Raw genomic sequence first — 234,158 nt, 5'->3', positions numbered from 1 at the left:
CCTGGAATGTTGCCAGAAGTGTCTGGTAGCTGGACTTTAACCCTACACAGGAGACGACAAGGATGAGGGCTTCACAGGGTGAATGGTGAAGAGATTAGCTAATTAGAGGGTGAGACACAGGGTTTAGGATTTATGTACAGGGGGTTTAGAGGAGTAAGATGGAGGAATTGGGGTGTGTCCTGTCCTTCTTCTTCTTCCTCTTCTCCTCCATCTTCTTTGGCCACGGTGGCACCTTTGGATTGGTTATTACTGAGAGTACACCGAGTTATAAGAATAGATGGTATTGGGGAAAAATGATAAATATTGTACACGTAACAAAGGGTATAAAGATACCCGGGAGGGCAGACAGTGTGCCCATGGCTGACTGCTGAGCAGATCTCTGGTGGCTGAAAGAACATCTTTTAGATAAACAATTAATAAACATAAAAACCGAAAGAAGAACTGAAGCCTCTTCTCATCTTTTGATACGCGGGCTGCCCCAAGGCCACCCTCGGGCCTTTCCAGGCCCCTCAAACAGCCGAGATAAACCGGACAGTTTCTGTATTTTTAATCTTTCTTCCCTAATCAATATTCAGCCAAATCCCTCCAAAGAGAGTCTGAAATCTTAATCACACTTCCTGTAATTTTTTTCTGGTTGGAAACATTTTAGATGTCTTAAGGAGGTAATCTTAAAGAGAGGGCAGTGGTTAAAATCAGCAATGTCTAGCCTGATTAACCTTTATTGTTAGTTTTACAAAAATGTAAGCAAAAATAGGATACAGGAAGAAAGAACCAGCAGTTCTTGAAGACAAGTCTCTCTAATGCTTTCTTGCAAGTTGTTGGCAAAAGCCCAGGCTATTCTTTTTTATTATGAGATACTCAATTTTTGGTGCTGGAGGATAACCTTTAAACAAAATAAAAAAAAATTCTTCTTCCCCAATTACCTGTCACTTATGTATTAGACTACATAGTGCTTGCACACCGTTTCCAGTCTTCTGCAAAGGCTGAAGTCTTTTGTGTGGCAGAGAAAAAAACACTACTTTTGTGAAGCTTTTGCTCATAGAAACAGGAAGCATTCTCTGCACTTCTTTGAAGGGATTCTTGCAGTTCCTTATCCCTAACATATTCTAGCTTCTAGGGCAGTTTTGAGATGATAGCCCAAAATATATTAGTCTGTCTTTCCCTTAAGATTGGCCTTGCCAGAGCCCATCCATCTCTCCTTAGAAAATGTACATTTCCAGTGCTGTTTAAGCACTGCTTAACATTATAAAATCATATCACTGGCAGAATGTAGTTAAGACAAATATCTTTATCCAAATTTCCTTCCAAGTTATCAAAAATCTGAGTAAATGTAAAAATCTGTAAATGTATAGTGGAATTGGAGAATAGGTTGCACAATGGCTATATTGTATGTCATTGTTCTGAGATACCATCAGAAAACTGATGGTAAATTTACTCTTACTACAAAGCAGAAGAAAGGAATCAAGACACACTCTATGAAAGCCAGTCAGCATAGCTGGCTGCAAGTGCTGACATTGCACAAGGTAAATACAATTTTATTTAACCCATCGGTTTGTTCTCAGCTCTGCAGCAGGAGGTTATGCAGAGTCCCACAAGAGTCAGATATGCAGATGTTCTCCTGCCTCTGAAATAGCCATAGTGATCATGCTGATGCTAAGAAGGTTGCAGGAACCTTCTGAGGAGGTGTCTCTAGAAAAAAGCTGTCCTCTCATATGGGAACAGGTGGAGGTAGTCAGGAGCCAAGGCCTATACAACTGTTATCAGAGATGGAGCACTACTTTCCTTGTGTATTAACGTTATCAGAAAGACTTAATCTAATCAGATTCTGACCAGTCTGGTCTAGTTGAACATGTCCTTGTTCGTGGCATGAGGGCTGGACCTGATCAATTTTAAAGATCCCTTCCAACCCAAACTATTTTATGATTCATTAGGTCAAATTCCTTCCTGAACTGGCCTGAATTTAGTGAGTATGCACTGATCCCTTCTCAGTGGGACAACTTATTCTGAGTGTCAGGGAAAACTTCCTGATAGCAGTTTCTAGATGCTCTAGGTGACAACAATATCTTTGATTTCACTCCCAGCCCCACTATCCTAGTTTCACAGCTAACACTTCTACTAGCAGTGAAACATCAGCTGTGACTCTTCATGAGGCCTTAGCTCTTAATTTGGAGCAATTGTTTGGGTGAAAACTTTACTGGGCAACAGAAAAGACAGCTATTTTTTAGTGTTGCTTAACTTAATACACCTTGCTGTTCATGGCAGATTTGTGTTAAATGATCCACGTTGCTCTGGGATTTTGTCAAAACAATCATAAACATACAGGTAATAGAAACCGTCATTCATTCTGCATTGCAGAAGGTAAACAAAGGGATTATTTACCTCAGATGTCTTCAAACACCCTTTTGTTATATTACAAGGACTAGAGCATAGAAATGTGCGTGTTCAGAACAGTGTCCAAAGGTTTTGTCTGCTTACCACGCCTGCATCTCAGGGAAACATTCCCCATGAATGAGCACTGACACTGTACAAGCTGTAGTAGTACCCTCCTACAGGACCTTCTACCTTCTTATGCTTCAGTTTTTCAAGTCTTGACAAGCCTGTGGATGATGTGGTTTGGTATTGGCGAGTGTCCCGCTTTAAGTGGGGGGTTGGAGCAGGTGACTTTCAGAGGACTCTTCTGACATTTTTTACTCTTTGACTATTACTTACCAGCACAATGGCAGCATTTGAGCAGAGAATATGATATTCCAAATAAAGCATACAGGCTATCAGGAAACTTTGGCCTCTGTTTAGGGGAAAAAATGTGGATGGAATTGAGGCGATGAGGAGACTAGTTTTTAAAAGAATGAACCAATTTGTGGGTAGATAAACAATTGTGGTCTGAAGGCTAGGATCCAAGGACTGCTCACCTACACTGTATCAGTAGTCAATAAGTAAAATGAAGGAACAAAAGCTTGCACTAACTTCTGACAGCCCCATTCTTGATGACTACATTTCTGTTACAGCTAGAGGAGCACTGTCAGAAGCTTTCTAGAATTATTATACTGATTGGTGCCAGCGCTATTTTAATTGTAGCAGTTGAGTCACAGATGATTGAATTTTAAGAATTGAACTGCATCCATACCTTTCTATTGCAACTCACCCTTTGCTCTGGTGGCTAGAAAATTTCAGACTGGTCTGATCTCTTAGAACAAAAGAAACCACGTTATTCCATATTATAACCTCACTGCAATGGGCTCAATTAAGTCTTCTGTGGAGTCTGAAGGCAATTACAGAATATCTGTCCTTTTTTCCCTTGGCATTCATAACCTGCACATCCCAATTTTTCTACCTAGTTGACAAATGCATTTTCTCATATGTGTATGTTGCATAATTCACCCCTGGAGGTATCTCCACATCTGTAGAGGTATGTGACAAGATAATCATCTTAGCATGCAAACAGGTGACTTTTGACAAAATTGTGACCCTGACTTGACTGAGAAATGCTCATAAAGCCGGGAAAAACGAAACTTTTCTTTCTTTTTTTCTTTCTTTCTTTCTTTCTTTCTTTCTTTCTTTCTTTCTTTCTTTCTTTCTTTCTGTCTTTCTGTCTTTCTGTCTTTCTGTCTTTCTGTCTTTCTGTCTTTCTTTCCTCTAATGTGTATGCTTTGAGCTTTTGGAAGCACTCTTCAAGCAGTTGTTTCCATCAAGAGAGGGTCATTGTTCCTGTCTGTCTGTGGCCACTATGTGCTCATTGTGTAGTACTCACAGTCAAGCGTGAAAAGGCAGTAACCCCAGCATGTGTGGGGGGATGTGCATAGACTTTCCACAACAGAACAGAATTTTGGTCCCTGTTTTAGGTTACCAGGGCAGAACAAATCTTTGTGAGAGAAGATAATGATGGTGCTCCAGAGGCACCTCTGTGGCTGTATGGTATGGCTGCATAGGCTGGGGCTGAGAATAGCAAAAAAAACCCTCTTTCTCCCTTACAAAAGGGAAAACCAGAGATGACCCTCTCATGCAGAGGGCTGGGTCTCATTAACTCTGGTCTTGCAGGAGGGGAAGCACTGAGAACCAAAAAAGCCACATCATGAGAATGACAGAGAAGTAGAGAAGGGACACATGCAGATCAGCCACAAAAGCCCCAGGTGGCAGAGAAACTGCAGCCTACTTACACAGCCTCTTGCTGGAGTGTAACAGCATTATCATGAAATGTTTATTTCTAATGTCTAACTGAAGTTTTTCACTGTAGTACACACACATTATTTCTCATCTCTTCCAAACTCAAAAGATTATTTCCTTTTCTTTGCCAAGGTTTATTTTACTTTAAGACATTTATATTTCACATCAGTCTTCTCTAAGCCTAACAACTTCAGCTTTTACATTTCTTTTCCAAGATTTTAAAGAACGAAAGTAATTAAAGCAGAAAAATTAAATGAAACATAAATTATTCCAAAGGTAGATCATGCTGTGCTGATCTGATAGCTTTGATAAAAATTATTGTCTAGTTAAGAGGAATGCTATTGATTTTTCTCCAACTCCAGAAAAACCAGTAATACAGTACCAGTTTGGCAGTCTTGCAGCCGAGAGAGCACTTCTGGTGAACACAGCAAAGACATTCAGAATCTTCAGAACTCAGACAAGCAATTGATGTGTGGTGTGATCAAAATGAAGGATTGAAAGGAGATGTAAACAATGGATGTAATATGTCAGACTTCTGAATATGGTGATTACAGCAAAGTAAGACTGCAGTTATTAAGGCCTGAGAAGAGCACTGTGAATAACTGGTGTGTGGGGGGCAACAGTCTAATTATGAGTTTTATTTTTCTGAGCCGTATTAAGAGAGGGACTATGGGGGTTTCTATGCATATTCTCCTTTCCTTTTTGTGTTCCTTATTGAATATTGCTTTTTTTATGCATAGCAAGTATATGTTATTTTCCTTCCTTTCTCCCATCAGGAGAGAAAATATTTCTCTTCCAAATTCAGATCACAGCGTCAGCAGTTTTGTTTTGGAGTCGCATGCGCGCGTGTGTCTGTGTGTTTGGCTTCTTCGGTTGGTTCAGGTTCTTCTCAAGACTTTTGAAGGAATTTGATTATAAACTAATGAGAGCAAACCTTTTTTTGCATTGGTTATTCGAATAATCAAATTGAAATAGTTTTGAATTATGGAAAATCCAGCTGGCATATCAACCATCTAATGATTAGAGCTTATGCAGAGAATGCAGCCCAATGACTATTCCTGCTATCTGCTTCCAGAGGTCTTGCTGGTCTTTTATTAGAAAACCCTGTCACTTCAAGTGTTTGCCTTGACACTCAAACATATCAGTAACATATATGGGTATTATTGTAATTTTATTTTTTACATGGAAAATCTTATCCCTAGATCAAGTGCTGAAGATCACCCTGTTTGACTGTGACCAAGATTTTTACCCACCAAATGTTTGTTTGAGACACACCTGCACTTAGAAATTTATCTCTAGGAGATTTAAATATGTATCAGCCATTTTCATCAGTTTACTTGGGACAAATACTACAGTGCTTTGCAGTGGTAACTGATATTATTATGCTTCTGAACAACCATGTAAGTATGTTAATGTTTATCCATGTATGGAGGTAAAGGGTATACAGCTACTCCTACTTTAAACTTGTACAACTTTTTAGTGTTTTAAGATTTTTTTCTTATAATCTTTCCCAAATTTTGTTGTTCAGATTAAAAATGTTAGTTTGATTTTCACGGGTTACTTTTTTCCAATTAAAACTTCGTTTATTTGGTATTTTCAAAGAAAGATCAAATGTACTGTGTTGCAGGTCACTGTTTTAGAAGATAAAGAATAAAAGACTGTAATGATAATGCCTGCTACAAACCATCATATGAGAAGACAGCATGCATCCAACCCTCTAGGCTCCAGTGTGTTATATTCTGGGAAAATACTGCATTTCAAATACTGATTAAATGAAATTGAAACTTTTCTCTGTGATTCTGACATATGCTCTTTCCTGGCACCAGCTCCAGTACTTTTGTTCGTACTTTACGGATGATATTGAAGATTGGAAAGGGTCATAAGAATAACCAAAATAACTGAAATGTGTTTATGTAGAGTACATTTCAAAGTTACCAGCTGCTCTTGGTTTCCTTTTATTCCTGTCTGTGTTCTACTTTGCAGAGCAAAGCTTGATGGCAGAAGTTGGTTCAATATGGCTGGAGAAGTGTTTAACAAGATTCTGGGGCTGGTGACTGAGTTTTCACAAATTCAAGCTCAGAAAAAGGTGGCAATTTTTATTAGGGATGACTCAAGTGATAGTGAGTTAAGATGGAAGAACAGAGGATGGATTCCTTTTCATTACAAAGATTTAATATCATTACAAACAGGGTTGAGTTCTTTTTGGAGAAGAGTGTTTTAGCCCAAACATATATATCTAGTTTCAAGCAATAACTAAGTCTGATGTGAGCTCTGCAAGAGACTAGCCTAGAAAACCAGAGTCCCTTGCCCCATGACATCTAGGAAAGCTTTCCCCAAACTAAAGGTTTCAGTAATTCCACTAAGAAGCTCTCATAAATCTGTGATGTGAGCCAAGATGGTACAAATATTGTTCTGGCACAGGTCTTCATGATACTACATCTGTATTGGGGTGCTTGATATCTCTCTAAAAAGTCTCTTAAGTCAGTGACAAGCTGGATTTTCCAAATTTGCAGAAGCTGTGGGACATTGTACCACAAGGCAACACAATTGAGCAGGCACTTTTTCCCTTTGCTGTACCTTCTTTTCCCACCATAAGTAGAAACAGAAGTACATTTAAAAAAACTCCACCAGAGAGTTGTTTTAAAAGACTGAGATGGAAAGATTCTCCTCAGTTTGCACCATGTTATTCTGCAAAAATACCAGCATTTGCTTATTTCCTTCACATCTGCAACACGATCCATTATTCCTTTCCTGTACCACAAACATTTTGCCCCATTCTTCTAACAAAAATATGACAGTAAGAACCCCCCCTAATTTCTCTAATAACAAAGTCACTTTTGCTGAAACATTCTGCTTAGCCTCCTTAATAATGAGGTTATTTTGTTCTATCAGCAGTACTCCTATTTTGTTCATCAAGGTTAGTTTGTTCTATCAGCAGTACTCCTTTGTAATTTAGGTCTTCTGCGTAGAAAAATTATATTCTGATTCTTCTCTAGGTATCGCTCTCCTAAAAACAGTCATAACTGAAAATAATTGCCTGTATATCATACTTATGTCACAGTTGCTTTTGTTGGCACTTTAACTTCTAAAGATAATGTATAACTGATCCACTTGTGATTGTATTTGATAAGGTGTTGTTCTGCCTCAGGGTACAACCTTAACAAAGGTTATCTGCAAATTATTAAATCTTATAATCTTATTAATTGTGATTGGCTAATAAAGTCCATCATTTACCAGAGGATTTCTAAGTCACTGACAACAAAGAAACATACTGGGAGGCAACTTCCAGTGAACTTCTCTTGATTTTCTTCCATTTTGTTTAAATGTACATTAGGTAACATAGTGCTTTACCTCCAGAAAGCACAAAATTAGCAAATTTATCAAGAAAGTCACTTGCAATTTTGCATTTTTAATTGCAGCCATACCACTTTTAGGCTTTACAGAAATTGAAGGAATCAGGTTCATGCTGTGGACTTGGTTAGAGTGTTGCTTTTCTCTTTGGATAGGTGAGTACTAGTGATATAGGTCTTTAGGCAGTCACTGTGGTCTAGTGATGTGGTCTGATTTTGTTCTTCCAAAATGAACATCTAACTCTATTGCAGACTGCAGAGTCTCACTTTTGAGGCCCAAAGAGGGTGTGAAATGAACTAAAAGATAAGCCTAGGCAAGGCTACTGATGCAGGACTACAGGGCACTACTGTGACTCATATTAGACTTAAAACTCATGAGTTCAAGTTGCTGTTAGTTTCAGTAGGTAGTAAATTAGGCTTGAAGTCCAGCTTACTTCTTCCAATCCCCTTCCTGCCCATGACAAAGGGGCAGTCACAATACACAGGTTGCTGTGCATAGGACAGGCCCATATTCTATTTATGTATTCATTAGAGTTGAACAACTGTTTTCATAGAATCATGGAATGATTTGGGTTGGAAGGGACCTTAAAGATCATCTAGTTACAACCACCCTGCTATGGGCAGGGCCGCCTTCCACGAGATCAAGGTGTTCAAATCTTTATCCAGCCTGGTCTTGAGCACATCCAGGGATGGGGCATCCACAGCTTTTCTGGGCATGCTGTTCCAGTGTCTCACCACCCTCGTAATAAAAAACATCTTCCTTATATCTAATATAAATATACCTGCTTTCAGTTAAAAGACTTTGCCCCTTGTCCTATCACTACAGGCCCTATAGAAAAGTTTGTCCTCATCTTTCTTAAAAGCCCCCTTTAAATACTGGAAGGTAGCAATTTGGTCTTCCTGAAGTCTTCACTTCTCCACACTGAATGATGCCAGCTCGTTCAACCTGTCTTCACAGGAGAAATGCTCTAGCCCTTTGGTCATTTCTGTGGCCCTCCTGTGGACTCAGTCCAAGAGGTTCATGTCCTTTCTGTGTTGGGGTCTCCAGCATTGAATACAGCACTGCAGGTGAGGTCTCACCAGAGCAGAGCAGAGCAGAGCAGAGGGGCTGAATCCCCTCCCTCATCCCTCTGGCCATGCTGCTTTTGATGCAGTCCAGGGTTCAATTGCCTTTCTGGGCTGCAAACACACATTGCCAGCTCATGCCCAGCTTCTCATCCATCAACACCCCCAAGTCCTCCTCAGGGCTGCTCTCAATCATTCCAAGTCCAGCCTGCCTTTGTGACTGGGATCGCCTCAAGCCAGGAGCAGGACCTTGCACCTGGTCTTGTGAACCCATGACATTTTCAAAGGCCTTCTTTTCAAGTCTGTCATGTCCCTTTGGATGGCAGGGGCTTCAGGCATCCCCTTGACAAGGGTTATTTCGTAGTACCATCAATGAGCTGCGAGAGAGTTAAGGACAGATATTTTAAAAATATTTAAAAATGCATTCTATTCAAGTATTTAATTCCTTTCTCCATCTTCTTCAATCCTTCAATCAATGTCAGTCTCAGGGTAAACTCTATGCATACACTTTCATCTCTTTGAGTACTTCACATTTGCACTTTTATCCATCCTAACGTCACCAAACAGCTCTTGACACCCAGGCAGGCTAGAAGTGAAATGATTGCATACCACACCAGAAGAGGTAGAAATCAATGTATTTGACATCAGTGACTGAAATATCTCAGAAGAACTTCTCTGAGCTTTGAGTCAGACATTTTTTGAAGTAGAAATTGAAAGATTACATAGTGCAGGGACAGGGAATGGATGAAAGAAATTGTTTAAAATCAAGGAAGTTTTAAAAATTAAGGTAAAGGTCACTCAGCATACTTTCTTCCTTTTTTTCAGAAGTCAAACATTGCTAAGAAAAAATTTGAACTTGCTTGCTGAAGAAAGACCGCAATGTGCCGTGCTGTACGTATAGTATTCAAGGATACACCTTCTCTTTATCTGAGCTAAGGCATTAAGTAAACAGAAAGCAGTAAACTCAGCCAGACTTGCACAAAGCCGTGTTCAGCAGGAACCTCCAGAGACAGAAAATGTTGTAGAGGTACCTATTTTTTTTATCTATTCCTTTTAGAAGAGTAGTAGGATTTTCTTTTTTTATCTTCTAGGTGTTTTCTTAGTAAATTAAAACTTGTGTGTTTCCTGTTTGTGTTTTAAAAGACATTGAGTTCTGATTTATGTTTAGTGATGTCACAGGCAATCGGCTTTTCAACTGATCTTCTCAGATGCAGAAATAATTTTAATAATTTTGCAGCTGTTAACATTTCCATGTGGTTTGCTAGTTTTTTGTTATGTTCCCTTAATTTCAGGGGGGAAAAAAAGAGTACAGAATTTAAGCCAGATACCCAGGATTAATTCCAATTATCTGAGAAATATTATGTGTAACTATCCGTGTAAAGGAGACACATAAATCACATAAGAAGCTAAATGTTTTTTAGATAATAGATTTAAAGAAGTAGTTTAAACAAGAAATGTTGATATTGTTTATAGACTCATTTGAACAGCATGGGTTATTACATTCTATGTTTTCTGTATTTTTGTTCTGTCTGCTTTGATCAAAAACCAGAACACAATCTTATTTAACTTCTTCACTTTCTTACTGATATCTCAAACTCTTGGCCTCAAAATCCTGGAAAGGCCTCTTAATGCAAGAGGTTTTTTGCCCCTTCAAATTTCTGAATTTTTTTATCTATCAATATGATAGATATGGTGATGCATGAACCTATTTTTTTAGTAGTGCAAGGACTCTTATTCATGAAAACATACAGAAAAACCAAAAGTGGTCACAAGTTTCTTTTACTGATATTTTATTTTGGGATTATTTCTAGAAAACTCTTTCCTTTTGGATTCTTACTTGCCAAAATCTGACTCTGCTTGGTAAATCTTTCCCCAGTAAAAATCCTAAACCTCTGAGCACTTTTACTTGTAGGATGGTTCTGCTACATTATTTTGGAAGCAGGAAATTGCCTTTTTTTTTCAGCTCTTGTAGCATTTGAATAGAGGTTGCAATTTGACAATACAAATTAATAGATTATTCTATTTCTTCTATTTCACACTCTGCTTCGTTGTCTTTTTTTTTTTTTTTTTGCCTTTTAAAATATTCTAATAGTTCTAAATTTAAAGCAAATAAAACTGAAATGAAGGATCACCTTGTGGGTTTGTTCCCCTTTGGGCTTCACATATACTAGGAGTGTGTCACTAGTTAGAAATTCTAGTGAACAGTGCTGGCAGATTTTCTAAGCATGTAAATGTGTAACAGAGACATGCTTTAGCCATTTAGTCATGCCTGCGTGGCCAAAGCAAGGGAGAGCTCTACCAGTGCTACAGAATTGTGCCCGCACAAAGGGCTTCTGCATCTTCCTGTAGACATTCCTCATTCTGCTCTCCCATGGTGAGTGAGCCCTGACTCACAGTTGGGCAGAGGCATGGTTAGCCACATTTGTATAACCCATGCTCTGGTTGCACAACATGGTACCATGGCATGTTTCTTAAATAACTGTTAAAAGGGCCATTAAAAGCCATGTTTTATTTGTATTACTACATTCAGGCCAAAGTAGGATCTGAGGGGGAAGAGAATGCAGTGAAGAGTCAATAATTTAAAAATTTATGATCTTTCCAGACAGTTTCATTGCAAGGTTTCATTCAGAACTGCTTTTCTGAGGCTGCATTATTCATCTGAAATCTGAATGCTGCTAGTGCTACTTTTCTTTCTGGAAGAGTAGAAGTTGTGAGAAAACTGAAGTTTATCTGACTTATTACTTAATTCTAAATGGCGTTGCTACTGATTAATGTAGTTTAACATCTCTTATCTTTGAAGCCTTATAAGAACACTGATATTATAAAACAATTCCACATGGTCAAAAAAATCTATCTCATGTCCAAAAATGTCATTGACATCTTTTATCTTTGAGGAAACAGGATTTTTATCTCAGGATAACCATTGCTTCGTGTACTGGAACTTGGCCCTGGGGATTCTGTTTATTAAGTTTATTAAACTTTTTGCTACATTTTAATTTCAATGGAACATGGGCTCAGAAGAACAGCTATTGGCAGATTCTGTGGGACTCAGTCACTAATGTTGCCTTGTGAATTTAGATAGACGTGGCCATAGTTGCTTAAACAGAGGGACAGACATTGCTTTTAGACGAAAACTTTTCCCCTGATTTATAAAGCTTTTAAACTCTGATAGTGTAAATGAATGGTTTAGTTTATTTGTTCTTTTCTTCTCAGCCTTATTTGAGGTGAAATACCTAGCCCTCACCAAAAATTTACTTCAGCAAAATCTGAAAGGTGTACCCAGAGAAAAATTGTAGGCTAATGAATTTATGGAAAAAATATTTGTTGTATGACTCCTCCAGTGTATTATAGAGTAAGCATGAATTTCATGCTATGCTGGATATTACTTTGAATTTGAAAAGTATGTTTCACAGAAACAGATTATCTTGTGTATTTTAGACAAATGCAGAGTTCAATAGAAATTCAGAATGCCAGGAAGGAGTATCAAATTGATTTTTCCTGGTTCCAATAATTTATAAAATGTGAGAAACGTATTTTTTCTGCAAGATTAATGCTGCTTCAAGGAGAATTTTTTCTGTACAAAGTCACCTGAACATGTGTCTATAAGCAAATTGCAGGGGCAATACAGGTAATGACCAACAATGGTATTTGTTGGCAACGGAGTCACATGTTCTTGGAACTTCTGTAATGATGCAACATCCCTCTATGAGATTTTCTTTGAGTTTCCTTCCAAATATGCCCTAAACCAGGGCAGCTGTTCATCTATATGACAGGGTTCTTTGGCCAAGAATGTCTGTACTTTGACAGAATTGAATCTTTGGTGGAAGGCAGGCAAAAGGAATTTAATCTTTTCTGTCAAGTGAGGATACTTTATTAAAATCACGTGATCTGGAGTTTTGATTAATACAAAGAACGAGCACATGAAAAAATTGTTAGATGAAGCAACCTGATTCTGCAGCCCTCTAACAAGGTGTGTCTCCATGTTTTCTGCCCACATCTCATTTCCCTCAGTTCTGTGTCTTTCATCTCTGATCCTAATAAGTGGCCCCTGAGGCAAATGAGCTCTGTGTCTTGTTAGCAGTTGGTGGAGTGGCTTACCAGAAGGGCAGGCTTCAGCAGATAAGAAGACTGAATCGTGAGCAAAGAACAAGTTTATGGCAGTTGAAATAGCAGTGTACAACCATCAAATACCAGATACATTTCTGGAAGGTAGCAGTCCTTTTGCCAAAACTCTTCACATTTTTTATGAGAGCTAATGGGATTTACAGTAGAAAAAAAAGTGGCATCATGCCAGTCTGGACTGTGTTAAGCTCCATAGTGACTGCATTGGTTTGGAGTCACTACATGGAAATAACAATCTGGGTTTGTGTAATTTAGCATGAAAATTTTGATAAATGTAGTTTTTGTAGAGATGGGGTGTCTAAATTATACAACAGGATGAACCACAGACTTAAAGGAAAGGAAACTGGAAAAGACCTCAAGACTTCATCTTGTGCATTCTGAATCTCCAAAAGAGAATCAAGAAATGAAAAATTATCTAATTTCTTTACTGTTAATAAGATTTTCTTAATATTTAGCATAATCTTCAATGTCATAGTTTGAACCCATCACTTTATGCACTACAGATAAAAAAAATATAATTCCTCCTTACCTCCCTAGAGATACCTTTGTAGATGATGGTTCTCATGTGTTTAGTTGTCATTCTGCTCTTTAAACTGAGTAACTCAAACTCTTTCAATCCCTCTTTCTTGTGAGTTTTCTTTTTTCCCAAGACAACTGACCATTTTCTCTGCTTTGCTCTGGACTCTTTCCAGTTGGTTTGCCTTCTCTTGGAACAGATTTGCTTGAACAGGACACAGTGCTACTTGTTGCAGTGCTAGACAGAAATATAATAGAAGGCATTCCTTAATGTATCAACAAAGTACACAGTCAAAGCAGCCTCTCTTCCTAATATGCAGTTTGCATTCTTGATATGATGAAATGCTACTTATTCATGAACAACTTGTGACTGACTGGTACCCCTCTTATCCCTTTTTAGGCAGAATGGCTGCCACATTTTTATGAACTATTATTTCCCCTTAGAACCTAACACTTGTAAACACAACTGCATTGTAATGTGTTTTCTCCTACAGATAATTTGTCTTATTTGTCAAAAGCATTCTGAGTTTAATGTATCATGCAATGAGTTTACTGTTCACATGGGCTTCCTGCTATCTATGAGGTGGAAGGATTGTTCCTTTATCCAAATCATTAAAGATCCACACCATTACTCTGCCCAGAATGGACCCAGCTAGAATCTGACTTACTATATTTTTTAGTTAGATAGTGAATGACGAAAAACTAATCTTAGTCTGTGGTTTTGGTGTTGGGTTTTTTTGCTTGGATTTGTTTTCCCTGTTTGTTACCTACACCCAGCTAGTTTTTCACTCTTCTAGAAACAGTTTCACTTTAATATACTTTTGAAAATGTTAGAAGTCAATGCTATAATGTCAATACCATTATTAAAATTAAAACATATTATGTGACTTACTGCATCCGTATTTTTAAGACTTCTTGCCATGTTACAGAAATTAATGGCCGATGTGCCAAAAAATATAAAGCAATGTAGTTTGAGTATCTCCAACCTTTTATGAATAATCTATATTTTCATTTTTTTCTAGTATTTTTTCCAGAATTGATCCTTCTTCATTTCTTGACTTTATAACGCAATGTAGCACTGTGTTCACCACTACACACATTTCTCACACAGCTTCTGAGGGTTTTCAGACAAAGCAAACAGATCTGACTTTTCTTCTCTCCACTGCCAAGGTACCTTAACATGCACTTCCTCAGGCCCAGGTGCCAGTGTGTATAACACTCACTTCACCTCTCCTGTATTTGTGCAGGGATGTAGTACATCAACTGTGCAGGGACACAGTACATCAACCACAACTAGAGATGTCTCCTGGAGACAGGATGTAGTGGTATAATTGAGGATGATGTGAACTGCAGTATATTCAAATTATTTTTGGTCCTGTTCTTTTCCTATTTTAGACAGTTTCTTTCTTGCTGAGTTTAGTTATTAGTCATGTAATTACAGTTCACCCTTTTATGAAGAATGATGGAAAATGTACATCAGCCTTCTGCAAGTGAACTATCACTAGGTTTTTCTTTTCCTTCCAGATTTGTTTTCTTACTATCTCTTTATATCCATTGCTTCTTGCAGTTAAAGTTGTGCTTTATCCTTTATGATTTGGTTTCAGCATCTACTGCTATTCTTTCATACTGGTCCTTAGGAGTTTGACCTGGTTTCCACTTTCTGTACATTTCCTTCTTGTGTTTCAGGTCACTGAAGACTGTGCTTCTTAGCCAAGTAGCCAAGTTGGTCTCTGACTATACTTCTATCCTCTTACTGTGTAGGACTGTTTGTGTTTGTACCCTAAAAACAATTTCTTTAAGGAAGTGCCAACTCTACTGAATTCCTTCTGCTTTAGCCATGTCTCCCATGAGAACTTACCTTCCAGTTCCCAGAGTTTATTGGAGTTTTCTTGCATAGAGTTCCTTGGGTTTGAGTTGATCTTGCCTCTTGTTCTCCATCTAAAAATAATGCATATTATCACAACACAGTTACTCTCAACCAAACTACCTTTGCCCTCATATTCCAGACCATCCCCTTTCTTGGTTGCTTAGCAGGCAGCCTCTTGGCAGGCTGCTCTTGAAGCACTTGGCAGTCTCTACCAGCTGCTGCAGACCCTGCGCGGGGAGTGGTTAAATGCTGCTCCTTATACCTAGAGACAGGCTCAGCACAATGCTTTGGAAAGGGCAACTGGAGATGCTCACCTAAACATCCTCAGGGAAACACTGGCAACTTTTAGTGGGGCTTTTAATCAAAACAGAGACAAATATTAAGTGTACAAGGTCTTTCAAATGCTCACCTGTGAAAGCATCTGTGTGGATACAGAAGCACTTTGCCCAGCCTTAGAGATCAGGTAAGGAGAACACAAAATCTTTCCCCTATTTCCTTTCCATCCCTAGGCATAAAATTAAAATGATATGTTTCTCTGGACTGACATTTCTTTGTCAGAATCTTTGTTGTTTGTTTAGCATCACTCAGAGGCAGGGGAAATCTATACTGAGGCTGTCTGATTAGTGAGTAAAATTGGATTGTTAGTAGCTTTTCCTGTCACCATGATTTTGTAAGTGTAGGCAAATCTCTGCAAAAAAGAGATTTCTTTTCCGAGTTGGTTGGGTTTTTTATTTGTTTATATATTTAGAAACTGACATCAAATATTTTGAGGCATAAACGGAGACATTGTTTAGCTTTTCAAATCACACAGTGATGAAATGAATCTACAGAGGATTTTTTTGGCAGACTACTATTCATTGCTATGGCTTTCCTCAGTTAAGAAGTTGATGTTACAGGGATTCTGGTGCCTGAAATGAAATGACAATGGCTTTCATTCACTTTCTGACTTTATTAAGGGTGGTGTGCATCTTGATTCTTCTAAGTTCAATACAGTTTGCATCTACATAGGTTTTTGTCAAATTTCCAACATTTCAGCAGAACTTTTATCCTCAGGCCAGATATCTGCCTGAGGATATTTTTTAATCCCTTTGAACAAAAACAATTTATTGATTTTTATACAGGAAATCTGTGCTCTTTTTTCTTCTCTTAAATTATTCCAGCAACCTTTTCTGTAAAAAGTTCAGGTACATTGCAGATTTTGAAATAAGCATTTCAAAAATGAGGTTAAGAGTTTGCTCTTGCACATTCTCAGTGGAACCTCTTCTGCACAGGAGAATAAACAATTCATTTTAAAGAACAAGCATGAGCAAGATTTTGAGGGAGAAATTGTTGGGGATTGCTGGCAAAATAGATTCAAGGAACAAAATCAGCAGGAAAATGTGCCTTGATGACTAGTGTGAAAATTGATGTAGGAGGGAAAGAAAAGGAAAATGTATCAGTTTAGTTTGGGAGATACTAAAATAACTATAGAAGCTGCAGTGTAGAGCCTGGAACTAGCTGAGAACAGAACAGAGAGTGAGAAGCAGTAGGGCTGTGTGGGAATCTTGGAAGTAGAAGGAGAGACAGTTCTGATGAGCTGGCCTCGGAAGTGTGGTTGTTGGAGGAGGGGCTGTGAGGCTGACTGAGGAGACAAAGGGAGGAGTCTGGCAGGGGGAGCCAGCAACGAGCTGGCTTGTGCATGAGGAAGGCTGAGAGCAGAATCAGGGTGAGATCTGATGGGTGTTTGGGAAGCTGGAAAACAGGATTTGCTGGGCGAGCTGCCTGGGGACGATATGAGGAAGGCTTTTAGAGGTGAGAATTTGCTGGAGACTGGGTTAAAGTTTTGCCTGAGGAGTAGAAGAAGGGACTGGGAAAGATGGGGTCACACCTGAGCTGGGGGCTAAGGGAAAAGCTCTGTTGCCCGTGCAAATAAGTATGTGTTGAGCAGGAGTGTGGGAGTGCTGCTGGGCAGTGGAGTGCAAAGAGGTGGGGGTGCCAGGAGAGGAAGGGTCTGGGCAGGCCATGCTAATGCTGGGAACAGGGGAAGCAGGGACAGGCTGTGCTATATGGACCATTTTCCTTCAGTGCCAGGAATGGCATCCCGCATGACCAAGTCTCACTGTTTTGTTGCTGCCAGCAGGTTAAACTGGTGAGTTTGGGACTTGTCACTGTTGATGCTGGGTTTGTTCAGAAGATAGCAATCTGCTGCCACTATTCGTTATTCCATTAGAGTGAGTATCATTAGACTGGTCAGGAGAGCTGATTCAACCCTGAAAATGAGTTTTGTGCATGTTGTTGTGATACTTCATGAATACTTTTGTTGAGTACCTTTTCAACTCTTAGTTTTTAAAGAAACAAAATACTTCACAAACTTCATATGTTTGGTTCAGAGGATGAACATGTTCTTGAGACACTCAAGGGCTGTCCAGTAGGATCCCCACTATCTGTCAGATGAAGGAAAGTGTGCAGTGAATCAGGCAAGAGTTTTTAGGAGGAGAGCTTGTATTCTTTGTCTGCTATGATAATCCCATGGGGTGTGGGGTACCCACCTTTTCAGAGACTCATTGACTGACCATTCTCCATTTTCTGGATACTTGAGCAGAGTCTGGAAACCAGATTTGCAGATTTTTAAAGCATTTATATCTGTAACTGAATCCACAAGACTATTTTGAACTTAGAGTGTAGTGTAACATCAAATGCTCTGAAATGTCAAGTCTTTAGTTTCAAGACTGTTCTGCCAAAAGCCAGCAGACACTTCATTTTATAGTCTCTATGATTTAAATTATCAGTTTAATCCTGCTGTCTCCAAACTTCTTAATTTTTGATACTGCATGTGTCACAGTATGCTATAAAAACATGTTTCATAGAAACAGACTTTAAACATAACATTTCTGCTGAACAGCTTGCCCTGCAACGCACAGGAGAGCAGAAGGGAAAGAAAGAATAAGCCTAAATTCATGTAGAAAGAGAGAAAAAGGTGTACACACATTTTGTCAGTAAGTGTCAGGATGTTTCAGTCAAAGAGGTTATTTCTGTAAAAGAGCATACTCCAAATCACTGGTGATAGGACTTGCACATGATTCCTCTAAGGGAGTCTTTGAAGGAGTATAAAAAAGAAAGAAATGGGGGGTAATGAGAGTAGAGGTATGGATTCAGACAAAATTAGTTTTGGATCCTGAAAATAAAGTTCAAAATCTAGACTAAAATGACAGGAGAAGCTGGAAGAGATAGGAGCAAAAAGGAAAACCATTTAAGCAGAAACGCTTTGTATTCACTGGAGTGTAAAGAGGGAAAGAGAGGTCATAGCTGTCATCAATTATGGTTAAGGGGTACTAGGGGTGGGGACACAGGGGTATAACAAGGTGAACAGCAAACAGGAGTTTGCCTGGGGTGGTGTTCTAAGTAACCAGGACTTTTACAAGCAGTTTTGACTGTACTATTTGGTGTGCAATGGCAGGGATAAATGAATCAAGATTGCACAGGGAGGTGAAAAGCAGGAGGGGACAAAGAGGATCTAGGACTGAGACAAGGCAGGTAGACCTGAGTGGCAAGGAAAACATTGCTATTACTGACATTAACTGAGAAGAGAAACATGGGAGGGGACACTAAGACTTGTGCAAAGGCAGAGAGTTAGTTATACATGTGACAAAGCAGAGGGGTTGTGAGGCCCATCTGCTATGAAACAAGCTTGGTGGGAGATCATTCACTGCCACCCTGGCCAGAGTGCGTTGTTCTAAACTTTTCTTCTATGCTTTCTTTTTTCTCCTTTTTCCTTCTTTCCAAGTTTTTTAGGCTTATCCAGATTCGATAAAAGAAAGCAGTGAAGTTTGTTCTCCTGTGATTGATTTTGCAGGATTTAAATGGCAGTTGACAAGTGCATGGAATTTTGAATTAAGTGTTTAGATAAAAAGGCCCCAGGGCCCATTACCACACGTCAGGCACCAAAAGCAGTAACAGGGCACTGCCCAGTCCCCTGGGGCTGCTCCCCCTGCCCACAGCCCAGGACCCCATGTCAGCCTCCTGAGACCACCAGTGCCTGCCCCAGTGATGCTGCAGCAGAGCTGGCATACAGCTTCCCAGGTCCCAGCCACGCTGGGCCCACCCACGAGCCAGCTCTTCTCACTGAACATATCTCTCAGAAAATCCAAAGTCAGTGGCCTTTCTGGCTGCAGTTCCAGGAAGGAAAAGAAATACAATTTTGATCACATACTAAGGGCTGGATTCTAGTGCAAGAATGACTGCAGTGCATATAGTCTCATTCCTTTTTAAACATCTGTGGTAATTTATTGGGAAATTAGCACACTGCTTTCTATACTCATTTCTTTGAATTTGTTTTTCTTCTTCACTGAATTGTACTTTGTGTCTTTTTTGGTCCAGTTCTCAACCTCCCTTTTCCACAACTTAGAGCAGGCTACAGAAACTTTATATTTCCCTTGGGCCCCAGCTCTACCACTTTTCCTTGGGTTTCTGTTTCCTGCCTCTCTCTGGGAGCTTCACTGTCAGACTTGCTGCTCGCCTTTCCCCAAGAACTCTTTTTTTTTTCTCTTTGTTTTGGTTCTTTTCATCCCCAAACTGGCTCTTCCTTTAATTTGCTCTTTTGGACTGGTTGGTAACACTTTTAGTGCACTGGCATCATAACTGGTGCTGGCATCCCTGAAAGGGAAAACTTTTAGAAGTGATTTTAGGTGAAAAATGTAATGGCTCTGTAGTGCTTCATAAACTTAATCCAAAAGCGGGGGCAGCAGAGGAGAAAGCAGAAACTATTTCTTTGTTATCAAGGGCTAATGACAAGAGGGGCTACCAATATGATATATCAGAAAGTAAAGCTGAGCTTTTAATACTGCATGAGAAATTATAGATAATAAAAAAGCTTGGAAGGTAGGACAAGGAGATGACATGGAATTAAGTAGAAAAGGAAAAGCTAAAAGGCAGGCATAAGAAGTGGTATAATGAGAATAATAAGCAGATTAATGACGGCATCAAGGAAGGTCTCACTACAGTTGCTGAGACCAGAAGGAAATCTGATGCAGTAATGGAGGGCTGAGGTGACCACAGAACAAGAGTTTTAGATTGTGCTTCTAATGGAAATTGTTGCTTCATGCCCACCTCAGTGCTGTGCTGGTCTGTAGGACACCCTTGTCAGCCTTTTCCTCAGGAGCTCCCAGCCTAGCCCATATGGTGTCTCCCCACTGAGCTTCTACCCATTCTCACCTGACACCATTCAAGCCTTGCTGCAAATGAGATGATGTCAAGTGCTGTCTCTTATTGGCAAAATAACCCAGATCAGACACTTTTTTTAGCCCTTGGCTGTCTGTAACTTGTGTGAGTTTCCTAACCCATTACTGATTTTCCACTTCATGGACAGGCCAGCCTGGCTGCAAAAGCTCCACTTTCTGGGGTCCTTCTCCCTCCTGCCCACCCATCACAAACTGTACAGAAGCAAGTGTGCTGCAGATTTGGTCAAACAAGGGTCTTGCTCTTGCAATTCACTCTGATAGAACAGCACATGCAGAACTGCACCCAGAGCTTGGCTTTCCTGTTCAGGCTGTTCTTGGGGGCTTTCTACCCTTCATCCCCTCCTCACCTTCTATGTACCCATGTACATATCAGTATGTATGTATTTGCAGTTGTCTTTTTGAAGGGATTAACAGGGCTTAAGTACAGAATGGGGTTCAGCAACTGAGAATGTTATCTGTTTTCAGAGATTTTTCCCTACCTTCCACTGAGCTGCTGTACTGGTGCTTTCTTTTTCTTCTGGCTTCAAATGTATCAGGAACACAAATAAGTATTGTTGTAATTTCATTCTTTTAGTCTGGAAAGTTCCACTTATCAAATGGGTGCAGAGGATCTCCCTACATGCTCAGCTCTGACCAAGGTATGTCTGTGAAAAACTAGCTTGAGACACACCTTTCTACATTTATTATCAGAATACTTTAAATCATTATCAGGCTGCTTAGTTAGTTTACTTGGAGCAAATAATATGCCAGTGTAACTGATATTAATGTGTTTTGGAACTATTCATGTGTGTGTATATATATGTACACATGTGTGTGTACATGTGTTTCTGTACTTGGGTAACAGGTGCCCCACAAAAAGACTTAACATTATTCAACATTTCCAGCTATAGTACTTCTTATTGTTTATGAAAGTATAAAAATATTTTAGAGGGGTTTTTTTTGCTAAATTTCTTTGAATACTGAAGATTTTGCAATTGCAATGGTTCAGAAGCTCCAGGAGAAGGATTAGGGAATGCTATGTTAGGAATCATTTTTTCAGCAGTTCAAGGACAGAGCAGTCTACAAGTGCTACCTATGCAAGGCAATGTAACCTCTTCCTTTGGTTCCTGTTCTGGAAATAAATCTGCATGGCAGGGGGAAGAACTTCAGTCTGAGTGTGGATGTGTTGGGTCATGTACTCGTGTGACTATTATACATTTCCCAATTGAAAGAATACTAGAGATTTTCTATCAGACCTTGTTTTGGTCAGAGGGAAAGGAACTCATTATAAATCCAAAGCTGGTGGTTGGACAAGTGTGACTGGTTGTGGTGTAGCTTACACAGGCTCAGTTAAAGTACAGACCACTAACAGACATAGAGAGGAAGGTTGCAGAAGGTCTAGTATCACAAAATGTAAAGCAAGAATGAGACAAATGAACCAATAAAAAGCAATTTAACAGAAAAAAAAATCCCAATAACGTCATCATATGACAATTTTTTGACACCCCTGGAAAAGTGCAATACAGAGGTAGAGAGCAGTCTCAGAGATACAGTGAGTCCCACCTGCTATGCACGGGATGTGCAAGTAGGTTGCCGGCCACCTCCATACCAGTGTACCATGTAGAAAAGGAAGATGTTGAGAGTAATGAAAAGCATAAAATTGTCAGAAATTTCTTGAAGTAAACAGGATGGGAAGAACATTTTATGGTCAGCAAACTTGACAACAAAGATATGAACAACAGGATACAATGTTTTTAGCTTCGTTACTTGCAGTGTGTTTATCAGGAAGAAAAGAATCTTTGAAATGGAATTGTAGAGGGCCCTGGTGGAATTATCAGCAGTGCAAAGAAGGCTTGAATTCAGTAAATATTTTTAATTTTATGAGGACTTCAAGCCTTTTTGCCATTTTGTATGCACATGAGATGATTGGCATTGCTTTCTCCAGTAATCTATTCCCCATTTGTTACCACTCTTTGCTTGAACAATTGCTCTGGCTGTTCTCATATAGAAACTTTGGATTGTAGTACAGGAAACAGATGTCACCAGACTGACTTACTATTTTTGCTTGGCTTTGGTTGATTTAGGCAATAGCACTGATGTAGCGGATTTAGAAGTGTATAAAGCATTTGAAATGACAGCATGTTCTGGCTTAGGAGCTAGAAAGACATTGAAACAGCTGGATACACACTGAAGAAATTAAACACTAATTAACTGACAGGCCTCAAAAAATCTCCTGATAGCAATCCTTCTGAAAGGCTCCTGCAAGAAGGAATTCTGTGGGGATAATTCTTGCTCTCTGGCCTGGCTTACTCTTTAGTAATGACCGAAAACGAGTCCAAAAATTATTTTTGATGTAATTTGCAGAATCCAGTAAGACATGCAGATATTAAAAATATCAAGTCATAGCTCTCTAAAGTTGATTTATAACTATGTGATCTGAAGAACAAGGAAAAAACCACAGTGCAGTGTAAGGCTCTTATCTGGAAGATTTTATGCTTAATTAATTAAAAAAAAATTTTTAAAAAAATCCATCTCCCTCTCTGGTTCCCTCCACTATGTACAACAAGAACAGTGCAGATTAATGCCTTATATTAAATTTTTAGGTTCTTCTTTTCTGGAAATATGTAAGATTCAAAAAGATATTTAGATCCCTGTCTCCCTGTCTCCTGTTTTGTTACTTGTCAGTAGAAGAGGTTTCTGCTTATTTTGTTTCGTAAGTCTTATGATGCTGTCTTTCCTTCTTGCCTGGGAGAGCCCATACTGCTGCCCTTTAGTTACAGCAGAAATAGTCTATTCAGTATGAACCTGTTGTGTTAATAGACTAGCCATTCCTTTACTGATGAATGCCTTGGAGTTACCTAAAATCACACTAAATTCATGGTAGGATGAAGGAAAATGCAAAGAGAAATATTAACTCATTACATCTTAAACAGCAAGCACAATTACATGGGAAAGCCATAAAAAATATAAGGAAAAGTTCATCTGATTTACTGACACTGACACCTATGGGCAAAGGTGCTTTCCATTTTGGATTTTTTTCCTCCTTTTCAATTTCCAGGTCACTTGTCCCTCTTTGACAAAATGGCTCTCAGAATTTTCTTTCCTCCTCTTCCTCAGGTTTCCCTTAGGTGATTTTCATCAGTGGAAACTTTGCATTACACAGAACTCTATACTGGGGTCCCACATCTGAAAACATCTTCCGAAGAAGGCTTTGGACTTCCCCTTAAGGTAGCTTCATGTCATGTTGACCTCCCTACTTGAGGGCAATGTTAACTCTTACTGCCAGTCTGCCCTGTGAAGTTTTCTAAGGAGTCCAGAAAGATTTCGCCTGTCAGCTTGGAGTTTGTTCTATCCCTTCTTATGGTCTGATTGTTCTCATGAATTTAATTAAAGATTCTTTTGTTTCCACAGTTATGCATAAGTCTTTGAAGAGGAGTTGTCTACTGTGTATAAGTAGCTCCTAAACAGCTTCTTTCCCCCAAGGAAGCAAGTCTCTTCTATTTCGCTGTAGTGAGTCATTGACATGTTTCCATAAGAAATATGTCTTACAGCAGACCTTATAGTCCATTGTTTACATTTTGTTTCTGAGGCCTCCGCTTCTCAGAAGGGAAAGAATCCTAAGAAACAATTTAGTGAAAAGATGTCTGCGACACTGACTGACTTTAGCTGGCCTTGAAAATGGCCTCTGGTGCATTAGGACTCAAGGATCACATTGTGAAATGAGAATTGATGTACAGTGAAGGAAAGGTTAAAGGCAATCTTCCCATGACCTTTCCTGTAGCCCTTACAATGATCTTATACAGCCAAGAAAATGAAAAAAAAATAGGCTAAATGCTGCTGCATCTAAGAGTGCTGCATTAATTTTAATTACTATTGTAATATTTTATTGTAAATATGAGTAAATTTTTAATACAGAGATAGTGAACAGTGTCCCTCTCCATTCCCTAGGTCATACCTACTCTAAGAGAGATTTAATTGTCAGTAATGCTGCTAACTCTATGAGTCTGCAGATATTCTGGTAAAAGTGTGTGATATCAAAATCACATATCAGGCCTGAAAGGAGGAACCCTTGGCTCAAGTACAGTTTCAGCAGCGTAACTGGTACTGCCTCCACTGCTGTCTCAGAACACACCAGAAACCAGAAGTGCTCCTATTGTATCTTGCAAAAACAAAACAAAATAAGAAAAATTGGGAAAAAATCAAATTATGTCCTAAAGGAATCTAGACAATGATGTGTTTATTGCCAGCAGGTTCAGGGTGAAAACTTGAGAAATAGGAAAGGAAGACAGTGCTGTTTGGCTTATATGATTGTGCAGACTTTATGGAACAGAAAGAGAATGATATGTTTGCCAGTAGTTATTGTTTTGCACCTAATTTTGCAAATTCCAATAAAAGCATGCTGATGAAGAGCTCTCTACTGGGGGAAACAGAGTAAGATTGCACAGAGGATTTATATAGGTCTCTCTCCATGAAGTCCCAGGGGAAAATTATTGAGCACAAGAGAGAATATATGTTGTGTTGGACTGCCTTCTTTCCTTCTGTCTGGGAACATGGAACAGCTCCTTTTCTGTTGTTTACCACTTTCTGCATTTCCTATCATACTGAGCCATTTTGGGCCTCTTCTTCTGCAGCAGCAATGGCAACAAACATATATACCATGCAGGGTCTTTGGAGGGGGAAAAGGGAGAATTCATATTAGTGGTGTGGATTCTCTGCAGGAATAGGGAAGAGTTTCTCCTGCAATTATTTATTTGTCCAAAGTACAAAGCTTCGGGGCAATAAATGGAAATAAATTCATCCTGAATGTGTCCTGGTCTTTGTGGATACACCTGTTACAATTTATAGAGATCTTTGTGTTCCCAGATTTCAAAGATTATAAAAAAATACAACTTTGTAATTCTAAATGAAGTTATTGCTCCCCAACAGCTTTCAAAGACAAGGGAGGAGTATTTGCTCGTAAGCAGTTAATTGTTCTGAAAAAAGGACGAATTTTGAAAGATTTCAAAATGGACATATTATTTATCTATTTGGTATAACAATATAATTGTGATGAGTCTTTTCCATAAGAGATTTTTTCTTATTAGCAAAATCTATTTTTATACAGCTTGAAAAGTCTTTTTGCTGCCCTAAATTCTGTAGGAGATATACATGTTATCTTTGTTATATCAGTCATACAAAATCTAACCTGAATTATCTTTCCTTGTTGACAGAAAGACAGATTTCCACTTTAGACACCACGTCATTTTCCTTCCTGTGAGAATAACATGAACCAGAAGGTGTTAGTTTTCCTTCTCCCAAATTTTTTATTTGGAATATTTCTTTTTGGGTTTTTCTGCAGGAGACAAAAAAACCTAACAGGTGAGTAAAGAAATTACCAAAAATATTTAATGTGTTATAGAAAGAGACATGTGTTATAGAAAGAGACACACTTTTCCAAATGTGTTAGAAAGTAACTATAGAGCCCAAGATATAAACAATATTGTGAAAATATTCAAGGCCTAGTTACTTGTCACTAGGGAAGTTATCTCAGAAATATATGAGAGGAGAGCACTACAAAAGCATGATATTGGAACACCAAACTTGCTTAGACTAGTACTGCTAACATACTGAAAGTTTTCATTTTCATAAGTGTTTCACTAGGGAGGATAGTTTATTGCATGTCTGCCATGGTCTAGTCCAGTTACAGTAAAAAACAAAAAATTTAGCATCTTCATTAGATTTTGTATGCAGTGTGATAGAGTGCTATGATTGTCACAGATAAAGAGATTTATACAAGCCTATTTCACTGAAATGGTTTCAATTCTTCCTTGGTTACAGATGCTTTTTCCAATCCTACTGAAAATTGGCTGGCAATTCAAAATGGTCGGAAAAACACACTGGCTTCTGTCTGCCTGAGGAATAACCTCAATAAATCAAGAAGCAAATTGGATTCTCGTGTTGCAAACCAGCTCTTTGTGGAGCACAAACATAAATTTATCTACTGTGAGGTGCCTAAGGTAGGCTGCTCCAACTGGAAGAGAATTATTTTTCTTCTTCAATCAGACTTGAATGCAGAAGCTTCTGAAATTGAGCATGACAACATCCACCATACCCAACTAATCAAAAGGCTGGTGTCCTACCCTCCTGCCTTACAAAAGGAATTTCTAAGCAATTACACCAAAGTGATGTTCACCAGACATCCCTTGGAACGGCTGGTTTCAGCTTACAGAGACAAACTCCTGCACTCTGAACCATTCTACAGTACCACTGTTGCTAATGAGATCAGGGCAATGTTCAGGAAAAATAAAAATTCTTCTGAAAAAGTGAGTTTCCAGGAATTTGTCAACTTCATTATGGCAAAACCACCACATACTCTTGACATTCACTGGAAACCAATGTTTCTGCTCTGTGATCCTTGCAACATTCACTATGATATTGTGGGTAAGTATGAAACGCTTGGCTTGGACTCTGAGCATGTTCTGAAGGTCATTGGTGCACCAGAGAGCCTGCAATACCCCAGCTTGAAGAGATACAGCTCAGAGAAACGAACTGATGGTGATATCACCTTAGAATACCTCAGACAATTGACCTCAGAACAGATTGAGAAGATAAAAAAATTGTATGAAATGGATTTTTTTTTGTTCAACTATACTACAAAATACGAGGATTATTTTTCCCTCAATGACTAATGTAGGTTAAACAAAGAGAAGTTTCCTTTGTACAAAATGGGCAGAACTTGTCCTCACCAGTGCTTGATTGATGGGTTGGTGACTGCTGCTGAGATTATCCTGGAGTTTGTATATATGGTTTATCATTGTAAGCACCCTTATATAAAATCCCTGCCATGATCTCTTGTTCCGTGCAGACCTTTACCTATAAAAATGATTGTCTTTCTATTGATCTTTAACAGCATATGTTGATTTCATGAAAAATGTTCATAAGTGATAGATTTTGGTCCATTGGTAAAAGACACAGGAAGGATTAAGAATGTTGCATTTCACAATTGATATTTTAGAACACCATTTTTACTTGTTTTTTTAATTAGAAAATTTGCATAAGAAGCAATAAATAATCTGCTTGAGAGTTAAACCACTTTGCAAGAGCCTCGATCATAAATGCTGTAGGAAAGGAGCAAATAACTTCAGATGCTTGAAGCTGCATTACACAGAACCTAATGCCAGGATATATTCCTATCTAGCAGTGCTCTGATCACACCCATCAGCCTCATCCCACAAGCAGCACAGTTGTCAGCATTATAGCTCTTAAAACTCTTCCGATTCACAGATCTGGCATTCATGGTGACCTTACAAACTCTTTTCACCTGTTTTGTAATCATTTTAGCAGAAGGTCTGAAAAATGCATTGGAGTTTCTTTAGAGAAGTAGTTAGAGATACCTTCAAAACTGTTCAGCTGGGGTGGTGCAAGACCTAAAATCTCAGTGGAAAAGTGATTATTATTTATTCTTCAAAAGCACTTAACACCCAGTCAATGGACAGGCCAGTCAGTGCAGTGGGGACAATGTTTGGGCTTTCCCATTCATACTGCTGGAATCCACAAGCCCCTGGGACTTACCTGAGCATGGCACTCGGGAGGAGCTGGGTAACCTTAGATAATATATTTGTTCTACTTGTTGCTTTCTCACATTGCAGGAGAATGACTAAAAATTGTGGAGTTATGGTGAGGGGAACAAGGAAACATGAGAGAAGCAACTCAAACCATTACCCTCTTTTTATATTCCTTCATGTATAGGTGACTTTGGTTTGAGATCACTGAGGGGCCTATAACTGCTATTTTATTAAACAAGAAATGTTCCTCTTTTAAAAAAATCATATGTCAAGTTCAATTATTAATTTGTGACCATATTAATTGTAACAAATTTTAGCAACTAATTGTGACTATTGGCACCACCTCTAGGGGACGTGAGTCTCTCAGCAGCTAACTTGACAGTCTCTCAAATGCACTTAGTTCCTTTCAGCTAAATCTGCAGATGCTTAAAGGCTGGCAGACTGGTTTTGGACCCAAAGCTGGCTCTCAGCTTCTCATTACACAGAAAAGGACAGATGCAAAATAAGTTAACCACAGAGTAGTTACCAATCTGTACAGCCTTTGCTGCCAGGAGCATGGGCAAGGGAGAGGGAAAAGGATACTGTGAAAAATTGACACAATGGGGTTTAACTTATGATGGTTTGGAGGAGCCCTCCCAGTGCAGGAAGTGAGTTGCAGGAATTATCTGCTCCAGTGGGAAGGTGCAGCAACACACAACATCAGCTGGAGACAGTGATCAGGCCACAGCAGCAGGAGAGGCCCAGAAGGAAATGCTTTCTATCCCCCTTGCCAGCAGATGGTACACAAGCCAGGACTAGCATTCTGTACATCTGGCAGGTCTTGCCTGGCTGACTGTTTCCTAAATGGGGCACCTTTGGCACAGGGAGAGATTCAAAGTGAGAAGACCAAGCAAGAACAGCAAAACAAGTTGGAAAAAAAAAAAGTTATGATTTTATGCAGAATGATTCATATTTCTGGATCTTACCCTCACCGTCACCATATTTGGTGTCCCCATAAACCTACTATCCCCTGATATCGGATTGTTCATGCTGCCCTGGCAACTCTGTAGCTCATGTAGGTTTTTCTTTTTCTTCACTTGTTAGTCTTGTTTAGTCAAAGGAAGCTGGAAATTACTCCCATCAAAGTTAAGGCTGTGCAGAAGGATGCAGTCTCTCTTTCCTGAAACAGAGCTACATGCTTCAGATCATGCAGAAGTGGAGGGGAATAAGATTTGCTTCATAACCCACTTCTACATGAGAGATCTCTCCAGAGCTATATCTGAAGCTGTAAGAATATCTAAAAATTAATGAGTGCTCTGGCAACCTCATCCAGCCTAGGAAAGCTCTGAAGAAATGATACTGACAGAGTTTTATAGATGTCTTTGCTATCAGCACTCAGTGTTAACACCCCCCTCCAGTTTCTTGCTGTTAGATGTGAGTGGCTTTCTATTCTTATTTCCTCTTTCACAGGTTCACATTTTGTTCCTACAGTGGTTGCAGAAAAATGATGGCTAATTCATTCATCACAAGCATTAGTCAGTAGCAGAAGGGTATCTATTAAAGCAGAAAAATCTCTGTAACTATTCACAGCAGGCTTTGAGTTTTGCCATTTGCCTACAGTGAACTGCAAGTAGCACATGCCTCAGCTCACTGGCTGCTGCAATGCTGTTTAGCTGATGTGGGTCTGAACAAAAAAAAAAGCAGCAGAGGACATATGTACATGTGTGTGTCCATATAACAGGGTGTACTGTCCTTCCTACAAGTGCACTGTCCAGAATAAGGCTCTAAGCTGAGCTAGGATCCCTCCTGACTTTTGCTCAGAGAATAACCCTCAGTGGAGCTTCTTTCCTTTGCTAACCCTTTGTGGTGTGTTCCTGGGAGGAAAATGGATTCTTGCAGTTGGGAGCAAAGGTGGAGGCAGTGTGGTGAGGCTCTGGCCCTGGGGAGGATTTGAATGGGGAGGGAGTGCCATAATTCATCTTTTGATTTATTGTTATATGCCTGAAATATGATCATTGCAATGTTCATTTCTGATTACCTTAATAAACTGTAGAGAGTTAACACATTAATCTATTTCTTCATCCTTCTCAATAACATCTGTTTGAAAAACAAACTTACCCCAAAATTGTTCTATCAAATCAAAACAAAGGCTGCACACTATTGGGCAACAATCAATACAAAGCTGCTTGCTTCTGTTTTGCTACATTATTATGTCTGACTCACAGAAATTTTAAAGAATTGAAAGAATTAGCAAATACTAACGCATGCTCCAGTTTGGAGAAAAAACGCAAATAAGTAGAATAAAAGAAAGAGAAAGAAAAAATCTTGCAAAGTCAAGCTAGCATCTTTCCCACAAATCTATCAGCAGTGAGAAAACAAGAGACTCATAAAAATCCTCACATATGCTTTCAGGATAGGTGTCCACAAACCTGACATCCCACTTCCTTCTTGGAAGTATAACAGATCTAAGAGATGATCCGTGTCTGTCAGCAATGGAGACCATGTCATCAGGTGTTCCTTGAAGAAAATGTTTCCTCCACTTTAAAAACAATTATTCTGCCTGCAAGCAGTCCTAATTTTTCACACAGTTTTGAACCTGAGTCTTAACAGGTAAACTGGGATTAGTGGTTTCTTGCTCAGAGAACTTCAAAGAGCAGGACAGCTGTGAACAGAATAAAAGGCGTGAGCGGTGAAACTTCAAATGTCTGGTGTTCCACAGAAGTGTCTCTGACTAATGGGAAGCAGAGGAAACAGCACCCATGCAAGTCATTGCACATCAGATAAACTGCAGAACTCACTGCTCACAGCTAAAGGTGATTCCATTTCTGTGTTTAGAGTGTTAATAAGTCAAAAGCTTTTACCTTGATGATAGCCAGGGGTTTTTGGCTTGTCTGTCATACAAGTAGAAAAAGAAAATGAAACAGGAAAAGAAAAAGGCACCAACACTCCATGACCCTGCCTTTGGCCTGAGATGATTTCTCTCTGTCACAGCAGTTCTTACCTCCCTTCCTTCCAGAATTATAATTTAGGACATGCTTCAGTATAAAACAAAAAGTAATTGAATTGGGTGACATACATAAATCAATGTAAACCAAATAAAATAAAAACAGGCAGAGAATTTACCTGATAGAAATGTCTGAAATTTCAGGAACTTCCTCTTGCAAGTTCTGAACAGGTATCAAATGTACACAGGGGAGCAGTTGCAATGATGCTTCTAGTAAGAACTATTTTTATAGAAAAAGCTCAAGTGATCATAGATCTCAGTCAGTATACTGAGGCTGATATTCCAAATGAATCAGCAGAGCAAAAATGAGTGATGCATAACAGGATCAGGTCTGCGAAAAGGAAATGGATCCACTCTATTTCAGCACTACCCATGTACACCTCACCTTTGTTCACCACTACAAAAACACTTCCTTTACATCTTCAGGACCCCAATTATGGCTTCTTTTGGAGATGTACCAAATATCAGCAAGATGAAAAGGTTTTCTCAAAAGTCCCATTCCCCATAACTCTGTAAAGCCATTGTTAACAAGATTATGCATCATTTGTGGAGTGCCATCAAAGGAGCAACAATCCAGCCACAAGTGGGGCTCAGAGCAGAACTTAGCATGAGTTCTGCTCAACTCTACCACATCCAGGTAGGCACACTCCAGTTTATATTCTGTAGCAGAACTAGGGGGAAAGCTCTTTATGTACAAATCTATGACTATATCCTGACTCTTACCTCACTTGATTGTGTTATCCTCTATTTTTTCCCAGATCTCTTCTTCAGCATTCCCCTGAGCTGCATGTATGGATTCCTGCTGAGTTCCCACAGCTAGGAGCCTCCAAACAGGTGCTACAAATACATATGTACTCAGGCACAAGTTGTTGTCAGGTGAATTTGCATTATTAAAACTATTTTCAGAAGGCTTTTTATGTCAGAAAGTTCTTTAAGCACTTGCTCTACCAGTGAGATATTAGCTGCTACAAGCTGAGATGTAAATATAAAGTGAAGGATGTTTTGAAGGCATTCCATGCCCTTAAAAATAAGCTTGTCTTCTATTCAGATAGGTTTAGTGGTTAAGGAAGAAAGCTCTTTTGGGGATTTACATCAGGTTTCAGAGGCCTCTGTTAATCATAAACCAAAAGTTCCAGGAAACTTTCTCTCATGAGGGGCCATCATTCTCTGCAGGGTTAAGTTTTGTTTACCCTCAGAGATCTGTTAAGACTGGTCCTTAGGGATGTCTGCATGGCAAAAGAGCCCCTTGAGATTTTAGCCTGAAATAAGCATGGAAAAGTAGAGTGACAAATTTAAGAGAGAATCCACCTGACACCTGACATTAAACAATTGATTTTAGGTCCAGTCTATCTCAGAAAGACAGCACAGGCAAGAAACAAACACAGGGAAAAGCAAACAAATTACTATAAGCAGATTATTGTCCTAATGATAACTTCTGGCTAGGAAATTTAACTCAGGACCCTGCCCACAGTGTCAGCTGCTGCCTGCAACTGGCCAGCAAAGCCAAACCAGCACAATAGTTTATTCCTTTTGTCAAACAGCTTAGCAAGCCAATATTTCAGGCATTGCATGCTTGCAATGTTTCATTTCTGTTCATCTGTGCTGCTCTCCTTTTAATTCTCTACAGCTCAGGTGTTTTCCGGCTCTCCTGGAGTACCCAAAGCTGGATGCAAACCCGTGACTTTACAGATGCCACATAGATTGAATGTATGAACCCAGGTACATCACATATTATTAAGTTACCATTTATACTCTCAGTTCAGTGTTAATTCAATGCCAACCCTCGTAGGAACAAATCACTTCTAGTGATTTAAAAATTGAACCACGATTCTCCATGAAAAACATCCCAGGACTTGAGATGTGTATTCTAATCCAAGCTCTTGAACCTGGACTGTTCGAACTCTCCAGCCTCATAAGGCCAGACTTTTGGACGTTGGGGTTTATTTCTGTTTCGTTTTTTTCCCTGTTGACAGCTAGGATCCTTGGAATTTAGGCACTGAAACCCAGGCCCGAGGTCTCTGGAGCAAGCGCCCAATTATCATCCGCGTCCATATGGGGCCATCTGGTGGCGACAGGGGCTCGGCAGGGGAGGCTCTCCCGGGCAGAGGTCCCTGATGGGTGCTATGTTTCAATTATACTGGGTTTTTTTATCCTGAAGCCTTCTATCTCAAGACTCTCATGCCTGTTCTTTCTCTCCCTCTTCTCTCCCCTTCTCCCTCTGATTATCTTCCTCTCTCCTTGGACAAGAATTCCGTTTCAATTTGACCACTAGTCAAGCTTTCTTGTCCCAGTAGTTTTTTTACAGGTTCACCACAAGCTTTCCTACCTAACTTGCCCACTGGTGAGGACTGACCAGCTGCTGTCCCAGCAAGAACTTCTTATCTTCTTCTATGGTGAAAGCCTACCTTTTTAAAAATTTGTAAAAATTCTGGCCTGTAACTGGGCAGGAAAATACGGCATTATGGATTTGATTTATAACTAAGCTCTAACTGAACTTCATGGTTCCATTTTATATAAAATTATTTATGATGACAGTTAATTTTCACTTAATTATATTTGGAAAGGCATTTGCTTTTGTGTGCTATGATTCAAATCCATATGTTTTTCAGGAAGACATTTATCCATTCAGTCTCTCTAAATACCTCTTTATTAATTTTATCCTCATTTGACAACCTGAAAAACAGGTATGTATATAGATAGATGAATACGTAACCTGTCATTAGGCATTTTCTGTATAAAGTGCAACTTAATACCTCCATTATTAATTTCAGCCAAAGTTCTGCTGGACTGATGAAAGCTGAAATAACATTATTTTCCAGGAATCCATATACATTTGTATCAAAGTGAAATTGTTTTCATGACAATTACAGACAGCTGTCTAAGAGAGAAATGCAATTTCTAGAATGAAAATGAAATCCATCAAACTGCAATCAGTGTCCCTGTATCATCTCAGCCCAATCTTTCAATTTCTGAAAGTGCTTATACTCTCAGAGGCAAATTTTTTAAGGTCTTTGGCAAGAACCTTGATAACATTATAAGGGAAATAGGATTAATTATTACTACAAGTGATATACAGTAAAAAACCCACTACAAAAATATTTGCTACCAGTTAGTAAATATGATAACTAACTAATAGCCACACTTAGCAGCTTTGTAAAGGAAAACCCAAAAGTTGTTTCTTCAGCTTGATAACAACCCCATTAGGGAAGCAGAGGTCTTCTGCTTGCATTTTTGAATAGAATGTGTGTTTCTCTTTGCTTCCTGTCTAGTCATCGGGCAGCCTTGCAAAATTGCACTTACCTGAGGCAATGATACATTGGATGCATGAATAAAACACCTCTGACAATTCTTCTTCATTTTGCTGCTTTTTTTTCCTTGACGTTAAATGCTATGTTAATATCTTTTATGCCAGAAAAAGCATGGAATATTTTTTCCCTGGTACTTTTGCAGGCCTACTTTGTTTATCACTGTTGACAAATTGTGCTACTTGTCCCATGGAAAAGTGGAAAACACCTAGAGTTCAGGAGGCTGAAGGAATGCTTGGTTGCTGTGCCACTTACTCTTTCTGAGGAATTTGAAGAATTCGGTGAAATATTGGCTACCCTTGACTCATGGTTATGCAGCTCCTTACAAGGAAGAATGGTTGGTTTATTTGTCTTGTTTTCAGTGTCTTTTTTCTAGCAATCTGCTCACATGGAAAGAGAAACAGATGGAAACCCAATCTAATGATGTACAATCCCAGTTTAGTTACTGAAGAGAACTCTGTGTGCTCTTAGCAATGGTGGAAGCAGCAGAGACAAAGACACCTCCTGGCCAGCTCCCCCCAGTTTATATATGGGCTATGATGTTCTGTGGGATGGAGTATCCCTTCGGCCCGTTCAGGTCAGCTGTCCTGGCTTTGTTCCCCCTGCCCGGCTCTTTGTGCACCTTCTCACTGGAGAGCCTGGAAACTGAGACACCCTTGGCTTAGGGTGAGCACAAAGAGCCCAAAACAACAGAGGGTTGTCAGCATTATTCTCATACTGAATCCAAAACTCAGCACTGTACCAGTTACTAGGAAGAAAACAAACTCTATTCCAGCCCAAACCAGGACGCTGTTTAAGAACCTTATCAGACATTTTGTAAAGGCATTACTAGTGACAGTAGTGTTGTGGATTTCAAAATGATGACAAAATATGGGTTCCCTGTTTTGAAGACAGAACTAGAGACATAACTGAGTTCAAACATTAGGTTTTGTGCCGATATAAACTCTGCTGTGGCGCCAATGGCCCTGCCGTGTCCCAGGCACAGCGCCTGGCCACGCCGCGGCCCGGGCACGGCCCGGAGCTGTCCGCGGTGCTGAAGGGGCCCGCCTCAGCCTCTACCTCATTTCCTCTGCTTCTGGCGAGTTTCATAGGCCACTCTTTTCCCTGACACGTTTATGATCGACTGGAGGAAGTCATTATGGAATGCACTCCTTTGCAACACTCTCCGCCTGAAAAAATTGCAATACCTGTAGTGAAAAACTCCTTGAAGACAGTGACAACACAGACATATTTATATTAGTGCAAAATTGGTTCCTATGACCTCAAGTGAAGAAAGTACATCTCCCAGGCAAATAAACATAAAGCATACAATATTTGATTCTGTGAAACAGAAATGTCAAAAACCCCAGAGAAAAGGTTTTCTTGGTATTTTTTTCAAATTATTTTACTTTTTATTCTCTCTCACATTACTGTTTTTATTCCATATTTGAGTTGATTCCAGAGACAAACTATCAAGACTTGCAAATAAAAATCTCTGTCAAGTTCTATGTCATACTGTGGTCTAGTCCACAAAGCTGGGCAAATGCGTGTGCCAACAAATGCTGGGAATACAGAGGAAAAAATGGTCTTTGTAAGAGACATATTGACACTAATTTGGAGTTATGGTCTTGCCACAGAGCACCTTTATTCCTAAAAAATCCTCTACAAACCATTTGGAGTTCTTTTGCACAAGCACAAACCAGACCCTTACATTACAACAAAGCTGTTTGCTTGTTGCTTAGTAGTTACTCCTGCTTAGATTTTTTTCTTAAATATACACTCATGTGGCATCATTCATCTCACTAGGGTGTATCTATGACCTTTCAGGATATGTTTGATTCTTAATGCAGCACTGTCAAATGAACTGGCAAAGCAAACTGTGCAGACAAAGAAATGTTAGTGTGCACTTAGCTCTCCTACCTCCAGCATCCAGGCAGTCAATTGCCCAGTAAGAAGTTTAATGAGTTTTCCAGAGATATCCCTCATGCAAAGGGAAATAAAAGGCTGTGACTGTTGAGATATAAATTTTGGCCACATTTGAGTAGTAACACCATTAAAAAGACTATTTCAATTCAGCTACTATGCCGGGTTGTTGTAAAAAATAATAGTAGTCATGGTTTCTGTGGAAAACATTATATTTAGCTTAAATCTTCATTAAAATCTAGTTATTTTAGACTTTTGGTTTTGTTGGGATTTTTTTCCCATAATCTACTGAGGTTTTTATAATTTTATTTGGATTGCATATATGGGGGCGACAGGAGTGGCTTCCTTAAGGAGCTGCCAGAAGCTTTCCCTGTGTCTGACAGAGCCAATGCCAGCTAGCGCCAAGACAGATCTGCTGTTGGCTGAGGCTGGGCCAGGCAGTGATGGTAGAAGTGCTTCTGGGATAACATTTGAGAAGGAAAAAAGTGAAATTGTGCAAAAGTACTTGCAGACAGAGGAGAGAGAAGTGAGGATATGTGAGAGAAAGAACTGCACAGACACCAGGGTCAGTGCAGGAGGGGCAGGAGGTGCTCCAGGAACCGAAGCTCACATTCCCCTGCTGCCCGTGGTGCAGACCTTGGTGGGGCAGCTGTGTCCCTGCAGCCCATGGAGTGGGTCCAGAGATCCTCCCGCAGCCCAGAGGATGCCAGGCTGGAGCAGGTGGATGCCCAAAGGAGGCTGTGCCCCGCTGGAAGCCCAGGCTGAGACGGGCTCCTGGCAGAACTGGAGCACCCCAGGAGTGGGGAGCCCAGGCTGGAGCAGGTTTGCTGGTTGGACCTGTGGCCCTGCGGCAGATCCAGGCTGGACATTGTTCTTGAAGGACTGCAACTCATGGAAAGGGACCCACACTGGAGCAGTTTGTGAAGAACTGTGGTTTGTGGGAAGGACTCAGGCTGAAGAAGTCTCTCCTGTGGGTGAGACCTCACACTGGAGCAGGAGAAGCATCTTTCCACTAAGGAGGAAACAGCAGCAGGAACCACACGATGAACTGACCATAATTCCCATTCCTGTCTCCCTGCATCTCTGAGGGGGAGAAGGTAGAGAACTGAGAATAAAATAAAGCCAAGGAAGAAGGAAGGGATGGGAAAAGGTGATTTTTAAGTTTTGTTTTACTTCTCATTGTCTTAGTCCAATATTGATTAATAATAAATTCAATTAATTTCTCCAAGTTGAATCTGTTTTGCTTGTGATGGTAATCAGTGAGTGATCTCTCCTAAGCCTTACCTCAGCCCATGACTTTTCATTATATCTTCTCTTCCCTATATAGTTGAGGAGGAGGGTGATAGAGTGGCTTTGATGGGCACCTGGCATCCAGCCAGGGCCAAACCACCACAATAGTTTATTCCTTTAAATGTCTCAGAAGTGGAATAGTCTTTTGCTGAAGATGTCTTTTAACAATAGAACCATGATTTGTTCTTTAAGCTCATCCACAGTTTGAAAGATTAACAGGTGAAATTAAACTTCTTGAAACAGTCTGTCTGTATTCACAATGAGACGCAATCCCCCTCTTCTTTACACTATTATAAACCAGGACTAAGTCCACAAAATTTGATGTGTCAACATAAATACAGGCAAATATGTCCCAGTGTTCTGAGGGGTTACAAATGGCTAGTCAAAAATAACAACTATGCTTAATTACAAAATTTTTGTGTGGATTTTCTGCTAAAATGCCAGCTGTGGAAGATAAATCCTTTATTTAAGGCAAGAACAGGGAAAACATTAGCAGAAACTGTGAGAGTATCTCAGATGCTCTTCTGTGGAGCTACAGGAAATGTGAGGAGGGAGCGCACAATCCACATGCCAAACCAACAACCTGCAGCCAGTGATGCTGCTGCCTGCTTGCTCCTTTCAGCACACGTTTCCTGACATGCAATACTATACCTAGGGCCCTTTCTCCTCCCCCATTTTATTTTATTCCCTGGATATGTTGGCCCCCAGGGCAGCAGTAAGAATGTGAGGGATAAAGTAGTGGGAGGGAAGTGACAAGAAAAGTCATTTCTCTTCCACTTTCATGACAAAGAACAGCAACTGCCTGCAGCATGAGGTGGTGCAGATGTGGGAGAAAAATGTTTTTCCTTCCAGGTTTTTTTCTCTCTGGTGATGTCCACCTTCTGTGTAGGTCTTTCTTTCCAGAGTATTTCCCTACCCTTTCTTGTAGAGTAACCCTATGCCCTACACACCAGCAGACATTTTGGTAGCAGGGATGCTGTGCACTGTCCTTCCTCCCCTGTGGCCTTTTCCTTTGTGTCTTTCCTCACTGCCATAGCTATCACCTCATGATCTCAAACAGTAGCACCCATTTTTCCAAGGGGACATTGGCATTTGACTGTGCCTGAGGTGTGCTGTCTCCCTCTCTCCAGTTTAGGTATGCGAGGTAGCTGAATAGTCGGAGATACTTTGCGCAGGCGTGACTTGGAAATGCAATTTTAATTCCAGCCACGAGGGGACCTTCATAGTTTATTGTCGCTTTCCTGCAGGTTCGTCTGATCCATACACTTAGATCAGTTACAGTTTTGCTTCTTCTCAGGTAAAAACATATTCCCCACTTTTTCTTTTTAATATGGTTTTTATTTATTAGGTGTCCAGAGTTTACATCAAAAATACATAAATGTCTTGCACAGAGAAATTTGGCAAATAGCCAACAAAAATTAATCCCAAAAATAAAGAGCTCTCAGCGCAGCAACAGTTTTCACATCATATGACCTGTGTTTGGAGTCTCATTCTCCTCTTGCATGCAGCAGCTGTGTACTTGCATAATTTGATCTGGTTGTGTTTGTATGACAAAAAGAGGATGTGACTATAACATGCACTAACTTGCTCACTTTTTCTAATGAGCAGCAAAGACAGAATAACTAAAACACGTGGCCAGGGTGCCCAGCCCCTTTGTGGATGGTGGTGAGTCACTGTCCCTGCTGCTGCCCCCCTGCCAGCTCCACCAGACTGGCCACATCATCACCTGCTCTGCTCCCAGCTCCTCTGCCCGCAGAATCCCCGGCATCCCCGGCATCCCCTGGCACAGCTCTCCTGACACCACTCCTGAGGGGCAGGCAGCCCACACACTGCCTTCCCCTTGGCTTCCCGGGAAGAGATGTGCTCTTCATCTCAGCCACGGAGGGGAAACTCTGCCTCAGGCATGAATGGTGTGGGTGAGTTGGGATCTTCCCTTAGGCACGGCCAGCACTTGGGCCATGTGCCTTTCTTCCAGTTCTGGAAAAAGGGCCTTTCTGTATAAAACTCACCCGACTCCTTTTCTCCCGAGCTATATCCTGAAAGAGAAATGGTAACTACTAACAAATACTTGTGTTTGTTGCATCCAGGAGAGACTTGAAAATCACAGCACTCAAGCACTTCTCAGGCCTTCTGAGGTCATGCTCAGCATGGAATTGAAGGAGGTGGCGTTTCTCAGCTATCATGCTCGAAGGTCTCTGAGAAATCTCATGTGGGCAGTGAACAATATGCATGTACTACACAGGCCAAGTTAAACCCAAGGCTCCTCTCTAGATCATATTTAAACCATTGTCTTAATGAAATCTTTCTCATCTATTTAGAAGTATCTGTCACATCTTTGTGTCATCAAGGCTTAGACACCCTATGGGAACGCAAACTGGAAGGAAGTAGAAATAAGCAACATGTTAATGATAGCAATGTTTAGAAAGGGATTTCATGGGAATGAAATAGACTTTTATTTTTGCCAATATAAATAAAGGCAGAAAGCAGTTTTTGCAGCAGGCTGGTGTGAAATGTGAAACCCTGGCAGGGTGCAGCAGTGCCGATGTGAGCCAGAATGAGTGTGATAAGCAGAACGCTTCACCCCTGGAGGTGGGAATGTGATCTGGCGGTTACAGTAGCACAGAGCAAATTTGAAGCTCCCTGTTCCTGCCCCCGACTGTATATCTGTAGTCAACTCATGTACTGTCTATCAGTTCACCCATCTGTACAACAGGGACATATTTATCTGTATCTTATCAGAGCCAGCTCTTGGCAAGCACCACCGGTGGATGCGGGCTGCCCTGTCCTGTCAGGAATGCAGGATTTCACAAGTGAAAAGCACAAGTCACCAGCACTTTGTCAGGACACAGAGTACCATTCCATTTGTTAAAACAGCTGTACACCTATGAGGAAATGTGGTGATACTGGCTGAAGAATCTTTTTATTCTCCAGGTAGCTTTGAAAGATTTTGAGTTAAATCTTACACAAACTTCAGACACCAGTAGTTCCCTAGAGCAATATGCTATAAATGAAGTCAATTAAACCTATCTAACCTTATCCAAGCAATCACTACTTAACAATATTATAAAAGAGCAATTTTTATTCATGTATTTATTAAAATGACAATGTATTGCATGTTTTTGTTTTCATCTTCATTAGCTGAAAGCAAAATCTTTTAAATGACATTTTATAACCGAACTGAGCTGCTAGTCCCAGAACAGTTGCTAAGGTTAAGGTTTCCTAAATAAGGTTTCCTAATCATAGACCACACAAAATCTTGTAATTGCAGAATCAGCAGACAGAGCAACGGCTAAAAGAGACTCTGGAAACTGAAATGTCCTTCCACATGCAGCAGGCCATCTCCTGAAGGGCTCCTGTTTGCCCTGTGAAAGCTCACACATAACCCTTCTCCTGTGAATAAATATATTTTTCCAGCTTGCTTATCTACAGAGAGAAGCTGCCAGAGTGACATAAAAGAGTTACATCGGTCCAGCCTTGAGTATAATTTTGAATACCCATTTAAAACTGCCCTCTGCATTTTCTGCTCAATTTATAAATTTATTGCTGTGAGTATTCCTAGAAAACCATCAATTAAAATATCATGCTTTTGATTAAACTGTTATGACTTTAGGTATATATTAGGTCTAATCAATTTTCACGTTTTGAGACTGCCTTTCTGCTACATGAAATTTGAAACTGATTGCAATATTAATAATAGAAGCATCTTCTTTCAGACGTAAATCCATTACAGTCTACCATGAAGGAATACCCCCCTACAGGTGCTTTGGTGTTCTCACTGCCTGTGGGGGAAAAGTTGCACTGCCAACCACCTTACTGTGCACTTTACTGGTTGTGTTTTCACATGCTTTGGTGGCAGCTGTCAGCCCTGCCTCCCCCATCACATACACCCTGGGAGAACTCCCACTACAGCTTCTACACAAAACTAAGTCCCCACCACAAAGCTTGGCCATTTAAGCTGAAAATCCAAACTTCCCAAATTCCTGTCTAGGCACCACCTAGTTTCAGAAAAGTGTCCAAAGATGACTGATTTTTTATCTTATTTTAAGTTTGTCAGCTGCCTTTCTGTCTGCTCCTTAGCATTCACAAGCTGTGGGCCCTGTGAGAAGCACAGCAGCCACCTCAGGGGAAGGCATGTTGTGTGGTGCCTTTTGGAACGGGCTTTTTCAGAGGTAACCTGAAAGATCAAGCTGTAATATAATCAAGTGATTATTTTACAGATGATCTGACTGAATCACAAGACAAGTTAACAAATCATTTATAGCATCCCTGGAGGGAGGAGTCCCAGCCGTGGCTGGGACCGCACTGGGTGCGGTGGAGCTCCACAGCCCCTTTTGCAAGGAGCTCCCAGCCCAAGCAGCAGGCAAGAGAGAGCAGATGGTGAGAGGCAGATGGGAGAGTACAAGGAAACAATGAGATAAATGAGCAAAAACTCAGCTGAAGACTTTAGCATTTGGTTCCAAAATTATTAATTTTAGTAATCACTTCAGCTGATGTAACCCTATGGTAGAACGCCTTTCCCGTTCCAAAGGTCTTAATAGCTACAATTACAACACATGCGGCAGCCCAGCACGGGTTACATTTTAGGCAAAGAGTGGGAGTTCAGCAGGCAAGAAGTACCAAGGCAGGGGGTGTCAAACGCTGAAATTCGCTCAAGGGGGCTTGGGTATCGCAGCAACCGGCGGCTGAAGGCACCCTGACTGAGCGCTGCTCAGCAGTAACGCGCTGACTGACAGACAATTCGGGCTGCCCAAGCCCCCGTCCCGCTCGCCGGGGAAGCTGCAGCGCGGCCGGGGGAGCGCCCTCAGCCGCCGGCACGGCGCGGTCACTCACGCACCGTCACTCGGGCCCCGCGGGCCAGTGACAGCCCAGTCACATCCCCGCCCCCGCGGGGGGCGCTGAGCCACCCCAGGATGTCGCGGTCCCGCCACGGCAGCGGTGGAGGCCTGGAGGTGGCCCCCGGTGTCAGCGCGCACCGAGGGGACGCTCACACACGGACCCCGGGTCGCCCCGCGCGGCCCTGAGGGGGCCGAAATCCCCCGGGAGGGTCCAAGGCCGCCTCGCCCGCGTCCCCAGCCGGGGCTGGGCTGTGGGGCCGCGCCGCCCTCCGGCCCGCGGGCGGCCGGGGCTGGCCGAGCTGCGCAGCCGCCGTGCCCGGGGAGCCGCGGCCGGCGGGCGAGGGCCGGCGGGCGGGAGCGGCGGCGCGGAGGTAAGGCGGCGCACTCGGGCGGGCACCGGGACACCCCAGGCCGTTCCCTGGGGGCCGCCGCAGGGAAAGCGAAACCAAAAGGGCGGTGATGGTGATGGTGATGGTGGCGGGGCGGGAAGGGGCGGGCAGGCGTTCCCGCGGCTCGGCTCGCTGCGATTCGATCGCTCCTCCCTTCAGCGCCGAGGCGGAGCGGGGCGGTGGCGGCGGGCGGGCTCAGCGCGCCCCCATGGCCCTGGCGCCGGGTCAGCGGGCACGGTAGCAGCCTCCGGCTGTCGCCGCGGGTGACTCAGAGCTGCCCGGGCAGGGTGGGCTGGCGATGCGCCTCTCCGCCGGGCTCCGGGCAGCCGCGGGAGACTGACTGAGCCACAAAGAAGTTTCCCCGGCGGCGGCGGCGCGGCGCTCCCCCATGCGCGCCTCCGGGCGCCGGTCCTGGAGCGCTGCTCGGCAGGCGCCCGGCGCCGACCCCGCCATGGAGCCCCGCGCGGGGCTGCACAGCAGCCCGGAGCTCAGCCGGGCCAAGCGGCTCACCGTGGGCGAGCTCTGCTCCCTCTTCGAGGCGCGCTGCGCCGCCGTCGCCGCCGCCGCCGCCCGTCAGCTGCCCGACCGGCCCAAGAGGGGCTGCCGACCCCCGAACGGCGTTCTGCCGCCCGTCATCCCCCGGCTCACCGTCACCGCCGAGGAGAGCGAGGAGGCGCAGGGCAGCCCCCAGGCGCGGCCGGCGCGGCCGGAGGGTGGCGGGCTGAGGACGGGCAGCTCGCTGCACCTGCAGTCCCGCCGGCTGTCCAACTCCTCCATCTCCTCCACCGGCTCCTCGTCCCTCCTGGAGGACTCGGAGGACGACGTGCTGAGCGACACGGAGTGTAGGAGCCAGGGCATCGTGCACTTGGAGCACGGCGAGGACACCAGCCAGGTAGGGGCGCGGGGTGAGCGGCTCGCCCGGGACGCGCTGCCCCCTGGCCGGGCGGCTGGGCGCCTGCCGGGCTCCTCAGGGGCCAACAGATGCTCCCGCTTGGAGCGAGGGTTCCGTGACCCAGCTCCGGGACAGCTCCGTGCAGCTCCTGTCCTGGGCCGGCGGCACTGCTGCTGTGCCTGTTGGAAAAGCGCTTCTGCACGTGGGCTCCTCAAAAACCCGGCCAGGTGTGCGCTGTTTCTTTCTGCTGTGGAGTTGTACTTTGCGTCCCAAGAATACGGGGAGGTGTTTTTTGATCATAAGTGGGTTGTTTTTTTTCTTTTTTCCAGTCTCCTGTGTCAGATGCTCAAAATAAAATTTTACCAGGCATTTCCCAGCAGGTATTTTTTGTCTCTTTCAGTCCTGGAGTCTGTGGTTGTCAATTTTTGAGCCATTTCTTGCTGTGAGCATGACAGGAGATGGGGAGGAGCTTGGAATGGATAGAATGCATGCTTTTGTCCATTCTGGCAGCAACACATTCTTCTCAGTAAATCCCCTCTGTAATTTGGCAGCTTTCATCCATGAAGTGCACTTTTAAAGGCATATAGTTAGTTGCTTTTTCATAGTCTTTGATGTATATTTCCCTGACTCCATACAGAGTGCTTCTCAGGCTTTTGTCCTTGAAAAATGTAGCTTTAGTGAATTCCCCCTCCCACCTTCATTGACACTGCTGCTTAAATTGTTGTTCTACTGCCAACTCATTGGTGCTGAATTGTTTTCAAGCACAACATATGCTTTGATAAAAAAGGTATAAAGAGGAAGTAATGCAACTTGTAGGTGATACCTCCAGCTGGACTTTTCTCATGGTAATTGCGGGTTTACTACTTTAAAGGACACATAGTCCAGGGACTAAAATGCTGTGCACAATATTGGTTTTGTTTGCATCAACTCGTGGCCTGATTTCGGAAGAGAAAAAAAAGAGTTTTGTATTTTGTCATTTTGAGTATAAAGAAACCTGTAATAATAAGTCTTAGTTTGTACTTTTGATTCTGAGATAGAATCTGGTTTACACAACAAAAAAAATCACTTCTTTTGCTTTCTTTTCTAAAAGACACGCTATGTGATTTTGTGAAAGTAGCAGGAGAACAGAAATTAAAGATAATAAAAGGCCGTGGGATCATTTGACTCAGTATCCCTGCTGTGGCAATATGCGTGCAGCAAGAATTAAGTGATGATGCTTCAGCAGTAAGGGAACTCTGAGATGGCATTGTGGCCTCTGGTTAAAGTGTGTGTGAGTGTAGACTGAAGCAAAACTGATTCTTCAGATGAGAAGCTGTGCTGCGTCAAAGCTTATGCTCCTGATTCTCTGAAGTCATTTGTACTGAATACAATATTGAGACCTAAATGATTGGGGCTGTATCCTTCCCTGTAGTGTGAAATGCATGTATCATGTGAGTGCTACTACTATCTTTTAGGAAGTCTTTATAGTGACCTTTTAATTACAAGAAAATAAAATATTAAAAGAAGAAGATCTCTAATACTGATTTATAGACTAAAAATATCCGTATTATAAATGTTTTAAACACCAAGAGACCATCCTGTTCACTTAGGTGTGTGGGAAAATGAGAACTTCAATAGTATTATAACAATTCAGTTTTTGAAAAAGTTTTTGCAGTTTTCCAAAGTTTAGCACAGCTGCAGGACTGTTTAATTCCTCCTTGGTAAAGTAAATATTTCCTCAACTCAGGTGAAATACTTGATGCTTTAAAAGGCTGAGTTATGTTTCCATACCTGCTGTGTAGGGGAAGATGGGGCAAACTGCACCCAGGAGCTTGCATTCTGGCTGATTTTCTCTATCTCATTATCCCTTCTGTGGCAAGTTGTCAAAACAGAGCAGGGTCTGGTACCTAGGACTCTAAACCAGCAGAACTCCATGGCACTAGCTAATAAATTAAATGGACTCACCTGCTCAGTGACCGCTTTCATGGCTCATCCCTCCCTTGCTTGCTGCATTACCCACCAAGAGCTGGAATCCCAGGAATCTGCTGTTTCTCTGTGGTCAGGTGCACTGCCCTTCTGCTCAGGTGGCTGCACTGCTTGCTCAGCAATATCTGGAGGCATCCAGGACAGTTCTTGTCATTGATGTCTTTTGGTACTGGGCAATGCTGTCCAGTCGTTTCTTCAGCAAAACAGTGACCTCATACTGTGCCAAAGTCGGAGTCCGTGCTTTGAACCTCTGAGGGCTCAGCTGGACAGGATGTGTCCTTTCAACTCGTAAATCTTGAGGCAGGATGAATGTTTATTTTAGAGTGGAAGGCTTTGGGTTCAAGGCACAAACATGCAAGTGAAAATAACTACAAATTTTAGGATACTCTGTGGAATGGTTTTATATTTTGAAGATTTTATTTAAAGGCAGTTTGGAACATTTTGTTTATATTTATTGTTTTCAGTGTATTTTAATAGGTGAAGGCTTGTTCTAAGAGTGGAACACAAAGCATGGAGACTTTTCTGAAGGAAACTGGAATCAGAGGTGGGCCAAAGTTTTCTGTTTCCTAATTCATGGGAAATTTTGACATTTTAAAATTTCTCTTGTATTGGGGAATTCACTGAGACTTTTCTCTGGAAATGTTAGAAGTTAATTTGGAGCCTGGTGCCTTATGATTAAGCTCAGACCAGTGCTCAGGGAACTGCTGGGTTGTCAAGCCTACCAGGCTCCCCAGTGCCTACCAGGGACCTTGGAAACTTGCCCAGGTCTTCAACTGTGGGAGTAGAAGTTCTGATAATGTTCCTGTTATCAGAGCTTCAAGGCTTCCATCTGGAGACCCAGGAACTTGAGACCTAAGCTGAAGAAGGCCCTCCCAGACCTCTCTACTGTTGATCTGGAGATCAAGACCCAGCAGAGTCCGAAATATTGTGGGCTCTCAAGCTACCTGTGCAGGACTGTGTGTGAGATGGGAAGCTCAGGAGTCTCTGTGTCCATGGCTTGCTACCCTGGAGTTCTCAGGCCTTAAATCCAGGACGGTGTGCCTGGGAGTGCTGTCTCTGATTGTATTCCTTGGAGGAAAGCTCTCCTTGCTAGTTCACTTGGCAAACAGCTTTCCAAGAGGATGAGTGATTCAGTTAAGTGTTTCACAGAGCATTTGGGGTTGGATGGATTGACATATCATGATGATGTTAAATTTTTGTTTCTTCTTGAGCGCAGTACGTGGGCATGTCCCTGGAGTGTTGGGGGCAGTGAATACCTTGGGGCTGATGATGGTGACAGTGCAGTCCCAGCCTGGTTCCCCTGGGACAGTTCACATCTGGGCAGGCCCACCTCTGAGAGCAGCTCAGTGGGTGGTGTTCCAGTTTCTCTGCAGAAGTTATTCATGCCATTTCGCAGTAATTAGCAGAGGCTTTGAAATGGGAGTATCCAGGCTTTCCTGAAAAAAGACCCTTCCAACAGAGAAGAGATGGAAGTATGAGAGAAGCCGATTCTGCTGCTGTCCTGTTGGTTCAACTTGGGGTTTGTGAAAACCAATGGTGCAAAGCTGTGATAATGGAAACTGCATAACGCCGTATTTGGATGGTTGTAACTCTTGGCAGTAACTTAAGAAATATTGGTTATTTTTTAAATAGCCAATTGACAGAATAGATTTTACCTTATGGCAAAAGCTAACATTCCTGCATTTAAATGGGAACATACTTTTGTAGCCTTGCTTCATGCCATGGGGAGGTGTATATACACCGCTCAGTCTTGCAGTAAAAACACCAGTGGTGCCTTTATGGTAATGGAGAGGATACAAGACTTGTGTATTTTTCTCTTAATTCTGCGAATGAGCAGTTTTAAGAAGTACGAAGTCTGGTTAGCACATTCCTTGTTGGGACTTTGAGTGGTTTTCACAGAGAATAAATACCATGATAATGTACAACAGCCTTTTGTCCTCCTTATAGGAGAATGTTATTTACTAGATAGAAACATGCCAAATAAATCTACTCATTTTCATAGCTGTGACCTGTCATTCCAAATTCCTAGAACTGTAACCATGAGAACAGCTGACAGTTTGCTAGAGAAAAAGCAGTTCAGATCTTGCCTGCAGTAATACCAGAAACTTTGGGGGATATTTATTAGTGAAGTGCATCTGGTTTGGTTTCACTGATCTTCTTAATTGTATTTTTCATAACATCAAGTACCTTAAAATGGACAAGTGTATAGAAAGGCACACACACTTAATAGCTAACTAACTAAACAAATTAATAAATACAGGATGAAAGTTTTAACTGCTTTGGCTCAGGGGTGGGTTACATAAGCTAATGCAGTAGAATATAATTGTTATTTTTAAATGAAGAATAGGAATGACGGGATGACATAAGTAAGACTGTTAATGGGATTTTAGCCTACTCTCCAAAGGAAAGAAAGCTTGTGTAATCACTCTATCAATTCAATTTCAACTGCTTTAGTAGGTTTCAGCCAAATTTGGCAGCAGCATAGACATCTCAAAGTTTCTTCAAGAGCTCTTTAAAGTTTCACAAAGGTCAGACTGGGTGGAAGAGAGGAAACCAAAATAAGTGCATACTTTTTATTCTCTGGGGGAAGGTACCAGAGGAGATAAACAGCTGTGTTCTGTTTTGCTTGTTGGCTGGCAAGTTGCCATGTGCACGCTGGCTAGTCCATAGGTGCTTCCATGCTGGATCCAGCTGCAGCAGGTGGTGCCTCCTCTCCTGAGGGTAATTGGCAGAAGGTGTGGGAGGGATCATACACTGCTGTGGGCTGGGGAGGTTGGGGAATGGGGAAGGTGCTCGTTGAGGCACAGGGGTGAAAGGGAGGAACTTGTGAGGGGGTGTGCAAATGTTGGGGAGGTTGGAGGGCTTTTGGAACAAGTTTATAGAGGACAGTGACAAGCTGTAGATACTCTGATAAGGGTGCAAGACAAGATACCAGTCAAGTAGAAACTAAGCTTCTCTCTCTAGTGTTCTGCTCATGAGGCAGCTGCTTTTAATGGAATACATTCCATGCTGCTAAAAGCATGCATATTTATAATGACAGTTCCAAATACTGAAATCTTCCCATTGTATACTGAACAAATTTGAGGCAAATAGCAGTAATGTTCCATGTTTGCACAGTACTTGGAACAAAAACTCTGAACTGAGAGCCATCTCTCAGTTTGAGGATGAATTCTTCAGCACTGTACATTGCAGTGGTGGAGTATATCAAACCATCAGCAGTATCAGGTCTGATGGTGACTTTTTATTACAGACTTCTTGTCTGTAAGGAAATTGACTTAGCTGTTCTCAAATCAGGTGAGAGAGAGGCAATTAAATGCCTTATCAGATAAGAGTTTCTAATCATGGATATATCTGAAATGGTGACTTAGACATTAAAAGATTCTTCTCTTCTGAATCAATTTCACTCTGATAGTTTTCATTTTTCATATGTTAAAGGACATGTTGTTTGGGCATACAGTCTAAAGTTGAAAGAACTCTGTGATAACTTTTCACTTGTGGACCTGCTGTGTTGGGTGTATTGTAGAAGTTTCTCTGTATGTCCGCTTTTATAGTTCAAACCTCCTTATAATGCTTGTTTCAGCTGGAAAGGTGAGAAAAAAGTAACAGCAACTCCTCATCACTGGGTGATGCATATTTAAAGAAGCAATACCTAAGTACCTATTTTACTCACACTATCATTGACTCAGCAGATTTATTTGTGAAAACCCATGCCAGTCTTAAAAGGAATAAGGGTAGTGGTTGGAGCAATAGTTTGGAAATTTTGCATGTCTGTGTATTTTTGGGTCCTGACACTATTACCCCGTTAGACTGATTAGAGTGAATATTTTTAAACTGGTTTATTTGATTACCACGTGTAATTAGTGTGGTAGTTAACATATTCAAAAATTACCTCAACTCACATCTAAAGTTTATTATAAATTGAATGTGTTAAAGTGGATTGGTTTGGTTAAATGCTCACGATGTGATGCAATTTAATGTTGGAAGCTGAGAATGTACATTGTATTTTTGTGGTAAATAGCTGTTTTGTTTAGCAGTGGCTGAGAAAAAACTAAGGATCATCATGTGGCATTTTGTAGTGATTATCTATAAAATGTGGTGGTAGAAAAAGTAATGTTAACCTTAGACATTTTGGAAGGAAAAGGTGATCTTATGTACAGCAGCAGTCATCTCTCTTCTTCCTTCAGTCAGGGTAGTTCTTGCAGTGAAAGGGGGCTGAGGCAGAGGAAATTCAGTCCATGTTAATTTGGATCTTGCATAGCATAGGTTTAAATGGAATTTTTAAGCGCTCTTCTCTACCAACAGAGCTTCATCTCAAAAGCTCACAAATTAGGTAAGGTGGCATTGTCTGTCCACAGCATAGCATACCTGGGGAAAAATGTAATAAAAAAAGGAGGGGAGTGGGAGCAGGTGTTAGTGTCCATCAACTCCTTCTGAATAAAAGCGTAGGGAACGGGGAGAGGCTCCCTGTTCATCCAGAGTCAGGCTAGCAAATAGCCTGGCACTGGATAACAGTGTGGTGGTGGTTCCAATGGTGGTGTATTGATGTGTTGTTTCCAATGCTTAACTAATTCATTCTTGTCAGTTATGGAGAACGCTGTCTGGGATAACACATAACCAGCAGCATTTGAGGGGATTTTTGTACTGATGAATGATGAGCTTCTCACAAGGGATGAAATCTTTTACATTCCAAGACATGTAGGTGTGAGACAGATTCTATAGAAACCTACCCTGAACCCATCAGGCCTGGCTATTGTTGCTTGTTAGCAAATCTTCTGTTCCTTGGCAAGCTTGGGAAGAAGTCAGCCAAAGAAAAATCGACAGCTCATGTGAAGCAGTGATCATAGACTTGACATGAACCAGATTTAGAGCTTGGGTCAGACTCTCCAAGCCAGTTGCTGACTATGGCAAGCAGAGCACAGACGCTGCTTTGTGGGAGCTCGGCATTAACCCAGAATCCAGGAGCACTCCGTATTTACAGGCTGAAATATCCAAGTAAGGTGATGCAGTGATGCAAACGCTTTAAACTGTTTACCTCAGCCCACTATTACTATGTTTATTTTGCTCACATTCAGCTTCAATCTGCTGCTTTATTCAGCCTTCTGACCTCATCTCAGAATTATGTGAGCCACATTCTAACAGAGGTGTGGTTACAGGTGATAAAGAATATGTATAGAAACTTGTTTAGTCTGGGTGTCATTGGTACTGAAATGTGTCTGATTCATCCAGAGGATTAACAGGAAGCTAGGATGTTGCAGAACTGTATGAGTTAGTTAGTAGGAATGGCAGGGTTCACTTGGGATGTGTCAGCAGAAACTGTTTCATACAACTTCATGTGTACTTTGTGCAACTTTCATATGATAAGAATAATGTCTCTTGAAAAATTGCATTGAACTCTGCATAGAGAGAGAAGGTCTTTGTTTTCAGTGATGGTAGAAAATTGTCATTATTATCAATACAACTGATTTTGTCTCCTGATCTCTGCCACATCCCAACATAAAGTGATCCAGCAGTTACAGCTGCATTCACTATTCTGAGCTGCTACAGAGAACACAGCTTTCTTTGTGTCTCAGCTCTTTTCAAGCAGCTCCATATAGTGAGAACACTGCAGTGGTTCTTTCTAGTGATGTTCGCTCAAGACAGAACTATTTTCTGTGCTCTACTTCGTTTGCTTCCTGTGGTGGAGTGCTGAATCAAATGCAGGCTTCTACTTCTCACCTTTGAGGTGCTGGTGCTGGTGCTAGTCAGAGTCTGTGTGCTGTGGGCACACAGGAGATGGACGGAGCCCAGCTGTGAGGGATGTGTGCAGCCATCCCACTCCAGGCGCAGGAGGTGAGCTCAGGGAGGCTCAGCGGTGCTCCAGACAGCTGTCAGTTGGGTTTTCCCATACAGGAAGGCATCTCTCACCAGCCAGCCAGCTCTGGCTCACCCTGCAGCACGTTCTTTGGAAATGGAGGGAGCATTGCTGCTGCATGTCAAGGCCTTCCACTACTGGAACCTCTTCAAATGCTCTGAAATCACCACCTCTGCTGAAAATCCTCAAAGATTTAGAAGCATCTGGCACAGATCTGAGCGCATGGCACAGGTAGTGGTACTGTCATGTGCTTTCAAATGACCAATCTTATGGGTACGCATATTGCAAAGGGCAGCTGCAACGTTCTAATGCAGGCTACTCAAGAGGAAAACTTTGGAGATGAGGGAGGTAAGAGGGTTGTAATAGCTTCAGGTTATGTACCATCAGACAGAAGGGGAGTCACTGACTGGGTTTGGGAAGGGTACTGGAAATGTGAGGGGAAGAGCAAAACCTAATAGGCAAGCAGATTATTGCTTTAAAAATCAAGGAAAATACATTCTCAAAAAAACTTCAGGAGAACATATGACAACTATATTAAGAAATCATCAGTCAAACATTGAAAGTATATGTAATGAAAAAGCTCACGTGCCTGCAGAGTGGGTATGTTAATGTTCTACTGTCTTTCATAACAAGTAGGCATAGCCCTTGATGCACAGAATTCATGACTTTCAACAGTTCTATATTTTCAGTCAACTCAAAGGATAAGTTACAGTTCCACAGTCACTGATGTAATGTATTGCAGAACCTCTGTTTATTCACAGATAGCTCTGCAGCAGATCACAGAAGGGAAAGGCTGACTTCCCAATTTAACACGACTGAATGCTGATGTGGAGAGCTGCTGCCTTTCACAGTTTCACAGTCCTTCTTTGCCTGAGAAGAGACTAGGGAAGTTATTTATGGAGACTCTCACCATGGCCAATAACTGTATTTTTTTCATTCTCTTTTTGACTAACTCGAGAGTGAACCTTACTAGCAGAAACACTGAACATATGTGCATGCAGCCAAAGTTAATGGGAGCTCTTCTACAAAAGTATTGTACAGTATTGTATAACACTGGATATTAGGAAAAGCAAAGGTTGACACCTCAGTTTAAGCCTTCTAAATCAGTTGTACTTTTCACATTAACCTATCTTTCCTTCACTATTTTTCCCTTCATTTAACAGGTTGTGAAAACAAATTCACTAACATTTGGAAAACAGTGTGTACTGCTGCTCTAACGGTTGTCTTTAAGTTTGTACCGAAAACTTCAATTCTGAAAATTTCTGAGTACTCAGTTTTGCATTTAAGGCATTATTAAAGTTCCAGCTCAAATGTAATTCTGGATCTGAGCATGTTCCAGGAGGAGAAGGTGCTGACATCTGGCAGTGATGTTCCATCCTCCCTGCATTCCCGAAGCGCGCGCTGTGGAACGAGGCAGCGCTGCCTGGCCCGGGTGAGGTGCCCGTGCTGGAGAGGGCACTCACTGCAGGGCTGCACTTGGAGAGGCTCTTCAGGCACCGTGATAGGTGCCCTCTGCTGTGGGGAAAACCTAATTCACAGCTCCCTGGTGCACAGCTGAGCCTCCTCAAATTCCCTCCTGTGTGTGGCTGAACACATCCCTCACAGCTGAGCTACATTGATCCCTTGTTTGTGCTGCGCCGAGCAGTCTCCACAGAAGGTAATTAACTGCTAATGAGAGTCTACTGCAAATTAATTTGAGGTTCTTACAATTTGCCAGGCTTTTTCAGGTTGACTTCTGTTCCCCACATTGCTTACTCCTGCTTTGAAAACACTCCTCTTCGTAGATTTCAAGTTCCTTCCTCAAAATTCAAAGTTAAAAAGCTTTCGAGAGGATTCACTAGAAATTTTGTAGTGGGGTCAATATGAATCTTTTTCTAGCCTTGGAAACACCTCAAGTTTTTGTTAGAGTTGTTCAATCTGAAGCAAACCAGAGTTTTAGCTCTTTTTTGAGGTGGTTAACTTAGAGCTAATCACCAGAGAACGAAACACATACAAAGAATTCTTGTGCATTGGTGCTTTCCTGGTTGTGCAGGAAATCTGGGTTTTGGGACCCTGGTCTTCTGAAAGAGGCAGAGCTAGAGAAGACTGTATGGCCTTTGTACTCTTCTCCTTCATTGTATGTTTATGTGATGCAGCAGAAAGGATAAAAATCGTTGTGAGCAGTGTTTTTGCATGCAGATCAGCTGTTATCTTGTGTGGGGTTTGAGTGGGTTGTTGGCTAAGTGCACTTGACCTGAATATTCTAATAGTGACAGGCTCTGCTTGGTGTGGGCTCCCTCCTTTGCCACCCATGTATGGTCTGTGGGGACGGCGTCGCTGACCCCACAAAGGGTCAGCTTTGTTCAGAGGAAAATATAATCTGAAGAAACTAAGAAACCTTCCTACGCTTCAGCTCTCATTTTTCATAGTGCAAAATGCCGAGTGTCAGAATTTTGAGCTGATAATTTGATACAGTTTGTATTGTCTTGCTCAGTGGCATTTAAATAAGGAACTTTTTTGCCTTCTTTGTACTAACCCAGGAGGAGTAAGCAATTAAATCCTGAGGTTACTCATTTCAGGACAGATCCTGCCATTCTGTTGAAAAACCTATAAAAGGATTTTAAAGTGGAGACTCCTGACTTTCAGGTGCTTGGGTTTGGGCACTAATCAGGCCCCTATAAGAGTTTCATGAGTTGTTTTCTCAAAATTTATAGCAAGACCACAGAAAATTATTGCTTTCAGCAAAGACACCAAGAAAGGGAGCAAGTCCTGAGCTCTGTAACAGTCCAGTGATAGTTAATCACTATGCCAACAGTCTCCAAGTCTTTTTCCAGTAATAGGACTGGCTGATGTCCTGATTATGATTTCTCATTCCAATATTAAAACTGGAGTGACACATAATTAATCATCTGTCTTCTGTCCCTATTTATCCATTGGGATTTTCCACATCATCTCTAGAAATATGCCTTCTTCCATTGCTATAGTTCTGTGCTTTGATCCTAGTCTGCCTTTTCAGTCCTCTGGTTTTACAGGAAACAGTCCTGTAAACAGGACTACAGGGTGAATGTAGCCAAATCACCAATATTCTTTTTACATTGCATTCTTTAATAAAAAGTGTAGGTGGGCAGCAAAATCAGTCTTGTCTTGTGAAATAACTTCTCTGCGTGGCCTGTTCCCCTGTGTCCAGTGTAGGTCATCACCCATCTGCAGATGGCATTTCAAATGTCTGTTTTCTCTTTGCTGAACCCTGGTAGATTGATATTGGTTGCTCTTGGGTTTTGCTGCCTGTGTCCAATATGGCACAGAAGCTGCTGCTTGCTCCATGTACCAGGAGGCTGGTGTAGGTGGTTGTGCAGGATACGGGAGTGTGGCTTGCAGTTCTGTTGCTAGGAGCCAACAGTATGAAGTTCTTTGAAGTTTTATGGGGGTTTTTAAATCTCTTTTACCATAAGATAATAATTTTGGTAGATAAATTGTCCTTATAAACTACACCCTGTTTATTTTACTTTATTTTTAGGTGAGTTTGCATCTTAATAATCAGCAATTGATGTTTATGCTTCTACAAAGGTGGGATCTCCAGCATCGTGATGGTGAACGCAGGTTTACCTTCCGGGCAGAGGAAGCATGCTCCATAAAACACATTTGCTATTGTTCAAACACCCACAACTCTTCAGGAAGACAGATGCCTTGTTTCAGTTTCAGTCTTTAGTTGAGTCACTCATGCTTATGTAAGGTTTGAATTTGATTCTCTTTCTTAAGGCTACATTATGGAAATTAAAATCTTAAATAACCCCTTGTCTCTGGGGCTAGCTGCTACTGATACAGAGGAGGAATTCAACTCACTTCTCTTACGTCGTTCTGTTGACAGAAATTATCTTTTGATCCTGTAGTTTTGTTCAAGGGAGATGTCATCTTTTCTCTGTATTCCTTACATAGTTCTTAGGGCTGACTTGGGGAAGGAAGAGTTTCTCTAATCTTAGGTTTGTGTCAAAAACAAACCTTGTAAGCCTCTTGCTCCAATGGGATAAGGTGAAGAGTACTAATTTCCATAGAATTACAGGTTTCTTAGTCATTGCCACATTCCATCAATAGGAGCTTGGATTTCTGTTTGGTTGGGGTTGTTATTTTTTTGTTTGTTTGTTTCAAAATCCTTTCAACAGAGCCGTTTGGGATAATCTCAGGGTTGTACTGTGTTGAAGCTTGGAGTTATTAAAGTGGTTGAAGGATGTGGCTTTCCCCTGGGTAAACACCACACCCCGCTCAGTAGCAGTGCCTGCTGCATGTTGACTCTTGCATTCCATTGCCAGGGGTGGGCCCTGTTTGAACAGTGCAGTGCACTGCAGGTGAGGCAGGAACTCCTTATGCTTCCTTAGAGGATAATGGAAGAGGCAGTTCAGAGGAGACAAGGCAGGAGGGGTGGAGTACTGGACTTTGTCTTGTGATAGATGGAAGAGCAGTTGGCAAACTGCTACTAGTATATGTGTGGTCTGTTTTTTACATGATGTATTTTTAGACTCTCATAATCATTTTCACTTAACACTGAATTACTGCTTATTTGAGTACTTGACTGTCTTATTTGAGTGCCTTTAATTTAGTTTACAAGCACTAATTACTTAAATTATTCAACAGTGTTCTGAGGTGGAGTTGTTATAACCTGCAGTTGTGGGAACTGGAGCAGAGAAAGGGCACATATCTGGACCGAGATTCCATACTGAAGCAGTGAAATTTGCTGAGATCTTTTGCAAGTGAGTGTCTGACAGTATAGGATGTTAGAAGCTGAATTATCATGGTACGAAAGAAAAGTTATGTGAAAACGTTTTAAAAATCAATATCTATCAGTAACCTCTCTATATGCGTGTTGATATATACATGCAGGAACCTTAATTCTGTCCTTGTGCTTCCTATCCTTTCCTATAGAAAAAATTATTTACAGTACAATAGTCTTCCACTGTTGCATTTCTTTCAGGCAGAATCTCAAAGTTGTGTGGGATGCAGTCTCTGGGGCTGTTACATGAGGATGTGCTGAAAGCAGGGTCAGCTTTCAACATGAGTCCACTAACCCAAACTGCTGGGGATAGACCGACTAGTAGAAAACAGTTTTGCAATTCCTGTTGGACGGTAGTGGTTTCTGGCAAATCGGAAAGTGTAAGAAAGGATAAGTATTAAAATTTTCTTTATTTGTCTGCTCAGACTGGAGATTCCGCTGCGGCCTCCTGAGTCCCTGGGATGTTGAAGTGGGGGTGCCTAGCCCTGAGCTGCTGGGCAGGCAGGATAGAGCTGTGTCTCCAGGTAACAGACTGCACCACCACTGCAAATGAGACGCAGCACATGCTCAGCTTCCTTCCCGAGCTCACTCAGGGGAGATTAGCTTATTGAAGTTATTTCCTGGCATCTTGCCAGAACACAGTCTCCCTTGATGTTACACAGAAAACCACACCTGATTTAAACTGATTGGCACTTGTAGTACATTTGGATTTGAGGTCATGCACAGTTCACAAATGACAAGTTTGCGCCTTAACAAGTTGTGATTGTGGTTTAGGATAAACCTATTTATTGGTCTGTGCACAGAGAAATGCGGATCTGTTTGGATTTTAGGTATTATCAAATATTCATCCTGGTAAGTCTGTGTCCTACCTGATAGGATGCTGGGCTTATTTTATCATGTAAAGAGTGTTGTCCTTCTAGATGTCCCCCTTCTCATGACTGGAGAAGTCAGTCAGTGACCCATGAGATGTGAAAGACAGGCAGAGAACTGTCAATTTGCTAGACTGTTTCTGAATATTTAAACTGCAGTTGTTTTGGAGGTTAAGAACGATTTCTTTCCTTCTGCCACACCATCTGCTGAAGTGATGTTTGATTTACCACATATCTGTTCTGGGTGATGGACAGCCTGAATAAATCTTGAATGTTTGGGCTCTGAGTCAACTTTCCTATAGTGAGGAACTTTCCATTTACTTCTTGGATAGTAACATTTCAGTTTCCAGCAAGACTGATGTTTTGGCAGAAACCTGGTAGGAGCAGAATGTCGTGGATTCAGCTTTCCTGTGCTTGGTAGGGACAGGTGGCAGAGCTCCATCCTGTTAGAGACCCAGTGTCTTTCAAAGCAGACCACAAGATGTGAAAGTAGGGGTAATGGCCATATTTAATACCTGCTATGGAAGACACACAGTTTAGTGTCCTTTAGAACAGAAAACATTTATTCTTGTTGAATTAAAATCTGTCTTTCAGTCAACAGTATCAGTGTTTACAACATATCTGTGAGATAAATGAAGGAAACCCTTGTGACAATGCACTTTTGAAGCCATATAACTTTATTATTTTGTCTTTTGGCCCTGGAATAATGTAGAGGTTGCAGAAATTTCAACTGGTAATAACCAGAAACAAAATGCCAACATAGATCCCTGCAGAATAGTCAGCAGATTGTGGCTCTTGGTGCTCTTTGCAGGAGGACAAACAAGGCTTTTGCTTCTTTGTAGTTAATTTTCCTCTGATTTAGAGGGGAACTGCTCCTGGACTGTACAAGTAGAATCCAGCTATGGAGTGGGACATGGGATTCTCTGCTCCTAGTAATTGAGTCTGGTACTGACAATCCATTTCTCTTACCTTCACTTCGTTAGTCCAGACATAATGAACACCCAGCAGGCTTACCACGTATCCTAAAGAGTAGCAAAACCAAATTACGAGTGCATCTCACTGCATGGTGAGGCACCACAGGGGAGAAAACACAGGAACCTGAGGCTTCTGACTTGCAGTGTTGTTTCTGCTTATTGCATTAAGTGTTTCTCATGACTCCGAAGATTTAGCCCAGCCCATCCTGAGTGCAGCACAAACAGGAAATGGAAACCCTGCAGTCAGAGGATCCACCTGCCAAATGCTGGTTGAGCAGCTGTGGCCCTCACCCATGGCTGAGTGCAGAGCCAGAAGCATCAAGGGCTAAGAACAGTCTAAGCACTGTTTCTTCTCTAAGGTTGGAGGCTGGAGGGTGAAAGAGAGGGAGGGAGAGTTGAAGGTGTGTTCACAGTTTGCCTGGCAGTCTGATGAGAGGTGCTGATCGGGAGGCTGCTTGTGTAGCATGCAAACTGCTGCTCTTTAGGAGTGCATGTTCTCCCTTGCTGTTGATTATCAGTCTTACAGCTCCAGCTGGCACTCCTACATCACGGGAAGATCAACTGTGTGACAAAGCAGGGAGTGTTAAGTTCCCCTGGGAACTTAGATGCAGGAATGGTCACGGGTGCCAAGGCATCCTTTAGGTGGAGAGGGCTCAGGGATATCCTTGACCAGGGATGTTGTTTACACTGTATTCCTTGAGCAACAGCTGACAGCGTTTGAAGTGACACCGTTCCCTGGCAGGAGGCCATTTTCTGTGATTTGGCCAGATGATCGGTTGGCATTGATTGGCATGGATGTCAGTGTGAAGAATGATGCTGTTGCCTGTCAGGGCACAGACTGTCCAAAGCCCATGCTGCTTGCAGCTCCGGACTGTGGACCAGGATCATAATGCAGTTATCATAATGCGGCATTCTGGCCCCAAATAGTTTTTTGTCTAGTCAGAAGCACTGACTGCTCTGTGGATCAGTGTTTGCTGCTTCAGGAACCTGTTTCCTGCCCAGGACCAAGAGAAGGTGAGATGTGGTAATGATGGGGCTGAGTTGCTGTAGGAGCCTTGCCCTCCCTTGGCAGCTGAATTACGTGTTGTGCTCAGGAGCTCCGTGATAAAGGTTTGTGTGAGGGTTCACTCACATACGTTTGGGGAGCATTCTCCTACTTAACTTGCTCTTTCACCTCCCACCCATTGAGATCTTTGTCTCGATTTGTGATTCATGTCTGATTCAGCCAAGTGGGTAGTAGACTTGGCAGCAAGAATCTCCTGAGCTTGAGGATTCCAGGAACCTTTAATAGGGGGCAAGAGCACAGAAACTGGCTGCTGAAAGTATAAAGTGCCTTCTATTATAAATTCAGGGATTTTCTGTCATTGTTTGGGGCATTTGTGTTTTAGCTATGGGAAAATCTTGCACCTTGCTTCCCTACACAGAGCCTTTATGGATATTTCAGTTATATTTCTCCCAACAAGTATGGTAAAAATGTCATGTATGCCTCACTTGCTCTGTGTCTTGTAAGGTATTCTAAGTTTCTTCAAATACCTGATGATCTCAAGCCTAGGACTTGTTATAGTCTGGATAATTATAAAAAAAAGTAATGGAATTTTGATCATCTGCAATCAAAGGCTTTTACAATCTGCTTTAGGTGTTTTAAAAGCATGCATGAATGTGTATGCATATATTACTAGAAGAAACACTGAGGATAATTATGTTTTGCTTACATTTGGCATGAAAATGTCAGCTGGTTCAGGTTCTGGATCTGACCAAGATGACTGCCTGCCTGTTTCATATCTGCAAAGACAACTACACTAAGACTCAAACTGAAAGAACTCAAAACCAGAATGCCTTGATAGGCAAATTTTGTGACTGTAACCGGAAAGATACTGTGTTGCTCAGCAACTCTCACTATCTTTTAAATTTTTTTTTCTTATATAACATCACTCAGATCCTCAGTTCTCTCCATGAACTGAAACCATATGGTGAACTGTCCTAGAACTATACTCCTTGAGAAAATGAAATCCCTAATAACCATTGAAGCTGGCTGCTGGGAAGCTTCACCTGTGGAACAGTCTTTGGTTTGGGCAAACTGTGCTTATAACAACTTGTCTTGGTAGAGTATTGTGATTTTGACAAAGCAGTAGATACTTTGCTTAAGTGTTATGTGGGTTTTTTTTTTTTTAGTAGGTTGTAATTATACTACTGTTGTTATTGACTACATTCAGAGAAAGAAGCAGATCTAATTAATCAGTAATTAAATTAGGCCACTAATTTTCTTGGTTGTGATTTGCTCAAAATTATTTCTCATGAAAGCTTTTTATAGTAGTGGCAGGTATTGACTGTGTTGAAACAGATGAAAAGAAAGTTTTGTTTCAGCTAGGTTTAGTCCATTAAAATAATACGGTTAATAGCTTTAGACCTACATTTAAATTCTTTACCTGTGTAGGTCCAATATGTCAGGTGAAAGCCAATTCAAATAAAGTGGCAAACAGTAGTAGTGAAAGCAGAGAACAAATATATTTTAATTTTCTGAATTATTTAAATAATTTAATAAAATGGCATAAATAATTAGGAAAACAAATTAGCCTTCAAACTGATTTCAGTTTTAATAAACTATGGGAAATAAAGCAGTCAAGGGTTTTGTAAATAAAATTAACTCAGAGGTTTTATAAAACATTTTAAGTAAATGTATATAAAAGTAAAAAAAGTGTACATAAAAAGTAAAACTGGAGGCCAAGAAGGCCAATGGTACCCTGGAATGCATTAGGAAGAGCATTGCCAGCAGGTCTAGGGAAGTGATTTGACCCTTCTACTTAGCCCTTGTGAGGCTGCATCTGTGCTCCTCAGTACAAGGGAGACGTGGAGCTCCTGGAGCAGGTCCAGAGAAAGGCTTTGGAGAGGATTAGGAGACTGAAGCAACTCTTATGAGGAAAGGCTGAGGAAGCTGGGCCTGCTCAGCCTCAAAAAGAGAAAAATGAGAGGGGACCTCATCAATGTCTATCAGTGTCTGAAGGGAAGGTGTCAGAGGATGGAGCCAGGCTCTGCTTGGTGGTGCCCAGCAACAGGACAAGAGACAGTGAGCAGAACCTGAAGCACAGGAAGTTCCACCTGAATAGGAGGCAGAACTTCTGCAGGTGGCCAAGCTCTGGAACAGGTTGCCCAGCAAGGTTGTGAAGTCTCCTTCACTGGAGATAGTCCAGAGCCATCTGGATGCAATCCTGAGTCATGTACTCTAGAATGGCCCTGCTTGGGCACAGAGGTTGGCCAGGTGACCCATGGTGCTCCCTGCCAACCCGACCCATTCTGTGAAGCAATAATAAAACTGTAGAAGATACAGTGTTTAAAAGAAACAGTCATGAACAGAAAGTGACCAGCTGCTCACACTGATACTTAAGCCACCTGTGTGAGTAATATTGTGTGTAATATTGTGGACCTCCCAAGGATTTGTTGTGTCACTCAGAGTAGTAAGGATGCTAATGTGTGACCAGGAAGGAAGAGAAGAGGAGCAAAAAAGCCAGCCCAGCAGAAAGGTGAGCCGCTGGAGAATGACTAATTCTGTGCCTGGATAAGTCATAGCTGATACCCAGTTTAGTAATTCTTGGTATTATTTTTGGGCCTCATAGAAGGCAGTTCCAGCCATTGACTGGTCTGACGAGTTCCCAGACATTTTTTACATTTCCAGACACTGTTGCTGTGGTTACTGTGCCCCAAAGGAGGCCAGCACTTATCACCTTCTCATGTGCCCGCTGCTCACTGTGTTGGCCAAGATCCCTGGGCAAGGGGTTGCTCAGTGCTCCTGCATTTTGGGCTCATGGCTCTTACAGGATTGTTCTGAAATGCACATAGTAACTTTTTGATAATTATAGTTTTCTGTACTCCTTACAAGTCCCTGTGGAGGACCTTTGTTCCTTCTAGGAGTTGGTGAGACACTGAGTAGGCAGTGGCAACCAGCATTACAGATTAGATTTCAGCCCCCATGTCCCAGAGTGGCAGAATTTAGCCTAAATGATGTAAAGACTTTAAGAGAACAGTAGGTAATGATGACTGACAATTAAGTACTCTTTCTTAAAGCCTTCTAGGAAAAAAAAGGATTTCTAAAAAAATTTCTCATTATCCTTTTGTTTCTTGCTGTCATAATAGCTTTCTTATGTAGGCTTTGTATTATGCACAAAAACAAAGGCAAAAAAAGACAACAGGATCTTGGGTAAAGAAATGGCTGAAATTTACCCAGTGAAATGATTCAGTGGTCATTGTTTACACTTGCCTAACAGAATTTCCATGATGATTTACCAGCTCAGGCAAGAAACTACACCTCCACTCTGCTGCTGATGGAGTCATGGATATTTTTAAAGACCCTGTTGATTTATATTGAATTTTAGTGTTCTTTTGTTCTTCAACTCATTATAGTTTCAAGTAATATGCCAGAATTATGAAAGCTAAATTACTTCATTTTTCTGAAGAAATGGTTTTTCTTATTCCCCCAACGCTTCCTAATTTAGATGTGACTGAATTTTTTAATGATTGTAATTGCTGAAATTCCTAAGTGAAACAAATTCTTATGTATGTTACCTGTTTGTTATTTCTTGCTTGGGGGTAGTTACATGTGTTTCAGACATTCACAGAACTGAGATATTATTGTTTTATTTTTACCCTTAAATAAGTGAGCGATTTTATTTATTTTTCCATAGAACAGCAGAGGAGTGTTCAGGTCCCTATGCACTGTTGTCTTTAGGAATTAGAGTGGTTCTCCTGTTCCTGAGGAATTCAGCATGTGCTCAGAGACGTGCTAGTTGCTCTGTGCTGCCTGTAAAACAACAGTAGCAACTAAAAAAGCCCTATCCAATTCAGGGAGTTTGCACTAATCTCTTCAGTGAGCTTGCTTGTTAGGGTGTTACAGCTCTTGTCCTGCAGTCATGGGAGGGCTTCAGGAAAGCCTGGCAGTTCCTGGAGATTTATTCTTGGGGACAGTGGGGTCTGAGGCCAAACTCCCTCAAATGGATGAAATACCTCCCAGAGTTCAGTGGATTTTCTTCAGGCAAGGCATACATCCTCTGGTGTGTTTGTGCAGGCTCATCATGGCTGGGCCTCTGCACACTGATTGTGTGTGAAGTTGCATGCTTATCATGTGAAAAGGCCTGGAGAAATGTGGGCTCACACAAACCAGTGGTGCTTGGTTACTGCCCTTTGCTCTCCCTTAAAGGACAGACAGGATGGCAGCAGCCACCTTTATCCAGGGTAGAGCAGGTGGGGAATAGCTCACCCAGGCAGCATCTTGTCTGTGTGTGCACTGAGCAGGCCTCCACATCTGCTGCATGGATGTGTGCTGTGCTTTAAATTTAGGAAAGTGAGTCCAGAGAGTAATCCAGGTAGCAGATCAGATACCAAACCACAGTTCCTTTGCATGCACTGTGGCTGCATTGCATTAATTGCTTCTCCCCTTCTCTTCCCTGAAATTTTGTCCATTTGCTGCCAGGGGCACACGTGCCATGGCACAGACTGTCACTTGGTCTGCCCCACTGGCAGAAAACTTGCTTTTCCCTCCTTAGTGCCCCACACCTTTTGTGTGTTGCTCAGGGGTGTTTATATCATGTGTCAGTTAAAGTTCACATCGAGTCATTTACGTGCTGAGTCTAAGTGTGTTAATATTTTTCAGGTTTGCTTCTTGACTCTTTTGGAATGCCTTTCTTACTGTTGGAAAACTCTTGAGCATGTTGAGGCATATAAAACAGCTTCAGTGATGTCAATTCAGACAATCCTGAATGCAGAGATGCCTGAGTTTCTCCTGGGATTCTAGAAGAAGTGAGGTCTTGGAGAAACCCAGGCAGAGAAAATATCAAGGAAGACTAGCAGAAGAAACAGGAGCAGAGGGAGATAAGACTGCAGATACAGATGGGCAGTGGTAGAAGCCCTCTTTGCCATTGCAGCATAAAGCAGTGATTTGAAAAGCACATAATGCCATTGCTAACAAAGAAGAAGAGATCTTACTTTAGAAATAGAAGTGAGAATGATTCCTCCTACAGCAAGCACACAAAGTTTTCATCTTCCCACTCACACCACTGCTCTACCAGCATGCAGCCCTGCTTGCATCCTGGCAATTTGTACCCTGGGTTGAGTGAGCTGGGAGACTAGAAATTGAGGTAGAGGAAAGTGAAACTGCTGAACCCCTGCTGATGGCAACACTCCCCACAGGACACATCTGAAGGCAATCCTTTCCCTCCTAGCTTTAGCCTTCTGCTTTCCTTATCTTGAGGGGGAGGAGAGGTTTGTGAAGAGATTATTTAAAATTAAGAAAGGTAAATAAAAATTGTCAGTGTCTGTTTACTGGATGAGTAGCTTAAACATCCTTATCCAATGCAGCTGTAACCTAAGCAGCCAAAGTCCCCTGGAGCTGGGCTGAATTTGGCCCATTGTCTCTCCTTCACACCCACAGTACAAATAAAAGCTTCATCTTCTTAGCATTTGGTGGGAGGGAGGAGGCAGGAGAGCCACTGGAGTGTGATGTTGCACTGACAGTTGGTGTGCGTTCGTTGAGGATCTGTGCCTCTCGTTAGCGGTGCGTGCAGCAGTGTGACGAGTCACTGGGAGGCAGGATGCAGTTTGTTAGGAGTGGAACTTTATGATGTGGGGGGGTCTTTATGGCAGAGTTATGGAGCAATGCTGACTTCTGATTAAGGGTTGGGGAAAAACCAGTGTTGCCCTGAAAACTGGTCTGGAATCTTAAAAAACTAAATCTTTGGCAGGGGCTATATTCAAAGAGGTCATTTTAATTCATAATAATGGGGTTTTGTCAACTATTGTTTAAATAACTTGGGATTCTGTCCTTCTGAAGTAGAAACAGCACAGCAGCCTGAAGAGCTTCTGCTATCAGTGAAATCTCACAAATAAACTAGACAAAAATAATTTCTTTGCTACTTGAAAAGCAGTATTTACATTGCACTTTTCTCCAGAAGGAGGCTATGGACATATTTAAGTGGTTTTGAAGAGTCTCGCTCATCCTCACAGAGCAGTAGCTGGGTCTGCAATACACACAAGTCACTGTTCAACACTGCAAGGCTGCAGTTTGGAGCAGCTTAAGGCAAATTTAAAAAAATATTAAATCCAAATAATATAGCATATGAACCTGCAGAAGTTATTTATGCAATTGGAGTTTAGCTAGAGCTAGTAACATCTGTGGAGTTTTATGTGCAACTGAGTCTTCATAATTCTCAAACATCCAGGATTTTTTCTGGATGCTTCCTTTCACTGGCACAGTATGTTTTCAAAAGTATGGGGAACATATCTGACTAAGAGTGAATTAATTTCAGCTCAAACTCCATTAAAACCCAAAGTTTAATAGACAGAAGCAATCTCATTTCAGAGTAAGTATGCTCATATGGCAATTATGTTGTTATGTCAGTTTAATTTGAAGCATTACTTAAAACTTTCTTGTGAGGGCAAATCCTTAAAAAAAAATCACTTGCGTCTGTGGTTCATATATGTTCTTGATACATTCTAAGATAACTGCAGGTTTTTGCCCTCACACGGTGACCAGTGTTGCTGGGGGATACCTTATAAGAAATATTGTGTAAGTTAATAAGTTTGGGGAAGCATGGCCAGGTCAGAGAGTGATCTGGAGAGCAACATTTTGCCTGTGTATCATTTCCTGCAATTTCATATTTTCTGTTTTACACTTAGAGTGTAGAAGACAATAAAAATTACTTATCCTAAGCATCTAAATCTCCAGATCAATATCCATGCTAGAGAAGACAATTGTTTTGAATGTGTATTTTCCAGTCGATCAGCAAGCACCTAAACTTGTTTTCAGCATCATTAATACCTCCCATTGATTTTGGTGATTTCCAATTGAACCATTGATGAACTCTTCTGTAAGTGCTGTCTCATCCCCAGCTACACCTGATCTCTACAAAACCTGCTCAGCACTAAACTGTCATGCCATAAATATAATGCAGCTCCATTTTTCTTCTCCAGCAGGGTGTTCTGTTCTAGTGATAGAAGAACTGAGCCTGCTCTCCTTGTTTGTAAAGCACTTTGGGATCCTTCCAACTGTAACATGAACGCTGGTGGGCTGTAGTTCTCTCCCATCTGGGTTTCAGTTCCAGAGCATGAGACTTTTTCACTTTCTGCTTTTTTTTTCCCCTGCCTTTGTGACAGAGCCCTCAGCTGCTCTTTGTGAGCAGCTGTTCTGTTTCCCTGTCTGCCTGCAGCGGTACCCAGACAGCTGCAGCCAAAGGTTGCCAGAGCAATGCCCAGCTTTGTTAAAAAGTAACAGGATTGGGAAAGAGGGGAGGGAGCAGGAAAATTCATGACCTGGAGTAGATTCTACAGCACGCTGTCAGTGGGTGCTGAGGGAGTTGGGTGAACTCGGTGTCCAGCTGGAGATGCACTTTCTGTGCAGGTGTCCCAGTAGGATTTACCTGCTGACTTGGGGAAAGCTGCTAATCATGAGGTGAGGCTGAAGTTCCCTAGGAAAGGAAGTGTTGCTGACAGTGACAAGCAGCTTATGTGCGTGTCTCATGGAAACTTAAACGTGCGTATGTGTGCATGTGTGTGTTCATTCAGCATCTGCTGTCCTCATACTCTGTGACTCACACACGGAGGGCGAGGTGTGGCTAAGAACAGGCCTGTGACGTGCACTATGACTTTTTTTTCCCCTCCTTATAGGCAGCTTTCTTGTGCATGGCAGGACGTTATCTTTATTTGTCCATTCTTGGGTTTGTGTGCATAATTTTCCAACAATGATGATAGTGTTTGTTTTGTGGTTCCACCTTGGAGCACTTACACATTAGTGAGGAACAATTCAATGTGGCGTGTCAGGATTTCAGCTTTTGCCCAACTTAAGATTTCTTTTCTTTTCCAGAAAAAAGCATGGCATACAATTAAAACCATGGTTAACTTACCAGTCATCAGCCCCTTCAAGAAACGCTACTCATGGGTGCAGCTGGCTGGGCATACAGGTGAGAGGGGTATCTTCAGTGTGTTTGTCTCTGGAGTGAGGATGACTGCAGCATGGAGAACAGTCTTCCTCTGTTTACTTCCTTCCTTCAGGTGAAAAGGAAGCAGGCAATATCACACAAATCTGTGACTTAAAACATATTTCAGTTGTGGTGTGGATAGGGAAATGGGAGTGATATACCTGAATAAAGAAATCAGCAGAGAAGCAATGATCAGACTCTGGAGAAGGGCCAGGCTTGTAAGGTGATATGTGTAAAATACTTGTTAGAGGGACACAAGAGGTTGGGGAGCTAAAGCCCTAGTCTATCTGAGGTTGGGGAGCTAAAGCCCTAATCTATCTGGTGCTGTTGGTTGCAGTATGGGATCATTTTTCCTGACTGAGTAGCCAGTAGTTAGTTCTCTAGGGGGAAGGATTACTATCCATGCCTGTATGTGCTTCAGCCCTGGAAAGGACAGTGTTTCTAACACCACTCCAAACCCCTCATCTGAATGTAAGTCCTTGGGTGGAAAACAAATGGGAAAATTCCCTTGTTGACCAGGTTTTTGCATTGTGAGTCTGTCATTGTTCACTGTACCAGTGCAAGGAGCAGCTCAGTTGGTTGGTTCTAGTTTTGTGTCTGTAAAAATTGGTAGGTGTCCTCCTGATGGAGGCTTAGTTTCATTTGTAAGGCAAAAAAACAACAAAGAGAAGTCAATGGGTTTGTGTCTCTCGTGCTTCATATAATTCCTGTGCAGTGCTGGTGGGGGTTTATTAGTACACATGTGGGCAGGCACCCACGCTGCATCGTGCTGTAATGCAGTACGTGAACCACCTCTGTGTATGCTGATGCCCTAATATGGTGCACTTCAAAGCTCTGCTGAGAAATCTACTGAGCCCTAGAAATTGAGTAACTGTATTTTGCACAGTGTTGTTCTTGTGTCTGATTTGTATCACACAAAGTGCCAAGATGACCCAGTCTTAATGCAGTTTTTGTCACAGAAGTGTGGAGTTTGCTTTGTCTGTGTGGAGTGAGGCACTGGTCATGTAATCATCACCCTTCTGGAGACTCACATAGTGGGGTGGAAGAGGAGAGTTAAGAGTTTATTAGAAGCTGATTAGGAGAGATACTGTTCCAGTTTCCTTTTAGCAGTGTTCTGTGGTTGGGTTTGCTCCATCCTTTCTGCAGCTGTTCTTCTCTGATATGACAGTTTTTTTCTGAACTAAAACCTGAGCTGTTACCAGCCTTGCCCTTTTGCCAAGGCAGTGCCTGTTCTGGGATTTGTCAGAGAAGAACCAGTTTGCAATGGCTGAAGGATCCCGCTGTGGTAAAGGTTGAGTGTTATCCCCAGGGTTAGTGAGACTCCTACTTTGGTGCCCACTTTATTTTGTCTCAATTAAAGGGTGCCTCTGAATGAAACGTGCACTTTCCTTAGACACTGTTGGCAGGTTGCAAGGATAGGAGAGCATAGGAAAGATAGGAAACTCCAGACAGGTGGAGGCTGATTACTGCTAATTGTGGCCTCTGCAGATGTCATTTGTCCTGGATAGCGTTCAGACACAGGGCTGTACAAAGCACTTCGCCCTCCAGGCTGTACCTGCAGGGCATTAGCAGATAAGCAGGTTTCCAGAGGAGAGGCAATACCTGCAGGCAGGCGCAGGCACAGTCACAGAGTGTGTGTGTGTTTGTGGGGAAAGGGCAGTGCCTGGCTTCTGCCTGGTTCTGGCTCTTTAAGTATCACTGATTGATGTGCTGCCTCTGTCTGGACACGCTCAGCAGGTGTGCGTACCCTGTGTGAGGATTAAGGACAAAGCCAGTGCTGGCAGTGTTATGCAGCTTTAAAATAGCCTGTCAGAGGATTAATGATGAATTCTGGCTCGTGGCTTCTTCCTGTGCATTTTAGCAAGTATAGTACTGTTTAATAACCTAGCAAAGATTAGCATAGAAAAAAATCCAAACAGCCCAAAGGCCTGAAGGAACTGCACTCCTTAAAGCCATAAATTCTGACATGGGAAAGTATCCAAATGGACTTTCACTGCTAACAATTGTTCGTCCTATTTTATTTTTTATGGAAAGCATCTTATCTCTTTTCTTCAGGGGAAATCTTTAAGTGCTGCTATGAGACTGAGATAGATGAAACTGGAATGGTGGGGGAAGGGATTTTTCTCTTTTGCTTGTCAATCTTGTCAGCAAGTGTTTGATTTTCTTTTTCAGGGAATTTCAAGGCAGCTGATAGTGGGAAGATTCTGAAACGCTTCTCAGAGAATGAAAAGGAGTGTTTTGAGCGATTGATGAAGGATCCACTACGCTCCTGCGTCCCTTGCTTCCATGGCGTGGTGGAGAGAGATGGCGAGAGCTACATCCAGCTGGATGACTTGCTCACTGATTTTGAAGGGCCAAGTGTGATGGACTGCAAGATGGGGATCAGGTGGGGTGAATGAAAGAGAATGTACTTTCTCTGCTTTGAAGGAAGGGGGAGATGTGGTCATGCTCACCTTGGACAACCTGAGGACAATATGTCCCATTATTGCCAGTTTGTACATGGATTCTGGAAACTAGTTGATCTATATCCTCAAAAACTATCCACATCAAGAAATGTTCAGGGGGGATTTAAGAGAAAGTTTTTCTGAAATGGCCTGATAATACATGGGAAAAAATGACATGACTTATTCACTGCCAGTTCATTGAATCTTTGTGTCTGCAGCAATTCAGAAAGCCTCACAAAGTAAAATTTCCATCTCCCAATGCAAATGATGGAATACCAGTGTGAAAGCCCATTTCCAGTGCTTGAATGAGTCTTTGCTGGTATTGATCTTTTCTTTAAAGAGTTGACCATTTGCTCAGGACTGACTGTGTTTTTCCATACTCTGACATCTTGAGGTGTTGCTATCTCTTTGTTCTCCAGGTTCTCACTTTCTTTTCCATTCATTGTCTGTGATTAAAATGAATGCATCAAAAATACTATCTAAATATTTTTATATAACTACTGTATAACAAAGAGATAGGGATTTGTTGAGATCCTGGAGTAAGGTAACAGTACAAAGAAATATGAGCTGTCATAGTAATCTGTCAGCTGGGATGTCAGCTCAGATGCTCAGGAGTTATTGTCATAAATTAGTTACTCTACTTACAGGAGTGCAGATATGCCTTTTCAAATAGATGCAAAAATTTAAATTACTTAGATGTAGCAGTTCTTCTGAACTGATACGTTCAGAAGAAATAGGAGAAGTATTTGCAACAATACATACACATTTTGTTGAAAATAGGTGACATTCTGGCAGTGAGTGACATCATCTCCTGGTTTGTTAAGCTGTGATGAAGAAAGTAGACTTCAGGCACTTGACAAAGTGCAGGCTTTAGGAATCCAGTGGAATGTAGAAAACATGGATAGTGCCTTTCTAATGGCTACCAGGTTAGCAGATTGATAAGAGCAAAATGCAGGAGTTTTGTGTCTCTTCACCTTCCTGTTCTTAGTTACCTCTTCTGGTTTGGAACTACTCTGATAATCTGCTTTACTCTAGTTTTTTCTGTATGAAGAGTGACGCTGTCTTTCACTGAGGTGCGTTAAGTAAAACTTAAACTGAGGCCTAAAAAAATTACCCATGACTGTTTTAAAGTTTTTTGAGGAGAGAGAATGCAGTAAGTCTTCAATAGCCCTATTTTAAAAAAAAATTCATTATAAGTGATCTCTCCTACCTGTCCTTTGAAAATGCAGTTCTATTTTTTGGCACAGTGGGAATTCAGCTTCTTCTATTCTGTAACCAGGAAATAATCATAACTTGTAACAGCAAGTAACGGTATAGTTAGAACAAGAAGTGAATTAGAATTCCTGATTCCTGGGGCTGTTTCACTAAATATGCCTGTGTACTGTGTACACTAAATATGCCAGTCATTGCTCTGTGTACTTTGGTTTCCCCATATGCAGAACTGGGGCAATGATAAGGCTTATTTTCCTGGTTGTTGTTTCTTGAGGCTAGTTTGTGAGCTGTAAAAAGAAATGTTGAGGAAGTCCTTAAGGATGTGTTGGGATGTGATGTTTGCAGAACATACCTGGAGGAAGAGCTGACTAAGGCACGAGAGAAACCAAAGCTGCGTAAGGACATGTACAAGAAAATGATTGAAGTGGATCCTCTTGCTCCCACGGCTGAAGAGAACGCCCAGCACGCTGTCACCAAACCCCGGTACATGCAGTGGAGAGAAACCATCAGCTCCAGTGCCAACCTGGGCTTCAGGATTGAAGGAATTAAGGTAAATGTTTCACCTCTGCCTGTTCCTCAAGACTAAACTTTTTTGATTTATCAAACAAGCTTGTGCACATCAGTAGCCAGCTTTTCCAAAGAATCATGTGAAAATGCGCTAGCTGAAACCACAGAGTTCGCTCTATTGCAGTTCTAAAGCATTCATTCTAATTGCAACAGAGAGTGTCAATGAATTTAAGCTTCAGATACACATCAGCCATATTTGAATCAACTACAGAGACCTTACAGGAAGGACACAGGGAGGTATGCAGTGCAGATAGAATGAAAATGAGACTGTAAGGAGGAATTCAGAACAGAAATATTAACTCCCTCTCTGCATGCAATTACTTTTTTTATCCAGGAACTATACATATTTATTCTAAGTGAATCACAGTAAAGTGGTTTTGTTGCAGTTACATTTATTGGCAAGGCATGTTAAAAGCATTTGCTTAGATACTCTTGGGATCAAGGAAACCATTTTTCCTTTTAAATACATGATGAGATCCAGTTTAGATGGAGCTGGAATAAAGCCAGAGCAATCCAAAATGAAATTTCTCCATCAGCCAAGTTCATTTGCTGTTCTTTATTCTTGATGGATAAATTTGTGTCCCTGTACCATTTCTAGGATACTACCTTACAGCCGCAGTAGAACCTTAGCTGTTTTCTTTCCTACCTGTTACTCACTTATCTTTCATAGAATCATAGAATGGACTGGATTGGAATGGACCTTAAAGATCATGTAGTTCCAACCCCTGTGCTGCAGTAGAGCAGATTGCTCATGTCCGGTTTATCTCGGCTGTTTGAGGGGCCTGGGAGGCCCGGAGGTGGCCCGGAGGTGGCCTTGGAGCAGCCCGCGTATCAAAGGACGAGAAGAGGCTTCAGTTCTTCTTTCTGGTTTTATGTTTATTAATTGTTTATCTAAAAGATGTTCTTTCAGCTCAACAGAGATCCGCACAGCAGTCAGCCATGGGCACACTGTCCTGCCCTCCGGGGCAGGCACCTATCTTTATACCCATTATGACGTATACAATATTTATCATTTTTCCCCAATACCATCTATTGTTATAACTCGGTGTACTCTCAGTAATAACCAATAGAAAGGTGCCACCGTGGCCAAAGAAGATGGAGGAGAGGAGGAAGAAGGAGGAGGACAGGACACACCCCAATTCCTCCATCTTACTCCTCTAAACCCCCTGTACATAAATCCTAAACCTTGTGTCTCATCCTCTAATTAGCTAATCCCTTCACCATTCACCCGGTAAAGCCCTCATCCTTGTCGTCTCCTGTGTAGGGTTAAAGTCCAGCCACCAGACACTTCTGGCAACATTCCAGGACTCCCGAGACCCCAAGATGGTCTCGGAGGCTCAGCATCTCAGGACTGAGATCTTGAGATCCGACATCTCCCCCTTCTGTTTGCCCTAAGAAAACCTCTTTTACAATCCGATTCATGGCATCTGGGACGACATGGATGAGGACTAGAAGAATTATTACAACATAAAATCCTAAACTATTAAAACATAAAATCCTACCCTTAAAATTCTTCTCCAAATGGGAGAAATGTCAAAGAAATCTACCAGCTGATCAATATATGATCCTTTGTCAGTTTTCCCTATAATAGATAAATTTACCCCATTGCTCATTGCAATTCAAGACTTTAAGGAGAAAACTTCCCAGTCTTTCGTTCTTATACAGAAATATTCAAGACCCCAAAGAGAAAACCCCCCCAGAGTCTTTCGTTCCTCTTGTTTCTCTTCTGAGTTGTCCTTTGCAGTCTGAGTCCCGACTTTTGTCTGAGTATTCGTTTCTTCTTATATCTTGTTGAGGAAAATCGCTGGATAGTTGCAGACTTGTTACGAAATGATGCTGTAGCTCTGCTGACAACTGCCTCTTTGTTCCGCGATTGTTGCTGTCTGCAAGCTCACTCAGGGGTTACCTAGTTTTTGATTCAACTGACAATAGGGTTAGAAAACACACAAGCCTCCCCAGGAGGGGAGAGGCTTAGGACCCCGAGGGTTTTTACCAAAGGCACCAAGTCTGGAGAGGGCCCCTCCTCGCCTGAGACGTCACCGGGGGTCTGGCCCGCCCCCGCCCGCGCTCGGCGCATGCGTGCTTTCCGAGCTGCTCTGTGTCTCTCCCGAGGTAATTTTTTCCTCTCCCTTTTTCTTCCGCCTCTGAATTTTCCCCCTTCGGTCTGCCCCTGACTGTCTCCTCCTCCTCCGACGCTGTGTGTGTGTGTGGCCTTTCGTCAGTGTGTGCCGGCCGCTCCCGCCTGCACCCGCGCTCTGCCGCGACTCGCTCCGATCTGCGTCCCGGGTTTTTTGCGTCACAACCGCGCGCCCCCTGCGTCTCACGCAGCTTTTCTGGGATTGCGCAATTCCCCTAATGCCGCTGCCCATGTCGGACGCCCCTGCTGCGCTGGCATGTGACTTCTGCCCCGGGTTCTTGCGAGTTTTGTCCGCCGCGCGCGTTTCTGCTACCTTGCCGGCCCCCGGGGCCGCTGCACCCCCCGGCCCTGAGCTTAGCAAAGCCGTATCTGAACACGCGTCTTTTGTTTTTTCTTCAGCCGCGCTCCCCGCCTGCTCCGCCGCCGCGAGAAAGCGCCTCCCCTGATCCCTTTTTCTTCCCCCCCCTGCTCTCCCCCTCTGTTCCTGAGTCCTCCATGCTCTCTGGACTTTTTGGACGCTTTTTGGGAGTTTCCCAGGGTTTCTGGGTTTTGGGACCGGGTGTTTTAAAAATATTTCTTGCTCTTTTTTTTTCCAAGAGCATTTTCCACTCGGCCTTTTAAGGCCAGAGCTAATTTTTTCTTTCCTGGAGCCTTGCTCCCCCCTCTCTTTCAGAGAGTCCCCCCCCCGGACGTCTGGTGCGTCTCGGGGTTATTTCTTCCTGGCCTTTTAAGGCCAGAGCTAATTTTTTCCGGAGTCTTGCATTGCTCCCCCCTCTTTTGAGGGCCCCCCCCCGGACGTCTGGTGCGTCTCGGGGGTTTTCCTCTCGGCCTTTTAAGGCCAGAGCTAATAAATTTTTTTTGTGTATATTTGTGTCACACCTTATAAGGTGGACAAAATTTCCCGTTGTTCCTGGGAAGGTGTGCCCCCATGTTCTTATTTTCAGGCTTTCTTACCAAATCTGTCGTTCAGAGCAGTCTGGACGTCTCGATCTGTCCAGCAGATCACGAGAGGTGGACCCAGGGCGCCTTCTGGTTCCAGTCCGGGCTGTTCTGCTACGAATATTCTTCGGCAGAAACTGAGAGGTGGATTTCTCAGTGACTGCTGGTTTTTTGCAGTCTCTGCTGGCTTTTTTTTTTTTTCTTCTTCTCTCTTTTTTCTTCAGGGCTTTGAAGGTGGTGGTGCCCCCCCGAAAGGTTGTGGTGGTCAGAGCTCACCCAGTGGAAGCCAAATGTCCGGTTTGTCTCCCCCGAAAGGTTTTGGTGGTGGAGCCCAGCCAGGGAACGCCAAGTGTCCGGTTTATCTCGGCTGTTTGAGGGGCCTGGGAGGCCCGGAGGTGGCCCGGAGGTGGCCTTGGGGCAGCCCGGGTATCGAAGGACGAGAAGAGGCTTCAGTTCTTCTTTCTGGTTTTATGTTTATTAATTGTTTATCTAAAAGATGTTCTTTCAGCCAAACAGAGATCTGCACAGCAGTCAGCCATGGGCACACTGTCCTGCCCTCCGGGGCAGGCACCTATCTTTATACCCATTATGACGTATACAATATTTATCATTTTTCCCCAATACCATCTATTGTTATAACTCGGTGTACTCTCAGTAATAACCAATAGAAAGGTGCCACCGTGGCCAAAGAAGATGGAGGAGAGGAGGAAGAAGGAGGAGGACAGGACACACCCCAATTCCTCCATCTTACTCCTCTAAACCCCCCTGTACATAAATCCTAAACCTTGTGTCTCATCCTCTAATTAGCTAATCCCTTCACCATTCACCCGGTAAAGCCCTCATCCTTGTCGTCTCCTGTGTAGGGTTAAAGTCCAGCCACCAGACACTTCTGGCACCATCCCAGGACTCCCGAGACCCCCAAGATGGTCTCGGAGGCTCAGCATCTCAGGACTGAAATCTTGAGATCCGACAGCTCAGAGCTCCATCCAACCTGGTCTTGAAAAATTCCAGGGATGAGGCACCCACACCTTCTCTGGGCAGCCTGTTCTAGTGCCTTACCCCACTTTCAGTGAAGAATCTTTTTTTAATACCTATTCTAAACCTACTCCCCCTTTTAAAGGATCCCTTGTCCTGTTACTGCCTGCTCTTGTAAAAAACCACTCTCCATTTTTCTTGTAGGTTGCCTTCAGGTACTGGAAAACCACAGTTTGGTCACCCCAAAGCCTTTTCTTTCCCAGGCTGAAAAAACCCAGTTTGCTCAGTCTTTCCTCATAGGAGAGGTTTTCCATTCCTTTAATCAACTTGGTGGCCTTCTCTGCACTTGCTCCAGCAGGTCCATGTCTGTCCTAAGTTGGGGACCCCAGAGCTGAATGCAGCACTGCTGGTGGGGTCCCATGAGAGAGGAAGAGATGGGTGGAATCCCCTCCCTTGCCCTGCTGGCCATGCTGCTTTGGATACAGCCCAGGACACAGCTGGTGTTCTGGGCTGTGAGCACACATTGCTGGGTCATGTCCAGCCTCCTATTCACCAGCACTCCCAGGTCCTTTTTGGCAGGGCTGCTCTTGATCTGTTTGTGCCCCAGCTTGGATAGGTGCTGGGGCTGCCCTGACCCACGTGCCACACTTGCACTTGAGCTGCATGGGTCTCCCATGGGCCCCCCTTTGAGCCTGCCTGTGTCCCTCTGGGTGGCATCCATCCTTCAGGTGTGTCAACTGCACCACTCCAGAACCTGTATTAGTTTTGTTTCCATGTCACAATTCAAACACATAGAAATAAGGTATAAAAGACGGTGATGCTGATGAACAGAGGCTCTTTAAATACCTCTTTCTTCTCTCTTTGCTTTGTGTCTTCTCCCTTCCTTATTCTCCTGCTGTGATACTGGAACTGGGGCTCCAAACTCGTGCATTGCTGGCCCCTTGTGTGCTGTCCACCCACTCCTGGCTGTTAGAGCCAGGCATCCTTGTGCAGGAACTGTCTGGATGGTAGATGGTCTGGCTCCAGTCCAGCCAGAACCCAGGATCCTGCCTTGCCCTTTAGCCAGCTAATAATGTTACAAAGATACCTGTTTTATTCCTGTGCAGCTTATGTCTTTGTATGCTCCTCTGTGTAATGGAATCAGAAACCCAGATGATCTTGAGAGTTTTCATGTGTGTTCTTGGAAAGATAGTTGATGCGTGAAGATGTACAATCCCAAAGAGTAACTGAGCTAAAGGAGAACATGGGTGCTTCAGACAAACCTCCTGGCTTTTCTTTGTGGATTTGTTTCTTGTCAGAGGTAGGAGCAGTATGACACACACTGTGTAGTGTTTCCCTCTGTTGAGACACTGCTGTAACTGTGCACAGAAAGAATACTTAATTCTTGACTAAGTATAGGAAATATTTTGGAGCACATTCCCTTTCTCTCTATTTCCCTGTGTTGGTTATGAGGAATGTAGGTATAATTTTGAAATTTTTTTAGATGGAGAAAAGGTGGCAGAAACTAAATTGTTCAGGCAATACACGTAGTCAGTACTGCCTGCACTGTTCCACTGAAGCTGAACTGTACATCCAGTTCTGTATTTTTGCAGAAAAGCAAAGCCATTCTGCAGGGATCCCCATTTTGGTAAGAAAGCCTGTAAAAGTCAGTGGTGCCTGCTAGTGGTTGATGGGAACAAGGGGATGTTCTCCCTGACTGGACTGGTAACTCCTGGAGTTAGCTGATGAGGTATGTTTGGTTTGGTAATTCCTGCCCTGTGGCTGCTTGAATAAGAAGCAAAAGCAAAGAAAGTGAAATCATAAACCTTTCTGTGAACTGGCTGCTGATAAATAAGATTTGATTCACCATATGCACTCCTGCAATAATGGGGTATCTTTTTGGGTTGCTCCATTTCTTATCCTTGCCTTGCTTCTGGATCTCTGAAATCAAGTCAAGTTTATTTATGGGATTTGTCCCTTTTCTTCCTATCAAAAATAATCGGAACCATTTGGTTTCCCTACAGTTGGAACCTGTTGCTCAGTATCTTGTGCCTGCCTGATTCCAAATGCACATTTCCTGTCTGGCAGAGGCTGTCTGAAGGCCAGGCATTGCAAACATTTTCTCTATAATACTAAGCTATTGCCTGTGGCTGAGAGTTGGGATTTCTGTCTTCCCATTCTGTCAGTGAATATCTGTGCAGTTTGAAAAGTTACTTCTTCCTTTGGTACGATTCCTTTAGCTGTAGATCAGGGATAGCCATTTTCCCAGGAGGATATCAGATTAGATTCATAAATCTTTGTGAATCCATGAAGTTAACCCAGCGCCCTTTAAGGGAAGTCAGCAGAGGGCTCTGAGCAAGACCCCATGATTTAAGATGAATAGCACTGTTTTATGGAGCTGTGACACTTGCCCTCTGGAGAGCCACGTCACTGTCACATCTAATAAGAACTGGCCCATGAGCCAGTGTGACAGACTGCTCTGCCCTGCAGGAGTGTACGTGGAGTCCTTAGCAAAGGTATGACTTCAAGGAGTGAGTCAGGCAAGTGCCTCCTGAGGATCAAGTACATGCAGAGCCAACGTGGTTTACAATACTGGGGTGACGCCATTCAAACTCTGGATGTTCTTTACAGCAAGTAAAGACAGACAGTAATCATGTTTCCTCCCAACCACTGGAAAGGAGCAAAATCATAAAAGTGTTAAAAAGGGAAGCAAGCAACTAGTTTGTCCAGACACGAAAGGTTAGAAAGGGAACAAACACCAAGCAGCTATTCTAGACATTGCTCTAGAATCTGCAGCATAGGGAGAATTTATTTTTAAAATGGCCTTGCTCCAGTGAAGAGGTACGAGATGAAGTTTCAAATATCTTTGTGCTCTTGAGTATTATCCCACATCAGATCAGATGGCTTCTAACGTTCACTGCCTACCTGCTGAACTGCTCTGGCATAACTTGCACATCTCATCAGGCTGACATGTGGCACTTGTGTCTGTCCAACAGCCTTGGAATAAAATTCTCTTGCATGAGAGATCTGGAGTTTTAGCATTATTGAGTGTTTTTCATGTATGTGTTAGAAACGAAGTTCGGCTGTGGAATAAATGGTGTTTCACCTGCTAAGTGAATTTGGCATTTTGGTGTAGTGACTTAACATGTAGGAGACAACATATTTCATTGACCTGCTGATTTACTCACAATGAAAATGAGGGATTGGACTGAAACAATGGAGAGGAAAACAGTTTGATACTCCTGCAGGCTTTTAGTGGATTTTTGTTGCCAATTTTAATAATTGCTGTATTTTACACCCATATCCTAAAATCTCCTATTTGTGTCTCTTGAAACAGGGATGCTCTTGGGGACATGCATATTCATATATTCTGTGTTTACAAATACCTCCAATTCATGCACTGCTCTTATTTGCTTGTAGCTCCAGAAGCACATAAAAATACTTGTCTTTTTCAGTAGCAGGATGCTTCTGTACTGAATCTTACTGCTAGCACAAAAATACTCTGAATTTCTCCAGGACACACTTGGAACAAGCATGCCTGCACTGTCCTTTGACAAAATTCATTCACCTGCTTTGTCACTGCTAGCATTGCGAATCCCAGGTTGTTCCTGTCTGCAACAGATTTCTGTTCTGTGACTTCTGGGTCACATTATATGTTCAAAGGTACATTTGGAACTGAATCCTAACTGTGATTCTTTGATTTCACAGTGAAAAACTGAAACAACAACAAAAACTACCACCACCACCAACAGAAAACCCAAATAACAAGGAATAAATCCACACCAAAACCCAAAAGAAACCCCCAAACTAAAAGGACTAGTAAAATTGGTTTTGGAAATGTTCCCTCACACCCTAAGCCAGGGTTTCTCTAGCCAGACAAGAGTACAACCAAAGAGGTCTCTGTGGTTTCCCCACTGAACTTTGCACTGCTAGCACTGATGTGAGAAAACCCTCCTGCAAGCTGGTAATATCATGAATCGTTTCTTTTTTTGTTGTTTGTACTCTACAGGAAATGAACTGCCAGTGCCATTTAAAGCTATCCAATCAGCTTTTGTATCTCTTCTCTTCTTCTTGCTTGGTTTCTCTTCCTGTTCAGCTGCTTACTTTCATCTGGTTAGCGAGGGCTGAGCTGTTGCTCGTTCAAGAGGATTGAGTGATGAGGGGAATGATATGAGTGCAGTATAAATAATCTCTCTCTGTGTGGCTTCTATGCAGAAGGCAGATGGAACATGTAACACAAACTTCAAAACAACGAAGACGCAGGAGCAAGTTCTACAGGTTTTTGCGGAATTCATTGAGGGCAACACAACTATTCTGGTGAGTCTGAGCTCTTCAGGTGCACTGATCTTGGACCAATGCTCTTGCTCCAGGGCCATGCTTTCTTTGGTACAGGAAATAGGAATTAGAATACCAAGGGGGTAAGTGGTTTTGACTTCCAGTTTCTCTCAGGAGATGGGGTGGACATGGGGATTTGGTGGGTTGTGCGAAGTTGACTGAGACCAGTTTTATCTGCTCTTGCCATGAGTTGACCCCAAATGCTTCATGCTATCAAAATGTCTTTCAAACTAACTTGTGGCTTGCCATCAGCTTCAGTCATGGGTGTTAGATGCATTAGATGGGTGATATCTAAGCAAGGATTGTGTTGGCAGGAAAACTTGTGATTTGGGAATTCAGTCTGGAGAAGATAAAACCAGAGTGTGGAGGTAGGAAGTGAGATTGGTGACTAGCTGTGTTCCCATGTGTGAAACTCATCTCAAAGAGGAATTCCTGTGTGCTAATCCATGGGTAGCGCAACAGGCATGTGGTAGATGGCATAACACATCTCTTGTCTTTGGAACTTCAAAGGAGGCTGTAATGTTTTGCTGCAGTGTAGAAGCCATTATGAAGGCAGAGTAGCCCTGCAGGAGGAGTGTCCCTGGTAGCTCAGGGCAGCCTTAAAAATCTGCACTAGAACTTTGTATATTAGGCCTTGATTCTTTTTATCCCCCCTCTGCCCCCACCATAGTTGGAGCTCCTTGTTTCTCTAACACAATTTCTTTCTTTTCACTTTGGGGAACTGGAAGATTTTTAATTCCTTGAAAACCTTTTCTCTTTATTAAAAAAATTAACAACAACAACAACAACAAAAAAGTGGTTGCAGAAAGCCTGATGACATCCAAATCAAGAGAGATAAGTATGCCTGGTGTAACACATGCAGCAGATGAACTCCAGTCTTTTAATTCACTATAAAAGCTTGAAATGTATTTTCAGATTGACTTTCAAGTGATGAACCTGTTGTTTTGAAGGATCTCTAGCCTAAAATGAATATGATCTCTTAATTATATTGACTCTTATAAGATTATTCAGTTTTCAAGGAAATGTTTATGGGTTGTTTTGGGCTTTTTTTCTCTTCTTCCAGAAAAAATACCTCAAACGTCTGCAGGAAATTAATGTCATTCTGGAATCCTCAGACTTCTTCAAGCGACATGAGGTGAGCAGTGACTGCAAAGCTCTGAAGGTGCATTGTTTCTTGGTTTGTCATTCCGGTGTACTTCAGAACAGCCTGCTGTATCAGTAGAAGGAGTTTTGTAGAAGAAAGCTAATACGTGTTTACAACACAGATGCCACAAAGCCTCCACCACACTGATACAGGAGATTAAGCTAGTTAAGGAATAGTAAATCCTCCTGTCTTTATGACATCCCAGCATTTATAGCTCTGGACCACTGCATGGAGTAGTTGATTAGTACCAGTTTCATATGGTTTTTCTAACCTGGATGTGCTCCAGTGGAATTTACAGGGGAATGGCATCATGGAAGTTTGCATTTGGTACAGTAGCATTCAGTTATAGCTTGACAATGAAGGCTGTATTACTTATAATGGATTTATGTTGAAATACCATTTAATTCTGATGTCTGTGTTCTCTGTGTGCTTTGCTGTGCAGAAGGCATCATTAGCATTGTATTTTCTGCTTGTTAACAGCTCGAGATTTTGAGACTAGATATTTTATTTTATCTTGTTGATGCTCCCTTATCACTAGAGACATTTTTGTTAATCATGGGTCATGATGTGTCTTTGAAAGGAGTTATTGGCCTTTGCTGAATTGCTCAAATCAAGACCTGACACTAAGATGAAAAATTGCTTTTCTTCCTGTTTTCTGCTGAGTCCCATTTATTATCTACCCTCCCATTTGTACTGGGGCATCTAAATCATCAATTTATAAGTGCAGCCCAAAAGTTGTTTGGGTCACAGGTGAGATGAGGAGATCATCTTCTTAGCAGGAAGTGTTAATTGGTGGGGGAGGGCTGAAGATGTATTTTTAACTAGATTGTCTCAATCTGTCTTCCAGGTTGTAGGAAGTTCACTACTTTTTGTACATGATGGCAGTGGGAATGCCAATGTGTGGCTGATCGATTTTGGAAAGACCACCCTTCTTCCTGATGGGCAGACACTGGATCACAGGATCCCCTGGCAAGAAGGCAACAGGGAGGATGGGTACTTGTTGGGATTGGACAATTTGATTGGCATCTTGGAAAGCATCACTGAAAGATGAGTTGAGAAAGGCACAAAACTTGCAGGGCTTCTCTGTAACTTTCTGCTTTACTGAAGTAGAAGGAAACTCAGTTAGAAGGAAACCTTTAACTCCAAACTCCTGAGGTTTTCAGTGCAGAGGGAGCTGCATCCAGAACCCAGCAGTCAGTGATCAAAGTTACTTTGCATCAGCCCTCTATGAACCTAAAGGAATCATTCCAGATTGGTCTGTATTGCACCAGATGAAATTGAGACTGGTCCTCAGAGAATGAAGATCTCCATACTTGGGAATTACACCAGCATGAGTCAAGAGGTCTGTGTGGTAAGCCAGAAGGATTATGATTTCTGGCAAAATGGGACTATAAATTACTTCTTAGAGAACCAGGACAAATGCTTGGGAACTCAGGGCAGGAAAAATGATTTTTCAGGGAACTGCATAGTTTTGAAACCAGATTGTGTTTTTTCCTCTCTAATTCCAAGTCCTCTTGTGTACACTATGGGTTGGACCAGCAACTTCTGCTACATTATATTACAGAGTGAGCAAGGTGCAAATGGGTGTTAATCACAAGAAACTGGGAGCAAAGAGAGACAGCAGTTTATAGTGACTTGATGTGGCTAACTGCTGTTGACCATTTCTCCCCTTCCCTACCCTAGCCTTGCCTCTATCCAAGAAAGGCCTTGGCTTTTTCTGTCACCGCTCAGGAGATTACAAACACTCTAGGTAGAGAACAGCAGCCTATTGTCTCCAAAAACATTCCAGCTGGGTGGGCTGTTAGGTATGTTGCTAAGTTGGAGAGTTAGGCCTCTTGCAGCTGAACTGCAACTCTGAAAATCACTAATGATCTTTCACAAACTAGTCAGGGAACTAAGTTTTTTTTTCCCAAGGCTTGTTTATTTTTGAAGATAAAACCCCTATACACATGCACACGCTAGCAGTCAGCGACCAGTGTGATCTCTTATGATCATGATTTGACTGTCTCTAAATGCACGTGACTTCTTGGCCATGTCCCTCTTCTCAAATATGATGCTGCCACTTAGGCATATAAAGTGGCACAGCAATCAGGGAGGTTGTGTTTCTGCATTCACAGCATTACACAATAATGAGATAATTCCCAGGCATCCTTCCTCCAAGGTATCAGCTCTTAACTCCATGCAGTTTGGGTGGAGGAATGTCAATATATTTCATCCTATAGTCCCTATCTGGAATCACAGGGTGATCTGTTCTTCATTATTCTACTGTGACCCAAGCACAGCCACAGAAAATTCAGCTTCTAGGTTAAAATCAAGAAAGATTGAATTGTTTTCTTGCAATGGCTTCACATACCTTCTCTGGTGGTTGCCTCTAGTCTCTGGAACAATTTTTTACATGCTGGCGATATAAATACTATCATTAGTCACATGTTGACTCACATGCCAGGTTTTAACGTGAATAATAGGGTGGTGTAGTTTTTACAATGCAGATAAGAGTTACATTACCAGTTGATGGTTAAAGCCCTTTCAACATCTAGAGGTAGTAATGCACATTGATCAGAAATTCCTGTCTTTTGTTGGTTTCCTGTGCTCAGGAAAGAGTCTGAGAACTTTGGATGAAGATGACTATACTTTTGGGAAACTGCTGTTTCAATAATAGTTGAAATCGTAAGCGAAAAAAATCCAAAACAACCTATAGAGTGCAGACCTGGAATGAAATCTGCAATATTTGTAGTTAAAGTTGGACAGACCTCAATAATTTCTAAAAGGAGTTACTTTGTGTAACACACTAAAGTGTGTTGCGTACTAAAAGATCAGTCAGATTTAATTACTTTTTCATAAACTTAAAACAGGGGTATTGAAAATTGAAGCTCAGTTGTGATGTAAAAGTTAGATGACATAGAGTAGGTATTCTGCAGGAAGTAATGATATGGGGAAATATTACATCTTAAACCAGAAGTTGTCTGAAACTGGTAATTATTTTTGCAGTTCACTGCAAATTCAGACAACTTCTGTGGCCTCCCAGAGTTTCTCTGTTTTATATTTATGGTAGTATGTTAATGAATTTTTCACTTAGAAGTTTCAGAGTGTTTACATTAGGTTTTTAGAAGTGACAGCACAGATGAAACCATTCTAGATGCCTCCTAACCTTTGAACTGCTGTGAGATGACAAATGAATCTGTAGTGAATTCCATACAGTTAAAAAAAATATTTCTCGTTTTCTGCAGCCAGCAGGTAAGCCATGCATAGCAGTGCCTAAGGAGAATAGCAATGCCTAAGGACACTAGCATATAAATAGGTCTGATAGGCAGGATTTCAATGACATTGCTTTTTTTATGAGACTGCAATTGCAAGCTGTCCTACCATAACTAAAAATAATTATTAAAGTTAGAAATAAGATAAAGACAGAAGTCAATTAGTTGTTTGCCTAAATAATCTTCAGAGTTAAATTTCTTCTGTTACCACATATGTGGATCTTCTGCACCAATGTAAACTATTTTCTGGAGAGGAGATCTAAACAGTAGAGGTTGGTGCTCAAATGTCTGTTGAGAGTTTAAGACAAACTTTTAGAATGACTGTCCAGTTCTAAGGGAGAACTGAAGCAAAGCGTTATCAATAGTTTCAAAGAAAACAACTCCTAGTAGCCCCTGGCTGGTTTTTCAGTACATGGTCCTGGGAGAAAACATGGAGAAGGTTTGTTCCATTGCAGTAGCTGGAAAGGTCAGGGAAAAAGGAAAATCTCTGCTATAGCAGACACTGATCTGGATACTCATTCTAGATGATGTAAGTTCTAAGATGTTAGTCTTGAAATGGATCTTTGTCTTGCTAGGGGGTTAGAAAGAAAGAAATCACAATTATCTCTTGCTGTTATGGGGATGGAGAGAAGGAGGCAGCTTTTCATAGCAAACTGCAAGTGTAGGACTTCAGCTGAGCACTGGAGCTCTAAGGACCTGAGGCTGTGCGCTCAGGAGCAAACTGAGGGTAAGTTTTAGATTCCTTGTTTCTCATCAGGTGGCCCAGAGCACCTGTCTATGAACACTCACTTGCTAGTGTGAGGAAGCAGCATGGCCTTCTTTCACTGTGGGGTAAGTTGGGTTGAATAAGCTTATATTTAGCAGAGGGTTGGCATGGTGCACGTGCACAGGCATGTAACACAGGGGGAGCTGATGCTTGGTAACCAAGGAGTTTGTTCACATGCAAGTCCAGAATGTTGTTCATTAATGCATCTGCTGAGAGAAGGCCTCACTCTGGAGGCACTGACTATGTGTGGTTCCACAGCAGGGTCAGAGATGCTGTCCTAGAGCCACTTTGGTGCTGAACACATGACCTCTGACTTAGACTCCAGGGTCCTTAAACACACTAGGCAGATGCAGCAGTGCTGTAACTGCTGCATTCCTGTGTGAATCAAGAAGTAGGAATAGGACTTCTCTCCCTCAGCTTCATCATTGACTTGGGTTTTTTTGGCCTTGGACAACTCTCCTAGGCATTGTTTTGTTCCAATTTTACAGATGGGAATAGACCTACTTACCTCGTGGCAATGGAGTGAGGCTCTCCTTCATTAGTGCCTGCAAGCTGCTGTGAGATTCTTTGGAGGAAGGTGCAATATAGAAAAAAATTCACAGAGATAGATCAGATAAGTTTAAAAGTTATGGATGTTGAGGCCCCACAGAGATATAAATTTGGCTGAAATTTAACCAAAGTGGTAAAACCTAAATTCCTCTAAATTTTGTACAGGGAGGTATTCACTTAACATCTGATCCAGTTCCTGTTAAAGGGAAAGATTTCAATGTATCTCAGAGGGCTTTTGCTACTTTTTTATTGCTGTTGTTATTATTTGTTATTCTTAAGGTACTGAGATCAAATGGCCTGTATCATCCACATGCATCTGTTCTGAACACTACAATGCAATGCTGACATTGACTGTATTGGATGAGTGTTTGTTACTCTGAAGTGTGTATGCTACTAAATAAATCAGACTGAAGGAAAAAAAGACATCTACTGTGATTTGGTCATGTGAGAATAATATCTTTTCTTCAGGGAAGAGAGAAAAACAGTATGTTTCACTGCTTTTAATCTTTACCATGTGGTACTTCCTAAAGCAAAACCAGAAGCCAAATGGTGGAACTTGATTCCAAAACCTATTGGTGTTACTTTTAGAACCTGATTCACCCAAAGCTTGTCAGCTTCCTTCAAGGTAAGCTCTGTCTCAGAAACCTCAGTGAATAGTCTACAGCCTATAAAAAAAAAGTGCACCAAGAGGCACTTAGAGCACTAAACTCTTCCCCTGGGCAATTTTGTGTGGACACAGGGAAAAAGCACTCAAGTCTCTAGGACTGGCAGCACTTCTCAGCAAGAGAGAGTGTATTCTTACCAAAGAAAGTGTGCAAAAAGTACTTATAAGAGAGGGAAACAAATATCCACCATTAGTGTCTCTTTATTTTGTGTTGCAAATATAGAAGTATACACTTGTGTAGCTTTAAATTGCATAGAAGCAGGTGTGTCATTTACTTATGTACAGTAGTCACCCAGAAAGGAAAGTTGGCAGAAGTGCAGCCTTGATCAGAGGTGATGACAAATCAAAACCTGTTCACATGACTTTTCCATTTGTGTGCTGTGATGGGGAGATGTGAGGCATCACTAAGGTCTCTGCATGGGATTGAGAGGGGTGGACAGCCAGGAGGAGAGAGCACAGCCATGCTACAGGAGAAACTGTCTCACACAGCTCGAGGGCCTAAGGAAGTCTGGTCCCTTTCTGACACTGCTGTGGAGATGCAAATACAGTGGGGGGAAAAGTATTCCCAGCAGCAGCAATTTCTTCTCTTTCAGGAAAGTAGGGAGTGTCTTGAAGGTGAAGTTACACTTGCAAAAGCCCATAACTATTTTAGCACCCTTGGAAAGCTTTCTTAGTGCACACCAGCCCATGGGCAAATTAACTGAGAACTTAGCTCAGGAAAAGGGTTGATATGAAGGGGGACATCTTAGATCTGTGCAATTAAAAATTCTGTTTGTTTAGGAGAGCAAGGATTACCAAGAAAGGAGAAGCAAGGATTACAAAGAAATGAGAAGCAGGACTATCAACAAATGTGAAAAAGCAGAGAAAGACAAATTGAAATTTCCATTATTGTTTCATCATCTGTTAATCAGTCCCTTCTTTAAAAATGTAAGAATGAGGTTATGTGAAGCAACATAAAGTATTAATGCTAAACACAGTCAAAAACCAACTATATACATACAATTACAAAACCAATTTGGTAATGTTAAAAAAGAGACACCTATCAGGAAGAACAATTTATAACAAACCTATAAATGGCTGATTCTGCAGTAGGGAAGCAGTGGAAGATTTCACATGGATTATAGACTGAATTAATCCCAGATCTCCAGCTCATGTCATTCCTCTAGGAAACAGAATTGGGTTTTGGCTTCCAGTATCCAAATTAATCAAATTTTGACACTATGGGTTTAACTCACTGGTGATGCCCTAAAAATGTCTCCTTAATAAAAAGCAGTTTCACACAAGTTACATTTTGCAATGTTAGCAGTTGAGCACTGCTCTGAAATCTCTGATTGTACAAACAATAAGTTTCAGTCTCAGAACTGAAGGACTGAAGGTTGTAGGGTGAATCACTGCAATTGTTATTTTTTCTTTTGAGATAAAATGGTTTGTACATGTACATGTAGCATTAAACTTCACAACAGGAAAAATATTAACAATATGTCCTCCAGGATGTTAATTAAAAATTCATTATCTGTGAGGGTTTTTAAATAGCATCTAAAAAAAGATTGTTACAGGTCAAAGATTCATGACAATATGCTGACAGAAGATCATTCCATTTGGGAGAGTTAAGAGCATTGAGCGTACTAATGCAATTCTTTTAAAATTCCCAGCTCTTTCTTTTAGTGCCCATTTGGTACCTGCATCTCCATGCCTTGTCTTTTTAGAAAAGACTGCATCTGGCTCAGTGCAGCCCTGAGCTAAATGCTGTTGTAAACCATCAGAGTCTGTTTTGGAAATAAATAATCCATATATGCTTACTCTACTCTTGCAGTTGCTCTTCAACATCTCACTCTTGATCACTCTTAGGGACAAGATCCTGGTCAGGATAGAAGTCTGCTCAGTCTCAGTGCAGCTTTGTCTATGTGCTTCCTGTGAACAAGTACCTTGATGCAGCTATTCAGTAAAATCAGGTATTTGTCCGATGTGGTGGACTTGCACTTTATTTATAAAATGAAGGCATAGCTACAGCCAAGACTGCCCTGGCACTGCTAATAGAACTGTGCTTTCCTCTCACTTCGCTTTTCAATAGCTTCCCTGCTTTTGTCACTACTGGCCTTTCTAAATCTGTGAGTTATGTTGAGGCAAGGGCTTCACGGGGAAAACAGTGGTAGCTCAAAGCTGGGTAGCTATCTCGACAGTAGAGATCATGCCTGCTTCTCACTGGAATCTTGGGGTATTTTGTAGTCATTTAAAAATATGAAGAACTGTCATCTCTCTGCTACTTCATTAAAAGTCTCAGGGAAGAGAAGGTAGTATAGTTAACTTCCCATGGCTTCTGAACCAGCCAGTATTTCACTCCAATTGCCACCAATTTCCAGCCCATGCTAATGGCTAAGGAGAATTGAAAGCAGAGTCATAAGGGGCCTGCAAAAGCATGTCCCTGACCACCAGTGCTCTACTCAGGACAGACAAGGGCTGAAGAGTGAGCTGGCATCACCTCCACTGCAGCTGAACCATGATCACTGCACTCTGCTGTGGCCTTATATTCAGGGAGGAAGGGGCCAAGGTGCTGGCACCAAGTCACAACTGCTGGAAAGTTTGATAGGTCATCTTTCTGGAGGCAAAAACCTACTAATGTATGAACCATAAAGGCAATACAATCTGAAAAGTAAGGACAAAGTGATTGAATTTCAATAGTTAAAAGTAAATGCATTTATTTTTGGCTAGCATGGTGCAGAGGTGGCCAGTCTGAAATATGATCAAAAATGTTAGCCTTTGCAAGAGGAGAGAATGAGAAAGTTTCCTGCTAAATGGGCTCTTCTGCCTCATCTAACTGGGCTGTAGCAACTCCTGGATATAAGACAGGACAGGCAATGAACTAAACGTGAGAGAAGCTAGAGAGCTAAAGCAAAGGTGAAATGGGAAGAAGGGCATGAGGCAAAGTCATTAATCTCCTTTGGTCACTAAACCCATCAGTCCCCACACTTCTACTGAAATTTGCCCCACACAGAGGGACCCCTCTCTTCTGACCATCAATCATTTTACAACACCATGGATTTAGAATTATTTCCACATTATATGGGTCTTTGCTGAAAGGTGACCATCATCACCATTTATGTCTGAAAATCATAGAAGGATTGCTGTGAAACGGGACCTCCAAAGATCATCTAGTCCAACCTCCCTGCTCAAGAAGGTTCTCCTACAGCAGGTTGCACAGGATCATGTCTGGGTGGGTTTTGAGTGTCTCCAGAGCAGGAGACTACACAGCCTCTCTGGGCTACCTCTTTCAATGCTCTGTCACCCTCAAAGTAAACACATGTTTTTTCTCATACTCAGGAAGAATGTCCTATGTTTCAGTTTGTGCCTGTTGCCCCTTGTCCTGTTGCTGGGTATCACTGAAATGAGTCTGCTCCCATCCTCTTGACACCTGCTCTTAAGGTATCTGTATGCTATGAATTGACATTGTATAAATCTGTCCATTCTAAAGTCAAAGGCCTAAAACTATACAAAGCGTGGAAGAGATAGAGAGTCAGACCAATAAAGCATAAACCTGTGCTGAAGATGCCTTTCAGTGAGGATGGATTCAGACTCTTCACCCTGTGATTTTCTTTACCACAGCTCAGAAGTGTCCACCCTGACTGATGTAAAGGACAGGAAGTATCTGGTCTAAGCAAGCCATCACCTGCTAGCCTGCACCTTCAGACTGACATGCAGCTGATCACTAAGCATAAAGCATATACCAGAGAACCTCTTGCCTCAGAATGGAACTGGAGAAGTCTACAACTGGCATCTCACTGCACAGCTTGATTACACACAAAGACAGCATGTAATTTGCCACTGTAGGTGTGGCATTCAGGAGTGGTACAAGAACAGAATGCTTCCAAGACTGTTCAGACTTAATCCAAATTACTTGCCTTTTCAGTCTCCTTATTTTGCAGCTTTAATCCGTAAACATGAATTTAGGTCCTAAATAACTCAAGAAAGCCTTAGAAGTGAGCTGTCTTGGAAACAAATGACAACCTTTATAAACAAGTCTGCACTTGCAAGGCAAGGAACAATTGCTACCTGCTCAGCTGTGTGAAGCCAAGTCATGGCTTTAGCTTTCTCAAATGGTTGAGATATTCTACTTTCCTGTAAAAAGAACACCCTAAGTGGGGTTTGCATTACATTTCCTTTCACTATTCTTCTCCTTTGCATTACTTTCTACCTTGGAGTATTAAAACCAAGAACTCCATCATACCAAATGCTAGATAGTTACCCAAGAACTTCATCTAAGTTCTTACCAACACAGCATAGAGATTTAATGCTGAATATCAAAGTACTTACAAAAATGAAGTTCATTTTAAGTAAAGTCCATTAAAAGATAAGTTCATTTCTCATCACACCATGCAGCTCACCCTTCTTTGAAAAACCACCTGCCCCTTCGACACCAGGAGCTGTGAGGAAAGCAACACCATGAAGCAAGCAGCACATTTCCTCCACTACTCAAAGGAATATTATGAGCTCCACCAGCTACTGCTTTTTTAATGGTAAATGTTTTCCTCTTCATTGCTTGTTTACAAAGCACATGCTCAGAGGAGCCTGATTTTTTTTTTCATTCTTCCTACTGCTTCCAATTTGAGCAATAGCTTCCACAAGGTCTACTAATAAAACAGATGCAAATGTGGCTGCTACTCTTTTTTACTTCCTTTATAGTGCATAAGCATTAGTAATTCACCAGGACTGTAAAAAGCTCTCAGGAATGTAGTAGCCTTTGCAAGTTGGTTGCTGCTGGCACAGCACATGTTTTTAGATTCTTGGTTCAGAAAGAAGCACAACCTGTGTTGGCCATTATTTCCAGCCAAGTACTTCAGCTGACTGGTAGGTCCGTTTCTTTTCACCTGAGCAGATTGAAAAGGAGTTCTTTCCTTAGGAACCATATTCTGAATCAGACAAACAATGCCATTGTTCTCTACTTCTAAGCTGGTTCAGTGGAATGCATTTGAAGGACAGAGATAGAAATGCAAGTGCCTTTAGCAATGTGGGATCCAGCAGGTAGACAGAGGAAGCAGAACACTGCTGATGTTGAAACTTCACCCATCCGATTGAGCTAAAGTGGAGGAAGTTAGCGAAACAGGAAGCAGTCCTTCCAGACACACACATTCCCTGATCTTTGGAAGAACCATTTCTCCTATACTGGAGTAACGCTCAGGTCATCTGACAAAGACAGACCAGAGTCTCTCTCTCTTGATGTTTTCTCTTTTTTACAAAAAGGCTTTTCATCTCTGTGAAGACTGGAGCTCCTTAGCACAGCTGCTCTGACATCTGCCAAGGCTGATGGCTGGTGCTCGGCACTATAGCAGAGGTCATCATAAGCATAATTTACATTGCCACAGGGGAAAGTCTGGAGTTTCACCAGTTCAATCCCACTGATATCCAGATGAGGGTAGTTACTTTGACTTGGAGATGCTGGAGATGCCCGAGAGCTAGGAGAACTGCAATTCCCATCAAAGCCTGAATCTTCCCGCTCTGGATTTGCTTTGAGTTTGGAGCTGGGGCTGAAGTGACAGATATTCTCTAGCACCCATGATCCATATGTTGGATTCCAAAGATTTTTTGTTTTGTTTTTAAGTCTGTGGGCGGATGGGTTGCTGGGCTCCAGCTTCTGGTTTGAGGTCTGCTGGAACCACGACCCACTGTTGAAATCACTGAGGCATGGCAGGCTGGGCCCTCGGGCAGTCCCGTTGCTCAGGTTCTCCACCAGTAGCTCTTGTGGACATTGTACAAGTTTGTGCCCAGCATGGTGGGATTCCAGTGTCTTAGGTGTTGTCTGAGGGGTGAGAGAAGGGCTTACCAGCAGTGGCACTATCCCACCGGAAATGTTTGGGCGCATGACCATACTCCCTTCGTCCTCTGGTGCAGGGCTACACTCCATGGGCAGCTCAGTGTTGATCACATCAGGGTCCTGAAAAAGAGAGACAAGAGTCTGTTACATCTTCAGGGTGACTGTCACAGGTCTGGGCAATACTCCTGCACATCAAACAAGGTGCTATGTTCCATCTGGACATCACATGCTGTTGAGACTTACATGTCTTCTTTGAGAGGAGACTGTGCTTCATTGAAATAAGTGAAATATACTAAGCTGTAGTATAAAATTTCTCTTTTGAGAGGTTGGATCCAGACCTGGAGCTGTTAAATGTTACTGGATAGTGAGCTCACTGTGCCATTTCATTCCCCCTCTCCACTCCATAACTATTCAGCTGTGGCTTTTGAGCAATATTAGGCAAGGTCAGAATATGGACCTTGAGAGAGATCTAAATACCTTTCCATCACGAAATGAAGGACGTTTTGCAATTGAACAAGCTGAGAGCTAAAAGCATCCATTTGCACAGTATATGCTCATTATGGCTGGGTGGAAGATGGGAGAGTGAGGATGAACACTGGAAAAGAGCCAACAGCACCACCACATTACTCATCATCTTACTAGTAATGTAATTATGTCAGTCTGCAAGGACCTTTCACTTGCCTTAGGGTCTAAAGGTAATGTATTTGAATAGTTGGAATTCAAAGGATTATCATCCATCTGGATACCAAAGACCAGTACCTGGGTGCAATACTTGATCCTTTCCAGGATGGTTGAGAAGTTTGGCCGATACTCTGGACTGTGCTGCCAGCATTGTGTCATGATCCGGTACCTTGAAGTTAAAAAGAAAAAAAATTAATCAAGATTATTCAGAATAAAGTGGTCAAGGTTCCAAGGGATCAGACTTGGTACATGGCTCAAAGGAGGAGTGCAAAAGTGGATCTATCATTTCTATATCCCTGGATCCTGCCTGACTGGGGAGCTGCTATTTAAAGCAAATCCTGTATTGCTCTAACCTGTGTACAAGAGGCAGTAGCTCAAGACATATTTAACAATACCCACCTAACACAGAGGGCAATCATTATTCCCTGAGTAGAGGCGTCTTTGTCCACATTTTTGACATGTACTACACCTTGGCTTGTGAGAGTAAGGAAATACTTACACTGGCCCCGGACAGTTTTTTGGTGGATCCATTCTTCCTCCACTGGTGACAAATTCCAGCACTTCCTGATTGGTTTTGCAAGGGTAGGGCATGTAGCCTAGAGAGAAGATCTCCCAAAGCAGCACTCCAAAAGACCTGTGTCAGAAACCAGCCAAAAATACCAGTCAGATTTCATCTGTTCTCCACAAAACCTAGCTTGTAGCTATGTAGGCAACACCACAGCAATGATCTTTCAAAGCTGCAATCCAATTACAGTAATATGCAATTAGTGTGATAATGAGTCAATGTTTACATAAGAAGACACCCCAATCAATCAAAACCTTTGCTCAAGCTCCAAAACAAGTTTTGCAGAGGTTTCAAATAAACTTCTGTGGTCTAACTAAAAAGAACTGTTAGATCTGGCATGGATATTTCTTGCCTTAGTTGGGAAAACTGGAGATTTTTGTGTGGAGGAATACATTTGGTGCTGGTAATTTGCTCTGGGTGGCAGAAGCCCAAGGCAGGAGGCTGTGACCTGGCACCTACCCTATGCAAAACAAGAGGCGAGGACCTGTGGCATTGCCAGGTGACCGGACACTCAGAGACACAGCAGGAGCCAATGAGTCCAGACTTTGGCACCTTTAGAGTGTGAGTGAGGGTATAATAGCCCAGGGCTTCCTTTGTTTGGGGCCCCTCCTCAGAGGAAGGAGCTCAAGTCGTTCTTTTGTTACTGCGTCTTGATTAAACTATTTAAAGTATCCTGACCTCTGGGGCCCTGCTATGGGAAACCTGGGGCCAAGCTGGTAAGGAAACCTGGTCTGACTGTGAGTGTGGTGGGTGTAGCTGTGAAGGACCCTCTACTCAGCTCAAGAGATGCAAATGTGACTTCTGGAATGGCTCCCAGATGGTCAGACAGGGACCTTCAAATGTTTCCTAAATCAGTGTTTCAGAACAAGATGCTCAAGTATAAAATCAAGGGAGAGACATCCAGTGAAACTGAAAGGCAGCAGCATTTCTGATATGGCTGTGCTTTTCTTACATCCACAGGTCAGACAGCCAGTGTCACTAGGAATTATGTATGACTTAGACTCATTGAAGTCAAGAGAGTTCTGCCAGGACTTCAGCAAGGTCAGAATTTTCAGTCACTTTTTGCTACAAAGGTCAAATTTCCAGTATATGCATGTTACTTATAATAGCCTATTACAGGAACTGTAGCACTTTCCTTCAAAATATTTAGTGCTGGCTGCTCACAACTAGGCGCTGATAAGCAATCCTTGTCTTCCGGCATCGCTAACAACTTCAGGAAACTGGGTCAGTGTGGCATCTGAGGGAATGCCTCAGTACAGCATATTGAAGGATCTGCTGTACAGAGAAAGAAGTGTTCTTAAGCAACTGGAAAGCTTCCATACCCCAGCACCTGTGCATGAATGTGCTACTGTTGAGGGGGTGCTTATTTTAAAGAAAGATCAAGTCGCATGAGAAATCAGTATATAAATATTGTTTCCTCAGCAACCAGCAAGGACTTCTGATTAAACCTGCTGTCATTTTATAGGCAACAAGAAAAAATATACAAAAAAAGTAATCCTGGGTGGTACAGAGAGAGTAATTTACAAGAGATATAAGCAGACCCTGTCACTGATGGAAACTGGAAGTTTCTGAAGCTAAAGGAAGCATTTGATGATATTTGTCTGGATTTTTATCTGAGACTTCCTGAGAATCTAATCTGCTTTTTCCTTTTACTTCTTGATTGGCTTTTTGTAATATCCTACTTTTATGAACAGCAAATTTTTATGACCTCTATTTACATTCAACATTTAAATTCTTATTCTGGATTCTTTAGCCATACTTCAACTGAATGCAATAGGAAGACTTCTCATATTTTTCTGGGAAATTCTGACTTTAGGGTTACTGCTAAGCACACTTTTGTTCCTTGAGCAGTACATTTCTTGATGCTTTTCAGTGAGTAGCAGAAGTGATTAAAGGACATTTACTACCAGGTATCAGTCTTGGAGGTGAAAATGCCCTCTAGAAAAGCTTCTGGTGGCATCCACTTGACAGGAAGCATGGCTCTTCCTCCCTTGCGGTAGTAACTTGCTCTGGGAAAGATGAAAGACACAGAGAATGTCACACAGCCTGAACGGGCTTCGATACAGAAAAGATCTTATCTCCACAGTAACAGCAGCTGGGGATTGCAAGTAACAGTGGGGGCCAAGTGAGAAAAAGAAAAAGTCATCAACACAACAGTGCATTGAAGCAGGATTTTATATCCTCTTTGCAACTGAGATGGAAACAGAGGATGTTCTTGTGCACAGCTGAAGGCATCAAACTTGCCAATGCTTTGCACAGGGTGTTGGTGCAGCAAGTCTTCTTGACGTCATGAACTGGTAAGTATGGTTGCTGGGGGTTTTTAATTTTAATTTAAGATTGTTTATGATCAAATGCCTAATAAATTTGCCTATGCTTGGTTTAGTGTCCACAAGTGTTTGTAGTTTCCTGGGACCACAGTTGAAGTGGATTGGCTCATAAGTGTAGATCAGTTAATTTACAGTCTGTTAACACAAGTTAGTTAGCTGCTCATCAAATTCAGACCTCTAATGGATGAATCCACTGCTTCACATATCATGAAACAATTCAAACCTGTCAAAATTATACAGATTACTGAGTTACTCACAGAACTGAAATTGCCCTTCACTTACCTGTAAATATCCCTGGCCATTCCAAAGTCACCAATTTTGGCTATTCGTCCTGCTCCAGTACAGGTCAAAAGGCAATTCCTTGCAGCTATATCTCTTAAAAAAAATTAAAAATAATTATAATTCTAAATTCTTAAGTAGTTCAAGGAATAAAAAAAGTATTAGACCCAGTCCTGCAAATCTTACTTGAGTAATCTTTAAACAAATGTGAAGAGCCCTGTTAAAATATGAAAGAATTCCAGTTACATTATCGTTTCTGTTAACCACAATTCTTAAACTGTATTTGAATTATGTCTTCTATCCAGCATCTGCCAAGCTTTCCCCATTCACACCTTTTTCACTAAGGCAGAAAACAGCATCTGTATCAGAAGAGGAACAGACCTAACCTCTTTTGCTTCAACCACATTATGACAGATTTCTTTCTTGCTCTATTTTTTTTAAAGAGTGACATCTCAGCAGCGTCCTTATGAGTTAAAGATGCGATGCTATTAGACAGTCTTAGCAAACTGCTTGAAAAGTTATGTAGAACCAGATTTGGTAATCTGTTGCTTTGTTACTTCTGGATATCTCCCAGGTAATCAGACAAAGCTCCACGTGGAAGCAGCTGTTAGCTGGGTGCAAGTTTAGCTTGCGAGAAATGGAAGTGATGCCTTCATGGCCAAGGCTAAAATATTTCTGTTCATTTTAAATATGCATTCTGAAAAGAAGGTCATTAGAATCATAGCACTGTTGGGGTCCTGTTAACTGCCAAGAAAAATAAGCTCCTTGAAAACTCATATGTTTATTTCCATTGCCAACCTTGAAAAATCTCTGAGGGTTTGGAAGTCAGGTTCAACTTTCTCTTCTGTTATCATCTGTGACTCCTAGATGACAATTCCTGCCCTGTGGAAGCCTCTCTACAACCCCACTGCGCTACCCCTGGGATTCCTAATATTTGTAATGAAAGCCTTCTTCATTTCCCAACCCACTCTAAGCAATGCTGACATCACTAACAAATACTAATACAAAACCTGAGGGAAATTCCTTGTGTTCAGATTTATGGGATTGTTGGCTAAGACAAAATGAAGCCATTCCCAGGTTGCTTATATTAGAGATCTAACAGTGCAAAGATTGACTCAGAGGTTTGTTTTTTTTAAAGTCACACACTGCTGCTATTATTACAGTAAGGATTCTAAAATAGAATACTGTAGTGATTAACTCAGAGGTTTCCAATTAGAATACTTATCCAAGAGATCTAAGAGCCACAACCTTTTGCACATTCTTACTGCTCTTTTTTAACAACAGAAATCTCTAACCCTTTTCCACAAGAACTTCCTTATTGTTGCAACATAAACAGTAGAAATCTGTTTCAGATGTTCTAATCATAAAGCCATATAACATATTTTCATATCTCAACCTCCTGGCTTTTTGCTACAATGGCTGCTTGCCATTGTTTCCCTGGATTTCTCCAGCCCCTGCCCAGTGTTTCCTAGCTCTGTGCTGTGCAGCCCCACATGTGCTGCACATGTGGGTGAGCCCAATTACCTGCCTGCACATCTCCAGGCTGCACCCTGGTTTGGTTAGAGCCTCTGTGACCCTCTGGTGTGCAAGGGCTCTCCTCTCCTTTACACACAAGCACTGAACACAGCATGCAATTCACAGTAAGGAAGCCAGTTGCCCACTATGCCTAGGAACATTATGAGCCGAAATAATTCTAAATAAAAAATGAAGGATTTCAATACCCAACCAGAATTTTTAAAAGGGTAACTATAACCTTTATCCCTTCTATAATAATTTTGTCTTATTTGAAGCATGCTATATCAACATTTTTTGCCCAACAAATGAGGAAAAAGGAATTTGAAGAAACAAATATGGGCTTACTAAAACCATGCAAGCAGGTCAGACACTGAGCTGGGAAGAAAGCCTGAGATGTGTTTTTATCTCCTGTCACCCTTGCTCTACCCTTCTCTAGCCTTTGCCTCAAATATTATGGACTGACCTGTGCTGGTGGGATAGGGAAAGCATTTAAGTCAAGATAGGGAGATGATAAGGGAAAGAAATACCTTCTTGTATTCTCAGCCAACACTGAGTGACACTACCATCTAGTGGACTACAGGGCTAATTTCAGCTGTCTCTACGTTGCAGACACTCAAAAACTAGTACTTAAGCCCTCTCACTTGGAACAGACCACTGCCCTCCCTTCAGGACTGCAAAGAGCAGTGCAGAGCCTAACTCCTAAAAAAACCCAGGGAGATCCACTTGGTCATCTAAGCACAAGCCTGCAGTGGTAGAGGAAATACTCTGTCTCCCCTGTGGAGATTAGTCCTGTCTAGTCCACTGCCAATAGAAAGTGTATGAGCCTGATGCACCTTGAGACAGATCAGAAGAGACTGTATCTCCTCACCTGTGGATGAAATGATTCTCTTCCAGGTATTTACAGCCACAGGCAATATCCCTGGCTATATTCAGCAGGTCCTGCATTGTTAGTGTGGATGGCTGATTCTGGAAAAGGACACAAAATGTTAAGGGAAGGAGAGTGAAGTAGAAGAATGTCATTCAGGCAGGGTATAATCAGAGAAGGACAGAAGAAGGGAAAGGGAGAGATATACATACAGGGGGGGTATGGGTTAAATGAGCCAGGAGCAAAGAGGAACATAAAGTAGGTCAAAGCAAAGAATTAGAAAATGAGTAAAATGAGTTAAATCCCAAAAACTTTCTGGAGATTTCGCCTCTCTTGAGCACCGTACATGAGTGCAATCTGGCAAGAGACTTATGGCCTGGTGTGAATAGCCAGTTAAAGGGGGTGGGAGAGAACTACTCCCTGCTGTGTTGTGTGAAGTCAAAAGACAAGCAGGTTTAAAAGGTGAGACAGAAGAGAATATAAAAGCACCCACTTTTAAAGAGTGAGTCAATAAATTATCAACAGAAATTAGTGCATGAACAAGAGAGAGTGAGAGAGAGTAAAAATGCACAAGTGCACATCTTTACACCAACATCAGCATTCATCAGGTTATCTGTACCTGGTAGAAGAACAGTGATTACCCTCAGGAGCAGTATGCAAAAAAGGAATGCTTTACTACAGGACTCCAGGACTGGTACTAACCCTTCACTATCTGCACTTCCCTAAGAACAATAAAGAAAACTTTTTCCAGGAGCCCTGCTCATTTTCATCCCCTTTACATCATTCTCCATAGGGAAATTTTTGTCAGTTTTTCTTTAGGAACTTCTTTATTGCTCTCAGGAAGGGTGAAGATAAATTACTACACTGCTAATCAAAGTCTGAGATATATCAAATAAATTAGGCTCAGCTCTTCAACTGGTATAAATTTGTACTACTCCATATGGTGCCGAAGCACACCTGCTGAGGACTTAGTGCTATGAATTCTGATTATAACTTCAGCTCCTCACGTGCCATCACAGTACATGGAAAACAAAACAGGTATTGAAAAAAAGAAGACCAATTATTTATAGTCTAATTGTCAGTGAAGTCTACAATGGCAGGACAGGATTTTACCTCCTCAATTATTGGAGTTTCTTGCCCTGCTTGGTTTTTGTCTCACTGACACCTGCTTGCATCAAGCAAACCAACACAAGTATCCAGAAGTTTGTGGGAGCTGGGACACACACACAGACTAGCTTGGCTTCAGTGCCTTTATCCAGTTGATTAAAATGTGAAAGCAGTCATACTAAAATCAACCACAGCCTCACATGGAAGCTCTCTCACCGTCCTGGGTCGGTTCTGCCGAAGGAAGCTCTTCATGTCTCCTCCAGCCATGAGCTCCAGCAGAATGAAGCGAGGCAGTGTCTGTAGGCTGACACCGATGCACTGCACAATATTTTGGTGATTGAACTTACTGAAAGCCAAGGTCACAGCACATGGAAGAGAAACACAGCATTAGTACCTGGCCAACATCCATCCATTCTCATTCTGACTTGATATTTGACAATCTGGACTGAAGCAAATCCTGATGCGGTTACAAAAAAATCTTCAGCCATATCAAAATGCCTCTCTGGTTATGACAGCCCAAGAACAGAGTTATGCCTGGCTTTGCCCATGAAAAGTCTTCCGCTGAAGGTATGAAAAGCTAAAAGCAAAGCAGAGTCTTCTGTCTGTGAAGACAGAATTTAATGGACACACTGAAAGATGAGAGTGACATGAGAGGAGTAAGAAAGTTAAACATGCTAATTTCATTGGCATTTGTGATACAAAGTCCTGGCTAGTAGGAATTTGAATTCAGTGTTGGTAATTTTAGACATAGTGCTGTCTAGTTTGGGACTAGGGACTCAGTGTTTAGTCTGCCAGAGGGACTCAGCTAATACCTACTGCAGCAGCTGCTTTTGTGATTCTGCTTTTTATAAAAGGAAGCTGAGCTTGTCACAAGGCACAGTAAGACTCAGTCATTAGACAGCAGCATCTTCCCTTAGATAATGATTACCTGGATAATAAAGGAACTAAAAATAGAAAGGAAGTTGGGGAAGAGAAAGAGTCATGCTACTAAGTGAATCAAGGCACTCCTTAATTGATTAAAATTGCTCTTTAAAAAAACATACATCAGTGTTACCTCCTGTTCACATTTCTTTCAGACTGTGGGGAGTGGCACTATGTCATGAGATTCATGCTTTAATAGCAGAAAACCAGCATCTAAGTATAAGCTGGGCCAGACAATGAAAAGAGGAACTTCACATTGCACAAATTCAAAATATATCAATTCCAAGTACTTAAAATTAACCATGACTATGCTACTATCTTAAAGTCATCCATGATCCTATTATTGTTTTCAGATTATGGATTTCTGTTAATGAAGTAAATTCTAAGGCTGGAATACCTAAAGTACAGGTGATAAGAGGAATGGCTGTCTGTTATATTTTCCAAGAAGATTTTATAGATCTTATAATTCACTGTCAGAGGGTCATGCACATAGGACCTTATAAAGGTTCTGTCAAGCTTGCAAAGACATCAAATCAAATGCAGAACATGTTTGTACAAAAATGTTGCACTTTCTTACTCCTTTGAACGGGATCAGCAGAACCAGTCAACCAAAGTTTTTGTTAAATTGTAATGATTTTTGGGTGGGATAGAGTTAATTTTCCTCACAGTAGCTCATATGGTGCTACATTTTCTATTTGTGATCAAAACAGTGCTGATAACAGATTGATATTTTAGCTGCTGCTGAGCAGTGCTTACACAGCATTTAGGTTTTTCCCACACACACAACTCCCCCACAGTGAGAAGGCTGTGAGGACAAGAGGTTGTGAGAGGACACAGCCAGGACAGCTGGCTCCAGCTGACCTGAGGGACATCCCATACTGTATGGTGTCATGCTCAGCTATAAAACCTGAGGCAAGGAGGAGGAGGAGGAGGGGAAAGGGTCAATCAGAGTTTGGCATTTTTCTTTCCAAGTAGCTGCTGTGCATGATGGAGGCCTGCTTTCCTGGGATGGCTGAACGCATGCCTGCTCACGGGAAATAGGGAAGGAGTTCTTCAGTGCTGCTTGGCTTGCTCACACAGATTTTGCTTTACCTATTAAACTGTTTTTATCTCATCCATGAGCTTTCTTGTCCTTCTGATTCTCTTCTCCCTCCCTCTGCTGTGTGCAGCCAAGTTGCCTACTGGCATTAAAGCACCAGAAACAGGCAACAAAAGAACCTCAGTTATCTTGTCTGAGATAAACAAGTAGTACCTTATATGCTACTAAAATGTCATCTGAAAAATAAGACTGAATTTATTTTCTGAACACAGGCAAGGGAATAAAGGATTCTATGATTACCTACATTACTCTTTTTCCCCCTGCCCACTATCAGTAAAAAAGCCCCTTAAACTATACCTGATAATCAATGCTTCCATCAGGAAATCCATCTCATCCTGCTCAGAGCAGACTTCTGGCAGGGTCTGTTGAGGCAGTGAGGGCCATCCCACCAAAGAATTGAGAACATTTTTGTGACCACCAGAGATAAAAGGAAAAAAAAAAAGAAAATAAAAGAATGAGCATGTAACATATAGATCACCTCAGGCACCTAAGAACAGGGGCTCATCCTTTCAGTGCTGAGTTTATTGCACTGCATGTGACCCATTTGCTAGTTCAAGTCAGGATAGGAAACAGTGACCTACTTGAAAATTTTGTGTGTGTGTGTGAATTGAATCTGTGCACAATTCTGGAGCAAAAATATCTTCAGGTACATCAAGAAAAATATCAGATGGGGACATACAGACCTAGGAAGGTTTTTTAAATGACAGCTGTTATTTATTCTCCCTTTTTTTTGTGCCCACATTGCAGCACATGCTTGCATGCCATATGACACACACAGCCACTTGATTTAAATACTTGTGTCACATGCCCCTGTAGCTTTCTTGCCAGCAGATTTGGACATCTTCTGCTGATACAGATGAACTGGATTACCACAAATGAATGACAGGCTGATCTCCTTCTGCTTACCACTGTGCTCTGGTGCTTCTTCCAGTCTGAATAGTGAAACTGGGTTGGGCAGTGTCAACTGCTTATTAGTGTCCTGGGTTTTCACCCACATTTGTACAGTGACACAGGGAAGTTCATGACATGAAAGCCAGGATGAATAATAGTAGAACTTTTTTTAATTAATGAAGGCTATGTACTTGAGCTGAACTCATAGAAGTAGATTTGTTTCTCTGAGTCACAGGCTTATAAAATAACAGAAGCAGAATATGAGCATCGTTAACTTCAGGGCTGAGTAATTGACAAATCCTGATGCAACAGCAGTCATTTCAGAGAAAACCAGCCTATTGTCTCTTGCCATTAATGACAGAGAAATTATTGTGAAATTGCAATATGTATTCACAGCAGCATCCTTAACACTGTGCAATATCAAAAACCTACCTGAAAATTTCACATACAGTAGAAAAGCACTACTCTCAATATAAAGGGAAGTAATTGAGAAACAACAGAGATTTTTAAATACATCATGTGCAAAAACCTGTGAGAAAGTACTCATCAAAGCTGATAATGTCTGGATGCAGCAATGTGTCCAAGCCTGCATCACACATATGCATATGTCATTATACATGTGATACACACACATTTCCAGCTGGAATAGGGATAACATGGCTCTTATGGGTAATTATTGCTGTAGAAGAAATTTGTGGGTACTGACCTTGATAGCCACTTGTAGAGGGTTGGGGTCCCCTGCAATGCCTACCACAGTTCCCTCATAAACCTCACCAAATGCACCATGTCCTAGTGCCCTGCAAGAAAAGAAGAGGGGTAACAGATGTTATATGTCCTTGGATCCAAGAGCTGGCCAAGCTCTTCTTTTCATCCAGACCAATACAACTCAAAACTTCTGAAAATAGCTTATCAGTATTTTCTGTCACTATCACTAAAAAAGGGAGGTTGGAACCTTGATGGTTCTGAACAAAAAATAGGTCTGCTCACTCCTAGGATCTATCACCAACTGTGGCAAAAGAAAGACAAGAAAAATGGAGAGCAATGGAATAAGGTGGCTGCAGACTGATGTCTTCAGGAGACTGTATAAGACATAAGAATGATCAAATTGTTCCTTCTAAAGCTTATATAACTTTGATCATTATCATCTGGATGATGAAGAGCAACTTAGCGTGTATCTCTTTGTGACAGGAAATTTCCTTGTGATCGGAAATGCTGAAATAGACATACTGCTATAGATTTGAAAGGGAGCTGCTGCCAGGAGGCAAGTGCAATAAAACCACAATCACAGTAGAGGTGAAATACCTGTGTGTGGGAACGTGGAACAGGAGACTCACAATCTTACACTTCTGCTTGAGAACTTCATGGAATCAAATTATCTTAAAGAACATAGCTAGTATCACATCTTTTGCATTTTGGCTGACTTGGACTGGGTGCTTTGCAGTCAGCAAGAGAGGTGGGCCTTGTTTTCTCACCGAAGCAGAGAGATGTTCTTCCGTGGGATCTCCTTCAGCTCGCTCAGAGTGGCAGCTTTCCCTGCAAAGCAGTAGTTGGGGTTGTAATCGGTCATGATGACAGATGTGCGGATTTTGCTCAGTTTATACTCTGGGCTCTGCAGTCGTGCTCTGGATCCCTCCAGCTGTTGCTTCTTCAGGTGATAAACTGCAGGTGGAGAGATGGATAAAAATGCATAAACAAGATCTACAAATGGACAGAAGAGATAATGCTGGCCACACTGAACAGAATGACACCAATCCCAGAATTATAAATGGTCCAGAAACGTCTCTGGCTTGCTGTATCATGCTCTTCTTCACAGTCTTCAGTGATTTAGTAATGGATATGTAAAAAGTGTTATTCAAGCAAACACCTAACCACCTGGGAACAACTTAGGTTTCCTTTGCTGCTGTGTGCATTGGCTGAGGAAGAGTGCTCCACAAGACATCTTGCTGACATCAAATCCAAAAAAACAAACCATCTCCTTGAATGAATTATATATTTAATTACAGATTGTGATTTCATCTAGTATTGCAGTGGATGCTACAGAAACACCTGCTAAGAAGGCCTCCCTAGCTCTATTGCTCTGTGGCAATTAGTGGGGGAGAGCAGTTCTTGCCCTTTGGGACTGTGCTTGTGCCTAACTGTGGGTGGTGATGTTTCCTATCACTTCTTTTTCCCTGTTCCTCCAATCCCCTTGGGAGACCACAACACTTTGGCTCCAAGTACTGAAAGCAGTGGCACGTGGCCAGGTGGTCTCCTTTTGTCGAATTTAGCTGGGAAAAGCCAGGTCAAAGGGTGATAAGAAGTAAGTGTATCTTACTGATGGACAGGCTGCCACAGGTGAGGATCATTCCAAGCACCACAATCACAGACACCACAGCTAAGAGGAGGGGGAGAGACAGCTGTCCTTCTGGTATAGGACCCTGGGGCACTGGAAGAATGAAAACAGTACAGAGATCATGGTCAGAGTATTTTATAAAAATTACAGCAAATCCCTCTATAATCCTGAAGGTTGAAAAAGTACTTAAATAATTTTTAAATCATAGTGAAGATAGAACACAAATTGATAAACCACATATTTCTTATCCATTCTTCAGTTTTCTATAAATGGGTAGCATCACTACTCATAAGTTGAAAATGTCTACAGTCTTGATTTTTTGGCGCTCCAAGAGACTGTGAAAGGAAATAACTGTGAGTACAAGGCATCAGCTGACAGGCACAGTGGGAAACTGCTGTGGAAGGAAGCAATTTGTGTCTTAAATAACTCAGCAGTAGGTGGTACGTTATCCTGGAGAGGTATTTATGCTTAAATATCTGATAGACTGAGCCCATTCAGGAAATTCACACCATGTCTTTTTACAGATATTTTACCTCCTGCCTAATCCAAATGTGAATGTCGGAGATGGTGGCAGAGATGCAGCTCAGCATGTAAGCGAAGGTCAGCAGGAATTTTCAGTCCTATGTTTGACTGACATTTCTCACACCACCTTGTCCATTGGATCCACTAGCTCTAACTCAGGAACTGAACATCAAAAAAGCCAGAAGGAGATAAGATATAAAGAATAGAGATATTATCCAGTGAGGCTAAAACTTCTTAACTTACCGGTGCAGGTGACATTGTCGTTGGCCAGCACAGCCCCCATCTCACACTGGCACACTGGCAGGTTGGTGTCAGGGTCCCTCTTGCAGTTGTCTGAGTGGCAGTGGCTGCAGTTAAGATAGATCTGAACCTCCACCTCACCATGACTCTCCATGGCTGAACAAGGAATCAGACACAACAGGTGGGCTTAGTTCAGTTTTTCCTATCTTGATCCAGTAAGGTAAAAAAGCCAACAGAACAAAACCCAGCAGGTACCTACAACTTCTCTCCTTCTCTGCAGGAGAGCAGATAGTCCAACACAGTGTGGACATGTCAGAAGCCTGATGGGGATCAGTAGGGAAGAAGATATTTGGTCCCTTGAGCAAACAGAGAGGCCTTGAAGTGAATTGACCTGAAAAAGTTGGGGACTGAGGATGTGTGGTTGAATCTGGTGTCTCTCCTGGCTTAGAGATTGAAAAAAGGTCCCAGAGCACTATGAAAATGCTTAAAGAAATGACCACAGCTAAATATCTGACCTGCAGCATGAAATAAACTTTAATGAAATGAACAGAAAAACAAAGACAGGAGAAGAAGGAGGAGGAAAGAGGAAATAGAGAGGAAGAAGGAAAAAGGAGGAAGAAAAGAAATGAGAGTAAGAACCATATTGTACCTGCCAAGGGATGCAAGAAGATCTCTCCTATGGGGTTCACAAAAGAGATGCCATCCTGCCCACCAGCTGTGATATCATCACTATCAGAAGCATGTCCCCCTGGGGAGAGAAGAGTATGGCTAGCTGATCAGTGCTGCATGCTGCAAAAAATATAATGTCTCTGAAAGGTTGCATTCATTCCCATTATCACCTGGGGTCACTCTGCAACCTTCCTGTGATATTGGATGGTATAATGTCAAACCCTCACTTGACCCAGCCAGTATCAGTGTTAGTGAAGTGATTTAATCTAATGCAGGTTTCTCAGTTCAGCAAGGTAAAAATGTTTTGTTTTGAACAGAAAAAAGAAATGGAATATTTTCCATGGGTAACTTGGAAATGGGTGAAAGGGTGATTCATCACACCTTCCAAATATTAAATCACATAGGAACACTTTTATCCTTGATTTCTCCAGTTATGGAGAGATGGTGGAGAGAGGGTGGGTTTCATACTGTTCAACTTGAAGTATCTGTGCCTCATCTCCTGCAGTCATGCACCTCTGCACTAAGAGACCTGCAGGGGCTCTGAAGGACACAAAAATAATCACCATGACTATTGCCCCAGCAGGCTTACCTCTGTACCCTCCGCCTCCTCCCCCAGAAGTACAAGCTCCTCCTCCTCCACCAAAACCACCAGAGGTGGTCCACTGGAGCTTGGCTAGTGCTTGGGGACAAGCTTGACCTCCTTCTCCACCTTCCAGAAGGGACTTCCCAGCCTGAGGAAGCAGACTCTCATCTTGCCAGCCACCACCTCCACCTTCAGTCAGAGAGTGAGAAAAGAAAACAAGAACAGGTAAGAGCAGCACAAGGAGACATGCTTTGCAGAGAGAGGGAGATGAGTCCATATTAATTTCTTAAGTGCCTAGTTCAAGGTAAACTTTTCTTTAAGTTTAAAAGAATATACAGACAAGCTCCTTGCTTCATGGGCAATAACAAACAGGAAATCTAATGCACAGCCTGTGGTATGTGCAGAATAAACCAACAGCTCAGCACCAATTTCTTGTGGTGTTAAGAAAATAAGGAGCCTACCACTCCCCTTCAGGATGACTGGTTAGGGCAGTCAGCCATGTAATATGCTGAGTTTATCAGGGAAATAAAAATACATTGGATTTCTGTATCTCACTTTACTGGCCTCTCTGTAAGCCTATTACAGCAGGAGATGGACAACCACCAGATTTTTTTAATCTCTTAGGAATGGATTCTAGGCACAACCATCACAAAATTATAAATAAGGTTCCATTTCTGGTATAATTCTCATAATACAATTTTGTTGTTAGGGTTTAAGGGGAGTAAGGGGAAAATGTCTTCTCCTCAAAGACCATTGTTACAGTGTGAAGGAGCAGGCTCCATCCCTCAAACGTCGTTTTCCCCAATTCAGTTCATAGAAGAGAGGGGTCTTCCTCTCTTCTATGGAATGGCTTCTACTGGGCGCTCATCAGCTGTCCTGTGCATTCTCTTTTTATCTGGTGACACAACATATAAGAAAATATCCCTTACAGACTAGCAGCATATTTCTTAAAAGTACTGCCACAGAAAAATACCAAAAGACTGAAAAAGAAGCCCTTCACTTCATGCTTACAGGTCAATGGGTGTATTCAGGCACCTGACTCAGACCTGGTGTGGCTTTAGTGTCTCACCTGCTGCCCCAGTCCTCCCACTGACTCCAGGTACTGTAGTGCTGTTCTCAAATTGCTCCAGGGGTACATCATCCAGGGAGTTGTCCTGAGCCTTCAGGTAGGCTTTTCCTCCTCCTCCTGCTGCGATGAGCAAAGGTTCGAAAATGCCATCCTTCTGCTGGAAAACCCCCCATCAAATATCAGAAAAACTTCACATTCCTTGATATACCAACTCGTACAAACTTATCAACGATGATGAAAGCATCCCAAAGAAGAGTGGCATAAGGCCAGGGTAATGCTACTGCTTGTCTCATAGAATCATTACAAAAATATTTCACATCATGTTCCTGAGTACAAAAGTAACTGTTTAGCTGAATGTCAAGGTTTTGTGACATATTTTTTAAAGACTGCTGCCAGTATTAAATTGGGATCCTGGTGTAATTCCCACACGTGAGCTGTTGAGGACTGAGAAACCAGTTCAGCTAGCCTAATGAAGGTGATAAATACAAGCAGGTATATAAAAAGATATCAACAACTAAAAAGACAAAACCCATAGAGAGACAGAAAGAGGAGAGGGAGAGAAAGGCAGAAGAGAAAGATTCATTTTTCATAATCTTTTTTAAAAGAACTGTTCATCATATGCCATGAGTGACAGTGAGAGCTAGTAGCTCTGCTGGACACTGCTCAGGCAGGATGCAAAGAGGAAATACTTACTCTAAAGATGTAGGTTGCTCCTCCTCCACCCCCACCTCCTCCAGCCCATTCCTTCAGGTCCCTTTTTCTTTTGTAATCTTCTTCAATGAGAGATGACTCCCCTAAGCAGATCTTCTGAGTTTCAGGATTGCCCTGAAAGGAGACAAGAAATGGAATCAGATATCAGCAAAGTCCAACTCTTGAGACTTGTCTGTGTATTTCAGTATAATTATGTGATAATACCTGTCATGCATATTAGACATAGATAAACCAGTATGTAGTATGTATCTTTGTAGAAAGTGACCTTTTCTACTTGGACTGTCAGCTGAGGGATAGATCTGTCTGTAACTTCTGATTTGCAAAAATGTAATAACTCATTGTTAATTTCACATTAATTAAATAATTAATATTTTGCATATTTAGAACTTCTTATAACCAAAACATTTAGATATTTTGGATTCTGGATTAATTCTAAGAACTTTCTTACACATTTACTGTTTATTTCTCAAGGAGATAAATGCATAAAGCAAAGGTGACCCACACATAGTTGGGAATAATCTATTGATACATCTTAGAAGAGTAATTTGGAGAACCAGTTTCCTATTCCTGCACCAGTCTTACTGCCTGTGTCCTCTCATTCATGCAGAATCACAGAACGGAAGGCTGGAAGTGACCACTGGAGGTCATCTAGTCAGCCCAGCCTCCCCGCTCAAGCAGACTTCTCTGGGGCATGTAACTCAGGATTGTGTCCAGATGGTTTTTGACCATCTCCAGAGAAGAAGACTCTATAATCCCTCCGGGAAGCCTGTTCTGTTCTCAGTCACCCTCACAGCAAAGAAGCTCTTCATCACATTCAGGTGGAACACGTTCCATTTTCTGCCCACTGCATCTCATCCCAAGACTGAGACTGAGATTGATTGAAAATTGACAGAGGGAGAGCTCTTTCTCAATTCTGTTAGTGATGGTGCATGGCCTTTCTTAGTTGGTGAAGCAATTTGTCTGCTTAGTTTAAATAGGAGAACAAATGACAGCAATGTTGATAAAGACCAGGGGAAAGCAACTGGGGTAAATTTGAGGAGAGAGAATCAAGGTTTGGAGCTGCAGAACTTCTCCAGAGAAAGAAAAACAAACATTAGTCACCCAATATAGAGATTCATCACCATTTTCAAAGCCAAAGAAAGTTGGGCTTTGGAAGTGGGAAAAATTAACTGCAACTTTTTCCAGTAGCACCTGCCAAAGGGAGATAGTGCTGTGTTGTGATTTGCAATTTGGAGAACAAATGATGAAATGCAAGAGATTAATGGACAGCTTTTCAGATTATGACCTAAGACTAGAGAGTGCACTGAAAAGGGAACTGCAGATACACAAATGTATCTTTTATTTAAATAGATATGATTCTTTTATTATATAAAGTGAAGAAAGAGTGGGTTTGGAGTCTATTGGAGCATCTGGGTAAGATATCATCTCCTTTGGGAAAGTAAATAGTAACAGGAATAGTATATGCATCCCCAAACACACCAGTCGGTGAGGAAAAAACAGCTTTGTTCCTGGGCAGGGGTCAACAACACCTCTGGAACAAGGCAGTATCAAAATTGAAGCTGAAAAGAGATTGTTTTTGAGCCTAAGTAACAGAAGGACTTTCAGATCATTTGGTATAGCGTTCTGAGGACACACACATAAGTGTTCATGTCACCAATTTCCATTTCTCTTGAGTGTTTTTTAATAATCACAAAAACCTAATTCAGGGGCCACTGGAGTTAGTAGGAAGATTCTCACTGGTTTTGGTAGGCATTGGATTCAGGCTTTAGTCTCTAAGCCTAGAGAGTATGTAACACAGTGCAGCCACAACACTGCTGAATGATTCCATAAGTAACAGTAAATTTTCTGAAAATCCTGGCAGACACCAAAAACCCTGGACTGTGGAAAAACAAGAGACGGAGCACATCTCTTGCCTATGAGCTTCCTGTTTAAAATAAGCACAAGAGAGCTGATGAAGAACTTATTTCAAGCACCAGGAGCTTAAAGCAAAGTTTTTGTGGGCTTCATATTTGTTTGTGCATTTTGGGATTGTTTTTCTTTTCAGTGTTCTTTATATCTCTTTTCAGATTCTTTCTAACTTCTTTTATTGGGTCTTTCCTGTCTCCTGCCTGGATTCTGGGATTTCTATCTTTTATCACCAAACCCCAAGCCACCCACAGAATCTGCAAGGTCTCTGCCCACATGTGCTTCATGGCCCTCACCCCAGGGCAGGCATCCTCCCCCTGCTGCCCCACTAAGATGTACAGCAGCTCGTCTTTCTCCAGGTGGAAGGTGGCTGAGATGAAGACCCCATGGGACCTCTTATTGTGGTTTTTGGCTCCCTTCCCCCCGGCTGCTCCATAGGCAGAAATCCTGCAAGACAAAGTAAATAAATGAAGAAACAGCTCTCACAATTCTCATCCCCAAAATAAATCCTTCTGCAAGGTCTCCCAGCCTTCACTTCCAAGCAGACATTCCTCCAGAGAGAAGCTGTAGCAGCTTGTGAGTATTCTTTGTCTGAGTCCCATTTAGGTAGGCTGCACAAGAGGACAGACCAACCCTCACCTGAGTACTGGAAACAGAGACTGCAGGAACAAATAGCATGAGCTGGTACAGCCAGAAGTCTAAGGCTACAGGACTGAGATTATGGCAGCACTCCTTGGCTGCATGCCCACTCTCACTCCTCTACTCTTCTTCTGATCTCTTCTACATCTCTGCTCACCCTTCCATGCTTCACAGTAGCTCAGATATTTATTCTTATATCTACCGCTCCTATTTCTTTACTGTCCCCTCCACCTACTCAGTACAGGTGGTCCCACACTTGTGCTTGTTGGAAATCCACAAACAAAAAGCAGTTAGTGTGGCTGCCCCCCAGCACACACTGATCCTCACCTGTATCTGTTTGTGGCTGGCACTCTCCAGACTTGCACTCCCCGGAGCCTGCCCTCCTTCTCCACAGTCACTGACACGTTGCTGTTCTTGTAGGCACTGTCACACTGAGCTTGAGTTGGCCCATGGGGACCACTGGCACCACATGTTGAGAACCACCACAGAACAACAGTTGTGTCCCCTGTGAGCAAAACAGCAAGAGTTGAGTCAGATGTGAGCTTGCCTGCATTTCTCAGATTATACCTACTTTCTTCTAGTCATAGCACAACTACTGCTTTCTTATGGTTACTCTTTGTTTTCTCCTCTCTCCCCTTATTTCCTACACACTATTTGATAAGTCATGGGCTGAAGATAAACTTTATCAATTGGGTGTGAGGGGGGAAACGAAAAGGGAAGAGGGACTGAACTTCTAAGAAAGGGTTTATCCAAGTGTCTCACAGATATGATCAAATTCCTCTTCTCAGTGCCAGTCTGAAGCAAGAAGATGCTCAACTTTCCAAATGAGAACTGAACCATTTAGAACTAAACTCTGTACACAGAGACAAGGGTTGAAAACATCTGTCATTGCAGCTAGTGACCATTTATGAAACACAGTTAAAGTTTGAAGAGATTTGTCTCAGGCTTGCACAAGAAGCCTGTGGCAGCAGAAGTTGCCAGGGAGCAGCCTCTTGCTACCATCTGTAGGGACCCTTCTTCCCCAGGAAATTTCTATCCTGGTTCTCATTAAGCATTATTCTTTTGTTTCTAAACAGTGCAGCAGGTAAGGATGTTTTCTATTTCACAGCCATTTTCTAAGACCCAAAAAAATCCATCTGCTCCACTGAATTGGATGAGGCCTAAGAACAAAACTTTTCAGTAATATATTGAAAAACTGTGTGATACAGTTTGTGCACAAAAGCCAGGGTCAAAAGTAGAACTGTTTAAGAGATGAATTATTAAAATAGAGGTAAAAATTACAAACTTTTAAAGGAAAAATTCCAATCTTGTTTAAAGGAAAAGGCAAGCAAAACTATCCCCAACAGACATTATCCTGTGAACATGCAGATGGATCAATGCAGTATGAGTTTCAGCTGCATTACAGAACTCCCCTGAGCTAATGGGAACAGGCAGCAGTACAGATTGTCACTTTCCAGGTGGACACAGCCTTCAGGAGCTGGGACAGTCACACAGAGGTATTTGTTGGCTGATAAAACAGCCTCAAGAAAACCTCACCTCCTGACCTTCTCCTTTAGACAGCTCTTCTCACCCACATAATTCTTATCTGTCCTCCATAGTGGCAATCTCTACCACTACCAGTAAATTAGTCCCCCAGCGTTCTCTTGTTCTCCTGCTTTTTCATACAATTTTCCTCTTCAGTGTATTTCCTCATCCTTACTTACTTCTCTCTGGATTTTCATCTTTATGCCACTTTTCTACACTCATTTTATTCAGCTTCAGTGCTTAGCGCTCTCTGTATTCCCAACTTTCTGTACAGGTCTGTGCCTTTTGTTCCTAAGCTGCCTTTCCATGCACTACAAATCTGAGCCATGAAGCTTCACACAAACTTCATGCAGTTTTCACTTTAAGAGATTCTGCTTTTCTTTAAAGAGGACCTGCCATCTCAGGGCCGGTGAGCTGGGCTCCAGCAAACTTCTTGCCTGTAGCCAAACAGGGACTACCTGACACAGTCTCCCCATCTTTGGCATCTTTGGATTATATATAGTTGCTTCACTGCTGCAGGAAGGCAGATCACACACAGGGGACAGGAAGGGAGTCACCTTTTATGGCCAAGAGACAAGTTTTCAGTACTGAATCGTACCTGGGAGGGAGGGCTCTTCCAGGGGGTTCAGAGGATGTTCATCCAGGATACTAATCTCACGCGGGTACTGGCGTTTCCCACCAAAATGATTCAGTTGTTTTCCTGTAACAGTTTGTAGAACAGAGAAGGAGGTGGGAGGATGGTAGAAGAGAGCAATAGAAAATTTAAAGATTACATGAATTAATTAAATACAACTGTATGTTTAAGATAAGTAAATATTACCGTGGGTAGAAAGGTGTTTTGAACAATCATAATTTTGTGTTACTCTTTTGAGCCCATATCTTAGGTAAGCTACTTTTATCTGTGCTGAAGGCAGTGGGTCTTCACATGAACACAGACCCTCCATGTTACTCCATGCAGGATAAGCTCCTTGGTCTGCAATTTCCCATAGCTGTGATTATAGGAGATTTTAGGAAAAATGTAGTGTGGGAGAACAGATACCAGGTATTGATGTTCTGCTGTTCCAACAGGCAGGTGACAATTCTGGACAGTCAAATGATTGGAGGTGTAAAGGAAAGTGGTGACATAAATCCTTGTCTTTAGTTCTGAATAGTGTCATGGCAAATAATCCAGCTTAACAGATCACTCCCACCTCAGCAACAAACTCTGAGCCTCTGAGAGCTCACTTAGAGAATAAATAACTAAATAAAATTACATGCCTCACTAACATACACAGTTAAGTAACAGAAACATACCCTTGTCACAAACTGTTAATCTTTGGACAAACTTTTTTGAAAATCACAGAGCAAAACCATACACTTCTGACTACTGAGATAAGCCTTTGAAAACCAGCCCTTTCTCAGAGAGGAGGAATTTAAAATCAACTGCTGATCCAAATAATCTGAATGTGCTAAGAACACCTCAACACCAATGCTGCCTTACAGCAGGAAAATAATAATGAACCCTTGCCTCATAATCTGCAAGCATCCTGTTTCAATAGTTAAATTGCCCATTTTTATGCAAATATTTTGATTGGAAAATCTCTAAGAAAAAGGCCAGGCTTCCTTCCATTTTGTGAGCTCTCAGTTGATTTAATACTGAACATTTTTAATCAGTGGAAAAACATTACAAATATTTCAATTTCTTCCAGTTGTGAGAATCTAACAGCTGTCTGATGCTCTACTGAAAAGAGACTCACTCAGTTCCAGATGGACAATTATCTCTGCCACAAAGCCACTGCTCTAAATAGCAATAATTAACACCCTTGTTAGCTGTGTCAGAAAGGCCAAATAAGTAATTGAAGCATGGAGACCTTGCTGAGCTTTTACTCCTGAGAATATTCCCCCCAGGTCTGACTGAAAGCACATTGATGCATGCAAACAAAAGAAAGCTTTGTACTGACACACTCTGCTCATACTGAGATGGAGAACTTCAATGGATGAAATTGTCAAGCCAGTGAAAAATGAAATTAACCCAAAACAAATGAAATTAATCAAATGCAAGGAGGAAAACAGAATGAAAAATACAATGGCCAGAAAAGATGTTTCCCAAGGCCTGCACTGAATTACAAATTCCAAAGGTCACAACAGTTTCAGACACTTAGCGATGTACCAGAAGCCTGGTTATGTTTGCCAGAGCAAAGGAATGTAAATCACTCTCTGAAACAGAGTTGATCTTTGTGTCTGCATGGATTTTTTTGTGTCATCCCATCCCAATGAGTATCTTAAGGCAATGCCTCATTTCCAAACAGTCTTTCCTCCTTTTCCAAACAGTCTCAAACCCTTGCTCTCCAGAAGAAACTTTGTCTCCTCCGTGCTAAGCAGCAGATCAGCTGCGCCACGGGCTGAGCGTGGCCTTGTCCACACCAGCTGCTAAACGCTTTAAAGGCTGATTTATGCACTGTCAGACACAAACTTGTAAGGTGGCATTTTCTACAGACCCAGTCTAGCCTGGGACCCAGGGGCTGGTGCTTCAGTCTATTTTAGTTTCCACTTCCTCTTCTAACAGCAAACATGTTGACAGTAGAGTGAATGGAAGGGAACAAGAATTAATCCATATTAAGGTGTATCTATATAAAAAAAATGCAAAAAGCACAGACTTCCTCTTTCCAGGTATTAGCTAACACTGATTTCTCTGCTGAAATGAGACAGAGCGAAGTGTAAAGGAGAAAGAGACATCTTCTGCAAGCAGAGAGCTAAAATAATTCACTCATTCACTGCTTCAATATCTCTGTGACTGTAGTGAAAAGGGAGATAGAGATCTGGTGGCTGAGACTAATCAGAGTAAGATGCCTCACAGAATCCTCAAAGTGTGAATGGTCTCCTCAGAGATCCCACCTCACTAATGATGATTGCAATACTTCTGAAAATCAGACTTTGATGGATCAGGGACTCTAAAATCAAGAAGTAGAGGTAATCTGTACAAAAGCTCTCTTTGGACAGCCTTGCCATTTATAAAGCAATCTGGGAAATCAAAAATTATGCACAGACTGAAATTTCTAGGCCAGGGCAGTAGAGTTTGACAGACCACAGACCTGTGATCTTAATTGGAACAATACAATGCTTAGAGCGCCAAAACATAATAGTAAAGGCAGTGAGAAGGGCAACTCAACTATCAGCATTCTATTTGCTGTGCTAGTCCACATTTTCATGTTAAAACACTCAAAATTCAGACCGCTTCCCATATAAGCACTATTTCACTGAAATTATGAATATCTTTATGCCTGTCTGCCTGAAGTTCTCACAATGAACCAGACATGCCATCCAGCCTGTGACACTGTCTTACACAAGGTGATGGTATAAGCCAAAATGTGGTTTCACCTCACCCTTTCCACAGGGAAAAACATCTGTCAGTGCCCAGGAGCTGCCATCTAAAGAATGGTCTGTTTGGGTTTTGTCCTTATTGATGTCTCTTCAGCTGCCCTCACTACCCAGTTGTTCATTTAAATCTTACTGAACCTTTCATCTCAATTTTAAGGTCTGTGGAAAACCTCACCTTCTTTCCCATCTTGCATATAGAAACAGTGCTTTCATTCAGCACTGGGTTTTGTAGAGAGTTGAACTACAAAATTGAAATAGATGAAGAAAATAATATTTACATCCTAGCAAGCAGCAAATCCTTCCTTCCTGCCATACATCCTTCCTGCTGCCCTCATGAAAAGAACTCACTGCTTGGATTTTAATTGGCTCTGTCTCTGACATCTGAAACCTGTCCTTGCCAGAGAGAAGTAATTTCATTACTGGAAACACAGCAGAGCTGCTGGGCTTGTCTGTAACCTAACTGAATTAAAGTCATGAGAAGAAAAATACAAGGGGGCTGCTCTCAGAGGCGAGAAAATGTCAATTTGCTAAGAGGATTCAAGGAACAGGGGCAAGTGCAAGGCTTCTGAGAAAAGTTTCCCTTCTGCTATGTTTCATCTGCATGACTCACACATCCCTGGGTCGTGCCTTCAGATGGGGTAAGTCCAGTTGCTCCTGGACATCAGTGCAATTCATCCCAATTGAAAATAAGGAGTAGCCTGGGTGGTCTGATGGACAAGCTCTGATAACATTGCTGCAGGGGCATTTACACCCCACCTGTTTGCCTAAGGATGCATACCTAGACCACTCCCAGCAAAATGTCTGTGGGTAAACTGGAGGGTCTATCTGAGAGCAGTAAACTCTAGCAGCTGGGTGCACATCAGCTGGCCCAAGTGCATCTGGAGTCACTCCCTTCAGCTTTCTCAAGATTCCAAAACTAGCTGTTAACATGGAGGTCGGGAGAGAGGACTGTAAAGAACTGGAGTGAAAAAAATGAAATTACCATAAAGGACCAGCTTTTATTCTTAATTTCAAGTGAAACTGTGCATACTCAGCATTTTATAGAAGAGTGGTTTCAGTGCCTGCAGAACAAAGGGACAGAGAACAGGACACTGAACCAGAAAAAGATGGGAAGGAATAGTGGCTTCTGTTGATGAGCTTTTACCACATCTGTTTTGACATAAACCTTCCCACATGTTATGTTAGGCTACAGGTAGCCGCTGCAGGGACATGCTATGACCCTAAATGCTGACATATTGAGTGTAGTGACACGTAGAGTGGCACCGTATCACCAATCCCCATTTTATCTGCAACAGAATTCACCATTCAAGTGTTGTATATCTTCCAGTTCCTTTGCAACGGAGCATATTTTTCCCCAGGGATAAAAGAAGGCAGTTTCTAATATTTGCAAGTAGTACAAGTACCTAAATTCTTTCCCTTGTCTGCTAAGAAAATCCACTACGACTCCTGCTAACATGTTTCAAAGGGTAGCACTGGCTCCATTGTTCTCTGGAACTGTTGTCAGACACGTTATATAAAGGAAAGCTGTTATATATCTGGCAGTGATAGCTAACGCACCTCCTTACAGACTAAAACAAACTTGTTGGAGTAATCTAAATTTTATTGTCAGAAGGTCAATTTACTCCTTTATTTTCTTTCCTTTCTGCACAAAAATATGGTGACTTTTGCCTTTGACTTTAACAAATTTGTTTCAGGTATCAATTACCAGGGTGCATAGATCAGCAGGGACTGTGGAAAAAGAGTGTGATGTAATCCCTCCATTTAGGGCTAAGGAGTAAGTTTAGTGTTTCTTGCCAAGACACACAGACAGGTCTCAACTATGTGATACAGAATATCCCAGTTTAGAGAAAAAAGAAAGAGCACTGGGAGATTGACACGGAGTAAAATTGCCTCTACTTGCAATCTTCAGTAGGTCTGAGATAAAATGGCATTGTGCTGACAAAGGTGACACAAATGATCCATACACACTCTGTGGGGAGAACAGAACATGTGTCTTGGACCTGTGGGATGCTGATTACACTACCTACGTTTTTGGGGGATTCTGTGACATTTGTGGCTCACCGTCAGTGAAGCAGTTCAGGCCAAATGTAATGTTGTCGATAGCAATGTCAGCTTGGGAATTCCAGCCCCAGGTTGCCAGGAGTTCCAGTTGAAACCTTTGCAATAAGACAGATATTTTAGAGAAGACTAATAAAGGACTAAGGAGAGGGAAAAACAAAACAAACAAACAAACAACCAACCTCCCTAAAAATACAATGTTCCCTTTTGATGGAAAAAACATCATCACTATTTAGAATTTTTCCTCCAGGCAAGTCCAGCTGAGCAGCCAAAAGGGCTTGCTCTAAGTCTTGGACACATATAAACCCCTTGTAAGTGCCATAACATTCACACAATTTCACATTTCATAGGGAACAGGATCAAGAGCCTTACTTCCCCTGCTATCTGCACATACATACAAGCAACTGGCCCCCATTAATTGTTATACACAAACAACCATCCATATTCATTACCACAAACAGTCAGAGAGTTAGACTGGGGGAAAAAATATCTTCTTTCCACTCCCAAAAAGATAAACACTGAGCAGAATATCCAAAAGTCTTGGGCCTGATCCTCAGCCAGTGTAACTCAGAAGGTGATATGAGTTTATTTCAGAAGGGTAGGACTTTATAAATTTCAGCCATAATTCCTTGAAGATTTAGCTCCCTGGGCTGTCTCATCTTTTTCCACTATGACCAGGAGTTCCTTATCTAGGAGCTCAGTCATGTCCATGTGTATTGCTACCTTCTGAATTCACAAGGAAGAAAGAAAATGAGCTGAAGGATCTCCTTCTAATGGATAGAACTGAATTGTTTTTCATTACATTTCAGAAATAAACAGATGTCTGATGTCCAGTCCATTTAGAGCTTATTAAAAGCATATGGGCAAGACCTCTGTTGCTGTCTCTGGTAAATCTCGATGATGATTTATGAGAGATCAAGCACTGACCTGCCTAACACATTAATCATTCAGCCTAGAAACACACTTGTCCCAAATTAGTGGCAGTAAAATATGTGTGTGCATTCCACCCACCAACCAAATGTTGGTTGATATCCACAGTTAGTTGCACTGCTGCATAAAAATCTTTAGGGATAAACTGCTTTTATCCCAACTCAAGAATGACCCCTTGTGCATAAATGAAGACATCCACACCTTCAGGATCTGAGCACTCTAAGACTAAGAGCAGCAAATGCAAATCAAGGGTCTCTTGAATGACCTCTTAGCTGGGGTGTTAGAGGAATTTTTCATTAGATCCCCTTCCTACAGAAACCCTCCTCTTCAATACCAGGCTTAGCAGGAGCATTTTCAAACCTCGTATAAGTCCACTGACAAATGACAATAATTCCCCCATTTGTCTGATGGAAGAGAGTCAGAGCACCCTGAGCCCAGAACCAGGGCACTTGCAGGACCCACAGGCATGGGCAAAGCAGCCCATCCTACTTACAGCACTCATATGGCATTATAGCCTTGGTCAGGTCAATCTGCTATGTCTGGTCCATGGAGACAGAGCAGACAAGGGTCCCTGGCACTGCACTGCAAGGTAGGCTTCTGCTCCACAAGCAGGAGCAGAGCAGTACAAGGGGGACCTTGAGGGATGACAGCCCCTCCCCACCTCCAGTGCATGAGAATTGACATTTCATAACCTCTAAGCTCTGTATGCCTCCCCTTCCCCTTAACTTCAAAAAAAGGGAAGGAATTTGTCTTTTGAACTCAGTGCCGTCTTTGCCTGAGGGGTTTCCAGAGTTCCTGTTCATTAATCTCTTTTTGCTGACCCCAACAAATTATGTTCTCCAGCTCTCTGTTGTCTGGTCATCTGTCTGTTTGGTTTTCTTCTGGTAGCATTATTTCTCCTTGTGTACGTGAACCAAGTAAGTGAATTTGCCAGCCAATCACCAAAAGCATTTTTTCAAAGTAGCTAGATGCCCAGCTGGGAGGCTGATCAGCAAACTGTCTTCCTTTTCTCCTAAGAAATAAATTCATTGGATGAAGGTGTTGCTAAAAACTACCTAAACAGAGCCTTTGTGTCCTTCTTGTCTCCTTTTTGCTAAGGTTTCTGAACTTCTGACCCCATGAAGCAGCTCATGGCCTGCAACTTGTTACGTCTCAATTCATGCCTACTCTTCCCCCTGTGTAGTCTGTCCCCTTCCTGCCCACTTTACTGCTGCCTACCATCCCCTTGAGGAACCAGGGAAAAGTACAGCACTTTCCTATAGCTAGAGAAGAACAGGAGTTTCCCAAATATTTGGGATACAGAAAAACAGCATGCCAGCTCAAAATGTGCACTAAAAATGAACGCAAGTGCAGCATTGCTAGAGCTTGCATTACTAAGGAAAGCTGACAACATCCATAAATACACAGAATAGTCATTCAGGAAGTTATATACCAAACTGCAGTAAAATTGTCCAGCAATGTTTATCACACACCTCTATTTACCATTGTTTTCAACTTCACTAACATTAAAGTCACTTAGGCTGAGCTTTTCTATTTTGGGTGACTTGGTATGGCTTTTCTAGCAGTCAAAACATTTTGTGAGTGCTGAGGATGAGGCAATGCAGGGATTCATGATTCTGACCATGCTCAAAAATGCTGGTAACTTTTTAAGTACTCTGTGCTACTAGGTATTGGAAGAGGGATCTGAAATTTGGAAGGAAGAGAGCCACATATCAGGCATGAGGTGTTTCTTTTTCACATGAATGAGAATCAATTAAAATTTTAAGAAAACAGCTTTAAAATTTTTAAATCCCTGACATTTCTATGCCTCAAATTTTTTTTTAATCCTGCAGTTTCCTCTTCCCTGGATATCTGAAAGTCTCAGGCAAATAGTACTTTCCACGCAGTGCTATTATGGTCCATGTCAGTTCTGCTTCAGCTACATGAGGTGAGAAATACCCTTCCAAATAAAAAGATAAACATTTTTTTTCCCCAGCTTTCCTTTCTGTTGCTGATTCTGGCCAAAGAGAAGAAAAAAAAAAGCTGCCTAAACTGAATCCAGAGTTAACAAGGTGTTATCCTGGAGAGAGGCTGAGAGCTCACTGGGAATTTTACAGCAGAGGAGCTTACACTTGGTGTGCAGGGGATTTGGGCCCAAGATCTACAGAGAGAATTAAAGAGCCAATCAAACAGGAGTACTGGGAATAAACCTTTACTGTAGGTCTGGGAGCATTGAAATGAAAGCACACTAGAGATAGCTAGGAGGAGAAGGGAAGTGCAGGGAAGGGATTCAGACTTCTTAATTAAAAAAATCCAAAACTAAACAACACACAGAGACAGCAGCTGCTAGAAGAGAGATGTAAACAAGAAGCAGGGAGAATTTCAGAAAGGAAATAACAACCAGAGGCATGAGATAGATAAAATGGTTTCCCAAATGGGAGGCTGAAGCAAAAGAGAGACCAAGTATATGAAAACAAGGAAGAAAGGCAACAAGTGCCCACAGTAGCAGATAGGACAGAAGGAATAGAGCATGGAAACAGCAAGACAAGAGGACTGGGACAGAGCCCATGTCCTAGGAGCACAAAGACCAGGTTTTCCTCCCTTGGGGAAATGGCTTCAGCACCTTCAACTCAATGGGTGCTTGTTCTGTGTCTGTTACAGGTCAATGTAGCAAATGGCAACTTATTACTTCTGGCAGTCACCTGGCTATCACAGCTGGTACAGATTTGCCTTCTGGACTGAACAGTTCCATCCTTACTCATTGTGATCATCGCTGTTATGCCACTCAGTTTTAAATTTGAAAATGTCATACAGAAAGGTTACATGAAGTAAAACAAGACAGAACTACTTGAAATAGACTGCAATAATTAATACATGCATAACCTAACTACAGCTTTCATTTTGCCTAAGTGCTCAACTTTTTCAAACATTATGGTATTTGAACATTTGAATATCAATTTGTTTTTCATGCCATTCTGGCTAGTGCTCAAAAAAAGTGTCTTGCTGTCCGTTCTCTTCTGCCACATAAGATTCATTTTGCTTCGGAATTACGAGCCAGTACAGAGATTGGAGGCTTCAGGGAAAAAGCATAAGGAACTGTAATCAGAGGAGGCAGAAGTTCTTAAATAGCTCTAAAGACCCCCTTGGTCTCTGCTGCAGACAGGTCCACAGCGGAGTGCCCAGAGAAATGAGCCATTCTGCACTAATTCTTTACATATTGGCCACACTCTACATATTCACAACTAACAGATAGTAATCCACAGGGCTTCAGATTGTGTCCAACAAGAATTTTAAATACAGCGCTAGCAGGCAGACCAATCCTACCCTAAAGGAATCATTCATGGCAAATGTGTGCATGGTGAACATGTGATAATACTGACAGGTAATCAGTAGGTAATAATAATACTGATAATACTGAAAGATAATCAGGAAATTAAACCAGAAAGAGGGTAGAGCAACATTTATAATATTCACTGTACAACTTTGGAGGGTTTTTTTTTCCTTAAGTTTCATGTGAAACAGGCCTTCCTCAGGAATATGCAAAAAAAAAAAAAAAAGTTCCCCCTCCCCCCTCAAAAAAAAAACAGATTGGAGAAATTGAAAAAAATAAAAACTTATGTTGTGCAAAATAACCAGCTACCAACACCAGCTACATGACTTGAGATTGAGTTTCACCAGGTGAGGGAGAAGAAATGCCTGAATTAAATTTGATTGCATTGAAATTCTTTAAATCTTCAATATTTCACTTCATCTGAAAACCAATGTTGCACTGCATTTCTACATTTAAACCCATGAAAACTTTAGTGTAAAGTTCATTTGGGCAACAGTCTTTTTCTGAAATCATTGCATCAGTAATGTGGCAATGAAGGATTTCCAGCTGCCCAGGCTACAGTGACATTGATCCTAAACTGGACAGCTCTATTGGCTGAACTGTGGAATTACCATGCCTTTGACTCATGTGAGTGTTTTCTACTATGGGAGTATGAAGTGCAGCTATTCTAATGCAGCTGTTTCCCTGCTGGGAGCACTTTGCCCCTGTAAGTACACTGGCTTGCTCAGATTGCTAAAAGGTTTTTAGTACAGATGCTTGCTGTTCCCAAAACCTAAGTACTGTTTGAGGCTGCACAGAAGTGCTGTCACATGGCATGGGGTTGTGTTGAGCTAAGCCATGCATGTGCACAAAGATATGCACTTATGGCAGAATACTTCCTGAGCAAGCAGAGTCACTTAAAAACAGCTCTGAAAGAAGGCAGGAATGAAAGTGACACTTCACAACAAAGACAGGAACAATTTACTAAATCTATAGGGGTAACTCTGGCTGCCAACAGTGGAGCTCTTACCGGTTCTGAAGCACTGGCATCGGTAAGGTGATGAGAAACCAGTGGTCGCTCCAGCTCCCTGCCCTTTCCCACATTGGCAAGGTGATTGGAGCTCCCTTTATCTCTTCCCTGAGAGAGAAGGAGACTGTACCATTGTAGCTTCCAAAAACATGCACTGAAAATTGAATCTGTAACAGAGGAAGAAGAGGCAAAGAATGATAATCTGTGACAAAGGGGAAAAGTAGTCACTTCTCCCGTCCCTAGGAATTTGAGACACCAAACCTCTGAACCTGGGTCAAATTCTTTAATGACAGAAATCACTAATCTCCCACTCATTGACTGTATTTGACTCAGGCACGGTTACTAGCACAGAACTCTCTCAGGGAAGACCCGAACTGACACTCCTGTTGGGCAGCTGTTCCTCAACCACTGATGACAATATCCACAGTCTCTGACACCATCTGGGTGAGAGGACTGATTTCCTTGTTATTGTCTTCTCTGAGGGGAGAGCTGTCCTGCCCAGATACCTTTAAAACAAGAACTGTCTCTAGAGGCAGGAAACCTCAGTCCATCTACCTGCTCCAGTTCATAGGCACCACCTGAATTGTAGCGCCCCTAAGACAAGTGAGCAACAAAATCAGCAGGCCAAAGAATGTTTTGAAGCAGGACTTGTCCTCTTTCTTTGAAACAACCACTTGCAGTTTGCCACAGAGCAAGAGAAAGTTGTCATTTCTACCACTGCTGTGAATATTCAGCTGTTCTTAATGTTACAGAGAGCTCCAGAACTGGCAGGAAAGGGAGCACACACATGTTCTGCAAAGAACAACCACAGAAGTTTCTTGATCCTGCAATGTGGCCTCAAATCCTTGCCAGTGGAGCAAAGAATCTCCTGTGGCTTCTGCGCAATAACCAACAGCTACTGCTTCTCCTCTCCTGGTTTTGTAAACCTATCTCCAATCACATTTTATTTTGTTGTTTATGTTGTACCCAGCATATTTTACCTGGATTTATAAATAAATAGAAATGCCAAAGTTACATTTCTGGCACCTGCACCGTATTTATTTTCCCAGCTCTAATTAGGAGGCATCAAAGCTTCCTCTTTTTCCCCTAGCAAGCCTGGACTCCAGCTCAAACTTGCAGCTTAATTTTCCTAAGTGTTATGACTATAATATTATTTAATATTTTCAATTCCAACATCTCAGAGCTGCAAGGCAAGTTGTGTGATTTTATCAAGGCCAGGTTGCATTAACCTTATGAAATTCCTGAAGAATATGATCAGAAGTTTATTATATTCATCTATTTCTGGAAAATCCAATGCATTCTAACTTCACACTCCTGTTCTCAGTGAAACTATCAAGTTTATTTACTCCTGTACAAGTATTGCAGAATTTATGAAGAAAAATCTCAGCAGCAGATATACTAAAAGACTGAATGGCCCAGCCAGAGAGCTCCATTTTCTGCAACAACTGGCTGCCCCATACAACTTAGCTGTTACCTCTCAGAGTTACCTCTCAGTAACTCTTCCTATGTTGTACAGCCAGGCTGGGGAGTTTTCCACAAGGAGTAACTGATTTGGGGCTTCTTCTTTCACTTACTGGGAATGCACCTCACATCCCCTTTCCAGTTCTGAACAAGTGGCCAGCTAGGCAGCATAGCCAGCTCTTCTGCTTTCCAGTGTTGTGCAGAGGGACAGGAGAACAGGCTAACTGTGTAAATGGTGCCTACAGCCTGATGATTTACTCCACAAAGGTGCTTAGACAGAGTGACACACCTGGTAGTCTTCAGTGGCAAGACTGGCTGGCAAGCTGGTACTGGAAGCTTTAGCCATACCACTTGTCTGAGTGCTGTCTGCTCGCAGGTAGAGGAAGTGTCCTGTCAACACAAAAGTGAAAAAGACAAAATGATCTCTTGGTTTTTTTTGTGTAATCACTTGAAACAATTTAACATTATTAATGTTGCTGTAGGTATGAAAGCATATGTAGGTGCAAGCAGGGCTTGAAAGCAAGTCTGTTGGTGAGGTTGTAGTAAACACTCTGGTAGATTTTAGCAGCACAAAAGTCAACATCCCAAACCCCTTATTGGAATGTGAGTGGGTAAACCTCAGAGACCACTCAAGGTCTTCCCATAGAGAGGTGCACACCAATCCACACTCCTAATTCCTACACCATTAGCATCAATGACCCTTGCTGAGTAAAACACTGGGCTGGAAGAGTTTGTTTGCAGTCTTTGTTTCCAGAGAGAGCTTACATAAGCTCTCAGGAGACAAACAGGATACTTGCATGGAAACCCTTCATTTTGGCAGGGAACTGTGAGGCAAGACTCATGTGTACTAACACTTCTGACTTTCAGCCTGAACAAGTGAGTGTCTGGCCTTCCTCCTTCTTATTTAGCAAGTTGACAGTTCTGCAGTTCTGTTGGGCAATTTTTACCTTGTGATGCAGCAGTTATCATATTGCTGCTGAGGTGCTCTGCTACTGAGCAGCTCATAAGAGAAAGGAGGATGGAAGAATATGCTTTATACAATTTTTTAAAGGTGAAGGAGAATCCTTTCTCTGAGAGTTTTGAGTTAACTTTTTTGCAGCACTTGTTTATTATAAAGTTTTGAGTCATGTTCAAAAGTTGAAGTTGTTACAGATAATACTGATGCTGAAGTTCATTTGGCAATGATGCCAAAATTTTTCAACCTATTTAAATAAACTTAAGTTCAAGGCTCTTGTGTACATGCATGCACAGAGTGGGAGAGATAACAATGAAGAACCTACCACCAGTGACTTGCAGAGTAGACCCTATAAATGAGTCCTCTTCAATCATTTTGGAAATGCCCCGAATAGACCAAGGAGATGCTGCAGTTTCATTTAGTGTCCAGCCACACAGACCTTCTTCAAATGAGCAATGTGAACCCTCTGGGAGACTGTCTACAATTGAGAACAAGAAAAAGTAGGAAAATAAGAGCAACTTGATTATGGAAGAACACAATCAAAAACAAAAGTGAAAATCCGTTGTTGTCCAAGTTATCCAATATATGCTACACTATCAAAATAGGTCTCATATGTTTATTTCCAGAGTCATTATTAGAAAGCTAACACTATGTTTCTGTAAACATTTGAGTCTTTTTTGTGCTGTCCTACTCTAAATTCTGGGCAAAACTGCAGCCCCTGTAACCTCAGGAATGGCAAATCACAGCCACAAATTTGGTAAAGGTCTTGCTACATATGAAATTGCAGGCATCACAAAGTTTTGTGTCCAATTAAAGGAAGGCAAATCAACAGATTATTTTAAATCACCACTGTACTTGCTAAAGCTAAAATTACTTCTTAGCAGCTCATGCACTGTTAGGGGATTTTTCTGTCCTGATGTGCAAGAATTCCTGAACGGAGATCTTGGAAGAACAGATTTATGACACTGTAGGTAACTAAGAGTGGAAAGATGATTAATACCCTTTCCTGAAGGGAAGGCCTAGATCTTGGGTCCAGAAGGAAATTTTCACCCACCTGCAGACATGTAAATAAAATTTTCCCTTTCTCTGAAGTAGCAGTAAATGTGAAGGGAAGGTCATTGAGCTCCTTACTGAAATACTTAAGAAACAAAACCAATTTTTTTAAAAAAATCCATTTTGCTCTTTAGAGGGTGAATTTTCAAAGAGAATGTTGGTATCCAATTAACATAAATTGGACAAATTAATTCAGGAGGTGAAATACTGAATCAATCTAAAGATGGAATCAATTTAACTTATTTTATATTTTAAATTATTTCTTCTAATGGAATGAAGGTTCCCATGAAGTGTCATGCCACATACTCACCACACCTCACTCCTTCCTCTTTGGTAGGACAATCACTGATGAACTCACAGATCTGTAGGTGGCTGACACAGCCTCCATGAAAGCAGGGGAAGGTTGAGCCTTTGTCATATACAAAAAGGTCTTGATTTTCTTTATCTAATGGGGGGGAAAAAAAGAGAACTAAATCTAGAGATGAGTTAACAGGATGTGTATGACCCTTTGTGTGTACTAGTTTTCACAGGACCTTGTAGGACCTTGCCCTTTGTACAATAAATCTCTGCTATTTTCATGTAGGTTTCTATCCAGCATGAGATTCCTGGACCAAAATTTTGCCCTTCTCTTTCTGATGTACTGCTTTTGATGTGTTTGTTCCATCTTCAGATAATTTTGGGGTTTTTTTAATGAAGGGCCTAGCAGTTTCCTACTGTGATGTGCTCCTCAGTTCTGCACACATGACTGTGCACCTGCCAGGCAGCTGTGACATGCTGCATGGCACCCTGCTGCTGGAGGCAGGGACACCCACTTATCTCCAGATACATTGCTATGCCCTGTTGAAGCTCAAGTTTAACCAGCACTTGGGCTGCTGAGTCATTTCTGTGCCAGCTTCCAGCTGTGGCATCCAGCCCATGAGGAAGCTGCTTCCCCAGCAAGCTGGCTTGCTGTACACAAATTTTAGTCATGCACCTTAGCTAGTCTAGTCAGTTCTAGTCTGGGAGCATTTGACTGACTTCACAGGTACCCATCAACCAGGCTGAACATGATTTTTAAGTCTGATATTTCCCAAAAGCCTAACTCTCAATGCACCCAGCCTGTCCTGTGGATGCAGGCCTGTGCTCAGGCCTGTTATGGACATGCTGCCCTTTAGCAGAGCTCTGCAGAGAAGTTACATTGGGACCCTACCACTCTGGAAAAAATGTAAAAGTTAGGGAACCAATTGCAGGAGAAAGAGAAAAGAACACCTCTGCAGCAATCCAGGTACACACTCTGAAAAAATAATTTTTCATGACACTGTTTTGTGCCAGATACATGCACAAGGTTATTTAGAGACTGAGAGCACAGTGCTTCAGGCATTATGCATCCCTCAAAACTCTAGGACTGTCAAAAAAATTACATTAAAAATATAGCATGTTAAATTAAAAGAATAATGACTAGAATTAAATTTCTAATATGATCAAAACCATGCTCACAATAGTGTTTTCTTTTTACATTACATTCCAGGCTGTTTCTACAGGGTCTGCAAAATGGAAACAATAACATTATATTAATTCATGAAATTCAGGAACTGAAGATGATTATGTCCCCAACCTGAGACTGCCTGTGCTGACAGACTCCTGCACTTCTAAGAAGCCTAAATGACATTAGCAGGGTTCTGCACAGCCGCTGAGGATCATTTGCATGACATTCAGAACAAAACTGTAAGCTCCAGGTAAAACTGACATCTTATCTGAGCACTAAGGGCCTTAAAGAAAATAATTACATTCCAATTATTTTCATTTTAGATACAAATTCTCAGCCTGGCAGTAACAAACAGATCCCATCAGGAGCAGATAACTGTTTCTTTCCTTCATAGATTTGTTAGATAAAGCCCAAGTATGGAAAAGGCTTTGGTTACACAAGGTAGACTGTTCTTGATTATTTAAGAGAGAAAAATACTAAATACTAAAATAATCTAGATAAAGACTTTTTTCATCCTTGTTTTTGGATTCAGCATAAGTCCAGTTGTTTTTGGTTTTTTCCCATATAAAGATCAAACAAAGCAAAGCTCAAAAGCAGAGAGGATCAATAGAATTAGTTCTATAATTCTGAGTTACTCATCTTTCTTCTAAATTCTCTCCTGTCCCCCATTTTGGTGAGAATGTGTTTGTTTATTCCAAACCTGTCTGTGTTGCAGCATACCATGAAAGCAGTTCCTGAGCTGCAAGGAGCCCACTGCCAGTACTCCAACCTCCTGTGCTCCGCAGTTTGAATACATCAGGGTGATTTTGAAAGGTCTTTCTATTTGTCCAATCTGGGCCACCAGGTGTTTCCATTTCATCCTAGAGGACAACAGAATGTTATCAGACATACACACAGCACATCGGATTCCATGGAGTCTCCAGCATAATGATTCTGCACTGTACCAAAGAGAAGTAATAGTATCCATGTGGGAAATGGATCAATGAATTCAAATAGCAAGATAATATATAAAACAAGTGATGTTCAGCCTAGCAAGCTCATGTAAGGTTATCTTTGCTGCAGAGCTTATTGTTAATGATGAAGAGATCCAACCATTTCCAATGATTCTTAAATGAATCTTAAATTATCACCAATTTTGGTGACACACTACCCCAATATGTGCTTTTCACATACATGTTTGTGTTCTGTTTGCTCTTTAAAGTACAGATCAACCAAACAGCTGCACAAGACTCTCGATCTCCTCAAGCCAACAGTGACATTGTGTGTTCTGAAAGCAAATGTCTGACCCTGAATGTTTCTTGGTTGTGTCAAGAATGAAAACCTTTATCTGTGTATTGCCTGTCTGATTTTACACCTTAGCAAACCACGGTGCACCCATAAAGCAAGGGATAGAAGAGAAGTGCTGTTCCAGGAAATGCAGATTACTTGTGCCATTTACATTTCACTACAGACCAAATGCCATAACCTGCATATCTAGACTGCAAAGGTTTCTCAATTGTGCAGCAGTTGTGGCAGTTTGGAGAAAAACAAATGATCCCCTGTACCCTAATTTTAAAGATGGTTGTCAGACGTCACAAGCTAGAGAGAGATACCAAAAGGGGATTTTTGAAGTACTTCACTCAAATTAAGTCTGATGGAAGTCAGGGTATCCAGGTATCACCTAAAAACTACAGCAGAATTCTTAAAAATATTTTCACTTTATTTTTTTGTTTCCAAATCTGTTCCTATATCTTATGCTAGCAAGACAGTAAAGCACAGTTAAATATATGTGTTATTATTTTGTAAATAGATTGGAGTAAGGCTGGTGAGAAAGGAATCCTTGCTCTAAGCTCTTTTTCTGAAAATAGTATCAGACAGAGATAATTTTACCCACATTCTACACATTGCTGATGTTACTTGTCCACTCTGGACAAATGACCAAAGTGGTTGCCAACTTAATAAGAGTAATAAGAAGGCCAGGCCACAGTGTTAAGACATGCTGATCAGCTCTGCTCCTAGGACTATTTTTTCATGTAGGAAATGCCTTCAGCTGCATTGAAGTGGTCTTGTACCACTGCACCAGAAACACCTTAGAAGGCAACACCAGATTACAAACACATCTCTTCTGGACTCAGTATAAAAATCATAGAACCGTATTTGCCACTAGCAAAAAATCCAGAGCGACTTTAATTTTTTATCACCCTCTCTTGAATTTTCCCTTCATAATTATATAACTTTGTCTGGACAATCTTTTACTATCCCTTCTATGGCAACCACCCACCTCTCACTTCACAATTGTACACACACATAAATACCCACAAATATCCTGAACTCAAATGAAACTGAGCTCTTCTTACATGAAGATGACCCTATTTCCTCTATTTCCTGTCCCATCATAATATATTCAATAGCTCATTATAATTTAATTCATCTTCAGAAAGGTACAGCCCTGAATTGCAACAGCACAATATCTACTTCCCAACATGGAAGAACAACTGCTTTGCTTTCAATTTGTATTGCAGTGCAGCTTCAGGAACATCCAGCACCTATAAATATATCTCATAAATATTCTTATAAATATCCCCCCTGCCACACTGTGGGACAACATCCAAGACCATCCAGCACTGACCCAGAACTGAGTCACTTCTGCTACATGACACAGCTTTGTTCATCACTCCATTGCATCCTGTTGACCACAAGAATGAACGAGTCATAATCAAATTGGTGCAATAAGCCTATAAAGGTAAGGACAATCTTTCAAATTTAGCTATTAGGCACAGTTCTAATACCTCTACCAAGTTACAACCCACACTCCAGCTGAGACTCCACAGTATTGCCAGAGTTAACACAACACTGAGTGCAGAACCTGTGGCACGCAGCCTCTGATTCACAGGCAGTGGTACACTTAGCAGTAGCAACTGAAGAGCCCCACAGCTGAAAACAATGACTGTTTCAGCTGCTGCACCTTAATACTATATGCTTTATGAGCCAGACACTTTGGAACTTGCTGTTTATAGACTGGTACATCAAAATAAAACTAGCCATCTAAGTCAATAAACCAAGCTCTGAAATGCCATGACTCAGGAAGACAGATTGCCCATTCTGCCATCTTTGCTGGGAGAGCTGTGGTATCTGGTGGAAGAACAAGGGCCACCATCTTAAGCCACTACTGCTGCGAATTACTGCTCTGGCTCAGAAGAGCTGCTAAGTTCCCACGAAACATCCCAGTTCAGAACTGAAATATTTCTGCTACTGAAATTTTCTCCATTTATAACATGCCAGAAGAAGCTGTCTAGCATTCAAAGGCTGCAAAAATGACAAGTGGCTTTGCATTACATAGAGTGCTTTTGTATGTAAAGTCTCTTCATCATCAAGGTATTCCTCAAGAAAGCCTCCCCCACTAGATCCAACTGCAGCAAGATTTCTAACGCTGTAAATAATTACACCTCTTTGCTTGGTCTCACCGTTGAAACGGAAGCTCGTCAGAGCCAATGCAATTTTCTTAATGGAATCAGGAACGAAGCCCAGTGTTGATCCAGCAGAAGATGGATCATTGCAGCAGGCTTCCAGATAAACCACACTTGGCAATAACTTTACTATTGATTTTATGTCAAACCAGATCTTAGGTATTGAGGCAATATTACTCTTCTCCTAAAAAGAGATGTTAAAATTCATCTGTATGCATGGAAGAACTATTAGGGTCTGATATAATTTGGAGAAATTTGCATGGATAGAAAGTTTAGTGCTGCAAGATATCTAATGCTTAATGCAAGAAAATTCAAGATTCACCCTGAAAAATTTAACTTCAAATCTTCTTTTGTAGGGTTTACTTTGGGTTTTCATTAGCCTCTCAATCTTCTCTGCTGAACAGATATTTTCCACCCTCTTCCTACCAATCCTTTCTATGATGTGATTTTTTTTATATCCAACAAAGGTAACTGATGATTAATTTTAGGAAATATTTTATGTAAAGAATAACCATTTCTTCATTAGGACTGAAAAATGCAACAAAGCAGAACATGGAAGCTGAAATATTTTCTAAATTAGGGGGTCCCACTGCATGGGTTTTTGCACAAAGCTGTGTATGCTAGATGTTTCTAGACTCAATCAGTGAACATAAAGATTAGAAGTTGTACTTTACTTTTATACACACAGGAAGCTGTTTTCTGCATGTCCTCACATACATCCAATGCTAACCACTGGACTCAAAAGGAAATAGAGAGTGCAAAAAACATGCCTACCACTCCAGCCTTCACCAAACTCTTAGAGGGTTATTCTTTGACACAGTATATTTTTGGGTACAAGCTCAAGAGAGGCACAGGAGGCACTAATTGAATCATACTCTCAGCTTGGTGTTCAAAATTCATAGTCATGTATAGCAGCTGGACAGCCTCACCCTTTTTAGATACATTTTTTTATCAAAAGGGTTCTGCTCATTGTTGTCAGCATGCATTTAGGCATTATCTGAGAAGACTTACCAGGCTACTCCCTTGTCATCCTTGCAGTAGGAGAAGTTAAATAACTTTTGTGGAAAAAAACAACCACATTAGTAGAAGTGTCAAAGATGGCAATTTTTTTCAAGTGTCTCAGAAGATGGTGGAGCATTTTATCCACCATCCCTTCAAGAAAAAGGGGGAAGACACAAAAAACTAAGCAATAAACAGTTTTGTGAGGTTGGCTAACTGAAAACCCACGTGTGCACATGGCCATGAACTGTTTGTTTTCTGATCTACTGAGACTACCGTGGTCATTCCAGAATGAAAACAGAACAAAATCAGCTAGGCTTATTAACTACAGAAAATGAAAATATTATCCCTGCCCCAAATTATGCTTTTTTATTTTAAATGAAGTGTGAGTACTTAGAGTTGAAAGAAGCTAGCTTCTTACTGAAACAGTTTTGGCTAAGAACACTGAAATAATTGTGGTCCGCAACAAACACAAGCATGTGAAAACGCTCAAAACCACACAGGACTCAAGAATTTTCAACTGTGGCTGATTCTGAGTCTGTGTGGTAAAGATGAAAAGGTAGGATAAGCAAAATAGTAAAAACATTTAAGAAAATAAAGTTTTAAAAAAAATTTAAAAAACATATATTAGATGTAACCTGAATAAGCACCATAACCATAACCCTGAGGAAGTGAAAATAGTTTTCTGAGTTAGGTGCCAGACAAAGAAGGCTTGGCCTTGCAAGCAAGGCTACAGGGTCTTGATGTTTGAGCTTTACTGATATAATGAGAAATTAAATGTTATATATTTTTTGTAAATGCATAGAATCTTAAACACCTCACTCCCTCAGCAGTTCTCCTTCTAACAGTAATAGCTCAGAACACCCATGATCTATAGGTATGGTATTTAAAAATATATAAACAACATGACTTTGTGACCTTGTCCTACTTGTTCAGAGAACATAGCACCAAAAGTCCATCTGCTTCTTCTTCTTTCATTAAGGCTTATGTGTGAAAAAGCTTCAATACTACCAATTTAATTATAAGTCCTACTAGTTGGTGAGGTGAACAGGAAACTTTCTCTTACATGTGACATATATCTAAGCTTTTAGAAACTGTGTAGCTGATGGATCCTGAAGGAGAAAACACCATCAGAAGAATATTTCTAGGTCCAGAAAAAGAATTCACTGAAGTAGTCTGGTGCAACTGGAGTTTATAATGAAGTTTAGCTTGGTCATGGAATTGAGAGGTGACAAAAGAGACTGAAGCAGGATTTCCTGGTGAGTCTTGATTATCTGAAAAAAGTGCCACCTAGACTTTTCTCTATGTCCAGGTTTCTATTCTGATCTGAAGGCAAACCCTTGGTAGTAATTTTCACTGGTTACACTAGGCACTACACATAGGCATCTACCTCAAGGTACTTCCTTGTCCCCCCTTGTTCTGCTCTAAATTGTGCAGCAGGGTTTGGTTAAGACAGAAAAGCTTGTACAACTCCTATTCCCTGTGGAAAGTCCCTGTAAGGTGGGAACCCTTCAGGGTAATCTCTCCTTAACACCTCATGTTGTTAAAATCTTAATCATGGAGAGAATGCCTATTTCAGGCTACCTGCCTAGCAAGAAGCAAGTCAATCACTGTGTTAGAAATAAATTCTGTTTGGCCTGCATGGTCAGCTTTTTTTTAATTGTACCAAGATTTCAAAGTTCCCCTGTAATGAGGGAGGAAAGGAAGGGTATTTGCTAGTTCCTAACTTTGTTTTATGTCTTTTCTATCCTCCTTTCTATCTTGATTTCAAACAGGACTTGGTCTCCTCCCCTGTTTAAAATTTTAAGAATAAATTCTCTGAGCTTACCAGTGCTTTATTTCATTCAGTAAGAAAAAGTAATACCAGTGTCTGTGCCAACTTCCAGTAAAGCTAACTTCATTCTAATAAATCTAAATGCCATCACTTTTAGAGAGATGATAATCTTGACTTCACATAGAATTGTTTTGCAGTGCTCAAATAAGCTGCTAAACAACATCTATGATCTGTTCCAGAGATGCTGATTACCAGCAAAGCCTGGTCTGACCAGTAAGGGGTAGCAAAAGGGTACTTTGTGAGTTTACATTGTGGAATAGAGCTACACCTGCAGACGCCTGTCAAATATTCAAAAAGCAGCAAGGGCAGCTTTGAGTAGGTAAAAAAAGCATATTAGAAATTAATCCCAGAAAACACAACAGATTTCCAGTGAAATTGGCAAGAAGATGGGAAAGAAATAGCCAGGAAGAACTAAGCAACAGCTGAAAATGAGAGAGAAAGAGGGAGAGAGAGATCTGGAAAAAAAAAGACTTTTTAGTTAAACTCTGCTATCTTTGGCTGACGGGGACTCTTCGCTGCAGATCTCTATGGCAGCCTGGGGAGTGCCAAAGAATTCAAAGAAAACAAGAACTGGGATCTCTTGCTTAAGTTCTCACTGGGAGTCAGTCAGGTGATGGAAATAAAAAACTCTGTTATGTGTCTGACCCAGGTTCTTACAAGTTGGACTGCAGCAAAGGAAAAACAAGCACATGGAAAATGGAAAAATTAGATGACACGTGGACTTTTCTCTTTCTTTTCCTGTTGTGATTTATTCCCTTTACCCATTTCTCTTCCTTACTGCATTCTGCTACACACAGGAATAAAGAAGTAAAACATTGGCAGGATCAAAGGGAATACAGGACAAGATCTGTGGTTGTTACACTTTCTTTTGTTTTCCTGCACCTCTTCTTACCTCAGTTTTTTCCCTCCTTGAACTCTACAATTGGAGCAGAAGTGGATACTCCTGAACCTACTAGAAGGGAGGAAATTATTAAAGAGGTAAAATCAACCCCACCTCAAAATGAGAATTGGGACCCTTGTAGCTTTCATTGGTAGGACCCACTGGATCAACAGAGATATCAGTCATGTTGCCAAGGCATTTTTTGGACTGAATGCATTTTACAGCTGCAGTCCTAGAATCAGTGAAAAAATTAATCACTCTTCACCCTTCCAAATGTGACAGAAGCCGAGTAAGATCTAATCTAGTGTGTCCGTTGCAAAGGGGACACACAAAACCTCTGTCTATTACAGGCATCCTGTCAGGAGGCTGTGTGCTCTAGTCCTGAAAGTCATACCTTTATTTTCTGCTATGGTAGCAATAATGATTTCAAGAAGGCAAAAGACACTGATAAACAGCAGCCTAGAGGAACTCCCCTCTACCTTGCAGTTCAAAGGCTCAGCAGTTGAAAAATGATTGTCTTACCCAGCATTCTCCTCATGGCCAGCTCTCAGAGAAGTTACTGTGTTTTTGTTTGTCTCTGCATATTTGATTTCAACTGTGAATCTCTGGAGAAGAGGAACAGCATCCTGTGAACCTATGGACAGCTCCAGCAAGCAAGAATCCAAGCTCCCAGGCAGGATGGGGCTTTGCAGGCTGAACTCACACCTATCTGGGAGTCTACTGGTGTTCAGGAGGAAAACAGCCCCTGTGAAGTGAAAAAAAAAACAGAACAAAACAAGAGACACACAGCATGGATGGAAGAGACATAATAAGAGGAAAATGGAGAAAGAGTTTGAAGAAAGGAGTGATGAGAATAAAGGAAAAGCCATGCACATAAATAAAAAGAGAGAGAGAATAAATTAAAAATTAAGGATTTAAGTAAAGAAATTATAGAAGAAATGAGAAGAGAAGAAACCAAAAAAAGCTTGAAGATGTGTCCAACAGAACAAAAGCCAAAGACTTTGCCAGTCAAACAGCAGACAAGTAAAGCCAGCTCTGGCTTGTATAGGATTGAATTTCCAAAAAAAAAGGACTCTGTAAATAAAAGCAGCTTATCCCAAAATGGGGAGATAAGAAATAAGTGTATAAAGGGGCTGGCGCCTTAGAGGGTACATCCATACACAACAGAGGCAGCACACATACATTACATGGTCATTTCTCATTGACTTTTGGTCACTGACTGGGCCTGTGGGAGCCCTGCACCAGAAGCAGCACATGGTGGCACTTCTAGTGACATGGACCTGAGTCCTCAGCCCGCTGACTCCTGCTGCAGCCAGGATCCGTTCCAGGGGAACTGTAGCTCTGCCTACCTTCAACATCTCCATGGGAGGAACCGTTTTCCAGAAGCATCCGCTGCCTCTCCTGGGATGCCAGGACACCAATGGAAGATAACACCCAGTCTGGCTTTCCAAAACTGTCTGTGGACGTCACCCATGAACAGCTCGAGCCAATGACACAAGAGATTTCTGTTGTGAGAAACCAAAGGTTTCAGTGAGGCCTATCCCAGCTCAAGGGGCACATGAGTGACTGAATGTACAGTGTATGGGGGCTATATCTCCCACGAAATAGAAGAATTGAAGAGAAAAAGAAAATTTTGTCCTGAGCTATAGCAACAGAATCTCTCCCAGACCAGGTCAAGGAACACATAAGAATGAAAAACTAACCTGCAAATTCTTGGCAGAATGTAAGTCATATCAGTCAAAGGTCTAGACCACAAGTATTCGAAGTCCCAAATTAGAATAATACAATAATATCAACAAGGATATTGAAATTGTATGGATTTGGCATTTTGGCAGAAAGAAAGAACTGATACTCTAAGGGCAACCCTCTCCCTGCAATAGAAAGAGCTTGACAGGTTCTCAAGCAAAATAGATGAGCAATGTAAGCTTTACACATTTTTTTATTTTTGTCTTTTTAAGATAGTTTTACTTTCCTCTAGCAGGATAGATAAGAATACCTTCTTAACAAACTCCAGAGTTTGCTCGCAGTACTAAAAACTAGATCATCTTGGCCAGAATTTTTCATTATCAGCATATGATAAACCCTACAAGAAGTAATTCACTGTTCTCTCATCAATCTAATATAAACTCCCTGAAGGGATGTTAGCTGCACAAAGCTCTCCCACACAGAGTGGAGCTGAATAGAGCTGATATTAATTTGCATGATATTTTATTTTCAGTAGTAATAATAATATTACAATAATAACTGGAGTGTCCCCAGGTCAAGTAAGAAATACTGAGAGACTAAACATTCATATTGAGGAACCTGATGTTCAGCGGGCATTCAAACCTTGCAAACACGAATGACACTAAGATATGCCTTTTGTAGTCCTATTCCTGTGGAGAAGAACAGGCAGGTAGGAAGGACAGAATTAAGGTCAGGGATATAACAAGGAAGTGTATCTGCACAGGTATAGCAAAAATAAAAACATAAGAGCCTCCAGAAGATTGCCTATATTTCAACTAAACTTTCAGACAAAGGAGAAAAGGAAGCCTCTTTTGAATGTGACAACAAAAGCAGACTAGCTTTCTCCTAATTATTGAAGTTAATTCTAACTTCATTTTTATAAAACAACATCCAGTAAGCAGGAGAAAAATAAACACAGATGTTACAGAGTGGCACATAGCTTTGGGTTGGCATAGAATGTAGTCTCCCACCCAAACACTTTTCCCTTGCTTTGGATACTCCCCAACTCTTTCTGGCCTGCTCCTACTGGAGTTTGCTACCTCTCTCAAACTGACACCTGGGCCAACCATCCAAACACCTTCTTAGCCCAGTTCATGGAATGCATACAGCTTAGGAAAGGCCTGGGCGCTGTTCAGCCCATCATTTTTGCATGGAAGCCACAAGCTGATGAACTGGCAAACTGTGCATGTGCGTGTGTATGCAATGCTAGATACCAGCAGCACACAGGAATGAGGACTCCAGTCACTCTCCTGACTCTGTTGGATCTAGGGAGAAATGTCTGTGCACAGCTTCAGCTGTGGTTTGATGATCCAATAAAAAAAATTTAGGGATCTCAATAGCTCAGAAACTCCATAGAAATGTGAGACAAAGCAGAGTCCTGACCCAAACCTGCTTGGCTTTTTCAAATGTATTGAGCTTTGACAGGTTAACCCAGTACCTACAGACTTATTGTTAGTAGAAATAATATTCTATCAGATAATTTTTTTTGTTGGTGGTAAAACCCAGAAAGCAATTTCTCTCACAAGATTGTAACAGTGAAAGAGACCAAAGTGAAAGCTCAGGAAAGAAAAATTTCCTTTTTCAAGTAGTCAGTTACTTGAAACTATTGTTTATGACAAAATCATTTCATCAAACCTTAATAATACCTCTGACTGCGGTGGCAAGGACTGTACCAATGCAGACTTAATTCTTTGAGTGTGTCTTACATGACAAGGTGGTTCCCAGCCGAGATAGGTGAACACAACTTTTTCCTTGAAAAGCACCTAATTCCCAGCTCTCTGAGCTTTTTAATGTCTGTCTGCCACAACCTGACACTGAAGAAATCTGAATACCTGCAAGAGTCTGAAACTGATCTGGAAAGTTTTTGACGTCCAGTAGAAAAAAGACTGTTTTCTCTGGGAAGAGGTTATATGCATTACATTGTGCTGAGCAGCAGTAAGCTGGATTTTAGCACAAATCACAGAGTAAGAGAACTGGGTACACTCGTGGCTACAGTGAAAGAAACACTGAAAACTGAAACCTCTAACACCACTATGTACCACCTTACAGGTGTTTCATATCCAGCTTTGCTTATGAACTTGGAGAACCTCAAGTACAAGTCAGCAAAAAGGAAGAACATGAAAAAATAAAAGGAAAAAATAAAAGGTATCAAAGAGAAATAGATCTGTATTACTACAATCAGCAAAGGACATGTTTTAAGATATTACAAAAATGCTCCAAATAAGATTGGATTGAAAGAAGCACATGGACAGTGCAGGGTTTGTCAGAAAGGACTTTAAAGAATTAGATACCCTCTGGAAGAGGTTACTGTAAGGAACATTCCTCTGGCAAGGCTAGGTCACCTCTGGGAGCAATTTGTGACTTTTCTGACACCCAGAGGCCTTTCTTTATTGTTTAGCATCTTCATCAACAACCTGAACAAGGAGACAGAGTGCACCCTCAGCAAGCTGACAGAGGTTGCAAAAGAGAGGAGCAGCTGACACACCACAGGGCTGTGCTGCCACGCAGAGCAGCCTCAGCAGGCTGGGGATCTCAGTGGGCTGGCAGGAGCCCCTTGAAAGAAAAGCCCAGTGCTGCACCTCGGAGGATAACCCCGTGCAGCAGTACGTGCTGGGGGCTGAGTGGCTGGACAGCAGCCAAAGAGAAGGCTTGGAGAGCGCGGTGAACAGCAAGCTCTCTGCGAGCAGGGAATGCACCGGTGCAACAAAGGCAGCCAACAGCTTTCTGGGCAGCATCAGGAAGAGCACTGCCAGTAGATCAAGAGAGGTGATCCTTCCTCTCTATTCAGCACTGGTGAGACCACAGCTGGAGTTCTGTGCTCAACTCTGGGCTCCTTAATGCAAGAGACATGCTGACCCACAGGAACAAGTCCAGCACCGGTCCTGACTGAGGGACTGGAGCATCTTACATAAGAAGAGAGGCTGGCACAGCTGGGATTGTTAAGTCTGTAGAAAAGTATGGTCAAGGGTTTATCAATGTGTACAAACACTTTGATGACAGGGAATGAAGCGGAAGCTAAGCATTCTCAGTAGTGTCCACTGACAGGACAAGAGGCAGTGAACACATGCTAAAAAACTTCACAGCTCACTTGGTTTTCACAATGCCTTGAAAATAAAAGTCCATTTGGAAAAAAGCTTCATTCAGTATAAAAAGAAATAAAATTGTTCTGTAGTAGTGGGAAAGCAGCTCTACTAATTAGCTTTTATTTCAAGAACTCCCAATCTTAAATCTGATGGAGTTCAGTGTGCTGATCAAAATGGTTTTATTTTTCTTTCCTTTTTCTTTCTTTTCCCTTTTCCTGCTGTGTTGGGGATTTTTTTGGTTTATTGAGGGGGGAGGCAGTAAGTTTCTTCTGTGGAGGGTTGTTTCAGGTTCTTTGTGGTTCAGTTTGCTTGCTATGTTTTGGGTTTGGTGGGGGTTTTTATTCATTTAACACAGAAATAAGGAATTCCCTTCAGTTTACACTGGCCTTTCTGAGTCGCTGCTCTAGTTCCAGTCAGAAATACAGTGCCATAGCTTTCTGGTAAGAGGTGCTTGGGACTGCCAGCACCTATCTTAAACCTAGATTCTGAAGGAGAAATTAGGAGGATGTAAGGAAGAGGAAGTGTGGTACCTGGTGTAGAAGGCTGATGCAATGAAACCATCCTATTTTTTATCAGGGAGAGCTTCTGAGTTGGATTCGGTGAAGAAGAGTTTTCTTCATGTGATCCAGAGCAGAAAACAACAGCTACAACAAAATAAAAAGAGGAAGGGACGTGTTTGATGTTGCTTTACAAAACTCTGCTCCCATATTATAAAGCATGTGCATATATATAACAAAGCCCTGCTACATCACTCTCACCTTCACTGCAGTGCATTGGGGCAGTACCATCCTGATGTCTCCAGAATAATTCATACCAACAGCAGCTCTTTTATTTATTTAACCTGTGCATGTGAAAATACACAAGTCCTGAGCTAAGCATGCAGTAGTTTGTATCTAAGATTATCTCTGGTCTTTTCTAGAAGTCATAAACAAGTTGGTAAAAACAAACATATTTGTTGCCAAAAGGTGTTCACAGGCAGAAAGCAAAATTAATTGTTTTCAAACCTTGGCCATTTGGGTTATAAATTCAGCAATATAAAAATGTCAAATCATGTCAGAGGGGACAGGAATCTTATTCACAAGAATTGCAGTGGACACAGGAATGTACAGACTTGTCATTTATAACATTTAAGATATTTTCAGCAGAGATAATTTGAACAATAATACTATGAATACTTGCATCAATATCTATAAAAAGAAAAACCCCTCAAACTTGACCATATGTTCATATGTTCACTTACTATTGCATATAAGTTTTCAGCAATATCCGCTCCAATTTTGAATTGCTGTTACAATTTTAATTTTAGTATATATTACAATGCATCATACAGTGAGTAAAATGCTGTGAAATGTTTCATAGCATGAAAATGCTGAATCCTTCCATCTTTTACTATGTTACTAAAGACAGTAGTAATTCAAGGGGTTCCAAGGAAGAGCAATTTTAGAACAGAACAGCATTATGCTGCAGCAGACACATGCTCTACTGGTGACAGATTTGGAGTCTCCATCTTTTACTATGTTACTAAAGACAGTAGTAATTCAAGGGGTTTGAATCCTTCCATCTTTTACTATGTTACTAAAGACAGTAGTAATTCAAGGGGTTCCAAGGAAGAGCAATTTTAGAACAGAACAGCATTATGCTGCAGCAGACACATGCTCTACTGGTGACAGATTTGGAGTCTCCACAGATCAATTGTCAAACACTATATTTTTTTCCTGTTTCCAAATATTTAGGGACATTAAAATAGGAAAAGTTGGTTTTGCACTGCATATATGACACAGGCACTGCTCTAATAAGCAAGGTATCTTCAATAACAGGATGAAATCCTCAAAAAGAATGGGAATTATGTGGCCAAAGTTTAGCCAGCCTTATGAGAAATCCATGCTAAAAACCAATCATATATTGCAAACAAATCTATTTCGTTATATAAAAAGAAATTCTGCCATGTAAAGGGCTTTGACAACTGAAGTCTGCTCCTCCCAACTTCTGTTCTGTGTCTTTTGAGATATTGCTCAGTTTTCCATCTCCCAGTCTTCACTCAGCACTGCTATTGCTTCAGTATTTACTTCCTTCAGGGTTTTATGTGAAGTCTGTTCCACCTACTCGTCTCCTCGCACACTCCAAGCTGCTTGTATACTTTGGAAATAGCCTGAGTATCATGGGACCCACAAACATAGTACAGTCATAGCAGAAGTTCTGCTAGAGACATTTTTCCTGATACCACTAAAACTTACACAAAATATTTGATGCAGTCACACCCCCACTCCCCTCCCCTAGAAACACCTTTGGGATGTTCTTCTTGTTTTTCATTAACATGCGCAAGATCCTGTGGCATATTACCAGCAAAAGAGCCCTAAGCTACTTGAAACATGAATTTACTCCCTCAGTGTGGAAAATACCTCCATTGCCATTGGTGATAGTTGAGACAAATAAGATACAAAACAATGGCAACACCCTAATCAATTTGGCAAAACACTGCAAGAGTTCATTCTAATGAGTGTAACAACCATATTTACCTGTCCTGGGAAGATGTCACTTACCTAACTGGACATCTGAAAGGAAGGAAGGGCAGTCATTACAGCCAAATTCACTGACAAAGTGTACTTGGACAGAGGACCCTAGACTCAGTGATAGACAATGCACCCACAGAAATAGGTCCCCATTAATTCATTTCATCAGAGCAAAGAATTTCTGGCTATGGCTGAGCAAAAGAACACTCACAGTAGCAGCTTAGCAGCCTCTAGTCCAGCTTTACTTTATCTCCCAATTATTTTTCTTTCTCATTTTTTCAACTTCTTTGATTGAATTAAAAAATCTAGCATGTATAGTCACTAAGATGCTTCTGATCATCCCGCATCATGTCCTTTCACACATATTTGCATGTAATTTTTGTATTACATAAATTTCAGCCTGAAAAAAATAATAATGACTATTACTTTTCACCTCGATGATTTCTCTACCTTGATCAGCAAAAGTCAATTGTTTAAGTGAGAAGAAATACAAGATGGAGAGGAAGGAGATTAATGACTTTAAGCTAAGTCTGTAATTAAGGAACATAAAGAGATCAGGAAGAAAGAGTGTAACATATTCAACTGCCACGGGAAAAGATGGGATCTTTTAACAGCACAGCACAAATCCATCTCTTTTTCAGTAAAATAAGAAACCTACAGCACTGAGAAGATAATTCCATTTCTTTCACTATCTTACTAAAAAAAAGCAATGAGATACCTGCAGGGGTGATTTTTATCCTTGCATCCTGCTGTTACCTTGCAGAAGAGCAGAAAATTACAGAAAATACTTACAGAAATCCTGATGGGAAATCAGTTCTAGATAAGCCAAGGCATCTTTCTGACAAAACAGGAATTTCCTTTAGAGCACTTTCTAGTTGTATTCTCCATCTAATGTCAAAATAGCCACTTAATGTTTCTCACTGTTTCTCTGAGATTAATATACAGAAAATTATCTCTGTCAGAAAGTCACACTAAGCCTGAAGTAGACTCTTTGTTTGCTACCTATTCAAGCATTTTTTATTGATCCTAAAACTTCCACTTTCAGCTCACTAAATAGTCTCTCTTGTTCATGAGCATTTACAGCCTTAAATTATTGACCTTGCTCTTTGAAAATATCACTGGGATCTCCTACTGCTTGCTAATAATCTCTCTTATTCTTTGCTCATTAGTTGGTTCTACCCCAAGTCCCTTGCTTACTTCATCACTCTTGTTGTATTCTGTCTAGACAGATTGCAGGTAATGGTCAAAAGGGAGCAACACAACCAAATACAATTTTCCCAAGGCTTACAAGGTGCTACTCCAAAATTTTCTAGAGGCCTCTCCAGTTTTTCAGGGAAAAAGGCAGAAAGGCAGATATCAGTGCACACTAATGTCGTGCTATGCAGAATCGCCATTCTCTCTCTCCTGAGATCTCTCTGTTAATCCATGCACCAATCTCATATGACATTTTGGCCAAAATAAATTATTGTAGCTGATTGTCTACCATGACATCAAGTGTCCTGTGATGCATTTCCTTCTACGACATGTATTCCCAACCTCCACTGTAGTTCTCTTTGAGATATCTAATTCCATGGGTGAGTTCCATTGAACACTGACTTTTTTTTCCTGCCTTAATCTGTAAGTTATCAGCAGATCAGAAATACAGTTTTAATGTTGTCTTCTGACTTATTCTTAAACTCCTAAATAGAACATAACCCAGAACTTATATTTAGAGGAAACTTATAGGTAGAGTTAATTGACAATAATTCTGGTTGATACTTGTGTTTTAAACCAAAAACATGACACAGCCATTTGCACCAGACACTCACTTAAGTACATATGTGGAATTATTAATTTAAGAATGTGACTGAAGGTACAACGTCCTACAGGACTTTTGTCACACTGGTAAATGTGTTTGACAAACTGATGCTTCAACAAGATGGCTCTTCAAATAAGCCCTTTAGATTGACAAGTATTTATAAACCCTCTTCTAGCTTTTTGATCCTACCTATAATATTATGGTATTTTTACTCAGACTGATGTTAAGGCAGCAATCTTCATATTACCAAGCAGTCCTACTTTGCAGGAGTAGAGCAGATGCAATTAAGTATTGTCATCCAGCTTATTCCATTTATCCTTTTAAAGCACTAATGCAGCATTAGTTTTCTTCCAGTTCTGCAGGATTTCCTCAGTGTCCTGACACACTTGTAGTAAATATCAACACATGGAAGTGTTTCAAAGTTCCTTAACTAGTTCTTTCAAAATTCTTGAACACAAGCCATCTCAACCAGTTGTTTCACAAAGCAGGGATTTTAATAACAGTTTTTTTCACAATATTTTTTCATTGTTCAGAAAGCCAGTGCACAATTTCTATGTGACAGTGAAAAATCACTTGTTTTATTTTTTCCTAGAATACTAACGTTTACTGAATAATTTTTCTTTTTGTCTCTATTATTGACAAACCTACCACACACATTTATGACAGAGTCACATAATTGATAAAATATTTTTGCTACTAATGTACTTGGAAAATTTCCTTAGACTTCCTGCTTTCTTCTTAATTTCTTTTGCTTTTTTTTAATCTATAGCTAAACTTTCAACTTTTCAACTTCCTTTTAGTGCAAGCAATGTAGTATTTTCCTTATTTTTTATAACAGCAGAGCCTCCTCTGTCAGCTATAGGCTTGTAGCTTTCTAGCTGTTTAAACAAGCAACTAAATTATTATCTGAATCTTTCTGTCCATGAACTTTCTTTCAACTGAGCACTTTCCTTTGGCACTGTTTTGAATTCTGAGAGATTTAGCTCTTCTGGAACTATCAAGATATACCACTTTCAGATGTTATTTAGGCACAGAAGTCCCTTTATTTGAATACCTCATCTGAGGTACATGTCAGACCACTTAAGATTTTTATTCTATTTCCAAGAAAGGTGTTCTCAAGCCACAACCACTTCCATTTGTTGAACATCTGAGTTTGGTTCTGAACTCAATTCTTACCTCAATTCTTTATCTGCTTAGAATGGATGGAAGGTATTATCCTAACAAGTGACAGGGGAATTCATTCTGATGGTGTCATCTATTCAATGTCTGCAAGTCTGCTCCCACGCTAGCAGAATGAAACCACCAATATGCCACTTTTGTTGACGGCTTCACATGCACATACACACAAATACTTTTTTCCCTCCCCTTATACACAACAGGCTAGTCATTATCTTATCCAGATCTTTAGCTGGGTTTGACAGTGTATAGCAATCATCAGCAATCCCATTGACATTTATTTTAGGTATTAATTGACCTTCAAGATAATTTTGTTCAATGGCTGGGGAGAGAGGCAATGTCATTTTACATACAACGCTGTTCCAAATTTACTTCAGTGCTTTGAATTACAGGAATTCCTCCTTCTAGCCTGAGAAATTCCAGTTTATCATCACTGTAGTTTTAGAAGTTATTAATTGCATCTCACTGCTACTTGCTTATTAGCCAGCCTCATCACGATGATCACAGGCAGTTGGAGAACTCCTCTTTTAGTCCTTAGGGCCTTGTTTAATTTTATTCTCAATATCTTGCCTCTCTGCTAAGTGTTTTTTTTTTCCTTTTCTATCATTTCCCTTGGCTGTTAATTTAACCATTTGAAAAAGTCTGTCCTAACAAGTCTGGAAGTTTGCTTCCTCTCCAGTGAGCTGGAGGCCAGTCAAACTGCACAATCTCTTCTCACTGGAGAATATAGAAGTGCATTTCATTGACCCGAGTCTTATACAACTTATCTGACTAGAACAATACTAGAACAAGACCTTTATTTGTTTGGTCTGTTTTTAACTTTCTTCCTGCTTTATAAGCAGAACATGAATAGTATCTAAGAACATACATTGTCCATCCTTCTTTGGCACATTACAAAATTCCTAAAAGTTAGTTATATTCTGCAAAACTAAACCAAGTCACTTATGCTATGGACTATACTTGGTAGCTGCCTTGGTAGATATTTTCTCTAGAGAACTTTCTCAGATGCTGCAATCCCAAGAGACAGAACACCACCTCCTTGCCCACCTGCTGACTAGAATCTTCCATGAGGGGTGGTAAGTGGATCTATCCAAAGGGATTCTCACAACCAGTAAGTCCCTGTAATAATTTTCATGTGGATTGCCAAAGATCATCTGCAGTTTCCATGACATACTGAATGACTAGACACTTAGGGCTGTATGAAATTCCTCCAGTCCCCTCTCCTGCTGCTCACAGCAAGCTGCTTCCTGGCTGCCCCTGGATACACAAAATGCTGCTTTGTCTGACATTTCCTCGCTTTCTTTATTCGGACACTCAGTGGCCAGTTCCTTCCCTGGATAGTGGTGTTTCCTGAATCATTTTGTGCAACTCTTTATTCTCCCCAACACTTTGTAGAGTGCATCCTCATCCCTCCGTGCATCAAATACTTGTTTCCAACAAAATCACTGTGTCTCCCTTCAAAAGCAAAGACTTGTGAAGTGCTGGCACTAAGTACAGTACATTGCAGGTTTCCACCCCTGTGCTACAGCCAATAGACAGAACTCACCCAGAAAAAATTTTGCCCATGCCATCTGTATTTTTCTCACAAACCTCACCTATTGAATAGGAAATTCCTGGGTCCTCCTCTTGATACTTCCCTAACTTGGCATATTGTCTTTGAATAGCAACTTGCTAATTATGATTTCTTACTCAGTTTTCAGTGTATATCTACACTTCCTGAAATAGATCTGAATTGCTATTTTAATTACTATTGAGAAATAGGATGCCAAAACCACTTATTGGAATCCAAAAATACGGCATCTACTTCTTCCTGCTGGTTGTGTGTTGTACACATGCACATACTTATGTGTGCACATGTTGCCACATTAACTTGGAAAGATTTCTCTTTTTATAGCTAAGCTGCTCAATACTCAAAAGTCTATTTTTATTACACTAACTGTTCACTACTCATTACCTCTACAGGTAATAAAGGGTGGGTTTTGCACTGTGTCTCACCTCTTTTTAGGCTGCCCAGAGTCAGTCATGTGCTGCACAACAGCACAAAGGCACCTTTTCCTCCCTTCCTCCTCCACTCATATTAATGGGGAAAAAAATTCATTTAAGAGATGCATAACTGTGCTTTCCCTGAAAGGAATATGGATCTTCTTGGGTTCTTGCAAACTGACCAAAAACAGAAATGGGAAAAAGAAGAAAAATAAAAAGAAAAAAATCAAAAGTGTTAAATGAACCAAAACCATAAAATTCTTTGATTCTTCAAGAACTTTTCTTTCCTTTCCAAACCTCAAAATACTTTTTCATTTTTCTGCAATAAAAATACTATCCATTCTTAAGCAAAATTTTCCTTTCTCATTGGTTAAATGTTTTAGATTATCTTTCAATATTTTCAGTCTTGTTCACATCAGGCCACTCTGGCTGTTGCCAAAATCAGAAGGATGACAAGATGGGGAGAGTGGAAGGACTCAAGCCTTTCAATCTGGCTTTGTCATTTGAGAAAAGAGATAAGAAATTGCACGCTAAGACACCTGTTTTACAGCAAATTGCCAAAGACCCATCCTCCCAGAGAGAATGCAACTTAGATAACTGACTTACATTATGTATTACTCTGAAATGAATAAAATGTGGGGGAATGTGTCCAATTCCTAATGAAGCACTTCAAGCAGCTACAAATAACCAAGAGTACACAACTGAAACATGTTTTGCCTTCCAAGGAAACAGCACTTACAAACTGATGTGCTCTTGCACATAAATGTAGAGAAAGAAATATAATTGGTTTATTCCTTTAGAACAGCAATTATAGGGTTTTTCAATTGCAGCTTAAAAGGAGGTATGTGTGAATTCACACATGCAGGGGTGACAGGCACAACAGAAGGTGAAGGAAGATATGAAACCTGTGGATGCAGAGACAAAAGCAGAATGGATGGGATCCCTCAAAATGTTACCTGAAGCCTCACTCTCTGCTGATGATAGCAAAATGCTGAGTGACCATTTTCTCATGGTATGTTTTTGTATGGAAATGCCAGTTCCATTGCTTAATAGGAAATACTACTATCTTCCAAATAATCAAGTGGAAAATATTACATCATTTTGTTAAGGTTGAAACATGTCATCTTCACTCTGTAATATGCTCTGAGTTTAGAGTTAACATTAATACAGTAAAATTATATCTAGCTAAAGGAAAATAATGTTCTCAAAACAGATTGCCATACTGAATGACTACCTTTAATAAAGTCAATGCATCAATTTGGAGCAATTTGTTTTATGAAAAATGTTAAGATTATGAGTCTTCATCATCATTAGAATGAAAAAAGATTTCTAAAATCAGTTTCCCATGAAAGAGAATATCTAGTTTTTAACAACCTCCTATGCTAAGATGCAAAAAAAAATTCTGCAAGTTGCCCAGAGCAACCAGCAAAAATAGGTGAGAGAGAAATTGCTAGAGATCTGTCCTTCAGGAGATGCTCAGTTTCCAGCTTCAGGATGCCTCTGCACTTTGTAGTATGTGTACAGGAGCTCTGTCTCCCCATTTCAACTTCTATGTAACAGCACTGCAACATTTCACAGAAAAAGAGGAATTGTCTGCCAGCAAGAAAGTGAAAGAAATATGATTTTCAGATCCAGGCCTTGATTAAATAATTACAATGAATATGAAATTGATCCTGCAGAATTAAGTTTAGTAAAAATAAAATTATTTTCAATTACTTGATTTCACACAACATAAGTGGAGAGGACAAAAGTGACTTTAATCTGTCCTTGAGCTCCATTGATCTTCGAGGTTACTTAATGTCCCTTTCCATCCTTGTTTTACTAGTAAGAACCTCAGGAATGCTCGAAATGCAAGCACTGCTGTAAGAATTCCTCGGGGGCTGCTTTGCTCACAGAGGCTATTCTGAGCATAAAGGCACATTTCCTGCGCTTCTTTTTCCTTCATCTACTTTTGACACAATGATGACTGTCAACAGCTCTTCATCATCTAAGGATTCCCTTTTGAGTACTTAACCCTTGCACAGCAGTGCAGGACAGCTACAAGGATGCCCATATATCATTAAAAGATTTTTTTTTTGGTACATTCCTTTGTCTGGTAACTCTTCCCAGACAGGAACAGAGGCTGTCAAGGTACAGCATTGTTGAGCAGGCACTACTCAAGAGGAAGGGTCCTCATTCTCATCCTGCTGTTAATGCTCTGAGCCACTGTGTGCAATGATACAGATGATGGGATCAAAGTCTTGGGGAAGGTGCTTTTTAGTAAAAAAAAGGAAAAGTGTGAAGCAAAGACTTGGTTGCTGTTGTCCTATCAGCTCTCCTGGTTCACCTGGACAATGAACCAACTAGCACAGCCAACACTAATTTCCTTCTCCAAGTCTTTTGGTCAATAAAACCTACAAGCTTTTCTCCAACATTCAATTTCTGATGAATCTGTTTGGAGATTACTGAAGAATCAGAAACTAATTTGTACGTAGCATATAAATCCATCCATTTTGTATCAGAAACAGCATCATCTCCTGCTTTCATTAAGACTTAATAAAATACACTTGCTGCTGAAGAGCATAAACAAAGAGGGAAGAAGAACAAAGAGTTATACCACCCCTATAGAAAGACCAAAGACTGAAAGAGCCTGCTAATTATTTGCTTCTACTCATCTTTATTTAATCACTTCAGAGACTGCCCCAGAGATGATGTTCATCTCAGTCCAAGGAGGAACAACTGATTATGACAGATCTAAATAAACCTAGCAAAAGCATAACTCATAGGTATTGCAATTCAACATTAAACAAATAAATTAATCAAACCCAAGAAACCCCTTCCCTCCCCAAAAGCAACTTTAAAATAAAAAATCCACACTCAACTTGGGCAGAGTGGTTAATAAATGGGGAGGAGATGCAGAGCTGCCAGATACTTTTTTCCTAGGAGCCTGTGGAAAATGCTGTTAAACTATCAATTCTCTAAGGATACTTAAATGGTTACACCTGATGTTGTGCTGGTACATGAACTTCTGTAAAGAAGGCAGAAAATCTTGCAACAGGAAAAGCTCACAGCTACAATCCTCCCGAGAGTACTAAAATGTAGTCTGGTATCAGAAACACGATGTGTGATTTAAAGTACTGTTCTGAGTATCAAAGTGTAAGAATGAGGCTCAAAACTCTTAGCATAACAATAACACAAATACCTTTGAGGAAAAAACCATCCACAGGAGGAGTCAGCAGTATGTACAGACCATGGGGTGTAGAATGAGAGACATGCTAGAACCATGACATTATTGGCTGTATTTGGTCTGATTCGAATAGAGATCTGTTAAGAAATGGTACCTATTATTACTGAGCTAGTCTGATTAGTTTGTTTTCTGTAGTGAAGTTCCACATTATTAAGAGAGCAAAACACTGTAAACTGCATTTTGATTACTGTAGTTATATCTACAGTCTCAGTTAATTGATTTGAGCAATAATTTCAAATGTACCAAAGTTAGTTGAACAAATAACGACTATTTTGACATGATAGTTATTGCAATATATCATTCATGACTTACCAGTTCAAACTCACAAAAGAAAGGAGAATGCAGTTGTTACTGCCTATACTTCATGTCTTTATCCCTGAAGAAAAGTGAACTGGGAGGTAGTTAAAATATTAATGTGCTAGGAAACCAGAACAGCAAGACTTCACTAAGCATGTCACTCAGTTCCCCTGTTAGCAGAAGTGAGTATCAGAATTCTCAAGACACGGTCAATAGCAAACTTTAAAGGGCAGCAACTGTACAATCAGATTAAAAGCAGGTGTCCAGAATTTTTAAGAGATCATTTGGCATCAACAAAGAGAAAATAAACTCAAGGACAACCAGATTTATTTTTCTTGTAGCATCTAGAATGCTAAATGCATTGTGATACTTGGTGATCCAGACTGTCAATCAGTAGCTGCCAACAAAAACACTTGTCAGCCCCAGAAATAGCCCCCAACTGAGCTGGAAGGGGTCAGGGAACAAGAAACTGTGTGAAACCAAAGTTCAAATAAGTTATTGGTGCAAATGAAGAATGAGGCAGATTCTCACACTGCTTTGCCAGGTCACTTTCCTGTATTCTACAAAGAACTGGTGTGTTATGAGTGAGAAGTTTCATTTGCATCGTTTGAAAAGAAAGAAAAATAGTAATAGTCAGTAGGATTATCTGCTAGTCATCTCTTTCATCTAAAAGCTTGCTACCTAGCACCAGGATAAAAATTGGCCTTTCAACAGCTCTTTCATGAAATTTCTCCTTTATCTCAGCTAGATTCATTGGCAAGCTTCCTACTCTTTCCCCTAACAGCATCAACTACATTTTGGACAGATGACCTGACTTCAAAATATTTCACCAAGGTACAGCTGCAAAGTTACCTTTTTCTGTCAATAAGGAGAAGCATACCAGAAAGGTAACACATCCTAGATAAAAAAATAAAGAATATCAGGCATTAAAGTTCAGGGGAAGAAGATGATGTGGGTAACAAGAAACTTGTTATTCAAACACATGTGTTTCTATAACCAGAAAAGGAATGTGAAAAGCAACCAGTGTCACTGTTTTATTTATTTTTTCCCTCTTTCCTATTTGGTCACCCTCATATGAAAATCACTCTGGGCTCTGTGACTTCAAAGCATAACATCTTGTACACAAGGAAAGATACCTTCACCATTTGACATGTAATTTAATATTATGATAATGTTTTCTTTTAATGAAAGAGCAGAGGTTGTTTATTTGGAAGTTGGCTGCTGGCCACCTCTTTTTAAGCTATATGAGACTGTGGTTTCTTAGAGCTGTATGAAACATTTGTTATGAAATTCAGGATGGGAAGAGAAACCCTTAAGACCTGAAGAACTGGGTCCCAATCTCAGCTCTTCCATGGATTATTGAAAGTCTAGGCATAGGCAGAAGCTCTGATCAATAATACACTCCACAGAGATAACACAGATAATTAGAATCAGGCTCTATCTAATGTAGAGGAAGCCAACTTCCCAGCTCTCACCTTACATTCTCAGATAAGTAACAATGAAGAAATAGCACTGCAAATAAAATTGTATAGAGAGAAGAAGAATAAACTCATGTGAGAAAAGAGGCATGCACAACTGAATTGCCTTCAAATATTAAAAAAAATTGTTTCTCTTTTGGGTTTTAGGGGGAGTTGGGTTTTTTTTTTGTTTTGGTTTTTGGTTTTGGGGTTTGTTTGCTTGGTTTTTGTGGGTTGTTTTGTTGTTGTTGTGGTGTTTGTTTGGAGTTGCTTTGTTTTGATTTTAAGAACCTGGAGCAATGACCTCAGGTAATGCCCATTGTTTTAAGAATATATCTCTGGAGTCCCAAAGTGAATAGTCTCCAACTGTCACAAGCTGTGCCATCCTGCTTTGCCAAGCAGAAGATATGATACCTGCTGGAAATTACAGAACATACCAGGAGTGTTAGTGGCAAAGTGTACTTAATAAAACTGGGGTATGGTAGCAAAGCTATGTTCTCATTCACAAGCAGGCTCTCGTCAGGATCTCATTTTCTGGCAGACAAAGGCTGTAGCTGCTAGACCTTGGGAACCAGGTAAAGGAGTACAACACCTCTGCCTTTTTAGAACAGCAGCATCTGCTTTTTGCCATACTGACTTCCTCAGAATTCTTTGTCTCAGAAGCCCTACCCACCACTCTTTATTTAACCCACTGATGAGGGAAAAATACATTACACTGTAATTATGGTGGGCTTCCATACAAGAAGGCAGTATCTGAGTATGTACTGTTACTTGCAGCTCACACATTTCCTAGCCTTCACTTAGAGGTATCACTGAGCACACCTGTAAATATGCCTGTGTGTGGGTCTGCACTACTTGTGACTGAGATCCTATCACTTCTGCTTTTTGCAAAACGGAGAGTAATGGAAACATGTAGTTATGCAGAAGCTAATTTTATTCATGTGATCAATTTTCTCTAACCTGTCTTGATGGTTTTTGCATTCAACATATAAACCAAGACTGAATAAAGGTTCTTCTGCTCATGCTGCTTCTGCCATTTCCTGTAATATGGCTATTTGACCCTGGGAAGGAAAGAGGCAGAACAGCCAATGTTCATCAGTGAACATCCAATTGAACTTACAGCTCAGAGCATGGGGATCAGCAAAACAAAAGCTCATTTTTCTCATTGTGTTATGCCATTAGCAGAGACATTAATGGAAAATATTGCTAGTGGTATTAGATCCTAAGCCTGCTCTTTCTTTAGAAATCAGTCTAATAACTGAGTTACAGAGGAACAAAGAATTATGACCCTAATTTCTTTATTATCTTAAAAACCAAGGCAGCAGGCATGCTGCACAGTTAGTACTTAGTTTCCTTCCTGGTAGGACTGGTATATAGAGCAATTTTCTTGAGAAGTTTTAAACCAGCATTTTAGAAATTAAGCAAAGAAATCTCATTTCAGCATATTCCTCTAAACAGGAAGAATCTTAGTTTGTGGGATACTCTTACTTAAGCTTCCCAAAATTGTTTTCAGATGTCTAGAAAAATCAAGCTAGTGAAAAGAACTCATTCTATTATAATTACTTTTTCTTACGCCCACAATCAGAGCATGTCCTATTACCTAATTTGACACTACTGCAATACTACAGCAGTCTTTGTGACAATTCCAATTACTATTTCATGAAGCAACTATCTTTTTCAGGTGGAATGCTGCATTTGGCACATGAAAATGAAATCAGATTTAATCTTTGGCTCTGACACTTGGCCTGGGTCAGAAAACCCATCAGGCAGCTCTGCTCTGCTCCATTGCCTCAGATTTGAGTTTAGTGTCTCAGCCAGCTCTTGCCCCCTTTTTTTTTTTTTTTTTTTTTTTTTTTTTTTTTTTTTTTTTTTTTATTTTGCATTTCCAGCACTCTTGGCATAGGTTGAATGTTTTGTAGTCCTTTCTCATCTAAATTCTCATGACAGGACTGCGTGGATCTGAGGCACTTTGTACTCAGTAACCCAAGGGACGCAGTGGGTCCTGTAGTCCTCTGGTTTTTTTTTGCAGCAGGCTTGGCTGCTCAAGTAAATCTGCTGTCAGTAAGTCACACACTCGAGGACTCCTTGCCTTGGCACCTACAGCACAATTACATAAGTCCATGTAATCTGGCATGAACACCAAACCAAACAGGGCCATGAAGAAATCAAGCTGTAAGGTTGCTTCAGCATTACTGACACAGCTACACTTTGCAATTCTTCATATTTCCAAGCAATAGACAGTCAAGGTGCCCTCCTAGACATAGAACATATTCTCACTTCCTACAGAGCCAGCCCTCATCTGTAGGAGCCTTTCACCTCTCCACTGAAATCCAGCCTCAATTCCCACTCACAGATGACATTTTTGTGGCTTTCTCTCTCTGTTCTGGCTCCTTTGCACACTGCATTCACTCACAACCATCTCAGGATTAATTGACTTTAACTAAAGAAGCCTGTTAAATATAAAAGCTTTTGACCTCCAACCAGGTCTCCAAATAAGTGAATTTGATGATTCATTTTGAGCATCATTATGATATTTCAGTGGAACTAAATGCTGGGATTTTAGATGCTATTTTCTTTAGCTAATTATATTTCTCCTAAATCAGTTCATAGTACAGTAAGGACTGGGATTTCTGCATATGAACTGACGTATTTAAGAGACTTACTGAAATGAATGACTGACAGTTTGTGGATAATTACCTGCTCTTAGTTAATTTCAGATTTTATAATGAGCAAACTGCAACTTACAGGGTATTGCTTCCCTGCTGCTTGAAATATTGTGCAATATGTGGGAACAAAGAATTTAATTTAAAGAAAGCCATATCTTTCAAACACCAGAACTAAATTACATTTTTTCCCTGAAGGCTTCTGGGTTTTAAAGAACAAATAATACACAAAATATAGACCTATGCACTCTGCAGAGATTTTCTCTCTAAAAATTAGCAAGAAAATATTAAGAACAAAGATATTACTAGGCCAAAACTAGTTTAAATTTTGTAAATTAAAATCTAACTATAGCCATGTCACAAAGAACATGGATCAATAAATCAAACAGGTTAATGGTGGTGTCTTAGATAATCAAATTCTGAAATCACAGAATGAACGCATCAGCTAATCAAATCAAATCACAAAGTTAACACACATAGAATTGCTTTTCATCAATCCTCCACCAGGAGATTGAAAGTGATGGCTGTTTTTCTTTGATCTGAACCAAGCTGCACCTTGGTTCTGTTCTAGCATAGTGGTCATGGTGCAACTGCTGTGGAACACAACGTTACAGGATGAATTTTAACTGTCAAAAAAGTTTAAGAGAGAGCAGCAAGATTTTTTTTCTTGTATTACATTGTTGTTACACAGACTTACTCCTCTGGTCTTACTTCTGATGTTGTATACAAAACCCTGAACATTTAATGGAAGTCATTATTGAAACAGGCCATTAGCTCACGGTACTAGCTCTGAATAACAATTCTTCACCTCCTTATGTGTTTCCAGAAGTCCTATCCAGTTCTCATTTACATGCAGGGAACTATTAGCAGCATTGTTTCCCACCACTTCAACCATCCTGACACTCCACATATTTCTGTAGAGTAATGAACAAGGAAGTTTCTATTCTTCAAGGTTAAAGAAAGGGAGAATGACACTTAGGTTTGGAGGGTTTTTCTTTGCCTTGAAAGCTTAGATGCAGATGACTACAGCAAACAGTACAGCAGCTTGTGATGAAAAAGAACTAGAAATAAAATGGGATTTCTTTTCAATAGACAGAGAAGTGTCCAAATCACCTGGTCTGTCCAGAGGACCCCTGTACATATATTGGGCAGAGAACAGTCTCTCTAAAAAAGCAGTTCATTGCATGTCTGCCAGCTGTGGGTTAGTGACAGAATTGAATTCTCTCTGGACAGGCTAGGTGTTGTGTTGATGAAGTGTTTCTCAGTGTTTCAGGACTGAAATGTTTCACTGGTATAGCCAAGGACAAGTGTCTTAACCTCCCAGCCAACAAAAGTGAACTGGAGATATTTTTCTGCTGATACAAGTGGTCAATCATGAGAAGGAGCCCTCTGCCTAATAAGCATAATTTTTCCTTGAAGAATAAAAATAAACAAAAATTATCAATACTTCGATGGACTCCCACTTGCTAAGGGATTTAGGAACCTTGTTATATCAAATCCAGGGACAGCTAAGTGACTTCTGCACTCTCGAAATAGCCAGTGTGATCTAATTCTCTTGTAAGATGCCTGCTTTTGGCTACACTAGCTGGAGTTTTAAAACACACCTAAACCAAACAAACCCATGGTACCTCAGCACTTGCCTGTCAAAGCTTGGCCTGTCTCTCCACAGAGAACCCCAATGACACTGTCAAGAGAGCCCACAGTGCTATGAATGTGGGCTCTTTTGACAGTGTCATTGTCAAAATAAAACATTATTCAGCTAGGGTGAACAGTAAACAGTATCAAGGATGCTCCTTTTCTTCTTTCTTTGGAGTAAGAGTTGGACAGTACAGACAGCATGAACTTCATTTAAAAGGATCCCAGAATGTTCATAGCTACAACTCACAGCTGAACCATTGCTTTCCGTTCCTTACCTAAATTCATACAGCCTACTAGCAGCTCTGAAAATAAATAAAACAACCTTCCAAAAATCTCATATGCATATTCACACACTTCTTAACCACTACCCCATCACTGCACCTGAAAAAATGAGGGAAGTAGAGAAAGCCTCATCTGAATTAAAAGAGGATAAATTTTGCTCTCAACTTTTTCAGTATGTCATTTAATTTATGTAAATTAAAGTTTATCCAGATGCATTTGGATAGGAGTTATTCCAACTCAGTAGAAAATAAAACGGAGTAACAGCTAATAAAAGGAAACCTTTCCTGTTTCTTCCAAGTAGACTAACACCAGCCATGGATTAACACTGCTAGGAATTTATTGTAGCTTCCTGAATTGGCTACGTATTCTTAACCTTGATATTTACTTGTAACATCAACAGAACTGACACTGACGAAATTTAGAAGTTTCTTTCTTTTTCTCAGTAGTAAGTTATATGCTGAAACTAAGATCTGAAATCTCTGATTGCATGGTATATTATGTTTTCATATAATCATATGTACACTGTTATTAAATATTCAGTAATTTTATACTATTATACACAGTACATTTTTATGCTTGGAAGTTTGGCCAGTTGCATAAAATACTCTCTTAAATGTATATATTAGATCATTTGGTTTTCTTAATGCTGCCATTTTCTCCAGAAATGGGTACTGCTGGAAATAGTCTTCTTTTCAAGTCTTATATTTAAACTTGTTCCCATCTTTCAGACACAGATTTATTTTGGGGGGAAGAGGCCTAGGGCTTGAGAAGGACAGGATGGGGCAGTCCTCATTACATGATGCTCCTGGAACTAGACATCAGCCTAATCAACCCCAAACTTTCAATTCACGTTAACCCTTCCATTATGTAATGGCCTGTCTGTTTCCAAGCACGCTTCTAAGAGAGCCCATGATCTCTATTCTCAGCAAGTACTTTTGCAACATTACGTTTGCTTCCTGAAGCATAGATGCTGTTACAGTATCTGTAACACAGGCTTTGAGTGTTCAGTGATTTCTACCCTTAAACAAACACGTATCACTTAGTCTAAGGTTTTCTTTCCTCAGTCTGGTCACAATTCTATTTTGCTGTGCTCAATGTTAATGAATCTATCCTCATTAATCCAGCAGTTAATACTCTATGTTCCACTCAATGTTTTCCATTAATTTCTAAATTACCCCAATACCACAGGTTTTGTGAAAAATAATTAAAAACCTTGCTTAATTTATACTTTCATCAGGCACATGAAAGCTCTGTTGTACTACCAGAATTTCTTTTTATATAATTTTGGTTATGTTAACCTAAAAATGAATATGCTTAGATGTTAACATGCACTGTATTTCTGTCTTTTCCATTTACTGCTGATTCATCTGCTTCCACATAAACCGTGTATTTTTTGCAATATTTCTGCCACAAAAGATAGCAGATGATGTCTAACCATACCTGGTCACTTTCAAGCTTTTTTGGTGACATGTTGCAGCACAGAATTCAACACTCATCCTCTTCCCATCATGCTTCCCAGTCAAAAATTAACATTAATTTCTGTGTTGCACAGTTTGTAGTGTTTAGACACCTGGTGTTTTATGCACCTTAGCAACTGACACGACTCCAAGATCTGTGTGATCACACATACAACAGCTGTAAGTGCTCTCTGATTTATCTACTAACATTTTTTAATTCCCTTTTCTTTGCTGATGCATGCACAAAACTTCCTTGACTGATTTTAAGAAGTCATGGTTGATGCTTTTATTCTCATATGACAGTGATATATATCAGATAACCACAAGGATATAGATGAGCAGTAAAATAACCACAGTACAGAAATAAAAGAAGTGAATACATGTTCTCCAGTGCAGAGGAGAAAGAGACTCTGAGGTCATTCAACAAGGTCAGAAGTATCAAATTATTAACAGATATCCAGTGAACCAACAACTGGTGTATCTGTCTCTGTAATTAGCTCCTGGGTACACACCTTTCCAGAACCCTTGAGATATTAGGGAAGCAGCTGTGAGATTATAAACCTGCATAGGAAGGAAAGGTTCTATTAGAGAAGAGATGAATCAGCGACACGCTGTGTTACATCACTGCTGCCTCAGATCTGGGAGACTTGAATGCACTTGGCTTAGTATTAGGTAGCACAGAGCACAAGACGAAGTAAAGATATGAATATTTACTAAACAGAAATTATAAAACTTTCAATAATCATGCTGAAAAGGCAAATGTTCTATTAACAGAAGATTCTGTATAAAAGGGGATAAAAACCCACAGTACATCAATGCCATATGAGAATGTAAGAGCACTACTTCCTCAGGCATAAACAGATTAAAAATCCAGAGCTTGAACTCAAAAGTTCTTAACAAACTGGCTGGTGGTGCTTCTGCATTAACACTCAATTTAGAAAGTCTCAAAATGCTGAAAGTATCGCCGTATGCAAAGAAAGGGAATATTTGCTTGACATTTAAAAAGGGTAAAAGGGGAGTCCAATGATATGTCAGATCCTGATCACAATATTGAAGAAAATAATGGGAATATTGTATGGTGTTTGACTAATTAACAACAGAAATATGGATAAAACCACAATGTTTCATGGAATAAAAATTTCTTTTAAACTCACCTTAATCTTTGGAGACTATAATGGTGTTGTCCACGTGAACATATCCTACAGATCCTAGACTCTTTGCGGTCTTCCCATCCCATAAAGTTGCAACAAACCATCAATTTAAAACCACACCTGCAGTTGGTGATTTTAGGGACATACTCCACCACCTTTCCAAAATATGGCAAAGAAATTACTTCTAATATATTTTGGGCTAAACTTATATGAAAACACATTCTTGATTACTTCGTGATTTTTCTTTTTAGCGACATTTATTAGTTCATTTGTTGGTATTGCATTCTTTATGATCCACTGTCTGGTACAGATATTAAAGAACATGTTAAGTCTCCAGGGAACAGACCAGGAAGTGTTAAGGTAGCAAGCTCCTACCTTTCACAATGATATTCAGAAGCCTTTCATGTAATAGAACCAAATAATAAACTGATGTCCTTTGATAGGGACCTTCCAGCTATGTTCATGGACAGTGGATTTCAGAAGCATACAGACTTGGCATTTTCTGTTTCCTATTTTTATAAGAGAATTCTTTGTCATCATATCAGAAACAATTTGATCTGACCACTGACATTTATGTACTCTTGCTTACACTCTGTGCCAGACACAGATTATTAATAGGTGTGAAATAGATTCTAATAACAGGGAATGCTGCTCATATAACCTTACAAACAACTAATTTCCTACTGGTGCCCAATATATTTTCCCCAGTAACTTGTTTCATCCTACTTTTCCCTTATAACACAAGTATTTCAACTTTCAGCTTAACTTTCTAGTTAACATATCTGATTTACAAGATGTATAAGAGCTTGTAGTCTTGTGGTTTTCCTTCATCAGAAAGCACTGTATTTCTCAAATTGTATTTTTATATGAGACTATGAATACAGGATTTTTTTGCTAAACTTCAACTAGCAGTATACCTACCACCAGTATCCTGGCAGCAGCTATGTGGAGCAGCACGGAAGATTCCATCCTCCATAATTTCTCTGCAATACTGCCAGGAAAATATGGAAGCACTGCCACAAGCCTCCTCTCAGTATCTGCCAAATTCCTTTCCAGAAGGAGAGGCTCCAACTTCTCCATGCCAAAATTTAGCTTTCATAGGCCTAAATTTTTAAAAATTAGGATGCACAAGAATACTGTTAAGGGATTAAACTATGTCTTACCATAAATTGTCCTGCAAATATATGAGAGTGGGATTTATAACTTCAGGCACCTACTGCTTGGGTGTTAACTCTAAGCTAGTTCATAGAGAAGACTGACTTAAACTACTCACTTCTGAATGGCTCAGGTTGGCCCAAAGGATCTCTATTGTCAGTGTCATGCAGTGAATGGATTTGTCACACATTCACTGCGTACCTCTTAACACGTGTTAGGAACCTCTGACATGACACTGAAAGACTGATGCCCAAAACAGCCCCTCGAGGGCTAAACTAGGTTGCAGGAAAGTACAAGACTAAAAACTGAATCTTCTGTCAAAGCCAATATTTCTTGCATTCTTCATGATCAAGACCCCAGATTAAATTCTCAACACTTGCTACCTGGGGTTTTATCTGTTAGTGTCCAGACTACTGTAAGAAGAGGGCAGAAGAACTTTTAATCCTGCTCATCCTTTGATGTCTCCTGTAAGTTCTTCAGGATCACATTCTATTCTTTTACTCCTTGTATTCCCCTCCCCCACAAAAAGAGCCAGGACGTCAAAAAGGGAGAGGATGTTTGTATTATACTGTGAAGAACTTTGGCATCAACTAGTAACTTTGAAGAATAATCCTGAAGATAAAAGATACAGATGAAGGGCTAGAAACAGTCCAGCAGTCACATGGCATTAAAAGAATGGTTTACAAAGAAATGGATCTCTAGGGAGTAATTTGAAGTTAAAAAAAGATTTCTACATGCAGCCCAGGGAAATGCAGAATTTTATCAGGACTGGCACAGTCCCCAGCAAAGAAACGAGCAAATGTGGAAGAAAAAGAGCTCTCATAATGTCCATTCAACTGTGACTAGGCTAAGTGTGGTGAGAAGTGTTTCCACTTAATCTGCACTGACCCCTAACCACCTAATGCCGAGGACATTCCTGCTTATTGAACGGAATTAAGTCGACAGAAATCATGTCAAGGAGGAGACAAACCGATATCATGAGACCCAGTCATGACAATTAACAAAGAGGCTAAAAAAAGCAATTGTTAAGCACATGTGCATAAGCTGAAAGTCAGAACAGAGTCAGAATAAAGACTCCGTGCATCAGACTTCTATTGATTTCTGAAGGAACACTGCAAGGTAGGCTATGACTAAACCAAAATATGTGAATTGAGAAGGAAGGTGTAAAGATACAATGAAAGAAGAGTGAGAGGAGCTGTTTGAAGTTCAACAAGAATTACTAATTTTCCAATTTTATTTGTACATAAAAGCATGTATCTAATTAGATGTGCAAATGAAACAATGTAAGACATGCAAATAATATACCTATCAAACAAGAGGACAGATCACAATTTTTAAATCCCAACCCAATGCTTTGCAAAGTAAGAATGGATTTTTTTTTCTTTAATGACAGAGATTATCTTAGCACCATGGCCTGCTACTTCAGCTGTTCTCCAGAAGTGGACATGTTTACATGAATTATAATTAAGAAACTGGAGGAATATTTTGCACAGTCCAGCACAACTAATGAAAAAAACACCATGGATAAATTACAGACCATGGCACATTTGTCTAAAGTGCCACAGATTTAACTGAAAGAGAGAGCTAGAAAAAGATACTTGAAAGGCAACAAATAACTAAAAACACCAGAAAGCAATGACCATAGGGCAAAAAGAGATATGAGGATGAGGATGAACTATTAGTTGGCAGTTTTGTATCATCACAATAGACACTTTCAGGAGTAGAGAGCAGAAATCAGTGCACCCAAAGTATTTAGGCAGCTCCACATGGTCATGGTGTGCCACAGCCCAGAGGGAAAAAGATGAGCTGAGCAGAGTGTAACAAAGGGAAGTGCCAGGGTACACAAGCTGCCCGAGGCCATTCTGCTGTGGCCTTGGACACAAGTGCACTGAATGCAGAGGAGCAGGCCAGTGCACAGCTTCAGAAATCAATGGCAAAAGGTGGCAACTACAGGAAAACCAAGTTACAGGTAACATCAGACTCAGCAGGGCAGGCAAAGCTGAGGACAAGGACATGCTGGGGCAGGCAGACACGAGTTCCAGTCCAAGGAGATCAAAAAATTAAGAAGGTAAAGGAAAAGAAAGACGAAAATATCAAGGAAGGACATCAGAGACCAAGAAGGCCCTCCTCAACAGCAACAGGACAACAAGTACAGAAATGGGTTAGATGGCCATTGTCAATGAGAGGCCTGGCAAGCTGTAGGGTAGTACATATGAGGTTGGTGAAACCACTTTTGGAAAGAAAAACTGTGAACTAGCAGGGACCTGGAGAAAAAAAGGTAAGACTTGCAGTAGTCATCAGGAAATCAATCTGTGCAGACAGGGCTGGGATGTTAACGTGAGTCTCAGCACCAATATAAACAGTCTTCTTAAAAGTGAGACAGTTTAATGAGCATGGAGTCCTGATGGTATACTGAACATTAAAAAGAGGGATGGTTTCATTGTCCACTGCTTCAGAGAGCCAAGCCTGAGGAAAGTGAGTCTGGGCAGTCTCCTAAGATCTGTACAGCTCTTTTATGGAAAATATTAGGACAAAGCTCATTTGCACTATTCACAGCATTTACCATCTGAAAGATGACTCTCCGTTATGAATGTCTTCACTCACAGCCAGTACAATGAAAGAGGTGCAGAATCTTTTTTCAAATGGCAATTGGAATTACTGCTGTGAGCAATGATCTTTGTGTAACAGAATTCAAGTGGGTGGGACAGCCCTGGAATTCAGAACTTCCTGAAAGATCTAAAAGTCAGGGATAACTTAGACTACCTTATTGTTTTTTGGCAAACTATTTCCTTATTTTTAAAGACACTTCTGTAATTTGTGCCAAGACCTGAACTTTATTTTTTGATCCAAAAAAATCACCTTTGTGTTGAAAAAATAAGACAGCTTTTGCTCATGGCCTAAAACAAAATAACCAAGATGCATGGATTGTACCACTCTGGTTCTGGTAGGAAACTGACTCTGCAAACAGAAAAGCAATCACCTGGATTTCAGTTTTATCATTTATTTTCCCCTAGTAAAGAAATGTAGAAGACAGTGAGGATGATAAGTCCGATATTTCCACTGCTCTCAGAACATATAAAACAGAAGACAGACCGTTGTGTTGTAAATAATGACTAGGACTGAAAGCATCCTTTACATTTCATTTTATTTTATTTTTGGCTTCCAAGAGAGTAAAGTGTGGTTTAGGGAGTGAAATGTGATTTAGAGACTAAATCTTTGGGCTACAATATCACGCTTCTGACTGGAATGCAGCTAAGCAGGGATATTTCCCATAAAGGCTTTTACTTTATTTCTGACACAAAGTCCTTGAATATAATGAGCTCCTCCTTTCCTTTAAAGGAGCCCTTCAGAATCAGTCCCAAAACAAAAACAGTGAAGTTGAGAATGTCTATCCTGCCAAGGAAGAGGGCCTCAGATTACCGTCTCTCATTACCGCAAGGGTGAGCCTCAGGGTTTGACACCTTTATGAATTACTCAAGAGGGTGGCACAGCCAACAATATTGTGGCTATTCTGATACTTTTAACACCGATGAACGGCTTTGAAAATATCCTCCAGTCCTTACATTCAGATGGTTTCATGGAAGGGAATGAGTAGTAGAAAATCCAAATGGCTGATAGGTCATAGACAACACGAGCACTGATCTGATCCATTTTAAGACAAGGGGGTCTCTGTCCTTCGTTGCTTTTAAAGATGTTTCAGTTACCTCAAGCTTCATCATGGAGATGAGAATGTCACAAAAAACCCACCACCTCAGTGAGAAATCAGTGCAAGAATATCAAAACAAGAGAAACCAGAATGGGTGTCTGCAAAAAACAAAGATTCTTGGAAAAATTTCTGACTTCCTTTCAGACCGTGGGTAATTTGATTAAACACTAATGAAAAAAGTAGTGCCTGAAAGAAAATGACTGGGGACAGTCCTGAGCTATTTAATTTATAGGCAGTAAAGAAACATAATTGGATGCATTTCTGGATATATCTAGAAAGCGTTTATTTGCATGAGAAACAAGAACATAAAACACACTAGATACAAACAGAACACATAAATATTGAATTCTCTGGATATCTCATATCAAGCTCTTGGGTTTGTGCAAGAGAAAATAAAACTGTATTCTATTAGAGCGAATCCATGAAACTCTGTGACTGCTGGAGGCCAGATCACTTTTACCACCACTTACCTTGTGATGTACTAAGTTCTTTTGGGTTCACAAGAAGAGCACTCACTCTCTGGAGGTGATAGGAGAGGAACAGTAGGAGATCATCAGCTCCTTTCAGCTTTAGCCAGGCTTTTATCAGAGAATTATGAAGGATATTACATATTCCAGTAGAGTGTCCCTAAAGATCAATGTGTGACTACTGCTGGCCTAGGGCTGCCAGTTTCTTAACTGGCAAAGGGTTAGTCCAGAGCTGTCCATGCAAGGAAGAAAAATTAGATTTCTATTCTTCAGTCCTCAAATGAACAACATAAGAACAGCAGACAACCTTCGTTCTTTGCTCCCAGGACACCAGCCAGCACAATGAGGAAAACAACATGAGGTCAAGAGTTATTGCAGTTTTCTTCTCTGTTCATCCTCATTAAAAGCCTGAATCACAAGTCCTAAAGTTAATCTGCCCCCAATGCAGTATATTAACATGGAGTCCTTAATAAAAGACTGAAGTTCTTTACTCACAGCAGCACATAGTTTATAACAGTTAACACAGACGCTGCTTGAAAGGCTCTTTATTGCCCACAATTCCTACATTTCCAGTGCACACTCTTCTGATATCCAGAAAGGCACTACCAGACCAAGGATGAGTTTCTTGATTTATACCCACCAAATGCAGCACACCTGTCAGTTTCTGTACATTTAGACTACGTGTAGACTACTCACACCCAGCATATAATTTTACCTTTTCAGTCCTAAACAGCCTGAAATTGTAGCTGTAATTGGCAGATCATAATCCATAGGAAAAGACCAAACACATATTTGAGTAGTCCTGGTTTTTTTCTATGTATGTTTATCAAGTGTTCTCATTGCCCACTTGGTACTCAACTAGATATCATCCCAACAGAGGAGAGAGTGTTCAACAGAACTTCTTCCAGATCTCTCACAGAGTCATACATTTCAAAACATCCTTTCTGTACCAGCTTCTCCTGAAAAGCCTCAACATCTCCAGGTCAGGAAGTTGCAAATGACACTGTAAATACCAGAAGTGTCCCAAGAACTTCCAAGAATCCCTGTTGCCACAACAGCCAGTTATGTGGTATCGCAATAAAAGCTATTGCTTCTTTGCAAGCAGAGTACAAACCTCACTTTATTTACAGTAACGAGAAGGTGTGACACAGCACAACCTATGCACTCTAAGGGAACTGCACAGTCAAGAGTAAGTAGTATATTCTTTTGGAAGCACATGTCGATGCCTCTCAATACAAGAAAGACATTGAGGTGCTGAAGCATGTCCAGAGAAGGGCAACGGAGCTGGTGAAGGCTCTGGAACAAAAGCCTTACAAGGAGAGGCTGAGGGAGCTGGGGGAGGCTGAGGGGAGACCTTATCTCTGTCTACAACTACCTGAAAAGAGATTCTAGTCAGGTGGGGTTGGCCTCTTCTGACAGATAACAAGTAACAGGACAAGAAAATGTGCCCTCAAGTTGTGCCAGGGGAAGTTTAGACTGGACATCAGGAAAAGTTTCTTTGCTGAAAGGGTGGAACAGGTTGTGCAGGAAAGTGGTGGAATCACTGTCCCTGAAAATGTTCAAAAGACGTGTAGATTTGGTACGCATGGACATGGTTTAGTGGTGGACTTAGCAGCGCTGGATTAACAACTGGATTCAAATATATTTTCCAACCTAAATAATTCTGTGATTCTATTTGCATTGCCCTCTGTTGCAAATAAGTGGTTTGTGCTGTTTAAAGAATCAGAGTTAAATCTTCTGGCAAAAAGCAAGTTTTCATATTAATTTGTAACTTTTAACAGAGTTCAGTGACTAGCTTCAATCTATTACTTACCAAATGAATGAAACAAAAAAAAAAAGGAAAATCAAATCAAACTTATAAACATGAAAGATAAGGGTAGAGAAGAGTTTAGCAGCACTTAATCATTAACTGATTTAACAATTATAAAGTAATCAATTCAATAGGGTTTACAATAATTGTAACAGTGACTTAATTATAGGTTTACATTAACAGCATTCATACATAATCAAGGCACGCACATAGACACAGGTTAAGAAATGTATACATCTATATCTACATGTGTTCCTCCATAAAGGAAGTAATTCCATCTTGTGTTAGAAGAAACTGCTGCATACCCTGTCCTATGTCATAACCATATCTGAAAAATCCAAGCTAGAATCTGTTACCTTATCCTCCTATATTTCAATTTTTGGATGTCTGGGTAGAAGTAGTTTTTGTTGGGACACTGAATATCTACTTCACTGTCTCCTACACTCAGAGCGTTCTGAGAGAAGACTAGCTTTTGAAGTTACTCTCAGGGATGGTGGGAAGCCAGCTTCATTCCCAGGACACTACAAAGACAGGCCTCATTGGTACAACCTTGTGAAGGAGCAGGCTGAAGCATGCAGGGCACAGGGAGGCCTGCACCTGGCTTTGAAGGCAGTCATGGACACCGCTGTGTCTGCACAGCAACATGTTGAGGGCACACAGTGCAGTGCCCAGGCTTGTGTGTCTGAAGAGAGTGCCATTACTGCGCCAGTGAAGGTGGACAAACACCTTCCCCTCCTATTAGCTCCCCAGCCTTGCAGCTCTTGAGTCAGACACCTTTCAGACATCTCTCTTACAGCCTCAGCTAGAAATTGTTGCCAGCTTCCAAGGTAGGGGCCACAGCTTTGCCAGCAAGTACTCCAGCAGCATGTGGAGTCTGCCAGTGCCAGCCGAGACTCCCAAATGTGCTTCCTAGTACCTGAGCCTCTCAATGCCAGCTGGACTTCAGAAGAGGAAAGCAGTCAAACAAACACTCAGAGGCGGAATGTGAAACTGAGCACAAGTTCAAGCAGTTTATTAAACAGCTTGTCAGCCAAGATTTCAAATGCCTTCTCTGCATCATGGCATCTTCTGCTTCTATAAGGAACTCCTGGCTCCAAAGCACACATAGCCAGAGTAATGTGTGCTCTATTTTGCATATGCCTATTCCTTCTCTTTGTGCATCTGGTTATCTGGGCTTTGAAAGTAAAAGCATAGAGTGATGAGGTGATTGTTTTGCATGTTTTTAAAGTTCGTGCCAGGTGCAAGTAAGGAAATGAGATAAATAAGCTGTGTACTTCTTACAAGACGTAAAGATGCCAGTGCATCCTTCACTGAGATCAGCATGCCAGGTACTGCTATCCACTGTGTCTAAGGGTAACCAAGATGCATGCAAAAGAGCAAGACAAACATCAGGGATAATAAAGTGCAGGGAATTGGGAACGGCTTTGCACAGCACACAAAATAGCCAGAAAGGTTCCAAAACCCATAAAACTGAATTTGACTTTGGAAAACTGGTAACAGAACACAGCTCTGTCAAAATGACAAGGCAGAGTGAGAAAGAGAACTGGTTAGTGTATTCTAGTAGCATTCACAAAATTTCTTCAAATAGCATAAGCATTAGGTTGCACGTAGAAAACAAACACCAGCAATTACAGGCATCTCCTTCCTTCTCTTTCCTCGTAAGGTGAAACCATACTCTGAAAATTGACTCAGTGTCACAAATGACAGAGGTGGCATGAAGAATATCAACTAGGTCACCAGAGGAAAAAAAAGAAGGCATTTTGCATCTATGCATCAGTGCTGTGCCTTCTCAGGAGCAGATAAGGATACTTTATGGAAGAAAAATACAAATGCACATTTTTTAAGGAAAACACTTTTGTCCCTCTACCAATGGAAAAGCCAAAGCTGTTAGAAAACTTAATCAGTAACCCAGCATTCAATGTGAAAGAGCAATTTTTTTTTCAAAGCAAATTTCCACTGAAATGGAGTTATAGAGTCTTCTTAATTATATTTTACTATAAAATGGAAAAAAAAATCTGTAATTCTGTGCACTGGATCTAATTGAAGGAACTAGAACATACGCTGTTTTATATCTCACCACATCTGAATAAGGGTGATAAAATAGGTAAATTAGGACAAGGATTACAGCACCCTGTAGGCTCAGGAATCTTCCTGAAACCATAGGGAAAACTTGTGGCTGAAAACTAGCCCTAGAAAATCTGACTCTTATTACCATATTATAAGAAAGGTAGGCAAAGAGAGCTGAAAGATTGCATTGCCTAACTTAGATAAACATTAAAAGAAAAAAATTGATTTAATTTGTACATTTACTTTTAGTAGTATGTTAGGTTGACTGAAAGAATGACAAATGTCTCCAGTGCTGCCAGTGCTTATAATTCTACTCTGAATTCAGTTCTCTACAGCATTTTTCTTAAACATGCAGTTTCTGGAGTCATGTAATGACATGAAAATTACAGCAACAAAAATGACTTAATAGTTACCCAGGATAGCAAACACAAACTGGAAAGACTCAGAAACCAGATGGCTCATAAATATGTTTAATTTGATGATTTTTAACCCTGTCTGTGAAACCTGAGCTTGGAGAATTTAAAACCCAGGAAAATGGTGCTTGCTGTACTTTTTCCCTTTGCAAATCTCAGAAACACTGTGCAAAGGTACTTTAGCCAGCTCTATTTCTTACCCCTTTGTGCATTTGTGTCACAAAGAATGAAAAGACACACTGAAGAATAATCTTATATGTAGCTGATGTTTCTTTAAAAGCTCATTGGAGCACTGCAGAGTATGAAATATTTTGTGCACAAAATTTAAGCCTGGATTCAAAACTTTTTTTACTGTCTTTTTTTACTTTAAGATGACAAAGGTAAACCACTCTTCACCTTCAGAACAGATTCAGTCCTATCCATAAATGTTTAAGAACACCTCCTCTTAACAGCAGTCTGTAAATGGTAGGGGTCAAAGTTGAAAACAGACTATTTTGCCTGAAGGGCTAAAGGGGAGGCTTGAACTTCATACAACATCATGGTGTATCTCTTATTCCTCAGCATCATAGCATCAGTGATAGGATTCAGACTATCAGCCCAAATTTGTCCTCTAAAACTGTTACAAGTTCTGTTAACTATGTGCAAAAACCCTAACAGGTTCCAAAAATAAACTGCCAAAACCAGAACTAAATGACAGCTAAACCAAATATTTTTTTAGTTAGTACAATGGGATTGTAGGTGTTTTCACAGTAGTACAAATTCATAAGGCAGTTGCCAGCTCACTGACTCCAAGCTGACAAGGCTGGCATTGAGTACTTCCTCCCTTGCAGAGATTGGAAAGCAGGCATCGGAAGCTAGATTAGGGTGTATTCACATAGTCTGAAATCAGGTGTCTAATCCTACAGGCTGGTTTCACAAGAAACTTGTTTCAGTGACTGTTGGGAGAGACTTAGAAAAAACCCAGCAGACTAAGCGTTTCCCAGAACAATTCCTTCTGTCCCAGCTGGCCTTCCTTTTGACCCCACTCTGAGACTGATCCCCTTCTTGTCCTTGTGCAGCAATCACCATATCCTCAGTTGTACTGAACACAAGCTGAAAAGGGTCACGTCATAACTGAAACATTAAAATGATGTACAAACCAAGAAAGCTGGCTTTTATTCTAGATCATCCCTGCAGTATGACTGACAGCTGAGATGAGACCATGCTACTACTTGGGGCTTGCCTAGAGAGGTTGAGAGGGGCATGCAAGCTGGAGACACAAGCTAAACATCGCCCAGATGTTGACCTCCATGTTCACTCTGTCTCAAGAGCCCTAAGAAACCAGCAGAAGAATCAGCACTTCTGTCTCTGAAATTCTACCCTTACTTGTGTACTGGTTTTGGCTGGGGCAGAGTTCGTTTTCTTCACAGCAGCTGGTACAGGGCTGTATTTTGGATAGGTGCTGAATACAGGGTTGATAATATAGAGATGGTTTTGGTTTTTGCTGAGCAGGACATACAGAATAGAAGCCTTTTCTGCTTTCCATGCTGCCACAGAGGTGAGGGGACTGGGGCTGCATGGGAGATTGAAAGGAGACACAGCCAGGACAGGTGACCCCAGCTGACCAAAGGGATATTCCAGACCATATGGTATCATGCTCAGCATATAAAGTGGGAGGGAGAAAAAGTAAGTGGAAGATGTTTGGAGTGATGATGTTTTCCTTCCCAAGTAAGCCTTGCATGTTATGGGGCCCTGCCCTCCTGGAGATGGGTGACCACCTCTCTGCCTATGGGAAGCAGTGCACAAATTCTTTGTTTTGTTTTGTTTGTGTGCACAGCTTTTGTTTTCTTGTCAATCTGTCTTTATCCCACCCACGAGTTTTCTGACTTTCACCCTTCTGATTCTCCCCCCACTCTGACTGGTGGGGAAGTGAGGGAATGGCTGCATGGGACTTTTTTGCTGCGTGGGAATAAACAACAACAACTTGATATAAGTTTCCCTTCACCTTTCTCACTGGAAGAATAATTAACTGCGATGTTGCTTCTCATCAATCCTTTTTTTCACAGCCACAAAGCAATTCCTACCAATAATAAAATAACTCCTCCAGCTTACTGTACATATTTCTTAGTACAAAAATGACTGTAATTTCTTCTGAAATTTAATTGAAAAATAACTTTTGGCTAGATTTACCAAAGCTGATAATCCGTGCACCCACATGCAGCACAAATCCCTCAAAAATGGTAATCTCTATATAAAATAGGTAATTAAAATATTATCACACAAAATCACAAGCAAGCCCCAAGTAGTGTACAGTTTTGGATAACTGTATCCACTGAGGGAAGACAACATGTTTAAAACAAAGAGGTTTTCCATTTATTTTTCCTTCCATTAATTTTCACACATACATACATATATGTGTGTGTATATATATATACATACATACACACACACATATATATATGTATGCAGGAAGGCACATAAGAGAGGAAAAAGTCTGTGGGAATCAAAATAGGAAGGTAAGAAATAAAAACCCTATGTCCTGTCCAAAATTTTATAAATGAAAATGAAAATAATTTTGGAAGGGAAGCTAAATGCTTGAGTCTCATCAGAGTAACCTAAGACAGCCCTAAATGAGGTGAAAAGAGCTAGATTTGCATCTATCTTCCAGTTTTAGGTCCCTCTGAATAGCTGGGACACAAGCCCTTTTAACACTGCTAAATAAACCCCAGCTTGGTTTATTCACCTTGTTTTTCTTATAATTAATTCACAAGTTTATTTTTGCAAATTTCACTAACTTTTGTCTCTAGGTCTGCAACAAACTGACAAACACAATGTCAAATTCTGGGAAAGTTCAAACTCTTCTAAGAACCTGATAGATCTTGAAGGGCCAGGAGGTATGTGGGACTTCAGGAAAGCTGAAAAATATTAGTGATAGTGGTGACTATGCTATCAGGGCTTAAAAGATTCATAAAGTCCAGTGTCCCACTAAGCTCTAGGCTGACCTGTTTGCCTGCATGGGGTTAAAGAAAGCTTCCTTCAGAGGTTTTAAATACTATTTGGGTTCCTGCCGTGACTATAAACACAGAAAACACTCCTGTTGTGAACTACATACTTTAAAAGTGTTACTCATGTGAAGAGATCTGAACTCACAGTACACATCAAAATGCCACAGAGAAAACTCTGAAACCATGCTAAAAACCATGGAAATTTTAAGCAGTCGTGCTTTTCTGTGATTCTGTTTGCTGAAGTCAAAGTAATAAATAGGTCTTTTATCACTCAGAGCTTGGTAGGAAAAAAATATAAACAGAAAATACTTGGAAAATCTAAACTGCAGTTAAATATAACAACAGAAACAGAAAATTTAAAAAAATATCAAGACATCCAAGTTATTAAAAGTGCCTAAGCATAATCATCCATGCCCCTTATATTGTTAAAAATATTAGTCAAGGCACATGGGTCTGCAAAACCGCCAAATTAGTTATTGAGAGAAGAAAAGCCATTTTTCAGTTCTGTTCCAGAGTGAATTCAGCTTTGCCTGAGGTTGCTTGAGTTCAGGCTGACAGCTGCTAACCCTCCTTTTGGTAATCCAAAACCACACTGGCTGGGCTCCTCATCTCCATTGGAACAGAATTCCTCCATCCTGCTTCACCACCCAGCCTTGGCCACCTCCTATCCTCTCTGTGCATCCCCACAGTTTCCTCCTGCCTCCCTAAGGCCAGGAGAGCAGAGCAGATACTGTAAGGCAGAGCTACAAGGGAAAGTGCAAGGGCTGAGTTCACCCTCAGCATACAGAAAAGGGGCTTGGTCCCAGCTGCAGAGCCACTCAAAACAGCCCTGCACCACTGCAGGGAAGCAGGTGCTTCCCACAGCACCTCTGATATGACAATTGTGATTCCAGCAAACTGTGATGCTGAACCAGTATCCTGTCTGGTTCCATTCTCATTGAAGTTCCAATGTGATGGTCAGTTCTGCTTCAAGGCAGGAAAATCTTGCAGTTTGGGTTTTCTACTGGCCCCTGAATAACACAAAAACTCTTCACCAGAACAATATAGGAATAGATTCTTCTCACCTCCTGCACGTAATTCTGTGCAACAGAACACCATCACATCCTTCCGTGTCACTTCCTACTGTCACATTCAGTTACTTTACAACTCCTCTATTTTTAATATATAAATATGTATTACCACAAACATAGACACAGAGGAGAGGTGTGGATGCTCTGACTCCAGAAAGTTTGGCTGTTTATGCCCTCAAACACATGCTGTGCTACAAACTGGGAAAAAAAAACCTAACTGAGCAATTGAAATACATGAATAAATGCATTATTCTTGGCTGATAAGCCAAATCTTATGGGATTTCAGATACCAATTAGCTGAAAATCTGTGATGCCGTATTAAAGGACAGAGTTCTCCCATTAGACAGGGCAAAAGTTCATCTGAATTGCAAGGATAAATCTGTGCTTTTTGAAAAGACTTCAGCATTTAATTCTATAATTCTATGTTATAATTCCATATTTCTCTCTCATTCTTGACTAACTCTGATGAGGCTGCTGTACAATAGATTTTTTAATTCAATCAGTGCCGATGCCAGGGATGTTTATACCTTCACAGAGAATAGAATAGTTCAGTTGGAAGGGATCTGCAACAATCATACAGTGAAAATAATTAAAATAAACATAAAGCCAACTGGAAATCTTAAGAAGTTTTACACCAAAAAGTGGAGAATTGTGTAAAGTTTCATGTTTTTACAGCCAGCTTTGTGTTAAAGAAAACATATAGAAGACCAATCTGAAATTCTCCTAAAAATGTAGCACTTGGCCCATGACTGTACATCTCACTGAAATTCTGAGCTCTTTATTTACTCAGTACATATGGCAGAGTTGCTTTTTCTAGGTGAAAAAGACTGAATGTCATCTCTGATTCCTTTTAAGTCATTTCCCTCTGTTTCCATTTCTCCTTATGGGTCCAGCTGTGTTGGTATGACACAACTGGGAGAAAGCACAACATGGAGGCGCAGCACCTTGAGGAAAGCTCTTGGGAACAGCACACCTGAGGGAAGCAGAATGCTTCAGCGATACCCTGCCACTTGTCTGGGAGCTGTAATCCTCTAAGCACTGCAGAGGTCCGGAGAGGTCCTGACATGGCATTTGCTGAATTGTAAAGGTTCTACACCTTGACTTCCCTCTTGCGCATGCAGCACAAAGAGGCAGGAACCTGACATTCCCCAGGCAAAAGCCCTCCATAACCTAGTGGTGCTGAACGAGTCACAATTGGAAACAAAAGCTCTACCTGTTCCTCCTGGCCACCAGTGTGACCTGGCACAACTGACCTAAGGGACCTGCTGTCCCTACGCACCCAGAGCATATCTGTCAGCTACAAGTCACCTCTCACCAAACACCACAATTCACCCCTTTTCCAAGCTGGCCTGCTCTCCCTACCTACCATGGAGTTCACCTTTGTGCATGCTGTTAGCAGCTTACATCAAAGCACTGGGTTTGTTACATGCCAGTAGAGGAGAGATGCAGAGGAGCAATTATAATGGAACGGGAGGAAGAGGAATTGTAAGAGGAAGGACTGATGCTGAGAGGCAGGAAAAGACTATAAGCCTGATCCAATTAATTAACATAATTATTGTCATTATTTTCCTCCGCTGATTTAAGGATTCAATACAGGAATCATGCTTACTCGTAGGAGTCTCAGATAAAAGTCTCCAGATACAGAAGACAAGATGTTGCATGGCTGTAACTGTATTCCCATAGATATCCATCATGTTGTATTAACTATGAACTCTGTGGGTTCCTTCCTCTCCATTTATTTCTGGATAGGCAGGCTCACCTGCCTCTCCTCTCAGCTGCTGCTCTCTGTTTCTTGTTTTACTAAAGGTTTGCAAAAACCTTTTATTTCTGAGTAATTTGATCCAATACCAAGCTACAAACAGTCTGCATGTAGAGTAATGAGCATCAGCCTAAGGACAATGACCTGCATGACAAATCTAAGTACAAACAGTAATGTGGTATTATAAGATAACTGGGAAGTTTTAATACAGGATTTTCCAAGTCATTGGCAAGCCACAAGAAATTTTAAAAAATCAAAACAAACAAAAACCTGTCACAGGTTAACCTAAAAGTCTTCTGAATCAAAAGTTTTATAAAATTACAAAGACCAACCTATTTCAGGGAGTGCTGGACTAGAACAGTTAATGTAAAAACTAAACATGTTTTAGGCTTTTTAAATAAATATTTCAGATTTTTGAATGCAAGGTTTTTCTGAGCAAAAGTTTGAAATTAAAAAAATTTATACATGTAGATTTGTTTGAATGTCTCAGTATGAACTAACTAGTACACATACAAAGCAAATGACCACATGTAGCAGCTCAAAGCCTAGAGCACTTTATGAATCACCTTAGTGTCAAACATCAGCAATCTTCATAAAATTAATTCAATGTAAAAATTTCTCTCTGCTCTTGTCACAGATATCACAGATGCACTTCTACACACCAGCACAGCCAACATGAGCTCCTTCATATATACAAGCAGGCTGAAGACAGGGACCCTCCTGTGGATCTGTTTGGGACACCAGGGAATAGAAGATGTTTTTGAAACTTCACTGGAGTGAGACATCCTTTTCTCTAACTTTAATCTTATGGGCTAATTAAAATTTATGCAGCTATGGAGCATGGATAAAAAGATGGATTTATTCTATGGCTGCTCATAAGACATTGACTTCAGCTCTAAAGTAACACTACACATGACTCACTACCTGTTGTCATCTCATTGCAAAAGTCCCATATCTTCTGGGTCATTTCTCATGGCCAGCTCCTCACAGCACTGACTCCTTCTTCACAGCACAACCAACAAACTCCAGCCCCTTTCACAGCACAACCAACAAACTCCATCTCCTCTCACCCAGCTCACCCACTCTTTTGCAGCACTCATCTTCTTATTGGACACAGCTGTGGCCTATTAAGGGCAGGCCTTTTCCTAATCTTTGGTGATTAGTACAGCTGCAGCTCCTCAGGTGTGAGACTACCTTCTGCACTATCTTTATTTTCTTACATTCTATCCTTACACAACTATCTGATTTTTACCTCCTCCAACTTAGTCCTCCCTCCTGATGCAGTTTAGAAATCACTGGTGTTTCCCTGCATGTGCTCCCTTACTGTGGGATTCCCATAAATTTATCATATCGTTTTTCACTGTATTTCAAAGAGTCCACAGCTTTGTAATGTTTGTAACTTAAAAAGAACTGTCTTGTTTTCCTTTCAAGGCATCCATCCCATATTTGACTTTCTGTGACAGCCATAGTGCCTTGAATTGGATATTCAGACTAGGCACAGTATATGGAGACATGCTGTCATTTGCACAATAAAGGACTCCTAAGACAAATTTCAAGGATCATTTGATGTTTTTCTGGTTGGAACCATTTAAGTGAAATCACTATTGTACCTGTGTGCTACTTTAACTGAGCAGAGATAGGCACAAGAAGAAGAAAATAAGAAAAAAGTTCTTCATTGAAGAGACAAAAGAGAACACAGGGCCTCATCCCTTCCATGCTTGGCATGCTCTCCTCCAACAAAGGGATACACAAAGCACTAAAGGTTTGTCTAAGTGAAATAGATGCACTGGTTTATCGTAAGCTGGTTTACAACAAAATAAAATACTCCTGTATCTTCCTGCACAATGTGGACTGACTAAACTTAAGCCATTTTATACTCCTTTTACAAAACAGACAAATTCAGTCCTGAGAGGTATATAAATCCAGGGAGAGAAACTAATTTTTTGGGGCTTCTGAAAACTGTTAGTTAGACAAATGCAAGCACCCAGGAATGGGGCGTTCATCATTGCCGTGCTGATATACCATTCCACAAACAAAAGAAAAGCTGTCTTACTCCTAAACCTGCCATCAACCTTCCTATGCTTCTCCGCCTCAGAAAGGATTCAAAAAAACCCAAAACCATAACTATTCACTGGGCTGAAATTAAACCCAAGTTACCCTATGCTGTGATGGCGGCACTGCAAGTGTTGGAAGGGACTGCAGAGAAATCCTGACAAAGTGCCTCTACCAATATTATCTCATGGACTGTGGTTATACTCAATAGCTACACTCTGAGCAATGGCACAAACATGACCACACATTTGGAAAGGTGTTTGAGGTTTGCTCAGGATGTGTGCTGTGCTGTAATTTTGCAGATAGTTGGCTCTCCACAATCAAAGGCAAGACTATGACATCTAGCCAAGCACAGCCTGGTCTCTCACAGAACAGAAAAGGACTGACCTACCCACCCCTTACCAAGCTCAAGTAATCAAAAGAATATAATCCAATACGAAGGTTCAAAGTAATACTGGTGCTTAAAATAAAAAGGAAATTTTCCCAGACATTCATCTGGTGGTTTTTTTCACCTTCTTCCCAACCACCTCCTGAGACCTGAGGCTAGTGTGCAACCTCAGCCTCAAAAAGACTGTGAAGTTGCTTTGACGCAGAACAATGTATACCTGTGGATTAAGTATTTTCCTGTTTTTGTTACCTTTGGTTTGGTGCTTCTTTTTCTGAGGGTTTTTTCCTGCTATTGTTCTCTACAACCTTCTGAATTTTCTCATAGTGTCTTAATTTTTGCACCAAGAGGAACTTGCAACATCCTCCAGTGTTTCCATGTGCCAAAAATTGTTGGTGGATACGAACTCTGAAATCATCCTTTTATGATAGAGCTCATCAGAAATATGTATGCCAGCCAGGAAAATAAAAGAGTGAAAAGAAGACCTGCAATATCCTTCATCACTTATGATCTTGGACTTTCCAAATAAATAAGGAAATGTAAAGCCACTCCAAGAACATGCCTCAGTAAAAATTGTACAGTGGAAATACAAGTGGTTTTTGAACTAATAGACTATAGAGTCTGAGAGCTGACCACAATAGCCCCCATAGTGAGGCAAGCAACCTCCATGTGAAGATTATGACAGCAGCTACATAGTTAAATGCTCATGCATTGAAAACTCCTCCAGAGATTGAGATTATTTTTGGCAGAAGTTTGGACAGAGATTGTAAAATGTACATTTATTTTCATTTAGCTCTTTGCTTACTCTCTCTGTAACACACCCTTTTTAAAATCTCTTTCCTAATACAGACATGCTTCATATCACAGACTTGGATATACAGCAAATATAGTTATTATTCCTTACATTAACATTTCTTGTATGTTGAAAGCCATTCCACCAAAAACACTGGAAAGATACTCAGCAATTCTTGATGAGACCACATGCCATGAAAGCTGAGGTAGGGACATACAGTTCTGCTTGCATGAGGTACACTTGTCCTGGGACCCTTCGACAGTAAAACAACCTCCTTCCTCCCAACAGAAATAAAAGGCCAGAAAAAGCCTGAACTCAAAAACTCTGTGCTATGTCTTGGCATGCAATTGTAAATAGAAATAAATTATAAAACCTGCTTAGAAACTGACGTCGCTGTGTGTCTGCATATAAAAGTAAATATATACAAGTTCATCATTTAGCCAGAGAGAGGAAATGCACTGCTCTAGCTAGAGCTAGCTGCAGCGCCCAACAACCTGTTTGCCTTTCTTCCTTTCGTGCCTGGAAGTTACACCAGTTACATTTCTCTGTTACACTGAGAAATACAAAGTGTCTCCTGGTCCTGTCTAAGGGTCACGCTGTAGTCACTGTATCTACACTGGGGGTACTACTGTAACTGCAGCTCTCTGAGAAGTTCAGCGTGTCCTGATAGAGGCATTTCTTTCCTAATATTTATAACAAATTTGCTTGCTACTGTACACATCAAGTATATGTGTCCCACTCCTACTTTTTTCTCTCGTCATTGGTTGCATGGATGATGCCACCTCCCAACTTCTCTACTATTCCTGCAGCTTCCCTCCTAATATCCCTCTTCTTCTCTCCTACTGTCACTTCTTTTCTTTTGTTGTACTTCAGAACCAAAGCTAACAGTGACAAACAGAGTAGCACAAAGATTCCATTCAAAACTTAGCCTGAGAACCACTTTATAGGTGGGAGCTCATAAGTCCCCCTTTCATAGTCCCAGTACTTACTCCTCTCTTTATCCATGTTCCTCATCTCTCTGCTTAGACAAAGCATCCTCTCCAAACTGCACCTTTTCCTGTAAGCAACCTCCACTGCTCCTGGAACATTACTCTTATCCCCCTCTCCAAAACAGCCCCTAAGAAAACAATCCCACAGCCAGAGAAGCAAAATGGTCCTAGGGTATAGCTGTTAGTTTCATGCCAAACCCTTGTACTGTGACTGCCTGCATCCAGCCTCAGAGCCTCGAGAGCAGCAGCTTTTCTAAAACTACAGATTGCCTACTCGTTTCAGTGAACAAAATTTACTTACAATCAAGATTTATTTTCCTCCATGTCACATGCTTCACATATGTTTCATGCCAGCTCTTTCAAACCCCAACCCTCCTTTTTTCCCTACTGTTCTGAAAATAATGATTTTCTGGTTTTAAAGGTAAAAGGGAAGGGGCACTGAAATAAGTCTAAGCCTCTGGGTAGAAGAAGGGCTTTGCAAAATAAGGAGATGAGAGGGATGAAAAATAAGTTCCTTACCCACTGCAGTGACCCACAGCAGCAGCTGTGGTAGCCGGTTCATGGCTCTGCGGGGTGCGGGCTGGTCCCACCCGCGTGCGCGGCTGTGGAGCTGTGGAGGGGACGTGCCAGGCTCTTCCTGCGGGCTCCGCTGGAGCTCTGAGACCGGGCTCGGGCTCCTGCTGCCTTGGAGGAAAATTCCCACCTCCTGCTCGGGAAGGCTCGTATGGGTCCTAGAGCCACCCTCCCTTCCCTGCCTCCTCCTCCTCCCGTTTTGCATACCGCTCCTGCACGATCAGCAAATTCACAAGGCAGTTGCTTCAGACACGAACACATCCATCTATAAATTCTGAGGCATTAGTATTCATCAGGACAAGATGAATTCGTAATCTAACTGGGTCGTTCCCCTCTCTCCGTCTTCCCTTACAGCTGGCCCAATGACACACACGAGACTCATGCACCCCCCCGGACTAAGCTCAGCTCATATTTAAGATGATAGAGAGGATTCCCACGGCCTGGAAGTGTGTTCACCGGCTGCCCTGAAAGAGAAATTGGACCTATATACACAGCCTAGATTCCCACCTTTCTCTTCCCCTCGGGTCGCTTATAACCACTTAGCTCCCGAGCAAGACAAGCCTCTGTTGGAGACACACAGTGAGGACCCGCAGCACAGCCAAGTGTGGGCTCTCCCCTGCCAGCTTGGGCATCTGCTCTTTAAACACTTCACTCCAAACTCCGTTTTCTTCATGACCATCAGCATTTCAACTGCACTAGTTCACTCCACCTTCAATCTCTTTGCAGGTGTGTCTTTCCTTCATGGGGAGTTTATTCTAAAATTGATGTTCTTTTTATAATCAGAATGCATTCTTTATGACTAATTCTCCAGGTGGATACTTTTACTCTGAATTAGGGGTGCTTTAGTCCAAATTAGCATAATTCATTGTGGTTGTTGTGAATTTAACAGGTAGTACCTGGGTCTTGAGTAAAATACCATTCAAAATGTAGAAACTGGAGAGATTTGGAGCTGACCTGAATTAAAGCCCTTATATGTCTGGTGGGGCTGGCACTTACAAAGCAGAAGCCTGCCTTCCATGTTTAATTCTGGTTCACAGAATAGACTAAAAATTTAATTAATTTACTTAACCTTCTCTGGGTCTTCCTACCAATATCTATGCAGCACTGAAGGGTAGATTTTATTTTTGTATCTTAATAATTTATCTGGATCTAGAAAATTGCTTTTTGTTCAGCAACATATTGCTACTTTCAGCAGATTTAGAGAAGCATATTTTTAACACAACCTGGATGATTTGGAAGCAAATATCATTCTGAGGCTTTCATCTATGGCCACATCAATTACAGAAGTATGGTAGCAAGAGGACAGACATTATAAGTTGCTTACTGGTTAAATTTCTATGAAATGTCTCCTAAGCAAAGTAAAAGATCAAGACCAGAAATCACAAATTAAAAAAAAAAAAAAGGAAAAAAAGAGAGAGAGAGAGAGAGAAAGCTGCCAGCTTTCCATCTCTTCATAAATAAATATCTTGGCTGAAGCTCTGGGATTACAAAGCAGGTAATTTTTTACTCCCAATTGGTAAAAAGTAGGGGCACTTCAGGAAATTTCCATACTTACCTAAACCCTCCCATGAACAGAAATGTAAACAGTCTGCATCTTCAAGGAACTCATAGCAGCAGCAGACACTGTTTCTGTTAATATTGCTTTAAGGAAATTTGTATTTTCTGTTGGGAATTTAGCTGCTGGAGACTGGAAAATTACAAAGCTGTGGCTAATTCCAACTCCTGCACCTGCAAGATAGTGTGTCCTTGGGCCTAGCTGTAGTATGATAACAAATAGTGAAAGACACATGAGAAAAGAGAGATGTAACCCCCAAGGAATGGGGAAGAGCTGATGTTGTGGTGTGGCCAATGGACAGTGTAAATTACAGAATATTCATGAGCTTATTACTTGTTGTATAAGTGTCTGATGCTCTCTTCAATAAAGGGAACTTGCTTATCACTCATATTGAGTGTCCGAGTCTCCCCTCACAGACAAATGGCTCATCCCCGACAAAGTCCTCATTCTGCGACAATTTTCCATGGTTATGGAACTGGTTTTCATTTAGTTTGGCAAAGACAGATGAATTCTGAGGCTCATTACAGAAATGCGAGGCATTCTATAAAAAATAGATAGATGCATGTGATGCTTTAAGCAGAGGGCAAAAGCAGAAGATTAGGTGACTAATCTCTGACAAACTGCCTCATCAGACACTTTTGAGAGCTTGAGCTCTGGGTAACCAAAGTAGACCTTGGTCTACTGGAAGGTCCATAATTAATCCTCAGCAAGATAACCCACATTTGTCAAGTAAAGGATTCACCCAGACCAGACAAAAACTGATATTTTAGGGAATGAAAGATTTTAATGATAAATGACAGAACACAGAAAAACAGATGAATGAAAAATATCACAAGATGCAACAGATGAATGAAAAATATTACAATGAAAAGTATTACAAGATATACTGAGTATGTAAACAATAGGAATCAGAACAATGCCAGCATTTGGAAGTGGGATAGGAATTGAAAGCAAGTGCCACTCACCAACAGTGTGCAAGTGATAAAAGAGCATGCATCAAAAGGGAAGAAGCCCAACAGCAGCACAAGAGAATGGCTGCAACACAACTAATGCAGAGGAAACCTCTGTAGAAGTAATTAGGAGCAGTGGACAATGCTGCATCATCCGAGAGATGAACTGCCAGTCTGGAAAGAACTGGGACAACAACAAGCTTTTAAATTGGGCACTTATGCACTAGAGCACTGCCAGAATCTGGGCACCAGCAACTGAAAAACCCACTAGTCTTAAATAATGATACCATCTTTGGCTCAGTAGCACAGGAGCAACCTACTGGAGCCCAGGAGAGGGAAGAAGATGTGTTTATGCTATTCTTACATTCATCTGAGGGCATCGACTCTTGCAAACACAACGCAGAAATCTAACCCATGTCAAAAACATTTGGAATAGGGTTGCAAGGGAAGTTCCAACCATGCTACCAAGAAAATGCCTCAGAACTGAAGGGAGATGAGGCACTCAGCTGCTAAGCAAGCAGAGCTTCAGCAATGGAGGTCTGGTCAGTGCCATAAAAAAGGTTTTCACTTACCTGTACGCTCAGGAGACAAAAATTATAAACAGTGGGAAATATTTCCCATATAACAGAAAAAAGCTTTGATTGGTGATTGCTCCAAAATGCATTTCTACATGGGACACCAAGCAAGACAAATGTTCACATAACTCCAACACCGCCTTTGAAAGATGCTGTTTCCTCTTGGGCTGCATGGTGCATAGAAATATACAGCACATTTTTGATAGCATAGCCAGGACAAAAGTCTGTATCATGATAAATTAATTGGAGAAAAATATGAGAAAAATGCAGTCAGAGATTTCATAAACCTTGTATGAGAAACAAGCTGTAGGGCAAAAGCTAAAAATTATCCCTTATGATGGAAATAATGTCCAGCAGATCAAGGTGAATGGGGTGAGATGGTACAGACTGGGCACACTAAAATGAAGGAGTACAGATTTGTTTGAAACAAACACAAAGTATGTAAAGAAATTTGTGCTCAGTCAGCCTGCCTTGGCATCCTGAATACTGGTCCACAAAACTCTTTAATAGGCATAGGATTTGAGTACTACCAAAACATCTGGAAACCTGAAGACCAAAACTACAGAAATGGTATCTAAGCACAAGACTAATTTGTCCTTGTATTCTTCTACTGAGAATACTGATAATTTTTTTTAAGTTGCATAGTCAGACTTTGAGACCAGTCACTTATCCATAAAATAAACTTGGTGTTAGTGTAAATGAATAAAGAAAAAAGGATTTGGCTTTACTCCATAGTCTTAAAGCTTCATGTCTTCATGCATGGAAGAACTTTGTGAGCTGAAACTGATCATAAAACTCTTTACAGCCTAAGGGACCTGGAAATTCTCAGCCTAACCTTTCCCACAAGCAAAAAAGCTACAAAAGTATTTTGGTTTCAAATATATGATTTCAATGTTCCATAAAAACTAAGCAAGATCTGATGATGGTTAGACACACGATCTCTGGAGTACTTTACAAAGGAACTATGAAGAAAATATATCCAGAAACAGATTTTATATCTGTTGCACACACAAGCTCTTAAAGAAAAAATATCTATCTGGGGTCAGAAAAAATGTGAACTTTGATTGCTACAGACATTGCTGGGGGCACACTCCTACAAAATGTGATTGGGGCTAGTGCTACAGATAACACCAGTGCTCCAAGTGGTTCATAATAGCTAAAAGTCAGGCTTTACCCCTTAAAATTACAATAGGCTAAAAAGGATTAAATTTAACTGTTCAGTGTGATTTTATTTCAATGCAAATTAAATCCTCAGACATCAGACAAAAAAAAGTTTTTAAAAGGACATGCACAGAACCATTTATGGATTTAAAATCTAAAACTAGGACCAATGATACTTTACACCAGCCTCAGATGAACAGCAACTTTGAAGATATTGTTGTTATGCTTGTTGCACAGAACAGAAGGAGAGGTAAAGATGTAGTTTGTGGAAGAAGGCAAAAATATCCTGATGCCCTAGAGCAAAGACAGCATAGATTTTTCGCTGCTGCAGGGTGAAAACAAACTTATTTACATCCTCAACTGTCAAATTCATTCCTACATAGAAGTAAAGCTAAGTCATTTGTCCATGACAAATGTCATGGACAAAGTACTATCCTTGCTGCATTTTACAGTACCTGTGCTAGTAATGCCTGACAACAAGACACCTTTGATGAACATGAGATTTAGCAGTTTGCAGAGAAGTACATATGAGGCATGTCTCTGTAAGTCCCCATTATTTCCAGCACAACAAGTCAGTAGAAGGAAAGAAAGCACCTACTAATGAAAGATGATAGAGGTCATATTCACCGCTGTTAAATCAGAGCATGGCACCAGCAAAACATGGTGTGTCATTTGCTGACACTTCATTCAATAGAAAATTGAAAACAAGAGTCCCTGTGCTAACAGGAATGGATGTCAAGAGCCCCTGAGAACTTGTAGCTATCTAAGGAGACAGATGAGGAAAAACTGCAATCAAAAAAAAATTACTTTAAGTACCTGGAGCCCATGCCATTTGCCCAAGACAGCAAACTTACACGTGTGAAAGCAAAACAGGCAAAACAACAGAATGGATGCCAAGACAGTTCAAAAGTCACAGGTGCATATCACACAAGGAAGGCCACACTGTGAATCAGTTGCTGTGTAACATTCCCAGGAAATTGCATTTTCTGCTACATACATTTAGAATTACTGATGCCATCTGGCAACACGTATGACCAGAAGTTCCTAAGCACTTATGGATGCAAAATAATTCTTCTTTCAATAGCACCTTAAGCTCATAGATACCTGAATGACTCACAATTTCTTACTGAGATCCTGAGTTTAAATCACAAGTCATTCTCCACAGCAATGGCTGAACCATCTGCTCTTGCAGCAGCATCACAGAAGGCACTTAGTGTTTCCTAGAAGGGCCTGATGTCATCCAGTACAGAAACCAGGTATGAGGGATAGCTGGGTCTCAGTAAAGTACTGCAGCCCAGCCACACAGCAACTCTTCGTTGATCTGTAAGGGGATTCAAAGAGTGGCAAGGGAATCAATATGCAACCATTTCTTAAACCAAGAGACCACTTCACCTGATGTTTTCATGACCTGCCGCAGGTTTTTTTAAAGAAACTGTCAAGATGTGCTGTAAAAACCTCTAAATATGAAGATAGTGACTATAAACAACACTGGCATTTTAATAGAAACATTATTCAAGTGGTGTTGTTGATTGATAGTGTGGATTAGGCAGGTTAAATGAGTTCAAAGAGAATGTGTATTGCATTTTTATTTTCTATAATATAGCCACAAAATTTTACTCAAATTCAGAGTCAGTCATTTCTATAATCAGCCATATTACTGTCCAAATAATCCATTTTTTGACAGTTTCAGATGATGTGGTGCCATCACCCTCCTAAGATAATAATTTATTTGTGTTTCATGCGTATTTCCAACATTCCAGCATGCTTTTTTATTGTTCCAACTTTGGATACTCTTGAGTTGATTCCAAATGTTACTACTTAGGCAGGTAAGTCAATCATGAAATACCAAATGGAAGGGACCTTAAGGATCACCTGGCCCAAACTTTATTGGAAAATGCACTGTGTAGACAAGATGGACCAACACCCTGTCCAGACATATCTAAAAAGTTTCCAATGTTGGAGAATACACCACTTTCCAATGTCTGACTGTTCTTGTGAAAAATTTTGCTCTAGAGTCTAATGAGACTCTCTTGGAGCAACTTGTACCAATTACCCCTCATCTTCTCTGTGTGCTGCCTTGTAAAAAGAGTCTCTTCTTTTAGCTACCCTTTAAATACTGGAATATGTTGATAAGGTCTCCCTTAAGACTTCTTTTTTCAAGGTTGAACAAACCCATCTTTCTTAGCCTTTCCTCACACAGCAGTCTTCTCTGTCCTTTGATAATCTTTCTGGACCTTCTCTGGACTCTCTCCAGCCTGTCCACATCTTTTTTGCATGCCAGGGACCAAAACTGAGCACAGGATTCAATGTGTAGCCTTCTAGGCCCCTTTAATGCCTTATTAAAGCCCACGGTTTTAATCTCAATATATTCCTTTAGGTCTAACAACACATACAAGATTCACCTTTAATACTGATAAGCCCACAAAATCAGGCATTACAGGTGGATAACACTGACAATGTCCAAGCAGTTGATCAAACCAAACTTCACCAGTTCTGACTTTCTCAGTGAGAATATCAATAACAAAGGATCAGAATTAACACAGACATGCAGTAGCTGCACCTGAATTCCGAGTTCCATGGAAGAACTAATTGCACAAGCCCAGCCTGGAGGCAGAAAAAGTCTTTGCCCTCTAACCCATTTGATTATGAGTTCACCTGTCTGTCTGCCTCTCCTGGTTGAAAAATAAAACTATGAATGCAACCAACATTTACATATTGGAGTTTAAGGAAAAGCTCTTCTCACTTGCATCTGATAAATGGGGACTGAAAGATAGAAAAGGACTTTCAAAAGATGGTAGGAAAAAGGGTAGGAAGAGAAAAAGGATTTTCTATACTTGCCGTTCTGAACTGATCATGTGGCTAAGTGGTGTAATTGTGCACCATTCTAAGGAATCAAGACCAAAGTTTTCTTGAAGAATCACTACAAGTTTCTGTCATATCTGAATTGCTACAGAAATTCTTCTAATATTTCATTTCTGGGTTATGAGGAGGCAACTAGCTGCTTCATTCTTAGGTATGTGGCTCAATTAGTTGAGTCATTAGCACTCAATCTGCTGCATCATCACCATGTGCATGATCGTGCCAAGAGACAGATGTTGCAGATGATCAACATTCACAGTTTGCTTTGCTGAGGATCAACACAAAGCCCAGCAGAAAGCAGTGAGGGCAAGGATTAGTTATGCCCTTGTCTGCTCCTTGTCACTCCCACCTCTTGAGCTAGGGCAGCATGTCTAACAGTGATGCCTGCCTGCTACTGCTGAGACTTTCAAGGGTGCCTTTCAGGTGACTTCTGGAGAGCTCTAGAACGCCCTGTCTCAAACAAGTTCCTTCAGCAGCTTTGGTAATGTGTGTGTGGTTACACACAAATATCTCAGGCCTTACAACCTTTTTCCTCTAGAGGCTGTTAATGCATCTATTATTATATTAAACTTCCATCATAACAGTTTCTACCTCAGATTGCTCATTAGTAGCCTTCTAATGATATCATAAACCTAGTCTCTGCATAGGCAGAGATTTATTATCTCTGCAGATTCCTTCAAAATCTTTTGTTTTCTCCCTTGTTCCTTTTTCCCTTCATACCACCAATGAGAAGAAATATTCATAGTCCTCAAGAACTTTGGTGTGGTAGGAAAGTGCTGATTGTTCTTTCATAGAAGAAATAGAAACTTGAAGCACAAAGATATGAACTAGCAAGTCTTAAAGGCATTTAGATACCTAGGCAGACAGATACACAACTAGTCCCTTTAAAATCAAAAATATTTAGGTCTTAGAAAAGGCAAGCAATGAAAATGGTGCCTTCAGATATTGCTATTGTCAGTTAAGGGAAGGACTTCTAGATTTCTTCCAGCTTCTGCCAGATCTTGAACTGAAGGATGGTGAATTGACAGGCTGAAATAGAGTAGCTCTGGAAATCCTGAAAAAGGATTTAGCCTGCTATACATACTTGAACAACACTAGCATCTTACAACTTTTGTGACAATAAGACACAACTGCTAAGAGTGACTGGTAGTCTCTACGTCCATCCGGCCACTGGTGTCTCTCTCTCTCTGCCTGCTCTGTAAATTTGCTGTCTTTAGTATCATATTGAGTTGTTTGTGCTGTTTTTTATCAGCCATAGATATGTTTTATACTTTCCATCTTAAATATAAGGCACTTGAAGCTCTGCAACCTAAAATTAAACACAGGGAAATATGCACATTTAGGGATGAGGAATAAAATCCTACCCAGCCATGCCATTATATGATGTGTCCTGTTCATCTTCTGCTTCAGGGTAAAGGATAGAAAAGTGTGAGTCTATTTGCACTGAGCAGACATCAGATGTTAAGAGATTTCAGTCAGTCCTCAAGTCAGTTCAAAGCCATCTTCTGTACTCCTTCCTTTAAGTTGTGTAACCTCTGAGGGACACCACTACAGAGAATACATCTCATTTCCTACAGAATTTCCATAAGATAGTATTCTAGACACAGGGCTATTTTTGCAGCCTATGAGTGCAGCTTTACACTTCATTCTGGCAATGTTGCCTTTAAAACTACTGATTTTTTAGTGTACACTCTCACTTGCCCCTTGTAGCACTGAGTCACTTTTTAGTTCCTAAAGCATCTGCTTACAACAATCACATGGGGGCTTAGAAGGGCTGTAGAGGTTCCTGGTGAACTTCACAGCTTGGTATGGTTATGGAAATGCTCTCATCTACACCCAGAATTCATCCCTGCAGAAATGGTCTTGGATCTTACTGCCTGTAGCCTTGGCTTCACAAGACCTCTTTGGGCCCAGCTACATATCTAGGCTTTGTGAGCAGGTAAACAACAATGAATAGAAGCATTAGATCTCAAAATACCACTGATCAAGATCAATCCAAATACCATGAACATAAGCACCATGATCATCATGAATGCAATCATAATGACTTACACAGAACCTTTCATGTTCCCATCTCAATACAGTGGCACCTGCAACCCTGAATAGGATCCAAAAAGCAAACTAGGCAGAATACTTTCGGTTGAAGTGCGAAGAAAGAACTTTAAGAACTGCAGAAAGTTTAAGAACTGCAAGTTTAAGAACTGCAGAAAGAAACATAACACAGAGACAGCCCCATTTTGAATACTGTGATATACCAGCATGAAAGAGCATCTCGGGAAATGGATTGAAGAAACTTTCCACAGAATGAAATTATATAGGGCAGAAGGATAAATTCAACCTAAGGAAGGCATCCAAAAGCAATAACAACTGCCATCACTCCATCTGTCCATGTTCTATGCAGCACACAGGTAGGCTGAAACACTTTGATTTATAGGGGTACAAATGGGAAAGCCACCACCAAGCAATGCTGTGATAAATCAGGATGGTGAAAGGGTAGGGAAGAAAGGGGCAAAAAAATTTAGGCTACATAAACAAAGGCCTGAAGGTTACACTACATCTTGTCATTTATGCCTCCACTACACTAAGATGCACTGCATTTCTGCTGGTTTGTTGTTACAGAGCTGTCAATGTTTCATTAATGTTACACTGAACTGTGCAGAAATTCAGTCTGATGTACAATAGATGTTTTCATAGCTACTGAGGACTCTGTTTTTCCCTTTGATGAGGAGCAACTTTATAGCAGTACTCTCTGGATACATAGCTAGTAAACTACACGCTGCATCACATGACTCCATGCTAAATATGCTGTCAAGAAAGAGCATGATATTCTCTTTCAAGACTGAATTTCTACATCTTCTCTCAGTTGATCCTTACTTCAGCATTGTCAAAGCTCTCCCAAAGCTTTGTGCTGTGTTAGAGCTCTCCTCATGGCCTTGTTACTCTCACTGGAAGAAATAACACTATGTGAACATACACAACACTTTCCCTATGGATCCCAATTCTCGAGTTCAAGTGTGCATAGCACAATATAGATGTTCTTGACAACAAAAATAGATATTGAAATGCAATATAAAAGACTGACAGTTGATGCATCTGTCACTATTTATACACACAAATCATATAGTGGCAAGTTTCAGGGATCTACTTTCTTCTCTATGATTACTCTCTTTTCTTCAGCAACTTTCCAGTTTGTCAAAAGCTAATTACCACCATCCTCCAAGTGGGCTGCAAACACTGATGACTGTTGTTCTTCATTGTAGGCCTCCAGTTTTCAGAGATAATGACATTGTCTGTATATCTCTCCTAAACCAGAGGAAAAAGCAGGAAATGCATGGAAAATCAGCTATTAGTGTAGATTATTGTAACATATTCTTAAGGTAAATCATTACAGCAACCTGCCATCTCTCCTGAATTACAAGAGACACCAGTAATTATGGTTAGATTTCAGAAGCCTGGTGAACATAATGACATACATTTGTATTCTACATACTTATTTTACCAAAATGAGATTCTCAAGCTCATTAAATAAATTCCAGAATTTTCTATCACACCAGGAAAAGACTGAAGTGTCAAAAAGAAAATGTAGCTGGCCATAAGGCCAACTTCTGTTATAACGTCTGTTTTTTCATGATTTTCTATTCGACTTCATTTTCAGATATATTGTAGAAAATGAGTGCTAAGGCTGGTTTGTACTTTGCACAGAATAATCAGCCAGAGTCTTTCCCAAAAGCTGTGAATATAAAGCAAGAAATCATTTGGCCAAGCATCAAATGCTCAACAGGTCTTTCTCCTCAAAGAGCAAGATGCCTTGCATAAGAAATGTTTTGGCACAGATTCTGGCTACAGCAAACAAAAATTATTTTTCAAATTTGCATAACCCTGATTTTATAACAGGGTTACTGTGTGTTCTCTTTTGAGGACCATACACCACCACCCCACTGCCTCCCTGGAATCCTCTCACAAAGGAAAGCCTGCTCCAACTCCAATTTTTAAAAAGCAAGTTTCTGCATACTCACAGCCATTACAGGGTTCTGATATTGCAAGTGTAGTTACACTGGATTTAGGTGCACACTAATAATAGTTGTTAAAGGTGACCATCTGATTAGCAGGAAGCAACAGACCATCAATTCATACAGAGGAACCACGAACAGTAACTTCACCTCAAAAAATTATCTGGTGTAGGTAGCCAGGTGAGGAAATGTGCATTAAGAAGCAAGTACAGTACTGTCTTCTATATCCTCAGTAGTACGAACTTAGGCTGTTTATTTGCTGAAATCGTAAATAAACAATTTGTAGCAGTTTTTATAAATTCCATTAATCTCTGCAAATGAACTAATTTTACTTCTATGTACTTTTGCATTAAGAAGAAAAAAATGCCAAACACCTGTCAGAAATGTTTGACTTGTGATTTTTCCTGCACCAAGAAGTAGTGGCTAGCTTCCCGGAAAACCTGGTCTTAGAATCAGGTCTATCAACTTTTCATCAAAGAGGTTCACCTGTGACAGATTTGCTTCCAATACCATTGGGTAGGAACAGACCAGCAGCATGTGAGACAACTTTCTTGGCAAATATTGTTTCTCTTTCAGCTGGATTCTCAAGTGTAACAAGTCCACAAATGCACCCTTCTGGCATACTAGGGCTCTTTTCATTGCTACAGCATTCAGATGCAGCTATCTGCATTTTCCCAGACTGCAGAAATATCTGGGTTTGGTGCCTAGGGCTAATCATCCAGGGGGAAGGACTGCAGCTCTGAGGTTCCAGTCTAATGCCAAGCTTCTTCTACAACAAGGGACAAACCAGAGCATCGCCATGGTTCCAGAAGTTAGTGGGTTGCAGTAATATAAAAATACACAGCACGGTGTTGCTAAGACTGGATCATGTTGAAAAACCTTTATTTGAAAGAATATCCCCCCCCCCATTTCTTACCATCAAAGAAAATATCAGTGCTGGAGAGCCGTGAACTTAAGCCTTTTTATTTTATGAAGAATAAAACATTTTGCACAATTAGCTCCAAAAGCATTTTGCTCTGATTTTAGGCCTCTCTTAACTCTGTGTGTACTTTGTGTTATCTTTCATAGTAGCCACAGAATCTCTGAGGAGGCAACAGCTTCTGTCCTCCTCTAGATACCAGCAGTATCAGAGAAACAATGAGAGAAACAAAGCCAAATATTTTGTAGTCTGGTTGTCAAAACAATGGTGTGGGAAACAGAGTCACATTTTCAAAGGCAAATACAGGGTTTGGACTTGGGTCTCCAATGTCTCAAATGGGAGAGGCAACACTACCACCTCTAGTATCTATTTCTTCCTCCAGACTGTCTGACTTAATTTTTTATGACTGGTTCAACCTTTGTTTTTTAATCTCTCTTTATAGACTAAAGATAATTAGGGAGCTAAGGTGCTATTTATGGAAACCTAAGACATATTCCCAGTTGAACAAAATACTTGCTAAAAATAAAATCACTCTAGCTAATGAAAAGAGAGAAAATTAACCATAGCCAATTAAAAAAGAATAGGTAAGTGGGAAACAGGCCTGAGAAGGAATATGGAAAGCTTTCATCATTCAATACATTATTAATCAACTTAATTAAGAAGTAATTAACATTCTAGTGCCCAGTTTTGTATGGTTTTATTAGTCCACAGAGAAAGTAAAACATGATAGTGCAAACACTGTCAAGAAATTAAAAAAAAAAAAAAAGCTTTTAAATGTATACAATATTCTTTTCAAGGAGGGTAAAGACATTCTGAAAGGGTTGGTGTTAGAGCCAATCAATGTAGCTGGGAAGGGTCCCTTGATAACATCTCCCTTCTCCCCTTCCGATTTCCCCTCTGGAAAGTTCAAGACACAGAGAAGTGTTCTTGTGCCTCAGTTTCCCAGAAAACTTTTTCACTTTTAATTGCACTGAAAATAGGCATCAAAAAATAGCAGAATAAAGGAAAGGATTGGGGAAATCTCTCTAGAGAGCCTTAACTTGTTTATTTTCTCAGGCTTCAAATTTGCAAACACACCTGTTTGCAAAGAGAGCTACGCTGACAGCTTTGACTCCATGACATAGGCGCTGATGCCCGTAACTTTTCCTGACCCCACAGTGCAATCCCCAGAACACAGAATCAAGTTTAGGACCATTTCTTTAAATGAAGTTCTGCGGCAAACACAGGGTGAGCCACTGGAACCACTAACACTACCCTGAAAATATGTATGATAACAATCTCAAAGATGAACCTGAAAAAGAGGGCTGTGGCTAGTACAGGTGATGAAGGATTTCACAGATAACTTTAGCATCAATAGGCATTGAAAAATATATTAGAAACACAAAACAGTCTTCCATCTTTGTGGACTTCGTTTTATAGATGTGAAAAACATTACCAACCCTACAGCTCTTTTCCTAATATCTTTCTTAATTTCAAATCACATTTGGAGCCAAGACCTCAGTTATGGCCCTAGGACCTGCAGTTAGAATAGAATCCCCAAAAACTTAGAGTTGGGGCTCACATAACCACGTCCAAAAAGGAAGATCCTGAATCCATGGGAAGGGGCCTAGAAACCTACAACATGCAAATATTCATGGGTGGCGTGCCCTGGAGGCTGTAGAGTTTCCAAAGTCAGACCTTGTTGATTTGCCTGAGAAACTGACAAAGATGGAATGGGCTGGTGGCCACTGAAAGCCCAGGCTCCCCAGCAGCCTGCCACAAACACCAGGAGAGCAGTGCAGGCTGCACACAAACACTGCTGACATCAGCCACCCAAGGAAGGAGGCTGAGGTAACAGCAGCGCTGCATTCATCAGCCCTGAGAGACAGAATCACAGCTGTGGTGCTGTGGGTGCTCCTGGCAGTGCTGGCAAACAGGCAGAGCAGCCCTAAGTGGCAGAGATCTTGGGGTGGCAGGAGGGAAAACTGCTGGGGTCAAAGGGCTGTAAGACTGCTGTGCAACTTACAAGAGGCTGTGTAAGGCTCTGGGAACAGGTGGAATTGCCAGGTGCTTCCTACACCTCCAGACAGACCCTCTGCCAAGCACATGTGTACAGCCAGTGCCAGAGCTTTTCTGGGGGGGGAAAGAAATAAAATAGCATCATTCTGAGAGAAGAAGCCAACAGAGCCCTCACTGACTGCAAAATCCATTTTAAGGCCATGTATACAAGAGAACTAGAACTGTTAGGCACTTGAATCAACCTTTGGGGTCCAAGTTTGAAGGTTTGACTTTATTGCTCCTGCAACTTAAGGCATCTCTTCCCTTTAAATGGGCTTTACAGAGGTGAAGAGACCTGCAGGTGAAAAGCATAGGACAAGCATTACCATTCATAATAAGCACGAGATAAGCAAAAAATTAAATTGATCATTGTAAACAATCCTCCAACCTTTTTCCTTTAATGCATACCTTTTCTAATGACTTCTGCTGTAGGGTAGTATTTGCATGTGAAATATGTGATTATGAGCTCAGAAGGGACAAACGAAATCACCTACTTAACTTTGTGACAATTACATGAAAGCATAGCTCTCAAAAATACATGTCCTCATATAAGGTATGTCCAGATTATCCAACACATTAAAGAATGATTTTTCTCATCAAACTTTACAAATTTTTGCAGTTCTTTAGAACTCTGTTAAATTGCAAAGAATTTGCACAGCTTTAGTTATTGCTGTCGCACAGGTCCTCCTTTTACTTGAAATTCATCTCTAAAGCAGAAATTATACTGTTTCAGTTATGTCATTGCTTTGAAAAAAGAACTTAATGGAGCTTTATGGAGCTTTAACAACATACTGACATGGTTTCTCAAGCAAATAAATTATCATTTTTCACCCCAGTATCAATCTGCATTAAGTGGTAGTTCCAAAAACTTCATCAGTTATTCATTTAAGTTATTAACACATTCGTACAACAAAACTCTCAGGGGAATACTTTGCAGAAAGTCTGTGCTCCAGAGACATGCAGTTTTTAGGAGAATTCTGAGACTACAGATGTTCAACACCAAACTAAGTTGCAAACCAAGTTTGTGAGCTGAAAACAATGTTTCTACCTGAGGACACATTTTTCAGCCACAGGTATCTTAGACACAATTGTAAATCCCCACTGACAAAAGCAGTCCTAATGAAATAAGATGCTTTCATTTAAACAACTATAGGGAATTACGACTTAAAAATCTCTTTAATTTAAAATCTATTGTTATCTTCAGGACAACTGTTAAAACTGGCCAACATGTTCACTTGGAGAAGCTCGAAAATCAATACAACCTCACTGCTAACATTTAAAAATCCAGTCAACCACTATTAATCAAAGTGGGATACAGTCTATCCTTCTTTCTTTACAACAACACAACAATGAAGGCCATCCAATTTTGAAGTTGTGGCATTGTTTCTGTTTTCTTAGTAAACATTTGTGGCCAGGTCTAATTAATTTTCAACATTATGTCTGTATCAACTTTTTTTAAAAGACACATCAAAAATGGAAGTTCGTATCACTCAAGTAAAAGGAACAAACAGAGAAATGTCTATATATAATTTACAAAATGTAAGGCTTTCCACAAGCTACCAACTTCCAAAGCCAACTACAGCTAAAGCAGTTATGAAAAAACTATTCTCTGATACACAACAGAGTGGGGAGCACAGTGCTGCTATTCTAAAACCAGAAACCAGTCATAGTTCAAAATACAAACAACAGAAGAGGGAGTTCCACTAAATTATTTTCCAGTAGCAGGTGTGTCTGTAGAAGAGGCTGAAACTCCAGACAGCTCAATAGCTTGCAGACATCAAATAAAGTACACCACACAAATTGAACAAATACAATAACCAGTCCTCAAAAAACCCAAACCTCTTAAGGGTGTTCCAGCAATGGAAAATTGCCTGCAGAAAGTGACACTTCAATTCTGATATTTCCCCCGTGCTCAGTAATATCAGTTTCTGAATTAGAAATGCTTTAGCTGGTACAAAGTGAAGTTTGACTTAGAGCAATGGACATGTTCAGGCAACACAGTTTGACATTTGTCCCAAAGGCACATGGAAAATTGGTGTCCAGAACACAAATAAATCAGGTCTTCCATCTTCTAAGCTGTTGCACAGTCTAACCTGTTGATATTTACCCTTGGATGCCCATAACCTAACAATCAATCACAGGATCCTCATCTGCTCATATAAAACATGGATTTTCCAGACAGCTACTTTTTGAGTTTCTTGTCATGCTGACTATTTCATCTTTTGCACAGTTTAAGTACAGGGCAGTTCTGTGGACCCTGAGGAAAAAAAGAAACCCTGATAAAAGTACTTGTTATATATAACAGAGATTTGCCATGAGGATTGCATATCTCAAAAGGACTTCCAGGAAGCAAAATTCTCCCACCCTTACATTCAGTTAAGGAGAATTTTTCTATCTCTGATTTGTTTACCATTTTGAGACTAATCCAGCTCTGTGTGTTTCTGCTACAGGACTGGCTAAAACCAGTATATTATCTTGTACCATGAGTATCATGCCTGGTTTGACAGTGGAGCTGCACACATAAAAAAGACAAAAGCTATCATGAAAGGCTCCCTAAGAAAGTTCTTTTTCAAATAGGATTCTCCCTAAAAAATGTATATCTAAGTTGATGCTATGCTCAATTAGCTTGTTGCCTGAAAGGCTATCCATGCTGTTACTTCAGCTCTTAATCATAAAAGACTGTCTCCTGTGGGTTTGATATGTCAACTCTTTCTAGCAAATATCAAAATATTATTTCTTTTAGAGATTCATTTCAAAGTTATTCTTTAGCAAGGTTTAAAATTAACCAGTTACTACACATTGCAGTTAAAATTGCCTTCAGAGAGGCACATTCTCATTGGGATGTGCATGACTTCACCCTTTAGAAGACATTTCTGCTATTTGTTCAAATCCCTAGAGGCATCTTCATGACAAATAGAAGTGAGCAGTGACATTTCTCAGTGGTTATATTCAGTTATAAGTAATGGAGCTGTCTTCAAACATAGGGTTTATTTAATATTGGCTATATCAATTGTTAAATCCTTCATGGAGATCTTTAACCCATTAAATAAGAGCCCAAACCACACATCAATTACTAATTTTTTTTTTTTTTTTCATTGAGGCACAACCCAGTCTCCTTTGTTTTCTTGGCAACTGAACAATATTAGGAAACTGAAATGTGGAAAATGTAAAAACTGAAGCAAGCCTCAGCTCACACTACATACTGACCCCTCTTTCTGTCCTTATAGACACCCCCTGCAAAAAAGCAATTAAGCTAAATCACACAAATAATCACAGTTGGGCTTAGTGAATTAGAAAGAAATCAGAGCATCTAATGACCATCAAAAAAATCAAATTAAACAAAAATTAAAACTGATGTGACCTCTGTGAAACTTTGTGAGAGATTTTTTTTACCATGCAATGTTTCTGATGATCACATTGCAATGATGTCGATGTCAATGTTTGTATCTATTACAGATTTTAGCTTTTAGAATATACATAATTTTAAGAAGATTATTGTTTGATGCAATTGTCCAGTTGCATGCATCCAAAGTAATTAAGGCAGGAATGCTTTCCAAATATCCCTCCAATGGTACCAGTTACAAAGTTAAGCATGACAACCAGTGGCAAGATCTTCTAAGCAGCAGTGCATAAGACAAGGCAGAACATGCTCCTGGTGTAGGAGGTGCAAGTTTCCCTCTCAGCCCAAACACGGCCTCAGTGCCAGCAGAGGCAGATTCTTCTCCATCTGTGAGCTGAAGTGGGAGTGCAGAGAACACGACCACTCCACTGACATGAGAGGTCCAAGGCAGGAAGCAGACAACTGAAAGCACATCACTGCAATCAGTGGACCATTTTCTATACAGATGTAGAAACAGCTATTCTCTTGATTCCTTTCCCTGAGATTAATGTATCCAGGAAATAGAGAATGGTTTCCATTCTCCCTCCCACTGCTTCTGTATTTCCTGTGTTGTTGGAATATTTTGTAAAGAGCAATTCTTCTACTGGCCTTGAATCACACAAGCACCGCAAGCATCACTTGCTACTCATTCTCAAGAACAAGAGGCTCAGTGAATGAAAAAGAACAGACAGGCTGTCAAGGTAAACCTTTAGCACCTAATCCAAGCTATAACAAGAGCTGACAGAGAAATTGGAGCCAGCAGCTGAGGTGAAGAGCTGTGCCTTCCACATGCTGTGTCATTTCTCACTACCCTGGTTTGAGAAGTTGCCCAAACTGGATGTTGATAAGCATGTAAATTAGCAAAGATAATAGGGAGCTACTCTTCCTGACGTTTTCTCTTTTGCAGAATACCATCCTGTTTTGTCTTGTTTTCCCTACCATGCAAGGGAAAACATCTGTGAGAAAGCTTTGTCATAATAAATATTTGGAAAAAAAAATATCAGAGACTCTAATCTTACGTGATCAGCTTTTGTTATCAGCATCAGTGGAAGTTAGATCCCATTTATTGCTGGACTTTTTGTGCAACATTGTCCACATGGGAGCCTATGGGAAGGAAAGATGCATGTCCTGGACACATCACCATAGAAATATGGCTAGACAGGACCAAAATGCCTGTGAATCGATGCACCCTGATAACCTGGGTGGTCCTTCTTGTGTCCAGGATGCACTCAGGCGTGCAATTTGCCCATCAACCTGGAATTCTACCCATCCACACAGCCACCTCAAGGCCAGCAGTACCTGAGCCATAGCTGGCACATACAACCTCACAGTCTCAATTAGTTTACACGAGCAGTGTAAGAGTTGAATTTATGATGTTGTTTGTACAGAAGCTGCTCAAGGCCTAGCTTTGTATCAAGAGACAGAAGTGCAGAAATGTTTAAATATAGGTGCCAGCTCCTGCAGGGGCTGAACCAAATTACCTTTTTGCCACCTTCTGGACAATGATAGCAGTACAGCTAAAGACATTGCTAGCTTTTTTTTTTCCTCCTTAATTTTATGGTGCTAAAACTGATCTGTCATTTTCCAGTAAGATCTGAAACCATGGCTGCACTCAGGAGTAGGTATGCCAAACATCTAGCCCTCAGGATAGATACCTTAGGAACCTGAGGAAGACTACAGGTAAATGTAAACCTCATTGTCAGCTAAAAGTTTCTGTCTCTGTTAGCATCAGAATTTTGCCCTCTTATCACAGAAAGAAACTAAGACTGATGAAAACTTTGTGACTTCTCATCCTCTCACTCTCCCCTGAGAGGGGCCATAAAAAGAGAGGTCATCTAAAAATTCAGTAGCATGTTTCAAGACCATTATTTATACTTAAGATCTCCTTTAAAAGGTTCACTAATAAGGACCACACAGGTAAAGAAGTTTGGGTTAAATCAACCATCTTCCCTGCTTTAGAGATGACATTTAGCAATGGGGCATTTTCAACACACTACTGCTCCAAAGGACTCCACAGCTCAAAACAGTGTCCTGCATGAACAGATAAGGATACACAAGGAGAGGTAAATCCTACAAAGCACTGCACATTGCAATGCTCAGGCAGTTCCCCCAAGTCTTCAGCTACACCACTTGTCTCATTCTCTCTTGGCTATCCACAGACAGGAGGAGCCATAAGGAGTACACATAACAGCCAGCTTGACTTTCTCACTTTCTGTCTCACATTTCTGCTGCTTCCACTCTGCTTATCGTTATTTCTTCCCTGTCTGTGTGTGCACATGTGTGAGTGCTAAAAGCCCTCTCTTCTGCATTCTAAGAAACAGATCCTTTACATCCACATTTCAGGATGATTGGCCCATTCACTGCTAATCACAGTGTGAGACCACTCTCTTCTATTCCTAACCTCTTCTTTTTATCCTTCAAAGACTATCTAAATCTGAAACTACTACTGATTTAAACAATCCCATTGACATAAATGAAACAACCTGAGCACAGTTAAGTCCTGAAAACTGGAGAACATTTCCTAATAATTTAATACTTACATTAACAAACTCTATTACTTTCCTCTCTGTTGACAATGCATCAGAGAGAAGGAAAATACAAATACAGTTGAAAGCCCTCTAATATACTTTCTAAATTATAATTGTCTTCAAGCTGTTGGAGAAGAATTCAGAAGCAATTTAGGTAAGTTACCCCATTTCAAGTAACTAGGATTCAAGGTTTTCCACGCTTTAGTTCACCAGCAGTTGAGGACACAAAATAAGAATAACTTGATTTAAAGAAAAGAATGTCTCCAAATTTCAGGCCATTGTCAGAATCCTGAAGTAGATTTTGCTTTAGGATACAGAACAGTTTCTTCTGCAGTTGGGATGCAAGTTAACATTTAGTTGGAGTGGCCAAAATGACATCTGAGGGACCTACACCAGCTCCAACTCAGCCTAAAGCCATGTTTCACTCAATACCAGAGCCACTCCACAGCACTCATGCAGTCTTGGTATGCTCTTTTAGGTTATGGGAATTAATGAGGTAATTTTATTCCACGATAACGGAAATAAACATGTATTCCATTATTAACACAAACTAGTATAGGCAAAATACCTCAACAAAAAGCCACATTATTTGCCTTTGAAAAATATCTTTTAGGCTATCCTATGCTAAACATACAGAAAAAAACAGCTAATGGTAATAATAAAATAGCTGTTTAAGACTTCACACATGCCTGCCCTAAAGGAAAGCAGGCTTTAGAAAAAGCCTTCTTTTTTTTTGCTTTATTACCATGAAAATATTTTTCTGACATTCCTGACCATGCATTTAAGAAAACCAGAGAGTTATTTGTGACGAGGAATATAAACCAGAAAAGGTGCACGCAAGGACAGAAGTTTTAATTCATTCCAACATGATCACAACATGGTGTGTGAAATAGTTTTCAACTCTTTAATACCAGATCTTAATTAAACACTTCTGGCTGTAACAGTGTATTCTGCAGGATGAATGCCTTGCATTTTTGTTGGTATAAATTGAGCAGCATCACTGAGTTATGTTTCTGTATTTGGTGGATGTAATGATGGGTCAGACTGGATTGTGAGGACTCAAATTGCAGATGGCATCTCCATTAAAGTGATTCATGTTATCACATGATTAGGTCACAATAGCAGGGCTGTAAATGCCACAGTGCTTGTCAGAATAGTCTCTTGCTGCATCCTCTCTGAGTGGTGCCAGTGACACATTCAAGACTTGTTCTGTGATACTCCAAGTGTTTAAGGACTAGAAAATGACACATGGAATAAATGGACATCCCAGGAGACCATTAACAGGCTATCAGGCTTTCACTTTTCATTTCGAGTTGACATCTAGGATAGGTTAATGACAATCGAAAGCCCTCTCTATCTGGCCTTGGGGGAACAGCACTGATGAGTTATCCGAAGTACAAAGAGCCTCAACAAAGACACTTTAAATGGGAACTACAGTAGAATCTAAATCCTAAATAAGCCAGTTCACGCTCCAGACTTTCAGCTATGCAAACCTGTGTCATGAGTTATTTACTGCCAATTGTAGGAGATTCTTAGGGAGTCTAGGGACAACAACTGCAGGAGTATCAGCCACCAAATGAGATCAAGTGCTCTGGTCCTGGGATGGTGTCTGAGCTGTCCTCAGTACTCTTCAACTTTGATAGGAAGAAATTTCTGCTAACAAAGCGCAGGTCTGTCTCTAGGTTTACCCAATGCACAGGGTGTATGTGCAGGGTCTTAGCTGCCATCTGCAGCATGCTACATGCTGAATTAGTAAAGAGGACAGCAAAAGAAATCTCTGAGAACCACCTTTTATTTTCTATCACCAATATTATATCTGAATCCTTCCCCTACCCAGCTGTACCATGAATCTGAACATCTTTTAAGGAACATAAATTAAAATTAGAAAGAAGCACAGAAGTACTGAGTTTGTCCCTTTCCTAGGCCCATATGCCTTGGAAGTAGAATACTTCTTTGGGAACCCTTACCCCACTGTGGTGCCTCCCTTTGTTGAATCCATGGATTATTTTGTGTAACTCTTAAAGTCAGATATACATTACATCATGGATTTACATGTTGGGTTAAAATGCAGACATATTTTCTGCCTTAAATATAATTACAGACTGAAAATAAACACTCCAAGCAAACACAATGTAAATCCAAAGTAAAGTCATAAAAATACTAATCAAGAAGTCAAGACAAAAATTATTGGCAGAGGGGGAAGAGTAATTTTAAGTTAAAATCAATGGACAAGAGCAAACACGGGAGCAGAAATATATCTTTCAAGGGTAGGAGAATCTGTGATAGGAGATGAAACTGATGGGAGACTGTGCAAAACAGATATAGGCATGGAAGAATACAAAGTGGGATGAGAGGTCAAGGAAAAGACTGCTCCAGAAATTACATAAAAAAGGTAAAACTGAAGAAAAGCTCAGTAAAAGAAATTTGCAAGCCAAACAGCAGTATAGTTGTAAGCTATAGAAAGAGGCACATATATGCACTAGAAAACCAACCCAGGAAAATCCACAATTGCAAAGCCACAACTCTCATTCATACACTCTCATATGTGCCTCATCAAAAAAAAAAAAATTTCAGGGAATGATAGCCCTCAAAAATCAGACATACAATCAAAGGGACACAACAGCCATCCACATTAACTGAACAATCTATATGTAATGTGGAAAAGAAAGAACCAGTAAAGTCATCTCTCAAGGATGAAGTTACTTGATCTCTGTGACCTACAGCAGAAGCTGTTATTACATCTCCATAACACAAGCTGCTGATGGCAAGGTGAAACATCAATAATTTAGACAGTTTTCCCACACAAAGAAATTTAAAATCATTGCATGACAGCTTTCTTCTGCTACTGTCACTGGTGAGGAACATGGGAATGTGCTCCTGCCCACACACCAGCACTTCACCTGGCCTAGGGAAGTTAATTCTTCTCTCATTCAAATACTCTGCAATTGCATATACTTACATATGTATTTATGCATCCCATGTACAATTTTTTATGAATTGTAACCTCCATAATATGTCACAATGTTTAAGTCTCTATATAAGGTTTCTCTCTGGAAATTGTTTGTTATTCAGTCCATGTTTTGACGCACTTGCAGAGCTCTCCTTTGAAGACAGAAAAGGTTCCTTGTTTCTCGTTCAAGTAGTTTTAACAACTTGATATGTGGTATCAGGCCACCTTTCAGGGTAACCTGCCCCCCAACAAGATCTAGTGAGATGATATTAAGTCAATCAGCAACAGGAGGTGGCAAGGTCTGAGTAAATGGTGCAAAAAAGAAGGCACACCTTCCAGGGTATTTTCTTTGACTTTAGGTTCTCCTAAAGTCTAAGAGAATAAGAAACAAACAGGACTGAAGGAACTGCAGAGATTTAGTGATAAATAGGTGTTGGTGTAGTTGCAGTGAGTCTGTATGGAAGGACTATTTGTTTTTAAAAGTAGATTAACAGCTGCAGCATATTCCATCACTCTTCCTCAATCACTTTCCATTTCTGATTTTACCTTCACTGAAGTCACAAGAGAAAATGTTCTTGATTGACTATCTATAGGAAGAACAGCAGCACAAAAGCAAGGCAGAGTACTGTGGCTTTTACCAGCCATTAGGATGGGCTCAGCAAACCTCTTCGCAGAACACATTTGAATGAAGATGAGACTTACAAACAAAATATTGCAATAGTAATTCAAGCAAACTTAAAAATACAGTACTAGTGACAGAAAGAGAGTGTAATTTTGAGTCCAGGTCTTGATCCAGAAAAGCAAGCTGAACTTCTCTTTCTCATATTCTGAGAAAATACCTGAACAATTCAAATACCAAACATGAAATAATTGGGTATCAGGCAATTCTTTGACATGTTAAGTTTACTTTTCACTGGTTTTTACTGTAATTACCTGGAAATGAAAATACTTCATTCTAAATGAAACATTAAATTGAAGTCAAATTAAAAGATTTCTAGTTCTAGTTTGGGGGGAGGGAGAGAACCAAAAACAAAAGTTTCAATCCAGTGTTTTGCTTAATGAGACCTAGGATTTGGAAAAAGTGTAAATCAATAGTCCAATTTCTATACACCTCATAGAAACTACAAGTTTATGTAGGTTTATTGCTAAAGCACCACATACAGCCCACTGCACTGTAGAAATGATGAGCAGGCTACATTACTTTGGCCTCTTGTGATCTTGTAACTCACAAGATATGCAAGCACCCCTGAAAAGAAGCCAACTAAGTGACCAAAAGTATCACAACGAAAAAAAAAGTTCAATCTAGTATTTCTTCTGCTACTGCTGTAACCAAGCATTTTTAGGGCAAGGGTTACACTTTAGACAGCTTCCTTATTCGGTGTCTCATTCAGTGCCCTACACATGTGTTATTATTTATTGACTAGCTGGCAGCTGGATGGGTAGTTAGTGTTACCCACCACATCTGCAGATACCACTGAATGCTAAATTCTACTTGCTACCCACTGGGGCCATATTTCACAATTAGTCTTGGTTTCTGATAGGAGAAGCACTTTTTTAAAACCTCTGGCAGACAATCACGAAACACCAGAAGCTGCTGGGAGAGACACTCTGTTATTGGAAAGTACAGTTGCCAACAGCACTACCATAAGAGATGTGATGGAAGCACCCTGCTGTGACACAGGCAAGGACACAATCTGCCTGCATACAAGTGTCTCCTCTCTCCCCAGGCTCCACAAAAGGCAGTGAAATTCGAAATGGTGTGAAAGGGCCCATTGGCCATCTTCAATAATTCTAAGAAAAACAGCTCACCAAGCTGGTGGTTTTTTGGTCCTGGAAAAAATATAATGAGAGTGGGGGGAAAGGGAAGAAGCATTAAGGCTCAGGAATGCACTGGTCTTTGGCATCAGCAGGATTTGGCTTCCACTCTGCTGCCACCTGGAATGAAGAGAAATTGCTTCCACTTCACCTCAGGATTTTCCATAAACAAGATACAATTATATATGAAACAGGCTAGAAGAAACAAAGACAGCGCTAATGGGGCTCTAAAAGGGTTTTGTTAAAGCAGAGAGCATGAGCTTAGCTGTTAATGGTGAAGCCACTGGAAACAAAATGTCAGCAGATTCACACCTGTCATTTGCTCTCAGGGCCCATGTCTCCCCATCCCGATCCCGTGGAGGCACAGAGTCAGCAAAACTCACACAGGCACTGTGCTTAATTCACCCAGGCAGCTGGGACCATACACTTCCCAAGTCCTTCTCTCTCTATCCCATTTTCTCCACTAAGCAATGATCCCGCTGCTGAATGGTACACGCTTCCGCAGGAGAAAAGCTCTTCTCCACTTGCTCTCCCAGTGCGAAGGGGAGAGCCTGAACACTCAGAGCTGTCAGCTCCTATCTTTCTTTGCCACTCAGCTTATTTCCTGATTCCTAAAATGAAGCAGCAGCTGCACTGGATGGATGTGCTTAAATGCAAGCCTCCGGAGATGGGAAAGTGCTGACTGCTGAATTGCCCTCTTTCACCTTATTCTCATGCCATTCTCTACTCTCTCAACTTTTCTCCCTGTCCCCAGCCCCTCCTGTTCAAAGGGGAACCAGCAGCCTGTCTCCTTTGAATTTTTTGTATAAATTGTCCCTGGTGAATGCTCTCTTATATGCTCCTCCAAAATTATATCTACCCTAGCTTCCTCAAGGTTAAGGGATCAGGAAGTCCAAGAATTAGGGCTTGTATGCATGCAGTTATTTGTTATCATCATTCCCACTCCACACCAAAGAAACACATATGTGTTTCATGAGTTTTATTCACGTTCTAATAATTTCATGTTACCCAAAGAAAGCCTTTGTGCTGCAGCCATAGTCCTACAAGGCACCAGCCTTGAGGCCAGACCCAGGCTCTGAGCTGTATCCTGAGGTACTAGACAATTATATTCTGATATCAATCCCTGCAAGTGATACGACTTAAATCATCACCTGTGGTTTTGTAATCATGCAGCAAAGTGAAAATATTAGGCAATTATTTTTAAACAAAACCGAAGAATTTTTCAAAGCTTGCTAGGAAATCTTCATAAAATTAGCTATGAAAAGGAGGCATTTTTTTTTTTTTTTTCAGAACATAAGAGAAAAGGAAGAAAGAAATGTCTGGTCAAATCTACAATCTTTAAATGAAGCCATGTGACAGTTAGGGGTTTTATGAAACCTCCTCTCCTGCCACTTTCCTACATGATTAAAATCATACATTTAAACAATCTGTTCTTCCTTCTTCCCTCCCCTCTGCCAGAAGATATAATTTAAAGATTTTGACTTATGCCTGTCCAAACAAAATGTTGCACAGCAACAGCCACTACTGCTATCACTGGAGCAAAATAGATCTGAGCCCTCAAAAATCAAATTTGAATGTTTTCTTGTTTTCACATTGTGTGGCTGAGAAACTCAGAGTCCACAGGTCAGACACAGCTTACGACTGCATTTTGGACAGACACAGTATCAATCTGGTAAAACTGAGCCCAGTGATTTCTTAGATTCTGATGAGAACAACTCAGGCTGTTATGTATGTTATGCTTACAGAAAGGTTTGTAGGTACTATGGTAAGAGGTAAACTACCATCCCTCTCAAATAATCAGTCCCCTGTCCTTATCAAATCCACATACCAAAATAAAATTTACAGTTCCCCATCCTAGGAATCAGTACAGATTCCAAAAAGCCAACAGTGTTCTTGTTCCAGCACCAAGCTATCCCAACCCAAAGAAACAGTGAGTGCACCTGCTACCAAATGTGGCAGCCAACAAAATGGTTAAAGCAGCCAGCGAGCCCGGCCTGGACATCCCGAGTTCCCTCCCAAGGCTGGGCCAAAGGCCTCTCTGAACCAGGCCCTCCCCAGTCAGTCATGTGCTGGGCCATTACACAGTGGGGTGGTCACAATGTCCTGTCAAACCATGAAGTCATGCCCAACTGGACTTTTGCCTTGGAGCTGAGGGTGCCAATCTCTTCGTTAGAATATTGAGAGGGACATTAATTCTGTGAGTCACACTGGTTAATTTATGACATCCTGAGCTCAAAAGAGAAAAGATAATTCATGCAATAAAGAGGAAATAGGTGGGTGAGAGAAACAAAGATGACAGTAAAATGGAGCCTTGTGATCATGAAGCAGTGCTGGGACAGAAGGGTGCTCCTGGCACTACACACTGTGAGCCATTCAGCTACAGAAGGCACAACTCCCATGTCCTTTTATGAGGATTTGGTGCGCAGATCCCCTCAGAAACATCCCAGAACCCCTCTCTTCTTCCATCCATAGTTAATATCTCCCATCCTGCTTCTAACTAAATCAGCCCCCTGCCTCATACTTGCACAGGTACCCACACGCACATCCCATGGCTCCCACACAGCTTTGCTCCCTTTTATGAGTTGAAGTTTAGCACCACCCTGTAATGTAAAGTGCAGAGTAGAATGGCAATGTTTTCTGGGTTTTCTTTTCTCCTACAAACGTTTTCAACTGTAAGATTATACTAGGATTTTAAATATAGCTAAATATATATTTTACTCTCAATATAAGTTTAAAAATTTGAAAACAGTTAATTTACGCATTAAAAAATACAATGATGAAGAAATAAAAAGCCATACTCATTTAACTTTTCTTCAGCTTTGGTTCACTTTATAATGAAATTGAAGATCCTGACTTGGCAAAAATAACACAGGTAGAAGCACTGATGTATAAAAAAATTTAAAAAGACTTATACTTTGAAATTCTTGTATAAGGCTTATGTAAGGGCTACAGCAGTTGACATGTAATATGTCCTAAATAACCTTCTAGAAGGGATCCCAACTCTTAGATACATGCATCAACAGTGAAAAACAAAATGGAAGAGGCTTGCCTTCGGAACCAAGTCTCTGTTAAAACATGATTGCAAGAAACCAAATTCTTTGAAAGACATTTTGAAGTCAGGGTAGCTGCCAGTGACACTGAAAAATTTACATGATTGTGCCTTCAAGTCAAAATTCAGAATGCTTTTTTCCTCCAACTCTTGGGCAAGCCAATACTTGCACAATAATCCCACAGTAGCAACACCAAATGAGTATCTGATAAAAGCATTGTGTAGATTGTGCAGACTATACAACTACTTCTAAGAAAATTACTGGGAAAATATATTGGATTGCTACCAGTATGAAGTGAACTTCTCAGAACTTCTAGTCACCTTACGAAGAGACTGATAGAAAATATTGATATGTCCAGCCCTCATATTGTGACCAGACGTCTCAAAAAACAGACATCTCATATTCATATACTCTACCATCAACACACAAGTACAGTTCACAGCCAGAGGTTAAAACCTAAGAATCTTAGAATATACATAAAAACCCTCAAAGCATTAGTATATAGGAAGGGAAACTTCTTCCAATGCTTGGAGAGCTCACATTTTATTTAAGAAAATGGGAATTTCAAAGTTAAAGTGATGGAAAATGGACACTGAATTCAAAGTCTAGGGGGAAAGAAAAGCAGTAATGTTATCTAAAAAAAAAGAAAAATAAATACAAATCAAAAATGGGATCTTTGTACAATTAGACACAACTTCAGATAAAGCAAAAACCCATAGAAACCACAATTGCAGGAACCTGGGATTGAAAAGAGTTTTGGGTGTAAAGGGAATTGTCATTCCAAAAGCCATGCCAGTATCAGCAGAGCTTAAAACTCATTTAATGCTCAGAGAAGACCTAAAGTGGCATAAGAAGTAAGAGAAGGTGGCATTCTACACAGAACAGATTTTGTGTTTTATGTGACAGTGACAGAAAAAAAAGGTGGATAGTGTAAACAGAAGCACAGACCATTTGACTTAAAAGACCTCAGAGTCTGACCAAAGCAGGCCAACCTGGAACTTACGCCACACATTATCAGTAGGAAATTCTCTGAATCTCATTTCCGAGGCCTTTCTCTCAGAAAGTCATTAAGCTCTAATTAATGGCTCTGTGAGGTGGAGGGATCCGCTTTGGCATCCATTAGGATGGAGGCTCAAATGTCAGAGCAGCAAAGGCATGAGGCAGACTCTGGCATTCTGCCCAGCGCAGGATTAGCATTGACGCATTTAGCATCCTTTGAAATCTTCAGCCCTGTAAGAAAACCTGCAGCTTTGCTCTCTGTCTGTGTGATAGATGCATCCCTTAGTAATCTGTTGGTCCATTACCAGAAAACACGTTTCACCCCAGCTGAGCAGGAAGGAAAGATTAGTGTTGCCCAGCTATGGAGTCCCTCTCCAAAACAAAGTGAAAAACAGCCACAACCTGGACTCTGGAAGTGCCACAGGACTCAAAGAGCAAGATCTCTGCAGGAAGCATTGCCTGCAGCTTGGGAGCTGGCTAAGGAAGGAACAGAGGAGGAGAAGGGACAGTAAATGGCCTAAAGAACTAGGACTGAAGTACTGCACTGTCAGTGGGCACCAGCAGAGAGAAGTTCAGAAGCGCACGACTGCAAGCAAGGTAGGGAAGCATGGAGGAACCCCAACTCACACTCCATCTGGAAGCAAACAGGTTCTTTTAAAGGCACTGGCTATGAATCACCAACTTGATGCTCATTTTCACTGAAACCTGACAGCCTGCCAGAAATCACTGTTAGGCAAGGTATTAAGCCAGACACCAGGATGCTGACAGCCTGCCCTTTTCCACACCAATCACACTCCCTCACTTCCTAGCAGCCTTGGCCTCCAGCACCTGTGATCCATCCTTCTTCCTAATTTGTAGAATGTCATTACTAGTAAGTCACTCACTTCTAATGAGAGAGCCCATTCAGAGTTGCACATTGGACTAAACTAAATAAAAGGGTCACTTCTGCTGTCTTTAATAGCAAGCAATGGTGATGTGTGTACTTCCCCTACAAACAACACACATCACTAAGAGTTGTTCAAAATAACTTTTGTAACCTCTGTCCAACCATGTGTTGCTTCTGATTCTGTCCCATCCTCTTGCCAGTACAAGCATAGGTCTACTGAATTAAGTAGCACATCTGCGTTCTGGAGACAGAGCAAGGAAAGGTGCTGAAACATCATAGTACTGATTCGGCTGGATTGTTACAAACTAAACACAACAGGAGTTCTATCCAGTCATCCCCAGAGAGTGACAAAACAAAAACTGGACTTTGTGAAAGTTAAAATACGCAGCTTTGCATCCGTCTCCCTTTGCTGTCTCTCTCCTTTCAAAGATCTCAAAATACTTCCCAAAGACAATCACAAAGCAATGCTGAAAAACCACAGAAATATGTGGTTACATGTAAGACTCCTACAAGGAATTTAGACATGGGATGAGTGCCAGTTCTTTTCTCCACGTGAAGAAGCCAGGTAGTATTTCTAACACAAATTCCAGACAGAATTGCACATAAACCCTTTTTTCAACGAAGATCAAAACAGGAGCAGAACTCCCACTCCTGACCCCAATTCCTAACTTTTAATCCCTAAAATATACTTAGACCAAAAAAAAAAAAAAAAAAAAAAAAAAAAAAAAAAAAAAAGTTTATAATTAGCATTAATTGAAACCTTTACTTGCTTTCAGGTTTCTGATTTTATTTCATTTCCTGATCATAACATGATCTTTGAAAGAAAACCCTCTTTGTCCTTTGGTTTCCTTACTTATAAAATGTATCCTCACCTGAGCTTCAAAGGAAAAACACACCTTTATTCAATTGTGAGGAATCACTGAGGGGGATATTTAAGGCAACAACTATTAACCTCTTCCAAACTAGTTAACTAGTTTCTTCCTGGGAGAAGCTGAGCACCCAACTTATCTATCCATAATACAGTATTTGACAAATTGAAGCACTTGCTGTCAGAAGGATAGGAAAACTTCTTTTCACCATCACCAGAAAATTTCAGAGTAACTGCATGCACATTTTGAAATTCAGCTTGCTTTGTGAAGCATAATAGAAGCAGAGTTGCATAAAAAAAATTTGTTACCTAGCTGCATATTTTGAAAAACATTTGCTATTACCTTGAGCAGCCAATCCACTTGTGATGTGATACTAAGTACATATTGACATGCAAAGGAGGAAAGAAGATGACCAATCAACGTCAGTGAGATGCAAAGTCAGAAAGAACACAGTAAGTTGAACTGCATTTCAGCTGAACTGAAAGAATCTCAAAAGGCAACAGCTAAACAAGCAGAACAAGCACACGGCAGGGGGCATGGAAACAGTAGCTTTGTTGCACAGCTTTACAAAGCAGACACGGAGTTTGCATGACATGTCAGAGACTGCGCAGCAGCAGCAAGGCTGGGAATTCGTGTATCTGTACCAGCCCCAGCATTCTGACAGCATATCATCTCAGCATTTTTACCTTTCCCACAGAAACTGGGTTTCAAATCTGATGTAGGAAATGCAAGAGAAGCCATAGTGGGAATTTGTGCCTTCAAGTTCACTCTGTTACACAGGGGCAGTATTACATCTCCGCTTTGGTAGACATGAAAAGAATTAAAAAGAAACCCACCCACCAAACCAATTTTAGCTGATTTCCAGAGTTGTTAACAATGCATGTCTTTACCTAGAGTCTTGGAGAGAAGTCATATTTTCTTATTACAGCAATGCAAACAAGTGAATGCAATCAGCAGTACCACTGGAAGCTGTGGCATAATATGTTCTGTATAGAGTGGACAGACAGTCCATGGGCTGAAGTATCCCACAGGATTAAGGCTGTGTAGTAAAGAATTACTTAGGCTGGATTGACTGGCGTGTAAAATAGCACTGAATTAGCAAATCCAAGAATGCATTCAGTTTCCTGCAATGAACACCTTCCACTGAAAGCTGTCATTAATGCCTTTAAGTGAGCAATCCTACAGATTCTGCTACATGAGAAAACTGAACTGCTTTTAAGGTAGCACAGGGCTTTGATTCACAAACCTTCACTGATCTAGAGATCACTTGTGAGGACAAAGACAGCAGCTCTTGGGTTCCTACCTGTGATTACCTTTCCCACAGGAGAGTCCGCAAAATGTTTAGTGTATCCTTCTGTTCTCAGCCATGAGCAGATCAAGAGCAACCCTATCAAGAAATACTTGGGAGTTCTGGTGAATGAGGGGCTGAACAATTTACCCTGCAATGACCTGGTAACTTATACTTGCAGCCCAGAGAGACAACCATGTTCTGGGCTGCATTGAAGGCAGCATGGCCAGCAGAGTGAGGGAAGGGATTCCACCTCTCTAATCCTCCCTCATGAGACCCCACCTGCAGTGCTGCATCCAGATCTGGGGTTCTCAGCCAGGAAGCACAGGGACCTGTTGGAGTGGGTACAAAGGAGAATCACTTAGGTGTTTAGAGGGATGGAGCAGCTCTCCTACAAGGAAAGGTAAAGAGAAATTGGATTGTTCATACTAGAGAAGACAAGGCCTCAAGCTATCCATATGGCAGCTTTCCAGTGCCTGAAAGGAGTCTTCAAGAAAGATGGTGAGAGACTTTTACAAGAGCATATAGTGACAGGATGAGGAGGAATGGCTTTAAACTGAAGGGTGTGTTTAGATTAGATAGTAGAACTGAATTTTTTACAGTGAGGGCAGTGAGGACTGGAACAGGTTGCCCAGAGAAGCTGGAGATGCCTCAATCCTGGAGGTGTTTAAGGCCAAGCTGGATGGGGCTCTGAGCAATCTGACCTAATGAAAGGTGTCCCTGCCCAGGGCAGGGTAGTTGGAACTAGATCTATAAAAGGTCCCTTTCCATCCAGGCCATTCTACATTTCTATTATTCTAATCACTGCAGTTCACAGGCTAGCCATTGAAATCACCAACTTCCCACAGGCAAACAACAGCAACGGTAACTGGGATACAGAGATCTGGCAAACTTACCAGCAGGCAGTAGACCACAGCATGGGTAGGGCAGACTGTGAAGGTAATGTCCTTCTTATAACTTTGAGCCCTTAAGCTGGGGCAAATCCCTCACCGATTTATTCTTGTCTTTATGTTGGGTACTGTACATAGTATTTGTGAAATCAATAAAGAGATGCTTGTCACTGCCTGCAAAAACAATACAAAGAAGCTTTCTGTAATTTCAAAAAGTTAGTCTGGATTGATTAACAGTCCTAACGCTCATGTGAGACGCATGAGTGTGTCAGGGTGAAGGAAGCACTACAAGTTTTTGAAAGTGGACCAGCAGACTAAATAAATAGAGTCCTCTTACCTTTTTAGTAAATTTTTAACTTCAATGTACACTGTACATGCCACTTCCACATTTAACAGACATTCAGAGCAGCACAGCTAAAGGATGGTGAAGACTGTCCTAGAGGCCAGCCATTTGTTCAAGAAAATAAAGGACCCATGGCTTGTCCCACTTGCTACAGCTTAATTAAAGCTCATATAGAGAACTAGAGCAGGAAATATCACACAGAGCCAGAGAAAAGTATTGCTTGAACTAAGTCATGTAGGGAGGTTACCATCAGTTTCCCTTCTCACAATGCACAATAAAGAAAAGATTTGAAATTCAGTCATATCCTGCTTGAAAAGGTCTTTGAGAATCTACAATCTGCCTTGAAGGAAAAAAGATGGGGGTGGGGAGAGGAAACTAGTGTGTGGTTGTATATGATAAGGCAAACACAGCTTTTCAGTGCTCCTGTGGTCCACGTTCTCTCTACCTCACAGTCTGCCCTGCACTTCCAGCTCCACTGCTCTTTCAGGCTGTCTACCAGTGTGCAAATGCTGGGTGACAAGAGAATTAATGAAGTCTCCTTTGCCCAGCCTATGCACCTGGGTGTGTAGTCCACTAACTGATGTGTTCATTCCAGCCTTCGTAAGGATCATATTGTTATCCAATATCTGAACTTCCCCAGGAAACTACAGTGGAGCTTCCCCAATGGAAGCTAAAGAAGGCGGCCATTCTGTACTGCGAGACAATCGCTCAGTTGGTCATTGTTCAGAACTTCAAAATCTTAAGCAAGTGGATCAACATGCTAGTAAAACTTCAGTGGTTGTAGCTTGGTAAGAAGGAACCAGGCAACCACAGAAGTCATGAGGCTGTCCAGGAAATCAGCCAGTTGCCACACCAGAGACAGGCCAGAAGACCAGTGTGAGAATGCACAACACACAGGTCACCAGGCAACTCGATTTTCTTTCTGAAGCAACAAGCAAAGCTTGCATTCAGCCAACTCAATGAAGCAGCTTTTTAGAAACAAAAGCCATTTTCACAAACGTTTCAAGTTTCTCTATCTATAAGCTAAACACAAAGATCAGCTCATCACATTCTGTCTCTTGACCTTGAAGCTATTCATACATTATCTCACTCTGACTCATGACACAGTCTACTGTGCCATATCCTGCTATAAATTTAATCTCTGTATTTACATTTGAATGGGAGACACTTAGCTGTCCACCAACACAGCAATATACATCCTCTTGTTCTGGGATCAGCTTCAAGTAATTAAATGGAAAAAGTTGCCGCAGAGTACAATGATTATCATAGAGTTGTCATAGTTGCCTGACCTGCTGCACATAGAAGCAAGTGAATGCAATCACATTTCTTATACCTTCAAGTAGACACGCTTTATTCATAGTTTCCACTGCCATGCTCTCTCTTTACCAAATATTTAAAAGATCTTTGAATTAATTTGAACTTGCCCATTTTTATGCAACTATGGCATACAGCTTCTGGATTGTGATATTTAGAGAATGTTTGTTATAATTTCCTAATGGAGTTAGTTACATATTTTAAAATGTATTAACTTAACATAAAATACAAAGGAGATAAACACTAAGCATCTATTAATCTTTCTTTTGCTGTTCTATCAGCTCCAAGAAAGACCAAAATTTTCAGATGTTCCTATCTATTTGGCTGTAGAAATTGTCAAACCTTTTTCCTCAAAATTTTTGCAGCAAGAGATTTGATAATCTTAGGCCGTATAAAAGAGATTCACAGATTAACTGAAGATGAAAAACATTTCTGGAGCCAACTCTGCCAGTCTTCTCAAAGCAGAAGAAGCTAAATAAAATTTCACAGGGTTTTGCCCGTGTTATTTGAAGACCACAGACATAAGACAGTCTCCCATGAGGACCAGCAAGAACGCAAAGGTGAAGCTATACTACAGAACAAATAGACAGATATTTCAATTTTTCACACATTCATACCTACACATTATTCTCCTTTACATCCTTGTCTAGCACAGATTCATTGAAGGGCTTTCATCTAATACATTAAATTCCCTCACATGAGGTAGAACTGGTATCCAAAAACCACCATAAACAGATTTTCATCTCACCAATACTTGAAAACTTCAGATTTCACAACCTCTCAAGGCAGCTCTTCTTACACTGCTATCTTCCTAAAGGTACAAACAGCTTCACCTTAAAATCTAATCCTAAACTCTCCTTGCAAATAAAACTCATCATATTCTTATCTTGTTAGATACTGAGAATATCTAATGTTTGCTGCAACCACCGGGCATATATCAACAATCATAACAATGCATATTTATTAAGTATATTTATTACTGTATTATTAGATAACACATTATTATGCGTTATTTATTATATTAATTATGTTAAATTTTATACATATATATAATATTCCTTTCTTTTTCACAGTTTCCTTTCATCTTTCTATATTTTCTACAACTCTGATCTCTCTCACATTTGTCTGTCACTCTCAAAGCATGGTGCCAAAACTGGATACTTCTGTATTTATATATTTGAATTTTCCTTTTTCTAACCACTTGTCTTAACTGAATTTCATCTCATTGAATTTTACATAGTTTCTTCAGTCTACAAAGGTCATTATGAATTTTAATTCTGTCCTCCAAAAGGCTGACAATCCTTTTTGGCTTCGTATTATGTGCAAATCCCATAAGCATGCTTGTCCTCCCATTGTCAAAATAACAAATTAAAATATTGAATAGTTCTGGACTCAGGACAGATTTCTGATGACCACACTTGAATGTTCTCTCAGCTTGACAAGGAACTATTGATAGATTACTCAGTCTAGTTTTTCCACTGGCTGTGCCAATCTTGTGTGGGTTTTTCTTCCTGAGTTTGCGTACAAGAGTGCCACGCAGCACTGTGCCAAGCCTTACTTAAAATCAAGGCATAACAGCTGCCATGTCTACTTGTCCTGTAGGCTGACAGCATGAACACTGCTGGTTCAAAGCTTTGGTTCAAAGTTGTAACAGACATCAGTTTGAATATCAAGTTGATCAGAAATGATCAGTCACACAGGTACCCATGGGTTCAGCGCTCAGCATAATGCCCTGCAACATTTCTGCCGTAATTTCAGCCTATGCCCAGCAAGGAGGAATCCTGCCTTAGACCTGTTTTCCTCCTCTCCATACTGGACACTCACTATTTGTTGTATCCCATGTACTTCAATTTTCTAGTAATGGGCAAACTCTGAGCACCCACTTCGAAACATGGGAATTTGGAGTTAGGTGCCCACAAAGCTTGTTTGCTGTAGTGTCTCTGAATATCATCTGCCTTGCAGGTGATTTTCAACAAATTTCAGCAAATACTCACAGCCTTCCAAAGAGGAGCAGCTGAAACCAAGGATATTTAGGGGACTGGCAAACTAGACTCTCCACAAATAAATATATTCCCCCTTGAAAGAAAATAAAAAGAAATTTCCTTCATTGTACACCTTGTTCTTCACTGTGGAATACCCTTAAATCACAACCTCAAGTATCACTTTTACATATATATTTGTATTTGTATTTACCCACTTCACAGTCATATGAGGCACCAAGTACATCTAAATGAAACTTCAGCGATTTCTAAATACAAGCCATATGCTCAACCTTTCTGACCTCTACCAGATTCTCCCTGGGTTTTGCTTCAAAATAGTATGCGGATACTATTTGCACGTAAATTATGGTACAACATCCCAAAATAGGGCTGCATTGAAAACTGACTCTAGGACTCTCCAGAGATTACTGAAATTTAAGTGAACATTCAGATGCACTTTACAGATGGCTTAAAAAAATGTCAAGTGTCTTAAACATATCAAGTAATATTTGCAGTTATACACCCTCAGTATCTGCTCTATTTGTGCCATTTCCTATTGCAATTCTGCAAACATGGCTGTAACCTGACATTTTTGTACTGGCAAGCTTAAACTGGTAATTTAAATTGTAACAGAATACAAAGCCAGCTGATCTGGTTCAGGGTTCAAATTTCTCTGTAAATATTGCATGTGTCCAGTTATAACTTAAATAATGATGTGAGGACAGTCACATGGCATCAGCTGTTCATTGTCACCTGCACAGGTTCCCCGGGCAGAGCTGGTGGATGAGCCATGTGCCCAGCCTTTGTATGTCATACTTGGTTCCCATGGAAACTGCTATAAAACCACAAATTTTTCATCAATTTTTTTCCCCTCTAAAATTAATGATGTGGTGCATCTCAGAACAGGAGAAAAATACAAGTGGGAGATTTCATTCAGGCAATTATGTATTTGAATACTTTTTGAAGGGTGGAAAACAGTGGTGATGGCATAGTTTTGAAAGAAATGAAAGATCTAAAATAATAAATGGCTTAACTTAGCTAGATCTTAACTGACAATTGTTGCCCCAGGATATACTTTGGAACAGCGATTTGCCAGCACTGAAAAGTGACTAATTCTTGGAAGAGCAAGTTGTGAAGATCCTGTATTTACACCCTTGTCTAAATGTTTAGGTACTAAAGGACAGATAGAAACCAATTAAGGCTGCAACAGGTGTTGATGCACTAATTAACATTAAACCTGAAAATCACATTTTGGACCAAATCTGAGTGTACTAAAAGTGTGGGTTTTTTATATAGGTATTAATCAGGGGTGAGAAAGCCTTCCAAAAGAAAGTTGTTAGTGCATTAAAAGGCCTGGCAAAAGCATCCAAGATGGAAATAAAGAAGAGCATCAGTGCCAGTGAATAGAGCCACACTATTTCTCAAAAAAAAGTGTTCAGACTCCTATCCTGATACATCCAAATCTGTTCAGGAAATACTTTGGTTTCCAAGCCCTAGACTGTCCCATGCAAGAGCCTTCCCTGTCCTGACTCTCCCAAATTTCTTTCCTTAAATCCCTTCTCAGTCATCTCTCTCTCTCACTCTTGTGCCTCCCAAGCCACTCTCCTAGAAAGCCTCTACATCTTTTGCTGTTTTATTCAGAGATTGTTCCTTCTTTTAATCTCTTTGAACTTTCCAAAGCGTTCAAGTAGATGATTCTCAAAACTGGCTCATACCTGGGTGTTTTTCTACTTTATCTCTCAGCAGCCTCCAGAGTATTTTCTTGTCTGCATAGACAAGGTCTTCTCTTTGCACTTGCACCCTTCCTTCTGCCAAGCTTCTACCATTGGTGGTCAGTGTTGTTTTCAACAGCTGGCTGCTGCTGCAGCCAGTCAAGCTCTCCTAACCCCTGTCTCTCCTGCAGGCTCCTACCTGGAAAATATTTCACTTTCCCATATGGGTTACAGACCTTGAAAAAAAAATCACGCACACACCTGACCACCTCAAAACCCAGGAAAACTGAAATTAAGATAAAAGAAATACTAAAAAAAACCTTAAAAAGCTTTGATGTATATGTAAGTAATGAAGTATTAATTAAAGAGAGGAAAGGAAAGAAAGAATCCTCCAGCCTGGCTTGAGATGGAATGAGGGCAGACATTTGCAGCTTTTAAACTTTTGACTGATTGCTCACTCTCCACAAATCCCTGTGAAAATGTTTCCACTCCATCTAATGAAGCTTGCCATGCTTCCTCTTCACCCTTGGTCTTCAGCTGCTGCCTGATATTAGAGCTACTGAAAAAACCTTTCCTCTGCACATTATGTAGGAGAGCTTAAGCACCTAAAGCCATTGCATAGGGATGCTCTGCTGAAGCCACTTCCATAGGCCTTCCCAATCCCTCCTCTCTAAAGTTCCACAGGACAGAGTATAACAAAGAGTGCATTACTCCCAAGCACTCATCTAAAACACAACTTAAGGGATTGTGGCAAGCCAGCTCTTGAAATCATCTCATGAAATAAGAGGTCTTCATTTCTATGAGCCTAACTTCTTCCTGATAGGCATGAACCAGACAGGAAGGCAGTGAAGCTTTGTAAAACAGCTGGGGAGGACTCGGGGAAGAACACTAGAATTTTTGATTGTTAATGCTCTAATTCTCCTTTTGCAGCTCCAGACAGACTCCTTGGGAAATTACTTCATGGTTATGACTGTGTTTGTTTAAAAACTCTCCCAGTGAGAGATAATTATTTCCACAGCCTGATAAAGGCAATGTAAATTAATCAGATATATCACTACTTAATCCTTAATAGATGCTAGTGCAGGGAATAGAGAAAAAAATCCAAACTAAACAAAACCTCTTAACTCACAGAACTCAGTATACAAGATTACAGAAGTGCCCCATAGTGCAGCTAATTAAATATGGCAGATCAGTGCTAATGGATTTAATGTCTTCTTTTTATCAAATGAAAGTATGAAGTAAAAATAAGAAGCCGGGGAAGGGGAAAGAAGAGAGGCCTGGAAGGGGAGAAGATGAATTTACACCTACTGTTTACTTCTATGGTGAGTTCCTCCAACACCAGGATAAAATTATTTATTACTCTTACTTACAATACTTTTCACCAATGTCTTTAAATGCTTCTAATTTTTTTAAGAAATGAGCACATTGCAAGTTCAACTTGAAGGCATTGCAATTGAGCCAATAATTATTTCAAGCTCCACATCTCACCTGTCCACACTGAAGAATAGGACCTACATGGATCTGAAGTGGTAAACACATGATCCTGTGTGAAACTCCTCTACAAAGTGATAACACAACTTGCATTCAACACACTGGCAATTCTAACTGGAATTATGATGGGAAAGATTTTTAACATGATCTGGATAATTATAAGATTTTTTGATCAGGCCCTTCCTGTGCTCTGCAGATACTCTTGAATGATCCATATAAATGGGGTGGGTCCAGTAACAGAAGACAAAAGAACACCAAGAGCACACTCCATATTATCTGTATGCTGTTCATTTAGATGGAGAGCTAATCCTGAATCATAGGCAGACTAAAAACTTCCTTCACAATTAAAAGAGAAATGGAGTTTCTTTTCATTAAGCCAGACCTTGCACTGATCAATATGAGCTTATAATTTACACATCCCCTTTTGCTCGATAATTATTAAGCAAATTAGAAGACAAGAAAACCTGTTACCTGGGTAGACAGTTACATCCTAGCAAATGATCTGTGCTGGGGATTCATCTTTTCCAATTTTTCTCCACCAAGATCCCATACTTACTGCTGATCATCTGAGTTCCTAATGAAGAACAGCAGCATTCCATCTTCTGGAAGAAAACCTTCTAACTATAGCCCTGAACAGAAATTTCATTCACAGCCAACGATAATCAAGCCTTAGAAAAAGTAAAAGAGAATAAGAGGGTAAAGTGAAAATTCTTTAGGAGTCTTCACTTAGGTTACTTGAACACTAGTGAGAATCATTCCAAATTTATGTTCCCTTTCTCTGTTTCCTTAACTCCACAGTACTGGCCTAGCTTAATCGCCCTTTCCTAGGTCTGAGTGTATCATTTCAATCCCTTCCTTCCTCTATTTTTTTATGGAGAAGTCTCAGTTCAAATGTTACAAAGATAACTGATGTGCCAGAGCGTCATGGAGATAGGTGCTAGGAAATCCTGTTTTCCCCAGAGAAAGCAGGGCTTTGGTCAGCATCTGCATATGCCTTCAAATCATGCTGTATAGGAAAACATAAGGTTTATGTTTGAGTGATCTTCGCTTCCAGTCTACCACCATCAGTTTGGAACCAGAGGGGTTTTTTTGTTTTCTTTCCCCTCCTTTTAGCACAAATGGGTCAGTGAACTTCACAGCTTGAAACCTTGACAGGACCATCTGTTCTTCATTAAAAGCCATTAATGACAATGATAATGGCGCTAATTAGGCTGCATGCAAACATACAACGCTTGAAGGGCTCCAGGGCTCCAGGCAATCAAAGATCCACATTGAACCAGCTGCTGTACTCTATTGATGAGCACTAGGAACCCCCATCCCATCTTGTCCCAAACTACAGCCACAAGCAGTCACCATCCCACTGGACACATGGAGAAGGTTATTTTGATTCACACATGGGTCAGGGTCTTTTGCCTTTGTTCTCATTGTCCTTCCACCATTTCCTCTTCACTGTGTGTTAAGAACAATTGGGAAACACCATCACAGCCTGGAAGCATGTGTTCTCCATCACCATCTGCCAATTTTCGTTCTCTGGAGATACATGGAGATATGTGTGTATGCAGGGCTTAAAGAAGCACATCATCATGCTACATCTACAAACCATTCCCAACAAATCCACTGACTTGTTACTTCCTCCACACCTGATTTTTGGAAGTCGCTTTGTTATTCCCTGCCTTGGTTTCTTAGTCTTTCAAAGTACAGACAGAAGCACTGCACAGGCACATGTCACAGCTGCATCAGAAATGTTGGAGCTATGAAATCCTTGATGTGAACAACATCTAGAACTTGGAGCTGTACTAATTAGTGTTTCCTTTTAATGTAACTTCTTCATCACAACAATCAAATGACCCCCAAAAAACCTGATCTATAGAAACACCATCCATTGCAGCAAGGCCTGCTGGATCAAGTGGCATTCTTGCATGTGGAAAACCAGAAATCTAGGCCTCTTCCTCTGTAACCATAGGTACGTCTTTTTCCTGCCCCTGCCTTTGGACATTAACATTTGTAAAAGATGGTGAAACGGATCTTCTCTGTAAACTGCTTTGAATTGCACTCAAAACCATTATTTTATAATAAAGGGCCAATAACAGTACTCCTGGGAAATACATCCAGGACAGTCTCCCTTCAGATGTATAGTGTTCTTCATGTGTTTATACTAAAGGTGTAAGGTAGGTAGTATTCAGGTATGCACAGCAGCAAATGAGGAGCACACAGTAGCTGCATCCAATCAGCACATTATGCACTCAGAGCCAGTGCAGTTGCTGAGACCCTTCAGACAGCACTCACTGTGGATGCAAAATTGGCACTGAGTACACACCACAGCAGTGCTGCTATGCAAGTGGTGGGAAACCTGGTGTTTCAAACTGCCCTAAGGCCAGACAATAAATACCAGATTTTAAAATGAGCTAAATCAATTGTCTTGATGAGATTTTGAGCCAGAACTGAGAGAAGAAAGACCCCCTCACTCTCCTGTAGCATGTCTTGCTTGGAGATGACCATTTCAGCCTTGCATTGCTGATCTTTGCTAATATTAAAGGCCTGAGCAAGGTCCCAACACCAAGAGTCCTCTGAGACAAACCAGCTTGTGGCCACTTCTCATCTGCCAAGGAAACAGCAGCACATTGTTCATAGTGAACTAACAACTCCAAAGATGGGAATGAAAGGCAGTAGCCAGGACTTTCCTAACTCCAGTGAATCTTTAGCCCAAGGGACAGGGACTTCTTGGGAAAAAATTAAGATTCTAAGAATAAATCTGACAATGTCACAGCTATGAAGACAAGAACCACCTAGTCCCTTGTTTTAAAATATTAGAAAAGTTCTCTCACTTCCTGTATTACCATATTTATCTTATAGTCTTACATTTCACCTGTACCGTCTTTCTGTCAGAGGCCATTTCTTCAGCTTTTTTACTGCTTAGTCTGTAGCTTCAAAGCCTTGCAACAGAAAGTCTTAAATAGACTAATCCATTCCTACCACTCTTGCATGATCATAACATTATATCAGCCAGGCTGACAAACCCCTCTTTTCAATTTCAGAGAATTCATTTTTTGGATAGGAAGTGGTTTCTTAATATTACAGTATCTGATAAGCAATGTTACAAAGCTGTAAAACACCACCAAGCTGGCTTGCAGAAATATCCAGTAAAGAGATGTCTCTCCTGTAATAACAGGCTGGTGTACAAACCTACTAACTGTGGAAAACCTGCATTAGTGCAACTATAAAAAAACAAACAAACAAACAAACAGCTATGCAATTTCAAAAGTAGTACACCAGTACATTATTGCTGCTTCATTGAAAGTAAATTTGTTTCTACATTAGACTTTCTTTTTTTAAAAAAACACAAATTATTTTTAAACCACCTGAAAGCTCAGCCTGCACTGACAAGTCATCTTAGAGGATAGTACTGTGGGCATTTTTCTCACAGCTGAGTACAATATGTTGGCTAGAATCATTCCTGCTTAAATATGAAGCTCAAACAAAACTGATAACTCAGTTTGAAAATCTTCATGCTCTGACCTCTGGACTATGCTAAATAGACTTCTTTTTCTAAACCAATTCTCTTAGCAAGAAAAAGAAAGGCAGTGTCACTGTATCAATGTTTTAACAGCTTAGGTTTCCAAAAATGTATCAGTGTCATTTATTCCAGTGGTAATTTTGTATGCCCTGTCCTTCTTTAAAGATACATCCATAAGCCTCCGGAATGTTTTCACTATAGGCCATTGCACTGCTCCCTCTCAGCCCTGCCCCAACCCAGAGCCATATTTCTTTATAGCTGGATGTTAATATAAAGGTGTCCCTCTCTAGAAACAGCTCACTACCCAAGCAGGTTGAAGGAGGTTATCAGGATTTAGGTATTACAGCACAGTGACCTGTGAAGGTTATTAATCCAAGAAGAGCAGTCATGAGGAGCGAGTGCACGAGGAGGTGCCTGTGGCAGAGCAGAGTCCTGTCACTATGCAGCCTATACCAGCTTTCATATCCTTTTGTTCCTCAATTCCCTTCCTTCCCCAGAGGGTCAGGATGCAATTACCTCCTGGCCTGTGAGAGGTGTCCCCCAGCAAACAGCAGCAGGGTACAAAAGAGTTAATTCCCCAGAGGCAGCAAAAGGCAAGGTGCATGGCCAGGAAGACTGACAGCCCTTGCTGACAACATCAAGGATACAGGAGCAGTAGGGGACACCTGTGTGCCAGGTGAGGGGGGCTAAGCAAAGAGAGCTCTGTGACCAGACCACTGTGATACCTCATGCTGAAAGGAACTGACCTCAGTTCTGTCCCTGTGGGGCAGGGCTGGCTTAGGAGGACACTGCTGGATAGGTGTGTCAAAGGATGGTGATTCTGGGCCTGGGAGTTGTCATAGGACAGGCTACACAGACCTTAGTGATGAGCCTTCCTCTGGGTCCTGAGCTCTGGTATTGAGAACACAAATATGAAGAGCTGGGGAACAGAACCTAACACTGTCATAGGACAACTGAGCTACCAGACAGGAAAGTGCAGAGGAACAAGCTCTCTATCTCATCACTGTAATTTATTTGTGAATTTAGGGCTTTCAAACAACACATCTAGTCAAAACACATCAGAAAATTCAATCTGAATAATGAAAATATTACAAAAAATGCTTTCTTTCTTTTTTTTTTTTTTCAATTGGCTCATTATTCACAAAAAGATTCCACACAGTTGAACTCAGTGCTTGGTTTCTCTTGTTCCTTTTCATTTTTGTTTGCCTAGACCACAAGCCCCTCAGAACAAAAGTTTTCCTTTTCCAGCCTTCTCTATACCACTACATGCATTCAACACACTTAATCAGGAGAACTCCTGATTCTGACAAAAGTCCCCAGCCACCTCTCTAATCGAAGCATCTTTATCAAGAAGCAGAAATTAAATGGAAAATCATATTCATTAATCTTCCAGAGGTTTGAACACACCAAAAGTATAGACCCGAGGGATTAGAAGATGTTAAAATTCCTGTGGCAGAAGAGACTCAGCAATATCCTCTTACAAATTGTGTGTGAGTTTAACATTTAACAGGAAAAGTATGGATAGGAAGCACTGCAGTAGCACAGGATTCTTTTCAAGCGTGTGGGAAAGGGGCTACCCTGAAACACCGGCCAGGGTTGCCATAAGCTCAGGTGGCATTTGGAAACAGCTCACCCAGGGGATGCCTCTGCTGAGTACAGCTATCAGATGTCGAGTTCATTTTCACCTGTACTCTGAGACATTCCAAGAACCTGGCAACAGCATTGGCATAGCACTGATCTTGAATTAATTACCGTAATTCTGGCTTTCAGTTCAGGTTTCGGTTGGCAATACAGGAAACCTGAATGTTGGGTCCCTCATATCAGGCTAGCAGTGGCACAGCAGCAAGATGTAGAATACTGAAATGGTCTGATAACACTCTGCTGGTTCACATTTGCTGAGACCCAGCAGGGTAAGAGGCATAAACCACTCGAAAGGGAACCTCAGATTCAGGCTCAGAGCTGGCTAAGAGAGACAAAATTCATTCAACTTAGAGCACAGAGTGTGTACTCATTTTAGCCTGAACACTGTACAGATACTCCCCAAAGCAGCAAAATGCCTATCCTGCTTGCATTGGGAAACTTTCCTCCTCCTGGAGGGACAGTGTAGCTATCTACACAGGGTCTAATGAAACTAAGAAGGGAAGGCTCCTGGCAGCAGGAAGGATTCCAAAGTCTAATCTGCTGTGATGGATTAATGCCATCCTAAAAAACTTACTGGGCTGAGCTTTCAAACCCTTTCCCCTCAAATATCTAGGGTGGTGTCAAAAATGCATGTGCCACCATCACTGAGAAACGGACAACTTCTTTCCATTCCTCCTCCTTTTGCTGGGTAAACAAGCCAATTGCAAAGTCAGCAGCCATGGCAATTTCTGAATCAATATTTATCAAGCCCTTCTCCAACTGCTATTTCATGCCTCATTGGTCAGAGAGCATCCTCTCCAAGTGAGCCAGAAAATCCTGACCTTGCAAATGACAGAGGAGCTGCTTGAGGATTACAAAGTAGAGCAGCTCCTCTAGCTAAAAAAAAAAAGAACAATTCACATGAATATCCTCATGGCATTACACATTATTCTTCTGCCCTTTTCCTTTCTCCCTTCTTTCAGCAGCAGCCCTTGAAGCTGAAGGTTCATTTAAGAGCCCTAAACAAACAGTTTGTTGATTAGCAAAAATCAAGCTACATGTAAATGACATTAAAAGCCACAGATACCCTCAAGGGAATCTGGTTTGGATTGGGTTTTTTTGTCTGTATTTCTAATGACATAAAAGATGGATTTCTTCCTGCCCCTGCCCTAGGCATAGTAAGTGAGTTTGCAATTATTCCATCAAACAAAACCAACTGCACCAATTAGGTGGAATAGACTGACATAAAGGTGTTTGGGGCACAAGGACACAACCCCTCCATCCTGGCACTCCACAGAGCAGGTTACAGAGAACAGAGAAAAATAGGAGAGGCCAAGTGCTGTAAGATCACCTCTGGAAAAACAGATGGCCAAAAGATCAACCAAAAGCTCGGGGACATTTGAAAGGAAAGAAAGCATTGCCCTTCCTAGTCAGAGAAAATAACTTGTTAAGAAAACAAATATGTCCATGATCCTTTGAAGAGATGAAGTGGTGTTATTTACCAGCACAGCCTCTGAAGTGTATGGACTGCCTCCAGGAACCACTCAGGCAAATCAGCATGAACTGTGCACTTCAGTCCAGAGAGGATTCGCAGTGCCACACAATCTGGTACCACAACATGTCCCTTTGCTGCAGCTTGATGTGCCTGAGGTTTTCTGGGAAAACACGTTTGTACCTGAACACCTCATCAAAATATACACTGAAGGGGAGGTATCATTCCAGTCAAAAAAAAAAAAAAAAAAGAAAGCAAACCATCAAAGTGGAAATGGGAAGGATCCAAGAGGAGTCACTGCTCTTTAAGGGTTTTTTTATTCTCAAGCAGAAGAAAAGAATTTCTCCAAGCACATTCCACACAAGGAAACTGCATCTTCAAGTTTACTTCTAGTCTCTCTAGCTAATCAGAGAATTTCTGGAACTTTGACTACTGTAGTGTAAGATGCCTTAGGCCTTCTCTGTACAAGTCCTTTACTCAAAACAAAATGACAAACAGTAGGGATGATTTCTGTGCAAATTTTGCTCCCACTAATCCCCACTACTCTTCTGGGAACGCTTCTCTCTAAACAGTTTGTCTTTATTATTTCTCCTCTTCTTTTGGCTACAAGCTGTTATAAAATTGCTCATTTTATTTTCATTATTTGTGTACAGCCTAGCAACTACCTACTTTGTTCCTTTCAGCATTCCAGAATTGGTCCTCATTGTTCTACAGTCTCTCTGACTCTTTTCTGAACTCTACCCAAAAGACCACATCATCACATTTGAAATATTGCACTGGACTCTGTACTTGAAATTCTCTCTACTCATTCAGAGAGCAATTTTGCTCAGGGGAGATTTGTCATGGAATGTCATTTGGATGGCAGCTCCAAACTGTGTAAAATAACACATCTTGTTGTTACCTCAATCCCTGGGAAGAGGCCAGTGTGCACACCCAAGCCCAACGGCTTCAGCTGGCACTTGGTTCCTAAGGAGACCAGGCTGACCACTCTCAACCCCTTTTTGAACAAGTTTATTGTTTTAGTTAAGGCATGTTTCATATGATCTCCCCTGTTTGAATCCTGTTGTATTGACTTCTGTCCAGATCTCAACATTTTAGTTGCCTTTGTATTTATGTGGTACTCAACACCACTTTCCACATTAGCAGCATCAGTGAACTAATGGGCTATTTGTTGTTTCCCCAGTCATTAGTCAAGGCCTTGCACAGAACGAGCCCTTCAGCAATACTTGTGCCTGTCCAGGACTCTGCTCCTCAGCCTCATTGCTGCTATATACACAGACATCCCCCACTTGTCCATTTCAGGCTCCCATGCCTTTCCCTGTTTTATGGAGGGGCACACCAGAAGAGCAGGATGCTCCATGGCCAGTAGGGATGTGTAACTGGCCAGCTGGCTCCAACCAGACTGAGCAGACATGGCAGAAATAGCAGAGCTATTGTCTCAGCAGAGATACAAATAGAGGCCCACTTCTCTTCTACTCACTCCCCACTTCCCATGGAACACAAAGCACTCCATACATTTGCTTTCTGTTCTGTCACACAGTTTCAATTTGACTGGACTGCAGGATTCCCCCAGAACTCCTTCCTGAAGGAATTAGTCTTTCAACATACTTGAGCTGGAATGCCCTTGTGTGCACTTGCAGCAACAGCCACTTGGGAGTCAGTCATGGTGGCAGATGTACCTCCCCAGGATCCTAAAGACTGAGCAAGAGCAGTCCCTGCAGTTTGTGCTGTATTTTCTCATCTGTCAAACAAGAGAAAGAAGCAAACCATTCCAAACAGGCAACAAGTTACTCAGTGTATTAGTGTTTATAGTCTGCCTCAAGATATGCTGGGCACAGGGGGAAACAAAAACTTGGGGAGGGTGGGCAAGTCAAGGATCAAATTTTGAGGCATCAGCTTTAAAGGTGTTTCTCAGGGTTCATTCCAGGCCCCCTTTTGCTCAATATATTTGTCAAGAATGTGGATTCAGGAGTTGAATGCACCATTAGAAAGTTTGTTAATGGTACCAAACTGAGAGGTTCTGTAGACTCCTGAGGGACAAGAGGCATTGCAGGGGAATATACATAGATACCCTGCTGCATTCAGCACTGGTGCAGCCTCACCTTGCATATTGTGCATAGTTTAGGCTTCATAATTCAAGAAGCAAGTGAAGATCCTTAAACATGTCCAGGGCATGGCAGCAAAGTTGGTAAAGGGGCTGGAATGTCCTGAGGAGTTTGGGTTTATCTGGCTTGGAGAAAAGAGGCTGAAGGGCGACAACATTGCTCTCTACAGCTTCTTGAGGAAGGGACAGGGGGGAGACGCTGAGCTCTCCTCCCTGTGATGCAGAGACAGGGACATGTGAATAGGGCTCAAAACTGCACCAGAGGAGGTCTAGGCTGGACATTAGAAAACACTGATTTACCAAGAAAGTTTGGTCAGCCCCTGGAACAAGCTTCCTAGAGAGGTGTTCAATTCCACAGCCTGACAGTGTTCAAAAGGCCTTTGGACAATGCCCTTAATAAACTGCTTTACTTTGGTCAGTCCAGAATTGGTCAGGAAACTTGATTACTCTGTTCTGTTCTAAACAGCAGAATGCACAGGTCACAAAAACTTGAACAAGCCCTTCAGGTTTGCTCTGTGACCTCAGCTCTGAGACAAGAAATTTCCTCTAGACAAGTAGGCTTGGCTGGCATAACTTCCCCAGATGATTCAAAAACTCTGACTAATGTACAATACCACCAGTTATATTTTCATTTTGTGTACTTGGCTTCCTTCTCCACCCACCTCTTCAGAAAGGACTGATTTGTTTCTACATTTCGCTATGAACTCCTGTAGTGTATCCGTTTTCACTGCTGGTGCCAACCAAGTCCCTCAAGCAAGGCTGTTGCATTTGACCTTCAGAATCCATGAGTCAAACAGTATGGTGTGACCAACTCACAGTCTGCCAGTCATGGGCACATCAGTGATGAGATTACCCAGACTGCCAGCCAGCCATATAACTGAGGCATCCTAATTAGCTTCCAAATCCAATCAAGAGTTGTAATATATTGGTGACTTGAGAGAGAAAAGCCTTTTGTTTCTGAACAAATTTACTTCTCTCTGAAATTAAGACCTTCTGATTTCAATTTAATCTCCTCTGCTGCTGCTAAAATGAAGCTGCTAAAAGCAAAGATGACGCGAAGCAAGGTCTTTTTTGGCCTAGGCAAAACTTTGCAATGTATCGATGGAAAAACTTGGCACAGCTCATTCGTTGGACGCTCTGAAAGAGGAAAGCATTTTTTTCTGTCCATTTTCTCCCATCTCAGATAAGATCTGGCACAGACACCTTTCCCTGCTGCAGGCCAAACAGACTCTTGACAGGAACCACAGGAACACACACTTCTGTGCTATCAAGCAGCACTACAGTGAGTGTGCCTTTGAGGGCAATTTGGAAATTGTATGGGCACAGGTAAAGATGTATGGGAGAGGGTGGGAATCAGATGGCCACACCACATAAACAACTAGGTTATGACCTGTGTGCTGACATAAAGGAAAAAAACTGGTTAAGTTACATATAATATGATGAGAATAGTGGAGAAGGAGAGCTTCTTTAACCTCCTCACACATGCCTTTTCAGAGTGCAGCTACTGTGCTGAAAGATTTTGCTTTTATAACAAGTAGAGGGATTTTTAACATGGGTACACAAGCACCAGAATCCAGTTACCTGTGACATGCATAAAGCAGGACTGGCATAGTCTACACATTCCTGCTACATTTATGCTGTTTGCTGTGGCTGCAGTTTTACAGTAAAGGGGGAATGAGTGGACTTACAGAGAGGTGGCCATGTAGGCAGAAAGATGAACTTAGCCAGAAAAAGTATTGAGAGCTGCATACCCTCCTAAACAACCCAGAAATTAACTACTTTTCAGGCACAGATCAGTAGGCAGTTCCGTGCACAGTACAGCAGATGACAGACACACAAACCACAAAATATTTTTTGCGGCCTCATTTTGGCCTGCCATGAAAAGGGAAAATCAAACTAAGACAATATTTCATAATAAAAACTTGTTAGAAACCTCCTCAGGCAAGGAACAGAGCAAAGACTAAAAGCTTTGACGGCATTTAGACTCCTGGCTACACAAATCTCTTCTAAAATAAAGCAGTCTCTAGAACAGATAGTCAGATCAGACAGTGACAGATCAGTAGTTTTAAGTTCATGGTCTTTCAGATGAGACATAAAACCGGGTCCTGACCTTGTATGATCATTAAAGGTCTCATAACACTTTCTGCAAAAAGTGGGTTCTTAATCCGACTGGCCTGGAGACAATCCAATTTAGGTAACTACCTAAATCAATCTTACAGATTTATCTAAATACAGCACTCTGTTCTACAGGCTAAAATAGTTTGTGGCATTTCTGTGGGCAGTAATATACTAAAAGAGTCCTCCCTATCTCAGCATTAGATAAAGTGGTCTTTTTATATGCACTCACTGCCACTCCTACATGGGGGTTATGAACCTCAGAATGTGTTAAGGAACTTGGACATGCAAAGTGCCCTGGTGGCCTAGTTTCAGCCACAACAGGGTTAATTTTTTACAGTAGCCAGGAGCGTGGTGTGGCCAGACCCTAATATTATTTGGTACCACCTCACATCATTAGTAGGGTGGAGAAAGGGACTCTGAGTAGTAGAGAAGAGCCAGTTGGTATTTGTCGTTTCTTTGTCCTATACCTATATTATAACTCTTGTTATTAATATTGCTGCTGCTCCTGTTTGTTTTCTTATCTCATGGCTGTTTCCAGCATTGCTCTTATCTCAAACCATGATCTTTGCCTTTTGTGCTTTCAGTCAGAGTGGGGAGGAAGAGGAACAAGCAGCATCTGGTTTGGGAGAGTCTCAGTGGGAGCACTGAATGTTGGAGTACCATTCCTAAACAGCAACAAATGGAAAAGGCATTCATTACCATGTTCAGCACAATTCAGTTTGCATGAAACCCTTTTCACACTAGAGTAGCCAGAAATTAGAAGTTCCCAAATTGTGAGAACTAACAAATAAATGAAAAAAGCAGAAGAGCAGAATGTTTTTATACCTATGCCACTGAATAAGCCTGTGGAACAAGATTCAAAGGGGCAAGACTGAGACAGTTGGATATTGCCTCGATTATGGCTACTGAACACATCAATGGGCAGCAGGTGAAACTACAGGAGGTCCAAACCACTAAATTTTCAAAACCTAAAGATAGGGCTCTTTGACAGGCATTTAAGGGAAACACAAGTCCTTTCCAAGTAGAGCTTCCAGCTTCCACTCAGGAGGATTCATAACATGCCCTGTTTTCAAAAGTTCTTGACAAGTAGCACCACAAGATGCCCCAAACTTCTCGGAGTGCATTCCATATGAAAATCCATCCATCCAGAGCAGATGAGAGAGCAGACAAAACCAAGCTCACACACATCAACTGTGCTATTCAGTAAGAGTTAGCCAAAACAGTCAATAATTATCTCTTAGAGGAATAAAGCAGCAATAAAATCCTGAAGGCACACAGCTCAAGCTACGGAAGACTTGAAATATGGATGTAGTAAAATAGTGTGGATTTTTACTGTAATAAAAATGTAAGAGGACAATCATGTCTGTCACCAGAAAGATTAAGCTTTGAGAGACAGTGTTTTAACACAAGCACGCATGCACACACATAAGAGTGCCAGTGTCAGGGTGCCTCAGTCAAGGTTTATTTTGAATTGAGCTATCTGTTCCCACCCATCTGTCAAGGCAACAATGTTATTATTTTGCAAATGAAAATGAAAGCTTGTTATCAAAGCATCACTCAATCACAGTTACCTGAATTTACAGCAGGTACCTCACACAGTCCTTTGTTTTACTAAACAGAGGCCATGATTCCACTCCCACTAAGAACGAAGACTGGATTGCCTGGGAAAGAGATCAAGGCTTATATGCAGATGATTGCAGAGATGCTCTCACCTCCATCTTGTCAGAGAAAAATACCTAAGGTTTCCTCCCCAAAAATGTGTAGGTTACCATTTTCCTGATCTTCACTATCTACTTTCCTCAGCAGTCTGACTATGTAACCAAAAGCCAAGCCAAATTTATGCAAAAGGATCCAAGAAAAAGTCATTACTCACAGTGACACTTGATCTTTGATGAGCCTACAGAACAGGAGAACCTTTTTTGATGCATGCAATATTTTTCTGGTAAAACAGTTGCGCACTGGAGTCAAGAGAACACAACCCCACCAAAATTAAGAGAGCACCACCCCAACAGGACCCTTATGCTCACTCTTTCTTGTTCCTCACACTGGGGAAAGCCTCACAAGCCAAAAAGGCACTGGTAAAGTTTAGCTTATGGCATGCTGTAATGAGATTGTGGGAATATTCTCCAGTTACTGATTTAGTACAGTTTGTTGGAAGAATATGTGGTTAATAAAAAAGAAGCCTGAACTAAGCCACAAAATACATTTATCACACTCTGAGAACATTTTTCCTATAACAATTAATTTTTCATAAACAGTCTGGTGAGGATGAACCAGAAAATAAGAATTCCATTTTGGATACAATTTTGTCAGTGACATGAAAAGTGGAAACCTCAGAAAATCTGGAAAAGCTTTCACATTAGAAGAGCTGTTAACACAGGGTCTCCCACATAATGAAAAATTACCTTAGCCTCAGGCTATTTGTCTTTCTGGAGTGTATCATATTTTCTCCATGACCATCCAGGCAATTCCTTATCCACCAAATGGTCCATCCATCAAATCCCTGTCTCTCCAGTTTAGAGACAAGGATGTCATCTGAGACAGTGTCAAATGCTTTGCACAAGCCCAAGTGGGTGATGTCAGTGCTCTTCTCTTAATCTACCAATGCCATAACCCCATCGTAGACCTCCAAATTCATCAGGCACCATCTGCTTTTAGTGAAGATGTGCTGGCTGTCACTAATCACCTACTTATTTCCCATGCACCTTAACATTGTTCCCAGAAGGATCTGTTCACGGCAAGGGTTTAGTCTGACTATAAAATTGCATTTTCTGTTTAAACAGAGGCCCAAAATGCCATTCTAGCTGTAGACTTCTTGCTTCTTTCTTCCATTTGCAGCTAGCATAGGAATCACTAAAATAAGTAACTACAGAAAGCAGTAAGCAAAAGTTAATTTTTCAAAGAGAAAATTAAGTTGCAAAATTGAGAGGTTGCATGATCACATCTTGGTAGCTGAAGAGATTCATACAAGAAGAAAATTTGTTTTCCCTAAAAGAATGTTGGCAATAATATACTAACTCTAGAGAAGCTCTGCAAAATGCAGGTGGGCACCTGCTAACTTTTCCAACTTTTCAAACTGCAATGTTTGGTCTTCATGGCACCAGTGTACAGTGAGAATGAAAACCTCTGACTTGCATTGCACAGGAGCAGTAATTTAACCACTGCTCAATACAAATATCCAGAGTTCTGCACCCAACTTCAACTTGCAAATTGTAGCACTACCAAAAAAATACAAGCCCAGAAATGGCTATAAAATATAAAGCTTGCTGATAAGAGCTCATTGCAAGGAAGCATGGACAGCAAGCCCACACTCTCCTCCATAAATATTTTAAGTGTTAATAGAACAGTACCAAAGAGAGAACGACACTAAAAAGTATATTTTATATCCCCTTTCCTCCCACTTCTCTTAACAGTGGACAGACAGGAGGAGAGCAATGGCAGCTCCTGCCCAAATAATTTCATCAATCCAAACATGATCAATCTTACAGCAGACAAGAGGAACAAAAATGAGCCACCATCTGTGGTGTCTTCTGGGTGGCAGCACAACTAGCATTTTTTGAGTGAGCTGACACTCATGTCAGAGACAAGAGATGCATGATGGTTTTAGGAAACTTTTGTATCATTCTAAATTTGTTTTTTGTAATCTATATTGAAAGATACATTGATGCCAGGACTGGCAAGCTGCTTTTTTTGTGAAAGATGCTAACAACATACCTTCCTAGTGATTGTCATTGTATCATCATGGTGTGTTACATCCCTCTTAAACTACAATTCACTGCCAGCAATGTGATACCTGAATTTAATTCAGAGCTCTTTGCACTTCCTGCTCCTTGGAAGATACTAAAGACTCTCCCAGAACATGCATTGTGCTGAAAGCTGCTAAGAAAATGCACTGAGGAAACCTGGAATACTGTTTTGGATATAATAATTTTTTCAGGCAAAAGTTTACCATGGTTGGAGCAGTAACAGTAAATAGTCACTTGATACACAAGTGTCAGTCTCCCTTTCAGAAGACAGATCCAATATATTAATTGCTAAAGTGTCATCAAATATCTGACAGATCAGACCCAAATGGTGTGCTGTGCTTACACCAGACGGCAATTTGAGTCTTAAAAGTAAAGTTACAGACTTCTTTGCTGTAAGGTTTCCAAGTGGGCATGTTGTGCATGTTATTTATGGACATCTGCCCAGGCCTTCAGATGAACAACTCAAGAGATGTGAGCTTCCACCTCAAACTCTGTAACAACATCTCAGTTCTCCAGTTTAACTGTTGAATTACTGATTGTTTCTGCAAAAGAGTGAGAAAATCCAACAGGGAACTAGGAGTTGCT

General features: G+C 41.0%; 3 protein-coding genes and 1 long non-coding RNA gene across 11 annotated transcripts; 2 read left to right on the top strand and 2 right to left on the bottom strand.

The window, feature by feature from the left end:
- Positions 1-15,203: 15,203 nt before the first annotated feature.
- Positions 15,204-29,868, top strand: LOC135448795 (carbohydrate sulfotransferase 9-like). Of its 6 annotated transcripts, none has more exons than XM_064715030.1 (5): positions 15,204-15,544; positions 20,872-20,935; positions 23,394-23,504; positions 25,487-25,634; positions 26,094-29,868. In XM_064715030.1, exons 4-5 carry the CDS (start codon positions 25,541-25,543, stop codon positions 26,942-26,944), a joined length of 945 nt encoding a protein of 314 aa, XP_064571100.1. In that variant the 5' UTR covers positions 15,204-15,544; positions 20,872-20,935; positions 23,394-23,504; positions 25,487-25,540; the 3' UTR covers positions 26,945-29,868. The 6 variants fall into 6 exon arrangements, with proteins under 6 accessions (XP_064571100.1, XP_064571103.1, XP_064571104.1 ...); XM_064715029.1 differs by lacking the exon at positions 15,204-15,544 and adding an exon at positions 16,574-16,872; XM_064715033.1 differs by lacking the exon at positions 20,872-20,935.
- LOC135448796 (uncharacterized) lies at positions 24,566-31,605 on the bottom strand. The gene is made up of 3 exons (XR_010440580.1): positions 31,527-31,605; positions 25,462-25,527; positions 24,566-24,942 (listed from the first exon to the last, which is right to left on the bottom strand). It is a non-coding gene; the product is annotated as an uncharacterized LOC135448796 (long non-coding RNA).
- Positions 31,606-42,662: 11,057 nt separating this feature from the next.
- ITPKA (inositol-trisphosphate 3-kinase A) lies at positions 42,663-85,515 on the top strand. Of its 2 annotated transcripts, XM_064714037.1 has the most exons (8): positions 42,663-43,416; positions 43,746-43,796; positions 66,665-66,761; positions 68,952-69,165; positions 70,781-70,985; positions 79,248-79,349; positions 80,431-80,502; positions 81,359-85,515. In XM_064714037.1, the coding sequence occupies exons 1-8, from the start codon at positions 42,913-42,915 to the stop codon at positions 81,560-81,562; spliced, it is 1,449 nt and encodes a 482-aa protein (XP_064570107.1). In that variant the 5' UTR covers positions 42,663-42,912; the 3' UTR covers positions 81,563-85,515. The 2 variants fall into 2 exon arrangements, with proteins under 2 accessions (XP_064570107.1, XP_064570108.1); XM_064714038.1 differs by lacking the exon at positions 43,746-43,796.
- Positions 85,516-85,927: 412 nt separating this feature from the next.
- Positions 85,928-179,483, bottom strand: LTK (leukocyte receptor tyrosine kinase). Of its 2 annotated transcripts, XM_064714789.1 has the most exons (30): positions 159,201-159,333; positions 140,318-140,400; positions 140,090-140,203; positions 136,101-136,256; positions 135,274-135,496; positions 128,313-128,452; positions 126,438-126,572; positions 125,400-125,552; positions 124,409-124,509; positions 122,659-122,825; positions 117,413-117,507; positions 112,593-112,694; positions 110,798-110,975; positions 110,128-110,278; positions 107,909-108,040; positions 107,216-107,372; positions 106,153-106,335; positions 105,544-105,642; positions 104,898-105,050; positions 104,115-104,225; positions 103,273-103,459; positions 102,507-102,597; positions 101,207-101,271; positions 99,106-99,235; positions 97,786-97,883; positions 95,406-95,498; positions 94,704-94,805; positions 92,731-92,865; positions 92,310-92,400; positions 85,928-91,670 (listed from the first exon to the last, which is right to left on the bottom strand). In XM_064714789.1, the coding sequence occupies exons 2-30, from the start codon at positions 140,331-140,333 to the stop codon at positions 90,897-90,899; spliced, it is 4,332 nt and encodes a 1,443-aa protein (XP_064570859.1). In that variant the 5' UTR covers positions 140,334-140,400; positions 159,201-159,333; the 3' UTR covers positions 85,928-90,896. The 2 variants fall into 2 exon arrangements, with proteins under 2 accessions (XP_064570859.1, XP_064570858.1); XM_064714788.1 differs by lacking the exons at positions 140,318-140,400; positions 159,201-159,333 and adding an exon at positions 179,367-179,483.
- Positions 179,484-234,158: the final 54,675 nt, after the last annotated feature.

Source organism: Zonotrichia leucophrys, chromosome 5 (assembly GCF_028769735.1).
Source record: "Zonotrichia leucophrys gambelii isolate GWCS_2022_RI chromosome 5, RI_Zleu_2.0, whole genome shotgun sequence".
Taxonomy (NCBI): domain Eukaryota; kingdom Metazoa; phylum Chordata; class Aves; order Passeriformes; family Passerellidae; genus Zonotrichia; species Zonotrichia leucophrys.
The sequence above is the reverse complement of the archived record's forward strand: the minus strand, read 5'-3'. Positions and strand labels throughout refer to the sequence as shown.

What these genes read in the sequence shown, in the direction of transcription:
- LOC135448795 (XM_064715034.1), top strand. Translation starts at nt 25,541, where the DNA reads ATGAACCAGAAGGTGTTAGTTTTCCTTCTCCCAAATTTTTTATTTGGA. An exon ending in GAGACAAAAAAACCTAACAG is followed by an intron (nt 25,635 to 26,093) that starts GTGAGTAAAGAA and finishes CCTTGGTTACAG; the next exon opens with ATGCTTTTTCCAATCCTACT.
- ITPKA (XM_064714037.1), top strand. Translation starts at nt 42,913, where the DNA reads ATGCGCGCCTCCGGGCGCCGGTCCTGGAGCGCTGCTCGGCAGGCGCCC. An exon ending in TACCAGGCATTTCCCAGCAG is followed by an intron (nt 43,797 to 66,664) that starts GTATTTTTTGTC and finishes TTTCTTTTCCAG; the next exon opens with AAAAAAGCATGGCATACAAT. An exon ending in TCAGGATTGAAGGAATTAAG is followed by an intron (nt 70,986 to 79,247) that starts GTAAATGTTTCA and finishes GCTTCTATGCAG; the next exon opens with AAGGCAGATGGAACATGTAA.
- LTK (XM_064714788.1), bottom strand. Translation starts at nt 179,409, where the DNA reads ATGAACCGGCTACCACAGCTGCTGCTGTGGGTCACTGCAGTGG. An exon ending in CCAGCCACAAACAGATACAG is followed by an intron (nt 110,279 to 110,797) that starts GTGAGGATCAGT and finishes TTTGTCTTGCAG; the next exon opens with GATTTCTGCCTATGGAGCAG. An exon ending in ACCTCCAAGACTGATACCTG is followed by an intron (nt 92,866 to 94,703) that starts GTAGTAAATGTC and finishes TTTCTGACACAG; the next exon opens with GTCTTTTGGAGTGCTGCTTT.